This window comes from Triturus cristatus, chromosome 2_1 (assembly GCF_964204655.1).
Source record: "Triturus cristatus chromosome 2_1, aTriCri1.1, whole genome shotgun sequence".
In the NCBI taxonomy this organism is placed as follows: Eukaryota; Metazoa; Chordata; class Amphibia; order Caudata; family Salamandridae; genus Triturus; species Triturus cristatus.
This window is the reverse complement of record NC_140581.1, coordinates 835,821,453-836,109,810: the sequence shown is the minus strand read 5'-3', so window position 1 is coordinate 836,109,810 and position 288,358 is coordinate 835,821,453. Positions and strand designations below refer to the sequence as shown.

At 43.6% G+C, this 288,358-nt stretch overlaps 1 long non-coding RNA gene across 6 annotated transcripts; it reads right to left on the bottom strand.

The window, feature by feature from the left end:
* Positions 1-45,831: 45,831 nt before the first annotated feature.
* On the bottom strand, positions 45,832-264,819 carry LOC146865949 (uncharacterized). 6 transcript variants are annotated; one of them, XR_014976734.1, is made up of 9 exons: positions 161,585-161,659; positions 161,324-161,492; positions 159,267-159,457; positions 155,312-155,547; positions 147,460-147,648; positions 146,723-146,805; positions 145,938-146,143; positions 46,353-46,472; positions 45,832-45,965 (listed from the first exon to the last, which is right to left on the bottom strand). It is a non-coding gene; the product is annotated as an uncharacterized LOC146865949 (long non-coding RNA). The 6 variants fall into 6 exon arrangements; XR_014976729.1 differs by lacking the exons at positions 45,832-45,965; positions 46,353-46,472 and having other exon boundaries at positions 145,249-146,143; XR_014976732.1 differs by lacking the exons at positions 45,832-45,965; positions 46,353-46,472 and having other exon boundaries at positions 145,249-146,136.
* Between the last annotated feature and the right edge of the window lie 23,539 nt (positions 264,820-288,358).

The window sequence follows — 288,358 nt, the reverse complement described above, 5'->3', positions numbered from 1 at the left end:
AATGAAATTAAATGTCAGGATTTGAACTGTGAAACCACTTGGTGTATTTATTGGATGGCAGCATTGAGCAACGATTGAGGTCCGTACCTGTTTTTCAAACTCCCCTTGCTGCAATCGGGAGGTCAGGACTCTGTCTGTATATATATATATATATATATATATATATATATATATATATATATCTCAAAAGTTCAATTCAGCCAAGTGAAAAGATGACGACGCCGTGTCTTGCTGTATAACTCAATTTTAATTGTCAGCTGCTGGACGCGTTTCGCCTGACCTGCAGGCTTGAACAAGCCTGCAGGTCAGGCGAAACGCGTCCAGCAGCTGACAATTAAAATTGAGTTATACAGCAAGACACGGCGTCGTCATCTTTTCACTTGGCTGAATTGAACTTTTGAGATATTGACGGATTTTGCCTGGTTTATCCGTACGGACGACGCGCCCTTCGTTCAGGAGCTGCGGCAGTTGGTACTAGGCATTCAAAAATGTGCATATATATATATATATATATATATATATATATATATATATATATATATATATATATATGTATTTATATATATATATATATATATCCAAGACAACTTCAAATCACAGGAAAAGAAGGGCGCCTGACCAGACTTCAGGGATTAACTGGCACTCTTAATTCGGAAAGATAACAGCCTCTTTAAAATTCTTCCTAACGCGTTTCAACTACGTGAGTAGTCTTGTTCACAGGTGAGCTGCATGTAAGGATTTTGTGGCGTGGTTTCCTCCTTTATACGCCTCCTCGGACCACGCCTTGTGTGCGTTGTCCTACAATACTACAAATCCCAAACTGCACTTCAAAAGTCAAAAGTCTCCAATTCATTTTGCATTAGTCATTCAGGGGTGTTTTCACTGTTAAAACACACTGACCAGCAGTTTAATGTGACGCGTTTCAGGCTTATGCCCTTCTTCAAAGCCAACTGCTCTCCAGGACAGCCAAACATTACTGCCAGCATTTTCCCTTCATTTATTCAAGTCACGCCCCAAGTGGGCCGGCAAATCACATTGCCTGCAAAGTCATTTGAGATGTCATCAGTGATGTCATGAGTGATGTCACTGACCATGTCATGAGTGATGTAATATGTGATGTCATCACCAGTGCATTGCGGGTGCATGAGTTATAGTTAGCTCAGCTAACTATAACAGTCGAATTCCTCTGGTTTTATATGATTCAAATGTCAAACTAACTATAACGTCCCTGAAACCTATGGTTTTTTCAGTGAATTTCAAAGGTTTTTTAAATATTAATTTCATATTTTAATATTTATAAAACCTATATTTTTTCAATTTTTTGTGTAATATTTTGCAACTCTGTTATCCTTCTTTTTTAAATTTGAAAAATTATGTAATTTTTTATATCTTCCCAAAAAAGTATGTATATATATATATTTTTTTTTAGAAAACGAGACTACCGTACCGGTAGTGTACCAAGCTCCATCACCACGAGAATCCTATCCGCGATATTGCGAAACTCGTTAAGGATGCGCATTTCGTATCCTACTGCTTCGTAGCACCGCGTCCCGCCTAACATCATATACGTATAAGATCGCGCCAGCTCCTAGTTTGGCATGCGATGGCTGCGCGGTACCAATACGCGCGTTACGTCATCTACGTATAGGGTCGTGCCGGCTGCACATTTTGTATGCGATCAGTGCACGCTGCCAGGCCCTGTGTTACGTCATAGACGTATGGTATCGCGCCGGGTAATCCATTCCCTCATTTATTTTTTCATGTCTCAAAACTATATCTAAATAAGTTTAAAGTGTATATGAGAGCAAGCAATAATCTAAAATATCTTCCACATTTATATATTTCTAACTGTAATAAACTTATATTATGGTAAATATATTTTCTCAAAATCGCGTCGGGTGCGGCCTCCTTGCGCGCTTGCCATGTGACCTTAAAAAAAAGCTTTTGATTGGTTCATAACATTTCCCATTGCAACAGTTGGAGGACCCCACCCATTTTAGTCATTCTCTCTACGCCGTTTGATGAGAGACACCTCTTCTGCTTACAGAGCTTTTTTGAAAACGTTTTTGCTGTGTACACATATCTTATAGTACACACAACATGCAACGATCATCTTGATCAATATTCATGCTCTGTACAGTAGCCTTCCACGTGTGATACCCATGCATCTGAAACGTTACACCAAAAAACAAATGTGTGTTACACGATTCCCCTGGTGTGTGTGTGCGCGCATTATTGTGCTGCCTTTAGGCCTGGGTATTGGTGGCTCGAAGGGGTATCATCAGCCACAGGCAGAGTGCACATCCTAGATCACATGTGACAAACAGTAAAGAGTAATGTGTAGATTAGTGTTGCAGTATGCTCTGTTGTCAGTTTTTACCAGTATAGTAGTGTGTCATATGTGAGACTTTCAGATTCACGTTTGACATGCATTGCTTAACTGTAGTGACCATTATCACTGTGTATGATGTAGCCTCACTGCTTATCCTCCCTCCATCCGAGCACATTCACATGTGTGCGCTTCGCGATAGCAACACTTTTAATAATACCGCACACCATTGACATGCATGTCTGCGCATATCCACAAGCTTGACAACGACATGTGAAGTTGTCCATTCAATGTTTTCGGACAGCATCTCATTAGCGATAGTTTCTGCCCTCCGGGTACATGCTACATGAATGTAAATTGCGGATTGTGCAACGTCAAAACTGCAACAGGGATACACACATAAGTACACTTCCTGCCCAGGCAGGAACTGAACAACGGCCAGGTCCCCGGAATAATTATTCACACCCCTACGCTGGCGTGGCGTACGCAAGCCCAGCCCACTTTGAGTACGTATAAATAGGATAAAGACGAAACCACATGTCCCAGTTCTTCCACACTGCTTCAGGTGATATGGCCGCATCCACCTCGCATATCACAATGCGCAATAAAAAAAAGGTATCCATGAGGTGTACATCATCCTGGCAATCAAAACTCCATCTGAATTGTGAACCCTGCTGAACGTCGTGTTTGGACACAAACTAATGACAGCAGGTGAGCAGTGGGGCCTGCGTGCACAGGGGCTGCAATTGAGCGCGGTGTGGCAGAAGGGATGGGGTGCATCAGCCTGGATGCAGAGGTGCAAACAAGCGATGTTGTCGTGCGTAATGATGTGATCTCTGACCTCATTCAGTCACATCTCTCTCTCATTTTAAGGACCTGCTGGACCATACTGTAGGCCTGAGCCAGTGGGCAGCGCTGCCCTACAGACATGTGGCGTTGGCTTTTGGGGCACTGTAGTGAGCTGATTACTAAGTGTACATGCACACAGACTTGCCCAACTGCATTGCATGCGCACATTATCCTTCTAGCATGCGCTCTGTTCCTTTGTATGTGAACGTTGACATAATATATTATTATTTACCCTTGTGTATTCTCGTGCACACCAACTCCTCTTTGAACCACGATTACCACTAACAGTTGGTAGATCGTACTTCAAGAAGGAAGGATGTACTCAAATGGTGTTCTTCCTTAAGCTTGAAATAAACCTTCATTTACCTTAACCCCTTCGCTGCTGCGGACATTCCGCTGCAGCGCTGGGGGGGTCAGGGGGCAGCGCGGCGGGCCTGTTGAGCTGTGCTCATGACGGAACGGTTCCGTCATGACTCCGCCCATTTGCGTTGTCCCCCCGCACAGGCGGGGAAACAGCGCCGCATGTATGCCACAACGTGCAGGAAGGTGCAGTCGGCGCTCTGGGCGAGGCAGTCTGCATGTTAGGCTCTTTTATGAGCCTAACAGACCCCCACTGTTAGACCACCTCACGGCCGCCCACTAGACCAGGACTGAAGTCCTAATTTGGCAGGCAGTTGCACACAGGGTTTGGCAGTCCTACACTGTCCTCTGTAGGACTGACAAACTCATAATCAGAACTTTAGTCTGTGCCAATGATGGGGCAGTGTCTGCCAAAGTTTTAGTCTGTGCAAGTTCCTTTACCTGAAATTTGCACTACTGTTCACAAATGCAAACATTTCCGGAGTCACCCAGCCAGCTCTGCCAATCATAAAAGTAGATCATTGTCGTTTACTAAATCTCTGTGATGCAGACACGTTTTGCAGTCTCTTAATCTATATAGGCATACCAGCATAGTTAATGTAGTGTTGGGTTCAAAAGACACTGTAGCCCGAGGTCCCACTAAATGGAGTAGTTCTAGGAGTGCCCTGCCTAATTTTGCTTCTTTCTCCAATGTGTACCCATCACAGTTAATAAAGTCTCAAAACAATCAAATATGACTTCAACTGGGAACTGAGGCAAGGGCTTTTTTTTCCCACAGCTTGAGTTCTCAAATTTATAGGTGAAGCAAACTAAAATAGGACCTACAGCCAGCTCTGCAAATGCAAAAAGTAGATCAATGTTGGCTACTGAATCTTTGTGATGAAGATACATTTTGAAGTCTCTAAACCTGTACAGGCATTACTTATTCATACTCACATAGTGTGTGTAGAGTTGTACTCAAAGGACACTATAGCCTGGGGTCCCTCTAAATAGAATAGTTCTAGGAATGCCCTCCCTGTTTTTGCTTCTTTCTCCAATTTGTACCCGTCACAGTTCATTAAGCCTAAAAACCAATCAAATTTGTCTCCACCTGGGACTTGTGGTAAAGGAGGGCTTTCCACATTATGAGTTTTCAGATTTATAGACGAAGCATACTAAAATAGGACATACAAAATGCTATCAGTTTACATGGAACAGGAATACAGGACTTTTAGTGCTGGTAATCAATGTTAAAAAGGCAGGGTCAAATGGTGCCAGGGCAATATAAGTTACTGAGCGCCAATCATAACAATTGGGGACATTCGTCTCTCGTGTCCTAGTGAAGATACAGAGCAGCATGACCAGTAACGTATGTGATGACATGCAGAAGTAAGACATCTTATGTTGCCTCTTCCAAGCAAAGTAATATGGCTACCTCTAGGTGTGACTTAAATACTGAACTACCCCCAAGCTTGCTGCTGAGAGTTGACTTTTCATGTTTTTCCATTTTACAAAAGATCTCACAACAGCTCAAATGAGAATGGCCATGGGCAAAAGTTGGAGTGTCCTAAGAGTCTTGGTGGAAGAAGTCAAAATTATAGGGCTGAACCTGAGAGGAGAAAGCAATGTGCATAGGGTGGCCTGAGACATAGGCTGCAACTTAATGGCCTGAGACAGAGGCTCAGAGGCTACAACTAATATTGGGGGAATGAGGACAGCCACTACATAGGCCATGGGGAAGGGGCCTGCAGTCTGGGGGAGCCAGCCAGGGGGTTGACAATGGAACCCTGGCACTGGAGTTCCTGTACTGCTGATCTCCAAGCTAGGAACCACGTACCCCTTTTTAGCACTTGTCTCTCAGGGCAATGAGGCAGATCGGTCAGGGTTTATTCAGGGAAGTGCTGTGATCTGGAATTCAACAATGCAAAAAACAACACTTAATAAATGAATGTCTCGTCAGTGCTTTTTATATGTTCATGGAACACATGCCAGTGCATCTGTGTTTATGAGTAACCAACACCAAGCTTCTTAACCCAGCTGTGCAGCAGTGGACCTCATTTTAAAGGGGGGTCACGGGCAGTTCTAACTCAAATCCATTTAAAAAAACATTTACAGTGAATGGGACTCCAGGGGGGGTCCTTACAGCAGAGGTGCAAAAACTAGAGTGTTTTATGCGTCACAACCTGCTTTCTTCCACCCACCCTTTCACTAAGCCTTGGACAAAGTTTCACATTCTCTCATTCCCTGTTCCCTATTTTATCCCTATCTATTGTCAAAACCCTAGCCTGAGGACTATCTTGCACCCTCACCCGTTCCCCAGCTCTAACGCTATCAATAAACACTAACCTTTCTGTTGTCGTAAAGATACCAAAGCCAGACTCCATTTTGAGCATGTTAAGTTAACCTGTCTGCCTACAGGAGCAGAATCATGTTGGGGTAATGGGGAGGGATTGAGTCATTATGCTTACATTCCATATTAGTATATGTTTCATGCATGCCAGGGGCTCCCAATAATAAAGGTGATAACCTGGGTTCCTCTAGGTATTTTAGTTGTCTGGGTTACTCACTGCCCAGTAGTACTTTATCTAAGAGTTTTCTTCCCCCTTCGTTTTGGAAGTTGAGTCCGCCCTGGTAGTACTATCCTACCAGGGTAGGGAGAGGTTGCTTTTGATGAAGCATGCCACATGATGTGGGTGAGGCTTCCTCTTCCACAAAGATTGGTCTTTTGCTAGGGATTCTCAAGTAGGGTACTGATGATTTACAACCATTGATGGGTTAAGAGACCTCTTCTGCAGCTACCGTACCCTTATGTGCTCTCTGGTATGTTGAAAGGACGTCCGCTAGCTTACCCCCCTCTTGGCCTGTGTGTATAGAGACAAAATAAGCACGTAGTCTTAAGTTGGCGTATTTGTACGATGCTGGTTCATATTGGTTAGGTCTTGGATTAATGGCAAGGCCACAAATTAGGGTAAAGGTCAAGCCTATATCTAACTCATGAGGAGAGAGGTCTTTGGCCCAGGTTATTACAAGATGTCCTGGCAGACTCCTGCAGCTTCCATTCTTCTCCTAATAGCTGATACAAGGAGGAGAGAAGCTGAGCCCTGCTTATGTGTGTTTTCCTATTGAGAGCACACTCTCTCCCAACTAAAGTCTGATAATCTCAACTTCTCCACTGTGAACAGGTATGCAGTGTGCTGAATCCCAAGAAACCCTAGTGGCAACTTAGCTACTGCATGTTGTCATACTGTAGTGCAGAAAGTTGTCTTCAGGGTGTTAGGCTGCTAGGAACATTCCAATCATTTTAGAAAAGTTTGTATTATTCTCACTTCTAGTAACATGAATTAGTGCTATTTTAATTATATTCTCTGTGGTTATTACTCATGTGCTAAGCAAAAGGATGAGACCGTTGAAATAAACACGTCCAAAAAATGTATGAGTGCTATTCTAAAGACGGGGGCCACAGAAAAAAAGACAGAATACAAACAACATTAACCTAATTGAGATCCCGCTAACACTAAACCCCTAATTCCCCTTGCATCTCAAAACCAACCCTAAAATGTATGCTACTCAATTGCAGATTAGCAATCAAACATGCAACCGATATCACAGAAGCTATCCTCCATCTCGATTTGGACATTTTATTCCTGACAGTAACCTGGCTAAATCAACGGTCCACACCCATGCTTGACATTCTTGATCCTTGAAATTACACCATTCAGCACCTTGATCGACACTAACAACAGGGAGGAGTGACTGCAATCATTGAAGATAATTCCCTATTAGTCAAGACTTTCCCAATAGACAGTCTCAAATCCTGTGAATACATGGGAACAGAAATCTACACAGCAAAAAAGTCACTAGCCAAAATACACCTCATTTATCACCCTCCAAGAGACAATCAACTGTTCATGGAACAGATAATAGAAACTATTACAATGCACTCTACGCTATACCCCAATGCCTTTTTCTCAGAAACTTCAACCTTCACTGGAACGAGAGAACGACATGCAGGTCTCCACTCTAAAACAATTCCTTTCAGACCGTAACCTGACCCAATCATGCACAAGCCCAACTCATAACAATAGCTCTACCTAATCATATCCAGAGAAGGAGCCCTGTCAATCGAATTAATCACACCCAATGACTGGTCTGACCATCACTCAATCGTATTACACCTAAATTCACACACACAGAGAACCATAAGGGCTAGAAGCCAAACAGAAACTCTGGGTTAGAGACACCAAAAACATAGACAAAGAGGAATGGACCACACATTGCAAAAACAACCTCACTCCCCCTACTGCAAATTAACTGAGCACTATAACCAAACAATTTCAAACATAATGGAGTCAGTAGACACTCCGAGCTTCAAAAGACAAAAAAACAAAACCCCCCACTCTTTGTATAATCAATGCCTAAATGAAGAAAGGAGGAGGTCTAGAGAAGCTGAGCGAAAATGGAGACAGGAACTCTCAACATTGCTTTTAACCAAACTAAACGATGGAACAACTACAAAAAACTAATTTGGAGCGCAAAAGCATTGTACTTAAGATCCCATCTCAACAACGCAAAGAACCACCCAAGGCAACTATTCGAAATTGTCAACCAACAAACCAGGAAAAACAAGGTAGCCAAGAAAAGCAGTAACTCATTGGAAAACTGTGAAGCTTTCTATTCACTTTTCAATGATAAAATCGAAAAAGAAATTGTGACTGACACAGAAAGATTACGAGACACCATAGACAATGATCACCATTCAGTCGATAAATCTGCACCTCTAGTGGAGAACCTTATGACAAACCACCCCTCCATGGCCAAAACCAAAGCATTCTGGAGTGAGTTCAAAACACTTAGGGCCCAATTCCGATGCGGTTGGGAACGGCTACGACTGTCGGTTAGAGCCGTTCTGACCGCATCGGAATTGCCCGTTCGGATTCTTTTCCAACTGGCCCATTTTGATGGGGTCGGTCGTGAAGGAATCCGAATTGGTTTTTTGAATGGCCTCCGACGGGCTCAGGGAGCCCGTCCGCCATTTGGAAAACCTGCAGTAATCATCCCTCAGCCAGATTTTTCCGGCCGAGGGATTACGCTGGCAACTTCCCACTGCCTTTCTGTGCCAGCCTTTCCGACACAGAAAGGCATTGGGAATCTGTCTTTGGGGGGCCCCAGCAGCGCCCCCATGGGTGCAAGGCAGGTTGAACCCTCTGGGATGCATGCTCCCATTGTAAAGTATAGGATTGCGACCAAACAGGGTTTGGTCGCATCCTACTTGCAGGGCTGGAACGAACAATAGGAGGTCGTTCGGTTACAGTTCCAAACCGATGTCGGACGGACTCCGGTCTGTCCGACATTGGAATCGGCCCCTTAATGTGGAAGAGATCCACAGAACCCTACTCTCTATGAAACCAACATCTCATTCCAACGACACTATCCACTCCACTATACTAAAGGAAGTTAGTCACCTCTTTGCACCATACTGACGGAGATAGGGAATTCATCACTAAAGCAAGACACTATCTCAGGCTGCCTGAAGACTGGGCAAGTGCTAAATCTCTTGAATGAAGTAGGAGCAGACCCTACCACCCTGAGCAACTTTCACCGGTGTCATATCATCCCTTTCTGGCCTAATTGTTAAAAAAATGTGTGCTCAACAAACTGCAACAACATATTGATCAATTCAACCTACTTGACAAATTTCAATTAGGATTTAGACCAGGGCATAGCACAGAATCAGCTATTGTTCGCAAAATGGATGACACCCTTAAGATGCTAGACAACAACGATTCATGCCTACTTATCCTCCTAGACCTCTCAGCAGCATTTGACATGGTCATGGTCAATCACATCAACCGACTAAAATTGCTAGAAAACAGAATGGGGCTGTCCAGGAAAGTGCTCTCCTGGTTCACATCCTTCTTGCAAAACCGCTCACAAAGAATCAAACTAGGCAACTTATTCTCTGACTCTTTAACCGTGAGATGCAGAGTCCCACAAGGATCGACCATTTCTCCCACACTCTTTAGCATATATATGGAACCACTTACGGAAATCCTCAAACAATCGAACCTTGTTTACCATATGTACACAGACGTCACACAATTATACTTAAAGATATCCTCCCTTGAAGATGTCATCCAACTAAATAATACTCTAGTCAAAATTCAGTCCTGACTAACCCAAAATAATCTCAAGCTGTACTCCCTGAAAACTGAATTCCTACTTGTTAGCCCTCATAATAGTTCCATACATCTACATGAGGGGCTCAATCACCTTAGCGCCCTCACCTGCAAACCTACCATTCAACTAAATCCCTTGGTATAACTTTGGAGAAGAATTTGAGCATATCAGTGCACCACGACGAGTGAGGCACTCCAACTCAATCTATTGAAGAAAGTGAAACCATTCCTACCACATCAGGACTTCAAACTAGCGGTACAACCATTAGTGGTCTCCAGACTATGGATGTGCGTCCCTTTCTGGACTTCCCAAATCAAGAACAGCTCCTCTCAAAGTGATCCTAAATGCAGCAGCTAGACTGGCAACAGGTACTAGACGCTTTGACCACTCTACCCCATCTCATAGTCTCTCGACTGACTCCTTCTAGAAGCCAGAATTAATCTGAAAATTGCCTGCCTCACACATGAAGTTTTACATTCAAAGGAACCCAGGTACCTGGCAGAAAAGATTTGAATCTCAAGAGGTAGCTGCTCCCTCAGAAGCGCAAACTCTCTCAGGCTAGAACCCCCAGATACAGAAAACAAAAAACTTACACATGCTCCTTCTCAGGACCGGCTCCTAGGATTTGGAACTCCCTGTCAACCAAGATTCGATCAAAACCATAGATCCACAATTTTTAAAAAAAGGTAAAAATGATCCTAATGAACTGGTTCCTCTTATAAGTCGCTGTAAGCTTGTCCCCTTGAGTGCAGTGGACGCCACAATATCTCTAATTCCAATAAAGGACAGAGGCACATCCTTACCAGCAGAACTCCTCATAAACATTGTTCACCCGGGTAACTAGAAAGGATAGAGCTCAGAGCAGACTCAGGAAATTATCTTGGAGAATCGAACACAGTGCCTCATAAACGAAGGATGGACGTTTAGCAATATTTCTGTTTTAACATACAATATACTACTAGAGTCTTTAGCTTTATTAGAGGCTTTTAATAACGTGTTCTATTTCTTCTTTGTTTTCAGTTCTTTGTTAATATGTATACTTCTTCAATCTTGTTTACAGCGCTCTGATATCCTTGAGTCTTGTTTGCGTTTTATAATATACCCTAAATAAAATAAAATAAATAAATTAAAAATTGGGTTTGAACTACCCCTGCATGACTGATTCCTTGACGGGACTATTAGTAACCTAGAAAGCACATCATGTATGCGTGGGGTTGTGTGGGCTACAATAACATGGACTTTCACTTTCAAGCACCGGTGGACTGAACTAAGTCCAGGTGCCTGTGGGCAGCAAAGCCTAATCTTGTAGAGCTAGGTGAGACCCCAAGTTTATGCATCACTGTAACATTAACCCTTGCTATACCCTAACGCATACCTTTATCCCAACTGTGAGTCTTTGCTGGGACCCCTGTTTCAAAGATTTTCAATTTTTCTAACTTTTGGTTGTCAAACTTTTAGCTTTGAACTATTACACTTTTGAGCAACCGAATTCAAGCTCTTGTCCCAAATCAGCTATTTGCACAATGGATACAACAGCCCACAATTCCTGCACCATCTTCATAGACAATCCAAAGTGGTTCCCTTCCCAAATATCATTATTCCAAGGATTCTTTTTATTAAGAGCCATCCGGTGAATAATGTCCCAATGGCTGTCTAAGCCCCAGCTGACATTATCAATCAGACATTCTAGGATTCCTATGGTTTATGAGTGTTAGATATGCTGTACTGGGAAAAAAGAACTGTTTTTTGTCTACACAGGATGCTTCTTTATTATAAGCAAACATTACATGAAAGTGATGAAACATGATAGTGTCTGCATATTGATAGATCGTACTAGCTCGACATTGATACATGTTGTCGTCAGCAACATAGCTATCCCTTTGTGAAAAGGTACACACAATCAAACTTCATAAATGTTGATCCATATTATACATCAGGCCTTTCATTCATACATGTTGTCGTCAGCAACATAGCTATCCCTTTGTGAAAAGGTACACACAATCAAACTTCATAAATGTTGATCCATATTATACATCAGGCCTTTCATTCTGCTTCAGATAAAATGGAGTGCATTGACAAATTGGTGTGCTGTTTTTATTCATAATGAGGAAACACTAAAAAATCTTTGGCTGGAAACTGCAACTACTGCCAGAAACAGGAGGTAAAAAATCTCCCTAAATGTAAAACATAATGTGATCTTACAACGTAAGTCAAATAACCTCTGTGTTTTCAAGAAGCCTGGCAGTGGCATATGAATACCAATGGAATCCCCATTGTTCTACTCCCTAGCCCACTTGCCATAAAAACAAGCATTGGCAAAGCCAATAGGTCTCGCCTATGCATGATGTATTTGCTTTGTCAATGTGTTTTTTTAGGTTAGGTTCTATGGTATGGTTATCATTGTATTGTATGACATGGCATTGTATGGTATGGCCTGTCATTGTACAGTTATGATATGGTGTGTGTCTGCATGGTATGGTATGGCACGTCATTGTATGGTAAATAACAAAAAGCAAAGGGGGCTAATTAGTTACCCAGAATTCCCACAATGTTACCAAAGTGAAGTGTACAACATCCAATATCAGTGAGGAGCTGGACATGAACTGAGATTCAACATCTGTGGAAGGCACAGCAGAAACAGGTGAAAAGGTACTGAGAAGCATAAGAGACACTTGTACTCTTTGGTATTCGTTACGTAAGACCACGTATGGACATTATCCGGCGAGAAGAAAAAAATTTAAACTCCCAGAATTCCATGCGAGAAGGTCTACCATTCGAAAATTCTTTTCATAAATAGGACACCACAGTCACAAAAACTCTAGTAATGGCAAGGCTTCAGTGTCATTGTCACCTGTGAAGGTGTTAAGAAAAGACACAACGATATAGTTAATGGGTTTCACAGGGTTTGTAACTTTATGTACACCTCTGTAGAACTTTTTAGTACTGCAGAACAAGAACTATTGGAAGCCTTACCTAAATTATTCAGAGTGTATCTGTTCGTTCATTCTGTGAAGCTATAGAGATAGTCTGGACTCACTGCACTTGTTTAGGATTAGAATAGGGGCTAAAATGGACATTTTAAATTAGATTGACTTCGCCTTGTGGGCTGGCAAGAGAATGACACCCCTCTTCTGGGGTAATTGCTGATGTGCCATTTGTTCCCTGAGTGAGGAAAGGTGAGAGTTGCCTGTTATAGGTTGTACCTGGCAGACAGGACTAAGGATAACTTTACCAAGCTGGATTTTAATTACAGTTATTGCTACTTTTTGTTTCTGTCATGTGACATACTGTCATTGTTATTGCTACCTGTCATCTGATTTTCCTGTCTGTTTCATAAAAATACTCTTGGCTACAACACCTCCCACCAGAGCCCAGGTTTGAGTGGTATGCTTAACATACTTATTTACATTCATCAGATTCTCCAATGAACACGCGAAGGTAAAGGTAAGCTTTCTGCACTGCGCCTCCACATATGGAAAACGAGCAAGTGAAACTAAAAAAAATCCATTCCAGGACGGTAGCAGCAGATGTGGGAGCTAACTGCATCCTGGTATGGCTGACTCAAGCTTTCCTCATTGGGTTCGTGGGTAATAGCACTGCTACTTATAGAGAGCTCAAACGGCAAACAAATGTATTGTAAAAGCAAATCGTGATTACGTAAAACTCTTCAGATTGTTATATGAAGTTGAAGATACCACAAAAACAATGCCCTGAGGTAGCATGTAGGACAGGCCCTGCACCCAGAGGCCACGTGGGGCCGCGGTATACTTCCTCGGTTTACACATGCATGTAAACAGCTGTTCAAAACATGGAGCCTGCATGTTCTACCTCAGAAAACACACAACACTAGACATCGGTGTCAGGGTAAGATGGCAGTCGAACGTTTATTATGTTCTGGGGCAGCTCCTCCACTAAGACGGAGGAGCGTCGCCCTACTGCTTTAAGGCAGTTCAGAGGAAAAGCAAAATAATAATGAAACATTATTATAATTTTCTTTTTCCGTTCCTAGGTACAGGGAGGGGCGGGGCTAGCTAGACCAGGGGGCAGAGGAGGAGTGGTTTGCCCACTCAAAGTGCACATGAATGTTTACACCGCCTGGTGGGGAACATGCACAGGCTCCCTGTCCCCATCTGAGTGCTGAACCACGACGCACAGACCAATCACAACGCTGCAAGGCAACAAAGTGATTGGCTTAGGGGAACATAGGGGAATCAATCACAACACTACATTGCAGCGTTGTCATTGGCTTAGTGAGCCTGGGAGCCCGGGGGCTTCCCCTGCGACGAGGATAGGTGGCAGAGAGGCAGCAGCTGGCGGTGCGACCAGCAGGTACGTTTTAAAAATGTTTTTGTTATTTTTTTATTTTCTACCCCCCAACTCCTTCCCCGCCACCGTTCCCTACCAGCCACTGTATATCTGCCAAAAATCAGACATGGTGGGGTGACGAAAACAAATGTCCTATGAAAGAATATGTAGATCACAGACGAGTTTTCGGAATCACATGTAACTGCTTTCTCTGTAAAGATCCAGAGGTTGTAATTTGCAAATCCATGGTACAATAATATAACCATCATCAAAGTCTACCTGAGTATTAGCATAGACACAGCACACAGGTATTGATTGTTTGAAGCTGTGATTTACATGTCCTGCAACATAAGGGCCTTCTATAAATCAAAAGCTTATGCATCGCCTTTGGCAGCCATCCTCCTGTCGAACAGAGTTTTCTTTGGTTCCGGAACATGTAGCAAGTTGTTTGCAAATTCAGCATAGTCGGACAAGCACTTCCAATGCTAATAGGTCCCAAAGGTGGGACTTGAAGGCTTTGCCAATGCTTTATTTTTTTTTATTTTCCTTGTACACCTTAAACGTGTCCTGACGCAACGTGTATAGTTCAAAATCCACACTCTCAGATTAGTGCTAGCAGTAAAGCAACATGCCACAAAATATTTAATGTAAATGAGCGTCATGCGTAAAAGGCAAGCATAAAAAGTAAGAAGATGCTGGAGCCATCTGTGATAAGCTTACTCCAGGCCCGTTGCCATAGCAAAAACACAATTCAAAACCTATTACATCAGACCGCGTCAAACGCTGGATGAGAAACACCATCTCACTTTAAAGTGTTTTGCAGCCATTTAAAATATTTAAAGAGAGCTTGTGATCTTCGGGATTCGGCGGGCTGGAAAAGCAGGCAAGGAGGCCGTATATAGTGTGCAATAGTCTACTTTATTGTGTCCAAGGTACGGTGTGCAACAGGATAGAATACAGGTCTTCTGCAGGAGGAGGGGGTAGAAACGATGTGGGGCCCCGTCGGTTGCGGTCGTCGTCACCGAAGGTCTTCTGCTGTCCAAGTCGCCGACGTTGGTCCCAGGAAGGGGGGAAAGGACGGACACCTCGGAGGGCAGTGAGACAAAACACAGAAGGAGCCGTTAGTCCTGCGGACACTCTATGTCGCTGCCGTAACCTTCACCGGGAGTGATAAAAGAGGAGGGGAGTGTGAGGAGAAGGGACGAGGAGAAAGAGGGATAAGTCGAAGAAAGATAGGTGTTCGGAAACGGGGTTGAGTGGGGTACTATTTACAAAGCGTGAGGTGCTGTACAATGGATACTGAGAGATCCTATCAGTGTGCAGGGGTTCTAACAGGAGAGAGACTATATATATCTATCTACAGAGAGTCTAGGGTACACACGGGTACTGTAGAGTACTATACGGAAGGAAAGCTGGTACTCACGGGCTCCGCCGTAACTCTCATCCGAGTTACGGCCGCTCTTCAGCCTCCTCCGGGGGACTCCACCAGTCTTCCGACCACTCTTCTGGTTCGCCGCTCTCGTCCTCTCCTTTCGTCGTATCTCCTGCCGAACTCTCCTGCCACGATCCTTCGACGACTTCTGCTTCCTGTCTTCCGGCTTTTCTGTCTCCGGCGGGGAACGGGTAGGAGGGACTTCCGGGAATCAGGGGTTGTCCTTCCGGTGGGTCGCTGTTCGGGATTGGCTCCTGTAAGAGAAAGAGGGGCGGGGTTCCTGGGGTCACCGAGGCTGTGGCTGAAACCCTGGATGGACTGTCCGGGCAGGGAGGATTGAGCGGAAAGGACGCCCCGGACAGGGTAAGTAAGGGGGGCCAGATCCGAGGTAGGGAGTCTCCGTTACATTCCCTTTCCCTAGCTGTCTTTCTTGTATCCGGTGTGGACAGTGGATAGCGAGAGAGGAAGTCCGCGTTACCCTGTTCTATGCCTTTTCGATGTACTGTTTTGAAGCGGTACGGTTGGAGGGCCAGGAACCACCGCAGGACACGGTCATTGTGCCCCTTGTTCCGGGCCATCCACTCAAGGGGGGCGTGATCGGTGAAGATGGTAAAGTCACGCCCTTCTAGGTAGTAACGGAGACTGTCCACTGCCCATTTAATCGCCAAAGCTTCTTTCTCCACGACGGCATAATTCCGTTCTCGAGGAAACAGTTTCCTGCTGAGGTAAAGAATGGGTCTTTCGTTCCCCTCGTGGTCCTTCTGTGACAGTACTGCCCCTAAACCCTGTTCTGAAGCATCTGTCTGAAGGAGGAAGGGTTGTGTATAATCCGGACTAACTAGTACGGGATCGGAGGTCAAGGCATTCTTCAGATCGGTAAATGCATGCCACAATAGGGGAGTCGGGTTTTTCAGGATGGCCTCTGTTTTCGTGGCTTTCTTCAATAGGTCAGTGAGCGGGGCGGCCCTTTGGGAGAAATTGGGCACAAACCTGCGATAGTAACCAAGAAGGCCCAGAAAGGCCCGCAAGTCTTTTCTGGTCTGGGGGAAGAGGAGGGAATGGATGGCTTCTGTTTTGCTTCTCTGGGGCCGTATGAGGCCCTCACCCAGGAGGTATCCCAGATATTTAACGGTTTGGGCTGCCAGGGTGGTTTTGGCTGGATTAATCGTGAACCCATAGGAACCCAAAGAGGAAATGACGTTGTGGAGATGCTCCAAGTGTTGTGACCAGGTGTCGCTGTAGATAACTATATCGTAGAGGTAGGCCCCTGCATACTGAGTGTGGGGTCGTAAGATATGATTCATGGCTCGTTGGAATGTGGCGGGCGCGCCATGGAGGCCAAAGGGGAGGACGAGGAACTGATATAAACCTTCAGGGGTCGAAAATGCCGTTTTCTTTCGGTCTTCTTTTCTAAGAGGTATCTGCCAGTACCCCTTACAAAGGTCCAGAGTGGATATGTACTGGGCTTTCCCTATACGCTCGACCATCTCGTCTACTCGGGGTAACGGGTATGTGTCAAAGGATGATATCTTATTGACTTCCCGGAAATCAATACAAAATCTCACAGACCCATCAGGTTTGGGTACAAGCACTATTGGAGAATTCCAGTCACTTACAGAGGGTTCTATAATGCCCAGCTTTAACATTTGTTCTATTTCTTGGTGTATGATCGCTCTACGGGCTTCAGGGACCCTATAAGGCCTTTGCCGGACCACCTTCCCCGGACTCGTCTGTATGGCATGCTCAGTGATGGAGGTATGACCAGGCAAAGAGGAAAACACCTGTTGTAAAGGGGAGAGACGATGCTGGAGGGCTACACTCAGGGACGGAGGTAGGGCGGGGTCTATGCAAGGGGAGAAAGAGAGGGGTTCCAGACCCATAGAGCCGGCTAGGACGGGACGAGGACCTTCCCATTTTTTTAGTAAGTTGACGTGATAAATCTGGGTGGTGCCCCGTGTGGGGTCTAGTTGTACTTCGTAGGTGACAGGGGTTATTTGTCGGAGTATGGTATAGGGACCTTGCCATTGTCCAAGGAGCTTTTGGTCGGAGGAGGGCATCATTAAGAGAACTAGATCTCCCGCTGAGAAGACCCGGTGTTTTGTGCCTCTGTCATTCTGACCCTTCTGTTTCTCTTGTGCCTGTGTAAGATTCTGATGTACGATGTCCCTTATTAGAGACAAGTGGGTTTTGAGGTTCTCCATATATTCCGGGAGGGGACGGGTGCGATCTGGTTCTGCCTCCCAGGCTTCTTGAGCCATGTCCAATAGAGAACGAGGGGGTCGGCCATACAACAGTTCGTAGGGTGAATATCCTGTGCTGCTCTGAGTCTTGCAACGTATTGCAAATAAGGCAAGGGGCAACATATCCTCCCACCTCCTCGCCTCCAGCCCTAATAGTTTCTTTAGGGTTTGTTTTAAAGTGGCATTGTATCGTTCCACTAACCCATCGGTTTGTGGATGATACGCCGAGGTGCGTATCTGTTTAATCCCTAGTTGGGAGCAGACCTGTTTCATAAGGGAGGAGACGAAGGGAGTGCCCTGATCCGTCAGGATCTCCCGGGGAAATCCTACCCTTGAGAACACAGCGATGAGAGCTTTCGCAACGTTTTGGGTGGTGGGTTGTCGCAGGGGAAGGGCTTCGGGAAAGCGGGTGGCGTAGTCTACGATAACTAGGGCGTATCGGCAACCACTTCGGGAAGGTAGTAAGGGCCCTATGATGTCCATACCTACCCTGCTGAAAGGGACGTCAATGAGGGGAAGGGGTTGTAGGGGTACCCTTGGAGGTTGGTATCTACTGTGTTTTTGACAGACCGGGCACTCTCTGCAGTATGTTTTGATGGTTTGGTGTACCCCTGGCCAATAGAACCTGTCTAAGATCGCTTGGCTGGTTTTCTCGTCTCCGAAATGTCCCCCCAGAAGGTGGCTGTGGGCCAGAAAGAGCACCTTCTCCCGGAAGGGACCGGGTATGAGTAATTGAGGTTTTTGGTGGGTCCCTCCCTTCCGATATAGCAACCCATGTTTCTTAAAGAAGTAGGGACCTACTATAAGAGGATCCTCGTGGTCTACTGCCTTGGCCCATGCTTCCTGCAGCACCGGATCCTCCCGCTGGGCTGCCCTGAATTCTCTGTCGGTCTGCCACGGGTGTTCTTCGAGTGTCACTGGGAAGACACCGGTGTATTCACGTCTCTCCTTCTTTTTCTGGGCTTTGGGTTTCGGTGGTTTGGGTTCAGTCCTAGGGGAAACAGGTCCTTGAGGGAACGGGGCTTCTCCCCACCAACGGGTCAGGGAATCAGTTGTTTCTTGCAGAAGTCCGGGTAGTCCCATATAGTCACTTCCCAGAATAGCCTGTTCCGGTAGAGTGGGGACAAGACCAACAGAGAGGGTGGTTCCAGGATCCTTGGGGTGTTGGACCTGAACTTGGGTAGTGGGGTACTGTTTTGTGTCTCCATGGACACATTGAATGGCGACCGTACCTGACGTCGGCCCCACAGGTTGAGGCAAGAGCTGGGGCCGGAGAACGCTCTGTCGACACCCCGAGTCAGCCAAGGCCATAAGTGGTTGTCCATCAATGCTTACAGGGCAGCGGAACGACGGAGGTGACATGCCTGGGACCGAACACACATAATTCCTGGCGAGTCCCACCTCCATGGGTTCCTCCTTCTGGGGGCACAACCGAGCAATATGACCAAAACCCCCGCAATGGTAACACTGGGGTCCGGGGTTATTAGGTCGGGGAGGTACTGGGTATGGGAGCAGGGGGATTGGTTCCGGTCGCCTCTGGAAAGAAGGACGGGGAGGTCGGAGGTTTATGGAGGGATGTGGTTTGTGGAGCGGATCGTCCTTACTTCGTTGGGTCTCTTGTGCCCGACTGTAGGCACTCGCGATTTCCACCGCAGTGTCTAGAGTAAGGTGGGCATGTTGTCGTACCCACCTTTGGGTGCCGGGCAACAATGACATCAGAAATTGTTCCAGGTAGATTTTTTGTAACACATCGTCCATGGTGGAGGATTCCGGTCTCAACCACCTATTAGCCAGGTCCTTAATCCTAAAGGATAGAGCTCTCGGGGTTTCCTGGGGTCCCTCCTTGATTTGCCGTAGTTTCCTGCGATAGGTTTCATCGTCGATGCCCAACCGTTCAAGGATGCATTTCTTTATGTCCCCATAAGGTGTGGTACCCTGAACGTTCGCTTGTTGGTACGCCGCCTGTAATTCGCCGGTCAATAAGGGACCCAGGTAGTGACCCCAGCGGTCGGCAGGCCATGCTGCAGCCTGTGCCAATCTCTCAAAATTGGTAAAGAAAAAGTCGGGATCCTCCCTGGGCACGTATTTTTGCAGTACCACTGATGGTAGGGAGGTGGCTGGTCTCTGGTGCTCCAACACAGTGGTCAGTTTCCCCATAGCTTGTTCATGGGTGGTCCCCTGACCCCGTAACACATCGTGTAGTTGGCCGCGATCGTCCTCGGCCGTCTTCAAGAACCGCTCCATCATTATCCCCAACTGCTCCTGATTCTCCGCCATTTTCTTTATTACGGCCTCCATGCTTCCAGCTAATCCCACTTCTGACACCACCTGTGATCTTCGGGATTCGGCGGGCTGGAAAAGCAGGCAAGGAGGCCGTATATAGTGTGCAATAGTCTACTTTATCGTGTCCAAGGTACGGTGTGCAACAGGATAGAATACAGGTCTTCTGCAGGAGGAGGGGGTAGAAACGATGTGGGGCCCCGTCGGTTGCGGTCGTCGTCACCGAAGGTCTTCTGCTGTCCAAGTCGCCGACGTTGGTCCCAGGAAGGGGGGAAAGGACGGACTCCTCGGAGGGCAGTGAGACAAAACACAGAAGGAGCCGTTAGTCCTGCGGACACTCTATGTCGCTGCCGTAACCTTCACCGGGAGTGATAAAAGAGGAGGGGAGTGTGAGGAGAAGGGACGAGGAGAAAGAGGGATAAGTCGAAGAAAGATAGGTGTTCGGAAACGGGGTTGAGTGGGGTACTATTTACAAAGCGTGAGGTGCTGTACAATGGATACTGAGAGATCCTATCAGTGTGCAGGGGTGCTAACAGGAGAGAGACTATATATATCTATCTACAGAGAGTCTAGGGTACACACGGGTACTGTAGAGTACTATACGGAAGGAAAGCTGGTACTCACGGGCTCCGCCGTAACTCTCATCCGAGTTACGGCCGCTCTTCAGCCTCCTCCGGGGGACTCCACCAGTCTTCCGACCACTCTTCTGGTTCGCCGCTCTCGTCCTCTCCTTTCGTCGTATCTCCTGCCGAACTCTCCTGCCACGATCCTTCGACGACTTCTGCTTCCTGTCTTCCGCCTTTTCTGTCTCCGGCGGGGAACGGGTAGGAGGGACTTCCGGGAATCAGGGGTTGTCCTTCCGGTGGGTCGCTGTTCGGGATTGGCTCCTGTAAGAGAAAGAGGGGCGGGGTTCCTGGGGTCACCGAGGCTGTGGCTGAAACCCTGGATGGACTGTCCGGGCAGGGAGGATTGAGCGGAAAGGACGCCCCGGACAGGGTAAGTAAGGGGGGCCAGATCCGAGGTAGGGAGTCTCCATTACAGAGCTCTTTCAGCAAGCAAATCCGTGTAAGAGACATTGCAAGGCTATTGACTGTTTTAATGCTTGAAAAATGTATGAAGCGGCCAACGCTTGCGCGGCATCATAGCTCTTATTTTATGCAGGACGGTCAAGCAAGGACGGGGGATGCGAGATTTGGGGGTCAGCCCACCACAGGGAAATCTGTCACCTGGGGGGATTGGGAGGGTGGTGCAGTCCAGGACTGCCATTTTATATTTGGGCTGTTTTAGCTATTTTGGAGCCCATATGTAACCCAAGCCCTATTATTGGAGTCCCACTGTTTTAGGTACAGGTGATCTGGCGACTGGTGGCAGGAAGTATTAGAGGGCTTTAAGTTTTGGACCGCCTGCCCATCACCAAAAGTAGATGGTTGTTTCCAGCTTTAAAGTCCTGTCGTTAAGACAGGTGCACTAGAAAGGGTCTTTATTGTACAATTGTTACTTGAGACATGGGCTTGGCGGTGGCTTCCAAAGTTTTTCAGGAATTTACCGAAGTTTGATTAGTGTTGCTATTGGTGAAACACATGGAAGGTAGACAGCAAGTTTATAAGTTAAGTATAGGAATTCTGCTTGCTTAGAGGTTTATACATGTAGTCATAGGCTGTAGGTGGTAAGCTAAAGTTGCAAATGTTGAAATGCACTACTATACACGCTTGGCAAAGCTTGAGAAGGTCTGGTTGCTGCTCGTGGGGACTCCATTGCCCACAATCCCCCACTCCCAGGAGGGAGGAGAGAACATCGCCTACGCGCTTAAAAAGCGCAGAAGAACACCGCAGCGCGGGACACGCTTGGCAATGCTTGAGAAGGTCTGGTTGCTGCTCGTGGGGACTCCATTGCCCACAATCCCGCACTTCCAGGAGGGAGGAGAGAACATCGCCTACGCGCTTAAAAAGCGCAGGAGAACACCGCAGCGCGGGACGCGCTTGGCAAAGCTTGAGAAGGTCTGGTTGCTGCTCGTGGGGACTCCATTGCCCACAATCCCGCACTCCCAGGAGGGAGGAGAGAACATCGCCTGCATGCTTAAAAAGCGCAGGAGAACACCGCAGCGCGGGACGCGGGCGGGCCGCGCCCGGGCCGCGCCCGGGCCAAGGCCAGGCCCGTCCTTGCCCGTCAGAGCCCGGAGGAGACTGGACTGGGCCACATCTCTTACATTTGAAGACAGGCTAAGGCCATGTCGTAGGTGAGCACAGCCCACTCCCATATACTAACATTATTAATTGCGCCATCCCCCCTAGCACCATTGTTGTTTGCTGTTTCTGAAACCTTGGGGAGGCGCACTAATGCACCGGTAATGAAATCGACCACTACATGTATTGAAAATATGTTGGAGAGGGCTGTTAGTATTGTGAGCAATGAGATTGAGCTCACTGAGAGGCGTTTGTCTCTTGGCTAAGGGCAATCTGCACCACTCTCTGGACTTATCGCCGAAACAACTGATTTGACTGTAAGCAATCCCGATGTCCCCGTTTTGGCCCGTGAAGAGGTTCATGATGTTATTACACTTGATCCACCTGTATTAAATTCTGAAATAAGCAACACTCTCACCTTAGGGGCAAAACGTAAAAGGAAAGTAGGAAAGCCAGCGAGTGCAAAGAGAAAACAACACACTCGCCCATGTTCCACACGCTCGACCTTAAACTCGTGGATTTACCCAACAACAAAATCAATCATCTGTTGAAGCCCCACTGGTTGAATTGCTCTCTCACACGATTGGAACTCAAACTGATAACGACTTTTTATTCCCCTTTATTGATAACGACAATCAAAGTAGAGTAATTGACACTAGTTATCTACTTACTGTTATCACTGATCATATTAAGCCTGTTCTTGACAATTTCCTTTCCTCATTGCAAGATCGTATTCTTAATTCTCTGACTGTCCAACAAACACACTCTGTATTGCAGCCTGTATTGCAGCCTGTGAATGTTGTGCCCCAAGTTGTTGCTAAGACACCCGACTCTATCATTGCTAGTAGGCAAATTACAAATATTCCTATTAATAGTATACCCACCTCTCATCAAAACATTAACGCGCCACATAATTCAACTCAGGGAACTAGTGATTGTGTGACTTGTAACAAGATTCGCACATGTTTTGATACGGGGGGCACTAGGGACGCAAATAGGCCTCTGGACCACATTACCGAAATTTATGACGGTAATTTGATAAATAACACGACATCCGCCGCCAATGCACCCACGAACATATCCAATAATGATAGCTTGGCTAAAACCCAACAAGAAGCTGCTATCAATTCAAGGTCTACAAACCACATTGAGGGTAACAATGTGGTGTTAAATTTGCCCCCTGAGGCGTGTCCATACGTTGTAATCTTAGCAGGTGTCCCTCCTTTAACAAAAGATCAGGCAGAGTCTTGGGAGCAACTACGCTGTAAGTGCGTTGATTGGCTCACCAAATATAGGAGATTTAGACCTTCACTGATTGAGAACATCATTATGGTACGACGAGTGGGTTGGCTGGGTACATCCCCCAAAGTCATCAAGGGGGATTGTATAATTATTAATTTTCGGAGGCAATCGGTGGCAAAAACTATCTTAATACCACAGATGGAACAGAATGGCCATAATACCAGTATATAGGCCCTACCCCTAGGCTATTTTTATAAACCCACATTTGAGACACCGTCCTGTAACATGTACAATCATATTCCAACATTCAATAGATTCACATCGCTGTCTGGTTTGGATTGTCAAGATTGACTGCCTACCCAGGTAACGGATGAAGTAAGAACTGACGCATTAATTTTAGCACCAATCCAAAGAAGCCCTCAGGCCTTTAAAACGGACACACCAACCACAAGGAAAGACGATCAGACACTTAAAATATTGAGCTGGAATGTAGCCGGTTTGGCATCTAAGCTAAATTTACCTGATTGGAAAGAATGAATTAATCATCAGGACATTGTCATGTTCCAAGAGACTTGGGCAACTCAGGAGTTGTATATGGAGGGCTTTGAATGTTTCAATATTTTGTCCCCCATTCCTATATCAGGTAGACCTGCTGGCGGTCTCTCAATTTGGATAAATATTAAGGCAGGTGGCCGTTCCAGAATTTTGCCTACAAACAGTGATAAATTTCAAGTAATCCTTTATACTCGGGGGGATTCAATTTACCTGATAAATTTTTATAATGATGATTTTAAAACTGTGCCCAATATGAACTTTACCTTATTGTTTAATTTTATCTTAAAATTACAATTAGTCAATTGTGGTGCCCAAATTAAGGGTATATGTTTAGGTGGTGACTTTAATGTCAAAATCTCAAGGGATATTTATTCTGCCGTTCGGCCCGTCACCCAAGTATTATTGAGTAAAAGAGGGGAACAATTAGTGAATCTTTTAAGTTCGCATTACTTTTTGAATGTTATGCAGATTGCAGCTGCTCCTCTTCCTGATGGCTGTATAATTCCAACTTATAGAAGCCGAGGCTCTACCTCCACCATTGATTATATTTTTGTAACCGCTTCCCTAGAAAGCCATGTATTAAGGGCTGAGGTAATCCCAACAATACAAGGTGATCATAACCCTATTAGTACCACTCTAAGTTTTTCATGCCGCCAAGTGTACGACTGTACGCCTGGTGCACGTGACTAGGCGGTATCCAATGATAAACTTAGAATTGTTTGGCGTAACATTGATAATAACGCTCTATTTGAAAAAGTGATAAAATCTCATTCAAACCTGGTCAACACCTGTTTGACGTTTGGCCTATGTAACATAAAGGTAGTTGACACCTTCTCAGGGTTATGCTCCGGCATTACAAAAATACTGTCTAAACCGATTAGGGTGTTAAATCCCGATCCTGGTTGGTTTAACGCAGATTGCTCTGCGGCTAATAGAGTGCTAAGAAAGGCTCTTGCAAGCAAACCCAGAGTAGCCTCTCTCGTATCATCACTCAGGGGAAGTTACAAAAAAGCTATTATACGTAGAAAGGAAGAGCTTATTAATGATTATTGGGCAAATCTTATGCAGGCAAATGTATTAAAAAACGGTAAGAACTTTTGGAGGGCTGTCAAAGATATGAAATCTGTGGGCAATACTTCCTCACCAATTGGCTGCAATATCTCGAGTGAATCTTGGGAGGTTCATTTTAGTAAGATTTATGCCGCTCTGATTTCTAACGAACCTGAAAAAGAATATATATACACTATCGGGATACAGATTGAACTATCTGAGGTTGAAGAAGCTATAATTCAAAGTCTGGGGGGTAAAGCCCCCGGACCAGATGGTCTCCCGATTGACCTCATCAAAAGTAAACCCGATTTTTGGGCACCACTTCTTACCAATGTTTTTAATAATCTTACTAACTCATCTATTCCTGATACATGGTCATTTAGTACTATAGTCCCAATTTTTAAGAAGGGGGATCGATCAAACCCGAGTTGCTATAGGCCAATGTCATTGATCGATAACACCTTAAAAGTTTTGGACAGGGTGATATTTAATAGGATCAACCTATGGGCCGAGGATAATAAGGTCTTGCATCCATCTCAGCTGGGTTTTTGGAGCAAGGTTGGCACAGTGGAACAGTGCCTAAACCTTCACTTGATTGTTAGCAAATACACTATAGCTAAGAAAACACCAGTGTACCTGGCATTCATGGACCTTACGTCAGCCTTTGATTTTGTAAATAGATCACGGCTGTGGCAAACTCTTTTAAATCTTGGCCTAGACGACTCATTAGTCTCCTTCTTGGCATATCTGCACAGAGACCTAAAAGCAAGGGTACGCATAGGTAGGAATGGTGAGATTTCTAAGGCCATTGAAATTGGAAGGGAGGTCAGACAGGGTTGCGTCTTGGCCCCCCTCTTATTTATATTATACATCAACGACTTAACTAAATCTCTACTGTTTTCAACTGAAGATGTCCCAAACATTAGTGGAAATAAGATCCCTGCGTTGCTTTCTGCTGATGACGCTGTGTTAATGGGGCGCACCCCCAAAGCTTTACGCGCCCTGGTTCACGGCTTTGTGGAATTTATGGCAACTTTGGACTTATGTACTAATTTTAAGAAATCGTTTTTAATGTCGTGTGGGTCCAAGAAGTATTCTAACCTTTCAATTGTTTTAAATTCTACTCAATTGTTAAGCACTCGCACTTTCCCGTATCTTGGGTTGGTATTTGCATCTAATGGTCTATGGAATGACCACATTGTTCATTGTAAAAGGAAATTTACTAATTCTATCAATAAAATCCTTAGGCTACCTAAACCTAAAAACATAGAGGTAGTCCCTTCTATCATTAAAATTTACAGACTACAATGCATACCAACTGTCACATATGGTGCAGAGGTATGGGGGAACATCACTAGTACACCTATTCAGTGTGAAGAGAACAGGTTCTGTCGTAAAATTCTGGGAGCCCCATTTTTTTCCTCCACATATGCTTGCCACAGCGAGCTTCATCTACCTTATGTAGAAGATTTTATTAAGGCTCGCCCGACATTGTTTTGGCTAAGAATCTGGAAGAATTCGGCTGCACAACTGACTAGGGAGATAATCTTGGATTGTTTCAAATGTGACAGAGGGATGGATATACCATGGTTGGCCGGAGTCTGCAAAAGTTTAAATAGCTTGAATTTGGAACATCTTTTTTCAAATCCTTTAGACCATAGCCCTACCAGCACTAAAATTCTGGAAAAACTACTCTATGCTTCTTACAAAGAAACTAGATTAGCAACTGAATGTAACAAAACATCAGTTGCTAGATATATGCAAATTGAGCATGCAACCCCAGTTATGCCCAAATATCTTTTAAAACCTGTTGGCTGCTGGGAAAGGGGCTTATTTTTCAGGCTAAGGACAGACACAATGAAATATCTGTTGTCATTCCCTATTGGTTACTCTGCAAACCTCGATCTTTCCCTTTGTCCATCTATTAACACCCTAAAACAATCAATGTTACATTTTTTATTTTTCTGTTTTTGTTATCTACCACTTACTAAATAATTTTTGATCCCGTACTTTAAATTACGATGTGTTACTGACTACAAGATAGCTTATGGGATCGTGCTAGCTAATAACAATGATGAATTATTTTTTCGAGTTGGATCCTTTTTAAAAATGGCGGTACATACCCGCAATACCATGTATCCAGATTAATTTTTATCATTTGATATTTGTGAAATATTTGTACCTTTTTCCTTGTACTATATCTTTTTAACTGTACTTTTACGGATATGTTGTTTTTATCCGAATAAAGTTCATATTGATTGATTGATTGATTGACTACTATACAATGAGACAGTTCCGGGGTGGGGTATGTGGGTGGGACTGTAGGGATGAGGTTGGATATTGGATAGTTCATTTGATGTATAGCGAGGTTAAAGTTTTGTAAAGCATATTGCCCAGGTAAAGTTTGTGGTGTGCACCTGTTTCAATAAAGCAGTTTTTTCACACGCTATAAGTGGTCAGGGGTCTGTGCTGCGCCCCCTCTCTCCCAAGAGGGTTGATGTATGGGCAAGTATCAACAACGGGTAGGGTTGGTGGACGGGGGCAGCAACACAGACAAAGTGTGTTTTGGATGGAGAAAGGGGGAAAAAGCAACAGTAAAAAGGGTGGGGGGGAGGAGGACGAAAAAGAAAGAGTACCACAATCCCAGCGTGAGTAAAGGAGGACACTATTCATGATGAATCAATCTGTGCTTGGTCAATGCGCCACAAGAGAAACAGGAAGTGATGTCGCTGGCCAACTAGAAGGCAGCAAAGAAAAGCAACAACAAAGCTGATGAATGGTAAGTAATAGGCCGGCTCCAAGCCCTTTATTGTAAACAATAGTGTCTCACAATTGAAGCACATGGGCTAGCGCAGGCACTCGTAGGCTCAACCCTAAAAAAACACATCTGATGCCTAGAAGAATAAACATCACTGTTCAAAATGTTATCAACATTTTAGCACCCAAGATCACATTTAAATGAAATGATCAGTTGCTTTAATGGAGCTTCTGTATTTTTGAAACTAGACATATACAAGGGTTATAATCAGGTTGAAATAGATTAACAATCCCTATATTTAAGAACCTTTGGTACCCACTATGGGATGTTTATATGTAAGAGATGCAGTTTTAGAATGTCCTCAGTGGCAGAAATATTCCAGGAGCACATTTGAAGGGTCATCAGATAGGTGAGTAGCTGCTTCACTTACAAAGATGACATGTTAATCTTTGGAAAGGACTGGGAAAGTACTAAAAAGCATTTCTTGTAGTATTCTCCTGTCTAGAAGAAACCAAATTCCCATTAAACACTGATACATGTAAACTGAATAAAAATGAAATTGGACACATTTTGTCTTGTTGGTGTAGTTATTCAGACTCAGAAAATGTCATCCACACTTCACTGCACTCCAGTTGCAAATGATGTTTCAGACACAGGGTCTTTTCTTAGCATGCCCAGTTAATGCACCAAGTACATCCCACAATTTGGGACCAATTTAGAGTTTGACAGAGAGGGTGCTCCATCGCATAAGTGACAGAGTACTTAACAGAGTACCCTCTCCCCCAAACTGAAGGTCCAGTCACCTGGTATACAGATGAGTCGACCTTCAGTATGTGGACAGTGTAGACTGCTCCATCTCTGCCATCCTATGTACCCATCGGAGGTTTCAGCCATGTGTCCTCCAGCCAGATTTAGAGTGGGCGGACACATTGCCAGTTTTTACTTTTACAAACCACCATCCAAAACATGGCAGAAAGTAAAAGTAAAAACATTTCAATAAACCACACCATGGGAAAACGTCTCATTGCCATTGCTTTTTTTATTTTCAAAACCAAAATCCCGCTTTGGGGATTTGTTTGGAAAATAAAAATAGGAAAATGGAAGTGAGCAGTGTGGGGCCATTATGTTGACAGAACCAAAAGGCACACTTTCAATGCATTTCCAGGAACTGCCGTTTTGGTGGTTCCTGTAAATGCTAGAGATGTCCACTGGGCCGGCAGACATCTCTAACTTTGGCGGGCAGAGCACCCTCGCCATGACAGGAGTAAAGTACTCCACCACTGTGACAGTACTAACACCATCAGCCAAATTCTTTGTAACAACCAGGGCTCCACTGAGAGCAAAAGAACAGCAGCAAATACATGTTGTCTTAAGAATGTAATGAAATCGTTTTTTTTTTTTTAAATGGATGTTATCTCTGCCCAAAAGCATGAAATATTTGGCAGCAGAAGTTTGGCTGAAGTTAAGAAAGCATATTCCCAGCCAGGATGGGAAAGACCGGCTATGAAGTGGGCATGTGAGCACCACCACATGTTCCTCTATGGCAAGTCATTCACTATTGGCATGAATCACCAGGCACTGCTAATTATTTATGGGAATCGTCCTGCCAAAATGCCTTCCAAAATTGAGAGGTTGGACATTTGCCTCATGGAGTAAGATTTTAAAATTATAGACAATTTGGGAAAGTCCAATAACCTAGCCAATATCTCCACATATACCCTATGGGACACTCAAAGTTGTTCCTCCCTAGTTGATGAATACATCAGCTTCATCATTCACCAAACATATCCTGAAAGGCTATGGAAAGATTAAATAATAAAAGCATAACTGGAAGACCCAAAATCAGAATAAATGAAAAATAAGTGATTTTGCCACAGATACAATTCAGTTTCCAGCTGGTTTATGAAAAGAAGAGATGCAGGATGGAGAAATGTTTCCAACAAGGCTCTGTGGAGTGTGCACCCCTGCCTGAACTTCCCCACAGCAAGCCATTGTATTGTTTACCCACACCTCGGCACACATTATCATGCATGAGCACTTTGGCCCTTCTGTGATATGGGGTGAGGCCCAAATTGGGGCTCTCTGGTTGGAGGATCACACTATAAGCACATTCCTTTTAAAGAGAATGACTAATGTCATCTCTGCCTAGGCTGGAAGGAACTGACAGTTATAGTAGCTAGGTGATTATAGTTTCAGGGCAGGCATTTTATCTGTCACCTGTTATGGAAAACAGTCTATCAGCCTCGCTAGTGTTTTTATATTTGTTGCCAGACCCCTGCAAATGAGCTGCTTGCACAGCTGTGTGGGAATGAATATCATATGTAAACTTGTCTACATGAGTGGAAGAAGCACGTGGAGTTTGTGTGTTGCATTTGTCATGGCCAGACTGGTTTCCATTTTGGATGTTACAAAATTCAACTGGTATCTAAGATGGAGGGCCAGAGAAAGACCAGACAGCTGATGTGAATAGGGGAAGACTTTCATGTATTCCAGGCAGGAAGGTGTTTAGGAGAGGAGGTAGTGGACCCATTTGAACCTAGGTAGTTTCTTCAGTCCCTTTCTTGGCTCTTTGTTCTCTGCAAGGGCAAGCCCCTTGCCCCCAACTATCCACCTGCAGGTTACCAGATAGTTGAGTGGGACAGCCCATAAAATCTTTTGTCAACCTTATTTTGAGTTTCTCCTGACAGGAAACTCCCAACTCCGCCCAATTTTCGTGCACACACTCTGAACAAAGACCATGCCAAAACTAATTTGTGTGGAGGTATTAAAAGTGTAGAACTGCCTAGAACTGGTCACAGAAACGAACTGCTGGAATACACATGGATTGCTCGCAACTTGGGTATAAATGTAAGAAAGAGATATCCTGTCAGTGTGCCAAGATTTCCTGGCCATAAGCCTGGGGTTTCCTCCAGTAGATACCAAGAGAATCCTTAGAGTTGTCTCTTCTGCCTCCCACAGGTACAGCACCGGACAGGATGAACCCTTGAAGAAACAAAACTGTGGTAAAGACCACTCTCAAAAGGACAACCATATAAAACAAAACCAAATACACCTCCTTATTCCTTTCTTAGCTCAATTTTCCATTATCTTGGGTGTTTGAAAACTCCTTTTATAAACCTTGCTTCCAAAGGTAAAAACCGATAGCTAATAGATATTTCCCATACTCGGTCTGGAATCGTTGTTGCCCCTCAGAATTATCAATCTAATGGTTTCACCCTAATTACATTTTACAAAACCCAACTCAGTTAATACGTCTCCTCCCCTTCTTACCCCTCGATCCACTTTTTCAATCAGGCACACACCTGAGATAGCCACAGCCCTTCAGGAACATGGCAGGGGTTGTTCACGTCGTCTGTCTCAGCAAGCCCTGGGTGGATGTGTGGATCGAGTCTCCTCTGTCGTTGACTCTCCTCTCATTGCAGAAGATAGGGCTCTAGGGATGGTTCAGTGGCTTCCCGCATTAATCTCATCATGTTGTGCAACTCCTGTGGATTCCGCCCTCTGATCTGCTCTTGCCACCAAATCTGTCCAGGCTCTCCACTATCACCAAGCCCATCCTCTTCTTCCTTCTGTTCCTCCTCCTCTGCTTCAGCTTCTTCCTCTTCCAGTTTTACGGCCTGGTGGGGAAGAAGCACGAGTCTTTCCTCAAGATCTACCCTTTCTGGCTTTGATTTATCACTGTGTACTTCTTCTTTTGTAATCTTTCTTCTTCCATCCACAAGAGGTGTTGTGTCCAGGTTAGTCATTAGGAGTAATTTTCCAGCTACATTAGGATACGCGTGACAGTACTACAACCCTTGACATGGATTGTAGTATTGAATATAGATCCCCCCAGAATATCGTAGTATAAGAATCTCAAGGACAAAACATTGATGGTCAAAATTTCGAAAGGTAAGTGCATACAGAGAGGTATAGACCTACTAGGTACACAATTTTGAAGAGATGTCCTCTGTGTAGGCACACATATGTGGAGTTAGGTGTTGAAAATCTAGACTTACTTTCCTGGCTGTGTTTTAAAAAAATATTTTGTTCTCGAAATTGTGTCCCATCAACATTCTGGGGTCAATATTCAGGGTGAACATCCTTGACGTGTCCCCATCACAGCAGACTTCACCTACACCTGAACCAGAAGATGTGGGGAAATTCATAAGAGCAAGTTCTTAAGCCAAGTGTTTGGTGCTGAGAAGCATCAATGTGCCACCGTCCTTGTTGAAGTACAAGGAAACTTATAATTGAACCAGCATAAGGACAAACCTCCTGCGTCTCAGTTTATCTACCTAGTTTGGGTTGTGGATTGTGACTGGACCAGAGGAAGAACCAAAGCTGTAATACAGTCAGGACCGACCACAAGAACTGGGATTCTGACTCCGCCTCCACTTTACTTGCTGGTGCTGCTGCCAGTGACCTGATTGACGGGTGCTTGTGCTCTCAGTGCAAGAACACAAACACGTTGGCTGGGCTGGGGCAGAGGCAGCATCACTTCGGTACAGTACACCCTGCCAGATGCATAACAATGAGGCAACATGCCCCTGCTGATAGAAACACAAGCAGGCGTGCCTTGCTCATAAAGATTTATACAAGGTTGGCCGGACAAACAGGTACAGTGACACTGAACCTATACGATTGGGGAAAGAATGATCTGCTGGCACTATCAAGTGACAGTGAGTGAGACGAGCTACAAGAACTCCACATAGGGCTGCAGAGATTTCCCTTCATGGGGCAATGGTTCCACGTGCTTTAAAGCAAAGACTGTCCCTGAGGAAATGGGGGTACTTCTCCTATTAGTACTCAGAAGAAATGCCTTTTTGTTGATTATGTTTAGTATCTCTAGTTGCTTGGATAGCAATAAACTGCTTTCCTTCATAGAAAAAAAACTGGCTGGACAGTAATTTATTGCCTGCTGTCAGATGCTTTTTGAGTGCTAAGTTTCTAACCATTCAGCACCTTCCTGAGTAAGACTTGGACTGCTTGGCTTCACTATTAGGGGAGTTAAGGGCCAAAGGAGTGTGCTTGGTGACCAGTTTTGGATCCAGTAGTAGGCTAAGCTGGAGCACGAGTACTAAATGTATCTGATTCCCAAGAGCTGAGCCCATAGGCCGGACTGCCTGAAAAAGTTTCCATCATTGGTAGCAAGAGGTAAGAGTCACTATAGTCCAGTTCCAATAAGTGCTAATAACACCAAAGTCCAGTTTTTTGTATACAACCTGCACATATTTCCAGATGGCAAATGGGAAGAAGAAAGTGCGAGAAGTATGTCCCTAGTTGAGTTGAAGGTGATGTGTAGGAGTATGGCAAGGAGGGCTCCAAGGTCCAAGAATTGGCATATCATTATAGATTTTATGATGGATCAACAAGCCCTGAGAGAGAAGGATAAGGGTGCAGGAAACTCTGGGGAGAGTTTACTAGACGATACCCCAAAGGATAGTTCTGTGGACACTGGTTCTCAGAGCCACAAACAATGCATGCCTCCCTAGACTGACCACTGTCTCAAGACTGTTTTCCAGGGTGTCCCCAAAACAGCCTCCTCCACCCATCTCTAAGGTACCCATGTCGCCTGTCCCATATATCACAACTTTAGGTAGTGTAGATTTTGCTGAGACCTTGAAAGTTGAACTAGTGCCTGATTCTGCACAGCGTGCACCTCTGCATTGAAGTCACAATAGTTATCTGTAGGTTTTTAACCCCCAACTCAGCACACATGACTATCATATGTGGAATGAGGCCTTTCTGTGATGTAGCGTAGGACACATAACGGGGCTTTATTGTTGCAAAGTAACACTAAGCGCGCCTTCCATTCTTAAAGAAGTGACTCCTGTCACATTCCAAGGCTGTAGAAGACTGCTAATGGTGTCATTGAAATCAATATAGTGTATGCTAGGCCTTTTCCCCATTTTCACTGATTTGAAAGAGCAGTGAACCGGACTCTACCGCCATTGAAATTGGTTTGCCAGTCCCCAATAACTTAGTCCATGAACCATCTGAAAGAGGAATGGATGTTGTGTGTGCATGTACGACAGACATGTAGATGCAACATGAACATGTGTTGTCTACATGTTATAAATGTATGTGGAGAACAATACAAAGCATGTGACTAGAGCCATAGTGGGTTTCATTTTGTATTTGACAAATTCTGTATTGAGTCTTTGATGGAGACTTGGAGGGAGAGCCCAGACAGCAAATGTTTTTTGTAGGGTTCCCCATGAAAGTTTTAGGGATTTCCTTGATAGAATTAAGGAGACAGAAGGTTTCTTTGTATCGAGACTCCTTTCTGGTTCATTGTTTACTAAGAGAGGCACCCCCACCCCACTGGGTAACAGGCATTTAATTGGGCAGCCTCCCTTGCCTTTATCCTCTGTAGGTTGCTCCTGGGAGGAGATTCCCAGGTCTACACTGCCTTCCTGTCATACTTGTCACAAAGAGCATGGCTGGACCAGTTTGTGTATGAGTCACAAAAGTGCAAAACAGCTAAGAACTATCCACAGATTCGGGCTGCTGGAATACACAAAGGCTGTCTACAGCTTTGGTATAATAATGATGAAGAGATTTCCAACTAGTGTGCCAAGATTTCCTGATCAGAACCCTGGGAACCCACATCAGTAGGGACCAGGAGAATCAATAGAGTGCCAAGATTTACATAACCTGGGAAAATGTACAGAGTCTGCCAGGATGGGCTTCCAGGACCGACCCTACTCCAAGGACAGAGCTGACCAACTGCTTAGGAGGGATGTTGGAGATGCCTGCACATAGAGGACAGGTGAGAGGTGAGAGGATGTGAAGGGGCCTAGACGAGACAACTCACAACCACTTCTGAGACATCAAAAGAGACCTGCACTGCTGTGCCATGAGTGAGGCTTGAGGCCTATGACATATCCCCAACAAAGCACACTTCACCAACACCTGAACCGGAAGGTGCAAAACAGCCCTGCACCCATCACAGAAATGAACTGCTGAAATACATAGATTGTCTATGTTACAATCAAGATAACTTTTTGTAAGTAGGAGTCATGTAGTCAGGTCATGTAGAACATAGTTTTTTATGTATCATTTTTATTAGCTTTTCAGATATCAGAACAACATTCATTATTCTGAAGCCAGATTTGAAATCACAACTAATTAGAACATTCTGCAACATATTCGTATCTCACTTCCCTCACTTCCCTCCCCCCCAGCTCATGTCTCAGTGTGAGTGGAACCAGCATTTCCATACAGCAGTATGTTGAGAACATTAAGTGTGGACCAGGCAGGCCACGGCCCCTCATGATCCATACATAGATGCCGCAAGCCTTCTGTATGTTACTTAAGGGCCCCTCCTCAGCCGCATCAAACATTCGTATCACTGTAGTCTATAGGGGTAACTCATCTGGCGGTGTCAACAATATAGTAAGCATTACTGTCCATGCCCTCATGTCTTCCTCCAAGTGCTCATCCCTGCATGTTAGTTTCATATGACACCCCTCAGCATTGATCCATTCAGCCATATCTTTCAGCCAGTCTTCAACATGTAGAATATAGTTATACGTTTATTGAAGAAGTTGTAGTAAAGTTACAAGTTATACGTTTTTTACAACTTGTCTTTATTAATGACACAGTATCACATAGCAAAATTCGTCATATGCATGTTACAACATGTCAGTAATATTAACCCATGACGGTGTTCAACTGTCTACACTCATCCACTGGATTACTATACAAAGCAATGCACATCAATGTTTTATGGATTTGAGAAAAGAATTAAAAGAAACAATTAATAAACTACGAAACATGAGAAATATTTGGCAGCGACTGGTTGCATTGCACAACCCTTGTGTATGGCATGTAACAACATTTTTGTTGTTGTGTTTTTTTTTCCTTTTTTCAGCTACACTGGTGTATCTCGCTTAGCGTTTGGGTGAGAGGGCCATTTTGATTGCCTGTACTGGATACTGGTGAGGTATGGTTCTGGGATTGTGTAAGTGCGACCTCTTCATCATTCTGGTCTGCCGTCAATGACATTACTTCCAACATTTGTCCCCACTCTATTAAGTCTCTCTCTGCATTCTCATCCACTCTCACAGCCTTGAGTCAGCACTCTTTAGCCACACCCCACTCCGGCACATCCTCCCTCCATTTGTCCAGCGTGGGGGCAGTGGAGATGGTCCAGTGTATTGCGATCCGATGTTTTGCCAGATCCAGGCCCAGAAGCGCAAACTTGTGCCGTATCCGCGTCCCTTTTTTTGGCATTGGAAGGACACCTAACAATCACTGCATAATGAAAACTTCCATTCGCACTGCTGTTGCGGCACGGAGAGTCTGTGTCACTTGACTCCAATACGTTTGCAGTCGAATGCAACTCCAGGTCATATGTAGGAATGTGGCAGGATCTATGCCGCATCGTGGGCAGGCTGATGTTAGCCCTGGAGTGAACCGCGTCTGCTGCTGTGGGGTCAGATATGTGCGGTGTAAATATTAGAACTGGGTGAGATTGAACCTGGCATTAATAGTTGCTTCTGCCACCTGTGACAATGCTCTTTTCCACTCACCGTCCATCAGTGGGAGCGGTAAGTCCCATTTCCCTTTGACTGCTGATAGGTCGACCGTACGATCCGCCTTTAGTGCCTTGTATATGCGGGAGATAAGCCCTCTGCCGGACCCGGGGTTCAGCAGTGTTATCAGTGAGCACGACTCCCATGGCTCCACCGGATATGTGGTCCATCTCTTGCGGACCATGCGCAAGATTTTTGTGTATTGTAGGAAGTGACCTTCTGGGATTTGGAACCATTCTTTTGCCTCATCGAATGTTAGGAAAGTTCTATTTAGGTACATGTCTTCTGTTGTTACACATCCCACTTTGTACCATTTTGTGATGTCCACGGTTGTCTGAATTTTTTTAAATCATTGTAGCCCTTTGAGTGGGAGTGCGCCCACAAAGGGAGCCCTGCAAAGAACCAAAGTGACTGCCTGTTCCCAGGCTTCTGCCACTTGCCGTATTAAATGTGGGCAGTCATGGGGACCCTTGAGCCCATCATAGCCCATCATAAGGTATCTCAGCAATTTTAACCCGCTACTCCACTCCCCTAGCAACTCCTTCTCAACCGTGTGCTCTTCCATGCACTACTGTGCTGCGTACTGCAGGGATCCCGCTATAGAGTATAGACTAAAATCTGGGAGTCCCAGACCCCCAGCATTCATGTCTAATTTAAGCTTCTCAAGTTTAACTCTGCTCCATCCCCCGGCCTCCACAGTGAGATTCGGAGACTGTTCAGGGTATCAAACGTAAATGTAAATGTATGTGTCTTGTAAAGCGCACTGCTGCCCTGAGGCGTCGTGGCGCTGTAGACCGCTGGGGAACCCGTCCTGGCTATCCCTGTGAGATGGTCCCTCCTGGGTATCTCCAAGGTGAAACCAGGCATCCCCGGCGAATGTGGGGGGCCATTGTGGAGATGAGGCAAGCTAATGCCCAGAGTTGCGGAGTGTGTTCCTGGTTAGAGTAGGTACCGAGGCGAGAATTATCGAGTCCGTTTTGACCCTGGTCTACGACCCTGCCGCGTCAGGAATTGAACCCTGGTCCCTGGCCGATTCTCTGCTTGCGGATCTGCCGCCTCTAACCAGTGAGCCACACCTCTCCACGTGGACTTCAGAATACTACAAAAGGAGTTCTGTAATATGTACAGGCAGCGGGGCAGCATCATCATTTTTGCTAAGGCCACTCTCCCTATTACCGAGAGCGGGAGCTTATTCCAGAATTTAATCGACACGTTCTGTCCTGTTAGGACTTTACCCATGTTCAATCCGTATTGGGGTTCTGCCTGGTGGGCTACCCGAATGCCTAGGTAAATGGTCACTTTCCCAATCGAATCCCAAGGGGGGGGGGGTCCCGTGCTTCTCCATGCGCAAAGGGCCGCTAGCGGGAATAATACTGATTTCTGATGATAAATGTGAAGGCCGTATGTCGAACCAAAGGAGGTCAGTATCCCCAGAAGCACTGAGATTGCCTCTTCTGGCTGACAAATGTATAGAAGTGCATCGTACAAGGAAATCACGTGGGTGCGGCCATCTATTGTTATGCTCCATGGTGCCATATCCCTCCTCAGTCGTATTGCCAGGGGTTCCATCTCAAGCACGAAAAGTAGTGGGGATAGTGGGCACACCTGCCGTGTGCCCCTCTCAATTTGTACCACCTCTGATACCTGACTCCCATTCCGTACTCTGGATCTCAGTTGATGATAGAGCAGTCTGACCAAGGTCATATATTTCCTGCCGAATCTCATTCTCCTCAGTACTTCCCATAGATATCCCCATCACAAAGTATTGAATGCTTTTTCGATATCTAGGGTGAATACAGCAGCGCAGAGTTCACTATAGGCCACCGAGCGTAGGACATGAGACAGCCGTCGTATATTCATGTGTGTTCCTCTCCCAGGTATGAACCTGCACTGGTCTTCACGCACCAGGGAGGCTACAACTCTGCTCAGTCTCATTGCCAGGACTTTGGCAAGTAATTTAGTATCTACTCCCAGCATTGACAAGGGTCTGTATGCACCTGGATCGTTTGCGTCTCTGCAAGGCTTGGGAGCATAACTATTTGCGCCTCTTGCATAGATCGCGGTAAACTTGCTACCTTTTTTGCCTCCTGCGGGGTCTCCAGGAGCAGCACATCTGCATATGTCTGGTAGAATTCTACCGGAATTCTATCAGGGCCTGGTGATTTACAGCGAGCCATGCTTTGTACTGCCTCCTGTAATTCCTCTACTCGGAGTGCTGGTTCCAGTTCCACCCCCACTCCTCCCAGTGAAACGAAGAAGAGGGATGTCTGGCAGATACTCCCCACCTGCAGGCGGCGCTGCCCCTGGGACCTCATGGTATATCTTGGCTAGATGATTGAACAGTACTGAGTTGTTACCTGCCTGTGTTGTGGCCAGGGTTCTATCGGGGCCTCGTAATGTGAGTATAAAAGGGGAAGGGCGCTCCCGTTTCAGTACCCAACCCAATAACCTCCTGGACCTGTCACATTCCTTATGGATCAATTGACGATACTCGCAGCGGACAAGGCAATCCAATCTATCCCATACCGCCCGACCCACCGCTGTGTTTGCAGGAGTAAATCGCAGCCCGGTTCTGATGCCTGATTTTCATGTTGGAGTTTGGTCAATCTCTTTTCTGCAACTGTCAATTCTTGTTCTAGCCGCCTTCTTGTTGGACAAACATTCCCCACCGGTGACCACCTTGAATGTGTGCCATTCCACACCTCTAGTGTTTGTTGTCGACCAGTTTGTGGCAAAGTAACCTGTAATGGCCTCCCTGAGTTCCTCTCGGAATATTGAGTCACACAATGTAGCAGGTTGTAAGCGCCACAGAGGGACCCTCAGCCTATGTCTCTTGGGTCCCCACTCCAGCAGGTCAAACAATTTAGTTTGTGCTGCAGCCCGCATGCCTCCCGGGAAAGCAAGAAGTGGCCGAGTCTACTAGAAACATTGCGCGCTGGTGTGTACCAGGTATAACCCCTCTCACCCACGTGTGTTTCATGCCAAATATCTATGCAATACAGTCAACTCATCACCTCCCTCAAATCCGTCGACAAGGGAGGTTTAGTGTGCTGGTTCGGTGGGTGCCTGTCTAACGAGCCGTCCAACATGCAGTTAAAGTCTCCTGCTCATATTAATGGCATCCCAATATGAGGGAGGAGCAACTTCTCTATGGCACTGAAGACCTCACCATCATCTATGTTTGGAGTATAGACATTCACCAGGCATACCTCCACGCCATCAAGCTCACCATGCACCATCACATATCTGCCTTCCACATCTGCCTCGTTTTTCCAACATTTTTATGGAACCTGTGGGGCCACCCAGATTGCCACACCCCTTGCATATGTGGTGTAGGTGGATGTGAATAACTGTCCTCTTAATTTCTTGTGGAGTTTCTGTGTTTCGGTGTCTAACAAGTGTGTCTCTTGTAGCAAGAACTTATAAGTTAGATGGTAAATGCCCCACCAGGAGCAGCATCCTTACTGCTTAGTCCACTCTCTCTAACTGCCACTCTCCATGCACAGACACTCAACAACTTTTTCTTACATCACACACACTCACTGGCTGAGCAAGAGGGAACTAAATAACTATTGAGAGGATGCATTATACCAACATAAGGCCATAACAGTCTGCAACTTGCAGTCTGGGACCCCACACCAGTAGAGACCAGGAGAATGCTTTGCGTGCCAAGGTTGAGATACAAAATTGCCGACCCTCCTTTCCAGATTCAGGACTGATAACCTGGGAAAATGCAATCAGAGCTCCAGGGTTGGAGTATTGACCATCGACTCACCTTCCCAGTTTCAGGCCCAGTAACCTAGGGAACACTCACTAAACTGGCCAGGAGTGTTGCCTGCATCCAACTGAGAGAGAAATCTGACTGACTGTTCAGGAAGAAGACACTGCTCAGAAGCAGAGTCTGCAAGGAACTGAGGGGATGAGCTGCAAATGACATGGGATGTGAACTGCTTTGAGAGTCTGAGATTGAGGCCGGAAGGACCAGACATTTCTCCCTTGTGAAAGTGGCATCCACACCTGTTTCTGAGGTTGTCAGAATTCACCCTAAAGAAAATTCTACTCCATCACTTTGAGCAGGGAAAGAACAAAGCACTTAGGCAACGGTGATAATCAATAAGGTTGAATGTTCAAAAAGTCAGAGGGAAAAGCAGCAACAGAGTGTCAGGAAGAGGAGGCACCTGCTTGTTTTGGGGGAAGTGGTTTATTGGATTGGGCCTGAGAAAGACACAAGTGGCAAGGCACCTGTGACAGGAAACTCTACTGCAACCAAGCACCTCCACAGTAATTGTGCTGGCTCTGTTGTGACATAATGGTGGTTATGGAGGCATGAAATGTGAAGCACAAAGCCTGCTGGTTGGGCCAACGTCCAGGTGAAACTATCCTCACCTGGCGGGCTATGCTAATTATACACGATCAGAGTGGGATGGCATTTGATGTAACGACGCACACAGGCAGCACCTATGAAAGGACTTCAGAAACTTCATAATCAGGACTAAGAAAGGTACAGTGACATTGTTTCAAATTGGAGAGACAAGTGTACATGATGGGAGACTAGCTGAATGATTTGGCTGTAATGAGACTGAGCAGAACACCAGGCAATACCCTCTTCCACACATCGTACCACTCCCCTCACACAGGACAAAGGAAACACCTTTCCTTTTTACAAATCAAAGTACTGCCTGGAGAGTGATTTATTACTTGCCACCTGATGACTGTTGAGTTTCTAATCCCACACCACCTCCTTGAGTAAGCCTTTGACTGCTAGCATTTGCTACCCTGAGAGTAAAGTGCTGAAAGGGTATTCTTGGTAATCAGTTTTGGGTCCACCAGTAATATTGAAACCCGAACAGCAGTGGTAAATGGCTCTGGTTTATACAATTTGAACGCAGTAACCCCTGACTGCCCAGGGGTTCCTAAAATAGTACCCGCAAATGGAGATGGAATAATCTTTGTCTTTTTCTACTTATGTAACCCCCATTGCATTTCATATTTTCCTGTATTAATATATTTAAGTGCATGCTTATTGCATTTACTATTGAAGGTACATGAACAACATATTACATTTGATTTATATTAGCTTAATAGATCATCAGTTATTCATATATATGTACTCATATAGTTTATATGCAACAGAATTCAGTGAAGGTGCAACATAATTAATGAATTAAAAGATTATTACATTCATCCTTGCATTTTACATCATTATGGAAGAGGTTTGCCCTTTTCAATTATTCAGAATAGTTTATTTAGGCTAGGTACAGAAATAGTTTAGGAAGAGAAGAATGTTCAACAGCAAAGGAGACTTGGGAGACTTGGTGTGCGCAAGCTGCAGATGTATACATCTCCAGTGAAGACCATAGGCTTCTGAGTGCCAGCCTGGCCTAAACGGCTTGCCTGGGAATGCCATAAACAGAACGCTGAGACAGGGGGGAACCTTCTTGAAGTACAGAACAACAGGCTAGTTGTTCTTCGCATAAGGTATGTGGGCTAGAGGCTACCTTAAGAAACTCCAAAAGGCACTTTTAATGCTAAGGCTGCTTAACCAGAGGGGAGGGGCTCTTTAAACAGAGACTGATCCAATTCAGTGTAATGAACTTATGACGTACAGTCACAATGGTTCAGTTATTTTTAATAATCTGTATATTAATTGCACTTATTGTCACTGTTTTATTTATTTTCAAAATTAAATCTATACACATTATCAGCAATAGATTAGGATGTTGATTTTAATATGTTTTCAAATATATTCATTGTGTGGATTCATATGTGTCCATTTATGGTGAAAGGAGTTCGGAGCTCACTAATAAACACATTATCCTTTAAGTCTAATAGGACCGATCATTGCCCAGAGCACACCATCCACATATAATGCACAGGTGGTTTATGGGTTACAGTCCACCAGGTTTCCTGTCTCTAGTTTGTAAATTGGCATTGAGCACGTTGAGTGTCTAGGCAGCCAAATCTCAGGATGTTGTTTTTTGCATACATTGCAAAAAATCTATCTGCAGCAAGCAGTGTGGATCTCAACATTGTACTTCTCATAGATATCAGTGCTAATTAATAGGATCCAATCTGCACACAAAGGTTCACCCAAACTCAACCTGCACTCAAAAGTGGCAGAAGATAATATTGAAAGAAGCAAGCCTGAGATACCAGTCCCCAGATGAGCTGATCAAGATGTTGTAGAAAAGGGTGTGGAGGGCTCCAAGGTCCAAGCATAGAGAGATGATTATACATTTCATGATGGACCATCCCTCAGAGGAGAGTAATGTGGATACATTCTCTCAAGGTCCCAGATAGCAGACTTCCCCTACACTGTCATAAACAATATTCTTGAGACTGTTTTCCGGATCATCCTCAAAACACTATGCATTTCTAGGCAACCCGTGTAATCTGTCCCAGGGATCCCAACCTTCGATAGCCTAGATATTACAAAATGCTATGGCAATTTGTATGGTGCAGGTTATCACCCGTGGGAGTTTACAGGCACTGGAACAGGAACGTATGCTGGGTGACATTCCTGGTTGAACAGCCAGGTCTTCAGTTTCTTGCAGAAGTTGAGAAGTGAAGTAGCTGTCCTGATGTATTGCGGAAGTACATTCCAGTTCTTGGTGGCAATGAAGGAGAAAGTGCACCTTTGTGACTTGCTTCTGCAGATGCCGGGAAACCATGTGAAGGAAAGAGAGGTAGAGCGTAGGTGCATGGAAGGATGGTAGAATTGAATTCATTCATTGAGGTAGGCTGATCCGGTGGAGGGCTTTGTAGGTGTGAATGACTAGCTTGAATTGTCAACATTTCTGGATGGGTAGCCAGGGTAGTTCAGTGAGGTAGGGATTGATGTGTGCCCTTCTGGGGACATCTAGGATGAGTCTGACAATGGTGCTGTTTTGGATGGTCTGGAGTCTTTGTGTGACCAGGTGGGAGATGCCGACATAGAGTGCATTGCCATAGTCGAGTCTACTGGTTATGAGGGCCTGAGTGACCGTGGGTCTTGTGTGCGTGGGGAGTCATTTGAAAATCTTATGAAGCATTCTGAAGATCAGGCAGGCAGATGTGATCACAACTTTGACCTGTTTAGTCATCATGAGTTTGTCATCTAGGATGATGTCCAGGGTTCTGGCGTGGTCTAAGGGAGTGGGTGTGGGACTTAGTTAGGGTGGCCACCAGGAGGAGTCCAATGGGGAGCTCTTGTTTCTGAAAATCAGGACTCCATTTTGTCCATATTGAGTTTAACACAGTTCTCTCTCATCCAGTTGTCCATGCTGGATATACAGGCGGTTACATTGGTCCTGGTAGTGGTGTTTGTGGCGGTGAGGGAGAGAATGAGACCAAGAAACATGAACCAATGTTCCAGAAAGCCAAGGAGAAGCAGGGGAATAAGGATAAACAGTTTAAGAGGAAGAAACTCAAGTTAGTTTATCGGAAAGAAGAGGAGAGGTGAAGGAATAGACAAGATGCATGGGCCCTGGAATGAGTATAAGGAAGCAGGGTCAAAGGCAGGCAAACAAGAGAGAGGGGTAACAGAAAAAGAATAGGAAGAGAAGCTGAGGTTAGCAGAAAGATAAGGATTTGGTTTGGGTATGGTGATTCACCCCCCAAGCCTAGGAATGCCACAGGAAGGTACCAAGATAGATTACAGATATGAACATGCCTGGCATTGACATTCTAGGGTCGTTCCATGGATTAAAATCTGACTTATGACAGCAGGAAATATGCTTTGGTTAAGAGGTTTGGATTAAAGCCAACCCAATAGCTACGGAGGTTAAGTGACAGCAAGATGTCAGATAGAGTTCAGTTTGAAATGGGTCCATGACATGGTGCATTACTGGTATGAAAGGGTGACAGAGATGCAATGAAGTATTATCAGTCCTTAAATCAGTTAATGATTGCAGATGACTTGGGGAAGAGGGCTCTAAACCACTCTGGCAGTACTTGTATGATCTCACTGAGAAGGATCCAGAAAAACCTGCTGTGTTGTCTGACAAGTGTTTTAGTGATAGGGTGAACAAGGGGCTGGATCTCTCAACAGAATGGTTTCAGACCAGAAGGGAAGGGCCAGAATGGTTCCCCCTAGTCCTGGCCAGGAAAAAAGGCTAGGGAGAAGTGGGCTCCTGCTCTGATATGCAGCATGCTACCAGAAGGAATAGGTAACACTGAAGGTGGAATACAACCTAATCACTATGGACATCGAAGAAAGGGACTCAGATGCTCTCATTACACCTAAACACTACGGGGTTAGTGAGTGTGGTTGGTATCAATGGAAAGAAGGTTCCTGCTCTACAGGATAATGGCATCAATAAGAAATGCTGAGAGGATTCTTTCTAGTACATTGACAATGGTCTCATAACCGTAGTCTACAAGCTTTCCCAATGGACTGTATTATTTACAACTAGATCCAATAAAGCCTGGTTAAGTGACCTACATTGGAACATGCAGAAGTGGCAGATCTCAACACCCCAGTAAAGCGTGTTTGTTCGCAGCACTGCCACATACTTTGTTAGCTACCTTAAGAGATGCAAAAGGATTCATTGAGTTTGCCATATATATTTGACAAATTCAAAAAAACAATTGTCCTCTTGCCAAGGTTTCCAAATAAACCATTGTCAATCATTCTAGGATGCTGATTCTTCCAAATGATTGCTGATTTAAAAAAATATATATAAATATAATGCCAATAGCACCTTTTATGAATGCCACTTCGACAGCAGAGTTCATAGTGGTAAAGAAAATGTTGACCTCTTTTGTCACATTCCAATATTTACTATCACTAGTAAACCTGGGAAAGCTTCAAAATTCTAGACCTTCCCAGGGAAGCCTAACTTGGAGAAATTTGTTTATTTCTCCTCATTATTTCCTCATGCTATGTGTGCTGCATTCTGTAGCACACATAGAAAGTGGAAAAAGCCTCAGAGGATTGTTTTTGTGCAGGAAGGTAAACAATACTGCCTGCAACACAGGCACCCTCGCACCAAATTGCAAGGGTGGCTGCTTTGGTGCTTGGCAACAGCTAGTACACCAGCACAAAGAGAGGGAGAGCAGGAATACCCCATATCTTAGTAGATATGGTGCATTTCTGCCCATTCCATTTGACGCAGCACAGCACAACAAGTTGTCTTGCTCCATTGCGCTGCATCAAATGTTAGTAAATCTGCCTCTAAGTGCTCAGTCTCTCATCCACAGCGCCTTTGAAATCATACTGATTCCCAGTCAAAATTCAACAATTTGCCTTTGGACATGTTAAAAGAAGCCCAATAGTGAATTATACACCATTCATCCCAGATTCAACCAATATCACCGAAAAATACTGTTTAATTGAATAATTCAGTATGTATTTTTATTCTTAAAAAACGGTTAAAATGATCATATATGAAAAATATACATTTGGTATGACAATAAATATGTGCAAAGCAATTTATTCTATATGCAAATTCAAAAAGACCACACCAGAGTTATTCTAAAATCAAATAAATCTTTACATGAACTGACAATGAAACTTCATGTTGTTAAATAAAGGGAGCATACGATAGACATTAATTGTTTGTCATTTATCATTGGTCAAACCACTATATTGAAAAAGTCTCTTGTTCAACCAAAGACAAGTCGATTTAGTGCTTTAGTAACTCTGCATCGATACGTTTCGGTGGGTTTGAATGATCCAACCACCTTCTTCCGGAAAAGACTTGATGTCTCCCACAACTTCAAATCTATAATAAAAACATTTTGTAAAAGGCAAAACAAAAACCGATTTAAAAGTTAATAAAATCTTAACATCTCTGAAGCACATAGCAAATATTAAACAAATTACGGATATATATAAAAAAAGGTATTGCTTCGTACATCCATGTTTAAATCTATACATATAGAGACAAACAGTGTTGACTCATAGTTTTCTGTCAATACATTGTTTATAATACAAATAAAACTGTTTAAAAAAAGACTTGGCGATATTGGATAAAAACAAACTTACAACGACAGATGCAATTCTCATAATACACAACAAACATAATAGGCTTTTAAATAAACTTAATCTTTAATCTTACTAATCTTTTTAATCCCCCTTCTACTGATTGTAGATATGTGGAGTAACCCACCAACAATAAAGGTATGGTGTCTGTTCAGAAGTGGCTGCTTTTGGGCTGGCTCTTCGGAATAAAATGCCACCCACGAGTTTCTTCAGCATTTCCATCAACATAAAAATTTCCACTATAAGGCTGGGGGAGAGCAAAATATATAAATGTATTACCACTGACTATATAAAATAATATTCTCATCATACTGGTTCCACCTTCAGGTACGCATTTCAGTTAATTTCTGTTAGGTAACGTTTGGATGTTGGAAGGAATGGAAGCTGTCTCCAGGTGGATGAAGAACAGCTGCCTACAACTCAACATGGACAAAACTGAAGTACTCATCATGGGCCCACACCAAGATGCCTGGAATGCCAACTGGTGGGCCCCTGCCCTCAGGAACCCTCCTTCCCCCACTGACCACGCACGCAACCTCTGAATCATCCTGGACTCCGAACTCAAAATGAACTGCCAAATGAATGCCGTCACCTCCGCCTGTTTCCAAACCCTCCATCTCCTACGAAAGACCTTCAACTGGATTCCTCTCAGGCACAGGAAAACAGTCACCCACACCCTCATCAGCAGCAGACTGGACTACAGCAACACACTCTATGCCGGAATCATCAAGAACCTCACCCGCAAACTCCAGAACTTCCAGAACACCTCCGCCAGACTAGTCCTCAACGTACCTCGCCACTGCCACATCACGAACACCTGCCGACACTACACTGGCTCCCCGTCGAAAAGAGAATCACCTTCAAGCTTGTCATCCATGCCCACAAAGCACGCCACAACACCGGACCGGTCTAACTGAACCACCGCCTCTCGTTCCACGCACCCCAGAGATCTCTCCACTCAGCCCAGCTCTCCCTGGCTACAGTACCTTGCATCAAGAAAGCCAGAACAGGCCTTCCTCGCGGACAAGGTATGGATCATCCTCCCTCTCCACCTCCGGCAGTCACCAACACTCTCCAAGTTCATGAAAGACCTCAAGACCTGGCTCTTCGATGAACCTGAGTGAACATCCTGGAGCTGCGTCCCCCCCCCCCCCCCTCCCCCCAGCGCCTTCAGACCCTACCGGTGAGTAGTTGAGCTTCACCAACCCTTTAATTGATTGATGTTAAATTTAGAAGCTAGTCTTGTGGAGTCTGCCACACGTAGTCATGGAGATGGGTCATAAAATCCATTGAAACAGTTGTGCTATTTGCCACTTTGTGGTTCTGGGTAACTGCAGGTGAACAACCCATTTTTTAGCTGTGTTCTGACTATCTAATAGAAGAGATAGCTAGTGTGTATTGGTGTCTTATATAAGTGGTAGAACTGTTCCATCAGAGTGGCATCTCAACCCTACTCACCATACAGACTGGTCCTCACACCAATATTCAACATATTGTTTTTTTTTGGTGTTTTCTTTTACCAGAAGGGTCAGAGGTTAGTCGAATACAAAAGGGCACTACAGTACATCAACAATAATTCAATTCTTTATTCGGATAAATATATATCCATAAAAGCAAAAATCACATTACAGCACATGAAAAAAGCAATAATATCATGATAAGATATGTAAAATCAAGTAAGTTCAGATATATTCATAAAGTACACATAGTTTTGCGGGCTTGCACAGCAATCTTCCAAAAGGCACCTACTCGAAGAACCAATTCATCATCTTCGAAAAGGAGGATGGATCTGTATGCAGTTTCAAGGTGAATAGGTGAGTTATTTTTAAAGTAAGGTATTAAAAGCCATTTAGCATATTTATGTTAAAACTTACAGAAAAATAAAAAATGTAATATAGATTGCCCGCTCTGGCCATCGCATGCGCGTGGCAGGAGATCGAGATTGGCATGGAAGCCAAGGGGGAAGCAGAGTAAAAATTTCACCGTGCCCACTCTTAAGCCGAAAAGAGTCCCCTCTCCCACCGGCCATTTTGTAAAATAACTGGCCAGCTGGTAAGAGGTGTTCTCAATTGACGAAAAAGCAACTACAGTTGTTTTCTTCCACGCCCTGTCTAGTCTTACCTTGCTATAATGCATGTAAAGTGCTATGTGTAAGTCTCTTTTGCTAACAGTGTCTGCCTCAATTGGATTTCTGAAAATATATTCATAATTCACCCTGCTTAGGCTTGAGCGCACCTCTGCTAGCTATGAGATATCCATTCCCTTTTCACATTTGAGGCAATCTCCTATAATCTCCTGTGTGAGGGTTGCCGCTTGATTTTTCCAGATAGCTATCCAAAATAGGGCTGGGCGTGCCTGTATATAATCTTCCATGTAATGAAGATTCAATTAGCTGGGGCAGACATATTGTGACATGGAGATTGGGGCACCCAAGAGTTTCTGGCAAAACCTGTTTTACCTGCAGCCCCTAGTGATACCCCAAACCTCTGCACCATAAGTAGCCGTAGGAATGCACTGAAGTTTAAAAAAAATTAAAATAGCTAAGACTGCCACTGTCATCCTTGGTTGTGGAAGGCTGAGAACCGAATTAATTGCTTTGATAAACTTGTTCCTACAGAAGGCCATGTGGTCTGACCAGGAGCCGTTAGCAGCAAAACTAAGCCCTAAATAGGGAAAAGTGCTGGTACATTGTAAACTCTGGTTGCCCACAGAAATAGAATATAAAAGGTGATTCCGTCAGACCATTATAAAAGATTTTTTTTAATTAGTACATAAATCTATGGTGGCCATAAAGTCAACACAACGCAGTACTAAGAGGCGTATGGCATTAGGTATGCGGCCCATTAAAACAGTATCATCGGCATATAGTAGGGTGGGGAGTATAATAGAGTTAACTCTGGGGACGTTGTTGCTTAACTCAATCAATGTTTTATGTAAATTGTTAATATATATAATAAAAAGTAGGGGGGTCAAAACACACCCCTGCCTGACTCCTCTGCCAACCAGTCATTAGAGACCTCTCCCCCAGTGTTGATCCTGGCTCGAGCTCTCAGATCCTTATGAAGGTGTGCAAAAAAGTGTACCAGGGCCTTGTCTAACCCATAATCTAACAGGGTTGACCACAGCCGTGACCGATTTACGTAGTCGAAGACTGAGGTCAAGTCCATAAATGCCAGGTAAATGGGTGACTTCTGTGCAATGGTGTATTTCCCTATTATTAAATTAAGGTTGAGGCATTGCTCGATCATGCCTACACTGCTCCTGAAACCCATCTGATAAGGTTGCAAAATAAAATTGACTTCAGACCAAGTTTTGATCCTATTGTATAAGACCCTCCCTAAATTTTTAAGAGCGTTGTCAAACAGGGAGATTGGTCTATAACAACTGGGTTTGGAGCGGTCACCCTTTTTAAAAATTGGTACGATGGTGCTGGTTGACCGGGTGCCAGGCAATGGGGCGCAGGATAAGTTGTTAAAAACATTCAGAAACAGAGGGGCCCAGAGTTCGGGTTTATATTTAATGAGGTTGATTGGTAACCCATCGGGACCAAGGGCTTTATTGCCCGGGCTCTGATGTATGGCTTCCTGACCTTCAGATAAGGACATTTGGATCCCTATGGGGATTTGGGGCCCAGGGAGGTCTTCCTCTCATGAGGTGGCGGTGTAGATCTTCGAGAAATGAGCTTCCCAGACCTCACTAATTATATTACAACTGATTGGTGTTGTTGATAGCCCCATGGATCTCATGTCCTTAGCAGCAGCCCAAAACGTTTTACCCTTCCTTTGTGTGGCAGCGTTAGCAAAGGCAGCCCATAAATCTGATAATACTTCCTCCTTTCTGCGTGATAAAGCCAGCTTATACCCCTGTCTAAGTGTCCTAATTTGGTAGGCTGTAGTTGGACACGGGATGAGGGACCGAAAGCTGGAAGCACTCGCATTGGTTTGCAACAGGAGATTTAATTACAAAGGTTAAATTGCTCACATGATGCTTCGACACCGTAACTGTGTATTCTACTATGCTGTCTGAGACTGTATGTCATTATGCCACGTATGATTATGATATTGTATCATGTTTTGTTGTTTATTTGATTGGTTGTGTAAAATCAATAAAAAACAGATCTAAAAAAAAAAAGTGTCCTAATTTGAAGGGGGCATCTTGGATTGGTTGATAGGGCCTTTCGTAGTTGTCTGTTAATCGCTGAGCACTCGCCATTGAAGCATCTTGGGCCTTGCTGCGAGGCGGTGGGAGGTTTTGATAGCGCAGACTTTACAAACTGCGCTAATGGTGAATGCGCTAACCACCTCGGGATTGAATTCCTGTTCTGACAAGCTTGAGTTTAAAAGTTCCGGGTTGTCCATGACTACCGTGTAGAACCGTTCCACGTTGTTAACACTTCGCCATACTAGCCTTAGGTTGTCGCTTGAAGGTGCCAAATCCCTTGTGCCACATTCTATTTTAGGTGTCGGCCTCGGGACAATTTAAACACAGCTTGAATCTGGTTATGGTCACCATGATAAGTGAGGACAACTGCCGCTTTCACAAGAAGGTCTTCGAGGGCAGGAGATATAAAAATATAATCTATAGTACTTGCGCAGCCCCTCCCTCTAAAAGTTGGCTCGGTGGGTTGTTGTCATTGGTTACGGGTGCTATATCCATGACATTAGTTAAAGTGTGGTTCTGCAGGTGTTCCTTGAGTTCCATGCCCCTGTGACAAGTTTGTCCTCTTTTCCTTGACCTTAGAGCTACAATATCTTCACTAGGAAGTTTGGCATTAAAATCACCGCCCAAACAGATGCCGGCTTTTGTGTCCAAAGTGTGGTGACAAAATCGAAAAAGTTGGAAAAATTTGTATTCGCTGAATTATAAAAAACATTATTATAAAAATTAAGTATGTACAGAGAGACCCCCATTTGTATAACTTTGCTTGAAATTTGTTACTATGGGTGTGTAAAACCTTTATGCTACCCTGGCCGCAATATTCACCTAGAGAAGCCGCCAAATGGGCGACCTGATTTGGGGATTGGGCCCAGAGTGTTAAAACAAGCAAACCCTTCAAGATAAATGTCTTTGGTAGCCCAAGTTTCTTGAAATATCAGGATGTCCTGTTGTCTGCCCATTTCCAACCAGTCTGCTAAGTCTATTTTTGATTGTAGGCCGGCGACATTCCAACTGAGTATATTTAGATCGGTGATTGCGGAGGCCTTTGGGGGTTATTGTGACAACATGGTCCTGTGCCTCTAATAGTTGAGGTAGTTTTAGAACATATATCGATGTATGAACTCCATCAATTGTTGCTGGAATTAATGGTGGTCAATCCTGGGAGTCCATATCCGTCAGGGCCAAAAATTGATTTAGTACGTCTATGGAAGCAGGTTTGTTTAAAAGGTTGCTTGGGGTTGGTTTGTAAAAATAGCCCAGTGGTATTGACCAGATGGTTGGCAAATTGGGGGTTATGATCTCCTGACAGGTCAACAGTGACTTCACCATTGCCGGACTGTGAAACATAATGACATTACAATCCCCCTCAATGTTCTTGGGTGAGTCGCCATCCAGCCCACTCATCCTACCATGATGATCTCTTGCATATTTGACACCCTAAACCTGTGTTTTTGGCCAGCCAGTCCACGCATTTGTTGTGCAATTGATCCCAGGTTTCCCTCTTATCCCTCTTGAGTGGTGGAACCCCTGCCAATACCAAGAAGTAGGGGCATGCTGCCGGTGGTAGACCCAACACATCTTTGCTCGGCCTGTGGTGAAATCCGGTTGGAGGATCGGGGATGGCACTAGAAGATGTTTTCAGGCTTGCTCGCTCACCGATTGAGCTGTTAATGGGTGCGAGCATGGGGATGGGTGGCACAGGTTTCAAAAGCCCATACAGGGCAGGGCGACCAGGATCAGGAAGGGAGGGTTTAGGAACTGTATTTGACTTTGGGAGGAAATATTCCCTTAGTTTTGTGCAGGTATTACAAGTGTTGTGGAGTGATTCGCCTAACAGCCCGGCTAGCGGGCACGCAGTTGCAGTGGGTGGGTTAGCTTTACTTGAGGCACTCGGTGGGGAGGGGGTAAGTGCCTCACCGGGTGTGATGTTGACTGAGACTCTCACCTCCCACACAGAAAGCTTATTTACTGCAGTGTCTAAACGATCTGGTCGCTCCCATAGGGCTTTAAATTTCAGTTTGAATGCATTAACAATCCGTGAACAGACAGAATTGATAAAAACTTCCCCAGTGTCTAATGCGGTTGGGCTTGCTTCCGTTTGTGTGCAGATGGATTGAGTGGGTTTCTCCTTGACCCCCTTTCCAGGGTGCTGGCGCCAGTTGTTGAGGAGGACTGCATCCATGATGACAGGCAGCTGCAGGAGGAGGTGGCATGTGGGGGCACTTTCCTCTTGGAACTGACCTGTTCCCCCCAGTTCTTTTGCATTTGGAGGTTGTAGCAGCAGAGACTTTGGCTGCTGAGATGCCCATAGATGGTGATATCTTAGGTGAGGGGGGCACGCAATCATCAGGCATGCCTTCGCTAAGGGGAGCAACATCATTAAAGCTAGCTACCTGGTGCTCGAGGTCGTGAGAAGTTGTGTTAGGTGCTGGGTTATCTGATGCTCTCCCCATTGGCCTTCCAGACATAAGAGTGGTGTGTGTGATCTCGTTCCCAGGGACAGTCTGCGCTCTGTCAATTCAATTACGGAAGACACGATGCTAACCACCCTCTCCAGCATATTGTCCAGGGCGGGCGGATGGTAGTTGGCTAGTGCGTTTCCCCATCATATACTAATAATTCCTAGGTGGGTAGCTAGCGGGGGCAGATGTCAAGAAGAATTTCTCGCAACAGTAGGGTTGTTGAATCTTATCACAAGGCGGTGCAGTCCAATGCCTAAGCGTGCGCAGGTGCCCACACAGGTAGAGTAATGCCACAAAAAATAAGAATCAATTAATGCTGTATGTAATACAAAAAGCGGGGCACAGTACCTCACAAAGTCCTTGAATCCACAAATTTAGGGGGGTGGCCCAGCCCAACCTCCCCCAGGCTCTGACAGGCGCCCGTGCCCGTCCGAACGAGTCCTTTGCTGCAGGAGCTCTGGCCGGTCTTATTGCAGCTCCTGGCGCATTGAGGGCAGCGCTGGAAGCATGTGGCAGGCTGGGGATTGTAGGCTGATCCCCCCAGCCCCACAAACTGCTTGAAACTGGATCCCGCGCTGCGGGAGCTGTAGACGGTCTTTATGCGCCTTCTGGCGCATTGGCGGCATGTGGCAGGCTGGGGATTGTAGGCTGATCCCCCCGGTCACACAAACTGCTTGAAAGTGTACATCAAATGTTATGGGGTCCTTACTCACTCAAGGGCGCCTCCATTAAACCAGTAGTAAGTAAGGAGGGGGGAACTTCCTTGCAGGCACGCTGCAGATCCGCACGGTTTACTTTTAGATACTGGTTGGTGTTATATTTTTCTACGACTTGGTAAGAAAATACAAATTTGCCTGATCATATTGCTGGTGCACCCCATAACGACTGTGGAGCCCGAAGGAGCATCACGCAGGGTTTATGGCTGACCTTTGTGTGTTGGGCACAAAGGCAGACCTTTTCTTCATTTTCATGTCCAGCCATTTTTCAGCTTAAATGTGAAACTTTTGCATAAATATTTTCCTCATAAATATGCTGACATTTGCTAATGGCACCCAAAAAATGGGTTCCAAATGCATACACTAAAGTCTGAGTGAAATATCCCCACCAAGACAATAATAAACAATTAGTGAACTCTAGATTTATTTATCAGGTTCTATTACGAATACTTTCTCGAACTCTTGAGGTCCATGAGCTCCTTGAAGTCTGAAAGGAAGGAATACTGTTTCTGTACGCAAAGTTTCCAATCAAGAAGGAATTTTGCAGTCCCTAAGGTATGACCCTGATGATGTGTTACTTATGACGCCTGGCATTAAAACTGCTGTTCTTAGATTGGCCTGTCATTTTATGTCCGTCAGTCAGCCAGCTATGAACCAACAGTGTGGAATAGCCCAGACCTATGTCAGGGACATCCATTCGAAGTATAAATAGTTATGCTTGGAACAGTTACTTTGGCTAAAACTAATTCGAGTCACCAAACTGGAACTGCTTCTTGAAATTTGACAGTTTTTGGATGATGTAGCCAACAAACTGGCCCCCCATTTTCCATCGAATTAATCACTTACACTGAGGTGTAATGTTGCCATTAAAAGACAACTTGAGCAATGTTGCGAAATTTTCATACTACCTGCTAAGGATAAAAAATACTACAAAGCGAGTTTTTTCTCTTTAAGTTTTTTTTTTTTTACTCTAGTGCATACAGGGCAGGGCAGAGCTCACTGACACTATCCGGGCGCCCAGTGACCCACTGTTCAGTGAGTGAGGGACCCGAACCCTCTGGCCTGACAAAAATAAGGCAGCCTACTATCAAGAGATTGCCGCTGCTGGGGCAGGGATTCGTTTTGATGAAAGTGTTCACGCTGACTCGGCAGGAGCGCTGCAATGCCTGCTGGTCACCAGTACACGGCAACTGGACGCCATTTTGTTGGGTTTATGAAAGAGAACCAAAAGCAGGGGTTTGTTTCAGAAATACAAAAAATCAATAGCCCAAAGAGCAAAAAGATTTCTCCCGTAGCCTTTGAGGCATTGCTTTATTTCACCGTTAAGGCCGGTTGAAGACAGGATCAAAGAGTGTCAGAGGCCTACCCTGAATAGGTCGGACTTTCAGGGCCTGATTCACAAAGGCAAACTTACTTTTTATGTACATTTACTCTTTTTCGGTATTCACAAACTCCAATTTAATAGTAACTTTACGACTGTGGAGACTCTGCAGTCAGACGGAGAACTCCGCACATATAAAGGTAGGAGAGGCCTATAATTGTGTGTGTGGAGTTCTCTAACCCAACTGCGTAGCCTGCACAGTTGTAAAGTTATTATTAAATCACAGTTTGTGAATACCGAAATAGAGTAAACTTACACAAAAGTGTAAGTTTACCTTTGTGAATCAGACCATGAATGCTGAATAGCTGGCAGCGTTGTGGTGCCACCATCAGAACCAATGTGGTTCAATAAAATTTAAATTAGTTTAGGGAACAGGAAGTTTGGCAGGACCGAAGAACCACTGATTAATGTCACTTACCTAATTCCCAAAAATATTAAATAACCTACCATTATAAAATGTTGAGTTTTATAAGACCAATTACAATATACAGATGTGTGTATATGTAGATATACAGTTCATATGAAGTAAAAAACTTATCAAAATATAGGAAAGCATAAATGGATCAATCATGACAAATTACCATCAATGACATCACTTAGTTTGAATGTAATCGGGGGAGTTGAAAACAGCAGCCGCAGTCCGTGCAGGTAACAGCTGTGGGGCGGTGGGGCCGGGTAAGGGGGGAGTTCGAGGGACGATGCCAAGGGCAAATTAATTATTTATTTAATTTTATTTTGGCATCGTCCTCGAAATCGCCACTTACTCTGCCCCTCTGCCCCACCGCTGTTACCTGCACCTCTTACCTGCCTGGACCACGGCTGGAAAACAGAAAGGATGACTTTTAAATAAAAGAGAAGCCACCTCATTACATAAATCACTGTCCTCTGTATTTCTTACTCCATGAATAATAATTTGATTACAGAACATATCCCAAGAACTTGAAGTCCAGCATTTCCTACATCTCAACACTACTGTCAGTCCTAAAGGAATGGATGTGGCTCCCCACAAGAGAAAAACAATTGCCCCACCTTGGCCTTTGGGGGTAATATGTTCAATGAGGACTAAGGGCCATAGGCTATAATAGGATTTATATTTTGGCAGACGGTATATCCGTCACCGTTGTGACGAAGTAACCCATTCACTGAAATCTATATCAGACCCTAAGATATTTATGGGTTTGTTGGTGTGAAAGGTGTTAAAACCTTATTGAAAATTAGTCATGCTATCAACTATCAATTATTGTAATCTATGGATACTGATTACTATAGATTTAATCATATCTTATGTAGAAAGAAATAGGCTCACTCTCAGAGGAAAACAAATGGTAGGATTAAAAAGAGAACAGAAGATGTGCTTTGATCTTCCTATTTGAACATGAAAACTGCTCATCTGGTTAATACATAGGTTCTCTGAGGAGTGAGCTAATAAATGTGAGATATAAAGTCATCTTTGAACAACAAAGAAATTGGAAAGAATGTATGGGCAGATTTATCAATATTTCACACAACACAGCAAGACACCTTGTTGCACTGCGTGAAATGGAAAGCACAGGAATGTGCTCTATTTAACATTAAATGGTGCATTCCTGTCCTTTCCTTGTGGTGGTGCACTTTTGGGCTGCCTAGTGCCAACGCAGACACCGTTGAGTCATGGTGCAAGAGTAATTGCATTGCAGGCAGGGTTATTTTTGTGCAGGAAGAAACACCTTCCTGCACAAAAACAATCCCCTGCTTCTTTTTCCTCTTTATATGCAGAATGCAGCACATAGAAAGAGGAATAAATGTGGAGAAATAAAGATATTTCTCTTTGTTACACCTCTCCTGAGAAGGTTTAGCATTTTGACGCATTCCCAGATCTACCACTCATGATAAATCTGGGAATGTGCCATAATCCATGGGTGCACGTGTGGGAACACCCAAGCCCCACCCATGGAACGCCATCCTGGGGCAGGACTTGCGCTGCCTTGCATTATTGCAGATTCACAAAGCACCGCAAAGCCATTCAAGGTGGCCTTGCGTGGCTTGGAAAATCTGTCTTTAGTGTTCATTGGCCTTCCTTTACCCTGCATGACACCAGGGTAACGCAACACTTTGATAAATCTGGCCTGTAATGATTAGTAAACTGAATAAATACATGTGTATATTTGACATTCTAAATCATCAGACTTCTGTCCAACGTTCCATGTGATAAATAATATAGCAGACAATGTCAATAGGTAAAGGAGTCTGAAACAAACTGCTAACTTAATTTCATAAATCAAAATTTGATAATCTCGGACCTAGATTTTAGGATGTAGCCAAATGATTAACAATCCTTGTACTTTAAATCTTTGCATCGGTACAGATGTATAGATTTTTAGAAATCACATGGCAGGTTATGCTTGTAAGCATACTACAGTTGCCAGTTTGATTTGATTTGATTTAATTTTTATAAAGCGCAAACGTTTGCCCAGAGGCGTCTTGGCGTCTTTTTAGCCATACTTCTGTAAACCATGTGTGAATGCAGTTTTCACATGAGCAAATATACATGTAATGTACTTTCATCATGCAGAAATTAGCTGAGCAAGTGCAAATACATATCCTAACCCTTTTATTTTTCTCACCTGATAAAATGTTTATCTTTTTCCTGTGGAGAAACTCCGTTTCCTATACCCCACCAACTCTGAGGTGGTTAAGATGGATACACACCTGCCCTTATCAGGAGCACATGTTTGATCATTTACAAGGTAAGAGGAGGTCACAGAGGAATTTGTCAATAGGCACAAGTGTATACATGATGGTGGGCATGTTTCATCAAAGGCAATATAGCCTAAGGGATAGTTACCACTTAGTAAGTGCAATTATCCACAGAGTAAACCACAGAATTACTTTAATTACAGCACACAACTGATTACTATAGCTGGTATTTAGTGGGAATTTTTCGGAAGCCTTTTATTAAACACTTAGGTAAATAGTTGCACACTTCCAGGTCATAATACAACATTTATGACTCATCCAACATAGGTCGTTTTGTACATGTACACATCTACCATGATATACACCTCTCCCCTCCTCTAAAGTTAGTCTTTGTGATTGCCTGTTTTCTTGCAAAACAGCTAATTGAATAGCAGATGTATCTATTCTTCAGACACTCATGGATTGTAAAACAGACCCGATTGTATGATTGATCACAACACATTTAACTTCTACATAATAATCAATTCTCGCCCCAATTTTTTTTTAACATCTCAGAGATAGCTGAACTTCTCAACAAGCGTTCTCAAGAATTTCAAAGGAACGTTTTTCTTCGACAAAAGAAAAAACACAATCTCACAAATGTGGAAATGCTAATCTCAAAACCAAAGAAATGTATCACTTCAGATGCTGTCTCATCTAAAATAGATCTGTCACTTGAAGTGATCATACTTTTAGGGACCCCTAAAGAAATATTTGGAATTGGAAGTTATTACAGTTGATTTACTTACCTTTTAGACCTCGTTCTGAAAACATTTGGTGGTGTTTCTTGATGGCGAAGGGGATATGGATTGTATCTCAGATGAGAGTCTATTCCTACCACAGCCCACCTAACAAATAGTACTATAAGTCTAGCATGAATTCGCATATACGGGTTTGAATCTGTAGCATAGATAGAATAACCCCCTGGGCTTAGAAAATAGTTTTGGTTTTCCTCCTACATTCATAAAAGACAAGGATTATGGTTATGTTATTCCAAAATAATTCAAGAAAAAAAGAGTTACATTTGGGACAGACTGACTTGTGTGTGCCTAATTGGCAAAGTCAGCCTCTTAATCCTCAACTAGCAAGCCTGTTTTCAACTTTCAACCACGGCCTATTTTGAGATCACGTTCAGCAACATTTTTTCCAATATCTCAAAGTATTTCTTATAGGGTGGGGCCTTGGTGCAACAAACTGGTTCACTTGTGAAAAGAGCCAATGTAGGTTCTCCGTAGTCTATTCAAATGAAAATATGGTATGAAAAGGCTTATTGTTGATCACAAAATCAGATGCCAGAAGAAAGGGATGGTGAGCTGATGTGACCATAAAACATAAAGGCGAAAAGGTCAGAGAAGTAGATTGTTCCTCATTTTAAATGAATGGAATTCCTAGCAAAATACCTCACTGAACCAAGAAGCACTAAGATGGCTATTTTCCACCATCATCACTACCCCGGCCTTAGACCACACCATCTTCCCTGATCCCTTCCCTCAACAAACATAACCAACTCCCTTTATGTATCTCCTGAGCTATGTAAACATCTATGTGTACGATATGTAAACTACACAAGCTGCTACGTTTCTTCTTGCCCTTTATAATGCACTCTACTTCCCCTTGGTGGCAAGTACCTATTTATGAATAGCTCCAGTAAAATAAAATAAAGAAGGTCGCTTCTCTCTCCAGTACCCCCAAAAACATACATTCTTGTCTTCCGACCCTTTGAATTCTTAAGGTTTTTTGTACCGTGACCATGATTTCAATATTGGTAGGGACCATGAAGTCTGGATGAAAATGATTCCCCCGCATCGAAGCATAGACCACAGCACATCATGATTTACATTTTTTGCTTTTTTAGAATGAACAATGACATCTAGTATTTGAAGTGCATGAATTATAGGAATGTATTATTTTTTTCTGATTGGATTTTAGTTTTCCAGAATTGAAACTTTACAGGGACTAGACTTCACTCTTGCATGCCAAGTAAGAAACACCCCTTACGGAATAAAAAATGGCAGAACCGTATACATGAAATGAAACACTGTCACAAATAGTGCTTCATGGCTGTTATCTGTAGAAGCCCCAATGATAGAAAGAGACTGGGTCCTCCGCCAATCTCTCTCTCACACACGCACACTCTCTCTCTCTATCTCTCTCTCTCTCACACACACGCACTCTCTTTCTCTCTCCCTCTCTCAAGGGTTTTGGTGATTTGCTGTTCTCATTCGCAAACACATACAAAACCTCCAACAATCTTATCTCCATTCTTCCTGAATAAATATACAGCATCTTGTTGTCTGAAATGTCTACAGATTAACCCCTTTCCTGCTTTCAGAACTAAAATAAACCAACATTTTCACACCTCCAGGGCAGCTGACAGAACACAAGTTTAGTGCCTTACACACAGCAGTAACCAGTGAAGATTACTCAAGTGCCCCGTACACCGGTTATGCAGACTTCTGTACTTGGGTACTTGGGAATGCATTCTGGCTGTGAACATCGCATGAAATTCTGTCAGAATTAATTTATGATCATTTGGACATGATCACTTGCCTTACAGTTTTATGTCTAGACACACGTATCTAAGACAGAGTTATTTGAATGAGAGCAACCCTCTGGACCCCAACTGGTTTAACTCTTAGGAACTCAGCTTAAGACAGAAAGTTTACTCACCGTGAACCTAAGTAAACCCCCAGATCTGAGGCAATACTCCTACTACCCTAGTCAGGTGTACATCTCGATCACACTGCACCTCCTTCACCTCCTGGCTTCCGGTTTACTAGTAACTGGCAGGAACTCCTGTTTGTTTATCCAGGATTCTGCCACCCTGGAGACCACCTCTTGCCAGGCTAGGGCCAGAAAGGACTTTTATTTCACTGGGCATTTCCCTGGTGGGCTGGAGTCCTTAGAGAGCAGTTTTTGAAAGCCCAGTGCCACTTCTGGTGCCTCTGTCACTAGAAGGCATGGATAGGCTTCAAGAGAGAGAGGGAGAAGAGAGATAGAGAGAGAATGGATGGATGGAAAGAGAGATTTCGCAAGGAGATGAAGAGAGCAAGGCGGGTATGAGCATTTCTGCCAGGGCTGCTTTTCAATCCTCATTCCAGCTGTGGTCCAGGTAGGGCCGGACTGGCTGTAGCGGGCACCGGGCATTTCTAGCACCCCCTGTTCCCAGGGCCAGCCGGGCAGCAATCTGCCAGGGCTGATTGCTGTTCCCAGTCAAGCCCTGGTCCAGGCCAAAATTAGAAAGTCTGACACTGTCACTCCAAGTAATGAAGATAGGAGCTTCGGGGTGGTCTCCATGAGCAGTATGAGAAATACTACGGGTATGTTATAAAGAAACTCTACCCTGTTATCTTCCTAACAGTTTTGGGTCCTCCAGAGACGGCTTAACAGGACATATCTGCTCTCAGGCTGTGAGCCCATTCACCTTCAGTTGCAACTACCAGTCAAGAACACAGTCTACATTAAACATTCTAAGGTAAACTCAGGGGAATATGCCTGTAACAAGGATTCACATTATCAAAGATGTTCCTTGCGGAAGACTTTCCATGCACACACCTACGCTCATATACCCAAACACACTCAGGACAAATATATCAGGATGCATCAACCTTTGAGCTTGGAATGCTGTTGGAGTGATGCACTTTTCAGTCTCTCAACACGCCACGCCTACCAGCCAATACATACACAGAAATATGAGGGCCAGTGGTGGTGGTGGCAAAAAGGGAATGGGCAAAAGAGAAAACAGAGACACATGACTACCATTTCATATCTTCTATTGGTCAAGGATGTCTACAAGATGTAGTGGATATATGCAAAAGAAAGACATAAGCAAATTGTAATTAAGGCATCCATGCTTAGCTGTAATAGTGAATCGATATACCTTAGCAATACCTTTGTGTAACCAGCTGTCTGTACTTTAATGTGAAACTGGTGGCTCCTAAAAACTAAAACACAAATAAAGAGAGCCTGTAACACACACACATATATATATATGTATATATATATATATATATATATATATATATATATATATATATATATATATATATATATATATATATATATATATATATATATATATATATATATATCTTGTAGACATCCTTGACCAATAGAAGATATGAAATGGTAGTCATGTGTCTCTGTTTTCTCTTTTGCCCATTCCCTTTTTGCCACCACCACCACTGGCCCTCATATTTCTGTGTATGTATTGGCTGGTACATATTCATACGGAAACTCAAACTACTGAAACACTTCAAACTGAATAAGGCTGCTGGCACTGCTGCCAGTATAATAAGTACAGACTAAGCCGGACTGCGGTTAACTGCCAGTGATGTAACGCATTTAAAAACTATTCACGCTTTGGTTGGTAATTCAGAGGATGTGATATGTTCAACACAACAACAGTTGTTGGATTTAGGTACGACAGGCAATTCACCAGCTGTTAGCCCATTCCGTCCGAAGTCTACATTCATTCCACTTATGCCAAAGGACGCGCTGGATGTATTCAGTGATTGTGTCACTCAAGACCTCAAAAATCTTAATAGAAAGATCAAAAAATCATCGAGACCTTTGAATTATCAAGAGCGACAATATTCCACCCTAATTAATAAACTGAAAAATAACAAGGAAATTATCATAACTAAAGCTGATAAGGGAGGGAATGTTGTTTTGTGGACTAGGAGTGACTATCTACAAGCGGCCTACCGTCACTTGAACAACGAGTTGTGTTATAGGAAGGCCACCTTCAATGACATCAAGAAGTTAAAAGACTGCGTCCATGCTGAACTAGGACAGTGGAAGAGGGATGGGCTACTCAACAAGAATGAATTCAGCTTCTTAAAAATTGAATTCCCTACTACTGCAGTTCTTTATTTCATCCCAAAAGTGCATAAGAAACAGGAGCCAACTCCAGGTAGACCAATCATTTCAGCCCAGCGGAGTTTATGTGAAAACATTTCTAGATATGTTGACTTTTTTTTGCGGGGTTTTGTGGAAGAACTCCCATTGTACATCAAGGATACAGGACATTTTCTTTCTCATATATCTGAGACGGTATGGCAGGATGGTTATTGTTTTATTGTCATGGACATTTTTTCTCTTTACACGAGTATTCGCCATTGTGATGGTCTTCAAGCAGTCAAATTTTATCTAGAGAAGAGAGACATCATTTTTCATCAACACAATATTATGTTATTAAACATGATTGAATTGTGTTTATGCAATAACTATTTTTTGTTCAACCAAGAAGTGTTTCAGCAATTGCAAGGTGTGGCGATGGGGGCATGTTTCTCCCCCAGCTACGCGTGTTCACACGTGGGCTGGTGGGAGGAACATGTCCTCAGAAACACACACAAAGATCTGTATCAGACTCATGTCGTTCGTTGGTGGAGATTCATCGACGACATCTGTTTAATTTGGAATGGGTCAATTGAATCGGCTAATGAATTTGTAAAGCTAATCAACATTAACAACCTGAATCTTGAGTTTACTGCCCATATCAGTGCTGAGCACGTTGATTTTCTTGATGTTGAACTCTATATTCTTGATAGCATGGTACAGACTAGAATACACTGCAAAAATACCGCAGGTAATTCAGTACTCCACGCGCAGAGCTCCCATCCATACCATCTACTTAAAAGTATACCATATGGAGAGTTTTTGCACATTAAACGTATTTGTAGTACTGATATAGACTGCATCAAGTACCAAAGAGACTCATATCAGAGGTTTTTAGCCCGTGGTTATGCTAGAGCTGATCTGGAGACAGCACTTGAAAAAGCTAATAACACCAATCGTGATGAGTATTTGAAGTCGATAAATAGGACTACCATCAAGAAACCTATCCCAAACTACGAAAGTGTTAGTGGCGAACCGGGGTGTGTTCGATTCATCACTACTTTCAGTAATCAGGACAAGGAGGTGAGAAAACTGATTTACAGAAATTGGTCTATAGTGAAAACTGACCTTACTATGTCCCAACTAGTACCTGATTTACCGCAAATCACATTCAGGAGAGCACCCTCTATGAGCGATGCCTTAGTTAATACAAGTCCTGAGACCACTAATACAAACACTTGGCTCTCTAATCGTAAGGGTTTTTTTAAATGTAGCTCATGTCGAGCATGTAAATTTGGCACTAATACTTATGAGTTTATGGGCGCATTTGATTTAACCCCTACAGCCCTTAAAGGTTTTTTCACGTGCAAAACTGACCATGCAGTTTATGTTCTTGAATGTTCGTGCAATTTAAAGTATGTTGGAAGTACGAAATTACAGGTATCGGTCAGAATTTTACAACATTTAAGGGCCATTGTTGATTCTGACTCCAGTTACCCTGTTGCCCGACATTTTAAATTAGTTCACAAGAACAACCTGAAGGATCTTAAATATTTTGTGATCGACGCAGTACCCAAACAGATTAGAGGAGGCAATAGAGAGAAATGCCTTAGGCAATTGGAAACTCAATATATTCTTTTATTAGATACTAAGATGCCTAATGGCCTTAACACAGGGGAAGATATGCATACATTTCTCTGAATACTTTTATGATGTTTCATTCCCTATGTGTATCCATGATAAATTCTCTCTACTGCTCAAACCATTCTATAGAAACATTTACTACAGATTTTAGTCCTTTGAGTCTTCATCCATAACTGCTGGTTAAAGATCACTCTTGTCATCATATCCACCCTTGGGATACCCCTATGGGGTATAGGTTCAATTTCTCGCCTTGGGCTCACATTTGGTTAAAATGAATATGTATAAGACATGAATGACAATTTGGTTGGTTCTCTAGCATTCAAGCCCCTATATACTTGTGGACTTTATTTATTGTATGTATTCAATCTACCTATCCTATTTTTTTCTATGGTTCTTAAGAACTTTTTTGCGCTGCTACATGATTTTGCTGATTTGCACACATGTTGCGTATTTTGCACTAATGCACATGCACTTTATTTCCAGTACTGTTGCTCCTAGGAATAAATATATACAGTGGGGCCATTTGTCTATTCTAGGACTTTTCCTTTACATTGGTCCTATTTGCTTTTTTGCTTTTTTTGTCTATTTTGTATATTTATACACAATATGATGTGTGCCACATAGGCTTGTATAAATCTAAAGGCACGAGCACTTTATCTAGGATGCATCAGTATGACAATGCAGTATTCGCGACTGTCTATTTACAATTTTAATTTTCTACTGGTTTTAAGAGTTATGTGCAATAATCAAGCAATATTTTTACATGTATTTATGCAGTGACTTTTATATGCAAACTCATTGGCAGTGTGTAGTATGCGGCTCATTCGTTTAAAGGAACTATTTTTTCTATATAGGATTTATCCAGAAGGATTGTACGTAATAATAATCCACTTATTTTATATCATGTATTGTATGGGGTTTTACAAGGTTATTGTTTAGGTTTATCCGCTGGCATTGATCTTTCTTTTATGGAAAGTTTTTATATATAAATGTTGTAACTCTGACTCCTCTCAGCTATATTTTTTTCATGGCTAAATTTATGGACTCGCGAGCACATTTTTTTACTTCAGGGTATTGCTTTATTGTATAACCACTATGGTTCAATTCAGCTTGATGTGGCTATTCGTCATGGTGCAGTATTTGTGCACAGTGTACGTAGTATTTTTTCCATTACCTTGTATTTTTACCCTTGATGTAATATGGAGGTTTGCTGTTCTGTATGCCGCACTCCTATTGGCTCATGTAAAAGGGAGGAGTCTACAACTTACTATATCTGTTGTGTATGGTCCTAATGGTGTCATGTGATCAAGGCCGTGGTAACGCGGCCGAAACGCGTCATGCCTACTGACTCCAAGGAATAAACCTTTTCTACGACAATTTTCAGCGTGCTGTGGTCTGTACCTGTTCCAGCTATCTACTGGAGTCTGGGAACTCCTCTTGTGATATATATATATATATATACATATATTATCTACTGGCGGTCGCCAGTAGATAGTTATAATTAGGACCGTGTTTCCATAGGAAATCTGAAAATTCTATTTTGAATAACTTTGGCGCCGGTTGACGAATCCTCGCGAAATTTTCAAAACTAATGGGGCGCTCCGCTCAGCTCCTACCCTGAAAGTCTTGGGGTGATTCGTCAAGCGGGGGCTGAGAAAAAAGGGGGGTCCCAAAACGCGTTTTCCCCATGCATTTTCCCATGGGATGTTTAGTCGAAGGTACAGCCCGAACGGCTGAACAGAATTACTTGAAATTTGGCAAAGAGGTAGTCCTCACGTCAGGCATGTGCCTTTTGCATATATGGTGTCAATCTGTTCAGTAGTTCCTGAGAAAATTGCAGTTAAAAGCACATAAATATCTATAGCCGCGCACCATGCGCGCACCGTGCGCGCACGGTAAGCTCACCGAGCCATGCGCAAGCGTAATTCTGATTGGTGGATTCATGTCAGTCAACATTCGAATCGGTCGAAATCAGGAAGTGTCGACCGCCATTTTGTGTGTGACAGTGAAAAAGAAAGGTGGATAACGTGAAAAGTGGGCAGGGTACAGAGTTCCTGACTCCCTAGCTTTTGTCAGGGGGTCCCTGAAGGACCATGAAGGGTGAAAAAAACATTTCTTTTTTTTTTTAAATCGCGGGGTGCGCGTACGGTGCGCGCACAGTGCGAGCACCGTCGCGAGGTGCGCGCTCGGTGCGCGCACGGCGGAATCATAAAAACATAGAATTAAAAATCAAATTTAAGTGTTTAGATGTTAGGTGGCTCTAAAAAGAGCCGTTGTGTTAATTGAGGGACAGAGGAAAAAAAAGACATGGCAAAAATTATAAGGTGCCGCACGTGTGCTGCTGTATCTTGCTCTCTATTAGCGGAAGGCTGGTGTCCGCATAAGAGAGAAGAGCATTGCACGCATTGCACCGTATATGCACCCTCTTAAACAGAGGGTGTATATCCAGAGGAACCGAAGAAGGTGAAGCTGCCGCCGCAGATGAAGTGCTCGGCTGAGCTGCCGATGATGTGCTCGGCTGAGCTGCTGCGGATGTGCTCGGCTGAGCTGCTGGAGGGTTTTCTCTAGCAGCTCGAGCATAAGCCACAGGATGTACATCTCTAACGTGCCTGATCATAGTGAAGATACAAAAAGAGTATTTCTTTTTAGGATCTCCTCTTGATAAGACACGATCACAAAGAGTGCAGGTGACTTTTGGAGCATTCACCTTCTTCTGCCCCTGTGGAAATGTAAAAAATTGCCATATAAAAGAGTCTTTCTGTTTCCTCTGTCTCTGTCTCACAAGGGTCTCCTGCTCACTCCCAGAAGATGACTGCTGCTCTGCCATTCTCAAGTACTGGAGTACTGGAAAAGCTGCTCAGCTCCTTCTCCCAGGGAATCAGAAGTAATAATGAGGGGAGTGGGTGTGGTGTTGGAAGTTTCTGGAACTGAAACTACTATAAACCAATGAAAACTGTTGTTTCTAAATCACATGACTTGCCGTGCGTGCACGGAGCATGCACGCATGCGCGTACGGAGCATGCGCACATGGGCGTACGCACATGAAGCACGCACGCATGCATGTACGGAGCACACGCGCATGCGCGTACGCGCACGGAGCACGCACGCATGCGCGTACGGAGCACACGCGCATGCGCGTACAGAGCACGCACGACATACGCATGAGCACGTGGAGCACGTACGCATGCGCACACGGAGTACGTACGCATGCGTGCACCGTGCGCGCACCGTGCGTGCACCATGCGTGCACGGACAAAAACCCTTAAAAAAAAAAAAGTTTATAGAAGATAATAACTATGCTGTTCAACTCTATCCAAATAAAAAAAAAAAAAACTGAGCCATTCCATATTACAGGATAAAGTTAATCTATAACTATATATATAGGTAGCTTATTGTAAAATAAATATTTAAAAAATATAAAAATACATTCATAAAATAGCATTTAAAAAACCTTGCAACTTCACTTAAAAAACCATAGGTTTCACACACGTTATAGTTAGGAATTAGCATTTAAAAAACCTTGCAAATTCACTGAAAAAAACATAGCTTTCACACATGTTATAGTTAGCTGGACATTTCACTCGTAAAAAAACAATGAAATTCCCCCGTTATAGTTAGTTCAGCTAACTATAACTCGCGCGCCCGCAATCCACTGCTGATGACATCACATATTACATCACTCATGACATGGTCAGTGACATCCCTCATGACATCACTGATGACATCTCAAATGACATCACTGATGACATCACTGATGACGTCATCCATGTGATAAATTACCACATCTTCTCACACCCTAATATAACCTTTGATACACCGACTCAAAATTTGAGAGTTCCATTCTCAAAACCATACATACTGCAATACCAATAACTACATAGCCACTTATTAACTCTTAGGTCTACATACACCTCCACTCATTCACCTGCACAGTCACTCATACTTACAGTCACAACATACAAAACTATCATATGCATTTATACACCTATATAGACACTCACACACTACCAATCATCCATAGAGGTACTCTCACACCTACTCAGTCATGCAAATAATAACACTCCCATTTACTCACCTATGTGGTTATACACACTCAAGTTCACTTACTCATAAAATAGTATCACATTCTTTTTTTTTTTTTTTTGTCATCATCTGCCAAACAAGTTTCAATATGTAATCTTGCTGGTCTACACACATTGCGCTGCCTCAGTTACTAAAACTGGTTGGAGCAGTAATGGAACGTAAGGCTCACCCCTCAGCAACAATATTTCAACCAGCAATGATCACTAATTTATAACCATACAGGCAATTGCCAAAATCTAATCACGGCACTAAACTTAGTACCGTGAAACAAGTAACCCCCAGAATGAGGTTTGTGGCATAATCATTGGACCTGGGGGAAAAAAAAACAGGTATTCAATGAAACCAATTCAATGGGACCAATTCAGGAGATGCCAGAAAGATCTTGTATCTGGATTACCAGATCTAGCCAGGTCCAACTGAGAAACCAGCAGAGCAGAAGCATACCATTCATTAATAGAAGGAGATGAAGAATCTTTCCATTTCATACATATCTCCCTCCTTGCTTGCAAGATGGTATAAAAAATAAGCTTTTTTGCCAAGGAGGGGACCCCTTGGTAGCAACCAAAAATTACTGATGTTAAATCCAAGGTAATGTTGACTCCAAGAGATAGTGAAAGAGTCTTACTGATAGCTTCCCAGAATTGGGCCAAATGCGGGCATTCAAAAAACATATGAATGTCAGAAGCAGCCACCAAACCACACTTCGCACAGGCCACACTACTCCCCTCGGTAAATTTAGATAGACGAAGGGGTGAGTAGTATGCTCGATGAATCGTGAAAAGATGATTCCTGCGTAGCCATGCAGGTTTAACAATATCCCACAGCATCATACAAGATGAATTCCAAAGATGTTGCAAGTCGGAATTGATGATATGTAAGGACCAAAGATCGTCTGGGAGTGAAAAAATTCTGTCCATTTCCTCTAAGATTAAATTGTACCATAATGAAATTTCCTTCTTGCCAGGTGACTTATCTACCAAAAGCGTTATAAGATGACTATATACACCCAAGGGAAATTTTAAACTATATGGTGGTTGAACGGAGTATTCCCGAGCCCAGCTTGACATTTGAAGGTACTTAAGCCTAGAGAAGTGTGGGCCAATCTTTGTGCAGAGATACTCCCAGGGTAACAAATCCCCGTCAACAAATAGGTTACCCCACTCCTCCAGACCAGCCTCTCTCATAGGTATAGCTAATACATCCCCCAACCACGTTGGCCCATCAGGAACGTCCCACAGCGGTGTTCTGCTTCCATAGTATCCCACTTTAATTACTTTAGACATCTGAGCCCATATTCTTGCCATACCCTTTAAGATTAGTATCACATTCTTACGCTCTTATAGAATCATTGATTCAAGCACACACTCATCCATACAGTCACTCTCACAATCACACACTCTCACATCTACCCACTTATATACTCTTACACGCACATATACTGCCTTTCATATATGTAGTTAGTCACAAATGTACCACTGAGATATACATTCAATCCCTAACACACCCATACATACACTCACTCAAGCATACAGTCCATCACAGATGCACTCTTAAAACCATGCACCTATAGAATCACCCACTCACACATCTATGCATAGAGTCACACACACCCTACCCACACAAACACTCGGGAACCCATACAGATACTCAGACAAGCAATCAATAACTCATATAGACACTCATATAGGTATTCACAAAACCATGCAGCCACTTATACACCAATATACAGAAACATACAGACATTTACACAGTTTAGTCACTAGTCTGCAATAAGATACATTTAATGACTCACTTATAGAGTTAGTTACGCACCACAGAAAATCATCCATTTACACACTTGTACACCCACTCATTCTTCAACAGGCCTTTGCCTATATATATTAAACATATTAAAATTGTTAAGAAACACATACTCAATGGATGATGTCATCAGTGATGTCATCAGTGATGTCATTTGAGATGTCATCAGTGATGTCATGAGTGATGTCACTGACCATGTCATGAGTGATGTAATATGTGACGTCATCAGCAGTGGATTGCGGGCGCGCGAGTTATAGTTAGCTGATCTAACTATAACGGGGGAATTTCATTGGTTTTTTACGAGTGAAATGTCCAGCTAACTATAACATGTGTGAAACCTATGGTTTTTTCAGTGAATATATATATATTTACAAACAAGAGAATATGCCGCACTCAGTTATCCTTTGCTTGTTTCTTTATTTTTCTCAGAGCATGTCTACTTCACCTACGCGGTACGGCCTCACAGGGCCTTTGTCATGCTGGGTGAGCATTTTTTTTGCACACTTTTATATCACTCCTACTTCTGCCTATTATGGGGCATTATGGGAATTGAAGTTTATTTTAAGTTATACAAAATATACATTTCTTTTTAATTCACAGGTTTTTTACTATATTTAGAAACTCGAATGAAGCATCAAGTCCATTGTTTATATATATATTACAGTAAATAATTTGCATCAATTGCAACTTAAATTGTGGACTTGATATTCTCGTTAGACGACATTAGTTTCTATTATTGCTGTACGTTAGAAGTAATACTTGAATAGACATTGTCAACATTCATACTGTGGTATAGTACCAGTATGTTTATCATGATTAGTGTCTTCAACGTAGTTTCCTTTTCCTGTGTTTCATGATTTGTATCATAATAGTATACTTTACAATTTCAACAGGTACTGATTACCTCATGGTGCATGGCATTTGGTGCATGGAGGTGCAGGAAGTGCTTATTTATGTTCCAGTTTGTGCTGCAGCCCTTTTCTTGGGCTGCAGCACAAGCCGCCGTGTAAATGAGCACTTTGCGACCTCCAGCCCAGCAGTTTCATCCTTATTGGGCGGTCAGGCCACTGCCTGTTTGTCGGTCAGTCTCTTGATCGATGTGATAGGGCGGCGGTCCAACAGCCCACTATTAAAATGAGCCCCTTAGTGCAATCAGATTTAGAATACCGCTTCCCTACTCTTTAACCATACTAAGAAATAAACAGTGTTCCAACTAGCTTACTGAAAGAATGCTAATGCCTGTACTTGTGATATCACAGTGATACTATATTAAAAAACTGGAATTAGTTTGTGTAGATTACTCTTCTAATAGAAAGCCTCTCCCCACATTTTTAGGAATGTCTTCATATTCGTGAAGATGTTTGGAAATGTACAGGTTCCAATAGGTGGTCATCTGTTTGGAGAAAGGTGTATTCTTGCAGGAGAGCCCTGGGCTAAATGAAATCTCATAGCTTTAGTGATCTGCACACAGAAAGAGATAATGTCTGTTTCCCTATGTGACAGGCTTCATTTAGATATAAAAAGAACAACTGTGACAGCGGGAAGCCATATTTTACTGCACTGGTGACCTGTTGGATCAACGAGATGAAAATGCCAATTCCGGTCCCATAGAAAGGAAGACAACTGAAGGGCAGTGTTGCTGCTCCAATCCCCTTCTCCAGCCCATGTACAAGGAGACCCGTTCCCATCTACATACTTGGAGTCAAATGTAAATAATTTATGTTTTCAAATACATCACCTTTTCTATTCGTTTTTCATCAGGACTAGCTTTAATCTTGTTTGTTGTAAGTTGTTATGAGGTTATTGTTTTTCTTTTCCATGACTGCAATCCTAATGCGTGCGCCTCACAAAGTGCAGTCTATATATTATATTTTTCTTAACTTCTACATTCTTGCTTTATTCACCAGTGGGCCTAAGACCAGCCTCAGATTAAAGGCTGTGCTACGGCAAATGTGTCTAGTCTGCATGTGGTGATGCGACTGCAGTTTTGTGCCAAAATATAGATAGCATATCCATTTATAAGTTTTCTGCTTCTGAATTTTGTACTGTAATTCCACAACGACAGTTTACACACAAAAATGTGCCCACGCAATGGAAAATTGCAGCATGAAGTTAGCAGAAAGTATAATTTTTGTCAGAAATAAACAAACAAAACAACATCCAATTGCATCTTTGACTATTGCTGTTAAAACCAAGGAGGGCTGCAGAGGTGCCTCAGAGACCATAAAATTATATGGTAAGAAAAGAGTTGTACATAGTTGTAAGCTAGAATTTCATCAAATCTCGGCCCAATTATCAATCTTTTCATGCGTCTACTACATGTACAAATAGCCTCTTGGCGAACCGTGAAGTTAATTTTGCCATTGATAAAACGTGGTTTACACTCCTAAAACAGTTACAGAGTTTTCCAGGAGTACTTCTGGCAAAAAAATACTGTGATATCCCATTTAAGTTCATGCCAAAATATTTTTCCATCCCCAATTCTATGTATTGTACAATTGCTCATAAAATTGAGTTGATAAAGTACTTTTGATAACATTTCACTTTGCAGGAAATATAACTACTTTATTGTCGCTGTAGCTGGAGGAAAGAGGAGAGGTGAATGCTGTCATGCTTGGATACTGCGGCATAGAAATACAAAGCAAATCTTGAGGTACGTAATAGAGAATAACGTTTGAACATATGTCACCCTGAAAAACCGACAGTCTGGATCCTGATTAAATAAAATCAGAGGTTCAAATTGAAAAAAAAAAGTTTTACTCAATGTGGTAACTCTCAGAGGTTCTAAAGCCCATTATGAGGGTCCAAATCTAATTTAAAAGATCCCCTCCCAGCACCTGAGGACCCTGTACCTTGGTTTATCCTTCAGAAAGGTCAACTTTCATGGGTGAGATAGAGATGAGTACAGGACAGTTAGAGAGTCATCCGACACCCAGAGGTGTAGCTTTTTCTTTAGCACAGCAGACGAATACTCAAGGATGTACCAAAGTAGAGTATTTCTCAAGTCTTACCGGTACCACGCCTCAGGTGTGCAAGACGAGCGAGTACCTTTAGGTTGGTACATACAAGCGGCTGTGCATTCCTTCTACCCTCTGTGACCTCGTTCAAAAATGCAGTTTTACAGGAACAGCACCAAACCTACTGCAAGTACTTCACACAACAACAAGGCTGTAAGGAGGCGAAATTAGGATTTGTAAGGGAGGAACAGAGAATTCTCATAACCCATTGCACCAATCACGACAATGCCTCCCTTAAAGCTGGAACAAACCACTTATACCTGGGCCATTTCAGAACTTAGAGAAGGGAGGTAGATCAGAGTTATTCTGGAGAAAACCCATATCTAAGGTTGGACATTCAGATAGTCACTAAGATGGGAGGAGACTGGCATGATATCTTAACAAGCAGACCTTTTTCATTGCAGGCAAGTGGACATCTACCAAGGTCTAAAGAGGAGAGATAGCAGGAGACTGAGAGACTGTCTTGCTCATCAGACCTTATTCCTTAGAGGGCACTTGGGAATTGTTGTCTGGAAGAGCACCAGTCTCCAGCCAGATTGACCTGCTCCGCTTTCTTCCAAAATTCTCCTCTGACACAATAGACTGATTTATCTGTGTATTACACGGAGAAATATTTGAAAGGAAAATTATGTTGAAATAATAAATAAAGTGAAAGTCATCACTATTTTTGCTCACCAGAAATGCCACTCTCATCTTGGTTACCTTATAGACCCAAAAGCATGTGACACTTACCCCGTCATTCCCAGGGGTACACTGTTAAATGCTCTGTGATTGATTAATTGATTTGTTGCTTATTACGAAGCATTCTTTTGCTTTAAAGACGGCTTCTTGACCCTGATGAAGGATGTGCACAGAGCACGACTCCTTCATTATCACAAATTGCCAATGGCATTTACAGTCATATTTTGAGGAATTGGAGGGGATAGAATGCCACATGGACAGAGCTAAAGCTGAAAAGGTCGTGACTCCATATTTCACCTTCTTAAAACGCAAGACCATTAACAGGCCAAGCTTGGATGAGGGTAGAGTCCTTCAAAGTGAAAGAGTGTACAGGTTGGTTTCTTCATAAAGGATGCAGCATTACCCTAGATGGTAGTATGTATGATAAATAGGATTTTAAAGGACAAACAGCCCAATATAATTTCTCCTGGATGGGCTAGCATGACAAAAATTAGATGCTCCCATTACAAGTCTGGAAACAGAATTTGACAACAACTACAGTAGTGTCAGAAGGAATCAGGCCAAGCTAGAGAAATGTACTGTAGTCCAGCCATGCACTGATAGTCGCCGATACCGGTGCCCCTAGCCCTCTTGAGTGCAATAAGGCATCAATTTTGGCAGTGTCCTTAGGTAGAAAAAGCAATTAGAGGCGAATTACTGAAGTCTGTGAGAAGAGTTGGAGTTTTTAATTTTATTTTTTGGCAAAGTTGTTTACGATATTGAATTATGTTGGCCTTGTGCAAGTGGCGTGTGAACAAAGGATTGTTTTTCAGCAGTCAGTACTCCCACCAGTGACCAAAGCACAGTTTTAAGTGAGTTAAGTTTGAACCCGTGGCTGCTGGTTCAATCCCTCACCTCCCTAAACAATGTTGGACAGTAGAAACTGTTAATCCGACCCCCTCAAACTGGAGGTGAATATGAGTGTTATTTACAAACATAAAAGTGAAGGCCTTAAGAGTGGACGCACCTAGACAGAGGCTCAACATCAATATTGAAAAGGTGTGATAAGGCAGCAGACCATTTGGGTTTGGTGGCCTGCTGTTGGAGCAAAATGGAGAAATCATAGGGAGTAGATAGAGAGCTTCAAGTGACAATATTGCAATAAGGGTAAATAAGTCCAGTAGCCGAGGTGTAGATCAATGATGAAGATGGTTTATTTAGACAAATGTAATGAGCTCTTCTTTGTCCTGGACCCTTGTGGTTGATTTCCTAGTGCATGGAGTAATCAGGCACTCTACAAATGTCCTTATTCTTATACCAATACCATATACACAAGCGTGCACACAAAGACACGTGCATTAGTAAAAAGGCTGATAGAACAATCTTCGATAACCAAAAGACAGAAAGCAACATTTATTTTGTTTTATTTGCATTTAAAAAGAGTTGCATGATATATGTGGCCTCACAGCACTCATAAAATAAAAAAAAAAGCTGCTAAGAATTATCGAATGACATTCCAATGTCATTCACGTTTTGTTAAATGTTATTGAAAAGGGAAAAGTCCTGTGTACTGCTGAAAACTTGCGTACTATATCATTGTGTGAGCTGCTGATTTCACACACAACATTTGGCTTGCTGTGGTGTGTTTTTTAATTTAATAACTCGGATATCTTGCTCAGGCAAAAAGTTGAGGGGCTGCGGTAAACAGGGAGCCATTCAATAATACAGGAAAGGGTGGACGAGCTGTAAACAGCATTTAGAGTAGATGTGACTGCCACGCTCTGCCCAGTCCATGGATGCTGACCGGGGATTCTAAAGCCCTCTCAGGCCAAAGGGTGTTTCGCGCCTGGGGTAAATCTGTTTTACCCTTGGGGCCAGAGTTACGGATTTTCGAGCATTTCTCTTTAAATAATTCAAGTTTCAAGTGTCGGTCAAGCGTCACAAACTTTGCACCGGGGCAATTTCAAGGCCACAATCTGACACAATTCTGTTGTGTTTACTGCACACCTAATTTGGCGTAAGATCTTGTGTTGTATGGCGCTTTATGCCGCATTTCTCTTGATTCTAAGCGCTGATAACGAACAGGTCTCGCAATTCCCGAAGCAACGGTGCACACACTACCGACCTGGGAAGGATAAAATGCTGACTCCCGCCTACCTGGCCCTCAAGCCCATGACGCGTGATCTCCACATTTGTACCTATGTGTGGTCTGCCCATTTTTCTTGGACATTGGAAGCCACGGGCGGGCAAGTGTTTAACGTGACATATTCACACATTGCGCTGGGGGGAAGGAAACCATACCCGCCCAAGACAAAATGGAAAAAAAACTAATTTATAGATTAATAAAAATACATAAAACTGCCCCTCGGTAGTCTTTGTGAAGAGGAGGTGGAGTAACTGATGCCCCTGCCCGCATGAGGCCCCCCAGCCTTTCCGCCCCCATTTAGCACAAAACAAATTAATATAAGGCAGAGTCGGGGAACCTTTTTCCATTCTGCAAGGCGGGGGGCATTTTGTGTTGGGCCTCTGGTGAACACAGTGGGGGTGAAGTTTAAGTTGCTCAGCTGGTATAAATGACACACACGGGTTTGTAATCGTTCTGTAATAATAAACATTGTATAATGGCAGCTTTTAGAAAAGGTCCCAGTGGCACAGGCCCCAATCCGACGTCGTCCAAGAAGACCCAAGCCACCTTCTACTTTCGGGTTTCTTAACCTCGTGGCTGCCAGAGAGAGCTCCAATGGAACACTAGGGGGCAGCCTAAGCAGTGTCGGTGCTGCCAACATCAAACAATACACAAACAAGCATACTCCAAAATCACATATACAAATTATGAAATGTTTTCTCTCAATTAACAAACAACAAAATATGCACAGATCGAAAATGTAATTGGAAGGTGGGAGCTTTTCAAAAGTTTGTTTTCTTTCTAAAAGATGAAGAGATTCGACTCGAGCATATCACTTCGTACTTTTTCGGCCCGATGCAAAAACGGGTTCATCTCACCTCCATTAAGGCCCCCATTCATGCTTACTGAACTCAGTTTGCTGTCCCACTAGTTAAATTCAAATTCCTTCAAATCTACAGTGTAGAGTTTGCATTTACTCCAAGGAGAAGACTGTGTGAAATGTGAGAATTGATTGGGTTGTCAGGCCTCTCTGGGGAAGAGGGTGTGGTGTAACGGCTAGGACAGCAGACCCTGAACAGGGCCGGCTTTAGGGCGGTGCGACCGGTGCCACCGCACCGGGTGCTGGCTTCCTGGGGGCGCCCTGTTTGAAAGTTAATTATGCTTTTGAAGCACCTGCTGCAGCGTTTCTTATCCCCGCAATTTCCAGGCCCCACATCAATTTCAAGATAACTCGTGTGATTAATTATCTTCCTGGAGAGAGATCAGCCTTTTGTATAGTTGAGGTTTTGACTTAGGTGAAGTTAGTGCAGAGGGTTAATATGCCTGCTGCAAAGAACGTGTACCAACTAGATTACAGAGTGCGTGTGATGTAAACAGATCAGCAGGTTACTACTGCTTTCAAAAGAGGCATCCTTTTGTTACTTGCAATTTATAACTTAAAGTCCTAATATAGAATAGTGAGCTATTAACTTTCATCTTTGAACTGCATACACACTGCAAAGTATACATTATTAGAACATTGATTAATGTTGCAAAAAGGGTTAAGGCTCTAGCATGTTGTGATTCTAAACAAATGCCTTTATCTCCTAAAAAAATAATAATGATTAACGTGTCCCTCTGTGATGACACTGGTGCTCCTGCAAAGCGCTCGTGTGAAAATCAACTGCAAAAAAATTTAAAAAACACAAAAAAAACTGCTGGCTAAACTTAGACCCCTGCTTCTTCGTACGTACTTCCTCTAAAATCCTCTCGAATATTTCCATCATATGACACTCTCAGTTCCTTAATTATATTGTATTCGGATATTGCAATCTGTTTTAGTGGAAGTGTCACAGTACCCCCTGCTTTATTTATGGATGGGGAAGGGATGTTGTAACATCAGCTTCGGTCCATGGTGACATTACGCCTTTGCTCCTACACTTAACATAGTATACGTTACTGCAGGTTATCACTCAAGTGAAGCAATAAGGCAGAGAAACTGGAGGAATAGGTCCACTTAATGTTTATACAAACAGTGGGTCTCCATTAGAGTGTGAAAAGAATACAAAATCCTTCAATGTCTGTAAGAAACTCTAACTATGAAGCACAATCCATTGATTGAATTTCTTCCACCATGGGGATACTATTGTGGAAGCAAGTTAGCCAAAGAAATCTACTCCACAGTTCCCTCCAGAAAGTATTTTCAGCTCCCTTTAAAATCTAAATGAGGCTTAGAGGCGTTCCTGTGTGTAAAATTACTTTGGATAGGCCATGGTGCTCCCTGGCAGGGTTTGTACATGCAACCAACCTGTTAATACCGGTTGTGTTTACAAGATACCCATCTGACATAATATTTTCAACAAACAATTCTGTAAATTTAACACAGACCCCGGGTGAATGGTACCCTACTATTGGAAAAATCATTAACTTTAGTGAGTCTGGTAAGTGAATTACCGGAAATCCTTCCCAGAAAGGCAGTGTTTCATTTAGGAGTAAGGTGGGGTCCAATGACCACTGTGATGCAGCTGCCACATTTCTCCGTTGTCGGGCTACTATGACAACCTATCATCCATAAAAATATTGTGGTACAAAAATATAGCAGTCAAAAAATCAGCCACAAGAATATCGGCTTTACATACATATAATGGAAAGTAGGGGTGAGCGGAAATCCACGAGATGCCGCGGAGTTTCGCAAACAGGCAGAATTAGGCACATCGCACTGCTCGAGCTGATTTTTAGTGCCGGGAGCTTGTTCTGCACTGAGAAATCAGTGTGAACTGCACCACATGGCACGCCAAAGGGTGCTGCTTCTCGAGTTGATTTTGCTGTTGCTTGAGCTGCAGCTTTCTGACCGCAGTCACAACTGCAGCGATCTTACACATTGGGGGAAAGCTCGGCAGGTGCCCTCCAAGCAACCAAAAATCATGCTAGGGGATACCAAATCTACTAAATCGACAAGGGTGGTGATTTGATAGGGTAATGGCTCTCCTAAGGGAAATTCACAAACCAGTAAGTATCACACTTTATCTTTCAAAGCGGTGCTGTAGGGTAGTGAGAATCACCCTTCTCACTGACATGTGGCACAGGCCAGCAAAACAATACGAATACAAAACCCAGCACATGCACAATGGTAATCAACATAAAATCAAAAGTCAGTGTTGACACACAAATTATTTGCTTTATCGTTCTTTTTTCTTTCTGTTCTTTTTTTTTCTCTTTCTTTCTTTATCTTTTATTCAGTTGTCATAATTCCTTAGCCAACACGTGTTTCGTCGCCTAATGGGCACAGTGTCCCGCGACTTCTTCAAGGCTAAGTAAATGATATTCAAAACAACAACCCATCGTAGTGAACTGATGAAAGCATTACATAACACTCAAAGATATATGCAACATCACCTCACAGTGCATACCGTGAGAGATCGGAAGTTTGTAACAGTTCAGAGTGTGGGAAAATTGTGGAAACCCATGCATTCTCAAAATTTATCAACAATTTATATCACTTGAAAAGAATTGGTCGCTCTAAATGAACCACTGCCTCCCATATGTACAAGAGCAATAACCGCACACATAATAGTCACAACCTCTGTAATTGCACTGTTACCCAGTGAAAATCATCATAATCATCTAAAACATCAAAATGGATGGTGTGAGCAAAAAGTCAACAGCGAGAGTGCGATACACACTAGGCACCCGAAAGACAAAGGCATGCATACATTGAAAAAACCCCTACAGTAAAAATACCTCAATCATCAGATATGAAGGCCTGGTAAGAAAGAAAATAACAACAATAAATATAAGGTAAGGAGATCCACTTAAGAATTAGATCTAGGGGAGGAGGAAGTAACTCCAATACCAACTATCACCTACTTCTCTTTCTGTGATAATTCCGTTCTGAAGGATAAGTATTTCCCGAACCTCTTGGTAAATATGTGGATAATAAATTTGTCAATGAGAAAAGTCCGTCCTCATCGATTATTAATAAGCCCCCTGTGTGGGGAATAATTAGTCATCTGAGGCTGTCCCTATGATTACAATATGTATGAGAAAGCATGTAATTCAAACATTCCAATATCCCAACGCAGAAAAACTAGTATTCTCAATAGCATGTCAAAGCGGATAAAAATGCCCTCATTATATTTACGCCGTAAATATAATGAGGGCCTCCCACCAGATCCGTCTGAGCCCAATAATGCCCCAATTGCGGGGAAAAGTCTGTGTGTGACTTTGTCCCTAATAAAGATAGAGAAAACAAAAAAGTCACAGAAAGGTCCTGATGAGAAACAAATTAACCCAATTCAAGTACCAGTCACCACCTTGCCAGTCAATCCCTTACTTACCGCGACACAGGAAATCTCTATCAGCCCCTCGCCATATGTGCGCAAACTAATCGTGTGGTGGAAGACCCTCGCTTATTCCGAAAGTTAACTCAGAGTCCGCCGGAAGGCTGCATAGAGATAAGACAAAAATCCAGAGAAAGTCTATGGTGAATGCCGGGCTTCATCTTGTGATGTATCCGTGGCTGGCGTCACTGGTTGAATAGATATATACAAACAGGATTCCTTACCAAAACACAAAATCCAATCTGAAGTGTCAGAACTATCAGTCCCCAATAAACAGCAAGTGTGATGCAAAAAAATACAAAAATTAAACCGCATGCTGGGTTGCGTCAAATCCAATCAAAAATGTCGATACTATCAGTCCCCAATGAACAATTGGTGCAATATCAAAAACACAAAAATTACACCACATGCTACGTCGTGAATATCAGACATAAGTATATGAAAAATGTCATGAGTAAACCTCGAATAAGCACCGCTACCTGTGTTAAATAAAAATCCATGACAAAGCTCAAAAATTCCTATCAAGTATAATAATGTTGGGACAAAACAAGTATAACTCTTATGCTGTATAAAGCCACTATTACAAAATACGAGCATTCCTCCCCAAGTGTAAAGCACTCTCAATGCATACCTCAGAGCATCCCGGTTAAATACAATATATACGTAAGTTGATGTTTGAAATAACTCTGACACATAGACATAGTCTATATCCCCATTGATACATATAACTTCCCATCCTTTAGATAATTGGTACATTATACTAACCAATTCAGGACTGCAAATGTCTGATAACAATATGTTATGAATCACATCCTATACACTAAACCTTCAAGATATATGCCCCACATCTGTCGTCGATTATACATCAAATCATTTATATATGTTTACACAAAATGGGATAATCACATTATTATCATTTGCCAGACACAAAGCACATGATCCAGAAGTCATCTGTCTAGAAAGTAATGTAGCTCCGGATCTATGTTTAGTCCAATCTCTATACATCGCCGTTTCAAAATCCATAGTGTCTCTCGTCTACGTAAGGACAGTTCCCTATTTCCCCCTCTGGGGTGTCTCTCTGTATGTTCTATACCAAAGAAAGAGGATTTTCAGTTCCTGTCCTGTAATGGCCAATCAGCTATATGTGAAAAGATAGGATATCTCATATCTCCCTGTTTAACGGCTCTCATATGCTCACCGATCCTCTCTTTGGGGGCCCTTGTAGTACTTCCTACAATTTTTTTACCACATTTACACTCTATAATATACACAACAAATTTTGTATTGCAGTTTATACTAGAGGTGATAGGGTGGATCTACCCCCCGGACGTCAAATTGCTTCTTACCGTCACATGTCCACTTACATACAGCACAGTGACCACATTTGTGTAAGCCTAGTGTGTGTGTGGTGTCAACCAAGTATCCTTTCTTTGTTGAACGGGGTAACTGGGACTAAGTAAGTTCCTTAAGCAGATTCCCCTGCGATATGTAACATCCGGTCTAGCAGCTATATATCTATCCAGAGACTTATGTGCCTTCAATATGTGCCAATGTCTTTTTAAACTTCAAATCAGTACATTAGACAAATTTGAATAATCAGTTATCAAACGCACTTTACCATCCTGACTGGTTTTCTCTGGACGTTCTTCTAATATATCTTGTCTATTAATATGTCGTATTTTCTGCTTGACTTTGATCAAAGTATTGGTATCATATCCTCTTCTCTCAAAGCGTTTCATCATATATTTAGTGCACCCTTCAAATTCTGGATCATGACTACAATTAAGTCTGGCTCGGATAAGCTCTCCAAAAGGGATTGCCTTAAGCTGGTGTATAGGATGTGCGCTAGAAGCATTCAGCACAGCGTTGCAAGCAGTAGGTTCACGATATAACTTAAGAAAGATCTTATTGTCTCTTATATAAAGCGCCACATCCAAAAATTTGATCATATTGTTATAATGTTCAAATGTAAATCTTATGTTTGTTTGGTTGCTGTTCAAGTGTTCACAAAATTCAAAGAGTTTCTCAGTAGTTTCAGTCCAAATCATTAGACAATTGTGTATATATCTCCCCCAATAAAGAATCAAATCATTCCATCTGGCTCCCATAGTGCCCCAGATCCACAGCTCCTCCAGCCAACCCATAAAAGGTTTGCGTAGGAGGGAGAGAATCTGGAGCCCATGGCAACTCCTTGTATCTGTTGGACCATTGTTCTTTGAAAAGGAATACATTATTATCCAAAATCAGCTCAATCATGTTAATCAACAATTATGTGTGATCCGACAGGCTGGCTGATCTAGTACTCAAAATACGTCTAACAGCATGTAATCCAGACTCTCATTTGATACTCGTATACAGTGCCGTGACGTCAAGAGTTAACAATGTCATAGTGTCCTCCCAATTCAGGTCTGTAAGTGTCCCTAGAATGTGTTTCATATCACGGATATATGACGGCAAATTACAGACTAGCAGTTTCAAAAAAATGTCAACGTATACAGATAGTCTCTCTGTGGGGCCATCATTCCCTGAGATGATGGGTCTACCCGGCAGAAAGGGAAGGTCTTTATGTATTTTAGGTAGCATGTATAAACAGGGATATTTAAGTCGATCTGCCATCAAATACATGTATTCATCACCATCTAGTAATCCCTGTCCATGCCATTGTTTCAAGTGTTGGTTAATGTTATCCGTGAGTGTCCATATTGGATTGGTGTTAAGAACCTCATAACAATCATGGTTGTTCAGTTGTGTATGTCCTGTTCATAGTCAGTACAAAACATATTCACCATATGACCCCCTTTGTCTGCCTCCCTGATTACTATGTCATCATACTTCATGAGGGTATTTAACGCTTCTCATTCCTTACTCGTGAGATTATCACTTTTGTTATGGGTAGGTAATACCAAATCTAGCTCGTACTCACCAACAGCCACATGTGAGAAAAAACGTGGCCACGCAGCAGTCGGCGGAATTTGGTCGGAAGTCTTCCTTGCATGCGTAATGCGAAGTGGCCAAAACTCTGCCAACTCCACTGGCAGAGAGGAATTTATCGCCCACCCCTAATGGAATGTACAATAATATCAGCTACCAAAATTTAGTGATCCAAAATATCGATTTTATAATGGTAAATCTATGTATTTATCTATAATTTCCATTAACATACGCTAAAATAAGATTTTTTTTATGGGTCAAAAACGCGGAGACAAATTGGGGCGGGGTGTTGCTTTTCCAGAAAGGCAAGAGTTTCACTTTCACTTCCATGGTTTATTTATTGACGAATGAAGACCTTCATTAGATAGTGGGCTGACGCATGGGAGTCGGCTTCCAAAATAAACTACTCAAGAACTACAAATATAATGATAAATTAAACCTGCAAGTTACAATTAAAACCAAACTAACCTAGCAGCAAGAAATAGCTGCTGCTGTCGGAACTAGCAAGCATTGAGATGTTCTCAATGTGCTCCCAGGCTCCGTGTAAGCCATACCCCTTCCCCAGTTTATCCCAGGCTGAAGCGGGTTCAGCCACGGCTGCTGATACTGCACAAACCAGCGACAATTTGGGAAAGGTGCACACACCCTCGCTGATTGACACACAGCCTGCGGAAGCACAGGGCTTAAGCCTGATACGCTCATGCTGTGTTCAATCAGTGAAAGTGCTGTGTGTCAGAAGTGGGAGTGACTCCTAGCATTGAAGAATGCAAAGGCTTTAGGCTTACATTTTACAAGCCCACAAAAAGGTGCGATGGGGGCCCATGCACACTAGTGCATGTGTCTTTGAGGAGCGCCATGCCTATGCCTGACCCTCGTACTGAACAAGTATCAGAGTGACTTTCTAATACTCATAGTGACTGAAAAAACACTTTAGAAAAAGAGATAGGAGACAGGAAGGAGAGAGGGGAGAGGGGGTGATGTGGATCCCTGGCTCACCTATTAAGGAACCGCTGCTGGTTGAAGGAGACAAATGCACAGAAAATTCAAATCAGAAAGATATAGACTGCCTTGATTACCACAGATGATTTCGGTCTCCAAGATTTCCCATGGGCGGAACATTTAAGCAGATACTCTGCATCTAATTGTGCATTTCTGTCTACTTCTAGGGCAGTTTGACTGTTGTTTACACTATGTATACCCATCCATTTGTGATAGACTGTGAAATCTGTTGATGGTGGAAGATTAACCACAAAACTCTGACAATTTTATCAAGGGGTGTAATAAAGAGACAAAGTCTATAAGTACCTGGAAGCATGCAAAACAATGTCCCCTTTCCCCTTTCCCCTCTTACATACAGAAAGAACATTTTTCAATTGAAAAGGAACAGACAAGTGATTAATATTGTAGAGAGTGGGCATGTGGAGGATGGGGTGAGGGACAAGGGCCTTCCAGGGCAATATGAGCACCACAGCCAACCAGAGGCGGGCCAATAGAAACTAACCAGCTCCGAGTGAAGACAAGAAGTGTCAGCAAGAGCTCAACAATGACATCCAACTTGTATGGGTTGTACGGTTTCTGCTGTCATTAGTCTCGTTCACAATTTATATTCCACTAACTTTATTGTTTTTCTCCAATTTCCTCCAGTTCCTTTCCTGGTCTATCTGACTGTAGGCCCTTTTACTGATTAGCTGTTGCTCTAGTCCCATTCATATCACACCAGCATCCTTCTTTTATGCTACCTGTTTGTGGTGCCATCCTATCATGACTCTCTTGATCTCTTTGTGAGCTGTTTGTGTTCTCTGGTGTTCCCATATCTTTTGTGGGGAGTCGTCTGGTACCCCAAGGTCAGGACACAGTCTGGATTATGGAACACTTAGTAAAAGAAGCTTTTAGAGCAATGTTGCTTTGCTAAATAATATTCTAAAGCCAAATATATGTTTATATTTGCCTTTAGTTATTCTTTAGAGACCCCTGCGTTCCCACCCACCTCCAGCTACCAGACTGGTGTGCTGAGGATAATTTCTAACAGAGTAGAGCACAATAGCCTGGCCAATTTCACCATTGGTTCTAATGTCCGATGCACCTGTTAACTTCCCTCAACCCTTTACCCCATTTTCCTCTGTGAAACATTTTACCAGGTTGCATTCCTCTTCCTGTATATCTTGTCAATCCGTGTGAAAATTGGAGGATTGTTATCGAAGACCACCCACATACCAGTCCTCAAACTGAGCTCCCAGCAAATATGAGGTAGGAGGTTAAGGGAAAATCTAATGGAAGGGAAGGGGGCATTAGAGAAACTTTTGACAGAGACATGGATGTCAGCCACCTACATGGCTTGGCACATTTTTTCTGAAAAGAAAATGGCAGTTATGTAAAACATGGTTGTCTCTCTTTAGCAGGGGCCGTTTATTCATGAGGGTGGGGGAGCGTCTCTACCGCAGCAAGATTTAATTGCTATTTTCTTATTCACATAGGTCACCGCCAGCCTGTCCAGGAGCCGGGATGGAGTATGGGTGTGTCCTCTGCTGCACTGGTGACATGGCTGGGCAGACACTGCAAAATGCATATTTTTTCATAATATGCACGGAACTACTAATATATAACACAAGAGTGTACAACACGCGAAATGTGCACAAGGCACGACAGTTTGATTTTCTTAGCCAAAGTAATGAAAATAATGCTAACTGGATGTTATTCTGTCTTCCTAACTAACTACAGAAAATAAACTATGGAGAAAATGCTTTATTCTTCGTGAAAGTATAGTGTAGGTTTTTAGAAATTACTCTCTAATTTGCTAAAATAATGGAGGCCTTAGAATTGTTAGAGGAAGTGCTTTTCCGTGCACCTGTCCTTCAAATGTTACACATGCTTCCTTAGATTACAGATATTTGGCCTGTTTCTAAAACGTCTTTTAGACTAGAGTTCTCTCCTGTGTAAGTGAGGGAATAGATGACATGAATGTAACTATTTCAATGATTGAATACATTTGTAACCAGGTTCTTTTCCTCTTCCTCTCTTGGAAGTTATACAATATTTAGACAAAGAGTGTTTAGAAAATAGTGTAAAGTCACTGTCAGTAGACTATTTTACCATTGATATTAACCAATAAAGAGGCTGCTGAAGACAGAGAATGCAACATATTAACGAAAGAAAGGAAGTAGCGTACTATAAAGATTCCTGTTGTAAAGTGTTCGTCGGCTCGTTCACAAGACTGGTGACCTGTCTCTGCATTTGTAGTATTCTGAATGCCATGCTGATTCCTGATTCTCTAGCTGGCAAAACTTGCTGATCCTAAGAGACTTTCCTGGAGACTTTGCACATCATCAGCTGGTGATTCTGCTCTTGCTATACCCTAATGGCCGTGGGGTTAGCTTCTCAGACTAATTGCACGCTGTGCATTAGTATTTTCATTTCGTAAGTGAACTGATATTTCGCTGATGTTTCCTCTCTCTCTCACTCCTCTACACCTGATGTTGTGATGTTTTCATAAATGAACTATTCTGATTATTGTGAATCTATTCTGTATTATATGAACCAAATAATGACATTCTAATTTTTATTTTGTGCTTGGCCATTCATATTATGAAATAATAAGAAATAACTAATAGAAAAGAATAGTGTTTGTCTTTATTACGGAGTTATTGAGTTATTTGGATATGTTTATAATGACCAATGTTTAGTGTATTTCTTCATTGTAGGTCCTCGTGGAGAAATAGCATTTCGCCTTTCAGTATTTAGTGCCTTTTAGCTCTACCAAAATTCATCGGAGGACCCTTGATATTGCTAACTGTGTGATAATTACTTATGGGCCCGTCAATAGAGTTACATTTCCGATTATTATATAATGGTGGGTGTGGATAAGTAAGCTGACAAAAATACCCTAACTCTTCCGCTGCATCACATGCACACTTTGCAGCTCTCCACTCAGCTGTCTTAGACAGCTGGGCCGAGACCAAGCTCAGGCCTACAGGGCCTAAAGGAGCATCCAGCCAGGGCCCTCCATAAAATTCAGGCGCTGCTCTCATGCAGCATGAGAGCAGCGTATGTATTGGTTAGGGAAGTTTCCTCTTCAAGTGCTGCCCGTCGGAGCCACGGACTGCAAGGACACAGAAGATGCAGACCAGGTAGGTGCATTTATTTTATTTTTAATCTATTTGTAGTGCATGTGAGTGCTTTTATTTTGTATTTTTTTACTGAATGTGTTTTTGGGATGCTTGCAGTGGTGCACTTTGCTAGCCCCACCGCTTTTATATGTTACCGGGCGCTCCTGCTCTTTAGTTAGTCACCCACAACTCTTTGCTTTTTGACAACACACAAATTCTCAAGAGTATAACCCAAGTTATAAGGAAATGCAGTGGAAGTCCTGCTAAAAAAGGCTAAATCTGGATCGCCCTTGAATATTATACCTGCACACAAGTTTGCCCTTTTAGCCTCTTCTCTGGCTGCCCCCATTGCTGATATCTTAATCTCATCACTATATGAAGGCAGTGTGCCGTTAGACTGGAAGGCCGCTCAAGTAATACCCATTAAGAAGAAAAATCAGGTGTCCGCTGAAGTGCTCTCCAACTACCGTCCCATTTCGCTTCTTCCTTTAATGGGTAAGATGGAGGAGAGCCATGTTAACATGCAGTTAATGGATTACTTTGAGATTAATGGCATCCTTGACCCTTCACAGTCCGGATTTAGATCTAACTACTCAATGGAGACAACCCTCATTGGGGTCACGGACTATATTAAAATGGCCTTAGATGAAAATAAAGGAGTGATGCTGGTCCTATTGGACTTAACCGCAGCCTTTGACACGGTCTCTCATCAGAAATTGATACTCCGACTGAGAGAGACCGGTCTACAGGAGTTGGCGCTTAAATGGCTTGTTAGTTTTCTGGACCAGCGCACGCAAACTGTCAATCTGGGCCCACTCCGCTCACGAGCTGTGAAGCTTAGTAAGGGGGTGCTCCAGGGCTCTTGCTTGAGCCCGACCTTCTTCAATATCTACGTGGCCCCCCTTGCTAAAGTCATCCGAAAGTATGGCTTCATGCCATTCTCATATGCAGACGATACTCAATTACTCCTATCCTTTGATAAGGATATGGAGTAAGATGGTCAGCATTTTGCTGAAGGCATGTCTGCCATAGCTGACTGGATGACGGATCATTTCCTGCAGTTGAATGCGGCCAAAACCGAAATCCTGTTGTTTGGTCCTGCACTTACCTCCTGGTCACCTGCATGGTGGCCGACGGTGCTAGGCCCCGCCCCCTCTCCTACTTTGGTGGCAAAAAATCTAGGAGTCCAGTTGGATGCACGGCTATCAATGAAAGATCAAATAATGACCACCGTTGGGACCTGTTATCGCACCCTGAGCCTTTTGCGCACAGTGTTCATTTGGCTGCCTCTCGCAGTACCTAGAACTCTAGTTCAGGCTCTGATCATAGGTCGCCTTGACTATTGTAATGCCCTACTGGCATCTGCGAATGAGGCCCTTCTTAGCAGATTACAGATCGTTCAACATGTGGCCGCACGCTTAGTTCTTAATAAACCACCTCGCACCACCTCCGGGCCACTTCTGAAGTCGCTTCATTGGCTTCCTATTCGCCAGAGAATAAAGTTTAAGCTCTGCTGCTTTGCCCATAGAGTTGTTTTTGGTAAATGCCCGAGTTATATGGCAGATAAGTTTAAATAGCATCGCCCGAACCGGTGTCTTAGATCAGAAAGCAAAGGGCTGCTGGCGGTCCCGCGCTTTAAGAAAATTCGAACTGGAGGTAAAACAGTTGCCTTCCTGGTCCCTAAATATTGGAATTCCTTACCAGAGGAGCTTCGAAAATGCTCTAGCTTCACGCGCTTCAGAAAACTCCTGAAGACGGAATTATTCAAGGTCTGAGTTATGGAAATCTATGTCAGTCTTCTCTGTTTTCTATGTTAGCGCGGAGATACCCCTGTGGGGGTGATTCCTGCGCTTTACAAATTCCCTACATACATACATACATACATGGGGTGGACAGCTAGATTTTTTTTGACAAAAATATATGCTGAATCAGAAAAAAAGGATTTGAGAGTGAGGTAAACAGTGAGGTCTCAGAAAAAAAACAAATGACAGATTGACAGGTAAAACGTAGCATACACTGCCATAGAATGTGGGTAAACCAAGTCCCACTTCCGGACATGTAAACAACAAAACAACGGTTCATTTCGAGTACTTTTAACATACATTCAAATTTGTATGGCATTTAATATACACCTACAAGGAGATAAGTAAACAATACCACAAGCAATGAGAAGCAGAATGCAACAATGCATTTAATCAAATATAATTTATGACTAACAGTGTTGTGTTTATTTATACCAACGATAACCATAGTATAAAGAAATGACAGTGCTATGGTGAAATACAGCAGCGGCTGGCATGACTCACAGGTGGCGGGGCGGGTGGGCTGTGCGGGGTGGTGGGTCACCTGGGGTTGCGCGTGGGTCACACATATTTAAAAAAATCATTAAAAAATAAAATAAACTTACCGTTGCGCCGGGTCCCGCGTTTCCGCTCCTTCTCTTCTTCGTCTCGGATGGAAGCACAGCCAGGCCCCACTGATCAATCACAATACTGTAATGCAGCGTTGTAATTGGTAGGCAGCCTGCTCCCCTGGCCAATCACAACACGGCAATGCAGCGTTGTGATCGTTTCTGAGCGTCCTGGTGGGACGCTCCACCAGGGAATGGGAGTCTGGGCTGTAATGCAGCCTGCATGAAGAACAAGGAAAGTGCGCATGACTGGTTTGGGCGGCCGAGAGTTATTATCATTTTATTTTTTTCTTCTCGCACTGCTTGAAAGCAGAGGGGTGACGCTCCTGCACCATATCGGAGGAGCTGCCACTTGTGAAATAAGCAACGGTGCAGTGCTCATGAATAGTGCAAGCGAGGAGATGAACACTCTGAACCTAAAATCTATTTCAAGGATAATGAGGTACAAAGTTTTTGGCTTTAAAGTCAGAAATCAAACAGTTTGTAAATAAATTCTGTATTTAGTCTCCGTACATGCCACTAGTTAGCACAAGACAGAGAGTACAATTAATAGGTAGTTGCAGGATCTTGGATATAGTGGACTGTGTTGATTTTACAAAGAGGGTTGTCGGATATTTCTAAGTGGTAGAGGATAAAAGCCGTTCTGGATTCATGCTGATCAGCTAACTTTCTGTAATATGATGATTGGGAATTAGCTGTCGTCTGCTATGGGTGGGTGAAACCTGTAGAATTATCCCCAGTCCGACAAAATTTAGTACTCAGCTGGTGGAGAAAAACAAGGGCATGAAGAGCATTTCCAGCTAGTTTTGTGAGGTGAGATTACAAGGCATAAATAGCACAGGTTAGTTGAGTTTACATAGTAATGAGGCAGAGAATTACTGTTGAGCATCCTTAAATGACCAGTATGGAAGTGCTTGATGGTGCTCACAGTTATTTTATAGGAGTGTTCACCTGTTTCAACCTCAACCAATATTCTGGATTCACACAGACAATGTGTCCCATCTTTTAACTTCCTGCAATGCTTGGTAATGGACTTGGAGTTATAAGAAATCCATTTTAGGGACCTTAACTTTATTTTAAAACTGTGGAAGGGAGAGAAAACTGGTATTTGCTATATTTTATTTAGTACACAAACACATTAAATGGCTAGCTAAGTAAAGAATATTTAGTAACTAAATTTAGGATGTGGCATTCAAAGAAATGTGCTGTTCCATGCTTCCATGGAGACTGCCATATTATACAAAACTGCAAACCGACTGATATATAAAAGAGTACAAGTACCAAACTGATTTGAAACCAACTGTGAGTATGCCATTTTCTGTTGCACAAACTGTTTGACTAAACAGAGGAGGCCATGTATGAGAAGTACAGATAAAGTTGGCTGGTAATTCTAGATATTACTGAACAGCATCAGTCGCTGCTAGAAATACACACACAGTGCATTAGGTCATCCCCACACATGCTCATTTTCTTCAATATAGCAGAATGGAAGATTTTTCTTCCCAGCCACAGTAAAGAGCAGCTTCAGTGTCAGCTGTCATCCTGTGGGAATTCTGCCTTTTCTGTTTGGTCACCTTGGATTTGTTTGCCTTTTGCTGGACCCTATATTTCTGCTGGCTGTAGAACTCTTAGCATTTTGCCCCTACTAACCAGTGGGAAGGCACCTGTACTCCTCCTTTTAACATGATGAAATTGGTTTACCCCTAATTGCATATTTGATTTACCTATACGTCTCTAGTATATGGTACAATGTGTACCCAGGGCCAGTAAGTTAAATGTCACTTGTGAATTGAAGTACCTATTGTGCTTTCCACTCTAGTGATAATGCAAACATGACTGCAGGCCCATTGTGTGTGGCCTAGCTGTTACAGATTTAAAACTGCAAATTTGACCTATCAAAATAACCCCCCTGATAGGTCAAAACCTTCCTTTTAAAGATTTATAATTCACTCCTAAGTAGGCCTTACTTACCTAATACAGGCTGCGTGGTATTTAAAAGTAGGACATGCAGTAATTTAATGTAAATCATGTCATTACAGTGAAAATGCCCCAAAAGGATATTTTAATTGTAGCAATGCTGGTTGGTACATAGGAAAACCATTTTAATAATGCCAATTTTGGTTTGAAAGCAGCTAGAAACATATTTATAAAGTCACTTTTTAAATATTTATTCAAAATCCAATTTAATGGTAAAATTTAAATTTTGCATACCTTTTAAAGAAAAAGTACTTTTTCCCGTCCTAAAGCCTCTGACAGCCCATTTGCATGAGCTCCAGCTGTCGCCTGGCAGCTGACTAGCCCCTCTGATGAGGTGTGAAGTGGCCCCCAGGTCAGGGACAAAAGGAATTGGGTGTGTGGAAGTGTTGTGCTTCCTTGACAGGTTAACCTGTGGGCTGGGTCCAGGAACTTGAATCACTTCAAAAAAGTCTACCCTGTCATAAGCAGATGTAGCTAACACCAGGCCTGCCCCATTCTTTGCCCCCCCCAGCCACGCATGCTCCAATCAAAGTGACCCTGTTTTGACATTAGTGCAAATCCTGCTGGACAGTCAAAACATGATTGACAGGTCTGATGGGGCTTTACATACACATAAGGAAGAAGGGAAGACCAATAACTCCTTGTGAGCTTGGGTAACAATAGAAACTAAAGTAAATGGCCAACAAGGGGATCATTACCAATAACAAAATTATTGTAAATAAATATTTGTGCATTTAGAAACCTATAATCCACTGAACTAAATTCAAAAGAATTAATCAGATATCTGTTTTTACAGATTCATGCATCAAAAACACTAAATGAAGACTCAGGGGTACCAGCAATACAATGACAATCAGTTGGTATGTGTTTGAATAGGAGGTTTAAAGAGGCTCTTTTAACAACAAAACAAAATATATACAAACTATCCATCATATCAGTTGTATATATTTCCATATAGCTGAGATAGAAGTGTGCGATCCACTCTTGGCACAAGGAAGATTCCTTGAAAGTGCATCCCTGTGATGTAGGAAATGTCTCATTGATGATAAATCTATGTGAAAGTAGTGGAATGTACGTCAGTGGTTCAGTCTCATGTTGTACAAATAAACAAGACCATCTTCAGGACTAAAAGTAGTAGATAGTAAATGTAGAGGCCCCTTGAAAAAGGTTCTTTCAGTAGGAGGGAATGAATAACGTTAATTATTCTTCTACTTATTCTGTTCAAATAGAGAGAATTTTGAGATTACTTGGAGGGGCCAAGACACAGTTCAAGTTGCCACATCAGCATGAAACTGTGACTAAATCGCAGGACCACAGAGTTAAACCATACGCTGGATGGAGAGATGTGTATATGTTTTGTTCTGTTGTTAAAAGAACCCCTTGAAACCTCTTGTTCAAATACACACAAACTGACTGTTATTATATTGCTGCTATCCTTCCTTCTTCATTTTTATTGCAGGAATCTGTAATATCAGATATCTGATTAAGTCTTGTGAATTTCGTTCAGTGTGTTACAGGTTTCTAAATGCATAAATATATATTTTTACAGTATTACTTTGTTTTTGTATATCATCTCCTAGTTGGCCATAGACTTTATGGGGTTATGCATACAGCATGTGGGGCACACTTCAAAGGGATAAGGCAGGATTCCAAAACAATGGTAAGGGAACTGCTTTAAACTAGATTTTAGTAGTAGATGTGGGAGGATAGTAGGATGGTCATAGTACATCCACACCCAGCGCTCAAAGCCCAAGTTTAGTGTGACTGAAGACTTGTGCCATCTTAAAAATTGTCAAAGTGGGTAGGGTTAGCCCTTGTAACCTTTACCCCATTGTTTAGAGCATGTTTTAGAGGCCATAACCACTCACTAGATCATGCCAGGCTTAAATGTGGTTTGTCCAAGCCCCCATTTCAGGACACTCCTGGACCTGTGGAAGATCAGCAGAGGACTGAACTGCTCTCTGAGACCTGCAAAGAGCCTGGAAGACTGGGTCTGCTCAGAACATACAATCTTTGACTAGGATGAACCTGGTTGGTGTATCCAACCCATGCTTCATTGTGGTCAGTGTCAAATTGTGCCTAGTTCCAGGTCTCCAGTGACCATGACTGTCATTGACACTCTGTGCTTCTTGGCTCTATTTTTACTTAAAATAAAAAACAATAATATCTCTAGTTCCCGTTATTTGATTGCTGTAATTTGTTGTTGTTTGCCTTACATTCTGAATGCATTACTGTTTTAGCAAAGGATTTTCCTTTCTTCTCTCCACTCCCACAATAATTCCTACAGATGCCAGAGCAAGGGGTTGAGAGGTAAGCCTTCAGTCCTACCAGATTTACAGGAGGTAGTCACAGTCATAGGTTCAGATGTCTTCAAACTGGAAGGAGTTAACGGCAGTGCTTGCTTCATTTTGCTCCGATGATTGTCAATCTGCTGGTGTTGATTCCACAGACAATCATATGGTCAGAGATATCTCCAGTGCCAAGGAAGAACAGGTTCTTCAGCCCTGTCTCACTTGATCTTGGTCATTTGTCTTTTGGGGAGCACCATCTTCTTTCTCTCTAAGGAGTATATCTTCCAGGTAGGGAGAACTTGCTTGTGGACCATCTGAGTCAATTCTTTCCATCATCGATTTCGATGGCTCTGAATTCAAAGATCTTCTAATTGTAATCACAGTAGTCTAGGACCCCTTGGCTGGACCTTTTTGTCACCAAGTAGATTCACAGGGTACTGTTTTTTTAATTCATTTTCCAAGTCCAGGAGTTTCAGTGGTAGATGCACTTTTGGTCCTGTGGCTAAGGGGGTTTCTGTTATAATTTCTCCCATCTCTCCGATTCCCAAGGTAGCTCTGAAAGTAATATCAGATTGGGTGTTCCCTCTTCTAATGCAAGCGTGCGTAGCTTCCCACTGGCTTCTTCCTCTGGAGCAGTAACCTCTGTTTGCACCAAACCTCAAAAGAACATCACTTAAGAGACTTACCCTGCATTTTGGTTCTTGAGAGGTTAAAGTTTCAGTTTTTAGGTTGTTTTTAGAATGTTGCTATTACGAATCATCAATCTAGACACCCAGCTACCTCAAAGGTTTTTGCTAGACGGTGGAGATAATTTTTTCTACATGGTGTTCCTCAAAGTCCCTAGTCCCCAGTGAGTGTGATTCCCATGCTGATTATTGACTTCATACACAATTACTTTGGTTTGGTTTGGGGCTTGCAGTTTCAACAGAGTGTAGTCAATGGGCAGCTATTAAAGCTTTTAGGAAACCAGAAGGTCAGAAGTTGTATCATTTGGTTTCTAGGATATAAGCAGTTTGTTTACTTAAGTGCTCAGTGATTTACTGTCCGGTTCCTAATCGGGATCTTCCATAGCTTTGAAGAGCTTTGCAATTTACACCTTTTAGGCCAGTAGGACTAGTGAAGCTCAAGTTTCTCTCCTATAAAGTGTTTGTTGTGGTTGCTCCTTGTTCAGTTGAAGAATCTGATAGTTAGGGGCATTGCTGTGTTTTGACCCTTTTCTTCATTTCTTTCTGACAAGGTCATCTTGAGATTGAAGCTTTCCTTGTGCCCAAAGTTCAATCGGACGTCCATGTATCCAAATATCTGGTTTATTTTCCTAATCATTCCTCTTCAGAAGAAGAGAAGTTACAAACTCTTGATTTTCATGGAGCATTATCTGTTTTTGTTACAAGGACAGCATCTTTCATGAAAGTGAAGTCTCTTCTTGTCGTGTTTGCTTTGTTTGGTCAGGGATTGGAGCCTTTTTTGGCTGCATTAACCTCTTCACTGCGGCGCAAATTCCGCCGCAGCGCTCCCGCAGTGCTGACATTCCGATCGCGGGCGTGGTCATGACGTCTCCCGGCCGTCGTCCGCACACGCCCATCGTGACTCATGACGGCCGGGAGACGACATGAGCATGGAAGAGGCTAAGGAGATGGTGACCACAAACGGATATCCTGGCTTTCTAGAACTCTGATATGTCCTTTCCAGATGCAGTCTAACGGTCGTCGTCAAGAGGCATGTCAACTTCTTGGGCTGTGTTGAATAGAAGTTCAATTAAGAATAGTTGCTGGGCAGACACTTGGCCTCCCCCACCCATTTATGAACTATTATCATTTACAGGCTGGAGGTGGGGTTTCAACTGTGCTTGGTGAAAACGTTTTGGAGGCAGTTCAACTCAGTGTTTGAGTGTATTGATCTAAGCAATAAATGTTGTCTTTCAAGGATTATGTACATTTAAATTGGTGGCTTTCTGTTTGCCTCTTGGTTCTGTTTGAATACTATCTCATCCAGTAAGCACTGAGATGAGCAAGACAGTCAAGGATGTAATGCCTCAGTTAGTTACTGGTAATCTTTACTTCACGTTCAGGTATTCCTCGTCACAGTCCAGCTTTAATGGGGTGGGGAGGCAACCAGAAAGGATATTTTGTGTTGTTAATATTATCTTGCCATTGGACAGGAAGTTGAGGTGGCAACTTCCTCTATTTATATTAGTTAACTTGAGCTATGATAAGAACGATTTCTGGCAGAGAGATTGACATTTATCACAGTAAGGACGGTGAGGAGGAAAACCTGAAATTGAAGTTATGAAGATTACCAGTAAGTAACTGATGCATTCTCTGCTACTCATTTTTTATTAAAGGACTCCAGCTCTTGGTTGCTGAATTTGTGATTGCCTTTTCTGACTGCCTTCCTCTCATGTTCCCAGTGCTTAATTTGAGCCGGTGGTTTCCAGTGCTCGGCACCTGCACATAATTATCAACAGCGGCGATTGTGACATTCTGCCACACGGTGTCTGGCTAATTGAGAGCTGACCACTACAAAGTTAATTCAATATAAATTAAAAATGATTATTACCTGCCGACCAAGCCATTCTTACAGCTTTGAGGACTGGAATAGCCAGAATTGTCACACTTATAGGAGGAGTGTGATGGTTAGTAGTTGTGTTGTTGCTATCATTGGCAGCATGGCAAGGGCAATGTGTGGTGCATGCTGCAGTGGCCTCCTGACGAGGGCCCTGGCACTTACGTATTACAAATCAAGCACTGCATGTTCCTGATCCCTATTATTCATGTGGTCACGGAAGTTCCACTGCTCCTTCCCTCTGCTCTCTAGGGCTTCCTTCGTGTAAAGTCATCAGTCACTGCAAAGTTTGCAATTTGCAATTCATTGCAAATCGCAAATTGCGATTAATTAATTTGTGATTTCAAATCCTTTGAAGTAGCTATCTGGGACCGTGTGTGTAGATTTGTGATTCGGTTATAGTGATTTGGAACTTGCAAATTCCTTCTTTCATGTATCAGGGCCAAGGCTCTCTCTGTTACACTCTGCATAAGCCATGATGGAATTGAGCTGCCTTTGCCTGACTGAGATTTCCCAGCAATGTTATGCAAGTTTCAGAGCATGCTTTCCACATGTGCAAGCACTGTATATGGCTTGACTATTTCAAATGATAACTGAGCAAACCCTTGAAATAATTTTGGATGCAATTATCTTCAATAATTTGTTTCTGGGAAGAGCACCAGGAATCCCACAGTTTGCAAAATTAATTCCGCGACGGAAATTTCTTCCAGACGCCAAAGCCTATGATTATACATTTGCAGACGTAACTCTCCGAGAGAGGCACCCCATGGGAAAGATGTTGGAGGCAATGTTTTGAAGGCAAGCCGCTATAGTGCAACTTGATAGCATCAGCTATGAAACTGCCTTATCAGCAATGGATATCTATTGTGTCATAACAAGAATATAGATTTGAATTAAAGAACCCTATTTACCATTATAATCTAAAGTCGAATGAATTTCGACAGCTTTTGCCAATTTTTTTCACTCTATATAAAAAATGGTATCAAATGAATTTACGTCCTTGCGTGAACACCTCATGCTTTTAAATCTTCTGAATGGAGTAAAAAAAAGCTATATTTTGCCACATCATAAAAATAGTATAAAAGAAATCGGGATAGCCATTTTCAGAGCAAATATGTGACTTTGACGTAACTGTGCAAAAAATATAATTGTGCTTATTTTGGCTGCTATAGTTTAGCTTTTTCTCTCGACCGGGCCACCTTCCTTTACTCCCAAACACATTTTTCTTTACATATAGTTTGGTCTTATTCGAATTTTTAGATATTGAGATTTCATTGTTTTGACAATTCAGATATTCACAGAGGAGGCGTTGCGAGTTAATTATATTCGAAATATTTTGTGAGTGGCTATATTAACCACGGTTTGAAAAGGTTAAAATAATGTTTGTTTCTCCTGAGTGCAACAGAAGGTTTACATCAATGTTTTGGGTTTCGTCGTGGCCTCCCCCCTAGGCCCTGATTGTGAGTCAGGGAGAGTGCAATTACCATATGGAATTCTGCTTCCCCCCATCATGAATAGGAGGGTACTCCAGCACCTGGTTTTCCCGTGTGTTGCAACAATAGACCCAATGTGGTTACTAAACATCTTTTTATTGGCAATTTTCATTATACAGAGATAACGGAAGAACTTTTTTAGCGAGAGCTTAGCAGGGCATCAGTATTCCATTACATCGCAATTAACATAAACCACCAGTCCTGATGAAGCTGCTTCACATATTACTTGTGGTAGCAGAGTCACTGAGGGGTGTACAATAATCCAGGGAACACCAACACATATGCATAAAAACACCATTTGAAATAACACAAAAAAAATAGCAAACACTAAAAACACGTTGACCTAGGTTGAACGAAAGCATCCAGTGCACACCTCCATGAGCCCAGAGGGGAGTAAGGGGGGAGGTTGCATTGGGGGAATCAGAGAATGCAATGGGGGAGCATGGGGTTCGGATCAGGCAAGAAAACGCAGTCAAATAATTGGGGTGCTTTAAGACTAGGAAGTTTGAAACATGAGTGTTCCCTAGAAATATAGTATAAGAGGTTGCAAAGTGTGGGCAAACTTACCCTTCATGCCAGCGTTCATATGAGAGAAAAGTTCCATAGCTAGGACTTGTCACATGCGTGTGTACTAGGGAGCTACTGGAGGGGCAATGGGTTTTATCCAATGTAGGGCTAATAATTGTTTGGCAGCACCCAATATTTGACTAATTAAATGCATGTTTGAGGGCCAGATAACAAGGATTACCGTCGAATAAGAGGCTGGGAGTGGGAAGCCTATGACACCTGTAATATGGCTAAGAATTTCTTTCCAGAAGGTTGCAATGACTGAACAGGACCACCATAAGTGTTGGAAATATCCCGCTCCCAAGGGGATTAAGCCTAGTGGAATCAGGGAGACAGAACTCTTGTCGACATTGGCCGAAGGCTTGATGGAGTCGCCATCGAATAGATCCTCGCGTGTGGAGCAATCACCCTCCCTGCAGTGATAGAAAGATTGTGGTTGTAGGGCTGGTGGGAAATCAGGATTAAGGGCTAAGGGAGTGATTGGTGGGGGAAAGGTGGTGAGGCCTCGTTTCAGAGCCACTTTATCCCATATCGCCAGGACCATTTTCGTAGGGATGGCAATGAAGGAACACTGCGGTCTTTGGGGAGCTAGGACATATCCCAGATGGGTCGACAGGTCACAGCTCGGTCCATGTGGAACCAGGGCTTATCACTTTCCTGAACAACCCACTCTGAGATATAGTGTAAGTGAGCTGTCCAATAATACTCAAGGAGGTTTGGGCACGCTAACCATCGCCGATCTCAAGGTATCATTAGTACAGTGTTTAAAACATGTGGATGTTTCCCACCCCAAATAAAGGCACGCATGTCACGCTGAAGGCATCTAATGTCATCTTGTGGGATGGGTGTAGGTAAGGTTTGGAAGATGTAGAGGATTTTTGCCAGGAGAGGCATTTCACCGCAAGTTGTTGTGAGGTTAAGGCCTAAGTATTTAATGGAGTGCTGGACTTTTTAGAATGGAGTGAGGGACTGTAGTGCAGGTAAGTCAGTGGGGGAGGGTTAGATTTACCGCTTGGGATTTAGACATGTTGACTTTGAAGCCTGAGACTTTTTCCAAACCAAGCAAAGTCCCCACTAGCGCCGGAAGAGATATTTCAGGCTGAGCAAGAGTCAATAACAGGTCATCTGCTAACAAAGTAATTTTATGGGTTCGGCCCCCAAAGGGAATTTCCACTATATCATCCGTTTGCCGGATGGTAACTACCAAAGGCTCTACTGCCAAAGCAAAAAGAAAAGAGGAAAGGGATGGCAGCCATGCCTGGTGCCTCTCCCCAAGTGGATAGTTTGCGACAAGCATCCATTAATGCGGATCCAAGCATCCAAGCAGTAGGAGAGGCATAAGATGCTATTATCCTGGTAATCATCCAGGGCCTAAACCAATCTTGTAGAGTACTGCTTTTAAAAAGGGACAGCTAACCGTATCATGGGCCTTCTCTGCACCAAGAGAGAGAAGGCAAGATGGGATAGCACGGTGGTGTGATTTCTCCACTAGATAACCAAGACGGCGAATATTGTCTGCCCCTGTCTGTTGTGTATGATCCAACTTGGTCCGGGTCTTCAAGACCCGAGAGATAGGGCTCTATCCTGTTTACTAGAATGTCAGTGTAAAGTTTTGCCTCCGTATTTAAAAGTGCAATGGGACGATAAGAGGCACAAAGGGAAGGGTCTTTGCCCGGTTTCAGAATTAATGTAATATCCATCTCCGACATGGTGGGGGTTAGTCTAAAATCTGCTGTGAAGGTATTAAAAAGAGCCAACAGGTGGTCTTGTAGTTGAGGATTAAACCTTTGGTCAAAGGCGACTGGGAGGCCATTGGGGCCAGAGGTTTTGCCGAGAGGGAGGCCCATCAGGGCACGTTGTGGTCCTGCAGGGTGATAGGAGCCTCAAGCAGTTCAGAGTGGAGTGGATCAAGTGAATCGAACCCACATCTCACCAGGTAGTTATCATTGGCAGGCTGTGCAACATCACCACCTCAGAGGTAGCCCAAGTGCCCGTCCCAGTCTGGATCTAGGAAATATAAGTGTGGGTGCATTGTTGCTGATGTTTTTGCACCAAGAGGGCTCCCACCTTGTTACCAACCCTCATAATATTTTTGTTAAAGTGCAAGCTAAGACCACTCTGCCTTGTTAGTATGGTGTGTCCACAGTTGACCCCTCAGCAAAGCCAGGTGCCATTTTTTATTGCACCGAAATGAGGTGAAATGATCAAGACATTCCAGGTCCTTAATATTGGTTGCAAAGCCTGTTTCAACCAGCTGAGCCTCCCTTGTCTGGGCAATAGATATAGTAGTGATGGTGCCTCCAATTGTTGCTTTAAACCCATCTCAAGGTGCATGGGCCGGGATATTGGGATACTAGTTGGACTCGAAGTAGTTCCATATCTTCTTCCGGATGTCCTCAACACCTACATGGTTGCGTAAGATCTGCGGATGACGGCACCTACACGGGCTGGGTCGGGTCATCCCCCAATCTGGACCAGGTCACTTCTAAGTGTGCATGGTCTGAGATTGTCAGATCTGAGTGTGGTGTCAAGGTCTCGCAGTAAAGAATGAGTGAGAAAGAAATAGTCCGTACAAGAGTATGAATGGTAAACATGGGAAAAGAAGGAGAAATCCTAGGCTGATGTCACCATGCGTCCACCAAGCCCAGGTCTGTAAGATCATGTTTGACGGGTTGCAGACATTGCACCAGTTCCCTGGAAGGAAGTTGTTTATTATCAAGCTCAGGGTCCCAAAACAGGCTGAAGTCCCCCCCGACCACCATATCCCCACCATCATGTAATAGGTGATATTTGAGAAGGCTTCTGAGATAGGCATCCTGGGCTTGGTTGGGGGCATATACATTTAAAAGAGTAAGGGGTGATGAGCCATGTCCCACAGTTAGTTTTAAAAAAGTCCACTCCCATCCTGGGCAACCTGCCGGACCTTGGAGCAAAAGGTGGCCTTTCAGTGACTGGCAACCCCAGTTGCCTTAGTGGAAGTGGAAGTCCAATGTCAAATGGGATATGTAGGATGATCCATGCGGAGAGTGTCTTGTCGGAGGAGGTGAGTTTCTTGCAAAAGAATAACATCAGGGTCCTGTTGAAGGCGATACCACCACACCTGTCTTCTCTTGTTGAGACCCCGCACATTGAGTGTGAGAAATGTAACACCTGGGACAGTAGTCATGAGGTATGGTTATGGAGGACACCCCCGTGGTGGCCGCAAGGGGTAATATGAGATAGTCTAGAGGCAGTAAGAATAAAAGCGGGTGGGGAAAGGCAGCTAGCAGGCACGTAGCAGCCCAGTGTCATTGTGGGGAGCAATAGGCAATCAGGCAAGAAAGAAAGGCTTGTAGAAATCTTCCACACCAGGAAAGGGAGGAGCATGGTGAGAGCTGCACATGGGGTACAGAGGGAGGTATAAGGGTGATCCCCTAAGATGCCGGACAACCTAGAGTAAGAAAACGTCTCATTGACATGAACAACAAACAAGGCCAACTGGGACTAAGCAGTCGACCCATGACTGAGCAGGGCCAGGGCGTGAGTATGCCAGCCATACAGGAGAAGTCACTCCCCAAAGGTCTGGATCAGGGGTGGGGAAATGACATAAGGAGACCCACAGCAGCTCTGACCCCCGTGGCCAACGGCCTCCAGGGTAAGCAGGTAGGTGCTTAGTCTCGCAGGCAGGAGCGGTGGTGACGGGGAGGGTATGGAGAGAGTGATGGAGAGGTGGCAGGCTTGTGGACATTGTGACAGGAAAGAAACCATGTTCAGGGCTCACCACAGGCCTCCTGGAAGCAGTGTGAATACAGTCTGGCAGAAAAACTCTCAAAGCGCAGGAAACTGTCCGACAGGAGGACAACAGAGCGAAGCATTTGGCCTCCATGGAGAAAATTGTTGGGGACCCCGGTGTCCTAAACCGATCTATATGCCAAGGAGGGAGAGGTGGAGGATTTATCAAGATTGGGAAGGTGCTGAACAATGTCTTACTTGGCTACACCAGACTGCAGTTCCTTGTGTTTAGAAGTGTTCATGGAGCCCACTGTAGCTCACGTAGGGCGCAGAGGCTCACAAGTTGGGGAGCTAGGTGGGGATAGGCCGCACCCCCGGGATGACCCTGCGTTTGCCAACCGACTCAAAGATGATGGCTAATGGGTGTCCCCACTGGTAGCGAATATTGAGATCTTGAAGTTTGTTAGTGAGTGGCCTGAAGTCTTTTCAGCATCGTAAGGTAGTGGGTGCAAAATCGTGAAACAACTGGACAGTGTGGTCATTGTACTCTAGATCCGCTTTCTTACAGAGGCCTGTAGGATTGGCTCTTTTTCAATGAAAAAGTGCATGTGTGTAGATGTTCGGAGGGAAGTTTGGGTAACCCAGGGTCGCAGCTGTACGTTCTGCTCTGTTCAGCATTGGGGAGGAGGCACATGAATCCCCACAGATGGCAAGCAGGAGGTCAGCCGTGGAAGCCATGATGTCAGTGCACTCCATACCTCCCAGAATACCTCTTATGTGGATGTTGTTTCTCTGACTCCGATTCTCGAGATTTTCGTGCTTCATTTGAAGATCAATTTGCTGATCCTCCTGGACCGCCATCATGCAGCAGAGCGCTGCCTGGTCTTCCGTGCTAGAGTCGAATGTGTTCTAGGTCGTTTACTCATTCATAAAGTCCGTCAGCATCACATTTAAGATTATGAATGCAGGATTTCAATTCTGTTTTAAGAGAGCCAATTTCTGCTTGGAGTTCCTGGAGGAAGTTATCCATTAAGCTTGAGTGAGGGGTGCAGGTAGCGTGGCATCAGGGAGGGACCTGCATCGGCCAAAGAGAGATCCATAGATGGTTCGGCCATTTTGTGTCACAAAGCGATGAGGGATATGTCTTTAGCACAGGCACCAGACGTGACTCTGGTGGGATTCCCACGGGGCATGACAAGTAGCCAGTGGTCAAGCAGGGAGGTGCCACAGCTTCAAATCGGAGTGCCCCAAGGTCGTAGCCAGGGAAGAGTACCCTACAGTAGGAGGGAGATATTGTAAGAGAGTTTGGCTATGCGATCGGAAGAATGATATTGTAAACCCCTCAGAACGAGCTGCAGACAGGTTCTCGGCCCACAGCGAGACAGATGGCACAACCCGTTAGCATCAAGGGCAGCACCTCTAAGATCCACGGGTCAGGCACTCTGAAGGTATGACCCCCAATGCCCCATGAAAAGGAGGTAACTGTACACCAAAGGCAGGGGGCACAGAGTAGGAGGCATGCAGGTTGGCACCCCACCAGGCCGTGTTCCATAGATGTTGTTTTCGAGCAGGGGCCTTGCCTACCAGCCTGGTGAAACCACAGAAGTTCTGCACATCTGATGTGGGCTCGATCATAAGCACTGGAAGCAAAAAGCGAGGAGCGCCATGCTGCAGCTGAGGGCAGCAGGGCTGCAGCAGGAAGCACTTGGTTCAGAGCCCCCCTGGGCAGCCCAACAGGCAAAGGCAGCTGGGGTGTGCAGGAAATAGACTTAAAGAGGTGGAAGTAGCAGGGGCATGCCGATGGGGGCTGGGATTGTCTATCCCCAATTGTCTCTCACCTCATCTGCTTGCACTAGGTGAGGCCTGTAGGGAATTGCACTGCAGCCCAGGGTCCTCTGTGCCCCACAGTCCCAGGGCCCAGCTTCAAGCTCCCAATCACGTGCCACCAATGTGGGAGAGGAACAACAGGTTCTCTGTGGATGGCCGTAGAACTCCACACAGATGAACAGCAGGGCCGCCACTACCCCCGATAATGTCTGCCAGGGCCGCAGACGAGCTGGGGAAACCTTTCAAAGCATCGTAGGGGTGACCCCGCCAGCAGGCTTCCACCAGCGCTGCATACGCCACTGGGTCGTCACCAATGGCTGCTGTGTCGATGTGCAAGGTGGGGGGCGTCTGTCCCCTCTGTGCACCCACCAGTGCCAGTAAGGACCATAATGTACCCTTGGCATAGCCCTTCAATGTTGGCTGTTGGGCCTGTTGCAAGTCGGGCCTCAGTACAGTGCGCCTCTGGTGACTTGTTGCTGCTCAAGTCTCTAAGGGTGAAAAGGCGGTGGCCGCCTCAAGCCTCTGGATCCCGAAGGTGTAAGTCATCCAGATCGCCGCACTCTGTATGCCAGCCTCAATTCAGCCCCTTGCAGTGTCCGTGTACTGGTGCCGTTTTGGATCCGGGGCCCCTCTGCAAGATGGCGGCATAGTTTTACAACCAGTAAATCTAGTTCTCCAAAGTAATTCTCCCTTCTATGGGGTTCGATTTGTTACTGAATGGTAGTGGAGTGGTGTAACTTCACAGTAAAGAAAATTAGCATGCAGATTTACCATCCCTGGCAACTCGTAATCAGGCCTATTTTGGGGGAAAATAAAGAGAAAAGTTAGTGGAAAGATAGGGTCAAGGTTATAGCACAGTGACAGAACAGGGAAGTATTCTGACAAGTAGTGTGGTTGAAGCAGTTGGAACTCTTGACTAATGCCTTACAGACAGATAATGAATGTGCGGGTCTCTAAGTTGCAGATGCATGTGCTTGGTAGTTGGGAGGTGACTTGTGAACATAAATTCATGCCCGAAGACTGGAGTGAGGTGGGGGTAATCTTTAGTAGACACCTGAGAGTCAACTCCTGCTAGAATGTATTGACCTGTTGTAAACATTTAAGGCTTTATTTTTTAGCTCTTTATGCTGCTGTTGCATCACTTTTTGTGACGCTGCGGCGGTGTAAAATATGCGCCACACTGAACCCTATTTATAAAGTGACGCATCTAGGCAGATGAATCACTTTGCAACCCCCTGCTCTACATTATACCTACGTCAGGTATAATGTTTGCAGGGTGGGCATTCCCCGGCAAAATAAACTCGTAGTAGTGGTGCAGTGATATCTATGAGATGTCACTTCGCCACTTCTAGGAGGCCACTGCATCAAATCCTTATGCCTGCTTGACGCAGGCATAAGGAGCGATGCTGGAGTTTTAGACACATTCCAGCAATGCACCAATTTTGCGCCTACAGATATGTCAGGAATACTGATGTATCTGCAAATCCTTGGGACATGGAGCGCCGTACAGTAAAAACACGCATCCATGGTGTCGCAAGGATGGCGCTATGAAAAGTGTTGCATCACGATTTCCCCCAGCGATGCATCACTTTTGATATATGAGGCCCTGTAGATTCATCCTTACTTCCATTGAAGTGTTTTTTTTTAGTGCAACACATGGTTCCTTCTTCTGAACAATCACCTAGGTGATGCCCGCATTTGGAGCTTTCTGACGTATGATAATGTGTTTCTTTGTATTACCCAACTATAGCGATCATGAGGCTGGCCTCAATCGGGGCCTACACGGAGATCCAGCCCTAGTGCAAACATAAAGATAGCACTCGTAAATGCCCTTTGCGAATTCCTAAAGTTATAAACTTAGACGTTTGGTCTAAGTTTAGACCAAACGTCTAAGTTTACCTTTGTGAGTCAGGCCCAATATCTTTGGCAACAAAACTGCAATGTGCTCCCAGAGATATGGTGATTTTAAAAAAACAGCAGAATCTTCATAATGAGCGAGTGAGCCAACCTGGCCAAAGGACATTTGGACTCATTTCAGAGGAAATGTTCTTGTGGATTTATCTGTGTTGTGAAAACGATAACCTCTAAGCTCCATCAATCTGAAACAAGCTAGTGCTCATTCAAGAATTTCGATGAGCTACTGTGACAGTAGTAAATTGCATAGTGACCAAAGGACCCAGTTATTTTAAATGTAACCTGGGTGTCATCCACATAAGATTAAATAATGATTGCATTATTTCCCGTGATAAAATACTGAAAATTATTTGAAAAGGCTTTGGACAATCATGGAGACAGGAGCAATCTCTATGGGACCCTGCGTGTCAGAGGTTTTGGTGCAGTGGTAAAGGACCAAATTTCCCCACTTGGCTCTTCCAACAAGTTTGAGAAAAAGCAAGACTGTGTTGAGCCCATTGCCTCTCTATTTCTTGCAATAGAGAGAACAAGTAAAAGACACATGGGACGCCGTGGCCAAGACAGCTGGTGTTCATTGCTTTAAGGTCCTTTCCCACACTACCCTAGAGATTGCCAGATACATCCACAGTGCAGTTCCCTTGTGACAGAGACCTAGAATGATGATGGCCAATGATATCATGATTCAGTTGACAGTGCAGTTCACAAATGACCATTTTCTCAGGAGCATTGTTAACTGTATGAATACTTGCAAGTGTGTCTGCTAATTAGGAACTGGCAATGAAAATCACAACCATAGTGAAGAGATCCGCACAGTAATTCTAAATCTAGCCTTTTATTATTTATTTATATATTGATTAAACTAAGGACAGGATGGGTGTATCATGTTCTACTGCAGTAGCCTTGAACATGATATTGTCAGAAGTGTATATGCAAGATGTTACTCTACGGTCCCTTTGCAGGCTTCTGGATGACTCATTCTCAGTGAGTTACGCGTTGTGCCTGGACCTAAATAGCACCTTTGGTATCTGCAACATTACTTTTAATGTGCGGGCTACATTTTCACAGCATGCTTGTGAGGTAGGGATGGAGAAGGTAAAGTGCACCTGCATAAGCATCTTGTGCATTCATTTTAAAAATACCCTTGAGACGTTGAAGGGGTAGATTATTTTTCTCCAGTCAGATGTTTTTGGACTACTGTTGAGTGTATGAAATTAGATTTCTAGTGGGCCCATTTTTTGCGTAATTCAGTTGCAAGATATTTCTTCCTCTTATTGGCTTAAAGCTTTCTTCATGTCTGTGTAAAGGTTTTCAATTCAAGAGTGATATTACTCATGACATTTTCTTAGAAGCTACTGTGTGTTTAAAGCCAGCCACAGTACAGACGTAGGTATATCTATTAAGTTGAACAGAGCAAGGTCTAGCTGAGGATTATACCTGTGTTAATGAAGATTGATAATTTCCCTATTGAAGTTCCCTTTTTATTTTCATACTTAATTTCATCAGCGTTGTGTGAGTTCATTAGAGATTCTTGAATCCCAGCAATTAAATGGACTGAATGAGTTTGATGATCTTCAAGTGGAGTTTCAAAGTGGTCACATTCATGACCTGTTGGGTCCCTAGTGAAGTGTGAGGGTCTGATTTAGGGGCTGATTAGGATGGCGGGCAGAAAAGCATCCCGACCGCCAGGGTAGCAGAAAAGCACCGTCCGCAGGTGTCGTACTTTAATATTCGGGACCGCGTAGGGGACAGGGCCCTACCCCTGTCTATCTTGGTATTAGCGAACCGCAAATGGTAAATGCGGCATGTACGAGTGCTTTATATATCGTTCTAGCTATGAATGCACTGTGTACACTTTATTCAGCTTCACTACGCGGGTTCCATTTTGGAAGCAGTGGCCATCTTGTCATTGCCCTCACATAGGCTATAATGGAGTAAATACGGGCCTCACAGTACATGGGCTTTCCCTCTGACTTCTCTGTGACCTGGGCAGCTGGCTCTGCTGCCCCGGGTCAAACCGGTCTCACGAGCTCCCCTTCCTCCGTCCACCTGTGATTAGCATCAGGGCTTGACCCGTCATAAAACCCTTTCATTCTATACAATCCTCCGGCTAATCTCTTCCACACCTGCTTGTTCCTGCTTTATGACTTGTTTCCCAAAACAGGAGATGCTCATGTTTATTGGGGGGTCTATTGACATCCGATGTGGGATCTGAACCTTACTGTGTAAATCATTGTGGGCTGGCCGAACTGGAATGTGGGATGGTCATCATGACTCTGCCTTTTCTTTGTAATGTACACTCATATATGGCCGTATCATAAACCTAGAAATGTATGCTTGAGGCCAGAAAAGGCCTATTTAAAGTGAAGTCCGTTTCCATGATTTTCAGCAGTCTCCTGAGAACATACACGCTGTTGTACTTCTAGGATACCTGTAATTGGTCTGCAGCCAATAAACGAATCTTTGACTTCACCCAGAAGACTCTGTGTTTCTGCAGGTCTGGAACAGGGTGAACCCAGAAGTCATAGGGTGTGTGCCCCTGCACCGCTGGGACTAAAATACCCAGTACTTCAGTTTGGCGCCCAACGTCGGGCGATTTCAGCGGTACCAGTCCAAGCCAGAGGTTCGTGAGGAGCTTCGTGTGGAAATTCCGGAGGAAGGCCGCCACTTCATCGACCCCTGCATGTCGACGTGGTCCGAAAGTCTTTTCTGCGAGGTTCTCCGCGTCCCGACGGCTACGAAGGACTGCTGCCCTGATTAATCGACCTGTTTTGGACCCTTGACGAATCTGAGAGAGCGAAACAATCGAGAGAGTCTTCTGGTGACGCCATCGATCAACAATATTCAGTTAAGTATAAGTGGAGCGTCTCCCATTTGTTTTGGTATCCTTCGGGATCATTTGAATTAGTGATTTGGAGTTTGCAAACGCCAAAGCCAGAGGACTCGTGTATTCACGAGACTATCGTAATCGATAATCCTTTGACGTTTGGATCTAGACTAGTGAGCAAAGATGCCTGGTTCTGGACTATTTGGTAAATTATTCTGTTTGGGTTGTGGAAAAGATTTCCAGCTAGAGGAATCATGTCCGGTTCCTCCGGTTGGAACTCCAACTTATGAGCTCTATGTAAAACATGGCGTAGGCCCCATTGCATATAACGAAGTATGGATCCACTACACCAGGAAAGATGGTGTTTTAAAATGGCCCCAAAATGGTAGTTTTGATACCGATATTTTAGATAATTTGGAAATTAAATTGTTTAAGAAGAAAGCCCGGCCGGCGATGTTTGACTCTTTCCGCTTATGGCGAAAGGAAGCCAAACAAAAGGAAATTAAGCTAGCGAAAAAGAATAAGAGAGAGAAAGGTATGACAGTAATGCAAGCAGCTGTACAATTTAAAGACAATGAAGAGGAGCAGATGAGTGAGCAATTGCACAGGCAGCATAAGTTAGGGATTGACAAATGTTACCCAGCTTTACCACATTCTAAGCAGGATGGGTTAGAAGAAAAGGAGAAAGATCCCCTGATGTCACATTTGTTGAGTTCGCCACCCCCGTATGCTCAAAATGCCACGGCACCTCCCCAGCTTGTAAATATGCCGCCTCCAGTGCATATACTGCAAGCCTTGCCGCAACCGCCAGTTGCTTTTCAGTCGGTTCCTATCCCTGCAGCGCAGCCCTCTCAAGGACCGCCAGTTGTGCTTCCAACTGCCCCCGCACTTCCTGCGACTTTGCCTAATTCAGCAACTGCCTCCCCTGACACTCTTCCTTCCACCACTCCAGTACCTGTCTCTACATCCTCTTTCCTTCCCTCTGTTTTTCCCCCTGTTCTCGCCTCAGCTTCTCCTTCAGCGCGACAGCGCTTAGCTAATGTGGTTACTACATTAATGTCTCCTCTCTTTGAGTCATCTGGTGCGACTCCTGGTTTACAGCGTAAGCAGTTGCGTAGCCAATTGCCTAACCCCGATGAGAAAAAGGTAATAGATAACATGGCGCGTAGATGGATCGTTTTTCCTTCACTGTATAATGTGGAATCAGTTGTCAACGTTTTCCATCAGTGGGATGCCCCGAAACAGAGATATGTGTTCGAGAAAATGTGCGAAATTCTCTGTGAAGAATTGGAAGATAGTGGTAAAAATCCGAACCCGCAGGAGTTGTGTAGAGTGAGGTTCGATTTTGGAACTGGTATAATTGTGGACCGCGAAGTAGATAAAGCAGTTGCGGTTATATTGTCCTTTAGGAATGATGATTGCCAACAATCATTGTTTGAACAAGATGTCCTTGTGGGGAAAAGGGCGAAAGCGCGACAATACCCTATGAGAGAAGTTCCCCCGGTATGGAAGGAAGCGGTTGCAGCTGCCGGTGGTAACCCCGCTGTGGCAGCGCATTTCCAGCGTGTTTGGGTGCATGTTCCATGGAAGCGCTCTGAGGTGTTAGCGCTTAAGCAGTCCTTGCCTGATCCCCGTAAAAACCCAGCAGGTTATTATAAAGAGTTGTCACAGACGGCAGGGTCATGTATTATGAACCTGGCCGACATAGACATGTTGTTTGGTAATGTTGTTCCACAGCCTCTATGGGGATCAATTCGTAATGTAGATCACAATGCGGAACTAGGGGATACATGGGCTAACATTGTTGCTGCTGATGCTAGACAAACTGGTGGTGCGAAACCAGAACCTTTAGTAGCTGAATTGCCTGGTAGAATCATCACGTATATGAAGACAATAATGCCTGCGATGCGCGTAAATTGGGACAAGTTATCTGCATGCAAGCAGAAGAAAGATGAGACAGTGTCAGACTTCTTTACTAGGTTTGAAGAAACATTTATTGACCACAGTGGGCAGGATATGAGTACTGAGGGTGGCCAACGGCTGTTTGTGGATAAGTTTGTGCAGAATTTACTTCCTGACCTGTGTAAAAAGTTAAAAGATTCAGAGAGTTCTTGGGCTGTTTCCTCTTCAGCACAAATACTGGCTACTGCACAGTATTATGAAAACAGAGATAAAGACGAGAAAGATAGAACAGAGAAGAAAACGAAGGAATTGAAGACAAAGGTCCTTTTACAGCAGGCCTATCCACCACGTGGAGGTCAGAATAATTATAGGCAACCCCAAGGTGTCTATCACCAACCCCAACAGTTTCAGAACAATCAGCAAATGAACGGGTATTACCAACCACGTGTCCCTGTAGGTCCCAACCAATGTTCATACTGCAAAGAGGAAGGTCATTTTAAATATAGTTGCCCTAAATTAATGCAGCGGAATGGTAATATGTATGGCGCAAGAGGTAGAGGTGGTCAGCAAGCTCCTAGAGGTAGAGGGCGTGGAAGTGTTCCCCAGAACGCGCGTCCTCTGCCGCCTCAAAATACCATTAATAGCTTTGATCAGCAAGCTAACGCGACTGGTAATACGGCCCAGTATTATAATAATGATTATTATGCAGAGGATGGCGATGCAGAAAATAATGATTACTAGGACAGCCACAGACAGAGAGAGGGAGTTGTTTCAGTGCCAGTGGATCAGAGCGGACCGTATGTTGAGGTGACTACAGCAAATGTAACGGAGCCTTTTCTGCTAGACACTGGTGCTGCAAAGAGTTCAATCATGCATTCAAAACTCCCTGGCGCACCTTTGTCTGGCGATATAAATGTTTCAGTAGGTTTTTCTGGCGCCCCAGTTAGGAACCCGATTTCTAGTCCCATGTCACTTTCTGTTGGACCTTGCGAGCTGAAAGCACCCCTGATTCTGACAACAGGTTGTGGTGAGAATTTGCTGGGATTAGATTTGTTGAAAAGATTGCACGCTACACTGTATTGTTCTCCTTCAGGAGTGCAACTTACATTAGGCAAGAAAGTGATTTCCCCAATGTACTTGTCTAAAAACACAATGCCGCCTGAATTGTCATCCCTTTAGGATGCCCTTTGGGCTACTGGTCCCAATGATGTAGGCCTCTTGGAGATACCGCCATATGTGGTGACTTTAAAGGCTAATGTCAGACTGCCACGTATTCCCCAGTACAAGATCTCTAATGAAGGGCAGAAAGCATTGTTAGACATTGTCAGCGACTTGATTAATAAGGGTGTGATTGAAGAGACAAGAGGCAACGTTTGCAATAGTCCGATTTTACCTGTCTTAAAACGAACGGATCCTTCACAGCCACCTGTTTACAGATTTGTGATCGATCTCAGAGAGGTTAATAAGATTGTTGTGCCACAGTTTCCGGTTGTCCCCGATATAACCGCCTTGTTAACGATGATTCCAGCCTCTGCTGCATGGTTTTCAGTGATCGATCTAAAGAATGCTTTCTTTAGCATCCCAATTGCAGAAGAGAGCAGAGACATTTTTGGTTTTAGTCTGGGAGGCCGAAGCTTCCGCTTCAAACGCGCTCCCCAGGGCTACTGTGAAAGTCCATCAATATATAGTCAGGCTTTGAAAGCGCAGCTTGATGCACTTGTTTTACCTAGTGGCGCTATCCTGATTCAGTACGTGGACGATTTACTGATCGCTGCGGATACTGAAAAGATCTGTAAAGAAGCCACATTGTCACTGTTGCGCCATTTATCCGCTTTCCATCACAAAGTGTCTCTCTCTAAGCTGCAATATTGTCGACAAGAGGTGACCTACTTAGGTCATCTCTTATCGAAGGAGGGAAGGAAACTGACCCCAGAAAGAATTCAAGCCATTGTACAGTTGAGTGTGCCACAAACACAGAGAGAAGTGCGTGCTTTCTTGGGCATCACTTCATACTGTAGGCATTGGATCCCTAGTTTTTCTTTATTGGCAAAACCTTTGTTAGCCTTAACATGCAAAGACACACCGAATCCTATCCCATGGTCTGAAGAGTGCCAGAAAAGTTTTGTGGAATTGCGTAATGCATTATGTTCAGCACCTGTGTTGGGTACCCCCGACTACAGTAAGCCTTTTACATTGTATGTTCACGAGAAAGATGGATGTGCGTTATCAGTGTTAACACAGCCTTTTGGTGACAGACCGCGCCCATGCGCATATTTTTCATCAACCTTGGACCCTGTAGCGAGGGCATTGCCAAGCTGTCTAAGAGCGACAGCTGCTGCAGCGATGTCTATCCGACAATCTGCTGGTTTGGTAATGGACAACACATTGATTGTTATGGTTCCACACGCTGTAGACACATTATTAAATAGGACCAAGACACAACACTTGACTAGTGCGCGGCTATCAGGTTATGAACTTACACTGTTAGCTAATCACATACACATAAAGAGATGCAATACGCTGAATCCAGCTACATTGTTGCCAATTCCAGCAGACTCAGATGAGATTGAGCAACATGACTGTCTGTTCAGAACAGAAGAAGAGACGAAAGGGAGAGTAGATCTAAAAGATACTCCCCTGACTGAGTGTGATGGCACTTTATGGGTAGATGGGTCATGTTTTAAGCTCCCTAATGGTGACACGACTGCTGCATATGCTATCACGACTTTGCACACGGTCGTGGAAACTGCACGAGTGCCACATAATTCGGCCCAAGCAGCAGAATTTATCGCCCTCACGAGAGCATGTGTGTTGTCCGAAGGAATGAGAGTGAATATATACACAGATAGCCAGTACGCCTTTGGCGTGGCTCATAATTTTGGGCGACTGTGGAAGGAGCGTGGGTTCCTGACGTCGCATGGAGCTAAAATTCAGAATGGCAAGTTGGTGAATGATCTCCTTGAGTCACTGACCCTACCGTTGCAAGTTGCGATCATGAAATGCAGTGCGCACAGGAAAGTCACAGATGATGTTGGACGTGGAAATGCGTTTGCTGATGAGACCGCGAGAGAAACAGCACAGAATGTGAAGACTAGAATGTATGTTGCAGGCCCCGCAAGATGGGTTAATGATGTGGGAATGTGTGAGAACACAATAGAAAGTGTGAAGTCGCTTCAAGCTGAAGCCACAGAGGAAGAGTTAAGCAAGTGGAGAGAGAGTATGGGTAAGTTGGATGAGAATGGTTGTTGGATTGATCTGACAGAACATAGGCGATGGTTGTTGCCTGATGCATATGTGCTTCCAGTGGTTACAATGGCACATGGAATGGCACATATCAGTACGAAAGGTATATGCAAGTTGTTGGCTCCAGTATGGCAGAATGCTGGGATTCCCAAGTGTGCAGAGAATGTGGTCAAGAATTGCATAGTATGCTTGAAGTACAACCCTGGTAGGGGAACCCCAACTCCAGCTGGTCACTTTGCACCCCCATCATGTCCATTTGAAGTTTTGCAGCTGGACTTTATTCACATGGAAAGATGCAACAACCTGAAATATGTACTGGTGGTTGTTTGTGCTTTCTCAAAATGGATAGAGGCTTATCCTCTGAAAGATAACACTGCCCTATCCACAGCCAAAGCTCTTGTGAAGGAGTTCTTCCCTAGGTTTGGGATGCCAAGAATGGTGTGGTGTGATAACGGAAGTGAGTTTGTGGGTAAAGTGATGAAGAATGTGTGTGAAGGGCTAGGGATAAAGCAGAAGTTCCATGCTGCAAATCACCCCCAATCAGCTGGATTAGTAGAACGCTACAATGGAGCCTTAAAGCTCAAGTTGGCCAAAATCCAGGCGAGCACCGGTCTTAAATGGCCTGACGCTCTGCCTCTAGCACTCCTGTCCACCAGAATGACCATACACTCACGAGTGGGGCTTAGCCCTTATGAGGTCGTCTTTGGCCGCCCGGCTAATGTATGGGGCATGCCAAGACCGACGAAGTTTAGTGAAATAGAGCATCCAGTACTGCTCGATTACCTGTATGATTTGACTGTTAAACTGCGTGTTTTGCACCAACAGGTACATGATACTCTTCCCCAAGCCTCTGAACCTCCTGGACACCCTATCAACCCTGGTACGTGGGTGCTAGTCCGAAATTTCCAGCGCAAGAGCAACGACGAGCCTCGCTGGATCGGCCCTCATCTTGTTCTTCTTTCGACAAGATCAGCAGTGCGAGTGAAAGGGAAGAAACACTGGATTCATGGTACCCACTGTAAAGTAGTCCCCTTGCCTCTGCCATATGACCAGTGGGTCAAGGAGGGTATCGCCGACTCAGAGACAGACACTGTACCTCGTTCCGTACCATTCAGTGACGCACGCATAAAAGGCACAATTTCAGACCAAGAGAGTGACAATATTCTGCAGGAAGCTGTGCCACCATCAAATCGACTGGACACCACTGAGCCTGAACTTTTGTTTCAAGACCAAACAGCACCTGGCCGTCTCCGCTATAATTTGAGACCTAGGCCCATGGACAAATAAAGATTTCCTTTTTAACATTTTTGCTCTCCCATCTGAAGGACTTTCTTGATTTTTTGTTTTTCGAACCACCATCCGGGTTCTGCCGCAGGGTCGCGGTGCCAAGACTTTGGGGTACAGGCCGAAGACGCTAGGTCGACGGTTCTGGTTGGTCTAGGGCGTTTCCCTGGACTGACAGGCGTACTCCCTAGCAGAAGAAACTCATCCACCGCGAGCGGCCCGAGTAGAGGATGGAGTTTTTTAAGATGGAGAGACCGATTGAGGAAATGAACTTTAACGCAAGGATGTGTAGAATTGTAAAAAGTAAATGTTTTGTCTTTTTGTGCCTTTTTACACTGTGTAGCATAATAATGTTTATTGTAGGATTTGTGTTTTTCTCCGCTCAAAAGCCCATTGAACCCACTGAACAGCCTATACCTCTTTCTACCGCCTCCTCTCACTCTTTTCACCCTTTTCCTGAGCACGAACAGACCAGACGATCAGAGTTCGTAAATAACTCGTTTATCCAACTCTTGCACCAGCACCAACTAGTAATGAATACGACCAATTGCTGGGTGTGTGGGTTAATGCCACATACCATTAACAAGGGTATTCCCTACCTGGTGCTGCCGTATAGTTACAATGGATCGTCATGGGCATTCCAGACCATGTTTCTCTATGCTCTAGATACATATTCCCCTCGCCAACCGCGTTCCATCAGACCCATCACCAATAATAAGGCTTTGATAAAAGGAGTTGCCGATATGAGTAGGGATATCGATGCATACTCATCCATTCCCAAAGAAGAGTTGAGACCTTATGTAGGATGGAACGCGACGGGGTATAGTATTAGTCTGGGTGAAAGACAGCGAAAAATCTCATCTCCAATCTGGGTCGTACCCCACATGGGTCGGTTCTGCTTACAGGGTAATGGTCAGAATCCTAGAGCTCAACTGGGAAGAAGTGACTGTACTGAAACGTACACCTTCCCGTCACAGTTTTCCCCTGCGTTTTTGGCTGCCAAGGGCACATATTTCATCTGTAATGACCGAGCATATACATGGCTGCCCCCTGATTTCTCGGGCACATGTTATATTGCGAACTTGCTACCGCCGACATTTACTGCTGCCTCTGACTATCACAAGACCAGAGTTGTGAGAGGTGTGATTAGTAAGGAGGATACTGCCGGTCAGGAAGCGGGAGACTTCTTCTTGGGTTTCCTGCCGTTTTGGGGACCTATGGTCAATAGCCGGAACCTGAGACAGCTGACTCGTGTGGTTGAATCCACTGTTAATGTAACGGCTGGTGCCCTTGGTAATCTGACGGCTGAGCTCCAAGCGGATCGCCTTATGACTCTGCAGAACCGCATGGTTCTAGACGTTATTCTTGCAGACCGCGGTGGGGTATGCAAGGTCATCCAATCCAGTTGCTGCATTTTCATACCAGATAATGCTCCAACAGTGTATCAAGCCATCTCCAAACTCCATAAAATATCTGAATCCATACACGTGGATAAGGGAGATTGGTCACTGGTGGGGTGGTTCTGGGAATTGATATCTGCCTGGGGTTGGAAAGTTCTGATGGTCATTGGAATGATCTTAGCCATTCTTTTCCTGTTCTGTCTGTGCATACAGTGTGCTCCTGCGATATGTGGCCTCTGTGCTACCTTATGTGTAAGGAAACCTGTATCGAGGGACGAGCTAAGTAATAGGATGATGCTACAGCAACATCTCCATGACTTTGTGAACTTTGACCTAGACTCGGATTAAGATGAGTATAGTGATTGCCTATGTAAGGGCAAAAGGAGGGTCTGTCGTACTTTAATATTCGGGACCGCGTAGGGGACAGGGCCCTACCCCTGTCTATCTTGGTATTAGCGAACCGCAAATGGTAAATGCGGCATTTACGAGTGCTTTATATATCGTTCTAGCTATGAATGCACTGTGTACACGTTATTCAGCTTCACTACGCGGGTTCCATTTTGGAAGCAGTGGCCATCTTGTCATTGCCCTCACATAGGCTATAATGGAGTAAATACGGGCCTCACAGTACATGGGCTTTCCCTCTGACTTCTCTGTGACCTGGGCAGCTGGCTCTGCTGCCCCGGGTCAAACCGGTCTCACGAGCTCCCCTTCCTCCGTCCACCTGTGATTAGCATCAGGGCTTGACCCGTCATAAAACCCTTTCATTCTATACAATCCTCCGGCTAATCTCTTCCACACCTGCTTGTTCCTGCTTTATGACTTGTTTCCCAAAACAGGAGATGCTCATGTTTATTGGGGGGTCTATTGACATCCGATGTGGGATCTGAACCTTACTGTGTAAATCATTGTGGGCTGGCCGAACTGGAATGTGGGATGGTCATCATGACTCTGCCTTTTCTTTGTAATGTACACTCATATATGGCCGTATCAGAAAAGGCCTATTTAAAGTGAAGTCCGTTTCCATGATTTTCAGCAGTCTCCTGAGAACATACACGCTGTTGTACTTCTAGGATACCTGTAATTGGTCTGCAGCCAATAAACGAATCTTTGACTTCACCCAGAAGACTCTGTGTTTCTGTAGGTCTGGAACAGGGTGAACCCAGAAGTCATAGGGTGTGTGCCCCTGCACCGCTGGGACTAAAATACCCAGTACTTCACAGGTACCGCGGCAAAACCGGCGGTCAGATTAGGATGCCCTGCCTGCAACACCCTAGCGCGGCGGTCTGATACCAGGATTCACCACCGGAAAAGCTGTAAATCTGTCCACGGCTGTCGGATTTGCTGCAGAAAGGCCAAACACCGCAGTTTTTCCAGCGGTCAGGAACACATGGAGCTATCCGCAGTATTGTCACCGCCATCCCCTTATGGCCGGATTCTCTGCTGCGGTGTGATGGGCTGCTTGAGGCATCGTGATTTGACCAGCGGTCGTAACCGCATTCCGCACGGCAGTACCTCTCTATTGGCTCCGTCCGCTACCGGTCTGGACGAAGATTTATGACAGGACCTGAAACACCGCAGCGGACGGGAAATGGGCTATCTATGCCTATCGTAATACGGCGGACGCAAGGACTGCCGATGGAATGCAGAAAAGGGCATTTTCCACCAGCACGGCGGATGTGCCTCCGCCCGCCATCCTAATCAGCCTCTTAGTGTTGGAGGGTAACAGATCTGATTTGTAGAGGAATCAGTACTGCTGGAGGATCATCTGATAGGATTACATTTATTCATACAGCAAGGTAATTTCACACGAGGATCATTCGGTGGAAAAGAATCTCCCAAAAGAGGATTTATCCTTCAATCTACAAATCTAGGGATTATTTGTTATGACCCAACACTAAATTCGACCATGGGTCATGTCATTCAACATTCAGTTCAAAGTTAAAGTCAAAGTAAGCTTTATTCGACTAATAAAAATTGTCATACAAGCACAATAAATGCTACAAACAAATAAAAATCAATGTGCATTCCATGTGGTTAAAAATACATCAGGGGACAACATATATAAAAGTATCGCTAATTTACCATACTATAAATACTACCAACAGATACAAATCAATGTACATTACATACAATTGCAGCACTTCATTTTTTTTTTTTTTAAAAACCGTTTTTATTGGAGAACAATATAATAAGCAGCTTACATACATAATGATCCTGCACCGCCAGTGCCAGTGCCATTCCTTGCGTGGCCATTAGGCTTTCGCACACAGCTTGTTAGCCCACATCACAGAGGCCGGGCAGCGGTGACAAGTAGGCCATTGTACCGAATCATAGTTCAACCTGTACCTTTGCTACGAACATAATAGGGTGTCTGCGTTCCGCTTTAAAGTTTCCTCCCCCCTTCTCTCCCACCCCGTCACTTCCCCTCCCCAGTCCCTATCCCCCAGCCCCCTCCCCCTCCACCCTCCAGTGATCACAGCACTTCATATATAAATATGTCAGCAGATTAGCATACAATGCCAACAAATAGTCGTGGAATCAAAACACATTCAGTTTAATTCAAAGATTTTTATGCAGATATGCTGGAGAACAGTGTTAGTTCTGTTATGTCGTGTTATATGTTCCATATGGCAGATGGATCACCATGGCATGATGCCTTGGTGCCACCTGAGTGGCAAGTATAGTGTAGGTCAGTAAAAATTAAATGTGAGATGCTTTCGCTGGGTCCTTAGCGTGAAACCTTTCGTGAAAACCAGAGGGGTGTTCCTCCTTCATCTAAGCCAATCGAAGTATGATGAGGGAAGACAATTGGGGCAAGACAATTATTCGAAGACTGGAAGGCCTCTCTTTTGGTGAATTCAAATTAAATTGTGAATATGGCTCTGAGCACCTCAGTATTTTGCTGTCATAAGAACTGACAGGTGATACAGAGCAGAAGCTAGACATTTGAAGTCCATGTACACAATTTGTACTTGAACTCACTTAGAAAAAAATTGATGAGTGAAACACTTGGATTATTCCCATCTAATGGTAATTACTCGGCAGCATTCCAGTCCATGATTTTGCTTCCAGTATGCCACCCCAGACTGGGACCATCCACATGCAAATGAGAGTATATCATGTCAGGCCAGGTCCCCTCTAAAAGGGAACACAAGTAACTAAAGCACAGTTGAGCCATATCAGACTGGTACAGGTTTTGTTCTGTGGCACGGTGACCATTTGACCCGTGCTTAGGCATACCCACAGGATGTAGGATACCTCACTTAAGAGAGCAAAAATATATTTGATTACTTCCCGTCTGGAGTGGCGCAGTGTGCAAAATAAGGATGGATTGGACTCACACCTCGAGCAATTGTGTTTTTTCGTTTTGATGCTCTAAGTGCAATGGCATGCCATGAAGGCTGAACTGAAGTCTGGGGTTGCTTGCGCTCCCATTCAGACTGGATGTGGCCTGACAGTGCTGCTTGCTCTGTTCCTAGTGGAGCATAACCAAACTGATCTCCATATGGTTGCCCTATCATTGGAAAGGCAGAGTGGCAAAAAAAACAAAAAACAATGGACTGGAATATGTTCTTAACACTTTTCCAGTGGCTGAGACTTTTGTATGCATTCCCCCGTCGCCTTTTGGTGTTTCAATGTGATGCCATAATGGCAAAGGGTATGCCCAGATTGAGGTCACATGTTTACTGTGCCATATTATCCAAACTGTACCTCACTGATTAGGCCCAAAAATACTAAAAATGGCATGGAGTTGCCTATGTTCCCATTCCCAGGCAGGGCAGACTGGCTCCTCTAGGAGCAGGACCAAGACATATTTGCACATGGATGCTTCCCGTCTTGAGTGGCACAGTGAAAAAAAAAAGAACAAATGGACCAAAATGTGGCCCTGAGTGATTTCCAGTGGCTGACAATTTAGCAAGCATTCCATAAACCACCTTTTGCTGTTTTGCACATGAAACCTCTGCAACATTTGGTGCCATGAGGAGAGGAAATATGTGGCAGTGAAGAAGGACAGGGCATTTCACAGTTAACATGATCAAAGGTAGGTTGGTAAAAGGAAAAAGTGCCATAAACTAAATATGGCCAGACGTCTCAGGAATATGTGAATAATGCAGAGGGAGAAAGTCTGCCAAAGTTAGGGCCTGATTTACATGGTGGCGGAAAGGATACTCTATTGGAATGGCGACAAAGTACCCTTCTACCAACCTGAAGGTCTGCCTCGAGTTACAAAGCAGAGGGCCTGTGGCTAGAATTGCAGATACTCTTTTCTGTGCAGCTAATAGACTTTTGGAAGCTAAGGGGGGGAAATGGGAAGGGGGGGAGGTTGAGTATTAAACACAGCATTAGTGTAAGCTGTACTTTACATTATTGTTGCTCGTAATACTCCTATTTATTTTTCGCAGTCAAAAGTGCAAAAACTCATTATTGATGTGCGGACAGACGTTAATGTCTATTTTACTATGTTGGGAATAAGTATTCCACTAAGTACTAAGCTGTCCTGCTACTTGAATAGCCTGATGTACAGGTGGGTGCTGTTCACTATTTTCCTATGGTGAAAAAAAGTATTACATTGTAATGTACACTGTACTACTCCTTGAAATGCTAATTACAAAATATTTTAAAATAACAAAAACCTGAAGGTCTGCCTGTCTGATTAACAGACCGGCAGACCTTCAGTATGTAGACGGTGAAGACTACTCTGTCTGTGCCACCTACAGACTTCTCCGAAGGCCCGACAGAGTAAGGGCCATAGAAGGTTAGGCCATTTGTCTGTCCACCTGAGTTAGAGTGGGCAGATGATTAGCCGGTTTTATCTTTTACAAACCGCCACCTAAAACGTGGTGGTATGTAAAAGTAAAAACTTTTTAATGACCCCCAAGCGATGGGAAAACACTCACACGGTGAGGGGGTCATTGCTTTTTTTTATTTTCAAAAACAAAATCCCACTTTGCTATTTTGTTTTTGAAAATAAAGAAAGAAAATGAAAGTGTGGCATGTGGTGCCATCATATTGAAAAAGGAACAAGGCATGCTTGGATTGCATTTACGGGAACCACCATGACTTCGGATTCTGTAAATGCAAGAGAAGACCGCTGAACCGGCAGACATCTCTAAATGTGGCAGGTAGAGCACCCGCTACCTGACAAGAGTAAATTACAATATCAAGGAACAAGCAGATGACAGAAAACATAAATACTAAAACATAAAACACTAGCTGTCCATGTAGCACTGATCACTAAAGAGATTCAAACTATGAGACAAACCAGCAGAGATAAAACACAGGCTATTGTGGACTAGGCGAAGGGAGACTGGGGGATACACACAGCAAATTTGGGGGACCGGGAATAAAGCTCCCATAAAGAATATGCCTGTTTAGTAAACTTATCAGAAAGTCATACGAAAAGGAAAATGGAGAGGTGTTTGAAAATGGTTGACTACTCCAGACTTTTGAACATGCTCGAGGAATGGATGGGATAATCAAGTAAATCCCTGCAATGGATTCCTCATAATGGATTCCCACATGGATTCTATCAAAATCCTTACAATGGCACTGCTCAATGTTGGAAAATGACGAACAAAACCATTACTAAATTAGGTACCTAGCACATACATGCAACTAAATTGAGATAATCAGGATATTAATATGGCACAATTGAAAGGACTTTTGTGAGGTATCGGCATCCTTCATTGTGGTTTCCAAACGTTAAGGTGGGATCTTGTCTTGATTAAACTGCTAACATTCTGATTTACAGTGAAAAGACAAGATGGCCGTCCAGACATAGGGTCTAATTTATTTTTTGGTGGGTGTAGACCATCTCCTCCCCCGCCCCAGCTGCACTGCTGCCAGACAAATTAAGAGATCATGGCTGGCCCTGCAGTGATCTCTGTGCCTTTACAAGGGCCACTGCCACAGTGGCTCCCGTGAAGGCACTGAAAGTTTGATGCACAGCTGCCATCTTTTAAGTGGCTGCATATCAATTTTTTGGGGGTTTTGAGAAACAAACTCCCAAAGCTAGAGTTTGTTACTAAAAAACAAAAAACTAATGCCCCAACATCTGGGAGTTTTCTCCTAGGGTGTGTGTGTGGGGTGAGGGGGGGCAGGGGGAGGGGTGTTCATTATTTTGTTTCTGTTTTTGACCACCAGGTTGAACTTGATGCTGACAGACAGAAAAATAGGACATTAGGTCATCTGCTCTAAATAAGGCAGGTGATCTGATGCCCTTACCCTGATGGCCTGTACTCCAATGACCCATCAAGTACGTTTTCAGATGACAGACCTAGTGGGAGTACCATTGTTAGAAAACTGACAGTCTGCCTGTCTCACAACTGAGCAGACCAGGTTTGGCAAACAGGGTACTCTGCTAAGTTTGTCACAGAGCGCTCTACCTGCCAAATCCACCCTCTAAATATGTGAATGGTTCTGTGTAATGTGTAATATGATGTTAGAAATGGGGTTTCTGGTTGACTAAGGTATGCACCCAAGCAAGGCTGAACCCACCACTCTAGTCAGGGTAAGCTAGATACACCACTGAGATAACCTGTGCTCACCCTCTGGTAGCTTGATGCAGAATATTCAATCTTATTAAGAGAGGCAATGTGTAAACAAATTGTGCAACACAAAAAGACTCCACACAGGGTTTAGGAAAATAGCTTAGAATATTCTGAACAAATTAAGACCAAATCAGCAAAAATCACATGTATACTTTTGAATATATGCACATTTAGAAATAGTAGATAATCACTGCGTTGGAAGAGCCCTTGCACTCATCTTCCAATGTTTACGGTCCCGATAGTGACTAAGTAATGATCCAATCATTGGATTGATAATCAAGTAGTGCCTTAACACGTAGTGATGAACAAGATTCAAGCCAGCCACTCAAGTCCATGGTTACATGTCAAAAAAGTGTCTGGTTAGATGGGGTCTTTAATGTGGTGGAGAATTCAACAGAACTCTCTGAAGTGCACAGGTCCCCTTTCAACCCAGTCCTGTCTACCAGCCTAGCTATCGGGGTTATATCAGCCCTCTATGTGAAGACAGGACACTATCTATTCAAGGGAAGTGTTACCTCCTCTCCTCCCTTCAGCCTAAGATGCCTAAGATGACCCATCAGTATGCAGATGAATGCAGATTCAGTTGGGTGTCCTGTATTGTGGCTGTCTAGAGGGAAAGCACAAATGTAGCTGCCACTCAGCCCAACCCTAACATGTATTGGTGACAAACTGTCAGGCACCCAGAGCAGTAAGTGCAGAGAAATGTCCACTTTCTAAAAGTGGAATTTCTAAAATAGTAAAGAGAAATCCAACCTCACCAATAAGTAGGATTTATCAAAAGCATTGCAAACATATGAAACATCAGGACTTACAGCTTAAAAGATTTTTACGGTATTCCCAATGCTACCCTGTGAGAGGAGAAGGCCTCACAGCAGTGAAAAATGAAATAGGCTGTTTGTCACTACCAAGACATGCAAAAAATAAAGGTGCATGTCCTACCTTTTCCTTACATAGTACCCTGCCCTTAGAGCTACCTAGGTCCAACCTTAGGGGTGACTTATATGCAGTAAAAGATGAGTTTAATTAGCAAGTAGGCTTTAAATGCTAACCCTCCAAGAAAGCCAGCTGGTACTCTCCTGTCCTCCAAGAGTCCCGGCACACCTGTAGACAGCTCGTAACAAAATAGAGAAACAGCAAGGCCTCGGCAGACCACACAGCATTCAAAACCTCAATCACCTTAACACCAACCATACAAGAATGTATCAAAGCCAACGCACACAACAGCAAACTACTCTTCAACGTGGTCAAAGAGTTCACCAAACCTGCACACAACGGAACCAGACCCCAGCAGACCCTACTCAAATGGACCTCCCTCACCAATGATACCTTCAGAAGAGCATCCAGTTCAGAGCCCCCTCGGATCCCTGTCCCCACCATCTGTTCAACAGAGCCAGCACCTCCATTGCACCCGAACACTGCCACACAATTAAATGCTCCATCAAATCCGTCACCATCCCTGAAGACTGAAAACACGCCGAGATCAACCCCCTACTGAAGAAACCATCTGCCGACCCAACGGACCTCAAGAACTACAGACCCATCTCCCTGCTCCCCTCCCCAGCACAAAGTCATTGAGAAGGCCATCAACACCCAACTCTCTGGGTTCATCCAATCAAACAACATCTTGGACCTCTCCTAATCTGGATTCAAAAGCAACAACAGTACCGAGACCGCTCTCCTCGCTGCCACAGACGACATCCACATCCTCCTCAACAGAGGCAAGATCACAGCCCTCATCCTCCTGGATCTCTCAGCCGCTTTTGACCCTGTCTCTCATGACACCCTCTGCGCTAGACTTCATGACGCTGGCATCAGCGACAAAGTCCTCGACTGGATCGGCTACTTCCTTACCGGCCGAACACAGAGAGTCAGACTTCCACATTTCCCCTCAGAACCCACAGAAATTAGTCGCAGAGTGCCACAGGGCACCTACCCGAGCCCCACCCTTTTCAATATCTACATGGCCCCACTTGAAACCATCATCAGAAACCACAGACTCAACATTGTCTCCTACGCCGACGACACCAAGCTGATACTCCCCCTCTCAGACGAACCCACAGCCGCCAAGAACAACTTCCGCAGCCGAATGAAGGCAGTAGACACATGGATGAAGGACAGCTGCCTCAAGCTCAACTCAGACAAGACCAAAGTCCTCATCCTGGGCCCCCCCCTCTCTGTCTGGGATGACTCCTGGTGGCCCACAGCGCTCGGAACCCCCCCACACCCACGGACCATGCACGAAACCTCAGCATCATCCTGGACTCCCTGCTCTCAATGAACCACCAGATCAATGCCCTCTCATCCTCCTGCTTACACACGCTCCACCTGCTCCGAAAGATCTTCAAGTGGATCCCCACCAAGGCAAAGAAAACAGTCACCCACGCACTCGTCAGCAGCAGACTCAACTACAGCAATGCACTGTACGCGGGCACCACAAAAAAAACTCCCAAAAAAGCTGCAAAACATCCAAAACGCCTCCACCAGACTCATCCTGAACATCTCTCGCTGCAGCCATATCACCATCCACCTGAGAGACCTCCACTGGCTCCCGGTCAACAAAAGGATCACCCACAAGTTCCTCATGCACGACTACGAAGCCCTCTACAACGTGAGTCCCCCATGCCTCAACAACCTCAACCACTGCCTCTTCTTCCGCACCACCACCAGACATCTCTGCTCCGCCCATCAGGGCCTGTCCACTATCCCATGGATCCGCAGGACCACCGCTGTAGGAAGATCCTTCTCCTACCTTACTGCAAGGACCTGGAACTCCCTTCCTCTGCATCTCAGGCAATCACCATCTCTGCCCCAATTCAGGAAGGAACTCAAGACCTGGCTCTGCTACTGAACAGCAGATTCCCCACCCCCCTCCCACAGTGCCTTGAGACCCTGGCAGGTGAGTAGCCAAGCTCTACAAAACCCTGACTGATTGATTGATTGGTTGATTGATTGATTGATTGAAGTGGAAGTAGCAGTAAACTGAGCATACAGGTCCTGCAATGGCAGGCCTGAGACAGGTTTGAAAGGCTACTTCTGTGGATGGCACAATCAGTGCTGCAAGCCAATAGTAGCATTTAACTTACAAGCATTATTTACAAGTCTGCCAGAGCAGTATCCGGACAGAATACCACTCTGGTGGATCTGGAGTGGCCTTGTGTTCCCTAGGATACTGTGTGCAGGAAGCATCGGAACATATTTATAATTATTTCATGCAACACAATGCTGCATGACAACTTGTTGCAGTGCGTGAAAGGGAGAGGGCAGGAACATGCCATATCTATCAAGATACGGCGCATTCCTGCTCCCTGCCTGTGCTGGCGCACAAACTGTTGATTAGCTCCAATGCAGGCACTATTGCACCACGGTGCAAGGGTGCCAGCGCTGCAGACAGGATTGCCTTTGTGCAGGAAGGCACACCTTCCTGCACAAAAACAATCTATTGAGGCTTTTCTAAATGTGCTTCATACTGCAACACACGTAGAAAGAGGGAAAAAAAGGAGGAGGAACAAAGATCATTCTTCTCGGTATGCCTCCCCTGAGAAGTCGTAGCATTTTGACGCATTCCCAGGTTTACCAGTGTTAGTAAATCTGGTAATGCACCAAAATCTATGGGTGGATGCATGGGAACACCTTCACCCCACCCATGGAACGTCTCCCTGGGGCAGAGTAACGCAAGGCAGTGACTTGCGCTCCCTTGCGTTACTACAGATTTACAAAGCCACTCAGGGTCACGCATGGCGGCCTTGCGTGGCTTGGTAAATATCATTCTAGGTTTTGAGTCACCCTTGCAGTACCTTGTGTGGTGCATGAGCGATGCAAAACTTTGATAAATATGCCCCATTGTCTCTATTTTTACCAGGTGTGGGTCTACATATGGTAAGGTTACCTCAGAAGTCGGGCTGCCAGCATAAACAGAGCTGTCCACCACCTGACCTCTGCATAACAACAAATGGAATATGTAATGCTCCCCTGCCGCATAACAAGGCCTGCCCTCACTCCCAAAACTCTTCTGACCCCCACTCCCCACTGCACATTGCCCAGTCAACTCAGATTTGCCATCAACTCAGAGCAGATTAGGTGGTAAAATCTATAGATGTGGACCTAGTAATTCTGGATATGCCTAATTATTTACATTCCAGGGACTTCAACTTGTGATGTCCCAGTATCTCCTCCTCCTCCAAACCATGGGCATCTCATGATGGGGCCCGTGATCTCTTTTCTAATCCGCAGTCAGCAAGTGATCCTTTTGCTCCTGAATCAGCTACAGTTGTAGTCTAAAGAAGCATCCAACTGCAAGCAAGTTAATCATGGTGAGCTCAGTGCAATGACCCCTCTAGGTGCTGATAGGGCTCCTTTCCCTTTCCGAGTTTCTTTGTGTTTTTGGTACAATTCTCGATAAAGTGTTTAGCAGAACTACACTATAAACAACGGTGCCCTGCTCTGTATTTAAAGGGAGGACTAACTCATTGGATCAGAAGGCTGTTGTGCAAGATATGCAAAACCCCTCAAAAAAGGGTTTTAAAATAATCGTGCGATGAACCGGATGCCACTGAAGCTGATGAAGAAGTGGGGAGGTGGGGAGGCTCCAGAGAAGTGTAGTGCAGTTAAGTAGATGCCAGGTTTTGATACTAGTGAGATATATGCCCCTATGTGAGATAGTGATCTTACTTTTAAGTTAAGTTTCAAAGTTAACCTCATTTGAAAACTACATATGTATTTTAAGAGACGTCACAATTTTTCAGAATTAACACTTGTATATTCATGTTAACCTCTTGTTAAATCCTTTTCTCAAAAGTGAATAATTGTAAATTTATGCTGATTGCGTACTTTGAGTAAAGATGCGAGTGCGGAAATTGTAGTCGAAAAATAAGATGCTTCTTTTGAGGCTAACTTTGACATGTTAATCTGGCTTTGCACTTATTTCCTACTCCTCTGTAGTTCATTTGGAAATTCAAAAATGTATTAGATTATAAAATAGGCAGATAAGCAGGGGTTTCATTAAATCATGGATGGATAGCCAAGTCATAGTGAGCAGAAGGAATATATTTTTCTATGGAGGAAATGAACGGACCAGGACCAGAGTAAAAGCAAGGTAAGGTGTTGGATTGTTTTGGTTTGAAAGCATAGCAAAATATTGTTACAAACAAATTGAGAGAGATATTAAAATGAATTTGTGAATACAGAATGTTAATGTAGGCCAGATTTGCAAGACTGAGCTGTGTGAGTGGTAAAACAATCTAACACGTTTAAGTTAGATTGGTTGAAATGTGTAGGAACATAACTAAAGGTCAGGGGATTGTTGGTAAACGTGATCAGACTGGATGTTTAAGAAAAATACATTTTGTGCCAGAAAAAACAGAAAGGGTTGTGTGTTATAGTACTCTGTGCTTAATGCATTCTGTGAATAAATAAGACTTCAGAGAGAGAGAAAGAGGAATACATTTTGGGAACACTGCTAGAACACAACTCAAGAGTGATATTTTAGGTAATGCTTATTTAATTAAAATTACAAGAGAATCCATATTTTGTGCAAGATAGGCAGACAGGGATTGTTCAAGGTAATAGTATTTAAAAAAAATTAATATTGTGTACTCTGATTGGGCTATTCGCGAGAGAAAACTGACTTTCGACACATTGACAAGCCAGGATTGGTTGAGGCCAAACAACTGGTGAAAGTACCATTTAGGAACACTGATCAAATCGCATTTGTGAAAGAAACATATATTTCAAGTGGGGGTTTTGAACAGAGGAAACAAGCTGAGTTAGACTCCTTTAAGTGGCGACAACTGAAATGACCGAATTGATTTAATTCAGTTTGCAAGAGAATTTGTTTTTACAGATAAGCAATATCGGGTTGTGTGGGGGAACCTGAATGGTGAGTTACAGATATTTAGAATAACGATTAAACTGAATTTTGGGGAGGGAGTTTTCAGTAGTTGGCCAAGCTATGCTTTTTTGAGGCAGCCTGAAATAATTTTAGCAACACTGATTTAATTGCATTTGCGACAAAACTTTACCCACAAGCACGGGATACGTTAGAGCAGGGGTCTTCAAAGTGTGGGGCGCGACCCCCAGGGGGGCCGTGAAGTGATGGAAAGGGGGTCGCGCATTCCTGGTCACACTTCTGCGAGGCACGACAAGGGATTCAGCCCCCCTCCTCCCCCGTAGTGTGTCTCTGCTCGAGCTGCTGTGGGCTCCGCTGGGCTGTCTGCAGTCTTATCTCCTGAGTTTTTCACAGGTCGTTAAGGACCATTTGCAGATTTAAAAGGTAACGAAAATCCCTGCGATTCACACCACCTGCAGTGGAGCAGTGCAAAAATGGCGTGGTGCCCGCAAAGAGCACCTTGTCACACTACGTCACAAAAAGTCAAAGGTCTTGTGTTGAGTTTAGGCACATCTTATTAGCACTCTCCAGCACAGTGTCGGGGCTTCAGGAAAAGAGGGGTCGAATAAAGAGAGGATGTGGTCCGTCGGCTGGACGGCCGACTTTGGCGCTGGAAACCAGGGTTCGAGCCTCGGGGTCGTGTCCACATCCTGTGATTCTGGGCAAATCACTTAACCTCCCCGTGCCTGAATATGTTATGTAAATACGGTGCTCATGTGAGCTCCAATACCTTCGGGTCGAGTTCGCGCTATATAAAAGATGCAAAAATAAAAAATTAACCTCACTGGTCCGCTGCAATTAAACCCCCTCTACGCTGATTTACGACTGCAGTGCATGTGGACAACGAGCCTGCCTTTAAATACCCCCGCCCAGCCAGTTGCTCCCTCCTGATAGACAATACACTACATAATTGCTTTATTATCACGCACCCACGCAGAGGTGACGCTAAACCTGAATCAAGGCAGTAGCTAGAACACTAAAACACCCCCACTTGAACCATACCTCTACAACAGGCACACAGAGTGAACAAACCTGACCTTTACCCTTTCATCCTCCTTCCATCCATTTATCAATCCTTTTACCCTTCCATCTATTCATCCATCAATCCCTTCACCTTTCCGTCCATCCAGCATCCATCCATTCACCCTTTCATACACCCTTTCACATGTACTCTCTGTCCATTCAGCATGCGTTCACTCATTCATCCGTTTATCTCTCAATCTTTTAAATCTTTCATCCCTACACGCGCTAATACCCTTACAGGTGACCTTCGAGCTATACAAACACCAATAACATACTTTTCTCCCTTACACCTATCCGTTGTTTCACTTTTTCACTCCATCCTTTTACTCTATTCTTTCAGTCTTCCATCCATTCATTCCTACACCCGTCTATCCTATTTTTCACCTTTACTGTTTCACCGTTCTTCCTTTCATCCTTCCTTTTTTTCTCCTGTTCATTCTTTAATTTCTAAATATGTTTTGTCTCATGCTTTTTTCTTTGTTATATTTCTCTCATGCATACTTTTTCTGTTTGTCCCTCTCCGCGTGTTGTCCCCTTTGTTCATCATGACATGATTTTCTTTCCTCATTTTCCTTTGCCTATGGCCTCTTGGTGTTCCCGATCCATTATTTATTAACGTTTTGTCTGCAGATGGAAGATGCCACAAATAACTAATTTACCGTTTTATTGGGATCAAGTTCACCAACCCACCGGTCTTATGGCAGCCCCCACTACGATACTGACCTGTGTTGCTTCACCTCTCTCTCTTTGGCAGCCCTCAATGCAAATTCGTTAAATTTAAAGACTTATTTTCCTGTGCCAGTCATCTGGGCACAGTTGTGTTCATAATGTCACTCGAAGAAGTGAACATTTAGAGCCAAAGCTTACATAAGGATTCAGTTCAATATTCAATAAAGCCCAGCTTTACTACGCAAAATGGCAGAAGCTGGTGCAAACCTCAGTCTCAATTTTTGAGAGCTAAAGTGTATTTATGATGAACCCTGACCTCTATGCAGTACCTACAATGATTTGTGTCTTGAAGAGATGATTGCTAATGCTTGTACATTGAGTTTCTCTTTGGAGGCCCATCATCAAACCCGAATGCCAAGTTGAACCAGGTGCAAAGGATGGTCTAAGCAATATTTTGAGTATGGACCCTACATGTGGTGTGTGATTTATGAAACTGCACATGTCATAAGTAGATTACCTTTCTGTGGTTGTCTTCATGTAGGAATCTTCAAGGTTGTATCTTTAGTGCAAATCCTACATTCCATAATGCTGTGTCATCTTTACTATTCCACAAGGCTCTAAGTGGCACAAAGCAGAATCAGTTAGCACCCGCACTGCAGATGATATCAGGCTGCAAAGCTCTGTAACTCGAGTGCTGTGCAATCTTCTATCCTTCGTGCAAAGGAGCACTGCAATTTTTCATGCGGCGTTCCCAAAAAAGATGCAGCCTACTGCTATGGTATATGGGGCCTACAACATGCTTGTGCTGCTCCTGGAAACTTGGGAGGAGTCTTGAAACTGATCAGGGTAAGCATTTAGCCCAAGCACTGGTGGCAGTGTTACCCCCCACCCTTAACATGACTACAGTGTTAGGTGCCATATGCTCAGATTTTTATCATATTGCCATTGTTCATCAGAGACTAGAGACTTTGTGATTAGAGGAGCAATTATCTGCATATTATTTATTTATATTTGGCCACTTCTAAAGCGCTATATCCAGGTAGGTACCTCAGCGCTCATTCTTCAAAGACCATTTCTGCAAATCACTAACCAGTCATAAAATCACAGGAGCCTTGTGGTGGAAAAGCCAGGTGTTTAGTAGCTCTCTAGTCTACATCCCAGCAACGAGTATTCTCTTCTTAGATTAAGTGTAAGCCAGTTCTAGAGCATTGCTGCAGCCACTGAAAAACATCTTTCCCCATAAAGTTCTCTGAAACTTGGGAACCATAAATAACCAAGCTTTTTCTTGGGGTGCAGAACCTAGATTTGTGGGTAAGAGGGTTATGTCTACGGCCATATAATGCTTTATGAACTAAGCATATGTATTTAATGTTAACCCTCTGAAAACTCTGAAGCCAATGATGTTTATTTAGGCACTTTGAGAAGGACGTGCGTTTTTTAATATTTAGTATGAGTCACGTTGTGGCATTTTGTACTAATTACAGTTTATTCGAGGCTTTTGTAGGATCCCCAGATATACAGCATTACTGTAATCAAACCTCACAGTCACAAAAACCTTGAAAATCTGTATTCTTTGCTGGATGTTGAACAGAAACCTAACCTGTTTTAGTATACCTAATTGTAAAAAAAAGTTCTTAGTCATTCAGCAAATCTATTTATACAATGGTAGGTCAAAATTAAATCTGATTTCAAGATTCTTTATCAAATGTACAGGGGGGACTCTGATCTAAAGAGACGACTCCCATGCTATTCACAGAGGAAGTGGTCCCAACATTTCTACCTGGTTTCCCTACTATTCCTATTGTCCAAATCTTGTCTCATTTTTTGTAAACACTGAACCAAAATGGTACGGTAGCTCAGTGAGTTGAGTGCGCATTGCTGAGAGGTGTGTGACCTGTAAATTGCTGGATAAAAGCAAGAAAACGTAATTCAGAGTTTCATCCATCTAAAGTTGTTAAAGGCAGTGGCATTTTAAATGGATAACACTATTAATTTTTTATTAAAATATTCTATGTAAAAGTGCAGAAAAATTAGCAGATTGTTATACTGCCTTGTGATAATGAGAAAGGAATGTCTTTGTATGATGATATATGCATATGTATGTCCTTCCGAGCATGCACCTGACGTATCGACATGGCAGAGTTAAAAGCAAATTGTAAAATTGTAAGATGATAGTTTCTGACTAGAGAGGGGGGTCCTTTCACCTAAAAACCTTTGATGGGGGGTCTCGGCATCAAAAAGTTTGAAGACCACTGCGTTAGAGGAACACAAATCTAGAACAACGATAGTGAGACCTAATGTCCTCTGCAGTGCTCTAGGGGTGGAGGAAGGCATGAGACTGGAGGGAGGTGGGGTGCACAAACAGTTACTGCTACATTTCTGTATTGTATGTGCTGTCATATGGCCAACAAACATAAGTGATATTTCCACTACCAGTACAACCAAAACCAAATCGAGTACTGAAATATTGCTAGTGATGGAACTTTATTTTTCTTTTTTTTTTTTTTTAACCAGAGATAAGAGCGTACAATCAAATACATTATAAAGACACAGACATAAGAACAGAGGAGCATACTTTTGAGAATAGAAACATTACATCGGCCATAAATTTTAGATATGGTTAACTGATAAAAGTTTGGGTATAAATGGTCAGCATAAATGTACAAATAAATATAATAGCCCCGTGTTTCATATCTAATGTCGGAACTTTATTTTTCATTGAATTCCTTTACCATAGCAATTGCATCAGATAGGGAACGGAAACCAACTGAAAAACACATGAGGTTCATCATAGTCTGATGCAAGTCAACAGGTACAGCCTCAGAAAGGTGGTAAAAGTGCTGAACTTCATGAGAAAGTATTCAGCACTAGTGCGTAACGGGAAAGGATCATTTCTCTGAGTCTAGGGCCAGATGTACAAAGCAGTTTCAGGGCCAAAGGCTTTCTGTCCTTCCCACAATGATTTTCGATGCTTGATGTTATCATTTCTTATGGATTGCCTGTTTACCATGTCAACTTAAGTACTTTGAGGGTGATTACGATGGCGGATGGACTCGAGTCCACCAGCCATCGTAGCGGTCCCGCACCACGTATTATGATGCACCGTGACGGTTAACATTGAAGTGGGTGCTGCTGGCTACAGCACCCGCTGCAATACTAAAACAACATGTTGTGCATTTTCCTGCACTATGTGGTACCATGGGTACCCCCTCGGTGCACCACCACCTCCCCCCAACACAAGGGGGGCCCGCAACGGGTCACCAAAATCAATCCCCAACAGCCTTTCAATGGCAGTTTACCCGCCACGGAAAGGCCGGCTGTGGCCAGCATTGTAATTTGGCGAAAAGTGTCTGCTAGGCACCACCACCATTTCACAGATGCTGACTGCTCTGCCAGGCAATCAGTACGATTGCCTGTGGCAGAAGCACGGTGGGCAGTCTTTGCGACCGCTGCGGTCTGAAAGCGATTTCCCCCACCATTGTAATTTTGCGGGGGAGAAATTGCTGTCCGATGGCGAAGGGCCCACCACCGCATGGCTGGTGGTGGCGGGCCTTCCGCCATCGTAATCAGGCCCTTTGTTTTGATTTTTCCCAACACAGTGCTCAGGGCACCATGTTGGGTAATGGCTGCTGCAACAGAAATTTTTCTGATATGGCCAGCCAAACAGAACATGACAGATCATCTACATCTGGGTTCAAGAATCAGTAATGCTTCATGGGAGAAAAAGATCCCTTGTCCCAAGGTGAGCTTATATTTACTGGACTGGAATGCAAATCCTCTGTGGACTTGATGGTGGAGATATCTCTAACTATTGAACCTCTTCATGGCCAAATTGGAGCACTTTTTCAATGCTAAATTTGCAAACACCACTAAACAGATTTACGCCATGCAAAGTCACTTCCTCGCGTAAAGTTGTATTTACATGCCAAGTTTGGTGTAATTTCTCTCAGCGTTTTTCTGCAGCAAGGAGCAAATAATCCTATGGAAGTTAACATGGAAAATTCACTTTTGGAATGTCACTTTTGGGACTCTCTATTGTCACTGTGTGTTCTCCCTATTTTCAGCCACCTGTTTGATTTCTCTGCACAAAACGCAACATGAATATTCAAAAGGGAATGCATTTGTTTAATGGGATGTTTAGTGCAAATTCATCAAAAGGCGCCAAAGTTAAAAGAGAAACAAAAACATGTCTTTTCAATGGAAACTCTGACCTAACCATTACTACAGAAGAGCTATCATCTTCTCTGTAAGATATTATATGTGTGCGTATATATTTATTGGCATTTATGTAGTACAGATGTATCTGGGAAGCATAAAGCGCTGTATAAGAGAGTGGAAAATGATGTAAAAGTGTACTGAAAAGAACTATATTATAGATTTGTGAGGGTAGTCGATGGTGTGCTTCTAAACACTGGGATCACATGCATCAAAGCTATTTGCGATCGCAAACGGCGCGAATCGCAAAAATCGGCCGTTTGCGATCGCAAAAATAGCTTTTGCGATGCATGAAACAACTTGCCACTCGCAATTTAAGAAATCGCAAATTATTGTGATTTCTTAAATAGCGATTGCATTTAAGGAATCCCTAATTGAGATTCCTTAAATGCAATGCATTACAGTTTAAAAAATAGCAATTACGCTATTAGCGTGAGCAAATTACCATGAGGCTGGACCTCATGGTAATTTGCGAAAACTTAGAAAAATGCACTTATTTGCATTTTTCTAAGTTTCATGTTGCCCACACACATGCCCTTAGAGCATGTGTGTATGCAACATTGGTGCAGAGTGAACATACATGGGTGCAATAGGGTGTCCTTTGGACACCCTTGCACCATCGAAATTGCGGGAGCAATTTGCGAGTGCCTACTGGTACTCGCAAATTGCTCCCGCAATCTCTAATTCATTCCTATGGGCCTGGAGGCCCATAGGAATGAATGGGAAGACATTCCTTAATTGCGACTCGCAATTTGCTAGTCGCAATTAAGGAATTTGTGGGAATCGCTATTTCTTTAGCGATTCCTACATGCATTGGGTTTTGCTATTCCTTAATTGCGATTCCTTAATAATCGCTATTAAGGAATCGCAAAACCCTATGATGATGCATGTGCCTGTAAGAGTCAGAATAGTTGTGTTAATAACAATGGTAAATGCGATAGAGTCCTATTGTAGGGCCAGGTTGACTTTAGCTCACAAGGTTGGACTGGGAAAATAAAATTGGCCCGGACACCCAAAAAAAATGTGTTTGTAAATTGGGGCATGTTTGAACTTGTAAAGTCACACTGTTAAGTCTTTTGCAAGGTATTGAACCAGCGTAAGTGGTAGAATAATTTCAAGTTTACCTTCCACTTTACTACTTACTCACCGATCCCTCTAACTGCACTGGGACCCTACAGTTAGATGAATTTCAGCATTGCCCTCACCAAAGCTGCGAATGGTCCTCTGATGGATCTTTCTTCACTGATCGGAGCGGTGGGAATTAGGATGTCCAAAACACGAACGTTAGTCACCAAATGAAGAATAATTGGTGACTAACTCACAAATTTGAAATAAGGTTCAAATACACTGATCTCATGCCCATACTATAAAAATGTGGCCCAGGCGGAGCTGGTGTAGTTGCTCTACGCGGAGCTCCACGAAGTTGGACAAAAACTCCATGGAGCTCCACGCCTTCAACCCCTCCTTAATAAATATTTTTAAAATAAAAATTAAGGTAAAATTTAAACACACTTACCTTTATCGCGGTGTCTCCGAACTGCCCTCCTCCTCACCGTGGTCTCTTCTGGAAACTGAAACTCCTACGTCAGACGTACGTCGTGGTTAGGACTGCACGCGCATGTGCAGTCCCACCATGACGTATGTCTAACATAGGGGATTCTACAGGAGAGAGCACAGCGAGGAGGAGGAGGGCAGCCCGGAGACGCCGCAATAAAGGTAAGTGTGATTTTTACCTTAATTTGTATTTTTATTTTAAAAATATTTATGGGGAGAGGCGGGGAGTGTCCGGGGCTGAACTCCGCTGCGCTGCATAGTCGGAGTTTTGCATAAACTTCGTGTTGTCAGCGGAATGTGGAGTATGCAAAAATCCACAAGCTCCGCTAGCGAAGCGGAGTTATCTGCCCACGCTTAGTGCCCCGCCAGCACCCCCAGAAGTGGCCAAATCCGACTGGGGTGCCTTCTGCTGGCTCGTCAGTGGCGGGGTGGGCTGACTGCCGTGGCCCATGTTGCCTCTGCAGCTGCCTGCCTGTTGTGCCGCTCCGGAATGCGGAGCATCTTTCCTGTCTTAACTGTCTCTCAGAGGCTCCTGAAGGTGGGGATATCCCCAGTTTCTTCTTCCCCTCTCCGTCCACCCCCGTGAGACCCGGCCATGAGTGCGGTAGCCGCCGCGGCCGGGTGCAGAGGTGACCACGTGTGTGGCCAGTGCTGTGGCTGCTGAGGAAGCAGCTTCCTGATGGCAGATCAGACCCGACCGAGGATGAATTGGGAGCGGCAGTGAGCCCGGAGGCTCCCAATGGCCCAATGCACGGCTAAAGCTGGAGGCCAAGCATCCCCTGCATCCAACCCAGAGGGACCCGCTGTGGACTGGGAGGGAGAGATGGCCCTCCCCCGACGGTGTTGCAGCTGAAGGCAGGGTGGTTGCCAGGGCCTGGGGGCTCCATCACCCTACATGGGGTGCCAGGCTTAAAGAAGGGCCCGCCTTGGTGCAGGAGAGTTCTCCCTACAGATCCTCTATCGACCGGCACTGGAGTGTAATCCAGCAGGTACTCTCTTCGCCTCTCTTCCTGCGCACCACGTAGCCCTCTGGGGCTCCATATGCACCCCAGGGGCCTTGCTCCTCTCACAATCTGCATGACAGAGGGGGTCACTTGCCTTACGAGGTCTTGGTGGTCCCAAGGGCCCTATATAAAATGGCTGTGAACTGTTCTTGCGCCCCATCCCTGCTGGTGCCCATTGGATCTGCGGGCTGGTGGCTGCCTTACAATTGGCGGGGGTCGGCCGGTGGGCTGACTGCAGGTGACTCCCGGGTGGCCCTGGGGAGTTAGGCTTGGATGTCTCTTTCATCTCCCCTCTCCCCATTGTTACCGTACTGTTAGGCTCCCTGGCTCCTTGACCATTGGCTGTTGGAAGTACCCACTGCAGACACCCGCCCAAACTAAAATGGATCAATATACAGGCCCCCACCTGATCCTCAGAATAATGCTGAGGCTCCAGTGGTGGCCCCCACACAGCAGGCCGCGCATGACCTAGGAACGATTCTCCAGGCCATCAGGGACTCAAGAGGGGCTGTGGAGGCAAAGGTCGACGATCTCTGGGTGGATCTCAGCTTGCTGGCCCAAGATCTGCGCAATGTTGTAGACAGAACGATGTAAGTGGAGGCGCTGGTCTACTCAGTTGAAGAGGAACTTACTTCCCTGAAGCACCAGGTCTCCAAGCTCACCTCCTCTGTACAGACTCTGACCTAGAGGGCAGAAGACAACAAAAACAGATCAAGGCGTAACAACCTCCGCTTATCGGCCTGCCCTAATCTTTGGAGCCTCAGGGCCTGGTGGGGGCGCTGGAGGACAGGTTTAAATCTTGAGTCCCGGAGGTAAGATGTTGGATTTGTTTGTCATTGAAAGGACTCACCGATCTCTGGTGCCGAAGCCCCGCTACCCCTCGTGGCCCCTCCCATGCCTGCGATCCTGTGACTACTTAATTTAAAGGACCGGAACGTGATTCTGCGTGAGACCACACTCAATCTGAACTACGCTTTTCCAACTTGAAATTCCTCATTTTCCCTGACTATATGAAAGCGGTGCATCAACAACACTGCTCCTTTGATGAAGTGAACCAAAAACTCCCCACCTTAAATATTCATTATATGCTCCTTTTCCCAGCCCACGTCAAAGTCATTTTTCAATCCTCAACCTTCTTCTTCGACAGTCCTGAGCGGGCATGGGAGTGGGCAACGGAGCAACGACTGCTGAGGTGGCCATCTTCTGAACTGCATTGATCCGGTGACATGGTGGGGCGCTCCCAGACACCTCGGCGGTGGTGAAGAGACAACTGCTCCCTCTCCAAACGGTCCAAGATTATGCGACGGGAAATGGCTGGGTCTCTGACCCAACCTTGAGAAACAATCACTTAACTTCCATAACACTGGCTCCAGATGAGACTTCGTCCAACACTCTCTTGATTTTCCACTCACTTACCACTGATCCAGGCCCTTCCTCGCAGTCATCTACACCTCCCTGACTATGATGCTGTCCTCTTTCTTGCTTGCAGTGTTCCCTGACGTGGCTCGGGATTGGAGGTTGCCGTATCATTGACAAGTGTCTTCAGATCCATAGTAATAGCCCATAGTGTCCCCCGTCACTGGCTGTTCTACCTAATGGGTTGCACCGTACATTGTCCAGAGTTGATACTAATCTGGGGATCCCCTGTCCTCTCCTCTCCCCTCCCCCCTCTCTCTTCTCCCCATTGACCCTCACCTTGCTGGTTGTCCCCTTTTTTTGTAATGTTGACATTTGCTGTCAGGAACATTATCCTTGCTCAGTGGGCGCCTACCTGCTACTGACATTCCCCCTAGTGTTTTTTGTTGAGGGTAGTTTGTTCATGGGCGACAGATGCTTCTTGGGGTGAAGTGTGGGGTGGGGATTTGGTCAGTAGAGGCCTGGCATGGCTCATGGGTGGAGGGGAGTGCGCCGGGTCATGCGGGGAGGGTACAGGTGAGTGGTCACGAGGAATGGGGGGGCCATGCAGGGAGGGGTTAAATAATAATATATATATTTTGTAAACATACCTTTCCCAGGTCCCGCGTCTTCACTGCTGGGTTTGCTCCTGCTTTCCTGCCTCCGCAGGAACATGAAGCAGGCAGCCTCCTGCAATGGCAGTGTTGTGATTGGCTGGGACACCGACCGCACAGGCGTCTATCGGGAGCCCATTTTCTCCATGTAGGCTGCATACAGCCTACATTGAGAAAATGGAGAGTGTGCATGACTGGTTTGGTCGGCCCCAGGTTTGGTGTCCATCGCCTCTGGCCGGGGATCGCCAGTCCTATTCTAGATACCATACCATTGCTGCCCATCCCGGATTCCTTGACTAGGGAGCTTGACCAAGCCCTCACTGTCAAGGACATACATTTGCAATGAAAGACAATAGAACTGTTAGGCCGCATATTTAGATTCATTAGTTTTTAACCAAACGTGAATAATAAAACATCATTTTCATGAGTAATCTAGATATGAAAATCTATTATTAAGTGTTTCAACTATATAGCTATGTATTTTCTCCTTTTTTAGCTTTTTCAAGCACGCTTGTACGGTGCTGTTACTTCACTTGTTCCTATTATTGTATTACTTCAAGTATTTTGTGCAATGTGCACATTCACGTTTTCCTGTCTAAATCGATAAAGTATCATGTAATGTGGTTTCGAAATATTTGCTCTATCAGTATAGAAGCCTGTATGGGCTTGAGCTTGCTGCAGGCAATGTTTGTTTTTTAATATCGGGGAAATTAACAGTAAAAACAGGCCCAGCAGGCCATAAAACAGTCCCACAAGCAGCCGCAAACACTTGTCACACACTGACCTGTTAGATCAGCCGCTCTAGTAATGCCTGATTGCCCTATAGGCCAGTCTAACCCTGCTAGCTCAGAAGCCCTCCAAACAAGGTTCATGACACAAGCATCTTTACATATCTTTCCTTTACTGGATGAAGCTTGTCTCAGCTCTTCTGCCTAGTGACCCTTCTGCGCTACTGTACAGGTGCTCGAAACTAGTTTGTCTCAGGAATGCAAGCCTGTCAGAATCAATTTTTCCATAGCTAACATTATAAAGCGAAAACAACACGCTTGGCACTTAGGTGTCACTTTCAACTAGAGTCAAGGTTATGTCAAGGTCGATGTTTCATGCTCAGACACCCAAAACTGAAAGAAACAAATGCACTCAGTTCATGGAAAGGTTAATCTTTCTGTAGAATGCCATTAGAAAATAAATTATTATAAAATATTAAAATATCATAGAATAAAGAGAGTTCCATTTCATGTATATCATGCATGGTTGTAGGCTGTAACATCACATTTGATGCATAACAGAAGCATGTGGGGCTTTCGGTCATTGCAGGTTCAAGACTGACAGTGTGCTTTCTAACTCCTTTTGTTAAGTGGTTGTTTTTGTTATTTAGTTGCTAATAACTGGTTTGAATCTTTTGAATCTTTTGCAAGACAACACTTTCCAATAAGTGGCATATTATCTGGACAAAAATTAACACTTTTGGGAGTTTATATGGACACAATATTGTTACATTTACAGAGGTTTTTTCCATGTGAAAGCTTTAAAAAAGGGAATGAGTTAATTCTGACTAGCAATAATATTGACTTGCACTAGAACTGGAGAACAAGAGATATACAGGTGGGAAAATAAGGCTCCTCTAGGAAAGAATAGGAGAGGATGTGGGGTAAGGCCAGAGCTGCTCACTTTGGACCTGGGGACCCAGGTTTGAGTCTCGGCGTCAGCTCAACATCCTGTGATTCTGGACAAATCACTTAGGCCTTAATTATGATGCCGGTTGGACGAGCATCTCAACATCCTGTGATTCTGGACAAATCACTTAGGCCTTAATTATGATGCTGGTTGGACGAGCATCTCAACATCTTGTGATTCTGGACAAATCACTTAGGCCCTAATTATGATGCCGGTTGGACGAGCATCCGAACGACACTGTAGCCGAAATGGGACCGCCCGCCAAGGAGGTGGAGGTCCAGCTTCCACTATTATGATGTGACCACCTTCACTGCGGTCGGAAAGTGTATATTTTCTATTGAAACTTGGCTGTGGGTTGCAGCACCAGCCTCAATAGAAAATATAAACATCCCTGCACCATGTGGCAAGAATCATCTGGTGCCTGCCACACAGTGCAGAGATGTTTGTGCCTCCAGACCGCGTAGCGGAGGGCCAGGGGGCCCTCCTAGGGGTCCTCAAAGGTACTTTCCACCTGCTATTTCATGGACGGTGGACCGCCATGAAAGGGCAGATGGAAAGCGACATCATAACCCCGACGGCGGAGATGAGGCTAGCTCCCTTGTCATTTTGAGATTACTATTCCGCCCGCTGCCCCAGAGCCCGCCGGAGGCGGAGCAGAATTCCCCCATGGGTTTCCCTCCGACCGCCAGTATCATAACACAGCTGTCCGATGGCAACCTATGATGTCGAGCGGTAAGCCTTCGACGAGCTGTCAGATGGCTTTCCGCTCGACGTCATAATCAGGCCCTTAATCTCCCTGTGCTTTCCAAAAAATGAATATGTCCTTGTGTAGCGTAACTGGTGCTCATGTAAAGCGCTCCAATACCTTCCGGTCGAGTTTGCGCTATATAAAACTGCAACAAAAAAATATTAATAATAATCACTATGCACTTGAAATAGCGAATAAAAAGTAGAGAGCAAAAAGGAGAGAGTCACAGAGAGAGCACGACTGGGAAAGAGAGGAAGAGATGGTGCGTATGCCCTCACATGCACTTCAGTGTGAAGGGTAAAAATCAGCAAGTGAGCCATGTCAAGTCTGAAAAAAAACAAAAAACGTGCACAAAGGACTCGATAAAGACCCAGAGAACGTGGCATACAATACTGATTAATTTAGCCACTAATTAGGCAAACAGAACACGAGAATGCAAACCAGGCAATTTAAAATAATGTCCAAAAACCACAATCAGAGCTCGTGCGTTAGACTGTAGCTGCACCATCTGCATGCAGTTAACATTTGGAGTACGAAGCAGTACACTGACAGCATGTTTTTAACGAGTTGGAAGTGCTGGGTGGTCTGGTAAGACAGCCTGGTCTAGCTCATGCTCCTTGAGCCCACTATCTCCTGCTGCAGTTTAAAAAGGGATGAGCTGCGCACAGTCCCAAAATATTTGCGCTGGAGCAGAGCGACCACACATTTCACACAGACACTTACAGCTCTGCTTTTTGTACAGGTGACGTAGAACATAAGTTTTCTAATACGATGCAGGAGATGACTAAAGGGATTGAATTCCCTTTCTAGCTTTCACTATTTAATAAACATCCTGTCTCTTTCCTAAGCCTGGTCTTTTTGCTCAGCGTAACATGGTTTTTATCTGTGGGCCAACATATTTTTTATCCAACCTCAAAACTGATATGTGTGCCAGAAGAATACCAGGAATTAGCAATGACTCCACATTTGTAGAGCTCTGGTACCCCAGAGCTAATTTTGCACATTAGCTCCTTTCTATTTCTCGTGCGCTATGTGAATGGGAATGTACATTTTTAACCACATCGCAGTTTTAATGGTATTTATTATGTTGTATATTGCACCGTCCTCTTTTTATAATTGTGAAGATTTTAATTAATCATACAATAAAGTATTTGACAAGTAACTCTACATTTCATCAGATGGCAAATGTTCATTTGCTGGAACCATCGTGTCTTTCGCAACAGTACTTCACTATCACGATAAAATAATATGGAAACCCATGGGAGGCATAGGATCAAAAGCTGATAAAAGAAGAAAACAGGCAAAATATTAACAATAAAAACCATACTAATGATTTAGACAAGACATATGTCTGCTGGGAATCAGGTTGAGAGATATGGCATTAAAGATGAAAGGATGGCAGGAGTGTCGTCCTCCTTAGAAGCAGGTCCCTTGTAATCCATGCAAAGCAGACTTCTCCTTTCCTTGGTCTCAGACGCTTACTGACCATGCTGCGGAGGCACCACGCTTGCACTAACCATATTGTGTAAAATCAGGTGGTGCTGATTCAGACCCTCCCATTTACTCCTAACCTTGGGTGTGCATTACAGGAGTTGAGGTCTCACTTTAATATCACCTAAGGGCAGTGGTGTAACGAAAATTGAGGGGACCCCCTGCAAGGTACATGGAGTGTCCCCCGCTCTGAATTGAACCAGAAGCTCTCGGGCCAAAGTACTCTGCTGAGGGGGCCCCATGCAGCTCAGGGAGCCTGCACCACAGGCCTGCGCGGGCCAGTGCTACACCACTGCCTGTGGATGTGTAAAGCACGACAACCACCCAGAAGAGTAACCTGGCCCTAAGGCTCACTGTTAGATTCGAGGTGCGTGGCTCTAAAGGGTCTTGAGGGTTTCGTGAGAAGCGAGGGGACTGCCAATCAAATAAGACTTAGCAGGTAGGATGGTCAAGTGTTTGGCATCAGGTACTGAGAATGCCGACCCCCAGACCAATTCAAGATGTGGCAAGGAACCGTCAGAAGACCAGTAGACATAGAGCAGCAGGAAGGACGATCGAAGAGTGGGAAGGAAGACAGGGTGAGATAATGGTTTGATAGTATATTGGACTTTGCTTGTTATAGGCCTGATGAAAGAGACACATAGCTTTAAACAAAGGACATAGGGAGCCAGGAATCAGGCATGGACGTAATTTAGGGGTCGCCAGATGCGACCCCTGACTTGTCCCTTGCGACCCCTGGCACTGTCTTTGTGACCCCTGGCCTCCGTAGTGGCAAAATCAGTGCCAGGAACACAGTGGCAGCTCGTCTTTATGGACGTGGGTTGGGACTCCTCTCTTTATCTTCTCTCAATCTTTGTATTACACTAATGGTGAATAATGTTCTATTATTCAGCATTAGTGTAAAAGAATGGAATGCAACTAGCTGGAATATGACCTTCCTGGCAGCTGAAGGAAGTAAAAAAATATTTTAAATGTGTGTTGTGTGTGTGTGTTTATGGGTGAGTGTATGTTGATGTGGGAGAGAGTGTGTAAGTTAGAATATGTGTGTATGTGTAAGCCTGTGTGTGTGAGTGAAATTGAAAGTCAAATAATGTGTAAAGTCACTTCTGTTGAAGGAATTTATGAAAGCAGTAATACAGAGAATTACACAAGATAGGATTCTTGCCTAGACCAATGTTTGAAACGAAGCAAATGGGAGAAATGGCACAATTTCTATCGACATATTGATGGCGTACTGAGCTATCTGGGCAAAGAAAGATTGTGGTTGAAGTAAATGCAAAAATTCCGATGTCCACTTGGATGATTGCTTACCGACCACAGAAACTTTGGTTTTATTAGTGTTCATTCTAAGGGAATTGATACTCAACCAAGGGGCAATCACCTGAATACAGATTTGAACATTAGAGCATGCTGAAGGGGCATTGTCCCTGAGCTAGATAATCAGCTGGGTAGCATCTCTGTAGTCATAAGACTGTACCCAAACAACCAGATGAGGTGAGCCAAGGGCAAAACATATATATATTAAACAGCACAGGTCCAAGCGATGAGTTTTGTGGCACCCCACATACCAGGTGGTTTTATTCAGATTAATAGGGGCATTCAGCTGAAGCAAATCCACCCTGAATCCTTTGGAACCTCCAAAAAGGGAAAAAAAGTATTGCATAAATTACTCCCTGAGATTAATCAATAGTTTTGCCATTTCAACAACATTGTTCATCCTCCTTGTCATTCTTGCAGTTCTGGTGCAGGTTTAACATTTAGCTCTACAATAACCAAAGGGTCAAATATAATGTCACAATATAAAATTCACATTGTTGCAAAAGTAAACCACTGTCAATACCATTTCCTTGTGTGTAACATTATTTTGTTTATTTCACCTTAACCAGGCAACTGAAACTTTACAAGCTACGGAACTCTGCTCTGCCATGTTTACATATGTCTCTCCTATGTGAACCTTGTACATGCCTCACTCCCATACAATTAATTCATATTTGAACATTCACTTATCTTGATTAGTGAGTGACTACATTATCTAAGGTTTGATCTTCCTTCATCAGAATCTTGGTGAGAACAACTGATCCATACTGAGCATTTCCCATTTCCATTCAATTGTCATATCCCTTGCCATCAGAGAGCTCCCACCACAAGAAGCTCATTCCAAGGGAATACCACTACTGAAGGGTCCCCAAGGTTGCACTTGGAATCTTCCTAAGTCAGGGCCCACTGGTGTGACTGCTGCTTCCCGGCTCTCACTAATATTCTGTAGGGTTTTAACACTTTATATAAATTCAGAGGGCCCATTTTGTGGTGATTGATGCAACACAGGAATAGTCTGTAGTTGTTCTTGTTGATTCTGTAATCTCATCAGTGGGTAAAAAACAAGTCTCATGAGATTATGGGTTCTCATGACACTAGCAGTTGTCTTGTGGTTGGCATTGTGTATATTAACTACACTTCTCTACAAGACAATGACTTCCTTCATGTGTATGTGGAAAATTAGGAACTTGCAAGGGCTCCGCGTTATACCTCTGATGAGCTCAGGAAGACTAAGCTCACATGTGAATCCTTAACCATCTCTGTGTCATCCTCGGGGTTTTCATCAACCAGAGTTTGCATCAGAGGTGTTCTTCATCAGTCATAGATTGTCTGAGAACCAGCAGTGGGCGTGAAAATATTCCTTTTCTTTCATGAGAAATCTGCAGCAACCACTGCTGTGTTCATTCTGCTTTTTGCTCAAAACATGTAAGAAAGAAAACAGCAATCTGTTAGTCTGGTACATCGCTTGCACAAAGTAGCTCTACTTCACTTACATGTAGCTTGCTTTTTTATTACCATGTAAAGAGTTGCAAATTGGGGACTTGAAACTACTACTTTCTTTCAGAAAACCCTTAGGAATGCTTAGGAATGGAACAATGGACCCAAGTGTCAGTGTCAGTTTTCTGTGGGTTGCTTGATTAGTGATCCATAGACTTGCATAGAAAATTCATCTACATGATTTCAGTTTAGTCAGCAATATTTCAGAGAAAGTAGCACTAATCCTCAAAATGGGCCACAAACATGCACAATAAAATGATCTCATTCTTAAAACCCAGTAGGATACAGAGTTTGAGGGCGGAGGAACACTAAGTTATCATAAAAGTTCTACTTTCTCTTACTGCACCAGCAGGAGCACTCGTGCACATCCAGCATTTGGATGAATGACTTCTGGACTGATGAAAGATACAATCCTAGTGACAAGTGGCCATGTTTCCCTCTCTATCTTCCCATTTCCCATTCGCCCATTCATGTACATGCCTCTATCATGCACTTACCATGTGGAGAGATTCAGCCTGGAAAGGATGAGAAGGCTGACCATTGCTCCTGCATGGGTCAAGGACATTACTGGTACACGTCACTGCGTGGAAATGAAAGGATAGAAGGACAAGCTTAAGAAAAATGTCCTGCCAGAGTGAAATGGTCCCACAATATGTGATGGAGGCCGACGAGGCCAAGTCCTTAGTAAAGATGCAACAAGACAATAAAGGGCTTCAAAGAAAGATCACTCAATTTGTGACTGCTCGAGCCCAAGAAATTGATCGATTGCAATTACAGTTAACTCCAGCTGTGCTCCGGTGTTATGTCCAACATCGCTTTAGCGTCCAGTACATAATTTGCTTACTGTTATGCAAGAGTCTCAGCCTACAATATAATCACCCTTGATTCAGTCTCCCAGAATTCAAGTTGCAACCCTGGCTACAATACTGTTAGAACATCTTGAATGGTTCTCAGAAGATCCCCATATGCTTTCTATATTTATCAACCAATGTCAGTTATATTTTCTTTGCAAGCAAGGTTTATTCCCCATTCAGGTGCCAAAGTGAAATGTTGTGTTGTCCTATTTGTGTGGAAGAGTGAATTCTTGGCCTATATAATTTGTCCAATAAGTAGAACTATTACTCATCAATTAATGGATGAAGTGAAGAAACTATTTGGGAAACATGCATTCGTTCAGTGAGTTGATAATGAACTCTGAAGTTTAAAGTAGAAGAATCAAGACTAAACAACATACCAAATGTCTTTTAATCACTTGTTTGCTAAAGGTGGGTTGCCGGAGACAGAAAATGGTAACCAGAGACACGAAGGGTGTTCCTTTTCAACATGGGGCTTAAGAGTGATTTCAAGGACCTCTTAGACAACCGGTGGATCACCAGACTCTTGTGCTGACTTGATTGATCTATTAGCACAGTTGAACCATCACCTAAAGGAACAAGAAGAAGAGAAAAGAAAAGAAAAAGTGAGACTAAAATGATTATGATCAGAGAGAAAAAGTGTGATAGCAACGAAGGAAACAACAGCTCAGAATCTTTGCAAATATGGAGTGTATATAGTCTGCTCACAAAAAAGGAGCGATAGGAAAGTCTCAGACCCTTTGCATGGATTACATAAAAGGAGAGGATTTTATGGAAGAATCTCCCTTGGAATAGCTGGGAAAAGAGATGGCCTGTACGTGAAAGGGACCACAACCCTGACTGTGTCTTTGATGGTTTCCCGAGATGCAGGTTATGTAACTAGATGGTGACTTGTTTGGGGATGATCTGTCATTTGTGAGTCTCCAGTTACTACCTATTAAATAAGTGTGGCAGTCGAAGTGATTGTGGAGTCATCACGTTTTGTTCATTAATGTGATCATATGATACTTTATTTGTGGGAATGGTGATAAGTGACATTTATGGATTTTCTTAGCTTTTTCATTTGCATTTTACTTGATGTTGATTGCACATTTTGATTAGCAAACCAATTACAGCATGGCATGCTGGTTTTGGCCCTTTTGCAATAATACCTAGTACTGCTGTTATGTGTTTGGGGTTTTTCATCATATTGATGAACAACATTGAATGACCTTTTTTCTTGACTATTAGTCTGTTTGTAGGGTCAGTCTCAGAGGCCCATAGTGGCATTACACTCCGAAATAGGTTCCATCCTCTATACACAACACTCTATTCATGATGAGCTCACGGGTCACCATACACAGTTATATCAGTCAACTGCAGGCACAGGTCCAGAGCCCTAAGACCCCTTCTTTGCCAACATGACACTGCCCTGCATCACCGTGGACCAGAAAACAGAGCTGGATGTCCCTCTTACACTGGTAGAAATCAAAAATGCAATCACAGCTTTGGCCACTGGCAAGTCCCCCAGACCAGACGGTCTACAGGCAGAACTGTTTAAGGCTTATGCATCCCAACTGGCTCCACACTTGCTAACAATGTACGAAGAAGCCCTCTCCATTGGCAGTCTCTCTGCCTCCCACAGAGAGGCAATGGTCACTTCCTTACCGAAACCCAACAAAGGTCCTCTACTTGTCGTATCCTACAGGCCACTAGCACTGCTAAATATCGATTATAAGGTGCTGGTGAAAATACTTGTGGACCGACTAGCACCTCTGGTTCCTTCTTTGGTTCATCCAGATCAAGACGGGTTTGTCCCCCCTCTCAACACTTCCCTGAATTTGCACCATTTGTTTAGAGTCATGTCTTATGCTGACATGCATATCCTTGTGTTGGATGCCTTGTTTTAGACCTTGAAAAGGCCTTTAACTCTTAGGAGTGGGGATATCTCTTTACCGTGCTGTCCCGATATGATGGTGACCACCGTTTCATCCACTTAGTTCATCTGTTTTACACCAACCCCCTAATTAGGGTCAAGCGGAGCCTCTTCTTTCGGATGTCATTACCATATACAGGGGGACGAGGCAGGGCTGTCTGCTGTCACCACTATTGTTTTCGCTGACAATTGAACCCCTGGCACTGGCAACACAATACTGGGGGGCACAATCGGGCTTCCCTCTGGGGGGATGGGATGCACGCAATATCAATATATGCTGCTGTACATTCAGGACACGCACAAAATGCATGACATGATTGCTTTGACTCTGGCCCATTTTGCAACCATCTGCTGACTGCGAGTCATTTGGACGAAATATTGCCTATTCCCCGTTCTCCCTGATGTGCCCGATCCATGCTTTGTCCTCGGTGGGACGCAGTTGGACTGACAGCAATGCACATTCAGATACTTGGGAGTGTGGGTTTACCACTCTCTGACTGATATTTCTGAAGTCAATAACATCATTGCTTGCCCAGATGGCCTTTGGCGCACACTGTCTCTGGCGGTAGCAAACAGGGTGGCGTTGCTGAAAATGGTTGGTTTTACCCCACCTTTTGTATTTCTTTACTAATCTTCCTATACACATCCCTGGTGTATCATTTCATGCATTTGAGCAACAGATTCGCAAATTCATCTGGAACAAGTCAAGGTGTAGGGTGGCAGTGGCAAAACTCTGCCCACCCACAGACAAGAAGGACTAGGACTAGCTGCCCCACATTTCGAGCACTATTACCTTGCTGCCCAAGTCCAATGGATGGCTCAGTGGCTAGCGGCTTTACATCTGTCAGACACAGCCACATCCTCCCCTAGCTGGAGCTTGCACGCTATTCTCTGCCTATTTACCCCTTGCACAAGAGCCCAGGTGCCTGGCTCGCTATTGCTGGTGGTTGAATTTAGTTGTTTTGGCAGATGCCTACGTGTCACTAACCATATGACCCCTTAAGCACCAGCGTTGGCTCTCCTAGGTACGCCTAGGCTGGGGGTACACATAGACAGCTGAGCTTGCACCATGGCATGCAGTGAACGTACACACACTAGGGGACCTGTTCAGGGATGGTGCATTGGCAATATTTGAGGTGCTAATGTTGAAGGAATGATACCTCCAGGGCAATTTTTGCTTCACAATGCATTACTTCCATGCTGGGATTTCATGTGATCACCGAACTGCCCATGCATCTCAGGATTTAATACCTACACGTGATGGGTGGGGAGCAGGCACTGCATATGCTGGTTCGCTGATTCACTCTACTCCCACATTGCTCCTCACCTCCTCCCTTTGCATCACTGTTGGGAGGATTTTGCGAGCCCTTGTAATGAGAAGGAATGGGCTGCATTATTGGAGAGCCCACGACATGTGCCACGCAACGCCTGATTTAAGCTTATTCAGCTCTACATTGTACATGGGTCTTATCTCACACCTGTAAACATCAACTTGTTGTATCACAGGAAGGATTCAGCTTACCCATGCTGTTCCCATTTGGATGCTGATTTACTGCACATGCTTTGGTTCTGATCCCGCTTACATACATGCTGGACCAACATCACCTCAAGATTGTCTGCCTACACTGAATGCCCTGACCTGCATAAATGGGAGGTAGGTCACTTGGGATTGTTTCATAGGAGAAAGAAGCATAGGGTTACCTCCTGCTTCTTAGAGTTGGGCTTCATAGTGCCCAAGCGTCTTATTACCTGTAGATGGAACGCTCTAGAGTCCCCACTGGTCAAAGCTTGGGAGCATTCAATGCTCAACTGGAGCAAGCCAAAAGCATAGCCCTGCATAGGGAACACACACTTGGGATGAGGAAATACCCCATTGTTACTTACTGGGACACCATATTATCTTATTTGCAGTCTAATCACTCTTCCACGATTGGCAGCAGCTCTGGCAATGTGGAAGAGGCACCAGATGACTAGACAACTAATGTGGACTGATGTTGCTTACTGCATTTATAATGACACCCCTCACACACACTCTTTTTCTCTGGGGTGCAGGGTGGTGACTAATTCAGAAAACACAGCAGTTCAAGGAGGAGGGTTCAAGGGACAAATTTAAAGACCACTAAGGATTGAATCCCCTATAGAACATATTATAAACCAAAACATCCTAGGGTCTAATCACAAGTCAATAGTAAATGTGAGCCAAACTTCGCAATAGAGAAAGTGTGTGAAAACAAAAATATAAGTATGCTAGAGGGGTTAACTAAGGGTAGATCCCTTTAAGGACGTAATCCCTCACTCACCAATGGTGACATGCTTCATCAGAGGGACTCTCCTCCCAAAGGAAAAACCTAGTTCCTTTGAGGGCTACAACCCCCTCACTGTGAGGGAGGAGCTCAGGGATGTTTTAATGGGGTGTATTGGGTGTCCTAAACCCACCTATGACGAGTCTAATGTGTGAGTGAGGACGCAGCGCAAATAATAATAAGGTGTGAGTGAATATTAAAACTGACTACTGAGCAGAAAAACAATTTTAATCTATATCTGCCTAGTGTCAGGATTAAAAAAGCAGTACGCAAACGGCATGGATATAAGCCGCTCAAGTGTAATGACAAATGGTCGACATGTTTCAGCCATATCAGGCCTTCATCAGGACCTACGCAAAAATTGCTGCTGCTCAAGAAACGTGAGAAAATAAATGATTATAACTTCAAAGGATATTAAGAACCAAACTCTGGTCTCTCAGTGAATGAATTTCTTCATACCCGCTGCCGGCAGCAGGCTCTCTCTGCCAAGAAGTACCGACGGACAGAGCGGTGCTCCCTTCCTGAGCGGTTGCCAGGCGTAGGTGAGGTCTCATACCCAGCAGTAGCGGGTATGAAGAAATTCATTCACTGAGAGACCAGAGTTTGGTTCTTAATATCCTTTGAAGTTATAATCATTTATTTTCTCACGTTTCTTGAGCAGCAGCAATTTTTGCGTAGGTCCTGATGAAAGCCTGATATGGCTGAAACATGTCGACCATTTGTCATTTCACTTGAGCGGCTTATATCCATGCCGTTTGCGTACTGCTTTTTTAATCCTGACACTAGGCAGATATAGATTAAAATTGTTTTTCTGCTCAGTAGTCAGTTTTAATATTCACTCACACCTTATTATTATTTGCGCTGCGTCCTCACTCACACATTAGACTCGTCATAGGTGGGTTTAGGACACCCAATGCACCCCATTAAAACATCCCTGAGCTCCTCCCTCACAGTGAGGGGGTTGTAGCCCTCAAAGGAACTAGGTTTTTCCTTTGGGAGGAGAGTCCCTATGATGACGCATGTCACCATTGGTGAGTGAGGGATTACGTCCTTAAAGGGATCTGCCCTTAGTTAACCCCTCTAGCATACTTATATTTTTGTTTTCACACACTTTCTCTATTGCGAAGTTTGGCTCACATTTACTATTGACTTGTGATTAGACCCTAGGATTTTTTGGTTTATAATATGGTGACTAATTCACCCAGCATCTGTGGAAGATGACAGACAGGGTGAATGGTGACCGGCTGTTAAGTCATGGGGACCATTATGATGTAGTTTGGGTATTATTGATTCACATTTATCAAACTTCATGCCTATTTCCAATGCCAGATATGATTCCACTGGCACTCCGCCTCTTCCGTTCTTTATTACACGGGCGGCATATAGGAGTCCCATTACTTGTGCAAGTTTATACATCTCGGCCGCATATCCCGCACTGGAGCTCGGCTCTAGGGTTTCTCATTTTGCACGCGCTTACTGGTGCACACTCACCACTACCACTCAACTGTATTGTTCGTACCATGTGTTTATTGCACTGTGTTGGTACGATTTTATGCCACCATGTTTTTCCACTGTATGCCATGCTATCTGTTTCCTGCTCTACCATTGTATTGTACAAAAATGTAAAAATTCAATAAACAGATTCAAACAAAAAAAAAAACAGTATGTTTATACATATTTGGCTGTATGTCTGAGGTACCTATATGAAATGTATAGTTTTGTGACTGATGTGAACTAAGTACAACTGATACAAGTTATTAATCCTTTAAAGGAACTATTGTTACAACCACAAGGAAGTGGAAGACATATGGATTATATACCAGATTACTAGATAATATGTGTTAACAGAAGCAAAGCTTTAAATTGCATAATATAATTAGTTTAAATCTAGCTTTCTGGTTAATTAATACAAAAATCCTATCCATACCTCTACATCCTTCCTTTAGGATTTACACTTAAAAGTTTACTAAAACAATGGGACAAGTCTCTTCACAAATGCACAAGGCTATTGTTGAGTTCACTTTTATAACTTACTTAACTGTTACTCAGAAACACCATGGATGTTTTTCTCCTAATGGTTTATAAGTGAATACAAGACTTGAAATATTAAAGTTATTATTGATGTAGGTTCTTGATTGCCAATGTATTCCCTTGATTGAAATATAAGTATAATTGGTACTCTTACTACAAATGCATGTGTTTCTTTTCATGGGATTTGATTTGGTTAAAACTCTTTTTCCCAATTGATTCTGGTATATCATAAGTTTTTTGCTATGTATTGCGTATTGTGTTTTTTGTTTTTTAACTTATGTCTTTTGTACTTTGCATTTTTGTGCTTTAAATACATATTTGCAATTGTTTGTGCATTGTATGTGGCTTATGTTAGAGTCTTTATATTTAACAGCTCTGAAGAAGTTCCAATGTGTATGGGACGAAACACATAGACTGTGTCCATGTCAATATTGCATTTCTCAAGATCGACGGTACAATGGCCCATACACATTCACCCAGTATCCCTGAGGCGCCGGGGTTAATTTATTTGTTTACATCAAATATTCCTTATAGATCCTTTCGGGACATCTGTCCTACAACTCATCTTGATATCAACTCTTCTTCTACTTGGTTGATGGACCAATTAGTTGAGTAGTTGATGGCAATGATGAATACTGATTTACTAATCATTTAGTCAAAATTAATAACAGACTCCCAGTAAGGTTAACAAATGAATTTATATTTCAATTAAAGGTTAAATGCTCATTTGCAATTTGGTCAATAATTAAAAACATCGAAATCTCACGACCAGAGAAATTTTACAATTGATACAGACTCACTGTGCAATGACATTACATGAGTGGATAGAGTAAGAGTTAAAAGATTCAACAAATGATTATGCCAATCAATAATATACCTAACGGAGGGATAGATGAAGAGACAATAGGTTCATCTAAAATAAGGCATATCAATACTTGTTGACGGAGTGGATACGTGGAGAGACAAAAGATTCAGAGACAAAACATTAAAGCTGATATTCTGGTAACAACATAGGGTAAATACAAACCTAATGGTCTATAGGAAGAAACACCCCTGGACCCAGGTGATGACAGGGGTTCCCCAAACGGTATTCAGGAATGCAAGATATCTAACAGGAACAGGATAAGAAAGGAACAGCTAGGCCTCTCTGTAAACCGACGGACAGCGACGCATCTCCCCACTTCTCTCCTGCCAGCCTAAGCTTAAAAACCACACCCCTAAAGGTACCCCAATTATAGTCTAAAAACCTACATGTCCGTCCCACATTAGTTGCAAAATTTCATGAAGCTTGACAGGGGATTGGTTGGTTTTGAGGGGTGGGATGTCACACCACTGTGACTTCACTTACATTTTGACTATTCTATTGTTCAATTTCCTTTCCCATAGTCTGATTCAGTTCTTTCACATGAAATTAAATTAAATTTAATTAAATTTACATTCTGTATTCAATTTAAACAGCATCCACGGAAGTTGTCGCCTTTCACACGGTTGATCACAATGCTTGGCAGGCATTCAGCATCACGGCCTTCAACTTTTAGGCATCTTCTGCAGTGCTCAGCACTTCTGCCTGCTTTGTCATGACAGTCTCGCTCCCATTCTGAGCCCTCCCTTTACATTAGTCAATTTAAGAAAAGATGGTTTTTCATCCAATCCACTAAAGCAAATGAAATATAGACATTCCTTAGTCATATGACACTGCATCCCTCATTGTTTACCACCCACCCATGTATGATTCCCCATTAGTATTACCTAGCATAAGCATTTGGCAAAAGCGGCATTATTTATTATTTCAAAGCGGGATGCAACATGCAACTACTGATGCACATGCGGCCTATGCGTGCAGTATTTCTTGTTCCCTTTTAAAGCACACTACAAATACAGGTTTAGTTCTTTCGTATATTAATTCACATTAGTGCATACATGCGCAAAACAAATTCCCTCGTGTTTATGTATGTTGCACATTAGTTTACTTCTTCTACTTACTGTTAGTTCCTATTATAGGGATACTCAATTTGAGCAGGTTTCATTTTTCGTGAAACCCTGCTCCATCAGTTACAATACTACAATAGTGGAGGGTATTGTGTTAAGAGACTTCCTTGAAGTAACTCTCTTTATTGCATCCACCAAAGAGTTGCACAGCCTCCACTGACGCAGCTCCAATCCAAGTGTTGAACGGTTGACTAGCATGTCATAGAGTTCCACATGATGCCCCCAGGACTCTATAAGGATAAAGGGGCAATAGTAAATTACAACACATCTTTCCCTCCTACAATGCATTATAATTAAATATAAGTAGGTGAAATGAAATCAAGGATGAAACAGCAGAGACCATTCTCAGTTAAAGGAACATAGAAGAAATTATTAAAATAACTAAAGGAAAACAAGCGACATCAACCCCTTATAAAGGAATGGAATAATAATAAATAATAATATGATAGGAAACGTACATTTACAGCATTGCGGACTTGTACAGGGGAACAAGGGGAACCCCATGAGCAATAACCCTATTCCACAATATAATCTTTGAGATAAGCTGGTGGCCTCCTGGGTCTGAACGTGCCCTGTGACTAGCCCGTACCTTCCACCAAATGTCCATTACGCCTATTTCCAGACCCATGATTATCATCACATGCCTGGATGCCGTTTTCACGTGTCATGTCCTGGTTGCCCTTCAGATTGCATTTGGTTAATCTTGACATGCTCCACACCTGTCCCCCTTCCAAAACAACCACATTCCTCCTCACTTCAATAATTCGCTGAGGCCAAATGAACTTTGTCTCACCTTTGGGAGACCATACAGGTTTCTTTACATACATCACTTCACCTGCCACCTACATATTAGGGTTAGCACCATGCTGCCTGTCAAAATACTCCTTGTACTTGTCTTGATATTCCCTGATCCTGCATGAAAATGGACTCAGCATGCCAGTGGTTCCACTCAAAAAACAGGGTTCAATTTTGAGCCTGCCATTCTTCCTTTGACTCTCAGGAAGGAGGAAAACCATGTTACACTGTTGGGTGTGTTATGGTGTGCCCATTATTTTTCATGCTGCATCCCCTTCAAAGGCAACTTACTCTTTACCACAGTTTGAACACAATTTCTCACCAGGCGGTTCATGCTTTCCACTAGACCATCGGCTTGGGGAGCATAGAGGGTCATGCAGTGGTGTTTGATGGACAAATCCTCCAAAAAGTCTTTCATTTCCTGTGAGATGAACTGGACACCATTGTCTGTTACAATGGTTTTGGGAATATCTTCACAAGAAAGAGATTCCTAAGGAACTCCAGTATACTTGTTGTCATAATGGAACTTCCAGAACATGCTGATACCCATTTGGAAATATAATCCACCAAAGCCAGTACAAATCTTTCATTCGCTGTCAATACTTCAAATGGGCCAACGATATCTAGTGCCAATTTACTCTATGGTTCTTCAGGGATCTATACAGGAGATAAGGGAGCTGCTCTGACTGACTTTGATTTGTCTTTACCAGCACACAATATACAATCCCTAACTACCCCCTCCACTTGCTTATCCACCCTTGGCCACCAGTACATCTCCCTTACTCTGGTTTTGGCTACGTTCCAGCCCAGGTGGCCTTCGTGAGCTACGTTAATGATTTTGCTATCCAAATCCCAGGAATCAATCTCTCACCCCTGAATAGTTCATGTTTGAGAATACTCAATTCCTCCCGCACATTCCAAAATGATTTTGCATCTTAAGCCACATTTCTTAAGCCTGGCCAAACTCACACCACAAAATCCAAAACCTGTTTCCTGGTGCCATCACTGTACACTCCAGCTTCCCATTCCTGCTTGTTAAGAGACACCTCCTTGATCCAAATTATCAGCACATCTGGTGCAGAAGCCAGTCCCTTATCCAATGGCATCCTGGATAATAATCAGACGGAATATTCCTTTTACCTGGTAAGTACTCTACAATAAAATCGTACTCCATTAGTCCTTCTACCCACCTCTTTATCCTAGGAGTGGAGTTCTCTGTATGTCTACATGCAAACATATGGACCAAGAACCTGTGATCCGTCTTCACTGTGAACGGCAAACCCCACAGATTTTTTAAAAAAAAATGGTTAATAGCCCACACGCAGGCTAATGCCTCATGCTCTATAACAGAGTAGCATTTCTCAGCCCCTTTGAGCGAACATAAGGTGCAAACTATCACTCTTTCTTCACAATCAACTAACTGGGAGAGGACAGTGCCCAAACCCTTTAAACTGGCATCCATGGTAAGGATTGTTTTTCTGGCGACATCAAAATGCCCTATGGTTGGCATACGGGCTATTTCCTCCTTTACCTTGTTAACAGACTCAGAACATTCAGAGGACCAAGTGAATTGAGCACCCTTCTTGAGTTGGAGTCTCAAAGGCTGCTCCACGCTCTCAAAATTGCAAATGAATTTCGAGTAGTACTCTGATAGACCCAAGAATGATCTAACTTGGTCTTTATCGCATGGTGCTGGTACCTGGTATAGAGATTCTGCCAGCTCCAATTTGGGGATAATACCATCTCCCAAAATGGTGTGTCCTAAGTAGGAGACCGTGCCAACCTTAAACCTACACTTTTCTCTTTTAAGAGTAAGCCCACTCTCCGTCATCCTAGTAAGAACTTTTTTGAGTACCATATCATGACTCAGTCAGTCCTTGGCATACACTAAAATATCATCTTGAAAATGCAAGACCGAATTGATTCCCGACAACACCTCTTTCATCAACCTCTGGAAGCATGCAGCTGCTGAGGCTAATCCAAAAGGCATTCTAAGGAACCTGAATGTCCCCAGAGGAGTGACGAAAGAGGTTAGTGCCCTAGAGTCCTCTTGTAACATTACCTAATGGTAGGCAGCTGATAGATCCATTACACTAAACACCTTCACTCCCCTCAGTGTCGCTAGAGCTTCACTAATATTAGGTAGAGGTTGGTGATTGACCCATATACACTGGTTTAGGTACCTCTAGTCAACACACATCCTAATTTTTTTCCCACTATTCTTTGGGTCCAAAACAACTGGGGACAACCATTCAGAAGTTTCCATTTCTTCTATTTCTTCCTGACGCTGTACTCTATCTAGCTCCTCTTGTAGGGGTTTTAGCATGAGGTTAGGTACTTTCCTCACCTTGTGTACCATTGGCTTTGCTCTTGTTTTACGGATTATTTTGTGATTGAATCCCTTCAATGAACCCAATTTGTCTTTAAATACCTCTTGGAACTCCTGCACAATGTCTGTCTCCTCACTGACGTGTGACAACAGCATGACTTGCTCTGGTGAATTTGGGTTCAACGTGATGCCAAGGTGTCTTTGATGGCTCCAACCCAGTAGCTTGTCACCCCATTTTGCCCCATACACCTTGCCTTGTTTCTCTGTCCTTGAAGTTTATGGTTATTACAGTACAACCCAATAGGTCAATTTTGTGCCCACCATAGCCTATGAGATAAATGTCTGGTTGTTTCAATACGATGGCCTCCAACCTGAAAATCCTTTTAAAATTTTTATCACCTATTAGGGCAAAAGGTGATCCCGAGTCTGCTAAGACTGGTACACTTTTGCCACCGATGGTGACATCACATTTGGGCATTATCACAGTATCATTATCCACATTCTCCGCACCCTCTGTCACACAAACACAACCAGTTACATGCAGAATTGCATGCTGATGTCACTTTGGGTCTCTTGCAATGATGTTCACTTTCTGGTTTTTACACACACATGTCCCTTTTTCCCACAAATCCTGCAGGTGGCATTCCGAGCATAATAATTTGGATAATTTGATGCGTGGTTGGGGCTGCCAAATTTGAAGCACTTGAACTTTGAGTCTGTAGTTCCACCTAGGCTAGGCTTATGTTTAGCAGTTTTAGCTGTTAATTTTTGTACAGCTCCAGTGTGAATGTTAGTCTCCCTATACTCACGGTCATATTCACTTACCTCGGAAACACTGGCAGTTGTCGCATTTGTGGCACTTGGTGTGTTGCGCATCTCTCTAACCCAACAAGAAGTATGTTCCATGCTTTCGACAATGTTAATCACTTCCTTTAGAGAACGATTTTTGGCTAGCATCTTTTACTGCACTTTGGGATCACCTCTGCACCACACAAATTGGTCACGAATAAGGGAGTCTGTAAGAGAAGCAAAATCACAAGTTTGAGTCAGGGTCTTTAATGTTGCAACATAATTGCCAACTCTTTCTCCCTCCTTTGACCTGTACCCTTGTGAAAAACGTATGTTGTTCCATAACTACATTGATGCGCGGTCCAAAGTGTGTTTGTAACATAAGAACTGACATTACATGAAGGTCCCCAGGCTCACCTTCGCCATTACCCACTGCAATGGGATCAAAACTCTCATAGATACTACTACCCTCCACACCAGGTTGTGAAGCAACACACCCTGTTTCCTGACCGGGGATAACTTTTCTCCTCCTATTTCACAAGATACAAATCAAGTAGATGTTTCTATTTTTTCCAGGGCAACAATGGTTTACCCCTTCCCGATAAAAACTGCGGAGGTTGACTCATGGTGGTCGCCATTCTGCAACTGAAGTCAAATTAACAAACTAATATAACAATTTAAAATAATGAGTCAACACAATGAGCCAACACGATTAACTAAAATAATGAAATGACTTCCAGTACGAATATTATACCCTGCAATGGCTGTTGTCTGTCTTTCTCTGATAATTGTCTGGTTCCTTTTTGGAGAAAATGTGTGCTCTTTACACCAAATATGCCTCAGTGGTGAAAAATCAATGGTGTGATACAGCATTCAGTTAGGTACATCAAGATTGGAGCACTATTCCTCACAGATTAAAATATAGCTGTCTTTCTCCTTTTCTTTGTTATTATTTTCCTTTTTCTGCCCCCCCCCGTCGATGTGGTTGAACAGCGCACTTGTGCCGACAGTGCGAGCAGCTGTGCACACGCTGTGTCTCCTCGATTCCTCCTCTGCCCGTCGTGGTGCAAGGATGAGTGCACTAGCTTCCTTCTGTGATGTAGGATGCAGTGCATGCGTTTTTAACATACATTTGGGCTCTTTGAGGCGAATGAAGCAGGCTGCTCCACATTTTCCGGCTGCAGTCACCATTGGATGGGGCTTCCACATGGAAATAGTTCCAACGCCGTCCTCGCTTGAGTTCCTCAAGATTACATGCTCCCCATCCTCAAATGTGCCCACGCATCTTTTGAAATCACTGCATTGAAAGGCTTGCGGCTCATCAACAGCCATACAGGGTAAGGGCCCTAATTCAGTACAACACCACTGTTTTGCATTGCACGCACCGGAACGAAACACTAGCATGAAAAAAACTCACCACTTCTGTACAGTGATTTTGAAAGCCAATGATGAAACTTTCCTAAAGCCAATCCAAGTTAAAAGTCCAAATTCAAAAGTCAAATCCTCAAGGTTGCACGCTGGGTTGTTTAGTGGGTGCACCCTATTACTCGTCTCCAGCGTTAAGAGCATACACACCACCCTTCCTTGAAGTAGCTCTCTTTATTGCATACACCAAAGAGTAACACAGCCTCCACTGACCAGCCACACTCCAACTGCTCAGTGGTTGCCTTGCACATCATAGTGTTCCACATGATGCCTCCAGGACTCTATAACGTTTAAGGGGCAGTAGTAGATTACAACATATTGGTTGCACTGAAACTTGAGAATACTAACATTTCTGTGATAGCGTGTTAAGTATTCTATGCTACTGACTGTTGAGCTATGGTGGGATATGATACGGTGTAGTATAGGCTAAGAGGAGTCCTATGTTGTGAAATGTAGTCTGGTTGAGAGAAGATTTTGGGGGTGATGTGGTGTAGTGTGCATGGTGCATTGATGGATAGTACAATATGAAGATGTAACAGTTTCAATCGCTCATATATTGCCATGCTCCGAATTGAGATGGTTCACAGATTATTTTCTAGTAAAAAGTCACAACTGAGGGGTGTGATGCTCACAACCAGCTTTGAAAATGTGTGTATGTGTCACAGTACCTGCTCCTTTTACCGTATGGTGTATCATTGACTACAATCAAGGTTTCACACCTCCTCCTCAAGACACTCCATCCTCAGTGCTACAAGAGTGGAACAGGCTTCAGATGAAAATGGGGATGGGAAGGAACAGCAATTAATCAAAGGGTAGTATGTGGCTGCAGGTAGATTTCTAAAGGAGATGCAGAAAAAGAATATCCAATTACTACTTAGTTGGTCTCATGTGTTTGTAACACATTTCAAGATTCCTTAATGCCTACTAACCATTATTAGTAAGATGTATCCCTTGGTTTTCTGCTCTCTGTGTTCTGAGGAGATTGCTTTCAAATTAAAGAATGGTAAAAATTGATATAAGCATAATTAGTTCAAGTTTCAAATTTCTTAAGCGAGACAGTAAACACTTAATACATTTCAGGATCAGTTAATTCCCTCAATCTCTACAATTGTTCTTCCAAATGCACAATTCAGCTATAGTTTATGACAGAAGTTCAGTTCATAATTTTCACAATTCCAAAATAGCCACTGACAGCATTTCAATTCACAAGCCACAGATATAATAAATAGTATCCATTGTGACAACGTGGGTTGCAATGGAAGTCAAAACTGGCGAACAGTAGCCAATCACTTTAGACACAGGTTTGATCACTAAATCAGAAAGATTTATAGGCTTTGCATGTTTTGCTAGAAAACCTATAAGAATAATTCAAGAGGAAAATAAGAAAAACATGAAAGGATATGTTCCTGAGTTCCAGCAAGTGGACTGAAACATGAAGTATGTCTCTGTTACACGCTGAAAAACACCAACATTGCAAAACCTGCCTTGAAGTCACCAACCACACAGACCAACAACTGGATTCATGTTATAGAGACTTTTACAGCGCGCGTCTACCCATAGGTGTCTTGGTGCTTGCAGAGACATGAGCTACTGATTCCTAAACAGCCAGATCTTAAGTTCCTTTGTGAAAGCGAGAAGGGTGGGTATGGTCCTAAGATGCAATGGGAGAGAGTTCCACAGCCTAGCTGTGCTGTTAATGAAACTAAATCCTCCCCAGTTCACTTTCCTGGTTCTTGTGGTGGTAATCAATCTCTCAATGGTTGATCGTAGGTATCTACTTGGTGAATGCCAGTTAAAAGCCTTCCAAAGAAATGTTGGTCCTTCTCTGTATGGGCCACACAGAGTGCCTTGAGTTTAATTCACTGGGGATATCCAAAGTCAATCTGGTTGCTGTATTCTGCAAAATTCTCATGAAGAAGCCGATGAAAATACTAGTGTCTTTTCACAGAAGATTCGGAAGTGTCATAGTTGCTTTCCTGGAAGAGTAAATAGAGTTACTGTAAAAACAACTATACAACAAATCCAGCTGTTCCTTCAAGATGGCGTCAAATCACGGCCACTAACTACTGTCACCTCTACTCAAGATCCCAAGCAGGACCCAAAACAATTGTTCATTAAATGAATCAGAACAATGATTACTACAGTGCTACTCATGTCTCATTGAGGAATTTGCTGTAAAAGAGTATAATGCAAAACAATCCATTTAAAACAGTTCACAAAACTCCAGACATTCTCCTATCTAACACTATGGCCCATTTTGAAAGTGTGTGGATCTTCTATAACAATAGCTTTGCTCAGCAAGGGAGGCTCTCTGCAATTTGTCGAAGGCTGGAGATGCTCCAGGATTCTTGGGGGCCTCACAGTTGCAGGACGAGACAGCAGGCCACAATTGTTGAGTCCTGGAAGCAGCCGGAGGGTTTGGCGCCACTTTTCTGCAGTAGTTCTTCAGTTCTCGGGCCAGCAGCTCTTCCTTGTCCATTGCTCTACTTGGGTCCATCAAATCTAAGATGCCAGGTCCAAGGATGCCACCTAAATACTACATTGAGGGATGTTAAAGGAGGTGACAGGTAGTAGCCAATGGCTCCCTAACTTTAGGGTGTCTACACCCTCTAAGTGACCACTTCCTGTCGGAGGGGCACTACCCTAGCCCTGATAGGTTGTTTTCTACCATCTCAAGATGGAGGATTTGCCAAAGTAGTGTCCACATTGCCTGCCACACTTTAGGGGTGGTGCTGGCTAAATGTGGGCACACCTCCTCATCTGACTATTTTTTCTACCTTTCCTCCTGCCAAAAGTGAAGCATCCTCCACTATCTAGAGATGCTTGGGTTGCATTTCAAAGGCGGCTTCGCCTTTGAAGCTTCCCGCCTCGGAAGGACATCTTGTTCTGGGGGAGGTGAGGAGCACCTCCACCCAGAGCATGCTTTGTTCCTGGACTCTAAGAGCACTAGACCTCATCCCAGGAGGTCAGAAACATGCCTGGTTCTGGCAGGCTGGCTAGCACTAGTCAGGGACAACACCAGTGCTTGGTAGGTTTTCGAGGGACCCTCTAAAGGGTCTCCTGTGTGCCTTTATTAATAAATCCAACACTGGCATCAGTGAGGATTTATTAAGACAGGATGTTTGGCTCCAAACATCTTAGGGTACAGTGAAGCCATCATGGATCTAGGAAACTCGTAATGACAAGTATCCAGCTCATGTAATCTCTATGGCTTCCCTGTGCATTTACAATATCCAAGAATGGATTTGATATTGTTGGGTCATATTTGCTCCTGCAGATCTCCACACATGGGATATGGTGCACCCTGCCTTAGGGCAGTAAGGCCTGCAGTAGAGTTGATGGGCCTGATTCACAGAACTAACTTTAGACAAAATCCTAATCTTACTACTTTTGGTATTCACAGAAGGCCTTTAGTAGTAGTAAAGTTAGGATTTTGTCTTAAGTTTGACTTAAGGCAAACTTAAGACAGACTTAAGACAGACTTAAGACAAACTTAAGACAAACTTAGGACGGACTTAAGACAGACTTAAGTTTGTCTTAAATCTGTCTTAAGTTCTGTCTTAAGTCTGTCTTAAGTCGGTCTTAAGTTTGTCTTAAGTTTGTCTTAAGTCAAACTTAAGATAAAATCCTAACTTTACTACTACTGAATGCCTTCTGTGAATACCAAAAGTAGTAAGTTTAGGATTTTGTCTTAAGTTAGTTCTGTGAATCGGCCCCGACTTGCCTATACCTCATGCTGTGTATGGGGGCATGGCATACAGGGCTGTGTGCCAGGTCAGCTCATTGTTTTTTTCTGCACCAAGACACGCTGCCTCAATGGCAGCTTGCATAGTCTTGGTGAGGGGTCTCTGGGGTGGCACAATTGGACTCTCTTCAGTCCCAATGCCCTGTATACCAGGGGTTCCATTTACTAGGGACTTATAGAGGTTGCTGAAGTTGTGCCAATTGTGGTACAGTTTTAGGGGAAGAACACTGCTACTGGGAACCGGGTTAGCAGGGACCTAGTACATCTCAGTCAAAGTTGCATGAAAAACCAGACAAAAAGTGGGGGGCTACTGCAACAAGAACAGCTTCTCACACATATAAACCAGGCACTGCAGAATGGTGATAGCTAACTGTAACTTGTGCACCCACCATGCACTGTTTATGACCTCACACATTACATCCCTCAGTGCATGTTCTATGACGTCATTTATGACAACACTGATGACATCAGTGAATTTCTAGTTTTTTTTAATCATAAAGTAATGTTTTATTACCTTACATAAAGTCAGATATGGCCAGGCCCTTTGGCAAACCCCACACAGGCAGCCAACTCCACTCTGCGCATGGCCTTCGGCTGTGCACAGCACACCATTGGCCACAAGGCCTGGACTGCTGCCAGGCCAGTGGCTAACCCACCCTTAGCCAGCACTGTTACATACTACTAACATACTACTAATGTAGAAGGGTTGGGCCCAAGCGTGCCGAGCTTGTAGGTGTTTTGGTGCCTTTGCATAATCAGCAGCAACTAAAAGGGAGAACTGCGGCCTCTGCCATCAGACCAGGAAACAACAAGAGAGAACCCGCTCATCTTGAACAGTTAGTACAGAAGAGATTGCACTCCAATAAATCAATGATGCATTTATCTTCATCAAGGATTTCAGATAGTTTTTAGGGTGGGCAATAAACTCAGCTCTGCCGGCGGAGTTTTGCCCACTCTGTATTATGCTTGTAACACCGAGTTCCAGCAAAACTCCAACCGCCGTGGAGCAAGTGTGCTGCCGTTTGTGCTGATTTTGCAGCGTCCAACAAGCTCCCAGTGCTAAAAATCAGCACGACTTGCAGATTCCGCCCGCTCGCTGAACTCTGCGGTATCTCGTGGAGTTTTCAGGTAACTCATGGAATTCCGCAGAGTTTCACTCCGCGAGTTCCACCCATCCATGTTTTTCAATATGAAATTGTAAAGAAAACACACTGTCTATCAGCCTGGAAAATGGTGGAAACGCTGTTGCATGCTACTAATGTGGTAGGGGAGGACAAACGGGCGGAGCTTGTACGTGATTAGGCGGCTTCGCATACTCAGTAGCAATTAAAAGGGAGAACCATGGACTCTGCTCTCAGAGAAGGAAATTACAGGAAAGAACACACTTGTCTTGGGCAGTCACTACAGAAGAGATTGTACTCCAATAAATCAATGATGCATTCACCTTCATCAAGGATTTCAGATTGTTTTTCAACATGTAATTGTAGAGAAAACACACCGTCCATCACCCTGGAAAATCGTGGAAACACCTTTGCATGCTATAAATGTAGACACCGGAACAGGTCAAAAGTCTGCTTCCAGCTGGCAGGAGCATTTTTAAAGGTCCCGCCCACTGGTAGCAGACTGTGTGTTTGCTCACGTTTAGCAGGAGTTTTAAAATGCTCCTGCCAGGCGAGAGCAAACATATGTTTCCCTGCCCACACTAGTGTGGACAGGGAAACTGCTGTGTCCTGGGGCGGGCTTTCTGGAACACAGCAGGAGAGCCGGCCCCAGGGGATGAGGTCCCCTGGGTCATTAATCGATCAGGGGGGCGCATAGTATAGTTAATGTAGTATGGCGAGTGAGGTGAGAACACTGTGTACAGAGGTGCATGTCTTATAGAAATTTGAAGGTGGTGTTTTAAGTTAAAATGTAAGTTATAAGTAACACTGTGTACGTAGGTGCACAACTTATAGTAATTGGAAGGTGGTGTGCAACTTCTAAAATTAAGTTATAACTATAGTTAGAGAATTCATAATGTTTGTATAAAAAGAATGAATAAAGTTTCCCTAACTAAAACTTATCTCTAACCTTTGCATTTTTTCATAGATAGATAGATAGATAGATAGATAGATAGATAGATAGATAGATAGATAGATAGATAGATAGATAGATAGATAGATAGATAGATAGATAGATAGATAGATAGATAGAGAGTTTGAGAAACTATAGAATTTGAAAGAACTAACTGAGCGAGAGTACTATAAATTGATGATGGCAATAGACTTTGAAACGAGTTTGGGAATGTGGACCAGCCTGAAGCACTTGGCAACCACCATGCTCACCGCAGCATAAAAACTTATTTTCCAGCCACAAATATATTCACGTTTTCAACAAAAAAGGGCACACTGGGGCCAGAGCTACATTCGGGAATTACAGAAGAACCACACACACAGAGGGCACTGCCCAGAGGCTGTTGTGCCTTCAGCGAGATGTGGAAATTCGCCTGTGGCTTGTAAGTGAAGACAAGCCAGGACGTTGCTTATAACAGATGGGGGATGTCAGCTAAATCTGGCTGCTGCAAAGCTCCCCTTCAGACGAGGGAATGGCCGCTGAATGGCACCTTTATGTAACTTAACCCCCTGATGTTATGGCTTCTTTGAACCATCAACCATAACGCTACGAGGAAGCAAAACATGTCTGCAAAAAATGCTTCTTATTCCATTCTGATATAGCCTGGGGGCATGGGGGCGCCTTCAAGGTGATGGCACAATCATCGCCTCGTGAGGAGGCCAAACAAATGAAAACCCAAGGCAAATTACACTCCTATAGTCTGCTACCTTATCGGTTTAATCGTTAGCAGGTGATGCTGCACTATTTATCGTCCAATCTTCAGGGGAACCAAAACAGAAAGAGTCACCACCGGGCACGCATTCCTTCCCGAGCAGGCTGCAGCGACGGTGCAATCATCTCCTTCGCTGCACTTAAAGTCTTTGTCAGTCAAGGAAAGGTGAGAGAAAACACTCGGGCGTCTCGCGCCGGGCGAAAGAGAAACGCAGCCTGTCGTGTCTCTGTTCTAGGGTCAAATAAAGCATTCCCCAGAGTCAGGCAGCACCGGTGTGACACGTTTGCGCGTTGTTGATACGTATTACAATGTAAAATGTTCATGTGCAACATCTGCATTCTTCGGGAGATTTTAAAAACATGCTACAGCAGCGACACCTAGTGGCCAGCTAAGAGCAAGCATTTAGTTTCATTTTGTAAAGCCATATACAACTATGCTGTATTGTATGGCAACATTTATATAGGACTTACTATCCCTGAAGAGCTTGCCTTCATAAGTAGATCAGTACACCGTGTAGGGTGAGTGGTTGGAAGTGTGTTGTCTTTGTTTTTGATCCTTTATAAAAAAGTGTTTCCATGTCATGCATGAGAACCACCATCAAGGTGCAGTTATCGTGTTATGGGATGCATCGTGTAGTAGGGTGATAGAAGAAGAACTGTGAGAGAGGCAGGCACACAGTTTAGGGTTTTCAGTAAGCTGGCAGTCAAAGCACGTGCTGGGAAGGCACAGCCGGACCCCGTTGGAGCCCGTGGCCAACGCCGTCCGGGGGCAGGAACCTCCCCCTGAAAGCCCGCGAAAACGGGGGTGCACCAGATTGGTCGCCCCTGCAAACAACCACTAGCCATCCAATCAGGGAAGGCGGTGGATAGCGGCAGGGGGGTTCAAAAAGGGGTGGCAAACCCAGACTCAGCCCTGAACCCCCCTTTATAGTATTTCACAGTCCATCTAGACAGTTACAGCACTGAGTTCTCCATTCTGAGATATTTAGTTTCAAAGTTTATGATCCTGAGCAGGCTTAACCCCTTCCCCGCTCATGACGGAGCCACTCCGTCATGAGCCACGGTTGCCGTGTGCTCATGACAGAGCGGTTCCGTCATGCCGCGACCGTTGGCGGCCGCTCCGCCCACGCGGCGCTGTTTCCCCGCCTGTGCGGGGGGACAATGCAACTGGGCGGAGTCATGACGGATCCACTCCGTCATGAGCACAGCTCAACCGTGGCTCATGACGGAGTGGCTCCGTCATGAGCACAGCGCCACCGCGCTGCCCCCCCACACCCCCCAGCGCTGCGGCGGAATTCCCGCCTCAGCGAAGGGGTTAAATTAACGGAAGAAATGTTGGAGAGGTCTGCTGGAAGAGACTTTGTCATTATCATCCCATATCTATCAAAAAGAGACCAGCTAATAACGCACACCCTTTTCTAAAGTACAATAGGTCTAAACACAACACATTGTAAGAAGACCAGTATTTCTGATAAGTAAATAAACAATTCCAAAAGAGTTCTTGGAGGATTCTAAATATTCCACAGTTCCACTGGATAGGATGTTCTTTTTATTGGTTTTGAAACCCATATTCAATATCCAAAACAGCCATCCAACGCTGATAACGCTATTTGGGAATGCCATTCCCAAATAGCGTTATCAGGCATGGGTTACTATACGTGCTACTGACTATACGGTTTCTTACTGACTGGACACATCTTATTTAAGTGTGATTATAGACGCAGGATCGGATTACAGCCAAGATTATAAATAACACTGCTACAGAATTGCTCTGGATTTTATGAGACTTTTGTGTATATACTATACTATTGACCTAATATCTTGTTGTTGATATCATGCTTTGAAGTTCGGAAGCAATAAACCAACCATTAGCCTTGAGAAAGTCATTGGCAATATCAAGCACCGACGAAACACGTGTTGGCTGCTTTGGATATTGGATGGCTATTTTGGATATTGAATATGGGTTTCAAAACCAATAAAAGAACATCTGTTTGAAGCTTTGACGAGTATTTCATCCCATCCAGTGGAACTGTGGAATATTTAGAATCCTCCAAGAACTCTTTTGGAATTGTTTATCTACTTATCAGAAATACTGGTCTTCTTACAATGTGTTGTGTTTAGACCTATTGTACTTTAGAAAAGGGTGTGCGTTATTAGCTAGTCTCTTTTTGATAACTGTACGGATGAGTTGATTTTTCAACTTGCCAACGTCACTTCTAGGTAGTGAGTGTTTACAGTAATATCAGCACCCCGTTATACTAATAGCATTTGTAAATTTAAATACGCCATTGACTGGTTTTACATGACATGTGTCTATATTTGATGTGCGGTTCTTCACCCATTTTGGGAACACTACTACCTTGTATGTAATTGAATCATTCCATATCTGAATGTTGCCATTGTGAGATGTCAAGACGTGGTCATTTCTTTTAGTCTAAATACAGGGGTGGTTCCTCCGTTAAGGCGGAGGAGCGTCGCCCCACTTACCAAATTGCCCCGGGATATGGAAAAATAAAATGGGAATAAACTTCATTTATTACTATTTTATTTTTCCAAATCCCATCCTGAGCCAAACGACAGGACGGAGGATGGAGAGCGGCAGGCGCGCAACACCCATTGGACTCATAGGGCTTCAGCCCCCCCCTGTCGTGTGTGGCAGCCCGGGATGAGACAGCTTCCCGGGCACACACACAGCCGCACCGGAGCACTTCACAGGTCTTTAAAGACCATTTGCATGTTAATGAGGCCTTGCTGTTGTTTCACCCCTTCTAAGAGCCCCTGCAGCTCCACTCTGTCTATTTCTTAAAGATTCAGCCCCCCCCCCGAAATTTTTTCTTAGCCCCCCCCGAAATTTGGCTCTAGTTGCGCCTCTGGAGAGCGGGGCTTCTAGTTTCTGCTGCTGCCAGTCAGGCAGCAGCAGAAAGCAGTGATAGGCAGGACACTTAGACTTAACTGCACATGTCTTTTTGGCCAGCCATACATGTGCAGTCTAATCCTTTCTAACCTATCTGTAATAAGACAGCTGGGTTAGAGACTGCACAGAGCTCCAGTGCCCGCAGGAGCGGTGAGAGAGGCCGCTCCCTCCAATACTGGCTCTGCTTTCATACTGTATGAAAGCAGCGACAGGATTGGTAACTGCAGCTTCCTGGTCCCGCTCCGTTCGAACCTGCTTGCCTGCATGGACCCGAGCGAGGAGGAAGTTGCACCTGGATCCAAGGTAAGTATACATATTTTTTATTTTATTTGTTGATAACTTATTTTTCCCCCTCCACCCCACTACCCTCCTTACTTGCCAGCCGCCACTGTATAGTATAATATACCCAACAGATGCTGCTTCAGAGGGGGTGCAGTGCACAAAACTCAACCTTATATGGCAGCGTGTACAGAGATGAAGTACAAGGATTGCAGGCGTGACAATAGAACCTTCTCATCATGCATTTATTAAAATACATTTATGTTGGAGATTTGCAGAATCGTGTGTCTACTGTTCGTTACTTAAGAGTACTAAAAGTCTAAAAAAAGAAAAGTCCTCTTTGGATGCTTCTCAGGCTCGTTAGAGTCCCATCAATAGGGTAGAAAACTTGCCTGAAGTACTTCACTCTCGACATGTTTCTACATAAGGCGGCGTTTACAGTGAGTTTGAAGATTTCGGCTTCGTCAGTTTCTGAACCACATGTGATTTGATTCGGTTCTCAGGTTTGGGCTGAGAAGTCCATCATTTTGGACCCTGATCTGTCTCCTTGTGTGTGGCATGTGAAGGGATGTTGGATGATGAGGTTTGCAATCGAAGGTTTCTGTAATGTGAGTGGGTGATTTTCATCACAGAGGACCTTAGCAGTAATCCTTGCGCCAGGCCAATGAAGTGTTTATAGTGCTGTAAGAAGCTTTGCAAACGTTAAAGCACATTCTGACTGTCTTGTTTTACAGCCTTGGGAGTCTATCAGTTAGTTTCTCTGGAAGCCATGAAAAGACAACATTACAACAGTCAAGGTGTAATGGGGGAGAGGATGTAACCTTAGGGCTAGAACGGTCGACCTCGAAGGTGGGGATCCCGGTTCGTGTCTCGGCAGCGACGCTCAACAACTTGTGATTCTGGGCAAGTCACTTAGGGCCATATGTAGGTAGCATCACATTTACCGATTCATAAATACCGAATTTTACCGATTCGGTATTTATGAATCGGTAAATGTAATGTAGGTAACCAATCGGTAATTATTACCGATTCGGTAAATATCGGTATTTAAGAATCGGAATTTACCGAATCGGTAATAATGCATCCCTTCCCATTCATTCCTATGGGCCTGGAGGCCCATAGGAAAGAATGAGAAGCCAGTTATAGGGGAGGCATTATCATGAGTGGCAGGGTGTCACATTGACACCCTGTTGCACCCCTGATTCGTGCATGTGTGCACATGTGGCGCACATACATGCCCTAAGGGCATGTATGTCTGCCACATTGCACTTTTCAAATAGCACAAAAATGCTTTTTGGAAGGTATTCGTCATTTACCATCAACTAGTAGTTGGTGGTAAATAACGAATCCAGACACCAATGATGCACTCACTTGAGTGCCCCCTACATAGCATTTCTGGATTCGGTATTTACCGAATCGGTATTTTACCGATTTCTTAATTTCCGAATTGCTAAATACCGAATCCAGAAAATCTCCCACCTACATCGCAAATGCCTAAATACCGGTCGGTAACGGGATATTTACCGAATTTCGGCCGTTACCGACCGGTATTTGGCTTCCTACATGAGGCCCTTAATCTCCCCGTGCCTGCCAAAAATGAATGTCTGATACTCATGTAAAGCACTCTGATACCCTATGTCTCCGGTCTAGTTCGCGCTAAAAAAGGTGTGCACTTAGCAATGTTATCATGAGTCCCACAAGGTGATCCGTTTGGAGGAGCAGACGAGGTTTTCGTTGGGAGAAGGGATCCATATGAGGCTCTTTTGTTACAGAGTTGACTTGAGGCACAGAAAGCAAGTGCAGCATCAAAGATGATCTCCGGGTTCCTTTCTTTTGGAGAGGTTTTTGGGGTCTTTTAATGCAAATGTACCAGGTGAAGAACAAAGAAACATGTCCAGTCCCTCCCATCACAAGGATTTCCGTTTTGACCTGGTAAAAGTGTTGTTGAACCAACAATTCATAGCTTCTTTATTATTTATTGATCTGGTTGTAGTGTGTGGAGCTATCCTCGCTGTATCTTAGCACTTAACAGAGGCCTTCAAACATGGAAATCTCTCATTTGAACAGAAAAGAATTTTAAAGAACAATGATGTAATTCCATACTTGACAGATGAAAAGGGATAAGAAAAGGTGAGTTTTAAGTGCTTTTTGAAACACTAGTAATATTGAAATCACTCAGATTTCCTCAGCTGGATTATTCCATATTTCAGCTGGGAAGCATGAGAAACTTTAAAATGCATAATTTTCAGATGCACCTTTTACATTAACAACCATAAAGTGTCTATTAACCTAGAGTGACGACTCTAAACACAATGGACAGCCAGTACTTTTTGCGGAAGGATCCTGCTTCATCGTGGCAATTCATTCTTGTGTGATAATTTTGTGAGAACTTCAATAATGAATTCAGGCAAACTTCCTAATAGTTACTCAAATGCAGCTCCATATCATGATACGATTTCCAGGGATGGCATTGTAGATAGGGTATACCCTTACGTGTGTGCTCCAGGCGCAGACAAGGGCAGTCCAGTCCACCCTATCACAGTAAATTCACTGTTCAAAAACCAGGACCAAACTAGTACCTGCTCTGAGGACAGCACATTAGTGAAAGGTTTACTGGCTGTTTGAAGACACCAGTCAGCTTTTCACTGAAGGTGGTGACCAGGGCTCATGGTTAATAGAGGCATGGGCCCCCTGCAGATGGTTGCAGTGATAGACTGCATACTCCTACAGGAGGATGCCAGAAAGGTCCATGAACCTCAGTACTCCTTTCACAAGGGCCACCCTTAAGGGGTGCACTGACTTTGCATCACCTCTTATGTGAGACACACATTAAGAGTCCCTGATGATGGCCCCTTGCCTTTGCACCAACATCTGTAATATGGCATGAATGCAAAGGCGAATGATTCCCTCATTGGCATGGGTCCACGCCACCATGCAAATGAGGGAATGAACCCCTGAGATCAAGCCAGCGCTAATTGTGTAAACCAGAAGGGGTTGAGCAAGCATCTGTGGCCTCTTCTGTAATATCAAAGTACCTCAGGGGTGCAAAAAGCAGACACGCACACTTGGCACTCCTGGTGTACTTCCTGAAAAATATTCCCACTTGCCCCTTTAAAAAATGATATTCCCAGGACTCGACCCACCACAACGACAAGAGAATCTTGGAGTACCCAGTGGTGCCAGAAATCAAGCAGCGGAAGATCCAAGGGACCAACCTGACATTGAAGGAGCCTGAAGGACTGGCAGTAGAGACGTATTTATTTATTTATTTATAAAGTTTTATATAGCGCGAACAAGATCCCGAAGGAGATCAGAGCGCTTTACAGAAGGATGGAAGGAAGGTAATAAATGCAATATCGACATCAAAAGTAAGAATAAAAACAAGAATAATCACATAATTACAAGACAGATGGGTCAAAGGAGAGTAATACAATAAACAGGTACTTAGCGGGCTACGATGGGGGCCCACTATGAGGTAAAGAAGAGCAGAATCCACTGATGGTCCAATGGTTGTAAGATCAATGACCTCGAGCAGATGAACCTAGCCCAATTAAAGTAAGAATTTGTTTATTAGGAATCTTTTGGCTTCCAGTTTGAAAGCAATCTTTGAGGAGATTCTGCGTACTTCCGGTGGAAGAGAACTCCATATCTTTGGGGCAGCGCCGGAGAAGGTTCGGTGACAAGTTCTCTTTTTGCTAAAGATGTATGGTTTCAAGAGGAGAGTGTTAGCGCTTCTTGAGGCTCTACCGCCACAGGATAGTTCAAGCTTTTGCGCTAGGTACCTGGGAGTTTTGAAATGGAGGGCTTTGTGCACCAGAACGGCAATCTTTAATTGAATTCGAGCTTCGTAGGGCAACCATTTAAGAGATTTTAGGACTTGGGATATGTGTGCGTTTCGTTTGGTACCTGTAACCAGTCTAGCCGCAGCGTTCAGTGATGTCCTTAGTGGAGCCAGGGTGTATTTGGGAAGGCCACAGAGCGTAGCGCTGCCATAGTCAAGCCTCAGTAAAACAAGCGCTTGGACCACCTGGTTGAAATCAGTTTGTGGAAGGAATGGTTTGATATTTCTAAGTGCCCTCATCAAGTGATTAGTTCCCTTGCACACATTGCTGATATGATTCTTCATGTTGAGGTGTTTGTCCAGGGTGATTCCGAGAGATTTGGCTGAGTCTATAATGAGGGGGGTGCAGTTGAAAGCAGTGAGGTGATTCAACCAAAGGTCTGGCTTGGGGATGTGGTTCGGAGGAGAGATGAGGAGGAATTCAGTTTTGGAGGTGTTGAGCAGGAGATGGTTCTCATTTAACCAATTTTGATTAGACGTTAGGGTGGTGTTGAGTGAGATGATCTTATCTGGTGAGGAGATTTTCAAATAAAGTTGCGTATCGTCCGCATACATATGGAAGAGAATGTTCATGGAATTAATGAATTAGCTAATGGTTCCAAGAAAAGGTTGAAGAGTATAGGAGTTAGGGCGGACCCTTGGGAGTCCTGGAGAGGGCTGGGAGAGAGAGTAGTTTGCCTTGACTCCTTGTGATCTGTGGTGGAGGAAGGACGAGAACCATTGTAAACCCATCCTGTTCTTCAGAATAGATAGGAGGTTGTCGTGATTGTCCATGTCGAATGCGGAGGAAAGGTCAAGGAGGATTAGGAGGCAAGATTCGTTTTGGTCAAGCATTTTTAAAATGTCATCCATAACGTGAGTGAGAGCCGATTCAGTACTGTGACCCTTCCGAAAGCCAGATTGATGCTGGTCTAGGAGTTTGAAATTCTCTATGTGCGCACAAAGTTGGGATTGTACGCCTTTTTCTAGGAGTTTGGCTACGGTGGGGATGTTGGAGATAGGGTGGAAGCTAGTGAGGTCAGCTCTATCTGCGTTAGTTTTTTTAAATATAGGTGATACCTGAGCTGCTTTTAGGCAGTCTGGGATCGTGCCTTGTGACAGTGAAGCGTTTACAATCCTTGTCCAGGTGGGGATGAGGACATTCTTGATTTATTTGAAGATGGCCGCGGGCAGTGGGTCGTTGAAGTGGTTAGATGGGTTGATATTCTGGAGAATCTTGTTGCTGTCTTTTTCACTGAATGGGGTAAAGAAGCCCCATGATGCATTGTTCTTGGTGTTCAGGCTGATAGGTATGCGCTTTTCTAAGAGTTCAAGGGGTGATGCGGACCCGGATGATGGCAGTAGCGCCATCTCGGAGGCGAGCTCAATGGTGATGAGTCTTGATTTCTCAGTGAAGAAAGCAGCCAGTTTGTCGCATGAGGGTGGCCTGCCTCCAGAATCTGACTGGTTTGGAAACTACCACTGATTGCTGTTTAACCAATTTGAAAAGTTTCTTGGGGCGGTTGGCAGCTTGATCAAGTTGGTGTCTAAAGAGGTCGGCCTTAGCGCTCTTGATTTGTTTGTTGTAGGAGCTCCTAACATCCCTAAGGAGTTTTAGTTGGTCCGAGGAGGGTTTGGATCTCCAGGAACATTCAACTGTCCTAAGGTTGCGGTGTTCCGTGTTTAGATTGTCGTTTTACCACAGTTTGGATATTTTTGTTGAGGCATTTCTATGTTGGAGTGGTGCAATGTCATCCATGATGTTGGAGATGGTCGAGTTGTAAGAGTCGGTGAGTAACTGAACCTCAACCAGGTCTGCTTGGGAGGAGAGGGCAGATTTACAGTGGGCTGCTAGTTCATCTGAATTTATTGATCTGAGGATCCTTTTCCAGATCTTTGATCTCGTTGGTTAAGCCTTCCTCATAGACACCACCCTGTTAACATAAAAGAGGATGATGTGGTGGTCGGACCAATCGCAAGGGGGAATGGTATCCAATGTGATGGACTGACCTTTCGAGATGATGAGGTCTAGCATTTCTCCTTTATTATGAGTTGGTTGGTCACAGTGCTGAATCAATTCTTGATCATTTAAGAATTATTTAAGGCAATTTACAGCGTGGTCATTGAGGTTAGACCAGTGAAGGTTGAAATCACCAAGGAAGATTTGGGACACTGCTGAGTCGATATTGCCAGCGATGATTTCCATCAGTTGCTCAATGAAGGGGAGATTGTCTCCGGTGGGGGGGGTGGGGGGGGCTGATAAAAAGTGTGAAGTTTGCACACCGGCAGGTTATTACTGGAAATGCTGAGACAAAGGTATTCACAAGAGGAGGGCGTTGAGGACTCAAAGTGAGAAATCAAGAGTGTGTTTCTGTGAATACAGGCAAGGCCACCACCCAGCATCCGAGCTCTGTCTAGCCTAATTATGTTGTGAGTAGAAGGTACTAGGAGGTCTAGGGTAGGAGTGGAGCCAAGTTTCAGTGAGGATGATAATGTCTAAGTCATTGTGTTGGATGAGGTCGAAGATATTGGAGGCGTGTTTACTGGCTGACCTGCAATTGAGTAGTACACATTTAAGTCATCCTGGGTTAAGGGGGGAAGGAGTCTGGATGACGTTCACTCTCATGAGGTTGTCTTTATTGATGACTCTAAGATTGTGAGGGGGTTCTCTGTTCGGGTTAAAATGGATGGTTTGTATTTGTCCCAGAGGGATCGTGTTGGTGTTTGACCTAGGAGAGTAAGAGTTGTGAATGTTAGTGAGATGATTGGATGCCAGGTAGGTCTTAAATCTTCTGGGGCGGGAGGGGGCGTTTGGTAGGGGTATTGTTTTTAAGACAGAGGGGGCGAAAAGCTGGCCCATGTGATCTCTGACCCTAGAGGAGGCTCTGGGCAAATCCGCAGAGGTGAGGAAGGAGCTGAGCACGGGGAAGAGATCATTTGAGAGGGCTTTCAGGTCATGTATTTCAGGAGTGAGAAGGTGCAACTGGAGAGATATGTCATCCAGGCGCGCAGCCAAGTCTGACTGTTGGGAGAGGGGTAAAGAGTGTGTTGGGAAAGCGGGCGGAGAAGGAAGGCCTCAATGTAAGCCCGTGGGTTCCAAGGTGATGGTGTCCTGTTCCTGGGGAGGGAGTTGATCATTTGGGACTAGCGGAGTTCCAAGGTCTTTGGATGTCGAGGTTGGTACATTAGCGAGGGTGGAATGAACATTGAGCTGAGGGCCAGGTACGGTCCAAACAGGAATGAATGGGTTTGACCGAACAGGGTCGGTGGGGGGCATTTGCCCAGACTCCAGCCTAGTAGGTGGCGTGGAGAGAGGGATGAGGGAAGACCGATCATTCGTTGCAGGCAATGACAGTAGGTCGCAAGGGAATCTCTCGGCTCTAGGAACGAGTAGAGTCGGACTGGTGCGATGTGTGCCAAATGAGCCCGAAATGTCTCTCACCTTCTGTGTCGGGGGTCTAGAGGGTTGAGACACGTCAACAGGGGACAGAGCCGCTCTGTGATCATCTAAAGGCAAGGAATTGCTTAGAGAGGGTGGGGGCCTACCCGAAGTGGTGGGGAGAGGACTGGTAATGTCCAGAGTAATGTTAGGGTGAGTGCCAGGGTCATCGGGTTTCGCCGAAGCAGCGTTTTTGAGTAACAGGAAGATAAAGTCGATCTTAACTAGATTGACATTGGAAGCTTGGATTAGGATGATACCATTGTTATAGAGGGTGATGGTGGCATTGGCGTTGAGGGTGGACAAGGGCTCCGTTGTTCATTTGAGACCATGAAATGTTTTCCTGGTACCTGATATTCGGAGCATAGAGCAGAAAACTTTTCGCCAACATGCTCTTTTCCTGGTGTAGAAGATGAAGTAATTAACTCAACTACCTTTGATTGCACAAAAGTAGATGTCTGAGATTAACGTTTTGGGCCTAGCCCAGAGTATGTGATGCTTGTGTTTTTTGGTGGTGCTTTTCGATAGGTTGGGTGGGTAGTTGATAATGAGTGCATGGGATCCTGAGGGATCAGTACTTAACTCCATTTGATAGTGTGTCTTGGCAAGGGAGGGACCCCTGATGGGTTTAATGTAGATGAAAGCCAGTTTATCTTTCACAAATTGGAGGCTAGTTAGGCTGATGGAGGACCTAGAGGGTAGGTGGAGTCAGTTTGGTGCTGGTAGTTAGGTGCCATAATTATAGACTTTGGGGTAGGTAAGTAGGGGAGGAGACTTGTGAGGCTAGCCCTGCACTGACAGCTGGTGTTCCTGCCATAGCTCCAGGAAGGATGTGGCTTATCAGGTGGATGATGGGAGTGAGGCAGTAGGGAATCACAGCTGGTGGAAGAGCTTCAAAGGGCCACAAGACATGGAAGAGTGAAGGATTGGGTACTGGGTGAATGTGTCATGACATATTAAATGCAAAGGAATCTACTAATAAGGCAGTAGAGCTTACTGGTAAATAGTGTAATAGTTATAGGCGCTTGGTAGAACGAACAACCACATGGGAAGCTGGAGGTTTCAAAGCATAGAGAGAAAAATAAAAACTTCTCAGCATGAGAAAAAAATCCATAGGTGAGAGGCAGAGAAGAGAGATGAAAAGAAAGCAAGGTTATTGATAAAAAACTAATTCTTATCTTTTCTTTCTCCTATGGAATGGCTGGTGGGAAAAGCCTGAGCTTCAGAGGGACTACCTGGGAAACAATGAAGAACTGAAACAAGCAGGAAGAAAAGGGAGGATTAGAATATGGACAAACTTTTCTGAAAAACGAATGATTAAAAGACCTTTTTGAAACACCGGGAATTATTTGCTTTATATACATCGTCTAGCATAGTGGGAAAGCAATAGCAACCCACTCCCACATGGCCTAACAAAATGAATCAGTAAATACAAATCAGTAAAGTAATAATTTATGTTAAGTAAAATAATTATTTAATAAAAAAAACTATAACTTAATTTTAAAAAGGTCTAGGTTTACTTAAAAAATAACAAACAGGAATATTATAGTTAGGCTGACATTTCACTTGTACAAAACCAGAAAACTTCAGCAGTTATAGTTACCTGAGCTAACTAAAACGTATGCCCCGTAATGCACTGCTTATGAACTCACATATAACATCACTTATGATATGGTTAGTGACTTCACTCATGACATCTCAAATGACATCTCTTATGAAATCATCCATGAAGTGTTAGTGTTTTCTAAAAGTTTATTTAAGTATATTTAGTAAACTACTACATTAGTTAAATTATTATAGTCTGTGTCCCAGTAACAACTGATACTATTTCTAACATACATTATGTCAGTAGCTGTGTGACATTGTGTATCTGTATGTGAGTGGGTGTCTGAGTCGCTGTGAGTAGGTGTGTGAGTGGCTGTGTGACTAGCTGTATGGGTGAGTGAGTGGCTGTGTGAACTGCTGTATAAGTGAGTGAGTGTATGTGTGAGCAGCTGTGTGGGTGAGTGAGTAGGTCTGTGAGTGGCTGTATGGGTGGGTGAGTGGATGTGAGTGGCTGTATCAGTGTTAGTGTGTGTGTGAGTAGCTGAATGGGTGAATGATTGGGTGTGTCTTGTGTGTATGGGTGAGTGAGTGGGTATGTTAGATGCATGTAAAGGGTAGTGATGGGGTGTGTGAGTGGCTGTATGAGTGGGTGACTGGCTGCATAAGTGTTGTATGGGTGAGTGACTGGGTATGAGTGACTGTATGGGTGAGTGTGTGCTTATGTCAAAGACTGTAGAGGTGACTGAGTACATGTACTAGTATCTTTATGAGCAGGTAAGTGGGTGTGTGAGTGAATGTATAGGTGAGTGAGTGGCAGTATGAGTGACTATATGGGTGAGTGAGTAGGTGTGTGAGTAGCTGTATGGGTGACTGACCCAGTGTGTGATTGGCTGTATGGGAGTATAAGTGGGTGTGTAAGTGTCTGTATGTGTAAATAACTGGATGTGTCAGTGGCTGTATTTGTGAGTGAGTGGGTGCATGAGTGGCTATATGGGCAAGTTAGTGGTTTTGTGATTGGCTGTATAAGTGAGTTGATCTGTGAGTGGCTCTCTGGATCAGTGAGTGCATTTTTTCAGTACTTGTATGGGTCTGTGAATGGGTATATGAGTGGTTGCCTGGCTCTGTGTGTGGACGTATGAGAGGTTCTATGGGTGTATGAGTGGGTGTGTGAGTAGTTCTGTGGACGATGTCATCAGTGATGTCATTTGAGATGTCCTCAGTGATGTCATGAGTGATGTCACTGAACATGTAATGAGTGATGTAATATGCGAGGTGATAAGCATTGCATTGAGGGGGAGTAAACTATAGTTAGCTCAGGTAACTATAACTGATGAATTTCTCTGGTTTACTACGAGTGAAATGTCAGCCAAACTATAACTGCCTTGAACCATAGGTTTTCTCAGTGTATTTTTAGGGTTTTTTAAAATTCTATTTCCTAACTATATTGTTCCTGTAACCTTCGTTTTTTCGGTTAATTTCAATGTGTTTTTTAAATGTATTTCCTACCTGTAACCTGTTGGGCTTTAATTTCTGTGAAATGAGAAACGTGCCAGAATGAATCTTGCCCTGCATATTTATCCAAAAAGAGGACACCTTTTTGTGCAACAACTCTACCCAAGTGGATTACTTTCTACTGGGGTACTTTCTACTGGCTAATTAGTGAGTACTACCCAGCTAGGTAAATCTATAGTGCATCTCCTACACTACAGGTGTGTAAAGAATGAAGAGGAAATGTCTCAAGTGGCCTTGTGTGTCTGTAACTTTGAAAATGTTATTGTTGCTTGAGCGTCTCCAGCAGATAATTTTACAAGGTGGAACTGCAGAGAAAACACACTTGGATGATTTGATTTGTACTTTACAGAAGAAAGTGCTTCTTTGTTTGGTGGAGTTGCAATCGTATTCCTAGGTATTAAGACCCCATCTCCAAAATTGGTGGGGAACGCACTCAGGGGGCCTTGTAGTAATCTGTCTATCATCCTGGGAAAAGGGTCGGAAAAAGTTGCATACGACTAATGTTTATTGGCGGGACCAAATGCTCAGGGCTTCTGGGCAAGTTTACATACTTATAGTTTTTTAAAGTTTAGAATACAAACTCGGGCCTGAGAAGCAGGTGGAAAGAAAGAATGCCCTCATGATAGACACTATGTGAGATATTGTCCTTGAGAAAAGCAAGGATGCAAACACCTCCATCACGTATTACAAGTAACGTTTCAGTGGAAATGCAGAGAAAACACACTTGTTTTGCCTTGGCCATGCATTTGAAGTTAGGATGATTAGTACTTTACAGAAGTAGAACTTCAACTCTGTCACCTGCTTTGTTTATATCTGTAAGTGCTTCCCGTTGAGGCTTCATATCTGTGAAATACGCATCATGCCAGAATGAATCCTGCCCTGCGGATTTATTCAAGAAGATGCCACCGTTTTGTGAAACATCTCTACCCAACTCCCACCAAGCAAAAGCAAAAGCTGCCTCCCGAGGGTGAGCACCATGGGAGGTAGCAGGAGCTGGCCCCAGAGGGTGGCCTTCCCCAGGGCCATAAATGGCTCCACGACGTGACTCCATTGTAGAATCTAGCCCCGGGGAGGTGGTGGTCCCCTGGGCTGCGGGCTCTTAACAGACCCGAGACATTCATTTATGTCAACCCTGGGGAGGTGGCACACCCTGTGGCTGTGGTGGGCCGTGTGGCCCTCCTTATTCTAATAAATTACCCCAGGGAGATGGTTGTCCCCGGGGCTGCCAGGGGGGCCACGTGGGCCCGCATTAATTTTATGATTAGCCCCAGGGAGATGGCAGTTCCTGGGGCTGCAGGGGGGCAGCAACGGCTCCCCCCAGCATTTATTTCAGATTTGCCCTGGAAAGTGGCAGTCCCCAGGGTGCGAGGTTACCGCACAACCACCCCAGGCTACTGCCTCTTAACAAAAATGGAAAAACGAAAGAAAAAAAAACTTTTGGAAAGTGGGTAAAGCAGAGCTGAGGGCTTTCGAACTGCGTTTGCTCCGTGAATCCGCTGCCCCTGTGAGGCAGATGTGTTTTACAATAATATGCTTCCTCTCCAGTCTCTATAATTCATGCCACAACACGTACATCTGCTGTTCAAAAGTAAAAAGCCAATACAGTGGCTCCTGGACACATAAGAGGAAAAGCATTCTCTATGCGAAAAAATCGTAAATAAAAGATTTTGCTAGGGGTTGTTTGACATTATTTTGTTCTGTGCAAAATACAGCTGAACAATGAACACTTCCTTGTTTTGACAGGTCTTGAAATGGGATGAATGAACGAAGAAAGCTCATCAAATGTTAATGAGGGCACACAGCTGTTTTCATAGAGAGGATTCAGTGGCCCGGTGAAAAACAGAAGCCAGTCACCTTTAAAGTTACAACCCTGCACAGTCAAAGCAACAAATGCAGGTGAAGTTTTATCAACAGAGAATACACATTAAAGAGAACGAAGATCCGTAGTTGAAAGTCAGGATCATTTCAAAGTCCGGAAAACTGTGTTCACCCGTGTAGCCACCACACTTTTGGGGATTGCTAGTCACAGGGAAATAATAGGAGCAAAACAAGCATTCGCTAAGCCAATAAGTCAGGGTTTGATGTGCTAATGCGTGCAGCGTTAGCACTTTAGAGCGAGACACAAGAGAGAAGAGCAGCAGTGGACAGAAAGGGATATAGTTGTAAAGTAGTCTCTCATGCAGGTCAATGCCAGAACTCGAGTGGAGGCAGAAGGATACACGGAAACACCCAATAGCATTAGGTGAGAGATGAATGCTACTCTGACAAGAAGTCTCAAGCCAATGGTTGAAAGAGAGTGGTGTAAGAAAGCCAATGGTTGAACGGGGCAGACCCAAAGTCCACCCTATGATTATTGTTAGCAATGGTCTAACAGCTGAACTGTCAAAACTCAAACTTAAATATCTTCCTGGTTCACAATGATTTAGCTCTGAATTACTCTTGGAGTACTCTTGACTAAGTATTAAATTCCTCAAAAAGACTGAAGTACATCTGACTAACCTCTGACATCCAGGATTGAGTCAGTAGTATTTCAAGAGAAGGACACACCTACACAAAGTTAATCAGGCCCCAGTTTAGATTGGGGCCAAACTTTATATTTTTTAACAAATAGACGGTGAGAGTGCTTCTGAAAAGCATTATGGGCAGGGTTGCTGATGAACAAGGTCTTTCTATAGTGAGCGACGTTTCCCAGAAAGACATTTTGGAAGCCTAATTTCTTCCTAATCTCACCACATTTAGTATTAGCAGTTTCTCAAGTCTTCCTGCGTTCCACACATTTGATAGTCTGAATGAGCCTGCTGTTCAACATGAGGATGCAGTCCAGCGCCAAAGTACACTGGCGCACCTTAATTGAAGCCTGAACCCCACATTATCTCTACATATGGTCTTGACGTGTACACCATCTTGCACCTCTAGATTGCCAATGTGTATGTACTTAAGTCTAGTACTGGCATCAGAACTACCAACCCTACCGCCCCTACTGGCTGCGCACCATTTCCTGACCACGCGTGGATGCTGAAGCTCAGTTGGATATCAACGTGTCCTGTCACAGCGGACTTTCTATAAGGAGTTGAGCTAGGTAATGAGTGTTTTCCATACTTTAGTTCCCTAAAACATTTTCTTTCCTACATACGTCAAGACAAATGTCAAAGCAATGCAAAGATCTGTGTCATTGGTAGTCTTGCTAAAGCTATTGGGACAAGAGTGGGCACATATGCTACTTGTAGAACCAAGACCTCAGAGCAAATCTATAGAAAAATCAACTTTCAGATAGTATGTGATATAGGCCTTGTGTTCACGTGCTAATCCTGGTTTTCTGGGCACACCTATGACTCCATGATCCTGAGTCTAATCTCCTGTTTTGCAACCTCCTTCGCTGGCACAACAACTTCTGTATCTGTAAATCTAACTTTACGGTGACCTGGAGAAGCCTTTTTTATGAGGTGATTGATCCAGGTCCAGCCGACAAGTAATCGCCGAGGGTGCAAATGGATCAAACAATCCAGAAGAGTTGCAGAAATGGCAGCCTTGCTGTGGTGTCCTCAGGTACAGTACGAGCAGAGCATTGTGGTACAGAGTGTTCATTTCACTAAGCTTGGATGTAATAATGGAAACCTTCCTAAGCTCATATGTCTCTCAAAATGTATATATTTCCATTCATGAAAACAGCTCCTGTTAATGTGGTGGGACAGTAATACTAGTATTAATACACCTAGGCTCATATCATAGCTGGGGAACAATGTCCTTGTTTGCACCATGGTGCACCTTTAAACAGGTGCGCTGGGTGCAAACAGGGACAGTGCATCCTCTTACAGTTAATGCGCTCCCCTCTGGGTATCCACAAACCTGTTCCTACCTGGGAGCAATGCAATCAGTGAAATACAGAGCAGCTGTTTACAAGTCGCTCCGTGTTTCACAGTGCAGGCATCATGCTGTCTGCAGTTTAAAGAGGGGAGAGGGATCCTCTAGTACGCAGGTGCAGTACATGACTTCACCTGCCTGCAGCGGGATGTCTGGGAGGTCCATAGGACCTCCTTTCTCCTTCCAGAGGGCTTCCCCCCCAGGAGTGCCTTTTTCGTGGCACACTACGAGTGCGCCTCCACAGGGCCTGTTTGCCTCTGCACCCATGACCAAAATACGGTACAGACGCAAAGGCAAAGTGATTCCCTCATATGTATGGGAACAATCATATGTGTAATATGCCCCCTGGTGTTACCAGAAGTGATAATATTGCATCCAGAATCAAACCAAATGTTTCCAATACAGCAAAACCCCAAAACAAAGTGTAATGGTGTGTTTCATATCCAATATTCCACACAAGTTAAGAAAATCATTGTGTGGTACTTCCACACAAGATTCCCGTTGAACTCACAATTTGGGTGCTACAGAAAATAAACCACCTATGCAAAACTCATAGAAGACAAATAAGCCTTGAAAATGTTCCAAATACATCTTCTGATTTAAAGGAATGTTGTGTGGAAGAACTTGGTCAACTGGAGAAAGAGGATTGGTGCAAAGTGAAAATCGCCCCCCAGATAAGTTGTCAGTTTTCCTAAATTCAGTCTGATTCATCAGATTGTATAATCTTCAAAATAGTTGCATCATTTATAAAGCTATCAGAACATGCACCTACAGCTATCTGAATGGAAATATCACCAATTACAGTGACTCGTGACACACCAGCAGCCAAGACACCATCCATCAAACTGTTGCATCTCAATACTCAATATATTTTACCAACACCTTGGCTAATAGGTGCCAGCCATAGCTTCCAGATCTCTGGAATCAGCCAGCGACCAGGAAGTGGTGTGCAACCAGTCCCTTGCAAACTGTGATTGCCAAAATTCTAGGCTTTGGGACCCCAAGGGGCAAGTCATAATGCAGTAAAGTTGCCCTGCAAGTTGGAAAAACCTTTTCAACTTACAATGCCCACATTGAAACTGCTCACAATTTACAAGGAGGAGTGGGAATGCGGGGTCCCCCTCCTGAATATGAGGTGCAGTTAGTAGTATCAGTATTTTGCGCCCCTGTGATCACAAAGCCATTGATTGCATACAAACTCCAGAAAGGGGTGGTGTACATTAGCAAAGTGGAATCTGCCTATGAGACACAGTTTCCATTTCATTTTGTCGCTCTGGGAAATGGAGGGAGTACATAGCATTTACATAGACAGCTTCATACTCATCCGATGCCATTCGTAGAATGCCTATTTTAATTTTTGATTCAAGTCACTATTTTTATAATGGGATAAAAATTTCTCTCATATAAGAATGGCACCGGTAGTTTTAAGATCTTGTCTTAGGGAGAGGTGTGGCGCAGCAGCCAAAGCAGCTGACTCCAAAGCGCGGGGCTCACAGTTCGATCCCTGGAAACAGCTCAGCATCATGTTACTCTGGGCAACGGCTCACTTGATCTCCCCGACGGCCCCCAGTGCCTTGGAACTCTTAAGGGGGTGAAGTGTTGGGGGCGTGGCCGAGCCGAGCTGCAAGATGGCCGCCGTGTAACGGGGCTCTGCCGGCCGAACGCCTAAATCCGTCAGTTCATCCGTTTTACGCCGACATCCTGTCCCGACAAAGCTGAGGCGGAGGGTGCCCGGACGTAGAGGCATCGATCCCTGCAATCCGGACCGAAATCGGTGGCGGCGATCCGGAGCGGTGCTCCCTTGAAGCCCAGGCGGTGGCTCTCCTGACTCCCGGCCGGGGATCCCAGCTACGCAAGTCCCGTGTCGCGGGCCAGAACACGACGTGCAAAGGCCGCGGCTGCCGGAGGGGGGACGAATCCTGCTGTCCCTGGGGCCCTAATCTGCGGCGATCTCCCCGCCTCCTGACAATCTACGTGAGCACTGACGGGACGGCCCTGGGGCTGCGAGAGCGACGCCAATCCTGCTACCCTCGACGGTGACCCGGGTGGTGGAGTGCGCCTTCCTTCAGCCTCCGCCCGGTGCATAACTATCGAACTACGGAGGATCCAGGGACTGCGGAGTGTATGCCCGCTGTACGGCCGCCCCAACTGCTGGTCACTAGCGGTGTGCCCATTTGGAGGGCCTGTCCCGGCCTCGGACCCGCACGTGGTGAGAGCTGCAGGCCTGCTGGGCCCGACTGTGCGTTGTAGATTCCCGCTGGCGGCGCAGACGGCCGGGCGGCCTTGGGAGGGAGCAGATTGGGCATGGTGGGCCCGTGACTTTGTCCGGACTCGAAGGCCTGTGCATACTCTGTTGGGCCCATTTTTCCTACCCACCCTCCCTCTGAGACTCTGATGGTGTGACCCCTTTGCTGCGCCATGGGGAAGACGGACGCTAAGCAGAGGAAGCTCCAGTTTGGGAAGCACATGACTCAGGACACTGAAACTGTCCCAGCGTCCCAGACGGTGGTCCCTGAAACGCAGCTGGAGCCGACGCAGGACGCCGAGGATGTCAAGAGCATGTTTCGGGAGTTGAAGGGCTGCCTAAAGGAGATAGACGGCAAGTTGGACTCCATGGACAGGCGACTGGACGGAATATCGCACAAGGTGGATCAACACGAAGAACGACTGGCGGCGGTAGAGGCGCGGGTTGCCGACTGTGAAGAGAGTAGCGGTGATACCCGGGAGCAGCTGCTGCGCATGGACAAGGTCCTGGAGGTGATAAAGAGTCGCAACGAAGATTTGGAAGCCCGCTCTCGCAGAAATAACGTGAGAATTATTGGTATTGCGGAATCCACGAACATTGGCACTATGGAGCACTTCGTTGAAGGGATGTTCCGCGACCTGTTTGGTGAGGCCCTGTCGGCCATGTTCCTGGTTGAGAGGGCACATCGCACTCTGGGGCCGCGGCCGGTGCCGGGGGCGCCGCCGCGCCCGATCCTTGCCAGGATCCTCAACTATCGAGACAGAGACACGATCCTACGGCTGGCACGTGAAAGAGGTGAGCTAACATTCCAAAACATGGCAATATCACTGTTTCCCGACTTCACTCAGGCTGTGCAGGCCGCCAGGCGTGAATTCCTCCCGGCGAAGCGGATCTTCCAGAAAGTGGGGACAAAATATGCGATGTTATATCCTGCTAAGTTAAGGGTCCACCACGGGGGGAAACCGATGGTCTTCACGACTGCGACGGAAGCACTCAAATTTGCGAGGCAGGCGGAGCGGACGCTGAGAGACAAACGTTCCGGACAGGGGACACCGCCGCACGACCAGCTTAGTGACGTTGAGTAACTAGGCCTACATTTTATGTACTCGTTGAACTGGAACGTATAGAGACGCCGGACAGCTTGGTTGTACCGTATCACTTGTTGCTCTATTACGGAGACTCTGAACTTATAGAGTGTCGTGGCTGCCGTGGGGAACGGAGAGGTCAAGGGATACGAGGTTCGGGGACTACTCTTATACATTGACTGAGAACTTGTGAGGGGATCGGTGTTGGGCTTACCCCGCCGCAGGCAGATAGTGTATATGTTAATGGGCGGTAATGTTCGGCCACCCTGTCGCCTTTTGGACAGGGGAGTATGCCGGTGACCCACGCCCTCACAGGGATGATTCCCGTAATTTCACTGATGCAATATAGTTGTTGGGTGGGGTGGGGGGGGGGCGAGTGTCTCAACCTGATTGGGGGGTTGGTGTGGGTGGTGAGGGGATTTGGTTAATGTTGTTTGGTTTTCTTACACTGCACTATTTGAATGTAATACTACAGGATGATGTGGCCCTGCCGCTGACCGCTGCCATGTTCTTGTTGTTGTTACGAAATTCAGAGCGAGAGCTCTTCCTGCGGACCACATGCGCGCTGCCACTACTGAACCCATTGCTGCGTAGGAAACACCACCGCACACATACCTGACCGCGCTGCGTTGTTTTACTTGGAATATTCGTGGTCTGAATGACCATCGCAAGATCAGATTGACCCATGCATATCTGACACGACACCAAGTTGACATCTGTTTCCTTCAGGAAACGCATTTGCCCCAAGTAGCCGGGGTGAGGCTTCGACATGCTAGATGGGGCGAAATACACACGTCTGGCTACTCCAGCTACTCCCGGGGAGTGGCCATTTTAATACGGCGAGGCCTACCCTGGCAAACATATCGGGTGCATGCCGACACTGAGGGGCGCTACATAATAATGCAGGGGAAGCTTTTTCACATGCCAATGACACTAGTCAACATATATGGCCCAAACTCGGACGACCCTGATTTCTTCCGACACGTCTGGCACAAGACACAGTCGCTGGGAGAGGGCGCATGCATGTGGGGCGGTGACTTCAATGCGGTAATCTCGCAGGAACTAGACAGGGAGGGAGCGGCCCGCGTGCATCACCCGCATGTGGCTGACCTCCTCCGTGGCCTAATGACGGACTATCAGCTATTAGATTCGTGGCGCGTTCTGCACCCCGAGCTGCGGGAGGGCACCTGCTTCACCCCACACAGGGGAGCTTGGTCCAGGTTGGATTTTTGGCTTTTAACCCCACAGGTACATGCATGGGTGTCGGACGTCGCGCACAGGGCGCGCACCCTTTCTGACCACTCGCCAGTGGAACTGATGCTACGCGTGCCACAGCCATATGTGACACCCTTCGCGTGGCGCTTACCAGCGCAGGCCCTGACCGATCCGGTGTTTCGGGACGATATATACCAACGCGTTACGGAATATTTTGAACAGAACACTGGCTCTGTTACGTCGGAAGGCACCCTGTGGGACGCTTTCAAGGTGGTAATACGAGGTCACTGCATCGCGGGACAGGCCGCGGTGCTGAAGACCATCAGGGGAACGCTGAAGCGGCTGGAAGACGGCCTGCATGCTCTGGAGGTGCAGTACTGTTCGGACCTATCGGCGTCAACTCTGGCGGATACACGCACCAAGCTCACGGAATACCAGGCTGAAGCCGATAGGGAGCTTAAGTTTCTGACTAAACAGGCGGTGGCCCGCAGATATGGCGAGGGGGACCGACCGGGCAAGACGCTAGCTCTATTGCTGCGTTCGCAGCGGCCATCCCCCTTCATCTCCTCAGTGGCGACACCGGAGGGCGGGCATGCGTATACTCCTCCAACAATTCTAGATACGTTTCGGACTTTTTATAAAGAATTGTACCGCACCCGGGGTGCGCCGCCGCTGTCGGAGCTGTCGGGATACTTTGATACGATCCAGCTCATTTGGTTCAATGCACACCAAAAGGGGTACTTTGATCGCCCCTTTGAGATAGACGACGTTAAAGAGGCGATAGGCGCATTGGCGGCCGGGAAAGCGCCGGGACCGGACGGGTTACCGGCACAATTCTATAAGGAATATGCGGATCTGCTGGCCCCCAAGCTACTGGCAGTATATACTGAGGCCGTTGAAGCGGGTGTGCTCCCTGAATCGATGAGAGAGGCGGTCATTATCGCCCTCTTAAAACCGGATAAAGACGCGCAACACTGCGATTCCTATAGGCCGCTGTCCTTAATTAATACGGATGCAAAGATTTTCGCGAAAATGCTAGCATTGCGGTTGCAACCGGTACTGCCGCTCATGATACGGCCTGACCAATCGGGCTTTGTGCCGGGCCGCTCTACGTCTCCCAATCTTCGAACTTTATTTGGGGTGCTGCACTACTTAGCCCCGCATGTACAAGCCGTAGCGGTGCTGTTGGACGCAACAAAAGCGTTCGACTCCCTGGAGTGGGGATTCCTGTTTCCCTTGCTGCAGCGAATGGGTATGAGTGAGGCATTCATTGGCTATATTCGCTTGTTGTATACCAACATCACTGCCCGTGTACGGGTTAACGGGCTAGACTCTGCGCCCTTTGCCATCGGGAGGGGTACGAGACAGGGCTGCCCCTTATCGCCCCTGCTATTTGCCATCGCCACAGAGCCCTTGGCGGCTCGCATCCGACAGCACCACGCAAACCGGGGCATAGGCTTTTCGTCGAGGGCACTGACCGTGTCTCTGTACGCGGATGATATTACCTTGTATGTAACCGACCCGCGGGAAAACCTTTCGCCCATGACAGGAGAATTGATAGAGTATGGCTTGCTATCAGGTGTAACCATAAATTGGGAGAAGTCGGTTATTCTACCTTTGACGGCCGGGACGACTCGCTTTTCCCCGAATTGCCCGCTGAAATGGGCGGACGGACCGGTGCGATACTTGGGGGTCTGGATCAGCACTGATATGCAGCAAATATGGTCGGAGAATTATGGGCGTACACTGGGCTGGGTTGAGGAGCGGGTCGGCCGCTGGAAGCATTTGCCCCTTTCGCTGGCGGGCAGGATTGCAGTGGCCAAGATGGTCATCCTGCCGAAGTTCTTATATCTCTTCGGGAACATTCCGCTGCCCCTGACTGCTAGTTTTTTGCGCCAATTGCGCTCGCAGATGGTGGAGCTGGCGTGGGGCGGTAGGCAGCCGAGGGTGGCGTGGGAGACCCTCACTCTCCCGTAGCGACAGGGAGGCCTGGCGGTGCCGGATTTCCCGCTCTACGCCTACTGCGCGCAGGCACAGTTTTTACACCACTGGGTCCACCCAACGCCGTTCCAGCCACATGTTGCGATAGAAACGGATAGAGCGGCACCGTTGCCACTCGCCGTGGCCCTATATGCGCCGCACAAATGGCGATGCGCTGACATAGACCCGGTGCACGCACTTAGATGGGCCTGGGATGGGCTGCGACGCAGGGCTGGACTGGACCTCTTGTATGCCGGATCGATGCCGCTGCGACATAACCCGATATGGGCCCCTCTGCAGAATATGCGCACTGGCGAGCGGGCTGCGGCGCACGGCCTTCGCACAGTGGGTGACTTGTTCCCGGGGGGTTCCTTCATCACGCTGGAGCAGATGTGTGGCGAGGAGGCTCCGACGCTGTTAGACACGCTACTTTACTGCCAGTTACGCCACACAGGTCAAAAACTGTTTCCCACGTTTCCGGCTCCTCCGCCAGATTTACCAGCCCTGGAGAACGTGCTGGCAGTGGAATCAGGACGCAAGCTTATATCCAGATTGTACCAACGTATGCAAGCTAGCCATCCTGTAGTGATCCCGGCGGCCCGTGAGCTGTGGTCTGCGGAATTGGGTTCCGACATTTCTGATGAACACTGGGATCTATGCTGCAGGCTCCTGAGGGTCCTATCCCCTAATTACCGACTTCGCCTGATACACTTTAAATATATTCATATGATATATCGTACCCCTCACCGGCTCCACCGCATGGGACTGAGAGATTCCGATGCTTGCTGGCGGTGTCGCGCAGGCGGGGCGACCTTCATACATATGGCGTGGGACTGTCCCCCGCTGGCGGCATTCTGGGTCAAAGTGTTAAACATAGTGGGAACGATCACTGGTCTGCAGATCCCATGCACCCCGCAGGCTACACTGCTAGGTATATTGCCTATGGTCAAGCCCAAACACCGGAAGTTGCCAGCGATGCTTATCCTACTAGCCAAACGCCAAGTTGCGATGCACTGGGGGGTGGCTACAGCGCCTAATATCAGGGACTGGGTGCGAAGCGTAGTATATTGCCAGTCGCAGCTAGCGCTATATTGGGAGATGATGCCGATGCGTTCCAGGCCAAAGGATATCTGGGAACCCTTTACTCACTGGTTGGCGCAGACAACGCTTCAAGAACTGTAATTTTCAAGTTCATTCCCTGCTATTGCTGGGGGACGGATGCGGGTCGGATGGCATGTAGGGCACGCTGGACTACATAGATGGGTCGGGAGACAGTACGGCGGGAGGGGGTGGGCGTATGGTTGGGTCAAGCGCATGGGGTTCGAACACTTTGTGAGGGAGCATATCTATAGTATTACTAGCGGTGAAGTGGTGGGCGGCAGTCTCGTCCATAACATGTTATATGTACACAGCAGTGGATTGTATTGTTTTCTGTTGTTTAAAAATGCAAATAAAAAGAATTTTAAAAAAAGGGGGTGAAGTGTTTGCGCTTTACAAATATGAATTACAGACAGGTTGAAGTAAAAGACTCATTGTGAACAATATCATTACTTATGGTGGGTTTTGTGTCACCCCATTGCTTACCATTGGTTAGTTTTCTTGTCAATCTGGTGCGCATGCATCTTATTTGATGTTTTTCCTTCCTCTTGTAGTATCCTTTCATGACTCCACATCAGGGATTTAGATTTTTCTTTTTTTTCAGCCCACCTTGGGAATGCATGTGTTTTCTTGATCTCTCTCTCTCGCATGTGCTGTTTCCCTCTCACCTCCCTGCTCCTCCAAACTCGCCTGTTTCTGCACCCCACACTCTCCCGTCCTGCTTTTTTCTTACTGTTCGACCTCCTCCTTCTCTCCCCTGCTGCTGCAGGTTGACAACTTTAACTTTTATTTAACTACCCCACACCCTGCCTGCTGCACTGTAGCCCTCCTGCCCTTCCCTGTCCCACTTGACATCTGTGAGTGATATCAATGAAAATTGCTTGAGGGATTGTTTCAGTCAATTTAATCTTGAATTACTTTAAAGAAACTTTTTTTAAGCAAAGATGTGAATCCGATATCCAAATCATTCACTTACTTATAGAGAACTCTCCTGGTTGCCCAGTTGCACAGAGAGCGCTGCAAGTATCGTTAAAAGAAAGTGGCCACTCATACAAGGGCTGGTTATTCTGGGTGACGTACCTCAGAGGCGCGGATAATATTGCGTTGCAGAACTCCACCTGGAGACCAGCAACCAGGGGATGTGGAAGTCACTAGATGCGTACTTAGACGATCCCACTCTGGCTCCCTCCTCTCCTCCCCTATGGGGAACGGAGCGAATCGGAGGTTAACACCACGGGCTGATGGGACATCGGGGGGGCTTGTTGGACTGCCCGTTTCGGCCACCTCTTCCGCCATAGGCCATCTAGGGCCTCATGTAGGTAAATAAATTTTACCGGTTCTTAAATACCGAGCCGTACCGAATCGGTAAATTAGAATCGGTAAGTTATATGTAGGTAAAAATTCGGTAACAGTTACCGATTCGGTAACATTCGGTAAATACGAATCGGAATTCACCGAATCGGTAAATACCGAGGTGATAATTACCGAATCGGAAAATACCGAGGTGGTATCTACCGATTCGGAAAAGACCGAGGTGGTATCCACCGAATCGGAAAATACCGAATCGGTATGTACGGATTCGGTAAATAACAGCACATGACTTGACGAAACAGCTAATCCTGTGCAACGACAGCCCACCCAACCAGGAACTGCCCACACCCAGGCAGGTGTACACAATTAGCCGACGTGGCCACACCCAGGCAGGTGTACATAATTAGCCGACCCTGGAGAGGCTTGGAGTGCAGAGGAGAGGCAGGGAGCAGTTGCATGTGCGAGCGGGAAACGAACAGCATGTCCAGCCAGAGAACACAGAAAGACGGAGGGGAAAGGAGGAGGAAGCTCAAATTCAGCCCCAAGGAACTCCAGGTGCTGGTGGAGGAGGTGGTGAAGCAGCACCAGAAGCTGTTTGGGAGGCAATCCCTGCAAGTGCCTGAGGCCGAAAAGCGCAACATATGGCTGGCCATCCAGGCGCAGGTCAATGCTGTGGGAGTGACCCACAGGGACATTGAGGTCCTCAAAAAGCGCTGGTATGACCTGAGGATTGTGACCAAGAGGAAGATGGGCGACATCCAGAAGGAGGCCAGCCAGACCGGAGGTGGAACCAACAGGGCACCTGCCCTCACCGAACTGGAGGAGCTGGTGGCGGCCACAATCGAGCAAGAGAGCGTCGTGGGTCTTGGGGACGCCGACAGCTCTGCCAGAGCCGCAACACACCAAGGTAAGACGAAAGCACAGCAATGTAGCCCCCCCTACCCCTATCCCACATCCCCCATTGTGAAACGAGAATCACACTGCAGTCCACACGTGTCAGTGCAGACAGGCAATGCATTCCGGGAGATGTAGTCAGGGCAACACTAACCATGACGTAAATGTCACAGGGCAACAGGGCATGTCACGCACTCGAGGCACAAGGAGACAGAGGACAGATTGGAATGTGAAATGATTTATTGTGACGCTTGCAATGCAGCCCTTCGGGGACACTGAGCCAATGTTGTTTTTCTGTCCACAGATGTGACATCATGCAGTACAGGGCATGCTGCAGGGGAGACGGCACACCTGCCACAAAAATCACCTCTAGCCAGCACGAGTTCAGACCAGGGAGCAGGCCCACTGGCAGCCGCACCACCAACACAGCCAGCCTCGCCGCACACAGAGCCAGCATCACCTCACCGAGAGCCAGCATCACCACAACCACAGCCAGCATCGCCACTCATGTTCGAATCACCGGCCACATCTCCGCTTGCAGGTGTGAGAATGAGGAGGCGTCCAGCAGCCAGGCTACGAGCCTTCGACACCTCGTCAGATGACAGCATGGGCCCAGAAGACCGCACCGGGCACCAGGAAGGGAGCCATCCCACTGTGCCCCACACCTCACAGGCAGCACAGACGGGAGCAAGAGGGCGCCGCAGGTCGCGTGTCCAGAGTCCACCAGCACCCACTGACGGCCATGGTGTCTTCTTGGGGCTCGAGGGCCAAATGTTGAAGCAACAGCGCCTGCAATCAAAGGCAGTTATGTCAGTCCAGAGGCACATGCGGGTGATGAAGACAAGCTTAGTCAACATGGACACAAACATTGGCGGCATGGCTGCGGGCATTCGGGACATGTCCCAGTCAATCCAGCAGTTGTGCAGCAAATTAGATGCTGACATCGAAGCACGGCGCCGGGAACGCCAGAGAAGGGACACTACCAGCAGGGCACTCAACCGTCTGGCAACTGCGACTTCCCTACTTTGCCGGCGCTCTGTGACGATGCAGGAGGGCCTAACACAGTGCTGCAGCGACCTGTCTCGGGGGATGGTGCAGGTGACAAGTGCACTAGGGGTGCTATTGACTAGTCAGGCGTCGACAACTGCTGCAGGGGATGCTGCGGAGCGCATCGACACCAGCAGCAGCATCACACCCCCCGTCCCAGAAGCACGCAGGAGCAGCAGGCGGCTTGGGGTTGGCTCTAGTGAGGATGCACAGGCCGTGCAATCCACCACTGCAGCGCGTATGCGCAAACATTGATGTGGCCCTGCTTAGCCACTTCCCATTGGGTGACGTAACCCTGGACATACTCCTTGTATAGATGGTATATTGCCAGATTGGCCTGTTCATGTGTTCATGGCGTGGTGCCACATTAAACTACGTCATGACTTCTCACAACTCGCTGTGTCCCCTCACTTACTCAGAAATAGTTGCATGTGATCTCTGCCCGTCTCTCTCTCCCATCGATTGCAGTTGGCACTCTAGCTGCGCTGCCCTCTGGCTGGCCTGACTCATCCTCGTTGTCCTCAAAATATGTTAGTTCCACATCTGTACCTTTTTTCGTGGCAAGGTTGTGCAGCATTGCACAAGTGGCAATAATCTTGCAGCAGGTGATGGGTTTGTACTGGCGTGCGCCTCCGCTCTTGTGGAGGCAGCGGAACCTGCTCTTCAGTAGTCCAAACGTGCGCTCCACCACATTGCGTGTTGTTTTGTGGGCCACGTTGTATCGTCTCTCACTCTGGGTTGCTGGGTGTAGGTAGGGAGTGAGGATGAATGAACGGCATGCATATGCACTGTCGCCTGGATGAGTAAGAGGGAACCATCAGTTACATGCCTCTATACACTCTGATTTGCAGGTTTCAAGGGGCGTCACTGTTACTTACCCAGCAGGTATCCCTCTCCGAATTCGCCGGCACTCAGTCGTGTGTAGATCCCACTATTCTGGAAGATGTAAGAGTCGTGGGTGCTCCCAGGAAACTTTGCAACAATATCTGTGATGATGTTCCCTGCATCACAGATCACCTGCACATTGATGGAGTGGGTGGACTTCCTGTTCCTGTAGATGTGCTCTGTATCAGCTGGTGGACAGATTGGGATGTGTGTACCATCAATACAGCCGATGACATGGGGGAACTGTGCCATGTGATAAAAGTCTGTTTTTGTTTTCTGCAGTGCAGCCTGTGTGTTTGGGAAGCTTATGTAGTGGTGCATTCTCTGCATCATGGCATCCAGGAACTTCCTGAAGAAACGGGACAGGCAACTCTGGGATACACCACCCACCGCAGCTATCACCACCTGATAACTGCCGGATGCCAGTAGATGTAGGCTGCAGAGCACCTGCACATGTGGTGGTATGGCGTGCGCCCTTCTTGTTGGCTGGTCCAGGAGTGGGTGCAGGTCCCTTATCAGGTCCATGATGGTTTCGGGGTGTAGCCTGTACCTCTCATGTATCTCTGCATCAGTCAGCTGTAATAGTGTGATGCGCTGTCTGTAGATTTGTTCCTCCCGTCGCCACACCCTCAGTCCTGCTGCCTGTAGACGTAGGCGCCTTGCAATGACGTACATGGCGGCCATGTTGTCCACGCTGTTGCATTTTGGGATTGCTTATGTGCATTGTTGATGGTTACCACCTGCTTTCAATCCGTGTTAATTACCGACTCTTATTTACCGATTTTCCTGGATTTCTTAATTACCGCCTGCTCCTACATGTCATTTTAAATTTTTACCACTTCATATTTACCACTTCATATTTACCGATTCGTTAATTATGTATTCGGTAAACATGAATCGGTATTTTGGAATTCGGTAACTATGAATCGGTATTTACCGCCTCATATTTACCGAAAAGTGGTTTTTGGACTCCTACATCTCACTTGTCTGAATACCGGTCGGTAACGGCATATTTACCGAAAATCGGCCGTTACCGACCGGTATTTCGCTACCTACATGAGGCCCCTAGTGAGGTGCCAGCTTTGCCACATGACTAAAACCCCTATCAGATTCAGAGCCACAGAACTTCTCTCATATCCTCCTCTCATCTCTTTCTTTTTTGTTTCTCTCTCTCTATCAGCCTTTGCCTAATTTCCCGGCAAGTCAATGTAAGAGGGGTTTAGCTAAAACAGATATCTTACCGTAAAGTACATGTAACCATTGTATACGGACTATTTTTGGCTAACCCCATGACAGAATGCTATTTTATTTGTTTGAATAAAAAAACTAATAAAATACTTTGAAATCAAAAAAAAAAAAAAAGAAGGTGGCCACTGATTACTACAGGCTGGTGCTCTTCGCTGTTCACTGCTTTGTAAGGGCTAAAAACAAATATTTAACTCAATTTAAGAAGGAAAACTAAAGACAATTCTCAAGCAACTCTTCCATGCTGCTATTTACATGAAGCATTTTATAGAACCCTGTATGTTATACATGCACTACCAGATAAAAGTTAAATCATTACTCAACCAAACCTAGCTATGAATGTTATACCACAGACGCATAGTAAGATGACTGCCTCAGAAGTAACAATTGTATTAGTAGATTCTCATAGTGTAGGGTGTCCCAGTTCCATTCCTATGTCCATTCCTTCATTGCTCCCTCTTGAGTACTGGCAGACCCCACCTCCCTGCTTCCTCCTCATCAAATACAATGATCTTCTGTGGCGCAGACCATGTAGTGATTCCATCCTATGAATATGACACAGAAAAAGTAACATTTGTGAACAAGCACTGGCAATTCCAAATATGATTACCACCTCCCTTCAGAGAATTATGGACACAGTTTCAAGTCATGGACTTTTGTGTGATAGCCCAATGCGTTCTGGGCGTTGTTGTCTTGTTTTGTATCCATTGCACCAATGGCTAACCTAACCCACCAGAAATCAATTATTTGTAGGTGGAAAGCTTAGAATTGGGCTAGTGTTTGTAATGACCTAAAGTGAGGTGGTCTCTCTAATGCCAATTTCTCTGCATTGACAAAGCCAAAAAGTGAGACATGTTAGCTTTACCAATGCTTACTTGTTTTGACTTCCTGTATCATGAAATATACCATATTTGTTTATTTATTAATATGTATTTGTAGTTTTATATAGCATAAACCAAGCCAAGTGGACGCCATTGCCCTTTACATAGGAAAGGTACACCTTTTGTAGAACATAGCATAAACACATGACTTTTGACATCATTTCAAAACACAAGTGAGATTCAAACAATTTGCAGGGGGTAAATCCCTAGAGAGAGCTAGAAACTTAACATAAGAGACTAAAGCCTTTATGGAATAAATGTCAAAATAGGACTAAAAATTGAATTAAGGGGGCATATTGACCAGTAGTAAAAGTGGGCAATTAATTATGACACACCTATTTATGAGTAAACAGGATAGTAAATATAATCATAAGCATTACATTAAGGTAAGTTGTGTGGCATGAGTTCTTTAGCTCTTCAACCTTCTTTACCTTGTGTTGAGAAACACCCATATCAACCCCATAAGAAATAATGTACCCAAATCACTTAATGTACAGTGGAAATTTGTAACTGTTAGACCTGGCATCTATTGGAGTGCTTTTTGCCATCTGACCTCCTGTTTCTGACTGTGTGCTGAACTTCATTTTTGTTGGCTTTAGGACTCTGTGACCTTTTTCACTGCTGACCAGTGATAAAGTGCATGTCCTCTGTGTTTAAAATGTAAAGTCATTTGGTTTCAATGATTGACATATCTGACTTAGTGATAAGTCCCTAGTACAGTGCACTGCATGTGCCCAGGGTCTGTAATTCAAATGCTACTAGTTGGCCTTGAGCACTGATTGTGCCACCCACATGAGTAGTCTTCAAACATGTCTCAGGCCTGCCACTGCATAACCTGTGTTGTTGCAGAGAATCTGCACATATACAGAACAATGTGCAGGAAAACAGGACCTCAGTGAATAGGGGTGTACCAAGCTACCACATTAGTACCCAAAATTCCAAACCGACTAGCTTTAGTGTCTCATTCGTTCTCCGACTAACAGCGAAGCTACCAATGATTAGACAACCCAGAACACAACACTTCTGACTCTCTCAGGAATCGCGGAAGCCAGACAAATCTTTCGCTCACTCACTCATACCTGTCCACAATGCGAGTAATCAGAGTCGCTATGGTATAGTACACGTGCCATAACTAGCAGCAAAATGCATAAACACACTATAGTCAGCATTGTCACAATTCCATAGAATTCAAACAGGGATATCATTTTATATAGACAGTGGAAAAGGGCTACAATACCTAACCACCCTCCCCGTGGTAAGAAATAGTTTATTATAAAAAAGAAGACATCTGGGCTTTGTCAGCAGGCCCCATACCTCAAGGCCTAGATAAAAGGTTTACATCTCAGGACAAGTACAGCTCTCCGGAAAGGTGTCTCTCCAAGTGTGTGAACAACATGCTTAGCTTGCAATCGTAAAGCATACGATTTCCAGTAGTGCAGCTGTGTGTGTCATGTTATGTCTAGGTGCGAGGACTGACCAGAACAGAATAACAAGGGGCATTGTTGATCGACTGTTGATCGACCTTGTACATCGTGTGCAGACTAAACCTCAGAGCACGGCAGAGAACGCGAAAAGCAGACAGTTCTCATGTGAAAAGGGCACAGAGTCTTGTGAAATATATGTATGCAGTGTCCTGTGCAAAAGCAGCCTCATGGCAGCGAAGCTCATGCTAACTTAGCAGATGTCGACAGTAGACCCACAATCTATACTACAGTGTGCGCAGTTTAGTTTTAAACTGCCATTTCAACCTGACAAGATAACCTACTTGTCAGTCCCAAACATTCCTTTTTTTATCACATATCAGTCACCCCTAAGGTAGCCCCATGCAGCCCCAATGGCAAGGTGTTGTGTATTTAAAAAATAGGACATGTACTTTTAAGTTTTAGATGTCCTGGTAGTGAGAAACTATTAAATTAGTTGTTCACTACTGCAAAGCCTATCTCTCCCATAGGCTTGCATTGGAGCTGCCCCGCAACATTTTATAAATGCAACTTCAAATTGGGAAAAGATGGAAAAAGTTGGTTTGGTGTCTCTTGACACAATTTAAAAACACATATTTTAGTTCAATAGGTTTTTAAATTGAAGGTCTGAAAATGTCCCTTTTAGAAAGATGGCAGTCTCTTACTTTAACCATTCTGTGCCTTATGCCTGTCTCTGGAATACACATCTGGGTTGGGTGACAGCTGGGCTTTGTGCATTCCCTCTAGACAGTGACACACAAAGGAAGCTGAGGTGTGGCACTCACCTCCTAATGGCCCACCACCAGGATGATGGGTCTCCCTGAGCTAGAGTTAGAGGGAGGAGCTGATACTTGCACCTGAATAGGGCTCTGCCTGTTCCCACAGAAAGGGTTGAATACCCCCCTGTAGTGAGTCTGGGGTCAGGGTCTTGTGTATTGCAAAGACCTTTTTTGAACTCTCCCTACTTCAAAAGCTAAAATGGGTATGAGTACTGGACCTCTGACACCATATAGTCAGAATGCTTCTGGAACTGAGGACATTCTTCCTAGAAGAAGAGCTGCTGCCAGGAGGGACTGCCACTTTGCTGCTTGCCTTGCTGTGATGGCCTGCTGCTTCTTGCATGGTAGTGAGAGGTCTGGACTTGACTCTCTACATCCTGCATCTCTAAAGGTTCCCCAAGGGCTTGCTGGGCCTGCCTCTTGCCTCCTGTTTCTGAAGTCTCAGGGATATAAAGGACTTCACCTGCATCTTACTACTAGCACCTGGGCTCCTCTGCTGTAAGTCCTGCTCTGCCAAGTGGTGCCAAATCCAGTCCTGGGTGCTTGGAAGTGAGTATTTGGTGCTGCAACCCAAAAAGCCAACGCATCAATCGTAACCAGCACATTTCCCTGTGATATCGACACATCGCCCCTGCCTGCACGGAAGCAGTGGCCACTGCTTGCCGACTGCATGACGCAGCATCCTTAACTTACAACATAGACCCACTCTGCTGACGCAGCACCTCTGCATCACCACTGCTGCATGAGTCTCAGTCACTGCATCGCCGATGTCTGCGACGCACCGTCCTCAATGCATTCCTGGCCATGCGCAGTTTCGCACCAAGGCATCGTCTATAGCCCTGCGGTTCGACATCGATGCATCAGCCCAATAAACAGCGCCATTGACATTGATGCATGAATGACGTTGCCTGACTTCGGAAACTATGCATCGCCTTCGACAGCGACACATCACTTCCTTTGCTCAATGCATTGTCCCCGAGCTTCAACGCATCCAAGGTACTATCAGTGGGACTGGATGACTCCTGTATCCAGCTTGCACTCAATCGCAGTCGGACTGAACTTTTGGCTTTGACCTGGTCAAGCACGACCAGATAGCCCCAGTTGGAGCTATTGATTTCTAAGCACTGCATTTTGATTTAATCCTGCAAAATGCATAACTTGACATGTGTATATTGGTTTTTTATCGTTTTGGTCTTGTTTTACTCAGATAAATATTGGCTCTTCTAATCTGGTGTGGAATACTTTTGTGGTGTTTTCCCTGTATTACTGTTTGTGTGTATGTACAAATACTTTACACATTTTTTCTTTAGTTAAGCCTGACAGCTCTGTGCCAATCTACAAGAGGGTGAGCATGGGTAAAACTTTAGGGTGTGCTACACTTACCCTGATTAGGATTGTGGTTCCTGCTTGGACAGGGTGCATACCTCTGCCAACCAGAAACCCAATTTCTAACAGTACCATGTTTCAAAAACTCCCATTCTCCATGTCCTTTTACTTCTTCTTTCTGTTACTTGAATATGCTTTAAACTCTCTCTATTCTTATGTCTACTTCTCTCTTCTGTTGTTACTTAGTTGTGATACATCTCTCTCAGTTCATTCTCTATTACTCTTCCTCTCTCCCTCTTATCAGGTCCATCTTCCGTCTCTTTTGGTATGTTCTCTCTTTTTCTCCTCTCCCAGCTTTATCTCTTTCACTCTGTGTTTACTTGCCTGTTTAGTTTGATTGTGGGTTGTACATCTTTGGCCAAGATCAGATTGACACTTGCTGATAACTGTCTAAGTCTAGGCAATATCAAGTTAGGCATTCATCTTTCAAATAAAATGGGCAGCAGAGTACCCAACATTAATATTCACACCATTACTCCAGTGCCTCCCCTCTCATTCGCTTTCTTTTCTATTTCTCTCGATTCCTCATCTTTTATTGATCTACCTCTTTAGTCACCCAACCCTGATCACTGTATTCTCTTCTTCCTTTCACTTGCTCTCATGGTTGTTGCTTAGTCAGTGAGATTCCCGAGGTGTGAATTTCTCAACAAACAAAGCAGAGGGCTGCAGAGTGGAGGAGTGGGATGACGAAGGTTTGGAATAGACTATTTCTATGAGGAACAGGTTAAGTACTGATTTGCATTCTGTCTAGAGTGGAACAATAGGTGAAAAATGATGGGTTGGAATGGAATATGCCTCATTATAATGCAATCCTTTTCGATCGCGTTGTAACAACACATACCATTACCCCGCATGACCTAACAACGACTTCTTCTGGGGGGCGCTGGATGTTGCAATAGTATTATTTACTATTCCAACTCCAGTCTGTGCAACAGTAGGGAAGGTGTTGGATTTTAAATTCTAACAATGACTTGTGGGGTAATGGTATGGGTTGTTACAACGCGGTCGTTGTAATGACCGCGTTGTAATTACATGCAGAGAAAAGGATTCATTGTAAGCACTGTTTACCGTTGGAATGCTAACTCAAGCGATTGACAGTGTTTATACTATTTGCACTCATTCATCCCATCACCTTTTAGGTGATTGATTGCTAGTAGCGTGCCTGAAAACTTGGGACTGGTGCAATTTTCCAAGCCTACTACTGGAGATGTTTGTGATTTCCAAAAAGTACTAAATTTATACCCATTCAAGGAGTACTTCTATAGATGTATATTTAATACTTTTCTGTAAACTTATCACTGTATATATTTACGATCCTGATCCAAAAGATTAACACGTTAAAACCTCTTACTGAAATGAGAATGACAAGACAAACCGACACAAACCTAGCAGACCCTACCCAGGGGCTCCAGGTCCAATAACCAAACAATTTGAGGGGTGTTACACCCCAAATAACCCTGCTGAACCTACGCCCATGGCTGTCTGACCTGGGCCTGGTGGTTCTTCCTGGGAACTCTTATTTTATATGTATTTTCGCTGCATGGATTCTTCTTAGTCTCAGTTACAAGAAGCCCTGCTGGCAGAGTTGTCCAATCATTGCACGTGGGCAGGGCTTCATGTTTCTAGTCCTTGCCTTTTACGAATCATTCTATATCAAGTGACTGACGGCCCCATGTGCTAAGCAAAGCCACAAATAGAGGAGCACCTGAAGGGCAAATTAATAGAGCGAGCCAGAGGTGAGTCGTAGGTCTGGCTTAGCTCTAAGAGTCTGTGCACGAGCCGAGCCTTGAAAACGTATGGTATGCATATTGTGCAACAAACATAATGTAAAAATATAATACAGTCTCTTCAAAATCTAAAAAAGTGTACTCGTATTAGTACATCAGATTATATCACTGACTAGACAGACACTCATTAAAAGTGATAGTTTTGAAAAGCATTTATGGCTCAACCATGCCATGAAAATGCCATTACGGAACTAAGAGGCAAGACATGAAAACCCAGGATATACCACTGTATATATGGAATTTACGATTTAAAATCGACATCAAATAGTGTTTGAGTCTGATTTCAATATGTGGCCATATTAGTATAATAATTACGGTAAGAACGGTGGATTCAACTGTACTCTCTCTCCCTCACGTTTTCCTTCCACCTCTCTACTCTTCGCGTGCCCTAACTGTTCTTTATTTGTATTGTATCCCTGTATGCATTTTTACCTCTTACATATATGGCGCTTTTCTGACCTCTGTTATGAGCCCGCTTGATGATGCACATTTAAATCCACGGGCATGAAATCTATAATCATGCCCGACATCCAACAGAAAAACAAACTGAGCTAAATGTATGATGATTTTTTTCTAATAATCTATCAATCAGCCGTACATCGCCTAGCCCTACGTTTCTGTTCATTCAGAGGTAAAAGTTACGTCATCATCATCTCTGCCAGGAAAAGCCGCTTGGAAGAAATATTTTCATTAAAACGCTGCTCTTTCAAGATGACCTGGAAAGGTCTGACCTTCCATCACAACATATTTCCTCAAAGTACAAAGACATTTGAAATTCGCCTAATTAATCGTTGGGGAAAGCCAGCATGCAGACTTCCAAATACATAATCCTTCCCACAGGAACGGGACGTCCTGCTGCTGCTGTCTCCCCTCCTTACATCAGCTTACGCGGCCAGAACCTTTGAATTTAGTGGAAATAATGACGGATAATCACCCTTTCATGTTACTCCCGTCATGACTTTTTAACTTAGAATTGTTTATCGAAAACTATACAAACATGAGTAGAGTACTAAATAATGTGGAATTTACTACGATATTAAAGAAAATAGTAGAGATGAACACGAATGAGATTAATTCATCTTGTGTGAAACATATAATAAGATGCAGTCATATAAATAAGCTTGATGAATGCACACATTGCATAGTCAAATATTGGAGAATAGTGAAAGATTGCAAAAGTTTTGACGAGGGGTAGTATCGAAGGCACATTTGATAATTCCGCTCTGTGGAAGTACATGTGGGCGGTTTATAGTGAGGGAAAAATAAAACTAGTTGAACTAGATTAAATCAGTATCTTAAAAGTGACACTCATGGATTGTTGCTTGAATGTGTTGATTCATCGAGGGCTCCCACAGCTCTGCAGGGAAGTTACACCAAGTTGATGCTCCTGGATCACAAAAGTAACACCTTCTTTATCGGTGCGCAGTCATCATGCAACAAACAACTACTAGTGGTAATAAAAAAGGAACAGAGAGCTAGCAGTGTCCTCAACATTTGTACTATGCCCCTTTCTGATCATTGGTTATGCCCCTTTCTGATTTTCTGCATCATATGTCATCCCCTAGACAGCGCTATTTTGGGGGTGTCAACTATAGTCTGACAACAAGATTTCAGGCGATTCAAATCTGTCTTCATGATGCCATTTAGGACGAGGAGACGAGTACCCTTCCAAGCCAGCACTGACACACTACCATGAAGATTCCGTTTTGAGGGAAATGAACCCATCTCCCCACCCAAATCTATTTTTGAAGATTCCACATCCCAAACAGAAAAGGTCTTGTCAAGGTGCCAAACCCAACCCAAGATGGCGCTTTAGGAGAGTTCCTACTTCAATCTGAATGCAACAAGGTGGAATTCAGTCTATATCCAACCCCCTGTTTTGTGCAGTTAACAACAATTATACTCGAACAATTAGCAGATAAATCTCTACATTCTTGGAGAGGAGAAATCGGATCGCATGGATCTGTTCATGAGGATGCTTCAGGCCGACAGGCTTAGGGACATGCACCTCCAAGCAATTACACTGATTGACCGAGACGATGCACCACAAGGACTGGCTACCTCAGCCATTGGCTCTCAGCCAGTAGTGCCAATAGAACTTTCCGCAACTCATGTCTGGTCCACAATGCTGTTTATGTTTAGCATTTATGTAGCATAAATTGGTCAGCAACACAGCCCTCACATTTCCTTGGTCTGTGTAACCACTGACCACTGTATGCCAGCTCTTGTACATCATCTTTGTCAAGTGAACTACAACGTTCTTGTAAAGACATAGGGGGTGATTACGATGGCAGTGAACCAGCCACCGGCAGGCTGCCGGTGGCGGATTCACCGCCATAGTAAGGCCCTTTACCGCCTGCCAGATCAGCATGGCGGGCGGTCTACCTGGCAGACGGAAAGCCCGTCCACCATGGACCCGCCCCGCATCCCTAGAATGGTGGCGGTGCTTAGCAGGCACTGTCCGCCACATTAGGACGCTGCATCCCCGCCAGCCTTTCCATGGCGGCTCACCATGGAAAGCTGGCGGGGATTGACTTTGGGGGCCCGTTGCAGGCCCCCCCATGCAGGGACACTTTTGTTTTGCACTTGGGGGGCACCAATGGTGCCCCCCTTCATTTCCCTGCACCATGTGGTGCCTGCCACGTAGTGCAGGGAAAAACAAAACCTGCATTTTTAACATTGTGGCGGGTGCTGCAGTCAACAGCACCCGCCGCAATGTTAGAACTGCTTTTGAGGCCACCGTGGTGGTGGCTGCATTGTAATTTGAGGTTTTAGGACCGCCGCAATATAGACGGGCGGTCCCAATCCCCGGGACGATGGCAGACGGATTTAAATCCGTCCACCATCGTAATCTCCCTATTGTTCTTGCCAAATTAAATTAAACCAAATATATGAATTCCAAATTTTATTTCTCCTTCTTTGTATTATAAATAGGCTTTTACGTATCCATATTCATGTTCTTATGGAAATGTAACTGGATCCTTTAGTCTGAGGATTTAGTGGTGGTTAATAGATAGCAATTATATATTTTATCATATACAATTGAAACTTTACATTTATGATAAATATCTGATTTGTGCTTTCATCTGGAATACAAGAGGGATAAGAACATGTACTATATATGTAAGAAGGTCTGGCTCTAAATAATTTAATGGAACCTGGTGCTGAGCATAGTGCCAATATTAAAAAAAGAAAAAAAATGAACTTGCAGCTCTAAAATAAATAATAAAACGAAAAATAACACAGCTTAAAAATGTTCTGAAAATATAAAGATTGTGAAGGAGCACAAAAACATAATTCATAGACCAGGCAGATGACACATACAAAAAAAAACCCAAAAAAACAACAAAGGGCCTGATTTTGAGTTTGGCGGATCGGTTACTTCCTCACAAATGTGACGGATAACTCTTCCACCATGTTGCAAGTGCATTGTAAGCACTTGTAATAAAGCAGTTAGGATATTCATCACGTTAGTGATGGGGTAACCTCGCTTCCAAACTCTCATTCAGGCTTCCTATTCAGATGTGATGGGTCCTTGTAGATCAGACTACAACTATTCTATTGCAGCAGATCCAAGACTGAATTGCATATGTTTGCCATCTGCGTGGACTGGTGCAGCAGGCAAAACAAGCATTGGCATAGCCAATAGGTCTCGCCTTTGGGTCCTTATAAGGGTTTAGCCATGCAACAGTTGCATAACTAAACACTTATAAGGTCCCAAAAGCGAGACCTATTGGCTATGCCAATACTTGTTTTAACTGCTGCAATCTATTGAAGCCTCACGGAGAACATCAAAGCGGCCGCGAAAGTGATCGCGATTGCGATCAAACATCAAAGCGGCCACGAAAGTGAAAGTAATCGCGGTAAAGCGTGACGCGCGCGCCCGCGCACATGCACTGTAGCTCTAGGCTGGCCTGGTAGCACTTTTTGGAGCCCTCACAAAATGTCTCGCCAGACCAGCGCATGCGCTGGGTCAGGCGAGACCTAAAAACCTGGCAAAATATTATTGAAGGATATAATAAAACGATCTGCGACACTATTTTTCCCATGCAAGGAATTGACAGTGCACGAGCACAGTTATTTTTCATTATTTGAAGACTCATAAATGTCAGATACTTTGAGATGAGTCAAATTACATTCAAAACCAGAAAGGGGGAAGGCGCAGACCCTTGATTACAGTGACTGTAATCAAGGGAAAGCATTGCTTGCATACTTCGCAGCTCGTGGTGAGTGAGGCAAGGTGACAGGATGTGGCGTTAACAGTCAAAACTGCAGACTCTGGAACAGGAGCACTCGGTTCGAGTCTCGGCGTTGGTTCTTCATCCTGTGATTCTGGGCAAATAACTTAAACACTAAAAACATGAATATATCCTTGTGTAAAGTAACTGGCGCTCAGGTAAAGCACTCCAATCAATACCTTCGTGTTGAGTTTGTGCTATAAATATAAATATGAAAAAGTGCAGAGTCCAAAAAGACCACTTCTAAACTACCCCAGCTACTCTGTGGAAACTTTGAACAGCTTAATGATGTGAGAGGGTAAGTCAGAGGTGACTAGCAGGGTGAGAGGCGTAGGTTTAGCCCATTAGGAAGAAGATTTCTAGTTTGAAATAGTAACACATGTTCTATGAATAGTCAATTTCTACATTTTGCATAGAATTAAAGTTGAACTCACGTGCCTGAAACAGATAAAATACAGAAGGTACGCTGAATACAAATTCACATATGATGGACCCCTTTTCTGCGGCAAACGTGTGACTCCTGGGGAACACCCCATACATGGTACAATTCCTTACATTTTTTACTCCCATCACAACGCTCCTCCTGCCTGCATCCAAATGGAATCTTGATGAGCTAATTATTACGTCTTCACCATCAAAGGAGGAACTGAAACCAGCTTGCTTTGCAGCTCACTTTTCTACAGATCTTTCAATCTAGTCAGACCCCCCAGGGCAGCCACGGCCCGTATAGGGCATGCTAGCGGGGCGGTGACGTAGGGCGGGGAGGGGCAGGGTGGGGGGTTGTAAAATGCGGCATATGGCCGATTTCAGGTAAGTAACGAAATAAATGTTGTTGCGTGCACTGCATCGCATTTGGCAAGGCAGCGCGCGCAACGAAATTCACTTTTTTTTTCTCGTTACTTACCTGAAATCGGCCGTATGCTGCATTTTACAACCCCCCACCCTGCCCCACCCCTGCCCTATGTCACCGCCCCGCTAGCACGCCCTATAAGGGCCATGGCTGCCCCAGGATATTGCGGCATGGATTAGCAAATTTAGAGGTACAAGGAATAGTACCAGGGTGTTAGGTGCATGCTCAAGTCAACTTATGAGGACTGAACCAGGTAAGCAGGTGGTGACCTCCCTATGCAGTCTGTCTCACTTATTTGGAACAGCCACTACGATTCTGCGCCCTAGGGTGCCTGAGGAAGAGGTGTCCTGCCTCACGGATCCGAGAGGCAGCGGTGCCCCGGCAGAGGTGCATACATGGGCACTAGAACATCCCAGGGAGAAATACAGCTCCCTCCCACGAGGTTAGGTCTTGAGCTGTGCTTCGTAGAGCTGCAGACACTTTAAACATGACTATTGCAAAGTGGAATACTCTGCTAAAACAGTTTCCATTGATTTCAGGCTAAAAAGGAATGATTATGAGTAAAATAAAGTGCAGCAAAAATGCAGCTAAATTTCCATATTTGTGCTGCTAAATTTCCATATTTGTGCCGCTAAATTTGCTAATCCATGCCGCAATATCCTGGGGGGTCTGTAAAACGCTTGGAAATGGTGCACCACTTTGAAAAAATTAACATCCAGATCTTAGAAAGGTTGACGAAATACTGAAAGGGGAAGAGAACATTTAAAATAATTTCTAACAAGTTGAACACATGACTAAGTTGATCTAGTAGGAGTCGCTAGAAACCACAGGTTAGTCCAACACTACACTTACAAAAGTAAATTGCATATACATACCCAATCCTATTAATATATGCCTTAAATATCTGTAATTGGACACTAACACCACTCAACAATTACGTAACCTTCTGCATAACAATTTAGACAGAATTATGTGCAATTGAAGGACACAGCACAGATACGTCATGTAGATGGCTGCCAACATCAGCAAAGCCCACAACACATACCGGAAACCACCAGAAAACCGCACATATTAAGGCAGTACTTTGAATTTACACTCACAGTAGCCTGAACATGCATGTAACTGACTATGAAGGCATTGTAGAGCACTTTCTACCATTAGCTAATTACCACACCGGCAAATTTGACAAACTGTGGAGAGCAGTGCCAATCGATGAACTAACTGAGCGGTTTGGGTCATTCCTCCAGCTTATCCCATAAAAAGCAATCATTTGCAATGCAATAGGTCTCGCATTTGCAAGAGTTTAAGCTATTAGCATTGTAAATGGAAATGCCTTTTATTTATGTTTTAAAAAGCAACACACAAATAAAAGACATTGTCGTTTTCAATGCCAATAGCTCAAACTCTCCTAAATGCGAGACCTATTGCATTGCAAATGCTTGTTGTCATCTGAGCTGTAAATTCAGCCTGACCACGCTCACATACAACATTCAACTCACAGCAAGTAAACAATATCCAAGCTGCAGGCATTCCACACTTCGGCGGTTCATCAATCTGCATTGTGGGAGTTGAAGTTTTGCCCTGAAACCATAATGATGGCTCTGGAACAAATGTGAGTCAAGTGTGGCCTCCACATTCAAAGGAGAGGCGGGACTATTTTAAGGACTCTGCAGCAGTTACCTCAGCAATTTCACGGCATATGAGAAAGGCATTAACCAAAACGCGTCATGCCATATAGTGAATAAAACTGCCTTCCTAATGTGGGAAAGTGGACATTATCGGAAAACCAGAGATCATTTGGCAGTTTACAAAGCATAACATTTTTATTTTGCTAATAGCCTCTCAATATATGAATGTTATTTTCTTTCCCTTGTATTAGACCCCGTTTTTTTTGTTTTTTACACTTCGAGCCAGAAGCCTCTAGGTAATCATCGCGCTGTGCAAGTATGCCCCCGACTGATTTTAAAATCAGCGATTTTAATACTTTTGAATAATTTGTTGGCCGAATTCACACACCTGGTGTTATTTACTCCTATGCTGCCAAAATTTCCTTGGCAAAATGCTCCTCCGCTAACCCCCTGCTGGCTCCTCTTAGCAAAACGCATTTTATAAGTTTGCCAGTCAGACTGACTGGCAAACCTGTAAAATGCGAGTTTGGCAAAGCAAAATGTTTGCATACATAATCTGTAGCAAAATTAAAATAGCAAAACATAACATTAAACACTCAAAACAACACGTGTCAAAAAAGTGCATCTTTTGTACATGTGCCACTTAAAAGCCTCTGCTTTAGCGAGTGCTACAACTGCTATTGTTGCAGTGTTTTACAAGCGCTTCGTGCGTGCTCTGATGACCTGCCAGTGCATGTTCTTGGTTTTCTGCAGTGCACCATCACATGTGGCATAGAGTACTGTGTGCGGTCCTAGGATGTACAACATGGTGTATATTTGCAGGAAGTGGCTTTTGTGCATTCTTATGAAACCTAAATGTTTTGTGTATGATCAACTCGCCGCAGCAGTTGCCCTCAGTATGCACAGTTCTTTGTACGCACAGGCCACGGACAACTTCAGGATCTGTAACACATCGTATATTTCAAGGAACAGTCTGTGTTACACACACTCTGTACTTGAAACATAGGGGTAAGGATGAGCCTTGTGGCTAGAGCGGTCTACCTCGAAGCTGGCAACAACGCTCAACATCCTGTGATTCTGGGCACATCACTTAATCTCCCCGTGCCTAGCAAAAACCAAGCATTGGCATAGCCAATAGGTCTCGCTTTTGGGACCTTATAAGTATTTAGTTATGCAGCACAATATCCTTGGTGCAACAACATCAACTGTTGCATGGCTAAACACTTCTAAGGTCCCAAAAGCGAGACCTATTGGCTATGCTAATGCTTGTTTGCATTAGAGACCAAAAAAACTCACGGGCTGACTAGTGTGAGTTTTTTTGCCGCTAATGGGCCTATCAATAGTTATCGCCCGCTAACGCTGTATTTCTTATCTCCTTTGCGCTGATGTTAGTGGCAGTTTTCACTGCCGTTCCGATACTATTGCCATGTAGCGACGGCTTGGTAATACTTCGCTAACATGGCGATAGTTTTCAGGGTTAGGCGGCGATAACAAAACTGCTGCTAACTGGCGTTTGCGGTAGTTATCGCCGGTCCTTGAGAATATACCCCTTAAAGTTCACAGAGTCAAGAATGAAGAAGCTATCGGTGAACAATAGTTCTTTGTGAGTTTTGTCTCTCCCGAGTCAAGAATGAAGTTGTTATGGGTCAAAAATAGTTCTTAGTGAGTTTGTTTCTCCCGAACAGGAAAACCTTTATGGATTCAAGGTGGATTAGAAACTGGATGTAGTCCTGTGTCAAACTGACAGATGGGGGTTCCTGAAGTAATGTGAGTACATTTAAAGAACACCCCAGTATCCACTGTCGTCATGCAGAATTGTTTTTTTTTCTCCTAGACATTTGCCAGATTACCATGTGGCCTTCCAGTTATACTTTTACCAATCATTGGAATCTTGAAATTATGACAAAAGAGGAGACAAAGGCTGCCCAGTTTTTTTGAATCAGGGTGGTCGTGCTGCTGCCTTTCTGTCCCATCTCTGGACTGATTACACTAGGATTCTTTCAAAAGATGAGGATTCAATTGACTGACACTAGCCGTTACCAGAAACAAATAACTATCATCATGCAAGGTCAATTTAAAAGATGTATTCTTCCTCCCACATCTTCATCATCGCCTTTCCTTGCCCACCTGGGAATCACGTTATGCAGTATGTTATACGAGAAAACCTACTGAGTTATGTTTTCTTTCCTGCAACCCGTCATCAAGAACGAGTTTGTTACATCCGGTTTTGATGACATCATTAGAGCGGACACAAAGTCATTGAAGCCTCTCTGGTGCCACCTAGTGACCGTGGAAATAATACCAGTACCTGCCTGGGAAGGTTCTTCACTGCTATTCAAATGTAACAGAAGTTTTGTCCTTAATGTCATCATGGTCATTGGTTTATTGAATCTGAAGATATGGACAGGGGGAAAGGAAATGCTGAGTAATTACATTTGAAATGATACATAACACTTATTAGTGTATAGGTGACATATACTTTTACTATCGACAAAGATAACATCGACAAACCATCAGTGGCAGCCAACATAACTTATCTTACAAGTTTGGAAACTCTTTGCCTCCGTGTGTGTTTGAACAGCAGGGCAAATCAGCTCTCCCTCACCTCACGTGCTCTTGAATCCAAATTGGACGATTTAGAGAACTATAATCGTCGATCCAACCTACATATAGTGGGGGTTCCGGAGGGTCTTGAAGGGCCCAGCACGCTGCAGTGGGTCACCTCTTTTTTGAAATCTAAAGTCATCCCTAATCATGAGGGCGACCTGACTATTACGCGAGCACATCGCGTTCCCGCTCAGCCTTTCCCAAATTCTTCTCTTCCTCGAACAATTTTATTGAATTTCTCGGACATACGGATTAAGGAGACTATTCTTTCAACGGCAATTCAGCAAAGACAATTTTTTGTCAATGAAACCGTGAAGTGTCGCATTTTTTCAGACATGTCTGCGTCTGCTGCTCGCAGAAGAAAAGAGTTTGTCCAGATGCTACAATTATTCAAAGCTAAAGGAGCTCAAGCCACGATAGCGCAGCAATCCAAACTTAAAGTTTTAGTGAAAGGCAAATTTTTTATGTTGTCAGATATCGCAGCAGCGCAGGAACTACTCCGGGACATTTCCAGCTCTTTATAAGGTTAAATTTGGGAAAATTTGGGAAATCTATGGTCTTTAAGGACTCGGATTTTGTGGGGTCTTGTTTTTTTTTTTTTTTTTTTTTTTTTTCTCTTTTCTCCCCTAAATATAGACTGATAGTTGTGACGGTCGTGCTTAGATGGTGAAACCCTGTCTTGTTTTCTTCCTGTTGGGGTTTTTTTTTTGGAGTAGGGTGAGGGGAGGATCAGTTGCACAGGATGGAGTGCGGAATCCAGGGGGACCAGGGGGTGCAAGATGTCACCCGATTGGCAGGGGGTTGGAACCATTGGTCCGCGTGGGTTGGGGAATCTTGGCCAATGGTGGGGGTGGGGGGGGGCGATTGGAGGGTGGGGTTTGGGGGGGTGGTGGGTGTGTTGTAGGGGGGGGTGGTGAGGGTGTTGTTGGGGGTGCTCGGGCAATGGGTAAAGTAAAAATAATGAAGTCTTTAGTGCTATGTTTATTATTAACTATTCTATGCCTGATAGGTGATTCTTTGTTTACTAAAGATAAAATGAGAGATTCCTCCAGAAAATATGTAATCTATCTAAATACTGAGTAGCGACTGTTTGAAAATTATTTCTTTCAATGTGAACGGCTTAAATAACAAAAAGAAACTACGGGCCATAGAGCTATGGATTAAGTCGGAAAATCCTTCGGTAATATTGCTGCAGGAGACTCATATCCCAAATGTAAAATTGGATCAATTCTCTATGTTTAAAAAATGGGCCTCATATCGTGGTTTCTCCTCATTTTCAGAGGCTCAGCGAGGGGTTGCCGTATTTCTGAATAAGAATATTTATCCTGAGATCATACAAACAAATGAGGATGGCTCAGGACGTTGGTGCTGGGCCTCCTGTAGAATAAAAAACAGATTGAGACCTATTACATTCGTCAGTTTATACGCTCCGGTAGACGATTGCTCCTCAGTTTATGAGGATCTATTTCAATCTTTACTGATGGTGGTAGGAGATATCATTATTGGAGGAGATTTCAATCTAATTATGAACTTACGGCTGGATAAGACCACGCAATCTAGGAAACAAGTCAAACCTAAATCATTGAAAGTTATTCTTAATTATAAAAAAACTTTAGACCTTTGTGATCCATGGCGCACTCAATACCCGTTAAAAAAAGAATACACATGTTGGTCAGGCAGGTTTAAGTCTTTTGTACGGATTGACTTTTTTCTAGCCTCTAGACAGCTTAATATGTTGAATCAAAGGCCTATCCATAATGGGTTCTCAGATCATGCAATGTTGGTTATTAACTTTGCTTTGGATCCAAACTTAAAGACTCCTAAGCGTTGGGTATTCAACAAAACATACTTGAATGATGAAATGTGGGTAACGTCTTTGAAAACAGAGATCAATGATTTTGTATCTCGTAATGCCAACTCGGCCCCGATTAATATTATCTGGGATGCTATGAAAGCCTTTATTCGCGGTATAATTATAAGTAAAGATGCAGCAGTATTTAAAGCAATTAAAAGTAAAAAAGAGGCGCTGGAACAAAGAATACAAGCTTTAAACAAATTAAGACAGGCGAACTCATCCAATACGATCTCACATCAATTAGATGAAGCCAAAAGGGCATTAAGTGCACATTATTATGCTCAAAGCGAGGAGATTTTTCGCAGACATTCTCAAAAAATATATGAAGACAGTAATTTTACTGGGAAGTTTCTAGCTTGGCAGGTGAGAGAACAAGTAGCGGCTAATTTGATTAGAGGATTAAGATGCCCAGCGACTCAAATAGATACAATAGACTCGATTGGGGTAGGGAAGATAATGCTCGCTCACTATAATAAAATCTATAGTCAGCAACATAGTATTGATCAAATAAAACTATCGGATTTTTTAGAAAATTGTACATTGCCCTGCCTTTCTCAAACCGATCAGGAAGCATTGTTATGTCCTTTCTCATTGGAAGAGGTAGAATTGGTGGTCAAAAACCTACCAAATGGGAAGGCTTCTGGCCCAGACGGATTGCCAGCGGAATTTTTTAAAATGTTTTTTTGCACTTTTTCAAATATTTTTTTGCTATTATTAAATTCGATGTTGGAAGGAGGCCCGATCCCGGACTCTTTTAGAGAAGGAACGGTGGTGAGTTTTCTGAAGAAGGGGAAGGATGCTAAAGATCCAAACTCGTACCGACCAATTACCTTACTAAACACAGATTATAAAATCGTTACTAAATTAATATCAATGCGCATGAATCAAATCTCAACAGAATTGATTCACCCGGATCAGAACGGTTTTATTCCAGGAAGGCAACTGTTTACAAACACACATTATTTAGTTGACGCCTTAGATTATTTTGAGACACGAGGGATCCCAGCATTGATTTTGTTATTAGATGCAGAAAAAGCGTTTGATTTGGTGGTTTGGGAGACACTTTTTATTATTTTAAGGCACTTTGGTATTCCCCATAAAATTGTAAATTTAATTCGAATTCTGTATACTATGGCCAAAGCAAATATTATTATAAATATGGTAATGGTCGGTACTGTTTTCGTTAAGAGAGGTACGAGACAGGGATGTCCCTTATCCCCAGTCTTGTTTGCGTTCTTTATTGAGCCCCTTGCGGCTGCAATAAGGAACTGTGTTAATATCTCTCCCCCAATTCCTTCAATAAGTAAGATTAAACTTTATGCGGATGATATTATGTTATTAATTAAACCTGAGCTTCATTCGCAAGTTAAGATACTTCAGATCTTCGAAGAGTTCGAAGCCTTAGGGGGTTACCGGATCAACAAAAAGAAAACAGAGATTTTGATCTGTGGGAATAGAGATCCAGAAATACATCCCAATCTAAAGTGTTGCATTAATACTAAACCCAAAAGATATCTCGGGGTCTATTTCTCACAGTCAGTTAAGGACTTATATATGCTTAACTTTGATCCCCTTCTTTCAAAGATCCGCTTAATGTTTACACGTTGCAATTCCTTGCCACTATCAATCCTGGGTCGGGTTGCCCTGATAAAAATGTCTATTCTTCCAATATTTAATTTTTTGCTTTCTACTATTCCTTGTTTTTTATCAGGAACGTATTTTTCCAAGATTGAATCTATGTTCTCTGCATTCGTATGGGCAAAGAAGCCTCCTCGTATAGCAATCAATACTCTCTATGCGGATTTAGATCAAGGAGGACTTTCTCTGCCAAATATTAGAGATTATTATAATGCTTATTTTATACAGTATCTGTCGAGATTTAGGAATCAAACTCAAGGTCAAAACTTGTTTATTAATTGTTTCTTCGACCTAATTTGTTTTGAAAATGAGCTACCCCCTCCCCCGCAGATTTTTAAATCTCCCAAATTAGTTCGCTATAAGATTCTCTTATGGTTTCTTAAAAAACGTACTGTTATGTTTAATAGATATTCACTCCCACTATTTAATGCAACAACTCCACTGTCCAGTATTTTTCCACTGATGGGTATTAAAGGTGGATCTGATATAGTGGACAATTGGGCCAGAGTAGGATTTAGTAAAGTAGCTGATTTTTTAAAAAATGGAGGCTGGATAACTCCTAGAGAGATGGCAAGTCTTGTTCAGACAAATTTTTTGTTGGTTTTGTCATATAATACTATTTTTAAATTTTTGGGCCAACTTGATATTGAACAGCTTAATCAACCAACGCAATTGGTTAAAGATCTCCTTATAAATGAGTGTATAAAGAGACCAGGGGAATGGAAACGTTGCTTAGCATATAGTAGGGAAACGGATTTAAGTCAAAAAGTAATTAAAAAATGGAAGGAACAAGAAAACCATGTACTATCTATGAATACTTGGAAGACTATTAACCATTTTAATTTTAATATACTTCGGGGAGCTAATTGGCGAAGAATGTTATTTTTGGGGAAATGGTTATTATATCGTACTCCTGCTGCTATTTCCAAAATGTATTCAAACTATCCTTCAAACTGTTTCAGATGTACACAACACATATCCGCCAACTGGTCTCATGTAATGGCTCATTGTACCAATATAAGGGAATTTTGGGACGATATTTTTGTGTTCTGCCAGATTAATTTCAAAATTACGCTCCCTTTTAATGAAAAACTGATACTATATGGTTTTGATTCAGATCTTAAAATATCTGCCCAATTGACTAAACTATTGTATATAGTAACGGCAGTTGCAAGATCTTTACTACTGCAAAACTGGCGGACAAAACAGATTCCAAGTAAATTACAGTGGATACAGAAAATGAGGAGAGTAAGAAAGAGTGAACAAATTTATGCTCTGCGGGTGGGAGGTGGGAGAAAATTTGATAAAAATTGGGGTTCTTTTTTTGATTCGGACTGATGGTTATTTAGTGGATGATGCTTAACTTTATTATTTGAGAATCCTTTATGTTGAAGCTGTCTTTTATGGTGTTTGATACTGTATATGTTTGACCAGCAATCTTTATTGTCACTAAAGTACTTCAATAAAAATAAAAATTAAAAAAAAAAAAAAAAAAAAGAACAGCAGGGCCGGGATATAGGTGTCATTCGAACGGGAGAAAGTGTGAATTTAACGCTATGTCAGGATCCTTTTCCTACTGCTACATCTGCCTCAGTGTCTTCTCGATTTCTGTTCTGGTATACATAATCAATTTAATTTTACAGATTTGTTAGCCTGATTATGAAAATATATATACGGGTTTCACGCTCGATATTTTTTCATACAATCCAACAGAGTGCTTTACGAATAAGATGACGTTTCTTTTTCCCTCTGAACACCAAGCCCTGCTGGTGCGCGCCCGAGTTAGACAGCTAAGCATGCTGAGGGCATTTCATTTTAATTGTTCCTTGTAAGGTTCCTCGTGGATGTTAACGCGCGCGCAAAGGTCACCGGGCCTATTAAAGCTGATGTTTGGTTTCATTGCTCTTCCTGCTGACACCAGGCGGAGCAAACCTTGACATCTCATTGTAGCTCCCAGTCACGGGGTGCAGAAGCGGGAGTTGTGTGTGCGCGTGCGTCATCGCGATCGCTCTGAAAGCGAAAGTGATCGCGATGACACACATGAGTTTTCAAAGTGCTGCTGGCGGCCGGATGCGCGCGTGCACGATCTCGTGAACGCAAGCGTTAGGCCAGCCAGCAGCACTTTGAAAATCCCACATACAAAATGTCTCTTCGAGCCAGCGCAAGCGCTGGGGCTCAACGAGACCTAAAAAACAATGGACTGGAATGCGGCCAAAGAGACTTTTGCAAGTATTCCACCACCCCTCACCTATAGTAGTTTCAGTTAGATGCCCTACATTTGATGGGCATGTCAAGACATGGGACCCATACAGATTATGCCATTGCAACCACTCTGCACCTGATTGCTGAGAACAACAAAGCTAAAACCAGCATGGTATTTTCTGTTTAGGACAGACTGGAATGATTGTTCCAGGAACACCCCAAATGTGTATAAGTTTGATCCATGTGCGCAGTACAACGGACAAAAAATAGTGCACTGGATTGTGTCTTGATTGATTGCTATTGACTTAGAATTTTGGCCTCATTCCAACCATCACCTCTTATTACTTCAGCTAGAACACCAACATATTGTGCAATAAGTCAGGATTAGTTGCAAGCTCATAGGTTTTGAATTTCTGGAGTACCTCTAGCTACATTTATTTGTGTTAGTATTACCACACTTCTAGAAACGAACGCACACAGGGAACCTCAAAAATATACGCAGATCATCAGCAATGTCTATTCTGCAGCTCTCCAACCTTCAGTTGATAATTTAGATAGCTTCCATGGATTTCAGTGTTATCTATGTATTATAAAACATGACACCCGAATAGGCATGCAAGTTCAGCCTCTCTATGTAATAAATTTAGAGGAACTTATGATAAATTAGACAATTCCAGAAACAAAGATCTTTTCTCTCACTTTGCATGGGGAGGGGGTGTTATCCATACTCTTCCTCCAGTGTAAGAAGGAAAGAATATAGCATGATTAGTTGTGTCTTCTATATTCTGTATTGAACTCCTCCTTAATATAATTTGAAGAGTCCACAATATAATACAACATGTTCTTATATTTAAAGATATTAGTAAACAAAAATCTTCTATTGCTTAAATTTGGATATCTATTCCCGTGAATTTACAGAATTACCATGTGAACGCAAAGATTCTAACAAGTATATCAGCATCCTTTAGTGGTCAGCTCAAACTGTGACTTAGCAAACCAGTGTACCTAGTAAGTCCCTGAGTGGGTGAAAATATGAATAATAGGGAAGGTTCTACAAGGCTCTAACATGAGAGTGCAGTACTTAACATCTGATTATCATAAGGAATTTCCAAGCACAGAACACAAAATGAAAGGTATGTCTCCCATTAATACAGCCATAACAACAGAGATTGTAATTCTGTCTAGTACCCTGCTGGTTAAATCAATGAAATAACATATTTAGACACTAATTTGAAAGTCTAGGAGCATCCAAATACTTCTACTTTTCTACCAGGCCACCCTTATATCTTTGAAAGTCATATACATCTAGCTATCAAAGATTGCAAGGCTACAATATATCTCTTATGGACATGTAAAAGGAATGATCACAATAACATGTTTATTGTAGTATATATAACTATCTGATGCAGTTAATACTCACTACTGATGTAAAATGGATGCAGTACCATGCATTCAGGCATTCTTTGTAATCAGTTAAAGGTGGCATCATTCCCCAGCTGGCCACAACACTAATCCCCATCATACAGAACAAGAGAAAATCCTCCTGGAACGTAAACGGTTGGTTCCTATAATGATGAGTGGAGAGTCTTGAATTTTAACTGGAAGCTTTACAATCAGCGTACCGTAGGTTGTTTAAATCACTGGTTGTCTGCCATTCTTGGAGTTATCTTCAGATGGTCAGATTCTTTTGCCGGGGCATTTCAGACTCTTAGTCAGCGTCTGTCGAGCATTGTGATGACACCCTGGTGTCCTCCAGGACTCAGCCAGATTTAAAAGTATGCTGATTGTTTCAACCATTGCTGCCCTTTCAGCTTCCACCCACTTCTTTGATAGTTGTTTAGTGCCTCTGTGTCCAGATTGTCCTCCTCGTCGTCTCTTCAGTGAGTGAGAGGCTTTCCAGGTGCATCAATCTTTTCCCTCTCCTTGGAGCTTCAGTGAGTTCCATGCGTCAGATGGTTTGGTAAAGAAGGAATCCCTGCCATCCACCATGATCTTCAACTGAGCAGGAAACATCAGCGTGCTTTCTGATGGGTATTATTGACTTCCATGACTGACACTTTCTTGTGCTGTATTATTGCTGTACAGTCTAGAATGTTTTCAACTGAGTTGTTTTGACTCAGTTCAGTTAACCTAGCTTTCAGTAGTTCTAAGTCTCAGTCTCTGTAGTGAAGTAGATGGGCTGTCACCAGCCTGGGGAACAAGTCCAGGAGCTGGCACCTTTGCTATGGACAGGCTCTATTGGCTCTCTCTATAGCAAAGAACTTAGAAGGGCCCTGATGTGCTACCTTGACGGGCTGCCAGCTCTACACATAGGACACCATGTTGATTCCCTCCACTCCCTCTGTGACTCCTACGATGTGCCTGCTGCGACCCTCCAAGTCTTTTGCCCTATATAGTCTAAAAATCTTACTCAGTGAGCTCAAGTACTTGTTTCTGCATAACTTCTCTGATTGGGCACATTTCTCCTACTGCCTCATCTTCTTGCTTTAGGCTATCCTCAAGCTTTTTTTGGTCTGTGCATACCACTTACAGTTTGATCATCACAGTGTCGATTTTGACTCCCTGGGGCTTCATAGCGGTGGCAGCCACTAGGGGCTTATCCAATATGTTTATTTGAGGGGGTTTCTCTTCTCCTTCGTAGGTGTTTGTGGGAATGTGCCTGTTTTGTGCTGGGGCCCTCAACCTGGTGTGTTGTCTTATGGTGGTTGTTTGCTTCTTATTCATTCTCTTTCCGCCCGTATACTTTTGAAACTGCCAATGGCTTCATCAACCCCTTTATGCAGGTCTTTATATTGTTTAACTTCATCAAACCTGGATCAGAAGCACTCTTGATGCCACGGTGACATTAGGGGTGTTGTCTACCCTTCTTTAACACTACCGCCACTTCATTCACCCTACGATTAGCCGTTCAGAAGTGATGTCATTGTTTCATGCTATTCTGTTTCAGTTTGTTCTGGCACGTCACTTCAGGTCATTTCATGTGTTCTCCAGTTTGCACGAGAGAGCGAAATCTTGACCCAAATGCTGCCATTCACTTCTTTTAACCTACTCCAGTTCTGCTACCTTGTTCACATATCCAGCCAGCAGATTCTCTTTTTTTTACTAATTTTCGTTACTGACTCTAGAGTATGTTCTTGGGCTTGTCTAGCCTCCAGATTTCCACCTTTTCTCCATAATTCCACAGAATGACAGTGGGCTATCACCACTGCAGAAGTCTGCTTCCTCATTTGATTCTCTGTGTACGTGCCCATAAATCAGTCCCCCAGTTTTCATGCATCAGTAGTGGGTGACCTATTCAGGTCTCAGAGTCCCTTTATTTTTTTCTTGCCCTCTGTTGGGGGCCAGGCCCGTCCTCCATCCTTCTTATCAGTGGGGGTTCACTGGACTGCTCACCATCTCTTTCTGTGATTTCCGTGTTCTCGCCTCTCCTTGCAAGGCCTGTTTCTTTTCAAGGTCCATGCAGCAGAACAGGTACTCACCAACTTGCTGCCTGCTTGAATCCTGGGAATGGTGGTAAGCCCTGATTGCTCACCACTGCCCTCCAACTGGCTTTACCAGCTCTGCATCTCTTTGACCCATTGCACTCTGAGCACCTGAGTATGCTCGATCACCTAACATCAGGTGGGCAACCTCTCTGCTTCCTTTCTGTGAGGAGGGGGAAACACAACTCTGTGCCATGGCCACAGTTCCAAGGAATCCCGCTGCAGCCCAGTAATGCCGACTCTGTCTCTGGGCCTACAAGGCATCCATCCGGGCAACATGTTTTTTTCCTATTAGTTCCTCAATGGGCTGGAGTGATTCTCCAAGGAGACCGGTCTATCCTGCACAGCGAAGCCTTCCTTTTCATTCTCCAAATGTTTTGCTCCTTGCTTTGCTCTGTCTCCTTTCTGTTTCCTTCTCACCAGGTGTTGAAGGATTTGGTTGAGTGGCCAGCTGGGAGGTCTAGAACAAATCTCTCACTTCCTGAGCAGCCGGCTGAGCCCACATTCCATGAATAAGTCAGAAATTACCTGTTTACTAACTGTGCTTCAGTATATGACACAATTCTGTGCTTGGTGCTGAAAACTGTGTACACCATATAGTTTAACATAACTGTCAGGTATTCTAGAATCTTTACATAAACCACAGTGCCTGTCAGTCCAGTTCTCCATGACCTTTGTGACTCAAAGGCTGTTAGGAAATCCTTGTAGGTACCCTTGAAAACATGGCTTCCAAGTATAGCTTAAAGCTCACTGAAATGTCAAGTACCTAATCTTTAGGTTTTGACTTACAGGGGGAAGCGGAGTCAAATAGTTATGGGTTACTCTTGAAGGGAAATGTGAGCTAGAACGCCTAGTACAGCGCAATATAAAGAATGGCCAATAAGTGTTTTTCTTTTAGTGAAACGATGACAGACTTAATTAACATTAGGAAATTAGGTAATATGCTCAGTAACTTTAAGACGTTTTATGGTATTAACAATACTTCTGAATGCCTCAGCCAGACTTATCCTGGACATCCCCTTTCCAAAACCACATCTCTGGTCACCTGAGAGACGTCCACTGGCTCCTGATCAACAAAAGAATCACCTTCAAGCTCCTCACGCACATCTACAAAGCCCTGCTCAACATTGAACCCGAATACCTCAACCACCGCCTCTCCCACACACTGACCAGACACCTCCGCTCCACCCATTTGGCCCAGGCCTCTATCCCACGGATCCACAAGACATTGGCTGGAGGAAGATCCTTCTCCTACCTCATGGCAAAGACCTGGAACTCCCCTCAGGCAATCACTATCACTGCCTCAATTCAAAAAGGACCTCAAGACCTAGCTCTTTGACTGATGTGCAGAACCCGCTTCCCCCCAGTGCCTTGAGACCCTTACGGGTGAGTAGTCACACTTTATAAGAACCCTGCTTGATTGATTGAGTGCTGATTTAATAATTTACACATTGCTTCTAAGTTAAGACTGACTGATTTTGTGGCAAGCTATCAGAGGGCTAAGCACCAATTAATTTGGTGACTTTTTGCGGTTCACTCCGACAAGGATTGTGGCTGCTGTTTGAGAAGGGCTCAACCCCCCCCCCGTTCCCTCGGGGCTCACCCTCTGCCCCCCTTCAACCAGGAATCCAATATCTCACATTGGTGGCAGCGGTGGGATTCAGTACTTGTATTTGTTCAGAGTCATGCAGTGATTTATGTAACACGAAAATACCATTATAAATAATTTGATACCAGATTCAAACTTTTTAAAATGCTCCATGATTGGCCTCTTTTGCTTGATCAAAATCCACTTCCATTCAAAATCCATTTCCATTCTACCTGACTTTGTACACCCGTGACCATACCTGCAAGCACAGAGTTTGAGCTCAACAACCTGGAGAGCTACACTGTGGCTGAACTAAGAGGATTCTTCAGGGAAAGGGGGCTTTTAGCAAAGAGGAGCTCCAAGTATCAGGCGCTCCAGAAGGCGCTTATGGCCTGGTGGGAGGCCCGCTAGTCACGGGCTACAGAAGAGGAGGAGGAGGAGGTGGATGTTGAGGATCGGGAATAGAGAGAAGGGGGGTGAAAACTCCATGTTTGTGGCCTCAGAAAATGGAGGGGCATCTGCCAGATCCAGAAGCAACGTCTCAGCCCACAACCTGTCCCCAGAGAGACTGGCAGGCACAAAGGCAGAGAGGGAACTCAGGCTGCAGATGGCAAAACTGAAAATGGAGGAGGCCACCGCCCAGAGGGCTGCAGAGGAGATGAATACTAAGGGAGAGAGAACCTTGGAAGAAAAAAAGATTGTGTTGGCTCATGAAGTGAGTCTTAAAGAGCTGCCATCAAAGTCAAGCAAAGCACAGGGTCCAGCAACAATGGTGGCAGTGAACCCGCAGTGTCTCATAAGGAAATGAGAGTCCACATACCTAAAGACCTGGTGACTAGCTTTATCCTGGGGAAGACATAAAAAAGTAGTTTTAGGCCTACGAGGTAGCCTTAGAAATGCACAGGGTCCCTGATGGAGATTGGGGTGCCAGCCTACAGAGACACATATCTCCTGACGGGAGGGATTATTTTTTGGCACTAGGGAAGGAGGGGTAGAGGATGAAAGGCCACCCTTATCCGAAAGTATTGACCCACTGCTGAAAAGTATAGGCTGAAGTTTAGGGACAGCCAGAAACTGCCCCATCCAGTCTCGGGTAGATTTTGTGGCATGTCAGCAAGGCACCAGATGGCTGGGTGAAGAGTAGTGACCTGAACACTTATGAGGAGCTGTACAATCTGTTTTCCAGAGAGCACATGTTCAGTCATTGTTTTGCAGAGCAACGCCGACATCTGAAAGACAGCAAGCTCGCTAGCCCTAGCGAGCTTATCGAAGAAGTGGACTGCCGGCTCAGCATTAGAGTCCATAAGAACGTATCTGGGGCGATCACCCAAAGGGTGGACAAGGTACCCACCAGAAGAAGGAGGGAGGAGACAAAAGTAAAACAACAGAATTCTCAACAAGCCCCCCAAAGAATTTCCAGGGAAAGGATTCCCAGCCCAATCCTAACCAGAAAGAAGAGAAGGGCTCCTAGGGATGAGGCTTTCATGTCACTTCACCCCTAAGTGCTCTGAGTGTTATAGGCACAGGAACTAAAAGGGAGATCTCAACTGCAAGAAAAGGCAGCAGCCCCCACGGGTTGGCAGACCCTGGAAATGGCTAGTGAAGTGCTCTGGGAGGAGGTTGTCCCAGTTAGTACAGGGGATAGTTCAGAGGTCACCTTAGTGTCCTGGGAGACAGAGAGGTGGTACCCAAGACTCACATGCCCAGAAATACAAAAAAGTATAGGCAGTGGTTCACCATCAACTGGAAGAGAGTGGAGGCTCTGAGAGACACATGAGCCAGTATGACTACTGTCAGGTGTCATCTGGTGTCCTCGGAGCAGGTACTTTCCAATCCAGTCCATCAGGTGGTCACAGCTGACAACCATGAGAGTCAATACTCAGTAATTCTGCTTCCCTTTGAATGGGGGAGGATCTCAGGATTCTTGATGGTAACTGTAAGTTCAGCAATGCCAGTGGATTGTCTGTTGGCCAGTCATGTGGAGCCCACCATTTGGAAGGAGGAGGCATCCTAGTCACACTTGAATATGCTAGGGTTGCTTGAGTGAGTGCGCCTGACCACACGGTCCATTGCCTCCAAAGAGAAAAAATCCCAAGGTACCGGAGCCTTGAACAATGGCCCAGGCACCTGCCAAGAAGAGGATGGGCAGAGGGCATGGCAAACTAACCTCTGAGATTCCCACCATCTGGGAAGAAGCAGAACATGAGGGGGATGCTCCAGAACTCACAGGGGAAACCACTGCTGCCCTAGGCACTACCTGAACTGTCCGGTTGTCAAAATGAAGGAGGGCTCTCCTAAGCAGAATTCGGCCATGTGCAGAAAGAGTGCCCTACTCTCGTGGGCATTTTTTACCAGGCCAAACCCCATGCAAATGGGGGCACTGCTGGTGTTCATCTCATCTACTGGAAAAATGACCTCTTATGCAGTGAGCCTAAGGTCCCTGCATCTGGGTGGTCCCCCAGTGCCACAGGGCCTTCCTGCTGGTGCTGGCTCATGATGTACCCCTAGCAGGACATCTAGGCAGACCAAAACCTTTGACAAGCTGGTCACCAACTTTTGTAGGCACCAGATGAGAATGGCCTCAGATGCTTTCTCTAGGTCCTGTTCTACCTGCCAGCCAAGTGAGAAGAAAGTTTTAAGCAGAAGGCTTCCCTTGTGCCCCTTCCTGCTTTTGGCACCCCTTTGAAATGGTGGGCATTGAAATTGTGGGGCCTCTGGATCCAAGACAGCATTAGGCAGCAGGTTCATCCAAGTCATGGAGGACCACGCCCCCCAGTAGTAGGACAGTAAGCAACAATCGGTTCTGTCGGGTAAGAACATTTCTTCACAATGCATATACTTTTGGTCCTAAATATAAATCAATTTCAAGGACAATGATGGAACAAATTCTTGTGAAAATATCAATTTTTTTAATTATCTATTTTCATTAATCAAATAAATTCAAACAAAGGCTGTCCACAAGTTCATAAAATTGACGGCGTGAGTGACATATATTTACATTGAATAAAGTGCCAAAGTGACATAAAGTGACTGAGTGTTTTATACATACAAGGTGCTACAAAACAATACGAGAAAATGTTTCAGGGGGGTCCAATCAATTTGTCATGTAAGTGTCTACGGTCCAAGCGAAGATTGCTTAATCAGTTATAGGACAGTGCGACCTATGGATATATGGACTAAAATATACGTCGACATTTCGACCCTGACGTGCGCACAATTAGAAAGGCATCATGGCGGCTCTTCTTCAGGACAAAAGGAACAGGAGACGGAACAGCCTGAAGAGAAACGAATTGCGGTAAGGATGTATTCCATAACGTTATCGTAATTAATTTGTTTAACATATGGGGCATAAGACTCAACAATTTCAATTGCACAAGGTGCAGTAAATGAGTACCAGGGCAAAAATGGTTCTAGAAATTAATTAAATTAAATGCGACTTCAGGGGTTCGTCATCTATTGAGAGAAAAAGGAATTTGATTGAGTCAAGAGTGCTGACTCAAAAAAGTTGAGTTGTGCATATTCATTGGCATGGTGTCAGATGGCAAGAAATGGTACCTGATTGTGAAGGTTCTCATATACAATGTGGCCTGCTACGGTAGTCACTCACACACTCGTCCCAGATATCCTGGGAGCTGACAAAAAACGATAAGTGAGACTCATGAGTAAGTGAGCTCAGTACGGAGTGAAGCAGTGATATGTGTCAGTGAAATGAAACACACATATCTGGAGTGGTGGGAGGTAACAAAGCTCATTAGCTAGGTTATCTTGTCAAGATGGAAATTGTTGAGTATTATGCCCCATATGTTAAACAAATTAATTACAATACCGTTATGGAACACATCCTTATCGCAATTCGTTTCTCTTCAGGCTGTTCCGGCATGATAGTGGGCCTATCAAAGCCCTTCAGGCAGAAATGGCATGTCCTCTAGCCATGCCTGTTATTTGCTTTCAGGAAAGTGCCTCAGAAGGGAGTTTGCTACAGGCCCTTCGAGCTTCAGTATGGCCACCCTGTCAGAGGGCCTATCTACCTTGTAATGCAGAGATGGCAGCAAACTCCCAAAAAACCCTTTAAGGATGCAGCCCTTAGATCCCAGATGAAGCAGTTCTAAAAGACTGCCACTGAGAACTTAGCAGCCAGTCAGGAGGTCATGAAACTCTGGTATGAGGAGAAGGAGAGGTCTGCATTCTCCACCCCTGAGAGCCACTTCCAGTTCAGGTAAATGCCCTTTGTGTAAAAGAATGCCACTGCCACCTTCCAGAAGTTGATCAACCAGGTCTTGGTTGGGTTGGAGGGCTACATTGCCACTTACTTGGATGACATTGAAGCCTTGAGCTCTTGCTGGGAAGACCACCTGAACCACCTCTGGGCAGTGCTGACTATCAAGGCCAGTAAGTGCCAGATAGGACAGGGTTATGTGGTCTACCTGGTCCACCGAGTTGGTGGGAGCAAGGTCCAGTCTCTTCAGCCCAAAATTCAGAACACCCTGGCTTGGGAAGTCCCCAAGACCCAGACAGAGGTTAGGACCTTCCTGGGCCTCACAGACTACTACAGGAGATTTGCAAGGCCTATGGCACTATTGTTGCCCCCTTCTCTAATGATTTTACAGTCCAAGCAAATACCTCAGATCATGGCATTGCGGCCATGCTCTCACAGCTAAATGAAGAGGGCCTGGACAAACCTGTAGTCCTCATCAGCAGGAGACTACTACCCATGGAACAAAGATGGAGTGCAATAGAAAGAGAACCCTTAGCAGTGGTCTGGGCACCGGAAAGTAGAAACCTTACTTACAGACATTATGGGAGATTACACTGGCATAACTGAAATTTAACCTAGGCCTACTTGGAAGTTTATTTGATAGGAACAATACTGATCTGCTATTACTGATTTTTGTTGTATAATTGTCTATTTGTGCCAAACTATGTTTTATTCCCCTTGTATGCCTTCAATGCTAAAGTACAATGTGAGATAGTCACTATGTCAGGGAAGTGACCTATATTTTGTGTCTCTGTATCTAGCTCAGAAAAATTGTTTTATTAGTGAACATTCACATTTTGTATTTACAAAACATGAATTTACACTAGCATGGTGTAAATATACATGTGAGAAAATCTAACCACAGGGCTGAGGTGTGGGTGTTCCAGGGTATGATGTATTCCCACAGGTTGCGAGTTTGAGATATTCACAAACTCGGTTGGCTGGAAATGGTATTCTGTCAAGAGTATAAGAGATCTGTGTCAAGATTGGGCAAAGAAAGGGAGTACTACCAAAACAGGGAAGCAGAGAGAAACATAACACTTAAGCATGAAAAAGCTTTTGGCATTTAAGAAACTTCTAATTCACAAAATAATTTCAGAAATATTCATAGGAATCTCTTTGAGAAACTTTGCCTTGCCAAAAGAATTACAGAACTTCTCATGGAAATCTGCGAGTTTTACAGGTTCACAGGATTTCTCTTGTGATCTTCTGTGAATTCCAGAAGAATTTGGATAATTACTGAATGTAGGCACAGAACTGTGTGAAAGAAAGGACTATCAGGAGGGGCTTTCTAGTCTTTCCCTATCTTGAATGGCATCATGTTGTTAGGAGAGCATTGTGATCAAAGTCTACATTAACCCATAGGTGGACACATCAGCTATCTGCTTTGTCAAGCCTAACACAACATACTCGCTGAGGGAATGCAAGGATTTTTCAAGGGTTCATGTGGAGATTTGTTGTGCCGTTAATTTATCGCTTTACTTACAAACATGAAGTGTTGCTAACCCTGGGCGTAGTTCGCGAAGTAACGCTACGCGTAGCTACGCAAAGTGCACTTCGCGAGCTACGCGTAGCACTTCGCGAACTGCATAGTACCCTGTTCACACTGTGCAAGATGCCGTTTTCAATGATTGCACAGTGTGGACAAGCATCTGGCACTGTGCAATCATTGAAAACGGCATCTTGCACAGTGCGAGCTGTAGTTTTCTGCCGCTCGAGTAGATTTTTACTCGAGCGGCAGCTTTCTCAACGCGGACTGGTAGTTTCTCATCGCGAGTGGTCGCGAGCATACGCGACCACTCGCAATGAGAAACCTGACCTCCCCGCGGTGAGAATCTCGCCGGGAGGTTTATTTTCCACGCTCGCGATCGGCAACTTGATGTTGTGGTCGCGAACGAGGAAAAAGTGTTGCCGGGATGTCATTTTGCTTGCTCGTGGTCGCCAACTTGACGTTGAGGACCGTGAGCAAGCAAAAAATGACCGCTGCACTACACTACGCTACGCGTGTTTGCACTGTGCTATGTGCAATTTGCGTAGTGCGAAGTAGCGCAAACTTTGCAAACTACGCGAGCGTAGCATAGTGCTTTGCCCAGGGTTAGTTGCTATCAGTGTAATGTTCCTGAATTCCAAATACATTGGCCTGGGGAGAGGATGCCTTCATTAGGCCATGGCTTCTCAGATCACTATGCAAGGTCAGAGTTTGGAAGGTGTCTGTGATCTTAGGGCCAGATGTACGACAATTTGATTTTGCGCCTCTCAATTTGCGACATATTGCGACAAATTGCAATTCGCAAATTGCGAGGCACAAAATCAAATGTACAACAGTGTGTTTAACACCGTTTGCGATTCCCAATGGGGTCGCAAATTGTGAGGCTCATTAATATTGATGAGCCTCATGCAATTTGCGAGTTCATTGGGAGTGACAGGCCCTCCCAGGGATGGTGGCCTGCTGGGCTCAGCAGACCACCATGTCTTGGACTGCTTTTAAATAAATCAGTATTTTTTTTTAATGTAGCCTGTTTTTCTTAAAGGATGCATTAAAAAAATAAATTAAACGTTTTCAGGCAGTGGTCCCTACGAAAGAAATCAAATTGGCCAATAACAAAATATGGGAAATTAGAGAGCTGATCACATGCAAAACTCAATTCACAGTGTATGTGATAGAATGCCCTTGCCCTTTAATGTACATGGGCAGTACCATTTGTAAATTAAAAAAGAGGATAATGGAACAAACAAGAGCCACGATAAACAAGGATAAAACAAATGCAGTGGCCAAGCATATGGAGAAATGTCATCAAAGTGACTGGAAAACACTCAAATTTTATTGGATTGAAACAGTGCAGGTAATGGAACGTGGCTGGAAACAGAGAAAAATTGCTACGTCAAAAAGAATCAAGGTACATCCTAAAATTGCGATCCTTAACACCTCATCGCCTCAATCAATCGGAGGAATTATATATTCATTTATAATCCTGGATTCAACTTCCCAATATTAAGCTTGAAATAAAAAAGAAAAAAAGAAGAAATGAACACAAAACAAAGGAATAAGGTTTTTTTCAAAAATATAGAAAAAATGGAGAAAAAAATTAATGGAGATCAATTGAATCACCGAAATAATAAAAAAAAATTTGAGGGTAAATACACACAGACAAAGAAAGAGTATGAAAGGAGGAATGGGCCCCAACGAGTCATGACGATATTGATCCATTGATGGAATAAAATGAAGAAACCAATGGAAATAAGAATGTGTGGACCCACTGGAGGGACTGATAAAACAAACTTAAAAATGAGGGGATGCAAATATTTAGCTGTAAATAACTAATGCAATAAGCCACTCGAAATAAGAAGGTTGTAAACCCACTGGAGGGACCGATACAAGTTACCTTTAATATCGGGAATGTAAATAATTGATGGGACAATTGCCCTCTCCTCTTAGGTAAAAATAAGAACTATATGTGTGTAAGGGTAAAACACAAAATAATCTGCTTTGTTGAGCACATTTAATTTTGAAAATACACTGTTTGTTTTTGAAATGCATAGAAAGATAAGGGGACTACATCTCCCATAATCCTCATTAGTTGAGTAAACATCTGACAAGAAATGATGTAATGGTTTCAAAATGTATATCACCAGTACCGAGTAACCGTTACCTTAGGATCGTGAACAAGGAATTTGTAATTCCGAAACGTGTTGGTCTGTCGCCTTTTCCCGTGTATTGCAAATGAGGAATTAAATGCAAGAAACTGCTTAATCTATGAGTGTGCGACCCATTAATCCTTCGGTCTGAGAGGATTGTGAGCGTATATATATATATATATATATATATATATATATATATATATATATATATATATATATATATATACATATATATATACTATCTACTGGCGGTCGCCAGTAGATAGTTATAGTTAGGACATATTTTCCATAGGAAATCCGCAACATTCTATTGGCGCCGATTGACGAATCTTCGCGAAATTCTCCAAACTTTTGGCCAGCTCCGCTCCGCTCCTACCCTGAAAGTTTCGTGGTGATTCGTCAAGCGGGGGCCGAGAAAAAAGGGGGGTCCCAAAACGCGTTTTCCCCATGCAATTTCCCATAGGATCTGTTGTCGCAGCTAAAGCCCGAACCGCTGAACGGAATGACACCAAATTTGGCAAAGAGGTAGTCCTCAGTTCAGACTCGTGCCTTTTGCATATTTGGTGTGAATCTGTTCAGTAGTTCCTGAGAAAATTAGGGTAAAAAAGTTAGTGATATCTATGGCCGCGGAGGATCCGCGGACCGTACCCGCACCGTAAGCGAACCCTCCGCGAACGGAGCGCGCACCCTCCCAATCACACGCTGAATGCTAATTGGCTGTCGAGTGTCTCTCTACATTCAAAACCAGGAACTGTTGGCGGCCATTTTCTGCCTCGGTAGAAGCGAGGCTGAAGAAGCAAGGGGAATAAGTGCGTAAAACATATAAAGGGGGCAGAATGGAAATACTCTGACCCTCTAGAGGTGCTTAGGGGGTCCCAGAAGGACCCCCTGGGGCCCCCCTTTTTAAAAAAAAAAAAGTGGCGAAATGCGCGCACAGTGCGCGCATCCTATCGCGTTGGATGCACGGATCCTCTCGCGGTGGGTGCGCGGATCCAAGGAAAAAAAAACATGAAATTGTTGGGCGATAAAGATTAAGCTTAAGTGTTTTGTTCTTGAGTGGCTCTAAAAAGAGCCGTTGTGTTCATTGAGAGTTTTTGGTACTTATAAGTAAGTACCTATACAGAGTCTAAAGTTGTTGAGGAAGACTCTGTTTCCTTCATCAGTAAAGTGTACTCCATCTCTCCTATACATCTCTTGCATATGAAAGCGCAGATTGTTATTGTAAATGGACCCCATTCTGTAGTCTCGGAGAAAAGCAGAAACAGATTTATTCACATGTTTCCTAGCTTTCTCAATCTGTGGACAAAAATGATCGGACCAGTTCCATTTCTGCCTTTGGCATATGTTAGAATACACAAAGGCAGTTTTAGGGAAAAGTGAAATCAGTTGTGCAAAGGTGTCCTTCATAAGCATTTCCAGGCTTACCCCAGTCAAAGGGCCTAGGTCATTGCCACCACAGTGCACTATTATGAGGTCAGGGTGTTGGATTTGCATGAAGGATTTCACCAATGGCATCAATTGGTGCCACTTTAACCCTCTCTGTCCAATCCATTTAATGTCTACATTTGGCAAACCTAGGTCTTTGTGAATGCCTTTGTTTTCTGCATACCTTTGGCTCCAGAAAATGTAGCTGTGTCCGACAATCCACACTGTAACCATCTTGTAAGGAGGTCTGGATGCACTCTGATGGTCTCTGTAAATGAAATGGCAGTTTGGAAAGTAAGATGTTTCTAAAATGGTGGCTAAGATGCAATTTTGAAAAAAGACAAGAAATCATTGGTTGTTTGACAACCTTCTACACTGAAAGGTAGGGTGCATATTTCTGTTTTTTAAACGCTTGATTCTTATTGGTTAACAAAAACAGATTGTAAGGAACATTATATATGATAAGCTGATATGTTGAGAAGTCAAGCACACTTGCTGTTTTGATTAGCAACATTGTGTGTGCTGAACTTGTGACCTGTGTGCTCAGTACAGTGCTCCATGACCTGTTACTATGGTAACGGGCAGAAGGCAGATTGGGGGAAGGGTTGAAGTTTATGTCATTTGGAAAGGGTTGAAATATTTAACCAATAGAAATGTGTGTTTGCTTTTGAATTTATGTGGGAAGGAATGTGATTTGATGTTTACATGTATATGTGTGGAAAATGAGAGGGAAACTTTGCCATTCTTTGGTTTTGCTGACAGGTGCACAGTGCAGAGATTCTGTATAAGAAAATCTGGTGTGTGACTGATATCTGGTGTGTGACTGATATACTTCTTAATCTACAAAACATCTTGAAAGGTGAGTTATTTAATTGTGAGGGATGTATGTAGACTATTTTTATTTTAATCAGACTAATGTATTTTTTCTGCTAAAGTGTAGGGAGTATTTTATTTTCTCTACAATCTTATTGACAGTGTGTGTGCATGTATAAACCATTCTGTGATAAGCATTTGTGTTTTTCATGTGTTTGTAGAGAGATAACTGTGCAGTTTTTATATTTTGGTAGAATTAGAAACCAGTCATTGTTCATGAATTTGTGAAATGAGTTATGTTATGTTTCTATACTAAAATGTAGTACTACTTCTAGATGAAGAAATGTGTTTTGATATAGTGCAAGGGATAGTGTTGTTTGTCTAGAATCACACAGTGAGTCTGTGTGCATTTGGGAACCACTGTGAGAGAAGCATTTGGTAATATTGTGTATTTGCTGACAGAAAACTGTTTTAAAACTTGTCATGTTGTCAAGTTTTAGTAGCATTAGAAGCCAGTCTTTGCTTATGTGTTGATTAAATGAGTCAGGCATTGACACTAAAGTGCAGTCGTGAAATATGTAGATTGTGTGCAGTTCCCTGATCACTTCCAGTGTAGTGAATGAGTTTTGGTAAACTCCTAGGAATACTGGTGCTTGTCTAGAATCAAACTGTGAGTCTGTGTACATTTGGGAACCACTGTCAGAGAAGCGTTTGGTAACATCGTGAATTTGCTGACAGAAAACTGTTTTGAAACCTGTCATGTTGTCAAGTTTTAGTAGCATTAGAAGCCAGTCTTTGCTTATGTGTTGATTAAATGAGTCAGGCATTGACACTAAAGTGCAGTCGTGAAATATGTAGATTGTGTGCAGTTCCCTTATCACTTCCAGTGTAGTGAATGAGTTTTGGTAAACTCCTAGGAATACTGGTGCTTGTCTAGAATCACACTGTGAGTCTGTGTACATTTGGCAACCACTGTCAGAGAAGCATTTGGTAACATCGTGTATTTGCTGACAGAAAACTGTTTTAAAACGTGTCATGTTGTCAAATTTTAGTAGCATTAGAAGCGAGTCTTTGCTTATGTGTTGATTAAATGAGTCAGGCATTGACACTAAAGTGCAATCGTGAAATATGTAGATTGTGTGCAGTTCCCTTATCACTTCCAGTATAGTGAATGAGTTTTGGTAAACTCCTAGGAATACTGGTGCTGGTCTTGAATCACACTGTGAGTCTGTGTACATTTGGGAACCACTGTCAGAGAAGCGTTTGGTAACATCGTGTATTTGCTGACAGAAAACTGTTTTAAAACTTGTCATGTTGTCAAGTTTTAGTAGCATTAGAAGCCAGTCTTTGATTATGTGTTGATTAAATGAGTCAGGCATTGACACTAAAGTGCAGTCGTTAAAAATGTAGATTGTGTGCAGTTCCCTTCTCACTTCCAGTGTAGTGAATGAGTTTTGGTAAACTCCTAGGAATACTGGTGCTTGTCTAGAATCACACTGTGAGTTTGTGTACATTTGGGAACCACTGTCAGAGAAGTGTTTGGTAAAATCGTGAATTTGCTGACAGAAAACTGTTTTGAAACCTGTCATGTTGTCAAGTTTTAGTAGCATTAGAAGCCAGTCTTTGCTTATGTGTTGATTCAATGAGTCAGGCATTGACACTAAAGAGCAGTCGTGAAATATGTAGATTGTGTGCAGTTCCCTTATCACTTCCAGTGTACTGAATGAGTTTTGGTGAACTCCTAGGAATACTGGTGCTTGTCTAGAATCACACTGTGAGTCTTTGTGCATTTGGGAACCACTGTGAAAGAAGCGTTTGGTAACACCGTGCTTTTGCTGACAGAAAACTGTTTTGAAATCTGTCATGTTGTGAAGTTTTAGTAGCATTAGAAGCCAGTCTTTGCTTATATATTGATTAAATGAGTCATGCCTTGACATTGATGTGCTGTACTTAAATATGTAGATTGTGTGCAGTCCCCTTACCCCTTCCACAGTAGATAATGAGTTTTGGTAAAGTCCTAGGATAGTGGTGCTTGTCTAGAATCACACTGTGAGTCTGTGTGCATTTGGGAACCACTGTCAGAGAAACGTTTGGTAACATCGTGCATTTGCTGAGAGAAAACTGTTTTGAAACCTGTCATGTTGTCAAGTTTTAGTAGCATTAGAAGCCAGTCTTTGCTTATGTGTTGATTAAATGAGTCAGGCATTGACTCTAAAGTGCAGTCGTGAAATATGTAGATTGTGTGCAGTTCACTTACCTCTTCCACTGTAGTGAATGAGTTTTGGTAAACTCCTAGGGATAGTGGTGCTTGTCTAGAATCACACTGTGAGTCTGTGTGAATTTGGGAACCACTGTCAGAGAAGCGTTTGGTAACATTGTGCATTTGCTGATAGAAAACTGTTTTGAAACCTGTCATGTTGTCAAGTTTTAGTAGCATTAGAAGCCAGTCTTTGCTTATGTGTTGATTAAATGAGTCAGGCATTGACACTAAATTGCAGTCATGAAATATGTAGATTGTGTGCAGTTCCTTTACCAGTTCCAGTGTAGTGAATGAGTTTTGGTAAACTCCTAGGGATAGTGGTGCTTGTCTAGAATCACACTGTGAGTCTGTGTGAATTTGGGAACCACTGTCAGAGAAGCGTTTGGTAACATTGTGCATTTGCTGACAGATAACTGTTTTAAAACCTGTCATGTTGTCAAGTTTTAGTAGCATTAGAATCCAGTCTTTGCTTATGCGTTGATTAAATGTGTCATGCTTTGACACTGATGTGGTGTAGTTAAATATGTAGATTGTGTGCAGTACCATTAACTCTTTCAGAGTAGTGAATGAGTTTTGGTAAACTCCTAGGATAGTGTTGCTTGTCTAAAATCACACTGTGAGTCTGTGTGCATTTGGGTAAGGATTGTGAGAGAAGCATTTGGTAACATCGTTTATTTACTGACAGATAACTGTTTTAAAACCTGTCATGTTGTCAAGTTTTAGTAGCATTAGATGCCAGTCACTGCTTATGCGTTGATTATGTGTTGATTAAATGAGTCAGGCATTGACACTAAATTGCAGTCGTGAAATATGTAGATTGTGTGCAGTTCCTTTACCAGTTCCAGTGTAGTGAATGAGTTTTGGTAAACTCCTAGGGATAGTGGTGCTTGTCTAGAATCACACTGTGAGTCTGTGTGCATTTGGGAACCACTGTCAGAGAAGCGTTTGGTAACATTGTGCATTTGCTGATAGAAAACTGTTTTGAAACCTGTCATGTTGTCAAGTTTTAGTAGCATTAGAAGCCAGTCTTTGCTTATGTGTTGATTAAATGAGTCAGGCATTGACACTAAATTGCAGTCATGAAATATGTAGATTGTGTGCAGTTCCTTTACCAGTTCCAGTGTAGTGAATGAGTTTTGGTAAACTCCTAGGGATAGTGGTGCTTGTCTAGAATCACACTGTGAGTCTGTGCGCATTTGGGAACCACTGTCAGAGAAGCGTTTGGTAACATCAAGTATTTGCTGACAGATAACTGTTTTAAAACCTGTCATGTTGTCAAGTTTTAGTAGCATTAGAATCCAGTCTTTGCTTATGCGTTGATTAAATGTGTCATGCTTTGACACTGATGTGGTGTACTTAAATATGTAGATTGTGTGCAGTACCATTAACTCTTTCAGAGTAGTGAATGAGTTTTGGTAAACTCCTAGGATAGTGTTGCTTGTCTAAAATTACACTGTGAGTCTGTGTGCATTTGGGTAAGGATTGTGAGAGAAGCATTTGGTAACATCGTTTATTTACTGACAGATAACTGTTTTAAAACCTGTCATGTTGTCAAGTTTTAGTAGCATTAGATGCCAGTCATTGCTTATGCGTTGATTATGTGTTGATTAAATGAGTCAGGCATTGACACTAAATTGCAGTCGTGAAATATGTAGATTGTGTGCAGTTCCTTTACCAGTTCCAGTGTAGTGAATGAGTTTTGGTAAACTCCTAGGGATAGTGGTGCTTGGCTAGAATCACACTGTGAGTCTGTGTGCATTTGGGAACCACTGTCAGAGAAGCGTTTGGTAACATCGTGCTTTTGCTGACAGAAAACTGTTTTGAAATCTGTCATGTTGTGAAGTTTTAGTAGCATTAGAAGCCAGTCTTTGCTTCTATGTTGATTAAATGAGTCATCCCTTGACATTGATGTGCTGTACTTAAATATGTAGATTGTGTGCAGTCCCCTTACCCCTTCCACAGTAGTGAATGAGTTTTGGTAAAGTCCTAGGATAGTGGTGCTTGTCTAGAATCACACTGTGAGTCTGTGTGAATTTGGGAACCACTGTCATTGAAGCGTTTGGTAACATTGTGCATTTGCTGATAGAAAACTGTTTTGAAACCTGTCATGTTGTCAAGTTTTAGTAGCATTAGAAGCCAGTCTTTGCTTATGCGTTGATTAAATGTGTCATGCTTTGACACTGATGTGGTGTACTTAAATATGTAGATTGTGTGCAGTACCATTAACTCTTTCAGTGTAGTGAATGAGTTTTGGTAAACTCCTAGGGATAGTGGTGCTTGTCTAGAATCACACTGTGAGTCTGTGTGCATTTGGGAACCACTGTCAGAGAAGCATTTGGTAACATCAAGTATTTGCTGACAGATAACTGTTTTAAAACCTGTCATGTTGTCAAGTTTTAGTAGCATTAGAATCCAGTCTTTGCTTATGCGTTGATTAAATGTGTCATGCTTTGACACTGATGTGGTGTACTTAAATATGTAGATTGTGTGCAGTACCATTAACTCTTTCAGAGTAGTGAATGAGTTTTGGTAAACTCCTAGGATAGTGTTGCTTGTCTAAAATCACACTGTGAGTCTGTGTGCATTTGGGTAAGGATTGTGAGAGAAGCATTTGGTAACATCGTTTATTTACTGACAGATAACTGTTTTAAAACCTGTCATGTTGTCAAGTTTTAGTAGCATTAGATGCCAGTCATTGCTTATGCGTTGATTATGTGTTGATTAAATGAGTCAGGCATTGACACTAAATTGCAGTCGTGAAATATGTAGATTGTGTGCAGTTCCTTTACCAGTTCCAGTGTAGTGAATGAGTTTTGGTAAACTCCTAGGGATAGTGGTGCTTGTCTAGAATCACACTGTGAGTCTGTGTGCATTTGGGAACCACTGTCAGAGAAGCGTTTGGTAACATCGTGCTTTTGCTGACAGAAAACTGTTTTGAAATCTGTCATGTTGTGACGTTTTAGTAGCATTAGAAGCCAGTCTTTGCTTATATGTTGATTAAATGAGTCATGCCTTGACATTGATGTGCTGTACTTAAATATGTAGATTGTGTGCAGTCCCCTTACCCCTTCCACAGTAGTGAATGAGTTTTGGTAAAGTCCTAGGATAGTGGTGCTTGTCTAGAATCACACTGGGAGTCTGTGTGCATTTGGGAACCACTGTCAGAGAAACGTTTGGTAACATCGTGCATTTGCTGACAGAAAACTGTTTTGAAACCTGTCATGTTGTCAAGTTTTAGTAGCATTAGAAGCCAGTCTTTGCTTATGTGTTGATTAAATGAGTCAGGCATTGACACTAAAGTGCAGTCGTGAAATATGTAGATTGTGTGCAGTTCACTTACCTCTTCCACTGTAGTGAATGAGTTTTGGTAAACTCCTAGGGATAGTGGTGCTTGTCTAGAATCACACTGTGAGTCTGTGTGAATTTGGGAACCACTGTCAGAGAAGCGTTTGGTAACATCGTGCATTTGCTGATAGAAAACTGTTTTGAAACCTGTCACGTTGTCAAGTTTTAGTAGCATTAGAAGCCAGTCTTTGCTTATGTGTTGATTAAATGAGTCAGGCATTGACAATAAAGTGTACTCGTGAAATATGTAGATTGTGTGCAGTTCTCTTACCTCTTCCACTGTAGTGAATGAGTTTTGGTAAACTCCTAGGGATAGCGGTGCTTGTCTAGAATCACACTGTGAGTCTGTGTGCATTTGGGAACCACTGTCAGAGAAGCATTTGGTAACATTGTGCATTTGCTGACAGAAAACTGTTTTGAAACCTGTCATGTTGTCAAGTTTTAGTAGCATTAGAAGTTAGTCTTTGCTTATGTGTTGATTAAATGAGTCAGGCATTGACACTAAAGGGTAGTCGTGAAATATGTAGATTGTGTGCAGTTCCCTTACCTCTTCCACTGTAGTGAATGAGTTTTGGTAAACTCCTAGGGATAGTGGTGCTGGTCTAGAATCACACTGTGAGTCTGTGTGCATTTGGGAACCACTGTCAGAGAAGCGTTTGGTAACATTGTGCATTTGCTGACAGAAAACTGTTTTGAAACCTGTCATGTTGTCAAGTTTTAGTAGCATTAGAAGCCAGTCTTTGCTTATGCGTTGATAAAATGAGTCATGCTTTGACACTAAAGTACAGTACCATGTAGTATTGTCTTTACTGCCCCAGAACTGAAATTTTAATATTTTTACCCAGGCACTGTCCTAGAAGTAGTTTGATGATTTAGTCAGTTTCTAAGTACTTATGTTGTGAACCGTTCATTACCAAATAGACTGCTTCAAATGTCCATGCAGTATGCATGTAGTTCTCTAACCACCTACACAGTTGTTTTTCACACCTTCAATTCTCTAGACAGTTTCCATACGCTTCCAGGAAACACCCTATCACTCTCTTTGTAGTCTTCTAGTGAACCATTCAGCACCATGTAGTAATTCATTCACTGTGCCAAAACCCAAACATTTATAAATTCACCAAGACACTCTCTTTCCAGTACTCTAATGATTCAGTTACTGTCTAAGTATTCATGCACTGAGCCAGGACTTAGCACATGGACTGCTTCAAACCCCTATGCACTATGCATGCAGTCTTTTAACCACCTAGAGATTTCTCTTTTATAATTTCAATTCCCTAGTTAATATCCATATAGTCCAGCAAACATCTTGTCACTCCCTTTGCAGTCTTTCAGTGACCTTTTTAGTACCAAGTACTAATTCATTCCCTGTGCGAAAAGTCTACCAGTTATAAATTCATCCAGGCAGTCTCCTTGCTGTAGTCTAATCATTCAGTCAGTACCCAAGTACTCATGCAGTGAGCCGGGCCTTAGCACATGGACTGCTTTAAATGCCTATCCAGTATGCATTCAGTTCTCTAATGAGCTACACAGTTGTCTTTCGCAGCATCAATTCCCCAGTTAGTATTCATACACTTTTAGCAAACACCATGTTACTCACACAGTGTGTCTCTTTTTAGTAGTGTAATCATTCAGTTAGTTAGCATGTAGTCTTTTTGTGAGGTAGGGTTTAGGGCATGAACTGCTTCAAAGTAGTATGCATTATGTATGTAGTGTTTTAATCATCGTCACACTTGTGGTTCAGGGCTATCGTTTTTTAGTCTGTTTTTATATAAAATGTGTTTGTACAGTAATGGAATATTGTAAATTTGAAAGTTATTAATATACATTTATTTGTGACTCTTTTTTGCAGATACTGTTTTTCAACGTTAAAATCGAGAAAGTATGCCAGAAAAAAAAGAAAAAGAAAAGAACAGAGACAGGAGGATTATTTGAAGAAACATCAACCACAAGTATTGAATGAAAAAGATAATGTGGCTAAAAGGAAAAAATCTTCTGGTAAGATCACGAAGCAATTTATTAAAAATGTTTGTAGGAGAAAACAGAATGTAGAGAATACTGCAACTTCAAATAATTTTTTGAGTAAGAAAAAAAATCAAAATAAGAGGAAAAGTAAAAAAGCAAATGTTCAGTCAAAGGAGATAAAGTATGGTAAAAGAAGACAAAATCAGTATAAGGAATTACGCAAAAAAATATTTTACAAGAGAGTAGTGCATAATTTGTTGAAAGATGTAAAGAAATATAAAAAGAGAGCTTTATTTTATAAAAAGAAGAAGCATATTGAAAGCATTGTGGAAAAGGCTTTTGAAGTAAAAAGGAAACTGTTTATTTTAGTGTTGAACAGAATTCGATCACTAAATAAATCAATATATGTAAAGAAGGCCAAAAGTAGGAGGAAAAGAGTTATTAATAAAAAAAAAATTTGTGATGTTTTTTTGGGAGAATGGAAACACAGTTCTAGTTCAGAGCCTTTTTTTAATGAAGAGAGTTATTCACTATGTGAAAAATTATTGTACGCAGTTGACACCAGTGGTAGAGGTTATGAGGTTAGTGATAGTTGTCCAATGGAGAAAGAGAAAATGGTTGAAAGAAATGCAGAAGAAGTGATAGCTGATGAAGTTTTAGGGAGACGTGCTAAAAACCCTGTGTTCACTTGGGATTGCAGTAGTGTTTGTAGTGTACGACAGGAATCTATTGAAAAATTATGTCGTTTTTTACGAGTCTATACTAAAAAAAGTGTAAAACAAAAGATTAAGCTGTTGCAAGGACTAGACCCTTGCAGAGTGAGAAAACATACTGGTTTGCAAGGTCATTCTCTGGCTTGTCTTTCTAGGAAAGTTTGTAAAAGTGTTTTTCACCATTTCAGAATGCTGGCAGTACATCATACTCAAATGCGGAAGTTAGTGAGAAGGTTGTATTATGCAAAAAGTCCAGCACTAAAGTTAAGTGAGTTGAACAGTGCTCTTTTGCGTGGGTCAGTTTCAGATGTGAAGCAGCTCTGTGAGGATATTGAGTTTTGTTACTTTGGGCCTCAGCAAGAGAGTGAAGAAACTGACAAAATGTTGAAGACAATGTAGAACCTGTAATTACAGAAAAATTTGAGGATGAATTGACAAAGTTTAAGGTAATTTCAGGTGAAAGCCCAAGGTGCCGATTCCGATCCGTTAAAAATATTCCCCGTACGAATCGTATCCGGATTTTTTTATGTACGAATCGTACAAGTCCCATACAAACTGGCAAGTACGATTCATATGTTAAAAAATCCATACGAATCGCATTGGGAAAATTCCCCGACACGTCCTCGGGTCGGAAAAAGTGTCCGACACGTCCCCGGACAGTTTTACATACGAATCGGGAAACTGAAGTCCAAGCGCGCAAGTACGATCCGTCCCGTCCGTCCGAATGCACAACCGTATGGAAAAAACACCGTACGGAGCGAACACCCATAGCAACCATGGAGCTGTCCAAACATGTGCCCGCATACGTGCCGAACACCCCCCCAGGCCACCCCCCAAGTACTCGCCGTACCCCCAGCCCCCCATGTACGCGCCGTACCCCCACCCCACCCCGTGTAGGTACGGAGCGTACCCCCACCCCGTGTAGGTATGGAGCGTACCCCCACCCTGTGTAGGTACGGAGTGTACCCCCACCCTGTGTAGGTACGGGGCGTACCCCCACCCCGTGTAGGTACGGAGCGTACCCCACCCCCGTATTTACTTGCGGGTTTGTAAGGTGGTTTTCCCGGGTACGAGTCGGACGGAAAAAACGCTCCGTCCGACGATTCATACCCGGTTTTTCCAGGATCGGAATCGGCCCCTATATGTTTCTTGTATTTGTTGTCGGCAAAGTCACTATAAAAATCAGACTAGGGGTGTCAATCTGTATTTAAAAAGTGAAATAGAAGATAATGATAAGTGGATGGAATTTGCAACTTATTTGTTGGTAGAGGATTGTTTTGATTTGGGATGTGAGCAGCGTATTTGCAAATATTGTTATAATAAATTAGATGAGAATAAAATGCCTGCTAGAGCTGTTCATAATAATCTAGAGTTGGTTGCTATTTCTCCAGAGCTGATAGATTTAAATACGTACAAGTCTATTCTGATACAATGTGTTCACCCTTTTCAGGCTATTGTTCGTATGGAGCCCAAAACAAGTAAATTACCTCCATCAGAGTTGCAAAGAGGATTGAAAGGAAGAGTTGTGTATTTACCATTATATTTAAGGAAAAATGTTGAAACTATTGGTGTAGATCATGCAGAAAATGAGCCACTGGTCATAGTTAATGGTGTTCCTACTAAGAATAAGAAAATCTGGCAAGAGTTAGTGGATGTTAGAAAAGTGCAAAAGGCATCATTGTATCTGATAAAAAATAATGAGTACTATAGAAATGTGTTTGTTGGAGAAGAAGAAATATATTTAGCAGAAGATAGTGAATTATTAAGTGGACAAATTGAAAAAGTGGACATGTCCAGATGTGAAGAGATCTATGAACATTACAGTGTACATCCACTTCATTCCAAAGAGGTGATGGGGAATACAATTGAGTTGTTTCAAATGAAAAAAGCAACAGGAAGTCCCATGAGTGTATGGGAAGAGAGTTTGGAAGCTCGTTGTTTCACGCAGTTGTATCCAACAGGAAAAGGTGGACGATATGATGAACGTCCTGTGCAGATTCCTGCATCTGAATATCGGACAACAAGATTATATGCAGAAGATCCAAGATTTCAACAATGTATCCCTTATATGTTTCATCTTCTGTTTGAAAGTGACTTGTCTGGACTTTCATATGCAGTAAATCACATTTTAAAAACTGGAATGCATCTGTAAAATGTAACTGCAAAGGATTTTATGGATAAAGTGCATCAGAGAGATGATCATTTAGAATCTAAGTTGATTATTCTGATGGCATGTCAGCGTGGGACTAATGAATATTGGTACAGTCGACATGGAGAACTGAAATGCATGCTACGGAACTTGGGAACTCCTACATGGTTTGTTACACTAAGCTGTGCTGAGTATGCTTGGGATGATTTACTTGAATTTCTTCGAGAGGCAAATTCCAATATAAATAATATTGAATACAAGACACCTGGAGAATTGTGGTCTTTGGATCCTGTCAATGTATGCAGATATTTCAATCATAGATTTGAAGCTATGATGTCTTTCATCTGCAATAAAAAGAATCCTCCTCTTGGAGAAGTTGTGGATTTCTTTTGGAGAAAGGAGTATCAAGCAAGAGGTGCTCCTCACATACATATGTTGCTATGCGGCAAGGATGCCCCCAAATTTGGAACAGATTCAGATGAAAGTGTTTTGTCTTTCATTGAAGATTATGCTACATGTGCTGTACCAAATAGCAGAGAAGACAAAAACTTAAAAGAACAAGTCTTACGATTTCAAAGCCATAGGTGTGGAAAATACTGTCGACGAAAGTACAAGTCAAAGGATAAGTTCTATACCAAATGTCGTTTTGGATTTCCACGTCCTGTATTAGCCAAAGGAAGAGTGAACAGTTTCATGTCAGCTGTACGACATACCATCACAAGAAAGTCTCCGAAAAACACCTACAACTTAAGAAGAAGCGAAGAATCGAAATACATAAATGACTACAACCCAGTTATTTTATCCATGTGGAACGCTAACATGGATATTCAGTATGTTGTGGACAATTATATTGCTGTTGCTCGATATGTAACGTCTTACATAACTAAATCAGAAAAGACTGAATTGAAAGAAATGTGGGAAGAGATTTCTCACGAGAAGAGTCTAAGTAAGAAATTATACAGTTTCAGTTTGAAAATGTTATCGCATCGTGAAATTGGAGCATATGAATGTTCAGATCGGTTATCATCTGCAAGTCTATATTCCAAAAGTAGAAGAATCATTTGGGTGAGTCTAGGTCTTGCAGGAATGCGGAATCGGGTACTGAAATCTGTTCAAGAAATTGAATATTTAGCAGAAAATGACCCTGAAAGTACAGATATTTTGAAAACCAATATGTTGGACACATACTATGCAAAGAGAAGTCATCATCTTGAGAACATGTGTCTCTATGAAGTGTTGCAAAACTACACTTTTAAACGGAATATTACAGAGAACTTCAATGATGGAAAATATGGAGTGATTGGTTCTGAAGGATGGCTGGTGAAACAAAGGAAACGAAATGTAATTAATCACAGAAAACTGAGTTGCGACACTGTTGACAAAAGGGAATTTTACTATTTAGCCCTTTTGCAAATGTTCAAACCATGGCGTTCTGAACTGGAATTACTTGGAGATTTTCCCAGCTATGAAGATTCATTTAATGCTTGTAAAGATAGCATACAATGCAGTGCTTTCGCAAATTATGTGAGAATGTTGAATGATGAAATTGATCAAGAAGCTACAATTGCAGCTGAGATTGCTAGAGACAGTTCTCAAGATAGTCAACGTTCTGCTGCACTGAGTTAAGATCCACTTGGACAACCAATTGTTGAAAATGAAGCAGCGATTGCCATGAATGAGGTGTAAACAGCAATGTATCAAGCACAAGAAGATGCAATACAGTTAGGAAACTTGGAAGAGCAACTAAATGTTGAACAGAAACATATATATCAACAAGTGAAAGAGCAGATTGACCATGGATTATTTCATGAAAAGAAAGACTGCTCATGTACATCATTTCAACCTATCCGAATGTATGTGAGTGGTCAAGCTGGAACAGGAAAGAGTTTCTTAATTAAAGTAATTACAAGTTATCTGCAAAAAAAAACTGAATCGCATTTGTCTTGTGTTGTCACTGCTCCAACTGGGTTGGCAGCACATAACATTAAAGGAATTACTTTACATCGTTTACTAATGCTGCCAGTAGAGCATGAGAACAAATTGGAATACCACAAGCTATTTGGAGAAGCTTGTTGTGAAGTTTCAAGAGTCCTGAAGAAAATGAAACTTCTCATTATTGATGAGGTGAGCATGGTCTCAAACTTGATGCTTGCCTTTGTGCATTCAAGAATGCAGCAAATTCTTAAAACAGACTATGACGTGTTATTTGGAGGAAAACACGTCATAGTTTTTGGAGATCGACTGCAACTGACACCGGTAAAAGGACAACCGGTATTTAAAACACTTGCCCATGAAGATACCAGAAAGTCTCTTGGCAGTGTTGGTAATGTGAACATTTGGAGTAATTTTGAATACAAAGAACTGACAACAAATATGCGACAGGCAAATGAAGCTGAATATGGAAGTATTCTTCAAGATATAAGAATTGGAATTCTTTCAAAAAAAGGGAAAGAGGCTTTGGAGAGTCGATTACTTTGCAATGTCTTTCCAAATGAAAATGCAGTTGCTGCAAAAGTGTACGTGGAAATTGCTAAAAATAAGTCAGTGATTTGCTTAATGCCAACACTGCGTGAGTGTTCAATATTCAACGAAGAATTATTAAAATTGGAAAATGAAGAAATTGTCAAAATGGAAGCCATCGATAAAATACTACATAAAGGAATCACTATTATTTTAACGGGTAAGTTGCGATCAAAACTAGATTTTTTAGGAAAAAATATATAAAACTGCTGGTTTGGAAAAGACACTGTATGTGTGTGTAAACTGTCGGGTAATTTTAAGGCATAATTTGGATGTAGAGAAAGGTTTAGTTAATGGTGCAATGGGCAAAGTGGTGGATTTTGTGAATTATTAGAAAAAGAAGGAATTGAATTTTTAAAAATTAAATTTGATCAGATTGATGAAGTTAATGAAATTGGTCGTTGTTCAGTTAGTTTTTTGCTTGTTAAAGATTTATATGTCCGTAGGAAACAATTTCCATTTTCTCTGGCATATGCAGTGACTATTCATAAATCTCAAGGATTAAGTGTAGACAGTGCATTGGTGAACATTGGATCTACTGTATTTAAAGAGGGTATGGCATATGTTGCTTTATCGCGAGTCAGAACATTATCTGGTTTGTTTTTGATTGATTTTGATGAGACAAAGGTTACTGCAGATGCAAACTGTGTAAAAGAGTATAATAGGTTAAGAAGGGTGTATGCTCCAAATTTAGGTCAATATCCTGTATTTGAAAAGCGTGTGGTTGGTTGAAAAAGAAGGTTAGAGAATATCTGTTCTGAAGGTATCAAGAAAAGAAAAGAACAAGATAATGTTGTGATTGCAGGTAAAAAGAAATTGGACACTGTTGAAGAGATTGTTGGTTATCAGTTTGAAAATAGTTCTGGTGTCAACTGCTATGCTAATGTAGTGGTCAATGTTGTTTTTTATCTTGAAGATTTGCAAGAGCCAATTATGGAGAATCGGCAAAAAAGATTTTGTTCTCTGTTGCACTCTGTTTATGAAAAATTGACAACAGATAGAAGTAAAATACAATCTGTTTCAGATGTTCGTAGTCTTTTGGATGTGTGTTCTGGTTCTACACAATTTACACAAAATATCCAACAAGGTGCTCAGGAATTTTTAATGTATATGCTTACCATTTTTGAAAATGAAGGTGTAGAAATAGAAAATATTTTTGTTCTTTCTTACAAATGGGAACATCATTGTGAAAATTGCACGTATACATGTAGCAAAAATGTAGACACTGAGAGATTTCTGTATTTAACATTACCAGACTGTAAATCAGTGGCTTTCAATAAATTAGTGAAAGGTGCAAATCAAAACATGGAGTGTAGCCAATGTAAATCAGAAATGTTATCCACATTATTGTTAACAAAATATGGAAAAAACATAATTTTAATGATACAACGTTGTACAGCTGATGGAAGAAAATTGGATACTTTAATAAAACAATTTGTAGCAGCACAAATATCAATATCAGGAAGGACTTTTGTAGCAATTGCAATAATTTTCCATGATGGTCCTTCCACCACATCTGGGCATTACACTGCCTATCTAAAATGTGACAAAGGCTGGACACTTTGTAATGATGCCCAGTTGGTTTTCAAACAACGTTTGCCTAGGGAATTACAAAATTCCTACCTAATATTTTTGAAGCCAAAGTTTTAGGAACCTAATTCACTCTCTGAGGAATTTATTATTATAATTTAATAGAACTACCATCGGATAGTTTACATAAAGAAGAAGTGCAAAAATACCATTTGGCCTCAAGGAAAGGTATATTTTTGAATTATGGACTTTTTGGTGGTCATTTATTCGGTGATTATTTTAATGTGGCAACATTTGCAGTTTTTATAAGTTAAAGTTATAAAGTTTTGTAATCTGTAAGCATTTCATATGTGTATGATTTGTATTTTCTGGTATTTTACTGAGAATAGTATGTTGGTTTTGTTTTAACAATCTTTCTGATTGTTTTTTTTTTTTGCCCGCTGTTAAGTGATGAGTACCATTGAAATCACTATTTCGAGTGAAATTCAATATATTCTGAGAACAGCAAAATAGGCAAACAAATTACTTTGTGGAAATTATGTTGTGTTGTAAAAAATGTATTATTATTTGTTATAATTTTTATTTTATTTTCTTTCACAGATCCAAATTTTAAAATGAACAATTTTTAAGAATTTATATTTGAAAGAAAAATAGGCAAAAATGAATAACGTTTTTTATTCATATTACTGTGAAGGTAAGTCTCAATATGGAGAATGAAGAGGCCTGCAAGAATCTACAAAGTTGAAACACGTTTCTTAAAATACTTTGTTTATGTAGTTTTGAAATTTGACCATAATCAGATATCAAGTCACCTGCAAATTTGAGGGGTTCATAATATTTCATCTTTTTAGCTGTTGAAGGACCGCAATTATTTCAATCATTCTTCTTTGAACATCTTTGCAGTCAAAATTCTGTGCTTACCTTCTATCATTCGCAAGGAAATTTAAAAACGGAAATATGTCACTTTTTGTAACATAGTTATTGTGTAAGATATTCTTTCATATTTTCAAAGAGAGGAAAAGGCACTTTTTATACTCCATGAAAATAAAACTTCATCATGCAGACCACTTTCGGATGAAAGGGTGTTCTATAAGTGTTGTTGTGCATGATTGCACTTAATACTCATAGAACAAGACACATGTCTAGATTTATTAGAAATCGTAAATCTCGATATGTGTGTGAATGGTGCACCATTCTACAATTGGTGTAGGAAAGCACAACAAAGAGAATTGTTTTAATTTCTCCACATTTTTATTTCTTCAATGCATGCTGAAATGTTCAGCATACATTGAAGGAGAAAAATGCATTTTCTCATTGTTTTTGTACAGGAAGGTGTGTCTTCCTGTAGAAAAACAAACAGCACATGACACAGATATCCTTGCACTATTGTGCAAGGGTGCCTGTGTCACCACATGGCTGCAGTTTTAGCAGACGTGCAGAGAGAAGCATAGATTTGCAACATATTTATGTACATATGTTGCATCCCTGTGCTTCAGAAGTACTACAGCACACAGCAGTTAAAGCGGTTACTGTGTGATGCTGCAGCACTTCCTTATAGTTCTGCACTTATACATTCACCATACGCTACTAATGCATTCATTCAGTCAATTGCGTACTACACATACATTCATCTAAACTTTCACACACTAACAAAGAAATTTAGCTCTTTTTTTAAACCAGGAAAGTTAGTTCTTAAAAGAACTTTTTTTTTTCTTCTTTCTTCTTTTATGTTTTTTTGGGGGTTTTTTGAACAATTTTGTGTTTTTTCTTTGGTTTTTCTGAAAAAAAAAAAAAAAACAGGAGAAACCAAACAATGAACTTCAGGGAACAGTAAAAAAAAACAAAAAAAAGAAACTAGCAAATATGACTTTCCTGCCGGCGGCAGATGAGGTCGATTGACTGCTCACCATAGCACAAAGTCTTATTGCACTTAGTGCAGAGCACTTTTAAAAATTGAAACTGAGGACGGATGTCCAAGGTTGAGTCTGAGGGATGCACTCTTGACGTGCTCGGCTGCGATGAGGTGGATGGCGCAGGAGCAGGAGTGTCTCTCATGCGTCGGCACTCTTCACGTGCAAGATTGTTTGGATGAAGGCTCCTCATGTGCTTCATCATACTTGCCGTGCCGCGAGAGTATTTCTTGGTGGGATCCCCTCTCGATAAGACTCTTTTGCAAATCTTACATGTGACCAAGGTGGCATTGGTCTTATTCTGTCCTTCAGGAAAAGTAAAAAATTTCCACACCACTGAAGCAAAACGTTTTTTCTGTCGTTCCTCCGGCAAAAATTCATCCTCAGAGGTTTGAGGTGATGCAGGTGATGCCTGCTGCCCTGAAGCCATTTTTGGTTGCAAAAAGTTAGAACTAAGTGTATACTTAGTCTAAAAAAATCTTCTTCTGTCCAAAGAGATGGTTCTCCAAAGAAGCTCAAAGAAGAATGATTGAAATGGGTGGGGTCTTTCAGTAGTTAGAACAGGAAGTGTAATGAACCAATCAAATCTCTTTTTTTTTGCAGGTCACATGGGATCCGTGCACCGTGCGCTTACGCAACACGCACCCAGCGCGCATCCGCGAAATTGAATTAAAAACAAATATAGCATTAGATGTCAAAATATATTAGTTTTAAGACTAGTTTAGAGTTTGTCTTCAATTAATATTCACATGCAATACATAAATATGTGTTTTTAAATGTTAAATACTTCGCGGGATCCGGGCACCCATCGTCACGGACGCCTATGACGCATCGCGGAAGCGCGTAAACGTTGCGTTACGTACATCGAACGTGTCGCGTATAGGCTGGGAGTCGCGTACCGGTCGCATAGCGATCGCGCACTAAACACGTACCCAATGCATACCATGCGCGGATGCTACCGCGTACGGATCGTGAACGGTGCGCATAGGGTGCGCGGATCCAAAAACATTTGAAAACAAATATATCTAAAATAAAGTTTTGCACTTACAGTTGAAAAAATATTTTGAAAAATATAAAAAAATATGTCTGAAAAACACATTAAGTTTAAATAATATTTTTAAAGTTTTAAAAGTATTATTTGAAGAAATATGTTTAAAAAGTGATGATAAAAAAGTATTTAAAAAAAAAAAAGAAAATGACACTGAATTTGAAAAATATAGAAATGCAATCAAAATCATTAAACATGATATCTTTAGAGATAAGTTATAGATAGGAATTAGCATTTAAAAAACCTTTGAAATTCACTGAAAAAAACGTAGGTCTCATGCATGTTATAGTTAGGAATTGGCATTTAAAAAACCTTTGAAATTCACTGAAAAAACCAAAGGTTTCAGGGGCGTTATAGTTAGGAATTGGCATTTAAAAAACCTTTGAAATTCACTGAAAAAACCATAGGTTTCTGGGGTGTTATAGTTAGGAATTGGCATTTAAAAAACCTTAGAAATTCACTGAAAAAACCATAGGTTTCAGGGGCGTTATAGTTAGCTGCAAATTTCTCTCGTACAAAACCCTAGAAATTCCCCTGTTATAGTTAGTTCAGCTAACTATAACTCGCGCCCCCGCAATGCACTGCTGATGACGTCACATATTACATCACTCATGACATGGTCAGTGACATCACTGATGACATCACTGATGACATCATCCATGTGATAAATTAGTGCATCTTCTCACACCCTAATATAACCTTTGATACACCGACTCAAAATTTCAGACGGCCATTTTGACAACCATAGATACTCCAATACCAATAACTACTCACCCACTCATTGACTTTTAGGTCTACATACATCTCCGCTCACTCACCTGTACAGTCACTCATACTTACAGTCACTCTGTGCATTTATACACCTATATAGACACTCACACACCGCCAATCATCCGTTGAGGTACTGATACATCTAGTCAGTCATGCAAATAATTAATGACAGTAAAATTTACTCAATTATACAGTTAAAAACACTCAAGTTCACTTACTCATAAAAATACTAACAAATTCTGTGTCTTCCTGCAGAAAAACAAACAGCACATGACACAGATATCCTTGCACTATGACGCATACAGCCACTCCCAAAATCACACACTCTCATATATAGATAGTTATATACTCTTACACACATATACACTGCGTTTCACATATGTAGTTACTGACACATGTACAACTGAGATATACATTAAATCACTAACACACCTATACATACACTCACCCAACCATACAGTCCATCACAGATGCACTCTTAAAAACATGCACCCACTGAATCACCCACTCACACATCTAGTCACAGAGTCACACACACCCTACCCATACAAACACTCAGGCACCCATACAGATACTCAGACAACCAATCAATAACCCATATAGACACTCATATAGCTATTCACAAAACCATGCAGCCACTTATGCACCAACACACAGACACATACAGACATTCACACAGTTTAGTCACTAGTCTGCAGTAAGATACATTTAATAACTCACTTATGGTGTCAGTTACGCACCTAGAAAATCACCCATTCACACACTTATACACCCACTCATTCTTCCATAGGCCTTTCACTATAAATGTATAAAACATATTTAAACTTTTAAGAAAAACACATTCACTGGATGATGTCATCAGTGATGTCATCAGTGATGTCATTTGAGATGTCATCAGTGATGTCATCAGTGATGTCACTGACCATGTCATGAGTGATGTAATATGTGACATCATCAGCAGTGCATTGCGGGGGCGCGAGTTATAGTTAGCTGAACTAACTATAACAGGGGAATTTCTAGGGTTTTGTACGAGAGAAATGTGCAGCTAACTATAACGCCCCTGAAACCTATGGTTTTTTCAGTGAATATATATATATATAGTGCCCCCGCCATGCACAGGGTTGAGTGATGTAGTATGGGAGGTAATTAGCTGTGCATGATGAGGATGCAAGTTATAGTTACCTTAGGACCCCATCCCCCCATGGCCAAACATAACCCTGCGGGCTGGGGGAGGAGCCCCAGAGCCCCCACACCCCCAGTCGGCTCCCACAATAGAGCCAGCATTTCTCCCACCCGCCGGGAGCAGCTTCTTCTGCTTACTTCCAACGAGCAGGAGCAATCATAGTTTCTTTGCCGGCAAGTGTGTAGACAGGAAAACAGAAGTGTGCTCCCACCCAGAAGGAGCATTTTTAAATCTCCCACCAGGAGGGTGCACACTTCTTTCCCTGCCCACGGTCCTGCGGACAGGGAAAACCACTGTGTCCCAGGAGTAGGCTCACTGGGATATACTTAAAAAGCCGGCCCATGAAATGCAGTCTCTGGAGCCTTGTAAGGCTCAGGGAGGAGGGGCGCGCACTCTCTCCCCTGTCAATTAAGTGCTTGGACCTGTGGGATCGAGCCCCGGGGTCGTAATGGGATCTGGGAGGGGGCATGGCCCCCTCCCCTAAAAATAAAGAGTTTGACCTTAGGGAATGGAGTCCCTGGGGCCACCTTACGCTCTGTGAGGAGGGGCCAGGCACCCCTGTTTTGTTATAAATTGGCTGTGGAGCATGGAGTCCCCGGAGCACAAACTGGCTTGAGGAGGGGGTCCCCACTCAGACCCCCACCTAAAATATTGTAACAAAAATGGCAGGCCACCATTTTCTTTTTTTCTGCCGCTTTTCTCAATAACATTGCATGATGGGGGACTAGGTCTCTGAGTCCTATAATGGCTACCAGCAACAATTTTCATGTTACTGGCAGCTAATCAGAGCCTTGGTCCCATATGAGCATTGCCCAAGAGTAAAAAAGCCCCCTGGGTCAATCAAAAGGCTCTATTTTTTAAAATTGGGTTTGATAGATTCTCGTGAAAGTTCTTCGAGTCCAACCGTCCAAATATACAAATATTTTTGCATCCCACTTTTTCAAAAACTACCGAATGGATTTACACCAAATCACAAAAAGCACACTTTCTGGATTAAGATGGTGCTTACTGCCAAATTTGGTGTAATTCCATTGAGAAATTTTTGTGGTAGTGCTTATTAAAAAAGTCTATGGAAAATGCATGGGGATTTTGTGTTTTGGGACATTCCTTTTTTTCAGCTCCCACTTTACGGATCACCTCAAAACCTTCTATGCACAAACTTGAAAAAAAGAAACTTTTTGAAAAGTTTTGTGGAGATTCGTCAAACTGCACCAAAGTTATTAGCATAAAAAAAAGGCATTTCCTAGAAACACTGACCTCACCATAACTACCAAGTCTCGGTATTTATTCCTGACTCATCAATCTTTTCTTTTATGTGTTTTATGAGATTGCTTATCTAGGTTGCTTTGTCTTTTCTTATCCTTTCCTTTTGCTCTACCACCAGCCCACTAACAATCTTAAGGAGAATTTAGGCCACTTGTTGCATTTCTTCAGGTTGTCGAATTTTTGTCTCTTTCTCACTCTCTCTCTCTCTCTTTCACCTCGCCAGCCCCCCTTTAAGTTTAGTTAGGTCCTCCATGTTCTAGCAGCGCAGCTTCCCCTTTTCACTTTATGCCCCAAGGCCACCCTTTCATGCACCTGGATAGCTACAAACCCTCACAGTGGCAGGTCCAGGATATCCAGAGGGGGGTCCACAGCTCCTTCCTCCTACTTGTCTCAACTTTGCCTGTCAGGGTGGTTGGGTTCTTCTGTCAGGTGTGCATCAGCCCCTGGAGTTGGTCAGCATCCCCTTCTGGTATGCTTAGTGATATTCTCCTCAGTGTCTTCTCGTCTCTATCCCTGAGCATGTGTAGACACGTTTTTATAGCCCTTTTTCTGTTTTTGTTTCTCCTGATGTCCTACTACCTATTATTTTTGTTTCCTCCCCGTAGTATTTTTTCCCTCTCCTAACACCTCTGCTTTTCCCCTTTAGGTGGCTATCCAGACGGATCAGCATGAAGGTGTTTGGGATCTCCCAGATTGAATCAGGTAAGTCTTTGTTACAGACCCCACGTATCAACCGTTCACCAATTTATATATTTTATTTAGAATGATATATTCTGTAGAGTAGGAACATTGGGTGCTTCTACCCCAATTATACACAAACAGCCCTTTCCCCATGCATCATCTTGAAATTTCAAACATGCTTCACACATTAAAAGAACAGCCCAGTATTGTGGAGAGGCGACTAGCTAATCCACAATTGGGAACAGTTTTTAGATATTGAAGTGTTGCATGAATGAGTAAATGAATGAAATAATGAATGAATTGATGACTGGATGACTGGATGGGTGGATGACACATTTTTTAAAGATGATGGCAATCCCAATAATTATCCTGATATTAAGATTAGAGAATGAAAGTAGTAGACTACAAGTAATTTTAACAATGTTGTGTGAAGTGAAAAGCCAGATGTTTAAAGTTGAACTGACATTGGAGGGTGGAGAAAGTGAGTTCCTTATTTTGGCATCTAGAAAATTGCTGTTTGCTGCACTGAGCACAGGAGACAGTGTTGCGATTCAGTAAGTAAGCTGAAGGAAAGCAAAGAAGATTTGCAGAAGCATATCTGGGAAAGAAAGATTGCAGAAAAGAAGGACCAGCCTGATGGGTGGCCAATGAAAAAGCATTTAAAGAAGATACTTTTACATCAGAAGAAGTGACAGACTTTTTATCAAGTTTTTGAGGCAGAAAAAGCACACGTCTAGGACTTCCCTGAACCAGAACACAAGTAACGTAGAACTGGTTTCACCATAGTAAGGCCTCGCCAGCCAGGTACCTGGCTTGGCAATATGGGCTAGATTGTTCACACTGGAGCCGGGTCAAGACTGATTTACATATGGGTCTAAACTAAGGTGGCATGGTGTGCAAAATAACAATGGACTGGGATGCCACCTGAGTTATTACCAGTGGCTGAGATTAATTCAAACATTCCATCCATCACTTTTTGTACACTTTAGTGTGTCACCCAATGTGGGACAGGTATGCCCAGACATGTGTCCCTTGCACACTGTGTCACTAGTACTAAGCCATAACTGGCTAATGAGACATAGCTAGAGCGAACCTGGTCCTAGGTTGCTTGTGTTCCAGTTTAGGGAGGACCTGGCTTAGCATTTTGGGCTGGAATGCTCCCACTGGGGACAAGAGTGATTTGCATAAGACTGGATCCAAACGTAGGTGGCTTGGTGTGACTGGGATGCGGCCAAGTAATTACCATTGCCTGAGATTAATTTAAGCATTCCATCCATCACTTTTTTGTATACTTAAACTACAGTCATCACTGCAATGAGATGTAGGTGTGCACACCTGTGAGGAAGAACAGTGTATTTCTAAAATTCAGAGAGTGGGGCTTTGTCTACTACAGCCTGCTTGTGTGGAGAGCAAATAACTGATAAAGCTCGTTTTGTTACTCTTCATGCCTTTTCTCCTCAGGTTATAGATAATCAATTTGTTTGCTCTATATTGTTTGTTCAGGAATTGATTATTTGTATGCGATTAATCCTGTCTCGGTTAGTATGTCCAAAAGCCAGGTGTGCTCAAGTTTTCCTCAAATGTGCTCAACCCCATCCTACTTCCACAGTGCCCAACCTACCACTCTTGGAGATACTGGCCTCCAGCAAACATCCCTTGTAGAATTATTTGGTTATATCACCACTAACAAACTCTGACCACTCAACTTTCTCAGAGATGGTTGTTGGGAGTGCCAGGCCATACCTAGAAAAACCTGATAAATCCCTTCCTTGCACTCCCCTGTCTGCCCAAATTTGAAACACTTGGAAATGTTCTAAATTCCACGGCCTGATTCACTAAGGTAACTTACACTTTTGAATAAGTTTACACTTTGGAGTCAATTTAGTACTTTCAGTATTTACAAATTCCGAGTGTAAACTCTACAAAAGTGTAAGTTACATGTCTCCACCCTGGAGTAATGCAATTGGCTTATTCTTGTGTGGGTGGATGCCATCCGTCTCTAAACCCCTCCCAGACCCTACCCTTACTCCTCCGTAATTCCATCCACTTTTTAGGAAGTCTACCCCTTTTTCCCACCCAGTCCCGCCCATATTTACTACTAAAGCGTATATTTAGGTGTGCTGCGTCTCTGTGTTCAGGGCGGAGAACTCCATACACCTAAGTTTAGGTAACGCAGAGGCGTAAATCTCCGCGCCTACTTAGTGAATTGCAATGTACAGTACATTTTATAGTATTACAAAACGTACTACAAAGTACAGTTTGTGAATCAAGAACATAGTATTTAGAATAGAGCTGCACTAGAGATGTCAAATCATAAAGCTAATTTAAAAATAATAGTTGGTATGTGGCAAGGGAATTTTTTATTATTGAAAAGGAACATGTTCCTTTCTTTAATATCCAACTTTCATAGACATCAAAGACATACTGGCGTCTCGCCACATATCTGCATCCAAGAAGACACTGGAATGGACCGAGAAGAGATAAAAACAGATATCCGGAATTAGCCAAAAAAGGAAGAAACATTGTGAATCGTTATAATTGCAGGAAATGCTCCCCACGCCATCACCCGCCCACAGGCATCAGTCCAGGAAATGGTGCTGTGCCCTGGGATGAATGCATTCCCAGTGCAGACACAGATACCGGGCAGAGAAAATGATACACACGCGAAATGTTTGGCACAAAGGGTAAAGGAAATGAAAACTAAAGATCCGTGCTTAGATATGCCATTTGATCATTTACCGCACAGTTCATGCCAATGAATGCAGCTTGGCACGAGAGCAATGAAACGCACAACACACTCCCATGCAGGGGACATCTCTACACCCAGAAGAGTTTATCTTTATTTACTAAAGGTAAGTACGTGTATGCAGGCCATCTGATTGTTATCATTCATATAAAAACAAATACGAAAGGGGAGGAAGAAAATACAAATGTACAACCTAGTTCCGCTGTCAAACTAGCCATATATAAATAAGGGTTTCATTTGAACAATTAGGCCCTAAAACGCAGTGGATAGTGGAAGCGACATAGTCCACCGTTTGGCATTAAATTACATGCCAGGTTGCCCCCTTGTCCCTGCAAAGTCCCTCAGCGGCTTCCTGTGGTCACTTAGGGGGATCGGCGAAAGGCAATGATTGGAAATAACATAAAATATAGATATTTTAATTCTGCTTAGAGAAACCTTTAACTGTTTGCTAGAGCTCATTTTGAAACAAAAAAACAATGGGCCTCATTTATGAGAAGTGACGCATCGCTGCGTGAAAGCAGCGATGCGTCACTTCTCAGTGCGCCCTCCTTGCGACATGGTTGATGTGTCATATTTACTGTATGACGCATCATGTCGCAAAGAGTTACAGATATGTCAGTATTTCTGACGTATCTGTAGGCGCACAAGTGACGCATTGCTGGAGTGTGTCACAAAAGTGACGCAACTCCAGCAATGTGTCCTTTTACATGGGGCAAGCCCCATGTGAAAGGGCCTGCGTCAGTCTTACGCCTGCTGTGAGGCAGGCGTAAGATATTGACGCATTTGCACCCTAGAAGAGGCGCAGTGAAATCTCGTAGATTTCACTGCGTCACTTCTACGAGGCTTACTTACGTGGGAACGCCCACCCTGCATACATTATACCTGACGCAGGTATAATGTAGCGCAGGGGTTTACAAAGTGACGCATCTGCTTAGATGCGTCACTTTGTAAATAGGGCGCAACAGGAGGTATGTTTTACGCCGCCAATGCGGCACAAAAAGTGATGCAACGGAAGCGCAAAACTGTTGCAAAGCCTCATAAATTAGGCCCAATGTCTTCACGTCAGTTCAACTTTTGTTTGGTGAGTAGCTGTGAAGCTGTACACAGTGAAAGGTGTTTTCTTTTCTTTGGGAATTTTCAAAATCACTCCTCGCCAGTGGTTATTTTGTTACATTTCATTCAGATTTTGGGTTAGGGAAACATGTGCGAGTGAAACATTTTCAGTGAGCGTGATCCTTCTCTTAAAGAGATTGGGCCTCATTTATGAGAAGTGACGCATCGCTGCGTGAAAGCAGCGATGCGTCACTTCTCGGTGCGCCCTCCTTGCGACACCAATGATGCGTCATATTTAAAATATGATGCATCATGTTGCGTCATATTTATAATATGACGCATCATGTCGCAACGAAGGACAGATACATCAGTATGACTGACGTATCTGTCGGCGCAAAAAGTGGCGCATTGCTGGAGTTGTGTCGGAAGCCTGACGCAACTCCAGCAATGTTCCTTTCACATGGGGCAAACCCATGTGAAAGGGCCTGCGTCACCCTTACGCCTGCCATGAGGCAGGCATAAGGTTTTGACACATTGGCGTCCTAGTAGTGGCGCAGCGAAATCTCATAGATTTCGCTGCGCCACTCCTACGACCCTTTCTTGCGGGGGTACGCCCACCCTGCATACATTATACCTGGCGCAGGTATAATGTAGCGCAGGGGTTTACGAAGTGACGCATCTACCTAGATGTGTCACTTCGTAACTATGGCGCGACATGGCGCATGTTTTACGCCACTGGTGCGTCACAAAAAGTGACGCACCGCTGGCGCAAAAGTGACGCAGGGGCTCATAAATGAGCCCCCTTATGCCTAGACTGCCATCGTGAACATATAATCCGGTCCCAAAACAGGCAGAAGGAAGACGTACATGTTTTTGAACAGGGATGGAGAAAGCAGGCATCTAGTCCAATGACCACTTACTAAACATCTTCTCATAGTCTTGATAAAAGCGCAGGCCCAGATGTCAATGTATACTTACATCTTTGAATTCGAATTGTCAAACAGGAAGTTTCAGGGTGCAAGAGTTGTCCATGCTTCACCTCCTCGGTGCTGGTGAGGATGGCAGGTGTCATCAGATTAGAAAATATACGAAATGCAAATAACACAAATTCCAACAGGGCTGGTGGCTATTGAATATCCTTCCATATGAATCGGTTTACTAAAACATTGACATATACAAATCCCTGATAGATGAATGATGTCATTAGTACACCAATGCTTCTTTCCTACAAGCAGGGGACTGAAAATGATCCACACATTGTCGTGTCCCTGGTTGTGGGCCGACCCTGAAGAAAGCACACAGAGGCAGGTTAGATAGAGTGTGTGTAGGCTTCATTATTCTTTCAGTGCAGGTCTCGGCACTCGCAGTAGCGGCTCCTCCATAGGGGCGTTTGGGTGTCGCCCCACTGCTTTCTCGCAGTGCGAGAAGCAGAAAAATAAAATGGTACAAACTACCATTTTATGTTTCTGCTTCTCGCACTGCGAGAAAGCAGAAGAGCCGTGTTGGGGGCGGGAGGGTGGGTGGTCGTGCTCAAGGGCAGGGGGGAGTGGCTTACCCAGTGTTTTGGGTTCTGACTGATTGGTCGGCCCCTGGATATATGTTTTTTAATTAAACCCCTCCCGCTTCCCACCATCCCCCCAGCGACAACCCCATTTCCACCCCCCCACCCGCCCGTAATTCCGACAACGACTGGGTGTGCACAGTCTATTTACAACAATTCGCATATGTATCGTAGAATGCGTGTTATGGAATACATATCACATGGAGGACGTTTGTGGGCCACAAGCTCAGCAGGCGGTGCACCTATTGTTTCGTACATTTAATTTAACATGCGTTTCTTGGGATGCGTATGTCAAGGCCTGCGCCTGGAAACATTACGTATTAATTCCAGAATCATCCAGCAGCATAGGTTTGAAGTTTTTATATACGTTTCCTCGACTGCTAAAGTCATGCTTAGGGGTGCGTTCTTCAAAGACTCCATATTTGATGGACTTCCCACGAACGCATTTCTTGTCAGGTGCGTATTTTTGACTCAGGCGCGTTTCTCACGGCCTGCGCATGGTTTGTAAGTTAAGAATTGCAGTGGCTGCTGGGCGAGTGTAGAAATTATACTTCATGTCACCATGTGCAGGCCATGATAAACATCAGAAAACCACAAAAAAAGTTTTTGGGTGGTTTTCTGACGTTTTGTACATTCTTGTTGCTTTAAGTCTATGGCCGCTTAAGCAGTGTGCCTAAAAAAATCTCTGTGTATCTTCACTCTAAAACGTTAGCCCGCAGGCTTGACTTATGTGAGGTGATGTTTGACTTCTAACAGAAAAAACTTTCAGTTCCACTGCAACAAATGTTGGGTCTCAATGGTAGGTGCAGCGCTTCTTGCTCCAAATGTCTTTGCCGCATGTATGTTTTGTAGATTGCCATGCTTTACAAACCTCTGGCATCTATCCATATTTACTGCCTAAATGCAATTCCGAATCTGGCACTCACTCGCTCTACTTGACACCTTCTGGCCTTTCGCCAGTCTATTAGTACATCTCCGGATTTCCCTATAGTCACTGGAGACAATCGATTTCGTGCCAGCTCCATATTCCACATAATTATGGATGTTATCTACCATTTGTTGCATAATTTGCAGATTTTCAAAAAATTATTGAAGCACAAACGACTGAAGTTAGTAAAAAGTGAGCACAGGTGGTGGTGCGCAGAGACATGCATTTTTTGCAAAAATTAAGTGGTCACCTTTGAGTTGCTGATGGCTGTATTTACATTAAGCTGGTAGTAATGAGGTGAGATATTTGGCCATATAGTATTAATGTGCATTAGTGAAGTAATACTTATATAGTGTGTGCAGTAGTGTGCTACATAATTTACATTTTCTTTTGCAAAGTTTAGTCAACCCCATCGTTAAATTTGGTCTTCCTTTGCTGCATAATTCCAGTGGCCGTGCATATAAGCCATTTCATTTGTTAAATTCGGTCTTCCTTTGTTGCATAATTCCAGTCGCCTTGTATATAAGCCATTCCATTCCTATTCATTTCAAGTATGCCTAAGCCCCTGGACAGTTCTAAACATGCATGCATACTTCTGTTTTTTGAGTGCTAACACCATGCCCCCAGGAAGGTCGCCAACTGCGCACGCGGAGCAGGGAACATTCAAATAAGCTGGGCTGACTTTCTAGGTTATCTCTCCTCTTCGAACAGTGCGAGAAAAACAGCAAGTCGCTCGTTGGTCTGCTCTTCCTTGAACTGGACTGCAATTCTAAAGTCATGACTGCGAAGCTGACCTTTGTTGTGAGCTTACCTGTACATGCAAATGAATTCTAGCCGCAAGCATGAAACTTAATTGCAAGTGTTTTTTTAATGTGTGTTTTGTGAGAGCAGAGACAGCTGCACTACGTCAGCAGAGGATTGTCCGAATGGGGTGGGTGGCAGGGAGAGGCGCAGTGCTGGTTAAGGTCAGGGGTTGGCTTGTTTTTACACTTTTGTTAAGACCTTGGTGTCTTTTGGGCCTTGGTTATGATTATGCTTAAGTTTTCCAGCCCCTGCAAAACACATTTATAAGCTGGAGTGGAGTTTACCACACCCCGTATGTGGCCAACTTCTTACCTGTGGCGGTCTGGACTCTGCCAGTCACTGCTGTCTATGCTCGCTCACTGCCGTTCCTCACCACTTTCAAATGTCACCAGCCGCCACTGCTCGGCAAAGAGGGTGCCTTCTTGTCCCGCCTCGTTGTGTGATTGTGTGAGCACGTTTCCTGCTCCTCCCTCCCACTGCCCGGAAGTGGTGTCCAGTTGTCCAGTGTACCCTGCCACTTCTCCATCACTGCGACATCTCCTCCCTTTCTGGCGAACGAAAATACTTTCATGTGGAAAGAGGAGGGAGAGATCAAGAGAAATGGAGAAGGGATAGTAAGATACAAGAGATATGAAAAGAAAGAGAAGAGAGAGAAGTGGAACAATGTAGGACTCAGTCTTTCTAATCTTGGGTCACATTTCTTTAATTAATCTACTAGGCTTTTGAGTTATTTGAGATGGGCGCAAGTTTTCTTGCTTAGTGACATGCAGCCTCCTGAACCTAGTTTGGTTTCTTCATCACTGAGGGGGTCCCACACCCTTCAGTTTAGCAGTCTCGTCAGCTCCCTGTAAGAGGTCTCATCAGCTTGCATCTGTGCGGGCCTGCTCTTATCGCCTGCTGGCAGACGAAACACCCTGAATTGAGAGCTGTCCCTGGTGATGGAGTAAGGCCTTGCCACTGCCATGACCATTGATCCTTTAACATTCCTGATGGTTAACAGGTTGTATAGGAATGGAGGGTCTAACATCCATGTTTGTCACTGGCGTACCAGTACGAGGCCTCCGGGCTTGAGCCTGCATTCAGTGACATGTCATCGAGTGTCTGCTTGTTTCTTCATCTTCGCCTTGGCTTATTGGTCATAAGCGACTATGACGCTGTGTCCCAGCAGGGCTGTGTTCTCCAGTTGTGGCAGTCATCTCCTGTTTGTTCTTCCTAGTGCAAGCTCCGCCGGGCATCACCCAGTGGAGCTGTGTGACGTGTTGCGATAATCTTGCAGGACTTGACATGGGGCTTGGCAAATTGAGATTTGTGTGAGCTTGGCTCTTTGTACTGCTTTCTCTATGTAGCCCATGAATAACTTGACCATGCCATTCACTTGTGACAACAGCGCCATTATTATCGTCCAATGGTGTATACCTAGGTAATTCATGAATCTACGAAATTCTTCCCCTGAGAAAGTAGGTCCATTGTCAGTTTTGAGTGTTAGTGGGACGTCTCATGTTGAGAAGATTTCATCTTGAATGGGTAGGATGGCCACTGCCTACGTGAACGCCACTGCGCACACCAAGGGGAAACAAGAGTATCTATCAATGATGCCCTTTTGTAGTGAGTTCCTACCTAGGCCCACCGTAGTTTTCCATTATTTTATCCTAACTGCATATTGAAGGCCACATTTGCTTTGCACAGCCCCACATAACACATTTATTTTTGTGCCACAATATTATTTTGGAAATAGTCTGCACATGTTATTATTGTTATTAAGTTCTTCTTTTAGGGTTCAGTCTGAACATTTTGTACAAGGTCAAACAACATTGTGCCCTCTTTTTTTGTGCACAGTAAAGTAAAACCAATAAGGGATTCATCTTCACATCCACTCCTGAGGGCCCGTCTGTCTTTAGCTGCCAGAAGCAGACATACCCCTATTTTGTTCAGCTATCATAACATTTATTCCATGCATTTCCGATTTGTTGCCTCCAGGTTTAGCATCTCTGGAGATCTGGCTGGCCTGGAGCTCGTGGATAATTCAAAGAAGCACACTCCTGATTAGCACCCACACCAAAAGCCAACACTTTTGCTCGTAAAAAGGGAATCCTAAAACGTACCTCATGATTTCAGAGTCATTCACACTCGTAGGCATCCTAGTGTGAATTGCTTTGAAGTAAATCAGCACCTGGCCGCCACGCTGTGATAAGAAAATTATTCATTTTCCCAGGGGATTTCATAATTTACAGCGCTTGCAATATTGCTTCTTTCAGCAAGCTGGAGTGGGACACATGATTCTCGGCAACCGTCTGTACAATGACCCCAGCTAACCAATGGAGAAATTTAGATGTAAAGACACAAAGAAACTATAAAAAATAGCAAACAACAAAGTATATTTACTATCATTAGTCTTCCAGTATGAAATTGCAGAAACTTGAAGAAATCTATGCACACATTTGCCAACTACCATTCAATCATTTTCAAACCACAACTGAACACCAAATAAATGATTGTACTAAACAGGGTGGTCAAAGTGGTAACTATTAGGGTGATATCCATAAACTCATTTATATTTATGGAAATAGTTCCTACACTTGTGATATTAAAAAAGTCCTGAGTAGCTAATCTTTCCTATGCCCTGTTGGGGCTGAAGGGGGCATGGGAGCCTTTGAGTGCTGTTGACAGACAGGAGCGGATGAGCAGTGACAAAAAGAATAAGATAAAGGGGGCACAACCATCATCCTGCTCACTGGGGTGCCTGCCTTTGATGTGGGCAAGTTGAATTGGGTAGTTCTGTGGAGCTATGGGCTGCTTAGGAGACACCACATGAAGCGGCGACTCCTCCGCTAATGCGGAGGAGCGTCACCTTACTTCTCTGTGAGCAGTTCAAAAAGGAAAAATACATTTATAATAGCATTATTATGACCGCCGTCTTGGGCCAGCCAAAAAGTCATGCGCACTTGGCGTGTTCTCCACCCGGCTGTATTACACAGCCTAGTGGAGAACATGCACAGGCTCCCAGTACCTGCCTGAGCGCCGAGTCACAGTGCTCAGACCAATCACAACACTGCTGTCACACAGCATCGGGATTGGCTAGGGGAACCTGGGAGTCTGTGTGCATTTTTCATTCCCCCACCACCCCGTTAGGTAGCACTGGCCACTAATTACATGGCTGCAGTTATATGGAATTGCAGCCATTAATGCCAAAGCATTATCAGTTTCAAAAATACACATAGAACATGTGTTTACTTAATGGCAATTAACGCAATGTTATTATCATTTTATCTTTCCATCATGGCTCAGCTGGTTGTGAACGGGGCGGGGCTGGGCTGTCACAGGTGCAGGAGAAGGAGTGGTGGGCAACAGCCAAGCGGTGTGCCAGACAGACTTACCTCTGTTTTCTTTTGAAATGTTTAAAGCATAATCATAGGGCCTGATTACAAGTTGAGGTGTTAACAAGATCTCCAAGATGGTGGGGGTCATTCAAAAAATGTGTTACATATCTACCAACAGATTAGACTTTCCAAAAAAGCTCAGAGTTCAACTGTTGGGGTTAGCTCCAGTTCCAGTTTTCCTGCAGCATGCTGTCATAGTGCGCAGTAGGCCAGTGGTCAAATCTTCTAATTTCTTTCTTTGTTGAACTCTCAAGTAGCTTTGTGTGTTAGGTAAAGATGTGATGCATTAGGTCCCAGTCTGGAACTCAGTTGCAAACCTTTTAAGCTTGTATGTGGTAAAACATTGGAAATATTTTGGTCAGTCGGTTCGTGCTGCTGGTGATTCCCTTGGACCCCCCAGATCACTGGGACTCTTTTTTGGCGGTTTTGGGACTCGTATCATGGAGTTTCCAAACGAGAATTCATGGATATTTTAAAATTCTTTTGCTGAGATGAACCTAATCATTTCGTGGTTCTAACCACCAATATAGATCGCTTACTATTACTAGTTACTCTCTGGAACCCCTAAAGGGACCATCTATACATTTTGACTTGTGCCGAGTGAATGCTGAACCCTACGATTAACTCGTTTCGCCCTGAAGATGTTCTTGTGTTAAGAACGAAACGCGTTGGCTGATGTCTTACTGTATTTTTACACTATAAGAATAAAAGAAATATATAGGACTTCTATTTGAGTTTGGACTCTTTGCTGGTGCACCTTCCATTCCTTTTAGAAACATTGGAAATATTAGTACAATATTGCTGTGAAAATGAAGTCTATGGTTCTGCCTACTGTAGGTGGTGTAGTGACTATGACATGTAACCATGAATGTAGCCTTTTCTATGCTTTCACAGTAATGGGCTCTTGGTCAGTTTATACAACCGAAGTGGTTGATTATACTAACTTCCAGAACTGTATAATTGAGGAAGTATACCCCAGCACTCTAATCATTTGATGATATTTAGGAGGTTTACTGGAAGAACTTTGTTTCCTTTTCACAGGTTACAAAATAAGTAAGAAAGTCATTTTCTCAATGCTTTAATAGTCCCACTGAAAGCATATAAATTCAATTTCAGTTTTTACAGTAAGGAAACAAGTACAAGGACTATGCAATTTGATGATGGCAATTCCAAGTCCAATTAACACAGCAATGTTCGGTAATGGACAACCACATGTTACATTGTAACACGAGGGCATTGTCCGTTGTGTACTCACACCTAAGGTAGTAGGGTGTGGTATTACCCTGAGTGTCATAATTACTCAAACAGTTAATGTTTACTTGACCTATTAGCATTACATGACCACTAAATGTGTTTGCTTTAAGAGGTGTGACATCTTTTCCCACTACAACCCCTTTTTTTGTTGTATATTCCCAAACTGCCACACGGGTCACACAGATTAATTTCTTTAAGACCCCATGTCTTTCAGAATGTTTTCTTGCTTGTCATTGCAGACAAGAATCAAAAGAAAGGAGATCTTGTGAGGTCAGGAGTGAGTGAGTGAATGAGTGAGTGAGTGATTGAGTGAATGAGTGAGTGAGTGAGTGAGTGAGTGAGTGAGTGAGTGAGTGAGTGAGTGAGTGAGTGAGTGAGTGAGTGAGTGAGTGAGTGAATGAGTGAGTTATCAACCAAGGCAAAACATGGTTGCTAGTACCTCTAGACACTCTAAACGACATTGTTAACCAACCAAAACAATATCAGACCTGGAAGTCCACCTATCTGGCAAGAACCATGGATAGTAAAGAGTTTTCTGAAAGTCAAATGAAGCATGGAAGGCAGCCCTGTACAAGGCGGCGCGCTTCACATTACTAGAAGATACCTAAACCAAAGAGTTCTTTTATCCTGATGACTAGGGCAGTTTCACTGGTGACCTAGAAGCCGCAATTGTAAACAAATAAATGCTAGCCAATAAATAAGGTAGTGAGAGTTACCACTATCATGACAAACTGCTGTGCATTGATGCCAAAAGCAGATCATATGTCTCATCCTCTTGCCCTCTCTCCCCTCTCTTCCTCGGTACGCCAATGCCTCGCAGGATAAAAGACAGATGCCTAGGAAAAACCTACAAATTAAAAGGAGAAGGCTCTCAGAGGCAGACAGACACACTATCAATGTGTTCCAACACCACATACACCCACTCTGATGCAGTCCCTCCTATCACAACAAGAACGGCCTAGTCGCATTAGGAACCACTATCAGCACAACTACTCCGAATCCCTGCACCAGAGCCTACAAAAACATCTCGGGCCCGATTCACAGAACAAACTTAAGACTAAATCCTAAACTTAGTACCATTCTGGTATTCACAGAATGCACCTAGTACTTCTGGTATTCACAGAATGAACTTACTACTTTTGCTATTCACAGAATGAACTTAGTACTTTTGCTATTCACAGAATGGATTTACGACTCCTAAACTTACGTCCGCACTCGGGCCGGAAATTCTGGCCCGGAGGCGGAGCTTCCGGCCCGGAGGCGGAGCTTCCGGCCCGGAGGTGGAGATCTCGGCCATAGCTAAATCGGCCGGAATCCCCACCTCCGGGCCGGAAGCTCCGCCTCCGGCCCGGAAGCTCCGCCTCCGGCCCGGAAGCCCCGCCTCCGGGCCGGAAGCTCCGCCTCCGGGCCGGAATTTCCGGCCCGAGTGCGGACGTAAGTTTATGAGTCGTAAATCCATTCTGTGAATAGCAAAAGTACTAAGTTCATTCTGTGAATAGCAAAAGTAGTAAGTTCATTCTGTGAATACCAGAAGTACTAGGTGCATTCTGTGAATACCAGAATGGTACTAAGTTTAGGATTTAGTCTTAAGTTTGTTCTGTGAATCGGGCCCCTCCTCTCCGATTGGTGGTAAAAACATGGCAAACCATGCATTGTGTGAGAAGCTCTCATACACCAACTCAACAATCCTGAAATCAGAACTCGGGGTCCCAGTGAACACCCAAGTCACCTTCATGACCATGTGTCTCACTTTCAGATGCATTTATGGGAAGGTCCTAAGTTTCCAAAGCAATATGCCCATGATTCTGTTTTGGGTTCACCCAGCTAAATATTCCCCTATCACTTGAACAAGCTAAAGATCAAAAGTTGCAGTCCAAATATGCCCCCCATGGAACACACTCGGATTACCACCCACACCAAGGTCAAAGCTCATTTTTGTAAGTATCTGGACGACCAGGAAGAGCAGTGAGATACTGGTGCTGGCAAGGGTCCGAGCTTCAATGTATGAGTTATTTATTCATTCGGGTGATTTGTTTCAATACTGTGCACTAAGCGATTCTATTCATGCAGGAGTCAGTGAAAGCCTCACTGAGCAAACTCCTCTAGCTTCCTGTCCAATCCAGAGTCAAGTTCCAGGCATTCTGCCTAGCCCACAAAGCCATGCACGGTAGGGGTCCAGCCCTGTTACAGTCTCTCGTTTCCCCTTATGTCCCCAACAGGTCCCTCAGGTCCTCGTCTGATTTCCTAATGAACACAACGAGGATAAAAAGAGCCACATGGGGAGGGAGATCCTTCACTCATCTGGTTCCAAAACTTTGGAACTCTATGGCCACTGAGACGTCTAAAGGACCTACGTAGTTTCAGGAAAAAACTCAAAACCTGACTCTTTTCATGATTGTCCCTCCACACCGACCCGCCACCCTCTCTGCAGCGCTGGGAAGCCCTTGGGCAGCTATGCGCTATACAAATCACATAATTATAAACATAAACATTTATTGCAGAACATAGGGAAGGGGGCAAGCCGCCTGCTACACCCCAGGTCATTAACGTGGACCATTAGATATACCACCAAATTACCTCCACATGCCCGGTCTAATCGCTTATTTCTATATCATTTCATGTCATACCTGTTCAGCTTCTAAGCACTATAGATAACAGGTATTATTATCACCCAGTTTAATGCTGTTCATCTTACCAACATTGGAAGGATGGAAGGCTGAGCTGGCATTTCTGGCATTCAGTCTCCCGTCCTCCAGATCACCACGTGTCTCGGCCAGTTATCAAATCCATTGCGTCAGTCAGGCAGAAGGACACCGAGTACAAGTGCAAAATGTCCAGCAAGCACAGGGTACTTCCATCCATGCTCCTCAATATATTTTGCAGATACTACATTTTAGAGCTACAACGTGCCTTTGCTATTCGTTTTCTAATCCGAATTGGAAAGCCAGTAAACGATGCTGACGTAAGTATGAAAACTCCTAAGTAGAATAAATATAGAGAACTAAACTTGGCAAAGTCTATTAATTTCCTCTTTTCACAAGGCACCGTGCAGTCTAACAGCTGCGGCCCCCTGGAGCTCAGGAATGACTCCTCCTCTGCCCTCACCACAGGAGCACTGGTGTCAGGGCAGAAACTGCAGATAGGTTTTCATAGCTCTTGCTGACTCTGGTATTTGGCAAATGGCTCCAAGTTTATGGCATCCTTTTCCTCTGCATCTTCACAGCGCTTCCCCGGAAGGACATGTGATCTTGAGAGGAACTGCAACTTCAGGACCTCGGTTCAAATTCTGTACTTGACGGAAATCCTGTGATGCAGGGCAGATCACTTAATATATATGTGTGTGTGTGTGAGCACGCGCACGCGTACGTGTGTGTGTGTGTGTAATATGTTAACTTTAATGAAATACAGCTGTGAATGTGTAATTCAAACATGTAAAACCTCACTTGATGTACATGATCTTGATTCCACCATCTTCCAATTAATGTAAAGTGCTCCATTGTTTGCCAGCTAGGTTTGTGCTATATAAATATCAATAGATTCAAACAGAGTCTTGAAATCCACTCTCCTATAGGACAGGAAACGAAATATAGTGCATAGGGTTGCGGCCAGCAGGTCATGAGTTAGCACTGTGCGTTTTACAATTCGATATCTCTGAAAATGTATCCTTGTTCTATGTGCAGAGCCCTGGGCAAGGCCAAGAACCTAATTTGGCATTGGGTTGTGATCGAAAACTCCTTGAATCCTGGTGGAAGTGCAGAATCTAGAAGAATTTCCTGGGCAGTGTAAATAGTATGATGAGGAACAGTGGATTCCCTCCGGATTTGGCACTTCGTCCAGAAACCAACTGATTTTCCTTTAACGCCCAAGTCTAAATCAGGCCACAGATCTGTTATGAGCAGGCTGCTGGGGAGGCATCCACTTTTCATCTACTATAAAGGCAGAAGCTAATTTGGACATTAAGTTGCAAGGAAAATATGGTCATTTATTGCCTCATTGTGAGGTGACATGGACATCAGGATTACAAGATCTGTTGATCTGGGTGTTTCACACAGACACTTTGCCTACTCCATGAAGGTGAAATGTCTGATTGATACTCCTTGGGAAAATGGGGGAATTTCTTGGGAATCAGACGCAGTGTTCCTCAGGTCTGATCATTCCACATTGCTAAGGGTGCCTACACAATACAACTCAGAATGCCAGTGTATTTCTCTCGCTCTCGCTCTTTCTCTGCCCCTGGAGTTACGAATGGCTGCAACACTGGTAACTTGGGGAGGGGGAACACTGGACAAAAGAAGTAGCACTCAGATTGAGGGCCATAATGTTTTGTGTGTTTTAAACGGTTGGCTCAGAAATTGGCAATCTATTTATTTAATTTAGTTAATTTATAGAGTTTGTATAGCGCAAAGTGGACCCCAGGGTATCAGAGCGCTTTACAGAGATATCACAGCAGCAATTACATGAGAATACATGTGAAGTCAAGTCAAATCACTTTATTCGGCTTTTGCAAAAACCATGAAAGTCAAATACACAATATATGTACTAAAACATCTGTAGTATAAAATCTCTACCAAATGACATTGAATGCTGCATACAAGGATAAAATATACCGTTATATTGTATGTGTATAATGTATGTTTAAAAAAAGATACAAAAAACTAGGTACAGGATAACAATACTTCCAGGATCACATCGCAACCAGCCCTAATATACCTCCAACAGTAAGTCACAGTTGGATCTGAGCCTAACAGTGGATTTTAAAAAGCTAGGAACATGAAAATTAATGTTTCTGGATAGCATTTGTAAAAACAAAAAGGGCTGGGCACACCTGCCTGAACTTGAACTTTTTCAGAGTGGGGATGATATAAGTCTTCCGGGGTAACTCGTAAAAACTACAGAACACTACGAAATGGAGCATGCCCTGTGGAGACTTACCATCGCAACCACAAGGAATGAAGCTCTGACCGATATTACACCCATGCGGTTGCACAAGAAGAGGATAAAAAAGATTGAAACGGAACCTAGTCACTAAAAATCGATCGTTACTACTTAATAACCCTAAAAGATATGGTTCAGTGCCTTGCATAGTTTTCAGGATAATAAACCTATGTACCCTAGGCTTCCTTGACTCCAGATCTTCTCTATCTAGAGTCTTCTGTCTCAAAAAGGACTCTTTTGCCCAACCCAGATCCCTCCTATTCACCATTTCTGGATTCGAAAATAAATCAGCTCTTCCTAGGCTTGAAAAACATTCTTTAATATAATTGAGCCAAGGGATATGGTGAGCATGATCAAGGGCCATACATTCCTTCAACATCAATTTGTTTAAAGTAGCTCCCTGGCTAAGCCAGATATTAGTCTACAGAGAAAGGGGGTGAAAAGCCAAAAAATCTGAAAGGTAAACCACGCCCATCTCTTCATGTACTGCTATGGTAGAAGTCCCCTGAGGCACGCTTAAAAGCTGTCTCTAAAAGCTATTTTCGACTGCTTGTAATTCCTCATGGGCGATGTATCCCCAGATTTCACTGACGCAGGACACCTTAGCAATACTCTTGGCCCTATATACATGTGGCGTCAATAAAAATACATAGTAACAGTATATAAAAATAGAATTCAAAGTATGGTAGGAGATGTGGATGAAATAGATTGGAGGTAGTTAAGGTAGGCTGTTACATAGTAAGGTAGAGTAGATGCACAGAGCTAGCACAGCAGCAATTACAAGAGTTACATATGTAATGAATAAAAAATACATAGTAACAGTATATAAAAATAGAATTCAATGTATGGTAGGAGATGTGGATGAAATAGATTGGAGGTAGTTAAGGTAGGCTGTTACATAGTAAGGGAGAGTAGACGCACAGAGCTAGCACAGCAGCAATTACAAGAGTTACATATGTAAAGAATAAAAAATACATAGTTACAGTATATAGAAGAAGAATACAATATGCAATAGGATATGCAGACTAAATAGTTCGGAGGTACCTATGGTAGGGTACTACTGAGTTGGTCAGAGTAAAAGCTGTCTCACTGTCAGTGTTTTGACAAGTTTAATCCTGATAGTATTTCACCGCAAATAGGAAGAGGGTTGGTCGGAAAATAACTTGTTTCTCGGGCCCTGATTCAGAAATGTTTTAAGTTCCTGGGTTTCACTTGGAGCTTGCATGATTTGGGTATACCCAGTGCTTAATTTGTAAAAAAAAAAAAGAATGGGGCATCACCAATTGCCCTGCCAGCACTGCCAATGACAGTATCAACACAACTGCTAATCCTCACACTCTTACAGTGTGACATTTCAGACTATTCCAGGCCCCCACGGCTATAAGAATGGTTCAGGCGGCAGGTATTAATAATTTTTTATGTCTACTGAATTGGTAAACAACAGTTGTTGTGCTCATCTCTTAATTAGACAAACACCACCACCATGTGCAGGCTGTCATAAGAGCGGGCGTAAAATTAAGTGCTGGTGCCCAGCGACGGAAACCACCGGCTCATATTAAGCGCTGGATACAGGACTGCAAGAAAACAACTTAGAAATTATAAAATCAGGATCTTCCGATGTTTTTTGACTGCTGTACCTCGTGACTACTGGGGAACATCCTACAGCATGCCAGATTTCTCCTGTTAGTTTGTAAAGGCAGAGACATTTTAAGGCATGGGCTAAGTGAGCGACTGCCCAGTGCCTCAGCTCGACAGGGACCCCCTGGTAAAGCGATCAAGACAATTAGGAAAACTCTCCTATGACTCGTTCTTTATCTCAACTGCTCTCCTTCTCTATGCTTACATCTACCTCTTACACTCTGTTTCTACCTATCCATGCCTCATCACTCTCTGCTTTTCCAGCTCTCTCTCTCTCACCTCCCTCTCTCCTCTCTACCTTATTCATACATGTACCCCTCTCCCTATAATATACTCTCCCCTCCCTATTGCTATATTTTCTCTTTGTATGCTTCTCTCCCCTGTTTCTACATTACTTTTTCTACTTCCCATCTCTCTACCTGACTATATCTTGTTGTGGCTCATCTCTCTACTTCGCCAATTGCTAAATCCCACTCTTCTCTCTTTGTCTACCTCACCTCTCGATCAATACATCTCTCTTCCTCGCTTCTCTCTTTCTACCACAACCTCACCTGCCTCTCTCTCTTCCGATTTGTGGGCTTAAATATAAATTGCTACCACTGGTGAGATTTATGAAGTGCCCGTAACAGAAGAGGGAAATGAACTGCTACTAAACATAACATTTGGAATCATGCAATTAGCAAACTATGAAAAATGCCCAAGGGGTGAAAGGATGAAATTCAACTCTATGTATATGTAGGAGTCAGTATTAATATTGAGCAGACATAGCTGCGAAACAATGGAGCCTTAAACAATAGAAGGGGCTTAAAAGGGGAAAACTAGTACAATTTGCTTAAAAATTGGGGGTTTCTTTTCATTGTTGTTTCTGTGAGGAAAACACTGAAATGACTTACTCCTTAAAGTGCAAAGTGTTCAGTTTCCTCATGAATTGGAGAAGTGACAGTATTTTTGTCTCTCCTGTTGGGATTGTGGTCCCAAGTGGCTCTCCAAGGAACTCTGTCATACGCGGCACACCGTCAGTATGCCTCCCTACAGCCTCTTTTCTCCTGAGCTTGTGTCTGTAATACAGTGTGGGTGTAAAGGACGGTCCTTATTTGTAGGAGTTATTATGAAAAAACAGCAGTTCTCATTGGTACCTTCTCGATTATATTAGCAATTTGTCAGCCCAGGTTACTGCTCAAATTAATGTTGCAGGCAAAATACATGATCATCACTACAGTCTCAAAAATATAATTTATCCAAAAAAGTACAGGTGCTATGTTCAGTGTGTTCCACATGAGCAAAACTCAAAACTATAACATAAACAATACAACCAGATTACGAGTTGGACCGCCAAAATCATGGTGGAGGTGCGGTGGCAGTCAGGGACCGCTGCTCTGGCGGTCCGACCCCTGTGTTACAACTACGGCAGTCGTACAGCCGCAACCGCCATGGATCCACTGTCTGAGGCCACAATATGCTTGGCGGTGCCGCTGCGGCACCGCCAAGCATATTACAAGTTTCCTGACCGCCTTATTTTTCATGGCAGTGAGCCCGTCATGAAAAGTGTGGGGGTGAGGAAACAAAAAGGGCCCTACAGGGCGCCCTGTTGCCTCAGGGCCATGGGATGCATGCCGGGGGGCACATGGTCTCCTGTCTGCATGCACCCCTTTTCCTGCACAGCATGTACTGCACAATCCATGCCGTGCAAGAACAGGCTTTGACGCTCCCATTGGGGTGCCTTTTTAATAGTCACTTTTATGGGAATGCGAAAGGATGGCTCACCAGACCATGAGATAACTTGGAATCTGGCAGGCGGCCGGCAGTGAGGTTTAGTGTTGAAGCTAGGCGGGGCGGTAGTGTGGTGGCCCACTCTCAGACCACCAAACTCATAATCAGGCCCTATGTGTTTACAACAAACAACTGTGAATATAAATGAGTCCATAGGCAACATGTGAACGTTATGAAAACTCAGTCCTCCTGTAGTTTGTTCATTGTTACTGTGTGGATGGCATTTCAACTACTCCTGTTAATAATAGGGTCTCATCAGGACCAGGTAATGTAGGTACACCCTTGTTGGCCAACAACAAAGGGATGTGATTGTGTTGATCCTATATGTATAGGGCTGGTCACACAGAGGAGTACACCCAGTGGTAACAAATTAATTTATAATACTCGCTCAGGGCTGATGGAGTGAGTCAGTGAGGAACTTCAATCACTTAACACGGGAGGGGGTTTGAAGGGGTAACCCACTCTAATTAAAGATAAATTCCTGGCTTATCATGCTCTCCAGATTTGAGGGGTCATTCAGCATGAAAATGCAGGTAGAAGCAACCACGGTGCACAAAGGCACCTATTCTGTCACCTTCTGGAGCTCTTATTCCAAACAGGTTCGCTCGGCAGTTGGAGAAACTGGTGTCTTGACTACCAGTGTCAGATCCTGCCAGTGAAATCCATATTACAGAAGGGCCAGCACAAGCAATTTCCTAGCCCATCAGCTGCACAACATAGAAACAGCAATGTGATGTAGATATATAATGTTGATAGTCCCCTAGGGTATCTTTTGTTAGTTTATCCCACCTTCCAATCCCTATACCTCTTAACCTTTTGTAGTGTTTAACAACCCGGAGTACAGTATCTGTTACCATGATGCTGGTTTGACCCTCTGGGGTTTGTAGAGACAAAAGGAATAGAATACAATGATATTCTTTCCTAAAACGATCAATGTGCACAAATGGAAGAGAAAGAAAGTATTTTTGTCTGTGGAGGTGTATGAGTTTTGACTTTAGTCGCCATTTTTTATACAGGGTGTAATGTATCATAGAGTAAAGATATTTTTTCCAGTAATTGCAGTGAAGATTATTGTCGTCAAGATTTTTGACACTGGTCTTTTTGAAAGGTTAGAATCCTATAGAAGCTCTTAATTCAGTCAAAAATAGATTGCCCAATAACACAAGCAATTTGGTCACTTGAACCCCTCACACAATGAAATACTTCTAAAGGAGGGTGGGCAGAGTGAGTACCAGATGGAACCTAAGAGGGGAACAGGGGTGGTACTCTACAGTATAAAGGGGCAAGTACCATTACTTAGAGTGGGTGGAATCAGATAAAGGCAAAGGTGTGAGCTTGCGAGAGACACTGCAATTAAATTACCTCTGCTTGCCTGTCTCATAACTTCTAACGGCTAACATCTTCTTGCATAAGGGTCTCTGGCAATTGCTTGTAGAACTCAGAGAGGTCTTCACTAAGGTTTGTATATTGATAGAAGCCCTTTACCTGCGGTGATACAACTCAGTTTTGTATATTAGACAATCGGTGAAGATCCTGAGGTACAGCGCTTTTGGGATGCGCAGCAGGGTTACGCAGCGAGAGGCCAAGTTCTCTTCATATTCTACTATGTTAACTTCCTGCAGATTATTTTTCGACCTCCTGGGTAGCACTGCACTTTGGGTACTAGAGATTTTACATGTTCTCATGTGTAACTATTTAACCTATCTATTGAACTCTTTGTAATTTTTGTACCTAATTTACGTAGTACCAATTTGGCTGTACTACTGAATATCGACACCAACAATATTGTGGTTCAAGAATATCAAGGACAGAATATAGAAGGACAAACTATTGAATGGTAAGTGCATATAGGGAAGTATAGATTTACCATTCTTGACTCCACATCTACGTACCTTGAAGATTATATGGTCTGTGTAGGTACATATATGTGGAGTTGAGTATAGAAAATCTAGACTTACATGTCAATATTTTTTCCTCGATATGTTGTTCTGTCCCACGGATATTGTGAGTTCGATATTTAGGGTGCACGCCAGCACTTCTCACTTATTTGTGCACTAACACTGTACATATAATATTGAAAGTACTGCTTATGTGCAGGCTATATACAAGAGTGGTGTGCAAGCTATGGTATTTCAGTTTGAAAGATGCCTTTTGGCTGCTACCAAACCAATGTGCCTACCTGCAGACCACACAAGGGTAAATGTTTCTAATTGCTTGAAGTGGGCCTAGTTCACTCCATTGACTGAGCCGCCATAAATGAGGGCAAAGCTTCAAGTTATTGTCCTCTAAACCCCTTGCAGTGCCTTTAATTCTCACAGTTATGAAATCTTCGTTGCTCCAAGTATACAAGCCTTTGTTCATTTGCCAAATGGGATATTAAGAAGGGATCATTCCAGGGATATATAGAGTTTTGGTTTCTAGATCCCTCAAACTGCCCTGGTACGTCTCACTCTATATGAAAAGCAGCAGAAAGGAACGGAGGTCAGAAGTGGAATCTAAATGATTGAATAAGTGAATGGGTGAGTGAGTGAAACAGCGCCAGATGTAGATTGGAGTCAGTAAAAGTGGTCACAAATTGTGCTGCAATCTTTTCTGAATCCTTTCTGATTTGGTGTACCAACCTATATACTAAAAGGACAGTTTACAAAAAGCAGAATCATAGTGGGTTGCAATTCGACTTACCTCAGGAATATTAATGCGGTAGGTTGCAACTTGTGATCCAGCACGATTCAGTGCCATCACTTTGGGTCAGCAGACAACCATGTCTGTTATTACTTTTAAATACAGTATTTTTTTTTTTTTAAAGCAGCCTGGGCTGTGTTTTAAACAAAAGGAAAGTTTAACTTACATTTTGTAAGAGAAGGCAGTGGTCTATGGGACCAAATGTTTTTGTCAACATTCACAAAGGGGAAGGGGGCTCTTTTGAACACTTTCCATTTGCGAATGTCTTACCACTACCTTTCAGTAGTTGGTAAAACATTAATGTTTTGTGACCGGATTTTGGTTGCAAGACATTAATACATGCCACTATGAATCAGAATTTGGAAGGGATGTCCTTAACAAGCCTCTTCAAAGTACTGATTTGGTTTGCAGTTACAAACCCAAACTGCATGTTTTCCGAATGCCAGTTGGATTTGTTATATACCAAAAGGCCTTTTTGTTGCTACATATTCCCCGTTTCTGCAAATCGGACCTTTTGGGATCACAAAAAGCCCTTCGTATGTGTGGCCCTAAGTTAGCCAGTGGGTGAGTTGGCAGGCGAATGAAGAAGGAAGCGAATGACTTGATGGACGAGTGAGTGATTAAATGAGGGAGAGCATACATGAGTCAGTGTAAGTCAACGAGTAAGTGACCGAATGACTAAGTGGGTGAGTGAGTGCGAAAGCGAGTGAGGGAGTGAGCGAGTGAGTGAACTCGTCTAGTACAACCTGCATTTTTTTGTTATAATACTGAGTCTAAAAGAAACTATTTTCTTAAGTTGCAATGCAGCCAAAGAATGTCCAGGACTCCAGCAAGGGCTTTACTGTGCTTTCCAGGCTTCTAGCAGCTGATGAACGGACAGACTGTGAGGCAACTGCGTGGTATGCCACGGGGGGTGTGCTCTTAGCAGCCTTTGGCCACTGTGACTGGACTAGAAATGTCCAAACGTGAATGCCGGCATATTTTCTAAATCCAGTAATGGAGCGGGTAATTACTTGAAAAGCGGACGAATCACGTCCCGAAGCCCGTCCCACGGAGCTGGAAGCGCCGAGAGGCCCAGAGGTGGAACACGATATCTCTGCAAATGCTCTTGGAGAGCTACTAAAAGCATACTTGGAGCCCGAAGAAGAGCTTCCGCCAGCAGGGCAGGGTGGGAGGAGAGGTATGCAGCGTGTCAGGCCCTCAGAACAAGGATATATTTCACTGGGGCAGGTGCTTTCCCAGCAGCCCCGAGAGCACGAACAGGCTGTGCCTTGAATGGGATGAACAGTGCCAGGCATAGTTCCGATGCTTCTCTTCCAGATGAGATTCTTTTGTAGCCCCATAAATGACGCCTCTGTTCTTTCACTGGCCTTGCGACATTTGTGAAAATGTTGGTAATTACGGCGATTAGTGTGCGCCGTGGCGTGAACATAGAAAACATTTTTGTAGCATTTTCGCATGAAGAAACCGGCAATTGTTACAGGAGCCCCACAAAGTATTGGCCTTCATGCCGTGCTTCATTTGAGCCGGTGGTTTCTGGTGCACAGCACCAGCACTTAATCATCAATAGAGGCACTTTTCACGAGCATCATTTAAGGAGATAGTCATTTACAGGGAGATTAAGTGACTTGCCCGGAATCACAGGATATTGAGCCGACGCTGAAACTCGAAGCTGGTTCTGCAGCTCCAAAGTCCGCAGCTCAGGCTATTACGCCACATCCTCTCCCCACTTTCATGGTTCATAGTTCCTTCTTTTTTAGGCGGCGCTAACAGGAGAAATGAGCCAGTGCAAGCTGCCTCCTGACGAGAGCCCCAGTATTTTGTTTTTTTAACAAATTAACTACTGCCTTCATGACCAAAGCTGCACCATTTTTAAGAGGGCTGGTGCAAGGATTCCTCGTACTCTAGGCTATGTTATCATTTGTTACGTCTCGTCTGGTTGTTTAATACCCCTAGGGTCTATCTAGCACCTTCCGTGGCTCCCTAGGTGATTGCCTAAAAACTCCTCCTTGACCTAAATATTAATATGATAAAGAACAGAATTCTGAATGGACAGTGATTGAGTTGAGCACTCCCCAATAATTAAAACAGTCATGATTTTGGCTTTCGTGGTTCTCTTTAAAGCATGATATAATTTAGTCCTGTGGCGGCTTGCCCTAACATTCCCGTCCTCAGGGAGTTCATCGTAGTCTTGGCAAAGCAACATGGATGAATCCAAGGAGTTGTTCAGTTTTATTCTTTATCCCAATGTGGAATGCAGATTGGAAAGGAGAGGGACGGGGGGATCCCCAGGAAGCAGAGGTCTCTGACTATACTACTGGTTGGGCTATAAATCCTGGAGTGAAATGGCAGAGTAATGTGTTCTAAACCTCCAGAACACTCATCTGCTTGGGACCACTGAGGCCTCACTAGAAGAACCTCAAGAGCTAGGCCGGGTTATCATAGCATTGTCTGGGAATCTAAGATCAGTTTGAAGATCTTGTGGGGAAGGAGGGCACTGGTCAGTTTCTTGCTCATTCTCTCTTCTGTCTGGACCTTACTACTCTTTCTGTCTGCGCCTGGTCACTCTCTGCTGTCATTCTATGACCCCACTTCCTGTCATAGTGTCATTCACTGATTTCTCTTAAACCCTCTGCAGCTTGCTTTCAATGTAAAATTGTAGATCTGCTCCATGAGATAACCCTTACATTGAAAGCAACAAACATAGCATGACAAAATATTACAAAACATGCATAGCATAGAATAACACAATGTAACCAAGTACATGACATCCTCTGTTTACCGAGAAAGGGGTCCTTACATCCTCTGTATCCTTTTAGAAATAATCAATTCTCCAGATCGCACAACCCTTAAAATTTAGATCCCATTGTGGAGCACTTAAATTCCACCGATATCTGGTGATTTCCATTGACTTCTATTGTAAACTTGCATATGAAAATATTGCGTTTTTGAGGTGAGCCAGTATTCTGACTCCCAAACTTTGGAGACTGAATCCTTGATGGGTTGCCTCATACATCAGTTTGCCTTGCCTTGACTTCATGTCATTTCTTTTGTTGCATTTGATTAAGCTTTATGCTAATACCCTATGCAATCTGATCCACTATTGTTTAGATTTTGTAATGCTCTTGAATTATTTTTGATAAAACTTAATGGATTATATTTTATTCTTGACTTTCAAGAATTTATTTTGTGAAATTCTATTTTACTCATTTATGTCAAAGTGCCATTAGGAACACATTGCCTCATCTAGTCTTGAGATTTAACACTGTCCCGATCCTTCGTAGGTGATTTATCTCTATTTTATCAAATTATCCGAGATAGCATCAACACTGGTTGAACCCGATCTCATGGAAAACACATATTTTCATAGAAGGCTTAGACCCATTACATCCTCTAGGCATAAATGGTAGAAACACTTCCACACTTATCCACACACACCTAAATATATGCATATTCATCTATTGATTTTCTATAGACTTTAGCTCCTCATCCTATATTCTCACATGCTTGGTGTCGCTCTCTTCACTGCCCTGTTAATCTAAAATGGTGCTGTCTCAGATATCTGCAGTGCCGTGGAGTGCATATAGACCTCCGATAAGCCTTGTCTCCGAAGAGCTGCAAGGAGATGCTATGGCTTAAGAGTGAGCCGGAGTCTATAGGAAGGAGGTGAGATAAACAAGGCTCTGGCCATGGTGTTGTCAATGCAGAATCAGGGTGTATCAGAGGATCCACATTCTACAGATACAGAAACTGGGTGGGTGGGTGGCTGGAGGTAAGTCGGTGTACAGTCACTAAGCTGTTCGGGCTCTGTGTAAGATCCTGAATCCCCCTCTCTCATGTACTAGCATCTCTCAAACAATTTCTCTTGACCTAAACTGCAATGTGTAACCCTGTAGACAATAACATCCCAGGATTGGATTTCCTTACTCAAAAACAATCATGGTTGGAGCGATGGTCATTATTATGAAGCAAAAATATCTATGTGCAGAAGCAATACTTTAAGGTCATCAATAGTTTGAAGCAATGAATGTGCAGCATGACTAAAAATCGAAGGACTTCTGTGTCATGGAGGTTATTTCTCCTTCTAATCTAAGGTATCCAATGAGCACCTGAAAACTGCTGGCAAAGTTATACCATCATCCTCCCATCCCTATTAGAATGGTATAGTGCACAGAAAGTATTTAAATTCAATATTATATGCTACGCATAGACAATAATAGAAAGCTGTCCCATACAACACTCTAGTGCTGACAAGCATGTAAACGGTGGATCCAATCAATCAATCAATCAATCAGTATATGTTAAGCGTGGCTACTCACCCGTGATGGTCTCAAGGCGCTGGGGGTCGGAGGGAGGGGGGGTTGCAGGTTCGACTGGGCACTGTGATTCATTCGAAGCGTCAGGTCTTGATATCTTTCATGAATTGTTCCGGAGACGGGGATAGCCTGAGGTGGGGAGGCATGGCATTTGAGGGTTTTGCGGCAAGGAAGGAGAAGGATCTTCTTCCGGTTCTGGTCTTGCGGATCCATCGATCGTGTAGGCATGATAGTGATGAACAATATTCTCAGGCACAATGACAGAATGACAACAGGACATTCTATGGGCACTCATCTTCCTCTGTTTTAGAGCAGATGCGAGTAAGCATGCATGTCTTAATTTTTCTGTTGTCTCTACTATACCACAGTGGTTATACTGAGATAGACGCAACTTTATTTTTGCACCTATTTATATATTTGTGTAGCTCTGATGATGGCCTGACATCAACTCGAAAAACTTTCCAGCGTTTGAATACAGGAGAAAAGAAGCGCACGGACCCTGCTCTGGCTCTGTCGGTAATGGTCATTAGTGAAGACAAAAAAGTGAAATGATTCGGATGGAAAGGATGTAAAGCACTAGGGGCTTTTCCACCAATCCAGCAATATGATCAGGGCTGGTCTAGAAGAATTTTTGTTGTTGACCATATTAAATGTAGCCGAGAGATTGAGGAGGATCAAGGAGGAGGCCTATCCTGAGTCCAGAGCCATAGGTAGTTCCTTCCATGTGACCAAAGCGGTTTCCGTTCCCTAGCACAGATGGAATTAAGACTGGAAGTATCAGAAAAGGCTGTTCTTCTCATGATATGCACAGAGTGGGATGTTTACTACATCTTCAGGAACCTTTGCTAAGTTAAGGGATGCCAGAAATTGGTTTGTAATTATCGGCATTTCTCATCTTAAGCAGCAGACTAATCAATGCATATTTAAGCTGCTGCAAAATATCCCCCTGCTTCAGTGGCGTGATGATGAATTTTGCGATAAAAGGCGAAAACATTCTTAAACAGTGAGACGCTGATAAGATTAAATTACAATTCCCTAAACCTTAACGATGAGCGATTTAAACCAACTAGGTAATACATTATAGAATTCCCAAGCACTCTGCACACAAACTGAATGTACCACAGACAACAAACAGGGTGAATCAACAGCCCCCTCCCCGTTTTCCTCTCCCTCCACCACCGTACCTCCTGTCCTTTCCAACACCCAAGTAAGTAAACCTAGTTTTTCATTTGACAGGTAGCCTTGCTTCCTTATCCCGAACCCTACCCTCTGCAACCCTTAGTAAAACTTCTCACTGTCTTTCAAAATAGCAACACCCCATCCCTCCATTACATCATTATGACAAATCTCTCAGGTTCTTTGTCTATAAATGGGTTCTAATAGTCAGACAGGCCCAGCGACAACTTTAGCAGACTCACCAGTTTCATGTAATAAAATAAATACATAAAAAATCCGGCAGTCCTCTTCAGTCATTGGCCAGTTCAACTGTGGTCCACATTTTACTTTCTCCCACCACAGAATACATTATGGGGCAGTTGGTCAGCCACTTTAGCCAATGGTTCTTTCACACTATGAGTGAGGGCCTGATCATAAGTGCACAGGCACGAAAAAGGCGTGTATTTCAATGCCCAGCTGGTGCACCGGTACTTTAGTTTACCATTGCTTTTTATTCTTTCTATTCTTTATCATTTTATATTTGCTTCATTCCATTAACTAGTATGATAGTTTACTGAGATGCAATAAAACCTTTTAGGCTTTCTATACTTGTCCTACTTGTTCTGCCTGCTAGGAGGCTAAAAATGATTATTTGTTCATTTTATTGTTATACTGTCATCAGAAGCAATTGGACACCAAATTTAGGTAGAGACATGGTTTGTTTTATTGTTCTTTCAAAGTTTGTGTCATACATGCTTTCAGTGGAAACCATTTAGCAATTAAGCATCGAAATAGCTTCTCTCAGCCAGCACTATTGGCTTTGTCAATGTTCCTTTCACAGTTTGTGCACAGGACTCTACCATAACTTAAGTGAAACAGAGTTAAACAGTAGCAAAGCTTGTGCATGCTCATTTGTGGTCGTGGGGTTTGACTGGGTTCTTAACTCCTAGTGGCATCCATGCCTACACATGGACACTCAAGGGCTTCAATAGGCTGCCATTCCCTGTTTACAAGCACCCGCCATGTTTTTAGGTCTCGCCTGCGTTGCACCGCATGCGCTGCCCACTTGCAAGATCTATTGTCGTTGGTTTTCTGTCGGGCTTCTTTGGAAGTGGGGTTGGTGTGACTGCCCTGTCTCACTTAGGCCCTGCACGCTTGCGAGATCTATTTTCATTGGTTTTCTGTTAGGCTTCTTTGGAAGTGGGGTTGGTGACCGCCCTGTCTCCCTTAGGCCCCGCCCACCTGGACTGGAGATTTAGCTCGAGCACGGCGTCTTTCTAGCACGCGCACGGCGTCTCTTCCAGACACGCATGTTTATATTTGCATCGTGCTTCTCTGGCCCAGTATTGAGCTTGCGTAGTCTCCTTGTAAAAGCCAAATGCAGTGACTGCTTCTGCCCTCGTGTGGCTGCAGTATGCGTGGCGCTCCCGTACGCGCTGTTGTCGAGCTGCTGCTGTGTTTCTTGGCACGTCCTCACCTCGCACAGCGCTGCACAGGCCTCTACCCCTGTGCTGGACATGGCGGTCACCCGGGCCTCGGGCTCTGTTGCACTGTACGCATAGCTGCTTGAAAAAGAAAAAAGAAACCGTGCGTCTGCAAGGTGCCGCTGCTGGCAGCGAGGACCCGGAAGAGGAAGAGGAATATGAGCTCAAGGAGGAGGAAGACGAAGAGCTGCTGTCCACGCTACCGCCAGCTGTGCGTCCCGGGGACATGTAAAGGATCTTCGTGGTTTACCCGGATTTAAAATGGGGGCCAAAGAAACTGCACTTAACCACAGGTACACGCACTGACGAGAGGGGTCATCTATTGCATAAATGTCACTATGCATAAGCCGCAGCAGCATTGTGTAATACTAGCTGCTATGTCACGTGTGACAATTCCAGACAGCCCTGGTAGAAACACTTTGCGTGCTGGGATTTGTAGTTTCGCTTTCGATATTTTATGTAGGATGGCCACCTTTCTCAAAGAGAAGTACCGTCAATTTCTACACGCTTTGAGATTAGGAATGCAAGAGTGGTTGTACTCGAAGAATATAATGTGCATACCTGTCAATTCACCCGTATTTGGTGTGTCACCCTATTTTTCCCTCGATTGCCTGCCTGGCAAATAAAATGCCTCCATAAACTAATGCGGCCACCTGCTTTTCAAACCTGTATCACCCACCCTCTAATATATTAGTGTTCGTTCTCCATTCATCTTCGCAAATACACCTATTGCTGTACAAATATTTTTTGTGGATTGTTTCAAGAGCCCCTAGACGTGCTTCTACTTAAAAGAGGCCAAGCCCCTTTATTTAGACGCGGCTCATCTAAAGAAAGGAGCGTAGCCTCTATTTAGTGCAAGCCAGCTTGGGGCGCTTGGAAACAAACAATATTTGCATTTCAATTGGTCTGGTATTTGTGAGAATTTAAGCTATTGACATTTACAGTGCCAATAGCTCAAAGTATTGTACATGCGAGACCTATTGCATTGCAAATGCTTGGTATTTCTAGAGTGTTCTCTAGTGTCTAAGAGTACATAGGAAACAAACTCACTTAGTTTGTATGTTTTTACACAGTCATAGTACAGTATGTGTGCTGAAACAGCAGGTTTCGAAAGGCAGACACCAGAGGGAGAAATATACCGGAACAGGTGCCAGGGGTCAACCCCTGCTGGGAGGTTCCAAGGAAGTATTTGCTCAATACGGAAAGAGTGCTAAGGAATAGCATCACACTCCTAAATGCTGACAAACCGAGAGCAGGAAGAGGTCAGAGTGTGAAAATAGAAACACTATATTTCTGATGTACCAGCCGGAAGGAAGACAAACATATTTGTGACAAGGTAAGAGAGGTCGGTGGAAGATGATTGAGGCTTCTGTTTTTTTAATCAATGTTCCATCTCTATAAACAAAGAGAGTGGAAAGAGTACATATTCATATGCTTGAGAAAATGAATGGTAGAAACAGAGAAAACACTGCGTAGCTTCACTCAATAATGTCTATAACAGACACATCACATAGAGGCCACGTTCCCAATGGGTTTTCCACAATTAGGTACAACTGATGTGCTTAAAAACGAATTTAAAATTGTAAAATTGAAACCCAGATTCTGAATACCAGGAATACCGGAAGTTTGTGATTGTAAGTGACACTTATGAATTTACTAATTACACCATGGTGGAAGTGTCACAAATTTAGGGTCAGGGAGGGAATGCGGGAAGGTATTTAATGTACACATATGGAATTGTACACCTGGTTACAATTCTGCATGAAGCAACTTTACCTATATGAAAATATGTATCTGACAATTCCTAAAATAATCTAAGGAATTGATAAAATTAAAGTTTTTATGACATGCACTCATGGTTGCTATGTAAATAAACAGACTCACTTTTGTTAGCCAATATAGGTGCAGCCCTCAGTGAACTCATTATACGCAGCTAGTAAGATTTTGTCTTGAAGTAGAAGATTAGAGCAGAGTCCTACTCCTGCACTTGACTGAAGTAGTCCCTATGCATGGTATTCACAACCAAGAAATTGGTTGTGTGTACCAGCAAACATAATAGCAAGAATGTTCAGTGAAGTAAACACTCACCTCTGACATCTTCTCTGATCTGCATATCACAAACTCAACTCAGCATTTTAATGTCTTGAAGTTAACATATTGAGTAGCATTATACTGATTAATAGTAACACCTGTCACTTACAGTCCTTAGATGTTGCAAAACTCTGGTTTAACGCACAATACAGAAACCAATATGCTTGTTCTACAAATACAGTAGGAAGACTCAGCAAGATAGCCTATTTTGGGTAAATGTCTACAGAAAATTAACAGAAAAGTTTCCCAAAAATTTAAACAATTGCAAATTCTATATTTTTTGCAACAAAGCATGCAGTAGTTGACTTCACAGTTAGTACTTATTCTTTTTTCTGTTTAATGAAACTTTTTAACAATTCTTATTGCTGTTTCAAATGTATAGCATATTCTATATCATTTTGTCGGTTGGTGTCTTTTTTCTGTTTAGGTACATGGGGTGATCTCCAATACTGGCTTGACAGTGCAACTGTCTCCACGATACTTTGTTAAAAAATCTTTAAAATATACATTCATATAGAGTGGGATTTGGCACAGCCCAGAGGAGTATTAACCTCTCTGACTGGTGTATCATTCTGCCTCCTATGGGGGGTGTTGTAAAGCAATGCATCAGGGATTATTTTACATAATAAAATTATTTTGAATCATCACAGATTAAGTTGCTTGTTTCATAGCTGTTTTTCTATAGAAAATAATTATTTTGTCTTTTGTTTTTTTCTCCCCACTACAGCAGTTTTTTTTATGTTTTAGTCAGGACTCAAATGTAATCTAGACCTGTTGCCTTTGCCAATGCTCATTACTTCTGATAGCCTGAAAACCATAGCAGCCATTTCTGTTAATTACAAAAGCATATGCATGATTGTGTTTGCTGCAATATTTCATTTTTGTGCACTTCCCACATTGTGCGCTTTTGGATTTATTTAACTTCACAGAATATGTCTTTATATGAATGATGCCTGCTGAAGTGGGCGGTTTCAGTTAACTATAAGTAATGGGGAAAGTAATATCGTCTATTCAGAGAGAAATACCCACTGCTAGGTCGACAGATATTTGACGTTGAATGACATTAACCAGGAGCCGTACAATCATAAATAGCTTAATAATCGTAATATTAT